The sequence below is a fragment of the Triturus cristatus genome, chromosome 9, assembly GCF_964204655.1.
Source record: "Triturus cristatus chromosome 9, aTriCri1.1, whole genome shotgun sequence".
Classification (NCBI taxonomy): Eukaryota; Metazoa; Chordata; class Amphibia; order Caudata; family Salamandridae; genus Triturus; species Triturus cristatus.
Window position 1 is genome coordinate 1,005,764,823 of NC_140592.1, and position 288,358 is coordinate 1,006,053,180.

A 288,358-nucleotide genomic window follows, 5' to 3' on the forward strand; every position below is an offset into this window, starting at 1 on the left:
TTTTGAGAATAAAATGTTGATGGGATATTTCAACTGTGAACTGACTAGTGGATAAGTCTGACCAGTGGCGTAATTGGTAGGTGTGGAAAAATGTTGTCTTACACCTTGTGAAAATTTGGAAGTTTGGGTGTTCGAGACCGAGTTGGGGATAATTCCATTCCAGAGAAATAATAATTGATTATTTTTAAGATATGTTTTGAAATCTCGAATGACAGTAGTTGAGGTAATGGATGACTTTAGCTAAAAACAGTCTAGTTGAATAATATTTTTGGGTGGCAGTATTGTGATTAATTATCTGGTTCTTGGATTTTGATTTTTTACACAGTGATTATCTTTTGAACATAGTGAAAAGAGGAGTATTGAAGAAATTATGAGAAATAAGAATTGATGGAATTCAAGGTAGGTTTGAGCTTTCCCATTGTTCACCTCCCGATTTTAGTAAATACTGCTAGGTACTAATTCAATGGGAACCTTTTGTTTTCTTATTATTTGTTAGAGACTTAATAAGGAATTAGGTGTGAGACGTTTCTATTTCAAAGATCAATTTAGGTTAGTACGACCTTTGTTAATATAAAAGTAAGAAGTTCTTGAGTAGCCTCAATTGGAAACTATCTATGATATTAATGTTTAAGACAGGTTTTATTCCTCATCCATCACAGAGATTTGGGGGCAAGCTGTTAATTAGGGACCAGTAATATTTCATTTTCAGAACAAGAAGAGGGATCTTTATTATAAGAACATAATAATTATGTATATATTTATGTAGACATAAGTTCATATATCAGGTTACACTGGTTCAATGAGTAACGTTAGGGAATGTGATTTTCTAACATGTAAGTAAGGGAGATGGATGAATTCTTTTAAACTAAATGGAGAAGAGAATTTTCAATACATTTTCATTTCCCATTTACTACAGATATCTGGTTGCGCGCCGCAAATTTATGACACAAAGTATTCGATGTTTAGAAAAAGAAGAGAATTTTTCTCTCTAAAATACAAGGTGTGTGAAGTCTAACAATCATTACTATAGTTTATTGGAAACTGTTAATTTATTCAGTTTATAGAAGTCACTGTTGCCTTTTTCATTTGGTTAGGGGTGCTATATATCATTAGTATAGGAAGTGTCTGTATTAGAATCAGGTCATTTAAACTAAATGTTTGTTGCATCACATGGTTTTCGTATATTGTGAAAATCGGGTGTAAATTGTATGTTTATTTGTTTATTATTACAGCCCTGATGAATTCCTAAGGGAAGGACGAAACGCGTAGGCAGAAAGGCTGTTGATCTATAGAAAATGCAACTGTGATCTACAAATCGATTTTGTATTTTCGATTGAAGGAACTCGTTGAAGAATCAGCAAATTTGAAAAAATAAAAAAATAAAAGGTTACTGAAACCTGAAGGAAAGATTTCATGGACTCTATTTTTTGATGTTCCTTCCTAACTGTACTCTTTTATTGATTGTGGTTTTGATGACAGTGAACCACAGGAAGTTGAGCATCTAACATTTTTCAATTGGGTGGTACTGTATGTGTTAGTTGCGCACATTGTGTTCCCTTACTGTCATTGTTCTCAGAGTCTTGTACTCAGATGAAGTAGTTATATAGATGTGTGGTTGTTCACAGTTTGACTTTAGAGGCTTCCTTTCATCCTTGTGCCTATACATGGTTTGCCTTGCTGTCTCCCTGTGTTGCTGCACTGTGATGTCCATGGTTTGACCTCACTGACTGTACCAGCCATGTGTGCTTTGATGGTCTGAGGGTGTTGTTCTCTGTTCCTTGTCTTGCATGTGCTGTACACATGTTTGTTATGTCTCCATGGCCTTCCATTTGTGTGCAGCCTACTTTGGTTTCCCTATTTCTTGTGCTCCATTGCTGTTGGCATGTGGGGTGTGTGTGGCTGTGTGTCAGTCTGGTATGTATGTGTGACTATGCAGGCTGTGTGTCTATTTGGATGTTTGTTCCTTGTATGTGTTCATTTGGTGCTTGTCCTCATTTTTGTTTCCCTGAGTGTGGTGGTGTGTGTGTTTCCCTGGCCCTGTGGTACTGTGCTGTGTGTTGTGTGTTCCTGTGCAGCCACTCCTGCAGTGTCTGTCTCCATGATTGTTTGTTCTGTGGTGCAAGGTGTGTATTCACCTGGCTTATTGTTGTGCATGGGGTGCACAGGAGGGGCACATGGCATATGCCTTCATGGGGTGTGCTAGTGTGTGGTGGGAGGGGGTTTGGCCCTGTGGTCTTTGTGCCCTGCCCATGCCTGGCACTGGCCCTGCCTTCTGCATTGTGCGCATGTATTCCTTTGTGTTCACCGCTGCGGTGACATGACCGGGACATTGCTGCATGGTGGCGTTAGCTGTGTGTCCAGGATGCAGAGGGGTGACTTGGTGGCAGGTGGGTGATGTGTGGGTGCCCTTGTGGATGTGTCCCTGTCCCCACCAGGGTGTCTGATGTGGATTTGGACCCTGTGTCTGCCCATGTGTTGTGTGTTGTGTTTGTGTTATTGCATACCCGCGGCGGTCCATGAGTTCCTGGTGATGTAGCAGGTACAGCACCGGAAAGACGTGTAGAGCTGGATCCATGGCGGTCATGACGGGGTGATGTGGACCCGGACTCTGGTTTCGCGCTCCGCTGTTGAGTTACCGCCGTCTCTTATTGGGCGGTATCTCCGCTGCGGTGTGTCTGCTTGTTTGGTGCATCCTAATTTGTGGAGCGGGGCAGACGTCATTCCGCACTGCGGAGATTCTCCATTGGCTCCCACTGCCGCGGTGGCGGGCGCACTTTGATGGCGGTGTGATGGCTGACGATCCCGCGGTACGTTTTTCTGTTTCGGACTGCCACGGTCGCACACTGGGATGAATGGGAGAGCCAGCGGAAGAGCTGCAGCATAGCCACCGCTGCGGACGATCCCTGAAAATTATGGCGGAAGAGGCAAAAATCCCACAATAAGGCCAAAAAGTGCACACAGCAAACTAGCCATGCCCCCCAAAAACACAAAACACACCCCAATGACACAACCACATGGCAAATACAAAAATACAATTCCCAGGACAAAACACACAACACACCTGACAGCAATACCCCATTTGGATACACCCACATAGCTGATCATAAAACCAGCCCCTTCCCTGACCACAATTCTTTGTGACACTCCAGAAGAGAAGGGCATTCACCAGATCAGAGAGGAGAGGCAAAAGAATACAGCACACACACATCACCACCACCACCATCACTACCACACCTGCACCACCAACACCCCTGCACATCACACATCATACACATCACAACCACACCCCCCATTCACACAAGTGTAGTAGTGATAGGCATGGAGACATGCCCAAATAGTGGTGGGCATGCTCCGCCACCCAAATTGCGGTAGCTATCGCCTGGCCCCAGCGGTGTCACCAGCACCCCCCATTCACACAAGTGCGGTAGTGATAAGCATGGAGACATGCCCAAATGGCAGTGGGCATGCTCCGCCACCCAAATCGCAGTGCCTCGTGTTAATGCATGGCACCCATATCGCGGTAGCTACCGCCTGGCCCTAGCGGTGTCACCAGCACCCCCCATTCACACAAGTGCAGTAGTGATAGGCATGGAGACATGCCCAAATGGCAGTGGGCATGCTCCGCCACCCATATCGCGGTAACTACCGCCACGGAGCATGCCCTAGAGCTAATGGGAACCTTGGTTGCGGTGGCATGATGCAATTTTTAAAATTCGCGGTAGGCGTGCCCTGCCACCGCGGAGGCGGTCATTGGATGCATTTGAAAGATGCACCATCGCGGTAGCGCACACCAGGCCCCAGCAGTGTGTCACCGCCATGGAGCATCCCCTAGAGCCAATGGGAACCTTGATTTCGGTGGGATGATGCAATTTTGAAAATCGCGGTCGGTGAGCTCCGCCACCGCGGAGACGGTCATTGGATGCATTTAAAAGAGGCAGACCTGGACCACCAATTGCTGCAGCTTGGCACCTTTGAAACAACCCCAGGGGGCTCTATATGTGTGGGAGGGAGTCTCACATTTCCACTGCGCCCGGAGTCTGCTGCCAGAGACCCCTCACCTGCTGCTGACTCCAGGTACTGCTGCCTGAGACCCTTCACCTGCTGCCGCCTCCAGGGACTGCTGCCTGAGACCCCTCACCTGCTGCTGCCTACAGGGACTGCTGCCAGAGACCCCTCACCTGCTGCTGCCTCCAGCGACTGCTGCTGGAGAACCCTCACCTGCTGCTGCCTCCAGGGACTGCTGCCTGAGACCCCTCACCACCCAATTCCGCCACTGTTGTCTCATGTCCACAGTGATGGCAAGGACAGAGAGATCCGTGCCAGTCCCTTCACGAGCGAGGAGCTGGAGGTCCTGGTGGACGAGATGCTCACACAGTACCCAAGGCTATTTGGTGCCCCAAATGTCGTGGTAAGTCCTCAACAGTGGGGGGGTAGGGCGGGGGGGGCACACGTGTAGTTGGACTGATGCAGTATGTGCCTGAGAGTGTGGGGTTGTGTCATGCACTGCCTAACATGCTGTCTCCAGGGGGAAGGTGTGTGTACCCAATGCCACAGGTTTCCCTGCCTGCACATGTATGTATGAGTGACCTGTGTTGTGTTGTCAGCCAGACAGTGATGCAGAAGGCTGTCCATGCAGGAGTCAGGACAGTGATTGCTTGGCTGAATGGCTGTGTGTGCCCCTGTTGTCCATCTCAGTGTCAGCCCAGCTGGCCAGCACAGTCCCCGCCGACAAAGACAAGGACACATCACTTCACTTACAGAGTATTACATCAGTCGTTTCTCATTGCACTCCAGCTATGGGCCAGCTCAACACTGTAGATTGCACACGACCGGCCTTGTGATGAGGATTTTGGATTTGTGAGATCATGTCCCTCAATGTGACATCCATGACACAGTTATCTATTCACAGGGCACGGACATTGAGGGCTGCGCAGTCTTGGACACAGTGATTCCACCCCGAGACCCAGGTTGATATGTGATGTATGTGTTGCTCAACCCAACAATGCACTGGAGATGTGGGCAGGCTACATAGGGGTGTCAGTGCTGGCATCCTGCATGTGTGTGAGATGTGCAGGGACTGTGTTCCCCCTCACACCTGCATGCACATACATCAGCTTTTCTCATGCAGATGTACCATTTGAGATGTACTCTAGTCTCTGATTGACATATCTTTGGATTTGTGATGAGTCTGTATCTTGCTGCTATACTGATAGATGTCGGTACATAACACTGTGTCACTGATCATGAATGAATGAATGAAACAGGATTTATAGAGCGCCTGGTTACCCATAGGCATCCCCGCTCTATAGCCTGATTACACACTGAACTGTGCCCCATTCATTTAGGGAAAAGTAAGGTTTTAATCTGTCTCCGGAAGGTGAGGTAGTTAGGTTGGGCACTGATCTGCAAAGACATACTGTTCCAGATTTTAGCCACAGTATAAGAAAAGAGGCGGCCACCACTTCGTGCTCTCTTTAATCTTGGTGTTACCAGTAAGTATTTGGTTTCCGACCTTAGGGCTCTACTTGGGCGGTACAGATGGATAAGGTACTGAATAGCCAAGGATCCCTTGCCTGCAAGTGCTCTATGGGCTATGCATAATGCCTTAAACTGAATGCCCTCACGGATGGGGAGCCAATGAAGAGATGCCAGAGCTGGATTAGCTGAGGAATGCTTTGGGATGCTCGTGAGCATACGTGCCGTGCAGTTTTGAACAACTTGTAACGTTGGTATCGAGGAGCAAGGGGCTCCGAGATACAGGGCATTCGCATAGTCAAGACGTGATAGGATAAGAGCCTCAACTAAGACTCTTCTTGCAGAAAAAGGGAGTAGGGAAAGCACTTTGCAGACCATTCATAGGATCCCAAAACAGCTTGCAGCTACCTTTTGCCCTAGCTCTTTAAAATCAAGGTTCCGGTCGAGCCAAACTCCCAGACTTTTGATTTGGTCTTTAGGGGAGGGGGCAGGACCAAAAGAGCTAGGCCAGAGTAGCCCAAGATTTGTCTTTTCTCTATTACCTAGGAGCATTATTAAAGTTTTTGATCCATTAAGTTTTAGAAATGAGTCTTCCATCCACCTTGATACTTTGTCCAGACAAAGGGCAAGACCAGAGCTGAAGGGGTCCCGTTGGTTGAAAGAAACAACCAACTGGGTGTCGTCAGCATACATGACGATCTGGATCCCAAAAAGTAGCACTACCTCTGCCAGAGGCCTCAGATAAACATTAAAAAGAGTGGGGCTAAGGGATGACCCCTGGGGGACCCCACAATTAAGAGGTATGGGCTTTGAGGAAGTGCCTTCTTCAAGGACTTTGAAGGATCGGTCTTCTAGAAACGACTGCTGCCAGTTGAGCATGGTCCCAGCAATTCCCACCTCACTTAGCCTTTTTATCAACAGCTGGTGGTTGACGGTATTGAAGGCTGCGCTTAAATCTAAAAGAATAATGGCCAAGCAGCCTCCATCGTCTAGGATTTTTCTAGACTCTTCCACTACCAAAAGGAGAGCCGTCTCAGTACCCTGTTGAGGTCTGAAACCCATCTGGGAGGGGTGGAGAAGGTTAATACTCTCCAAGTAGGTGGGCAATATCGAGTTTACATATTTCTTAGCCATCTTCCTGAATGCTAGCAACAGGGAGATGGGGAGGTAATTACTTCAAACTTCCGAGTCGAGAGTTGTTTTTTTCAGTAAGGCTTTAACCACAGCCTGTTTCTACAGTGTGGAGACCGTTCCTGAGGAAAAAGAGGCATTGATCAGGTCAGGGATTACAGGAGAAAGAGTTTTAAAGCCCACATTTAAGATGTTAGGAGGTGCAGGGTCAGTGGGGGAGCTGGATTTCAGTCTCATGATGTTTAGCAACTTGGGCGAGGTAAATGGAGGGATTTCCTCTATTAAGCCGGCTCTCCTTTTGTCCACATTCTCCTGCTCTCCAATATGTGGTTGGGATGTTATTTGAGGGAAGGGGGAATAAATGGTTTGGATTTTACTGGAGAAGAAATCAGCTATGGCGTTACATCGCGCCAAGGTATATTCCGATATAGTAGGGGGAGAGGGGATAGTCAGTAGATCATTAGCAATGCGAAAGATTTCGCGAGGGGAATTTGCAGCTGCTAGAGTTCTCTCTTTGTAATATAGAGTTTGGGCCAATTGAATTTCAGTTTTATAGGTTTTTATGGCCTCTCTATAATATAATTTTGTTTGTGACTGGCAGAGAAATCCTTCCTCCATTTCCTTTCGGCTCACTTGCAAATCTTCTTGAGGTCACGGAGTTTCGGGGAATACCACGGATTCCGCTTAGTTTCTGCCTTGTTAAATGTTTTTTTATTAGGATGGACAGAGTTCAGTGATGATTCCACCCAGTGGTTAAAATTATTAAATGCAATGATAGGATCAGGGTCGGAGGTAGGTCTAGTATTTTCCAGGGTCGTTACCCATGGTTCAATTGGTAGTTTAGACCAAGTACGTGAGTATTTCCTACTTCCCATGGTCGCTGTAGAAGTAGCTTGCGGAGTCCAAGGAAAGGGAATTAAGAAATGGTCGGACCACGGCAGCCTGACGGGGTTTCTAACTAAAAGATTCTCCAAATTGGAGAAAATGGGATCCAGTAGGTGGCCTTTGGAGTGGGTAGGGCCAACTACTTTTGTGTGAGTTGGAGTACGCCTAGCTCATCAATTAGGTCACGCACATCTGTTTGTAGGACATTCTCAAAATGGAGGTTTAGGTCCCCGAGCAGCGTAAAGTTAGCACTAGCACTAGCCAAATTGGCTGCTGTCTCAAGGAGCTCTTTATTAAATTGTTTGAGGGGTCCTGGGGGTCTATAGATCAGAATCCCTGTAAAAGTGCAGACGTGAGAAATACGGAAGCAAGGCTTTCGCAATCCTTTAGCGGGCTTGCCGTGGTGTGACAGTCAAATTCAGTTTTATGAATGATCGCAAGACCACCACCCCTTCCTGTGCCCCTGTCAAGTCTCTGAATAACTTAGCCAGCCGGGAGTGCTTGGACAATAGAGAAGTTCGCCTCATTGTTAAGTCAGGTTTCTGTTAAAAACAGCACCTCTGGTTTTTCTTCCTCAAGTAGTAGGTTAATTTCTAAGGCATGCTTTCGCATAGATCGACAATTAAGTAAAAGCATTTTGAGCCCCGAATTGTGATTGATGGCGGTAAGAGGGCTAATCCTCGGGCAAAATCTAAATAAACAATGGGGACAGTGGCTAGCATTGCTATCAGGCAACATATGATGTAGGCACTTACTCTGGGGAGCACCCATCCAACCTTTTAGCTGTTCTGAGGTGTAGGAGCGTGAATCTTTCTTAAAACCGGCAGAGTTCCTGGCTACTGGCGCCGGTCGGGGCGGACGGGCGCAGACAGGCTTGCCTCAGGTAAGCCTTCGGAGCGCCAGCGACGCGCCCGCTGCGCACGTCCGCTGCGCGGCTGCTCAGCGGCCGCTCAGCACCCATGCTTTTATCCCCCACCACAATTACCATCCGCTCTAGGTCCCACCCCTGTGCCTTCATGTAGGACCGGAAGTGCAACAGTGAAAGTGGTCCCCGTAACCTGTGCCAAGCCCAGGAGAGCAAGAAACAACGAAGGTATGCTATGCGCTACCTGTTTGTGCAAGTTTTACATTCAGTTTTACGTTAAAACATTTAAAATAGGTTCAATATTGGTCACATTCAGCACATTTCATGTCAATTTAAAAGCAGTTAAAAACACGATATTTAAAATATTGAGCAGCTAAAAATAACACAAAGTTCCCAGAATGAATTAGAGGTTATGTCAACTAATGTCACCCCAAATCACCTTTCCCCCCTCTTGTCTCCCATGCCTGCAGCTCAAGGTACACCAGTGTAAGGCCGCGTGGAAGGCCATTGCAGCCAAGGTGCGTGCTCTGGGGGTCTCAAACCGACGGTGCACCCACTGCCACAAGAGGTGGGATGACAACAGCCGGCTGGCAAAGAACGTGACGGAGATGACCTTGGGGCTGCTTCCTCGTACTGGGCGTTTGGCACAGAGCAGCATGACACCACTAATGGGCCGCATCTTGGTGGTGACACAGCCGGAGCTGGATACATGTTTGAAGGAGCATCAGCAGCAAGCCAAGGGTGAGCATTTGGGAGGGTGACTTTGGCTGGCAGTGGCTGCAAGTGTACAGAGCCTGTGCCAGCGCTGGCCTATGTGATGTTGGTAGTGTGATGCAGTGGCATGTAAGTGGCTGCTGGGCTGGGTGCTGGGGTCACGCATTTGCCCTACCTGTACTTCCAAAGGTAATTTGAATGCTGTGCATTCCCATTGCATTCTGAGTTGTGCTCTTCAGGTTTCTTCTGCATTGGGGTAGTCTGGGGAATCCCATGGGAGGGAACGGCAGTGTTCCCGATCTGAGTGTGCCTTCATCAAAGCGTCCATTCCATGCACCCAGAATGGGGAGGCCTAGACATCTGACAACAATGTACACCAGTCTATGGGCCCCAAAGTACAACATGGTGGGTGGCATGGGCTCATGGCCATTGTGGACTGTCATGTTGTAGTCTGTGTCTCTGTTGTCCCCTCCTGTTCCATCCAGATCTGTCAGTGGCAACAGGTGGTGTGCCCCCATCATGTCCCTAGGTGTGCTCAGAGCTAGTTGTGTGTCTGGTTGAACGGAGCCAAAATCAGGGTGTTGTGCTGTGTGGTCATCACATGACTCACTCATGCCTGATTTTCCAGGTTCCACGCACTGTTTGAGTCTATATAGTGATTGGCACGATGTGATTGCACAGGGTGGTGTGCAACATGTAGATTTGGTCATCTTTTGTTATGCATTGCTTGCATATGTTTGTTCTGTTGCTGCCACTGACCTGACCCTACATCTCTCTCTCGCATGCAGCATCTCCTGTGGTCACGGAGGAATAAGAGACGGACACCAGTGAGGGTGAAACTAGCACAACAGCTGCACAGGAGCCCAGTGACACAGATGTCATCAGCGCCTCAGAGGGGAACAGGAGTCTGCTGGAGGAATCCCAGCCTGAGACACAAAGTACCACATCATCTGATGCCAGCAGGGATGCATCCATGTTGGCGGGCACAGGGAACGGGGACTCTGCATCGTCTTCCACCACACAGCGGCCAGTGCCCACCCTCCCAGCCACTTCCTCTGGTGCTGCCCGTGTCTGCCTCAGTAAGAGGAGAAGAGTGTCCTTCACCCCTGGCCCCACTGCCCCTGCCCCTGTCCCCCCTGCTGCAATCAGTGCTGAATCTGTGGACCTTTTGCGCCAGCTGTGTGTAGGCCAGACAGCTCTTCTCAATGCCTTCATTGACTACGACAATAAATTGGCCAGGTGGTTGCTTTCATGGAGGGCATACATTCAGATGTGGGTGGGCTGCACGGGACTGTCCACGGCTTTGTCCTCCACAGTGATGTCTGCCCTTCAACAGGCACATACTCACAGTCCAGCTCCGGTCCCCTTGTCCACCCCCCTGGCAGTAGCCACGTCTGACGATAGTGACCACGGTCCACATACATCAAAGTCACGATACGGAACACGAAGCACACAGCAGCAACAACCCAAGCGGTCCCGGGCGCAGACACCATCCCCACAGAAGACCAAAGCCACCTCAGTGCGCAGACAGAAAAGGCCTTCAGGCGACACCAGGGGACATAAAGCAAAGCAGCAGACCTCAGGCACACCTGCCTCAGAGACATCCCCATCCAAGGACTCTCCTGTCCCTGAAGCATCTCGCAAAGAGAAACATACAGTTTCTGTGCCCACCAAGGAGGTGGTGCATGCCAAGGGTACACCTAAGAAGGGCTCCAAGGCAGATTCACCCACCACCTCGACTCCCATTCCAAGCCCAGTTAAGCAGGGGAAGAAGGGCACTGTAGGGGTGACACCTAGTAAAAAGAGGAAGAGGGGGCAGAGGCAAAGCCAGACAAAGCGCTCCGCTGGGTCCAGCACATCACCAGAGGGGGTGCCAGCATCTGCACCTGATGCAGCTTTGGTGGTGAGTGTTCCTGTTGTGTCCACACCACTTCCCATTGTTCCAGAGTCAGCCAAGCCATTTAGGATCCCCAAGAAGTGGAAAGGCACCCCTCCACAATCTCCTAGCCACACCGTGTCTCCTGTCTGCATGACTCCGCCTCCACATGCAAATACACTACCTGGTCTAAGGAGCCCTCCGGCCTGCCAAGCCACTGACAGCTCTACCTCAGCTGGTCCGCTCTCTCCGCCGGTCAAGGTCCCTCGAAAGTCACCGAGACACAGCCAGCTGCCAGTCCGCCTGACAGCCAAGTCTGAGTGGCAGTCACCCTTACACACCTGTCTTTCTCACAGGTGGGCCTGTACTGCACATTGTTACCCCCTGACTGTGTTGCTGACCATGGAAAGGTACAGTCGCACACATTCCCTGTGCAGCTTCTCATGGACCTACTCTGCACTTAGCCCTGACCACTGGCCTTGTTGTTCACTGCTGTTTTGCCCTTGCCTGTGCAGCTTCTCATGGACATGCTCTGCATTTTGTGCCTTGCTCTTCTCTTCTCATGGTGCCTATCTGTGCAATATGTGAATAAAGACAGTTGCACCTGTTGTCCATTTTGTCAGTGTCCTTACTGAATAAAGTTATTTTGCTGTGTGTATATGGTTTAATTGTGCCACATGGTCTGTGTGGCACTTCAACATGGTCAATGTTTTGGCTCACGTACTCTATTTTTTACAGGGGTGACAGGCACTTCAGTGCTTCCTGGCCCAGATACTTGTGGGGACAATGATGTCAATTTTGAATGGAAAGCAGTTGTCATTTTATTAATTTGTCTATGTTGGCTATATTATACACATGTCAGGTTAGGGGCACTGCCAGCACAGAGTGGGATTCTATCCACAGTATTGCAGGCAGGCTGACTAGGCTCATCATGTATGTGTATTCTTCCTTTATGTGTGCCCAGTGGTGTATGTGTGTGGTCATCTTATGATGGCCAGTCATCCTAGTCCCATGGCTTACTTTCCATGTGTGCTCTTGGATGGTCAGGAAGTGTGCAGTGTAAAGGGGGTGAGTTTGCCCGGTGTGTTGATGTGTGCATGCCCCTGCATTGTCAACTACACACATGTGTCACCCAGGAGTTGTATGCCTGTTGTTTTGATTGTTCAGCCCTGTGTATGTGGTTTTATGCACATGTGTGAGTTGTATGCTGTGCACTGTGCAGTGTGTTGGTGTGTCCTTGCAGTTCTGTCTGACTCCTACGTGTTGTTTTTGTCACTTATGAGTATGCTGAGTGTGTGACTGTCCAGTCAGTGTTGTGTTTTGTTGATCATCCATGTGTCTTGTTACTGTTTTTAGTGACTGTGCAGACCTGCTGCTCCACACTGCCATTGTGGTTGTGTTTTCTCATGCATTGCTTTCACATGGTGCCTTCTTGCCTCCAATATGGCATGTTGTGTGTGGTGTCATCCCATCCCCTATCTGTGCTTCAGATGCCTACCCATTGTGGGTCTGCACTAGCTCTCTTTGTGTATGGTACACTCCTGCCATGTCCCCTACTGACATGCAGTACACTTCACTTTGATTTCAGCTGTCCCCTTGGTTTACATGTGTGTGTGCCTCCCCATCACTTAATTTGTGACATTGTGCTTTGTGGTGCAGTTCTTTGGCCAGGATCAATGTGTCACTCAGGGAATTTCACCAATGGGTTGTATGTGATGTTCTTGTGCTGTTTGGCAGTCATGGTTGCTCATATTCCGTTCAACTGTGTGTGCTGCCCAGTCCTCTGGTCAAGTTGTTTCCACCTTTGTGTCCCAGACTTGTGCATCTGTTGGTGTTGTGTTGGATGTATGTGTGTTGGCTGTGGTATTGCTTGACTTCCTGAGTGTGCTGTTGTCTTTATGCTGTGCTGATTGGTGTTGTGTAGGTTGGTGTTCTGTCACTCATGTCTGTGTGTGGCTGGTGTGCTTGGTGTGCACACACTACTTGTTGTGCATGCAGTGCTGTGCGTGTATGTTGCCATTACAAAAAATGGGGTGACCCAATAGTCAAGGACCTTGGTATAAATCGATTTGTACCTTTGTGCAGGCAAGTCCTGCGAGGGTTTTTATGTTAAATGTTTTTTGTTAAATTGTTTGTTGTGTCTTAAACTTCACGATCTTACCTAGCCACCTCTATAGCTACAGCTATACCTCTGCTAATAGCGTTCATACTATGTCTGATAAGGAGACGTTGTCCTATAGTGAAGACAACATAGATAAACTTCTACAAGAACAAGGAGGTAGCACCTTCTTGGGTGGAACCACTACTAGTATAGATCTAACACTCAATGAGAAAGTATCCAAACTAGAACGTTTGGAGAAGAAACTCATTAGAACACACCTGCATGGACACACCTTAGCTAAATACCTAAAATCTAATGTCATCCCAGTTGGGTTACAAGTAAGAAATGAACCAGCTATTTTTCTTGATAATCCCAAGTTTAAAGAAAACTTTTGCTTCGTGTCTAATAACTGTTCCAGGCACTGGATGGTGCTTGGTATTGAAACTGCAGTTGAGGAAGTACAATATTTAACCAAAGAAATCCTTGATTTGAAAAAAGAAATCATTGAGGACAAGGCGCTACTCAATGCCAAAGAAGCACTGGAAAGATTGGAAAGAACTATTCAGGAATTTGATATCTACACACAGGCAACCAAGCTAGATAAAGTAGCCAGGGATATTAAATTCTATGACAAAAAGACAACTTACCCGTACCTCCAAGAGGGCTACTATATAAGGGAACAACAGGGAACATTTGCCAGTAGAGGTAGGAGTGGATTTAGGAGATACACTACACTACTTTCTCTGGATCATCACTAGGAAGTAACTCAGATAGTGACATAGAACGCCCAGGCCCTAGCGGAGGTACACCCACGATAGGCCCAAACTACACAAATCAGCAGCCTTTTTTAGTAGAGGAACCATGGTGGGGCCAGCGAGGACTGGGACGCCCCTGGGGCAGACCCAGGGGTACCAGAGGTCCAATGTGGAACCAAGGGAGAGGACAGACGAAGAAACAGGCACACTTTCAACAGGAAACTCATGGGGAAATACAGACACGACGACAACACTACAGATGGTAGTCCACAAACCAGACAATCCTATAGTCAATCTATCTGACTACACACTCACACCCAATGAGCAGGGAATTCTGGAGAAGGGACTGTTGGGATGGTTGGATCAATGGAAATTAGGTATCATTCTAAACCCTAGATCCGTAGAACCAGTGTCATTATGTGATGATTATCTCATGAACACAGTATCGGCAGTAGAGAATTTGCATGTTGATGAAACAAATACAATAGATAAGGACTATTCAGAAAAACTCATTAGAAGTTTTGGAGGTGCCATCATGTCACAAACTCATTTTCAGCCGCAGGTACTATCAACGTACATAAAATGACAATGTTCCTCCCCAATTAATTGAGTTCGCCGAGTAAAACAAATTTGAAAAAAAAAAGGTTCTACCACTGAATTACTTTGTGCTGCCCAGTGGTTTCCCGTCGTCGCCAATATTAAAATGATGACCATCCATAAGTTGAATAATAAATAAATGAATCCTTTATTGGCAGCACATTCAATATACATCCAAATGCTCCAGTAACCAGCTTATTTTACCCTCTCAACTGTTATCTTCTAATGAAGCTCTACCACCTAGAATGTAGAACCCCGGTGAAAACATAATATGTCGCATCCAGTGGCATGCGACTCAGAGCATAACTTAAAGGTACATACACTATAACATTTAATGCATGTAACATATCTCCCTTATTTAACAATAGAAACACAAAAGGAATACAGAAAAACATAAAAGCAAAACATAATAACAATTACATGAAATTTGCATATCTTTTAGGAACCTTAATTTCTCGTTTACAGTCTTTAACTCTGTGAGCAACAGAATCACTCTGGGAAAAAATGCAATTTGATCCACCTGCCAAATTCTTACAAGTTAAAGGAGATCCACCCATGCCATGGCCGAGACTGAAAGAGGAATTTTTAAATTACGTGAAGGCGATTGATGGCGAAAGGATGGGTTCAGAAAGGAAAAAAAGTATATTACTACATTGCTTAGGCTCAGAAGGTCAAGTTATTTTCAGGTCACTTCCTCAAATTATTATGCAAAATGCAAGTGGTGATTCAATGAACGTTTATACAGAAGCCTTGGCAAGATTAGAAAAAAGATTCAAACCAAATGTTAGCATAGCTCTAAATCGTTTCAAATTTTACACTAGGAAACAAAAAGAGGAGGAATCATTTGACGATTTCTTGACATCTTTAAGGTCATTGAGCATGCACTGCAATTTCGGAAACATGTCTGACGAAATGATACGTGATCAGATTATAGTTCATGTTAAATGTAAAAAAATTCAGGATAAGTTATGGGTAATGGGTGACCCAAATTTAAATGAGACTATTGCCACGGCTAAGGCGCAAGAACAATCTGATCTATGGATGGACACTATAAAAAAGAATACTGAAAAAAAATAACAGATGAGGAAATATGTGCGGTTGGTCATAAATTTACAACAGGGACTCTCCTTTGTTCCGACTTCTATGCCTAATAACTTTAATCTCAAAATTGAACTACGTAAATTTTTCCGTAAAGTCCGATTGAAACATTACTTTCTTAAGACTCCTTACAACCCGACCTTCTCGGGCAGCGGACTTAGACCACCATCTAAGTTTAATCCCCCGACCTACCTCATGCCGCATAAACTTTTGGCATATGAGCAAGTTGTCATGAGGGACATCGATAGCATACTAACCAATCGGCAATATGTAAAATATAATGTGAGCAAACAAGAACGTGATGCTCTAGAATCTCTGAAAAGGAACACCAATATAGTGATTAAACCCGCGGATAAAGGCAGTGCGATTGTGTTACAAAATACAGAAGATTATAAGAAAGAGATCTTATCACAACTGACAGTCGAAGGTAATTATGCTAAGCTAAGTAAAGACCCCACAAGAGAGATAAGCAACATCATAAGTGGTGTGACCAAGGGGGCTTTAGAGGCTGGATATTTAAGTAAACTGGAACATGATTACCTTAACAACAAACACCCCAGGACGCCTACCATTTACCCCCTCCCAGGCGGATGCAGGACCCACCAGGGAGACCGATAATTTCGGGATGTGGTTCAATTTTAGAACCATTATGTAAATACATTGATGTGTTTCTGAAACCAATTGCAGAGAGCACCGCCACCTACCTTAGAGACACAATGCAAACGATGCAACTAGTGGACGAACGTCCATTTGACTCTAATACCCATCTACTCGTGACTATGGACATAACGGCCCTATACACCAATATCCCTCAACACTCGGCACTCACGTGTATCGAATCAGTACTCAATACTAGACCTGCACCACATAAGGTCCCCACAGAATTCATTATTACATTACTTAAGATTGCCATGGCCAGGAATTACTTTACTTTCCAGGGTCAATTTTATGTACAAACTAAGGTGTGGCGATGGGGGCAAGCTTTGCCCCTAATCTGGCCATTATCTACATGAATGAATATGAGCATTGTTTTGTCCTCAGTGAACTTAACCCTTATAGGGCCTGCATAGCACTCTGGCGACGTTATATTGACGACGTCTTAATTATCTGGCGAGGCAATGAGGAACAGCTTAAAATCTTCCATCATTGGCTTAACACATGTTCAATTGACATACAATTCACTATTGATTTCAACAGAGAAGCTATTATCTTCCTGGACATCACCATAAAATCAGAATCTGGCAAACTACACACTAGCCTATATAGGAAGAGTAGTGAACGGAACACGCTCTTGCGATACTCGAGCCATCACCCCCGTAACCTCAGGGATAATTTAACCTTCGGTCAATTTCTGAGGATACGTAGAAACTGCTCCAAAAAGGAAGACTATTTTGATGAATCAGCAGGACTTCTAGCCAGACTACTGGACCGTGGTTACCCGATTAGACTCTTGAAAAAAGTACGGAAACGTGCTTGGCACAATCATAGAGAATTCTTACTGATCCCAAAACCAAGAACAAGTACCAGTGAGGATCGTCTGGTATGCGTCACCACCTTCAACACTAAAAGTAATGCCATCAAAAAGGCCATTAACCAACACTGGCACCTAGTGGCTGATGAATTGGATAATATGCCAACCCCCTTACATGCCTTTAGAAAAGGCAAAAATATAAGGGATCACTTGGTTAAGTCCCTACTACCTACATCTCGGACCAATTGCCAGACTACCCTATGGGGCACCCCTCCTATCAGGGGACACCATAAATGTGGATCATGCAAAGCCTGTCCATTAACTAAAGGCATCATTGAATTTTCACACAATAACCAGACACATACACTTAAGGAACATAGCAATTGCAACACGACAGGAGTCATTTATGCGATCGTCTGTCCTTGTGACTTTATGTATGTGGGCCAGACCATTCAGAAAGTGAAGTGTCGTATCCTACAACACTGCAGCCGCATACGTTGTAAGACACCGGGGGCACCCCTGGTAGAACATTTTACTTCATTTGAACACACTGCGGAAAGTTTAAGATGGTGGGTTATTTAGAAAGTCAAGCCTAACCCAAGCGGAGGCGATTTTACCAATATACTCAACAAACGCGAATGAAGATGGATACATTCTTTAGATACGATTGCGAGGGGCCTGAATGAATTTGAAGAAATCAATAAGCAGGTTTCGATTATGAGTATTGGATGAATCCATTACCGAGGCTATGTCATTCATTTAGCCGTTCCCTTCATGGGTTTCTGATCATTAGGGCTCTAGTGTCCTGCACCAACGAGCGCTGGCCCATGAGATCGCTTGTAATGCAACATCTGTCAAATTGCTTATGCCCTTTTCAATATTGAACCTCTTACATGAGACTGTTTGCGACCCTATTTAGTCCTAATTTAACAACTGGCATTGATTGTTTGTTTTTTATTCCTCTTCTAAATCGAACTGTCTGCTTGTCACAATGTACTAATTGATTCTGAGGGTCAACATTATTATTCTTCACGTACTATCTATACTGTGGCTTTAGTACATTAATCATATGTGTCTCTCCTTATTCGTAACTGTTAAATATATTACATGGTATTGCTTTTCACTAATTCCTTCTGTAATAACTGAACTGTTCGTATATTACGAGATACGTATTGGCACTGTGGCTGAGCAATGTTTTGTTAACCCTTTGGCTCGGTACTGTGAACACGTGTTGTTTTGTTAATGTCTGTATTGCTTTTAACCCCTCGAACTCCTCGCATTTAATGTATTATTCATAATACACTAAGTGTGTGCTTTTTTATCTACACCAATTAACCTTTAACGACATAATTCTTCCCCATCCCACGGGGTTCCGAGTAACCGTTTCGGATTAACTGCTCGGTTTGAGTCTTTTAACTCTGTTTTCTAAACGTACCGGCACGTCAATCTCACGTTGACGTTTTCATTTCTATTTAAACGTCCTCGCGGTGAGCGGCAATTCCGCTACTAGAGAAGCGAGACGCCATACGGACGGCTAAATAGAACGGTCCAAGGTAACCAATCCCTCTCCCCTCTTCCACACCCTTACAATGCTGCATTCATTGAGGCCTAGATAATCTTAGAACTACTCATGCCTCCTTTCGTCTCATTTTCTTGCAGCTTGGCTTTACTCCCAGCTTCTAGAGACACGCACACGTTTCTAAACGTTTCCTGTGCTCTATTTGAAGGTAAACTGTCGCGCCTCCTCTCCCCACACCTACGCTACTTAGCATGAATTGGAAGCATTCTTATGTATTGAACTGAATGCAGTTTCGTTTTTAACTTTTCAGATACCGATTTAATGTGTATCCTCAAGCTGTGTATTACGAAGGGACACAGGAACTAAGAACCTGATTCCCTATGTTCTCCATTAAAGGAATCCTGCCCCATGATTAATAACGGGTAAGCCTATGTCTAGGCCCCTTTCTGTAATTAGAATATCTTAGTGCAACATCCTTATCACCCCCTTTTATTATCTCTAGGCATACGAACAAGTCTAGCACTCATCCAGGTTGCCCCTCCTGTCCTGATGAAGATCCGCACGGCCAAGGCTTAAACTACCCTTAAGGCCATTTAGACGGGTCGAAACGTCGACGCCCCCAGTTCATTTGCCTGGGACACGTAATTCCCTCACGTGCTATACTAAGAATTGTTTTCTAGTCTAATTTCAAAATGTATAATTGAGTTTACATACTTTGAAACGTGACCAGGCTCTATTGGACGGTGATTGATAACCGGTCCTCCTGTTAATTTGTTAAATTCTTTATGTCACTACGTTCTGTATTTCTTCTTTCACTCACTCACCCTTTAGCTAAGGGTGGGCGTAGTGGGCGTAGTGGGGCTACGTGAAGCAGCACGTAGTGTGCCCAAATCTACGCACACTACGCGCTTCGCGTAGCCCCACTACGCGCCACCCGCCTCCCGCCCTCCTTTATAAAAGATAACATTAATTTATAATAAAGAAAATTAAACACCACTTACCTGAAGCGCGGCTTCTCCGGGGCTCCCTCTTCCTGGTTTCCAACTTTTCTGACAAATGCCCATGCGCGGACGCCCACGCATGCGCATTTCTTGCGAGAGGTAAGGTATTTCTGATCCCCACCATTCCTAAGAAATATACTAAGTCGCTTGTTCTGGGTTGTCTATACATTGGGACCGCCGAGCTAAACCTCGGATAACGAATGGGACACTGATGCTGGCCGGATAAGGGGTTCTGGGTTCCGAGGTGAGTTTTTGGTACACCGCAATTCACTGAGGGCCTGAGTTCCTGCGCATAGTTCTGCGCATAAGCAGAATCCCTGCAAAATGGCGCACCTAACGTTTGGTCTATTGATTTGAGACGCCTTAGTAGTGCTTGTATTAGTCCACACCACCCTCACTCTGGTTTCCGGATAACGGGAGTGACGGTTTAACCTACCTGTGTTTTGACTACATAGGTTCCTTCAAGCTTGATCATTAAAAAGGTTATTTAATCTGAACCCTAGTGCTACTAATATACTGTAGAATTACTGTTTGTGTCCTAATGGCGGTCGATATTCCGGCTCATAGCCGGGCACCCCTGAAACGTCATCTGGCGCAGTATGGGGTGCCGGACGATGGTATGGCTGTGATTTTTGTGGTAAGTGCCGATGCGTTGTTTCCGTTTGAGTTGTTCTACTCTTGGGTTACTTTGCCGGCGGTGAGTGAGGACGATGATACGCTCCACACCTATACTGCCACGCAGCTACCAGCCAACTATGCGCCGTATAGGACTCAGGAAATTCCTATTTCTGCCTGGCAGCATAGCATTTGGTTTAATGGAGCCCTTCCCCATGAGGTTATACCGGCGAGAATGGGCCCTTTGTCGATTGCAGGGGCCACATGGCTGGTACTAGCCGGATTTACGCCTCATCCCCGCTATCTACAGGTAACGGTGGCTGAGTTGCGTGTGCTTCACACAGCCCTTATTACAGTACATAGGGCTTTAGTGCAGTACGTGTCACGCAACGTGCAGGTGGTCGCTACTGCTGTTGCGGGACATCAAACGGACCACCACGCAGTGGTTATTAGTCCTGTTATGGTTAATTCGGTTGTAGGCAAGCGACCCCAAAATAGGGATGATTTCCCTTATTGGCTTGCTGAGAAATTTGACCAGTTGGAAGCGGTTTATCCGCATACGACTCCTGTGGAAAAACACAGGATCCTTACCATCACTTTGCCGAAAGACTTAGTCCCAGATATGGCCGATTACGAGAACTGGGGTAAGGTCTTTGCAGCGACATACTCGAAGTGCTTTGGCACTCCGTCTCTGTCGGTACTGCCCTCCGTTATCAAACGTGTTCAGGAGAATCATGGTGCGGAGGCTGCTGTTGAATTGGGAATGCGGCTTGTCGGTGTCTTCGATGTGGTTGCTACCATGATACTGGGCAACCTCAAAGGAGATGCTATGCAGTTCCAGGTGCTTAATAAATTAGAAGCAGTGGACGAAGACGACAAGCCGAGGGAATTCGCGAAAATTATCGCGAACGCCTATAAACAAGTTGGTCGTAGCGCCTTAGGTGTTAAACCAACTGTGAAGAATCCTGATTTAATACAGCAGACGAAGGCAAACTCGTCTGGTAAGGACGAATGCCCTAATTTTCCAAAACAAAGTTGGCGGGCGAAAAAACAGGAGAAACAGCAACAGAAACAGGGGTCTCGTCCTGCCTCTCCAGTACAGTCAGGTAGTGAACGCACTTATGATCTGCGCGATCGTGCTACTATTAAAGTCACCTGATCGATTTCAGGTTTCTGAACAACGCTCTCCTCGTTCTTCACAGGAAACATCGGCTTCACAGTCCGGTGGCGGAGGCGCTGGCAAGAGTCGGGGTGCACCGCAAGCACGTGAGCAATCCCGACAGACTGACGGAAAAGGCAAGCAGGAGGACTCTGCACGTCAAAGACCTCCGTTTCAGAAGAAGAAAGTTGCTGCACTGACAGCGAGGTATGCCTCAGATGGTACGGACGCAGCTTCAGAACCTGACATGGGCGCTAACGCTGCTAGACAGCGCGGCGGAACTTACAGTAGTGCGACAAGCACTGCGTCCATATCTGGTGGCGACAGCAACTGATATATTCGTGAATATTGAAACTGCTGACACTCGGGTGTCTCCCCCTGATAGACTATATAATATAGTCCTTCAAATTGAAGGTGACATTTAACGTACAATTCAAGGTTTTTTTTGGGATAATCTGACCACCACCTATGATATTCTATTGGCGGAGGCAGATTGGCCCCCGGCTTTCGTTTTAGATGCTCCTAGATGGGAGGAGGTGATCCTCCCATCCTTTGCGCACACAGTGCCTAAGGTCCTAGCTAAAAAGTACGCCGGGGAATGGGCTCAGGTGCAAGCGCCTGCGTTATATCGAAATCAGGTTGGCTGGGATAAATTGTCTCCCGGCCATGAGATTCTGTTGCGGACTACGCCCCAACCTCAACCCCAATACCCAATGCGTCGTGAAGCTAGACCTCACGCCGCGTCGATCCTTGAACAATTGGAATATCAGGGAGTAATCGAAACATGTGTGTCACCTATGAATAATCCCTTGTTCACTGTGACTAAGCCTGACGGGTCGTACCGCCTAGTTTTGGATTACCGGCACTTAAACTCTCATTGCCGGACCTGTGCAGTACAGAACACCCACAGTTCGGCTCTCGTCGATAGTCTCGTGAGAAAAAGGTTTAAAACCACACTTGACATTTCCAATGGCTTTTACAGCCATAACCTGTCCTCTCTTAGTAGTGAGTGGACGGTGTTCACATCTGGTGGCAAACAAAAACAATTCAAAAGATTACCAATGGGCTATAAGAACAGCCCAGGAGTCTTTGCTGCTCGCGTGGTCTCCCTCTTAGAGGGTATAGACCCGGATGCGTACTCTTATGTGGATGACATTTATCTCACAGATGACGAGTTGGACCCGCATCTCCGTCGCGTTGATCGCATTATTGTTTTGTTTGCAGACTTCGGTTACAAATTCAACTTTGCGAAGTCACACATTGCAGAATATACAGTGTTGTTCTTGGGGTACGAACTCAACAATGAAGGTCGAGGACTGGCCCCGCACTTTCTAGAGAAGTGCGCATGTCTCCGTGCTCCTACTTCACTGAAGAAATTACAATCCCTGCTGGGTTTTCTGAATTTCGGTCGAAATAACATCCCGGATTATGCCCAGCGTATCAAGCCGCTTTACGCCTTGGTACAACCTACTTTTTCCAAATCTTGTTGGCTGCCAGAGCAGTCAGCTATATTGCAGTTATTGCAAGCTGATCTTCTTGCTTCTAAGTACTTACTGACACGTGATAACCACACTAACCTGGTCATAAGAATAGTGCCCGGCGCAGTTGTTTTCACATACTTAACATTCAATGAGGGCGACACCGTCCCCATTGCTTACAAATCTCACTTGTACACTTCAGCTGAACTGCGTTTTTCCGCTGTCGAGAAGGTTCTGACAGCAGTACAGATGGCGATTCTGAAAGAACGAGCGCTGTCGCAAGGAAAACGCATGTTGGTGGTAACACCCTATCCTGCCCTTGAGGCGGTGACAAAGGCAAGTGTACCGAATTCTAAAGCTTTGCATCCAAGGTGGATACAATGGGCCACTTCCTTGACCTCGCCGGACGTCACTTTTATCTTTGACGCGGCACTTCAGACTCAGGAGTTTCTGCAGTATGAATTTGTTCATCCGGCTCCTCTGTCCTTGCGCCCGCTCGAGGATTACCATTGTGTCATATACACAGACGGTTCTGCGCAACCCGCAACTGGATCAAAGCACGCCTATTCAGCGGCTTGCGCAATTGTAGTCGGTACTTTTGTGAATGGAGAATTCCAGTCCGATGTCGTGCATACGCAGTCATTGGGTGATTGTACCGCTCAGTTGGCGGAGCTTCGTGCTCTGGTGCTTGCACTGGAGTTTGCTGATCCCCGAGTCACTACACTTATAGTGAGTGACTCCTTTTATTGTGTCCAATCTTATACCGACAATCTACATTTTTGGTCTCAGAATGACTACCATGATTCCAAAGGTAGCACTATTAAGCATAAACTGCTTTGGGTTCGAGTGGCGGATCTTAAAGAACGTCTGCCTCTCGTGAATGTAATTCACACTCTTGGTCACCAACGAGTTGGTGTCCATGCTGTCGGCAACAGCTTAGCTGAGGAGGCAGCAAAAACAGCAGTGGCGACATATTTAGTAGCAGCAGTTACAAGATCCAAAAGTAAGATCGATGATGACATCTTGGCAGCTATTGCTGCTACAGAGCAGGGAACAAAACCACCGAGAGGTTTCCCTGCTCGTTACCATTCTCGCTTAAGTCCTGATAAAGTCCCATTAGTGAGGATTAACGACGTTGGTGACAGCTTGATTCCCAACGCGGACTGCAGACCTTCTTTGATATTAGCGGCTCACGAGGGCATGGCGTCCGCGCATGCCGGCGTTGCGGCTACTGTATCTCTGCTACAACAACGTTACTGGTGGTGCGGTTTGTACAAACAGGCCAGAGCTTATGTTCTTTATTGCGACATTTGCCAGCAGATTAAACCTTCAACTGCGGCACGCCCACCACAAACTCAGTTGTACATATCTAGTAAACCATTGGGTTGTGTTTATTTAGATCACCGCGGTCCTTTTACCTCTGATACTGCGTACAAATACATCTTGGTTGCAGTTGATTCGTGCACATGTTTTCTGTGGGTGTGACCACAAAGGAGTGCTGATTCTCGCACTGTCATAAAAGATTTGCGTGTCTTTGTTGGGAGCTTTGCATGTGGTACCTTTCATTCTGATCAGACCCGGCGTTCTCCTCTAAGGCGTACAAAGAGGCCATGAGAAATTTGGGGGTCCAAGTCAAATTTTCGTCTCCATACCGGCCTGAGGGCAATAGTGTAGTGGAGCAAATGAACCATGACTTAAAGCAATCTTTGACAGCCAGAGTTTTGGGTACTGGCCGGAACTGGCTAGCCCACTTGTATGACGTGCAACGTGCACTTAATAATCTCCCTGGAAGGTCTCTGGGTGGGCGGACCCCATACATGATGCTCTTTGGTGTTCGAATGTTTGTTCCAGACCTTGATGGTCTAGACATGGAAGCGTCAGCCGCACCCTTTGACGTAGATGAACACTGTGCTGTATTGCAGAATCTTCAAGAAGCCAGAAACAGTCTAGCGAAGGAACACGTACCCTCCTCATCTGATGCTGAACTTCAGATTCCGGTAGTCGGCTGGCTACCTCGAGTTGGTGATCTGGTCCGTGAGAAGGTGGAGAACAAGAAGGAGTTCGGCCCCTCTTATCGTGCACCGGTTCCAGTGCTTGGAGTGCAGGGTACTAGAACAGTCATTTTACCTCCACTTCCTGGTCGAAAGGATAACAGGTACATTTCGTTTGACAATGTCAAACTACAGCGATTGGCCGATTCTTCTTAGTATGACTCCGGCGGTTTCCTGCCCTTCGATGCTGAGAAATTCTGTTGTGGCCCGAGCTTCTGACACAGTGCCTGATGTTGCCATCGAGATGCATGCCGTTACTGGTCCCTTGTTGCCACAAATGCCTGGTGGTGTGCTTGAAGAAGTTGAGTATGCTTATCCTGCGGATATTACCTTGCCTGTTTTACAGTCCACCACAGTTGCCCTCTCACAAGACTCTTTTGATTCTCGTTCAATGACTTCCATGGCCCCGTCCAAGGTTTCAATTTTTGTGGCTTGGTTCAAAAGACATTTTTTAATACCCCCTTGGACTTACATTTGGCTGGTGCTCATATGTGTTTTTTTGTTTATGTCCATTGGCTTTGTGGTAGTGTTTTTTAGACTTATCAATGGACACTACCTGAATGAACGGTCTACGATTCGACTAATTAATGGAACTTTGGCCCCCCACTCCTCATCACACATTATGAAGAGGGACCAGACTTTTGTGAACATTACTGCCTGGCCTGTACGTGATGGGATCGCTTGGGATGCCGTTAAATTTCAAATTCATGGCCCCACTGAAGTAATTAATGTGCCAAATGTATTTCGTGTTTCTATGGGTGATGTCGTTAAGCAGAACATTCACTCAGATGATTGGGATGTTCAAGCCATAGAAGCACTGTTTTCTGATTTGAAATATTATGCTGCATTTGATGCTGAGGATTTGTATTTAGACACTGCTAATTATGATGAGCAATTTTGTTATCAACATTATGGCACGCTTTCCTACACAAAGCAAATACGTTTAGAAATTTTGTAAATTATACACAATGGGAACACTGCCCAGCCCCTGGGTAGGGCAGCTCTGCCACGTTAGTGGAAAAGTTCACTTATTTTTCTGATTTTAGTGTGTCAAATCCGGCCTCCTTTTATTTTAAGGTTGCGCCTGAGTCTGCTTCTAAAGTTAGACTGACACACACCAAATTGTTGTATTCCAAGTCCTTTATGGATGAGTTGGCAATCGGCGGGTATGATCTGTGGAAAGCTACAGTCGATCTTAAATCGGTTTGGGGCTCCAAACGATGGCAAGTACAGGGAACAGAAGCATTGCATTGTGCCTGTCTTATCCCGAATCACATGTTATTTTTAAATTCATCCATTTTTCAGACAACCTGTTTTGGATTGGCTACTTCTAAAAGATTAAATTCTCCCTCCATGCCGGGTCTGGGTGCTTATCCCAATTGGGGTAATCATACGGATCTATCCCTCGCTATGTTGCAGACACAGGTTTCCAACACGTCCTTCAATATTTCTGAGTTGAATCCGGAAGGGTGGTTGGTGTGGCAAACGAGTTCGGACTCCTGTCAACATCAGTTTCTGGGTTTAAAGCAGGGGTATACACAGGTTCGTGTGGACCCCCGTTTTGAATCTTCTCACACTGTGACTACCTACTCAGTAGGGAAGTTGTGCCAATCTTGGCTGCAACATTCTACTTTAGAGTCCGTTAAACTTCATTTATCCAAATTAAACGACAAAATAGATTTGAATGATTTTGTTAAGGGTCCTGCAATTGGCAGGTCCAAGAGATGGGTTTATGCTATTTACAACGAAGTTTGGAAGTTGTCGCAAATTGAGGCTGCTTCCCGATTACGCGCTATTGACCAAGCAAATATGGAAAAAGTATTGGCTGTAATAGATAATAGCATTAACACCCTGTCTTCCAGAATTTATACATTAGATAATATTGTATCCTCTGTAGTGGACATTGTGCAGGATGATTTGTCTGTATTGTATCATGGTCAAAATCAAATGCGTTCTGTTATACAGTTTGCATGGACGTTGCAAACGTTAAAGGCAGGGAAGGTCCCTTGGGATTACATGAATACTTCATCTTTGTTCCTCCCTTTTAATTTAACTGCAAAACAGCAGTTCATGTCCATGAAAGATGCTACATATTCATTGCTGCACATTGAAAAGTTAGAACCTTTGCCTTTCTCTGTTGCTGAATTGAATTCTGCTGTGTGGCTTGTACATGGGTTGATCACGTTACAGTTTCCCCTGTTCAAATTTAGTTCATGCATGAAGCATTATGCTCTAGGCAGGTATGAACAACTGGGTACTGCCTTCCTGCATGAAGTTTGGTCACTCCCTTTCACATACAGATGTGTGAGGGACGGCAAGGAGGTTTACTTGAAAGGTGAAGAGTGCACTTCCACTCCGGATCATTCTGTTGTGTGTAGGCACATTCAATTGCATGGTGCATGTAATGTGCACGCCCCTAATTTAGCTTGCGTCCTGAAAGGGATTCCTGTGCCAGTTATTACTCCATCTTTTACGCTGCTTGCTAACGGTAGTTATTTGCTGTTAAATAATGAAGCTTGCTGTGGGATGTTAGTGGGAATTCCCTACATAGTGACTGTATCGCAGAGAGTGGTTTGCTGTAATAACGTCCTGTTCCCACCCCCGCATAGCCGGCTCGATGTATCCATCTGGCCTTCCATTCCAACCTTGAAAGCAGAGTTCAACAAGATGAGCAGAATAAGGGCTCTATTGTCTCAAAAAGAAGTCACGTTGACTTCTTCCCGGGAAACGTTTGTCCTTCACGTAGCAAACACCCGCACTGAGGTGCAAGCGCTTTTGAATACTGATCTGCCACTTCATTTTGGGACTCTGATTCAGACTATCTTTAATGCCTCGTCCACAAGTGGCATAGCTAATTTTTTTTAAATTGTGGGCTCCGGCCTCGTGACCTCTTTTCAAACTATTTTTGGTGTGATCTCGGCCTTTTTTCATTCTATTTTTTCCAGCGTCTTCGGAGGTCTCCCTTTACTTCTCGCCCCCATAGCTGGAATACTGTTGTTGATCTGCGCCCTGCGCTATGGATGCACAACTTGCGTCACACGACAACATGTCCCGGCTGCTCCATCTCCGTGACCGGATGCTTGAATTCTATGGCACTTTACCGCTGGCAACTCTGAGCGTAGCCTATGGATTGTCCTTCCGGTTTGCCTACTTTACTTGTGTGCAGCCAGTCTTTCATTGCCTAGATTGTCCGTTCCAATGGGCTCTGGATTTGTGTCTGTCAAACTCGGTGTCTCCTGACCCGGATTATGATCGGCTAATGAGCCCCTTAGTCGCTCATGAGTTGGACTGTTCTGGTGTCGGGATTATGGCCTGTGCAGCAGCGCATGGAGTTCTTGGGAACTGGGACATCGGAACGGCTGCGATTGACTTCTTAGCAAGAAGTTATCTTGAAGAACACGCCAGTTGTCCTCGTCTGGTGCTGGAAGCTCCGGTGGTTGAGGAGCATGTATGTTCCTTCCCCGTCCTGAACTGGATGGCGGATAATTTTGCGGAACGTTCTAATGATTCCCTCTTGGAAGCTGTTGCAACTTATTGTGCCTATACATTGATGGATTGGCTTTTGTACTTTCATTTCGTCCTACGTCCTTCAATGATGTTTTTTTTATCCTCTACATGGTTTTTTTACTACGTTTTAACTTTTTTCTTTGTTTTTTTTTTTTGTTTGCTTCGAACTTTTTTCACTTTTCTTATATGGACTTATAGTTCACGCCCTTGGTTCCGTTCTGTCGAACGTGAACTCTGCGTTCTTGCAGGTGCGCCCCTACTGGTTAGTGGTCCGATCAAGGGGGGGTGTAGTGAAGATCGTTATCTACATATGTACAATGCTAAGTTAGCATAACCGCGTTAGATGTTAGAAAGCCATCTTGCCGCTTTTGCTGCTTTTGCACACGACACTGTAGTCACATGTTATTAAATTGAGAAATGCTTACTCGACTTTGCTTCACATGAGAACTGTCTGTTGTTAACATCCCAAACAGTGAGCAGCGACCTTGGGTCGCTAGACGGTGCATGTTGTTGAGTTCAGGTTGATCGGCCCACTAGTTTAGCCATAACACGCACGCAGCTGCAAATACCTGAAAGTCGAGTGCTTTTACTATTGCAGTGTTAAATGTTTTCATTACATTCGGAAGAAGAGCGTTCCTAGGAGCAGAGCATAGCTGATCCTGCGATGTGAACTCTCTGAGCTGATCTTTACAGTATGGGGTTCCCCATTCAAGCCTAGAGACCTTCTATTAGTCTAATATTACTATTAGTTTGTTAGAGAAAGGAAGGTGGCTTAGATCCACTGTTATTTTAGTATGATTACTCCTTTCATTTTCTATGGTATTGTAACTATGCTGATGGTTTTGATTTTAATCGTTTGTCTGCTAATGTTAGCCAAACTGCTGCATCTTAGGACACGAGGTTTATGAAATAAACTCTTTAAACTTTTACCGTGTCTCTGTTTATTCTGTTGTGGACTGGTACGAGAATAATTACGAAAAGGTATTTCTGATCCCCACCATTCCTGAGAAATATACTAAGTCGCTTGTTCTGGGTTGTCTATACATTGGGCCTGCCGAGCTAAACCTCGGATAACGAATGGGACACTGATGCTGGCCGGATAAGGGGTTCTGGGTTCTGAGGTGAGTTTTTGGTACACCGCAATTCACTGAGGGCCTGGGTTCCTGCGCATAGTTCTGCGCATAAGCAGAATCCCTGCAACACTGTGTTTTTACTTTGTTCCTTAGCTGAAGAAGGGTAGCGGTGGTCCTGATGGATATAGGGATGCTATTCTAGATCCTCTAGATTTCTGCACCCTACTCATCTGTTGCACCCACCCCTTACTGCCACCACTTCATTGCTTTATTTATTTTTACTTGTTTTCCAGTTGATTGCTTGATAGTCTGGCAGCTGTACAATGTTACTGGGCCGCCATTTTCTCCAATCATCCATTACTACCTCATCTCTCTTATTTTGCTTTGCATGGCATACATACTTTTTTTTTTAATTACTATTCTAAAATGACAATTTTATTTATCAAGATTGCTGTGTTTTTATGCAGTTCCAAGATTTCCCAGTTGCATTAGACTTATATGTAACACGTATTTCGGTGTTGAACATTACTCTTTGTATGACCACAGAGGGGTACCCACAGAATGCTGGTTAAATGATCTGATCCCGATGCAGCTGGTGGGACAGTCCCCTAAATCTAAGGTACCTTCACTTGCACCTCTCAGCTTTAAGATATCAGTAAAGATTTGCACTCCTCAGCAAACATCACAATATGAAAGATGTGAAGTTTCTCAGACCCTCGCACTTGCTCGTTTTCTTTTTATTTAAAGCATAGTTCCATGTCACAGCTGGTGCTAGCTAAGAGGGATTCCTGTATTATATCATCGTTATGGGATTATTCACTTAAACTTCATGTTATGTTTTTTTGCTGCTATTTTGCATCGGCTGTGCAGATCTCATGTAAGTCAAAGCTGCCCCATCTTTACTATGAATGTAATCCTCCAAAATATGGCACTGTTAGGAACGGCCAGCCTCAAGTATTAGTTTGTGCCATCAGGTGAGAAAGTGTTTACTCAACAATTCAAAGAAGCATCCCACCCAATAGATATATCGGCTAGGCACAATCCTCTAGTCAGGAAGTATCATCAGATGTTGCTAATATGCATTTTTTTATATGGTAACCCACACATAGTAGTGTCATGCTTCATCATCGGGTTCACCCTGGCTCCTAAAGGCCAGGGTGGGCTCGACCGTATTCCAGGTAGCACTTTACAGGAAAGGCCATGGGGATTAAAGATTAAAAATCCTCCTGGTACTCCAGGTATCCCTTTAATATGGAGTGGCGGGAGATATTGAAACAAACAAAGCAGGGTATCCCAAGGATATAATGGTCCTATGACCCTACAAGCATTGTCAACATGTTTCAGCCAGTGAAAGGCCCTAATGGGTCCACGGCTTTCATCAGGGCAAATAACAGAGCAAATTCCCTCCCTGGATGTAATATAGAGCAAGTGGTGGAGCGGAAGACTGTTCCACCATATTTGCCTCTTGGATATACTTATCCTTAATGTGGGCGTTCAGTCCTGACTCATCCAACCTGTAATGAAAGAGAAGACAGTATATGTAGTGACTCAAGGAGAGCCTAAGTGCCTGGCTCGCGCTGTGCTCACTCATCCATCCGGTGTGTGTATAGTGAACTGCGTGCAATTAAAGCACTCTTGAAAATGCTTACATTACATACTTTAGATAATGAAAATAGTTCAAGGAGGGAAAATTTAACCTGCCAGAATCTCGCATGTGATCAGTTCTCGTGAAGTGCACGTATCACCAGTAACACCCACAGTGAACTATGTGTACCTTTAATTCATGAGCCCGCCTCATTTTGTAGAGGAATTGTAGCTGTCATCTGAACATATATACATATATTTAAAAAACGAGACATGTAAAAACACACTGCTAGATTCTCGTCAGTAATCCTGGGGCACCCCCGCAGTGGATTGATGCCTAGATCCCAACATGCGTGTTAGGTAGTATCATGGAAAATACATTTTTCTTTTTTCCAGAGTTTTATATAGCACGAACTTGACCGAAATCCAATCAGGTATCAGAGCACTTTACATAGCACCAGTTACGTTACATTAAGACACACATTCATTCTTTGTTAGGCACGGGTGATTAAGTGATTTGCCCAGAATCACAGGATGCTCAGCATCATTACCGAGACTCGAACCCCGTTCCCCAGGTCTGAGGTCGAGCGCCCTAGCCGTTAGGCCAACTCCTCTCCCCGACCATTGCCGTTACCATTACCCAACTTGGGCAGACTCCACATGTCTCAAAGGAGTGCAGAGAGACGAGGCAGTCCTGAAGTCACACACTAAGGGGTCTAATAGGATGGCGGGAGGTGGCGGAAAATGCCTCTTTCCACATGTCAGCAGCGGGCCTCACACCCGCCATATTAGTATGGCCAAACACAGCCCATTTCCTGTCCGCCACGGTGCGACGCGCACCGCCATCAAATTGTGCCACCACGGCGGTGAGAGCCAATGGAAATTCACCGCCGTGCGGAATGACGTCCCGTCTGCTGTACAACTCAGGATGCCCCAAAAAGCCAGTCGCACCGCAGCAGAGAAAGCGCCCAACTAGAGACGGCGGAAGCTCGACAGCGGAGCACGAAACCTGATTCCCGGTCCCGACCGCAATGGATCCAGCTCTTCATGTCTTTCCAGTGCTGTACTTGATACATCACCAGCAACTCATAGACCATTGCGGACGCTGCCGCAGGTTCGCAACAACACAATCCCGCACACAACCACAACACACAACTCATGGGCTGATACAGGGTCCCTGGCCACATCGGACACCCTGGTGGGAACAGGAACACATCCACCAGTGTACCCACATATATCCTACCTGCCACCAAGTCAGCCCTCCTCAGCCAGGTCACACATCACCCGGATCTCCAAGTAATGTCCCGGTCACATCACCGCAGCGGTGAAGACAAGGGAAAACATGTGCACAATGCAGAAGGCAGGGCATGAGCCAGGCATGGGCAGGGCATAAAGTACACACTCCACACCTCCCCACTCCACACACTGCCCCCCCATGAATGGACATGCCATGTCCACCCCCATGCCCAACACCAAACTAGGTGAATCCATACCTGCACCACACAACAAACAACCAGGGAGACAGCCACAGCAGGAGTGGCTGCAGAGGAACACACAGCACAGAAGCACAGGCCCAGGGCAACCCACACACCATAACAACACCACATCCATGGCAATAAAGCTGAGTACAAGCACAAAATGAAGACACACATACAATGAACAAACATCATACTGGACAAACAGCCAGCCAAGTCACACAGACATACCCCACACTGAAACACAGCCACATACACAGACCACATTCCATCATCAATGGAGCACAACATATAGGAAAGCCAAAGTGAGGTGCACACAAATGGAAGGCCAAGGAGACAACCAACACACATGTGTACATCACATGCAAGACAAGGAACAGAGAACAACACCCTCACCCCATCAAAGCACACATGGCTGGCACAGTGAGTGAACTCAAACCACAGTCACCTCAGTGCAACAACTCAGGGAGACAGCAAGGCCACCCATGTATAGGCACAGGGATGAAAGGAAGGCCCTAAAGTCAAACTGTGAACAGCCACACATATGCACACAACTACTTCACATGAGTATGCCAGCAGCACAACACACAGGGCACATTGACAGACTCCATGACTGTCAAACACAAGTAGGATTCTTCACACATACCCCCCTCACACCTGCAGCACACAGCCCCAGTGTCATACACACAGAAGGCTGTCAATAATTGTCCAGTCAATACACAGACAAACAATCACACTCCCTGGGGGTATCCACAAACATCACACACACACACACAGGGATGCCAGAACCAATGTCTGCACAAAAACAACAGCCAAATACATAACTCAACAGAAACACACACAGAACCACAACAAGACCACACATGACCTGTGCAGCAAAATTGTGGGAAGGCAATGGGAGCACAGACACTACAGGAGTGCACAACCTCCTCAGTCAGGAACAATGCACAGACAGCATACCACAACACAGACAAGAAGTGCACCATCACATAACAACACAGCCACATTAAACACGCAACAGATGCACATGACAATAAATCACATAGGAAACACAGCAGGACATCAGGGGATGAACACCAGGCCAGGACAAGGCAACATACACCCACAGCACTGCATGCACAACACGCAGTGTGTGCACACAAAACATAACAGTCCCACACAGCCATGAGGGACACACCATTAACACCCACAACAACAAGCAAAACAGCACACTGACAACATCACACTCAGGAAGTCAAGCAGTACCCCAGCATACACACATACACCTAACACTACACCCACAGATTCACAAGTCTGGGACACAAAGGTGGAAACAACTTGACCAGAGGACTGGCCAGCACAGACAGTTGAACTGCACATGAGCAACCATGACTGCTGAATGGTACTACAACAACACAGATAACTAATTGGGGAAATGCCATGAGTGGCACAGTGCTCCTGGACAAAGATCTGCACCACAAAGCACAGTGTCACAAATTAAGTGATGGGGAGGCACACACACAGGCAACACAAGGGGACAGCTGACATCAAAGTGAAGTGTTGTGCACTTCAGTAGTGGACATGGCATGAGTGCACCATACACAAATAGAGGGAGTGCTGACTCACAATGTCAAGGCATCTGAAGCTCAGATAAGGGATGGTAACACACCACATGCCACACTGGAGGCAATTAAACACCATGTGACAGCAATGCACGAGCATATCACACTCACAATGTCAGTGTGGTGGAACAGGCATGCACAGTGAGTACAAACAGTATCAAGACACATGGCCGTTCAACAAAACAAAACCCTGACTTGCCAGTCACACACTCTGCATACTCACAATTGGCAAAAGCAACAAGTAGGAGTCAGCCAGAACTGCAAGGACACACCAACACACTGCACAGTGAACAACGTACAACTCACACATGTGCACACAATCACAATCACAGGCCTGAACAATCAGACAAACAGGCACTCTATTCCTGGGTGACACATGTGTGCGGTTGATATTGCATGGGCACACACACATCAACACTCATGACAAACACACCCCCTTCACACTGCTCACTTCTTGACCACCCAAGTGCACACATTGAAAGTAACCCATGTGACTAGGATGACTGACCATCACAACATGACCATACACCTACACTGCTGGGCACACAGAAAGTAAGAACACACATACATGATGATCCTAGCCAGCCTGCCTGCAATCCTGTGGAACGAATCACACACTGTGCTGGCAGTGCCTACAAACCTGACGTGTACTATATAGCTAACATGAAGAAAGAATGACCCTCACCTCCCCTACAAATGCAGACCGCTCCACGCAAGGTACGAGGCCACCCTCGATCCTGTTTTTCTGGTATAAGTGTTTTTTTTGTTTTCTCGCATTTCCTGATCTGAGTGTTCTCTCTTTACGGTCTGTCTACTGTGATTTCATTTTCACTGTACTGTACCCGTTTCTTTTTCCCCATACCTGATCCGCTGTGCCCCTGTTTTTTTCCCGCCGTTTGCCCTCTGACACTGACCCTCCCTTCCGCCCCGCTCCCGCCTCCCAGCTGCTCGTCCCTCCCCCTACAAATGCAGATTGCTGCGGGGGAGCGAGCGTGAGTCCTAAGACCTCAGTCCCAGGACCTCACCCTCCCCGGCAGCTCTGGGGTGCTCTGCTTCGCCTTGAAGCCAGCCAGCACCTTCACACAGGGTTTGAAGCCACCCTCGATCCTGTTTTTCTGGTATAAGTGTTTTTTTTTGTTTTCCCGCATTTCCTGCTCTGAGTGTTCTCTTTTTACGATCTGTCTACTGTGATTTCAATTTCACTGTATTGTACCTGTTTCTTTTGTCCCCATACCTGCTCTGCTGTGCCCCTGTTTTTTTCCCACCGTTTGCCCTCCTACACTGACCCTCCATTCCACCCCACCTCCCAGCTGCTCGTCCCTCCCCTACAAATACAGACCGCTGCGGGGGAGCGAGTGTGAGTCCTAAGACCTCAGTCCCAGGACCTCACCCTCCCTGGCAGCTCTGTGGTGCTCTGCTTCGCCTTGAAGCCAGCCAGCACCTCCACACAGGGTTTGAGGCCATCCTCGGTCCTGTTTTTCTGGTATAAGTGTTTTTTTTGTTTTCCAGCATATCCTGCTCTGAGTGTTCTCTTTTTACGGTCTGTCTACTGTGATTTAATTTTCACTGTACTGTACCCGTTTCTTTTGTCCCCATACCTGCTCCGCTGTGCCCCTGTTTTTTTACCGCCGTTTGCCCTCCGACGCTGACCCTCCCTTCCGCCCCGCTCCCGCCTCCCAGCTGCTTGCCCTTCCCCCCTCCCCTACAAATGCAGACCGCTGCGCGTAGCGGGCGCGTCGCTGGCGCACCGAAGGCGCACCTAAGGCAAGCCCGTCTGCACCTGGACCGCGCCCAGCGCCAGGCCCCTGGGACCCCCACAGGACCCGACGCCACTACAACGCCAACACCCTCCACGCACTCAATGACGGCCGAAACTCCACCAGCTTCCAGGCCTCCCCGAAGATCACCCACGGTCCCTTCACCTGCCGTAGCTGCAGCTTCTCCAGCCAACGCACTCCAGCACGCCATCCCAACACTGCAGGCCACAACCATCTCAGCCGCATAATGCTCAACACCCGCTCAGTCCACAAGCATGTTATAGAACTCTGGAACCTGCTCGAAACCTCCGCCCTGGATGTCGCCTTCCTGACGGAAACCTGGATGAACACCTCCTCGGCTCCAGACATAGCCATACCCATCCCCGGCTGCTACAAGATCATGTGCAGGGACCAGAACAACAACAAACCAGGAGGAGGAATCGCCATCATCTACAGGGACACCATCAGAGTATCAACCAGCACAGAAAACACCCTCAACATGGCCGAACACCTACACTTCCAGATTTACGTCAACAACAACACCACCTTCAGAAGAACCCTCGTCTACAGACCCCCGGACCCCGACCACAGTTCAGCGATTCCATCGCCGACCTCATCAGCACGCACGCCATCCCCTCCACAGACTACATCCTCCTCGGAGACCTGAACTTCCACCTAGAGAACACCAACGACAACAACTCCACAACACTGATCGACAACCTCGCCAACCTCAGACTCAAACAACTCATCACAACACCCACCCACTCCGCTGGACACACGCTCGAACCCATCTTCTCCGCCAGCGACCACGTCACCTTCAGCCACACCAACGAACTCCACTGGACCGAGTACCACTGCATCCACTTCACCTTCGAGAAACACACCGCACACAACCAACCGCAACGTATCCCACACTGCAACTGGAATAAAGTCCCCGAACACCAGCTCATCACCGCACTTGCCCGAGACTCTCCTACAGAGCCTTCTGAGACTGACGCAGCAGCCCACAACTTCAAACTATGGATCAACGACTGCGCCAACACCCTCGCCCCAATCAGGAAACCCTCCAACAGACACACCGACACAAGAGCCATCTGGTTCAACAACAACCTCCAGAACTCCAAGCATACCTGCAGAAAACTCAAGAAGCAATGGTGCAAGGATCAGACACCAGAAAACCACGCAGCCCTCATGAGCGCCAGACGCAGACACCACCAGCTCATCACATCCGCCAAAAGAACCTCCTTCAAGAAATGCATAGACAACAATGCACACAACAGCAAAGAGCTCTTCAACATCGTGAAAGAACTCGCCACCCCCAGATCCAGTTCCAATGACATACCACCATCACAAGAACTCTGCGACTCCCTGGCTACCTTCTTCCACCGCAGGATCACAGACATCTACCACAGCTTCGATACCCAGACGCAAATGGCAGACACCGACACCCCAAAATCAACACCCACCGAAAGCACCGACCTTCTGCTCTCCTGGAACAACGCCAATGACGAAGAGACTGCCAAGATCATGGACACCATCGACTCCGGCTCACCTTCCGACCCCTGCCCCCACCACATCTTCAACAAGGCAAGCTCCATCATTGCACCCCAACTCCGAAAGATCATCAACAGCTCCTTCGAGATCGCCACCTTCCCAGAGAGCTGGAAACGCGCAGAGATCAACGCCCTACTCAAGAAACCCAAGGCGGACCCAAAGGACCTCAAGAACGTCTCACCCATCTCCCTGCTCCTGTTCCCCGCTAAAGTCATTGAGAAGATCGCCAACAGACAACTGACCCACTTCCTGGAGGAGAACAACGTCCTGGACACATCCAAATCTGGCTTCCGCAGCAACCACAGCACCTAGACCACCCTCATCCCCCCTCCCCCCGCCCTCAGCACCTTGAGACCCTCACGGGTGAGTAGCGCGCTCTACAAGTGTCTTGATTGATTGATTGAATGATAATGATAACGGTATTCCATCGTAAACCACTATCATTGCACCCACAAGCATCAGAATCAGGAGGAAATGAAGTCCCTATCACACCTGTAAAAACAATAAAATGTGAGACAAGCCATTGGCAATGTTGAAGTGGCATACAGAGCATGTGGCACCATATACACACAGGAAAGACTTTATTCAGTAAGGACACTAAAAAAAAAGGACAACATGAGCGGCTGTCTTTATTCACAAATTGCACAGATAGGTCCCATTAGAGAAGAGCAAGGCACAAAATGCAGAGCTTGTCCATGAGAAGCTGCACAGGCAGGGGGCAAACAGCAAGGCCAGTGGCCAGTCCAAGGTGTAGACTGAGTCCATGAGAAGCTGCACAGGCAAGGGGCAAACAGCAGTGAACAGCAAGGCCAGTGGCCAGTCCAAGGTGCAGACCGAGTCCATGAGAAGCTGCACAGGCAAGGGGAAAACAGCAGTGAACGACAAGGCCAGTGGGCAGGACAAAGTGCAGAGTGAGACCACGAGAAGCTGCACAGGCAGGGGGCAAACAGCAAGGCCAGTGGCCAGTCCAAAGTGCAGGGTGAGTCCATGAGAAGCTGCACAGGCAAGGGACAAACAGCAGTGAACAGCAAGGCCAGTGGCCAGTCCAAGGTGCAGACTGAGTCCATGAGAAGCTGCACAGGCAAGGGGCAAACATCAGTGAACGACAAGGCCAGTGGGCAGGACAAAGTGCAGAGTGAGTCCATGAGAAGCTGCACAGGCAAGGGGCAAACAGCAGTGAACAGCAAGGCCAGTGGCCAGTCCAGGGTGCAGACTGAGACCATGAGAAGCTGCACAGGCAAGGGGAAAACAGCAGTGAACGACAAGGCCAGTGAGCAGGACAAAGTACAGAGTGAGTCAATGAGAAGCTGCACAGGCAGGAGGCAAACAGCAAGGCCAGTGGCCAGTCCAAGGTGCAGGGTGAGTCCACGAGAAGCTGCACAGGCAAGGGGCAAACAGCAGTGAACAGCAAGGCCAGTGGCCAGTCCAAGGTGCAGACTGAGTCCATGAGAAGCTGCACAGGCAAGGGGCAAACAGCAGTGAACGACAAGGCCAGTGGGCAGGACAAAGTGGAGAGTGAGTCCATGAGAAGCTGCACAGGCAAGGGGCAAACAGCAAGGCCAGTGGCCAGTCCAAGGTGCAGGGTGAGTCAATGAGAAGCTGCACAGGCAAGGGGCAAACAGCAGTGAACAGCAAGGCCAGTGGCCAGTCCAAGGGGCAGACTGAGTCCATGAGAAGCTACACAGGCAGGGGGCACACAGCACTGAACGACAAGGTCAGTGGGCAGGACACACAGGCATATGCATCAAGATAGGATTTTGCGGGTCCTTAATTTCGAGTTTTAAGGAGTCACAATTAAGGACTCGCAAAATCCTATGCATGTAGGAATCGCTATAATAATAGCGATTCCTACACATTCTTTATTTGCGACTCGCAAATACTGAGTCGCAAATAAGGAATAGCTTCCCATTCATTCCTATGGCCCTATAGGCCCATAGAAATGAATGGGAAATTGCAAGCGCAATTTGCGAGTACCAGTTGGTACTCGCAAATTGCTCATGCAATTTTAAGGGTGCAAGGGTGTCAAAAAGACACCCTTTTGCACCCCTGAAATTGATCTGTGCACAAATGCTGCGCACACACATGTCCCAAGGACATGTGTGTGTCTGTAACCTACAACTTTGAAAAATGCGCTTTAGGGCATTTTTCAAAGTTTTTGCAAATTACCATGAAGTTAAACTTCATGGTAATTTGCGCCCCCTAGTAGCAAAATAGCTACTTCAAAGTGGTTCTTGCATTGCATTTAAGGAGTCGGAAAATGAGATTCCTTAATGCAATCGCAATTGGAGAACTCGCAATTAATTGTGAATTCTCAAATTGCGAGGGCCTTGACCCTTGATGCATCGCAAAAGCTAATTTTGCGATCGCAAACGGCCGATTTTTGCGAATCGCACCGTTTGCAATCGCAAAAAGCTTTGATGCATGTGCCAGTAAGTGCAGAGTGAATCCATGAGAAGCTGCACAGGGAATGTGTGCGACTGTACCCTGCCATGGTCAGCAACACAGTCTGGAGTGTCACGATGGGCAGCACAGGCCCGCTCTGGGAAAGACAGGTGTGTGAGGTTGATCAACATTCAGACTTGTCAGTCAGACTGGGAGCTGGCTGTGTGTCGGGCACAGTTGGAGCACTTGACGGGAGAGAGAGAGGTCCAGCTGAGGTAGAGCTATCAGTGGCTTAGCAAGCCGGAGGGCTGCTTGGACCAGGTGGTGTAGTGGCACGTGGAGGTGGAGTCATGCAGACGTGAGACATAGTGTGGGTGGGAGATTGTGGAGGGGTGCCTTTCCAATTCTTGGGGATTCTAAATGGCTTGCCTGACTTTGGATCAATGGGAAGTGGTGTGGACACAACAGACACACTCAACACCAAGACTGCAGCAGATGCAGACGGTGGGCCTCCCTCTGGGGACGTGCTAGATCCAGCAGTACGCTTTGCCTGGCCTTGCCTTTGCCCCTCAATCCCCTGTTTACCAGGTGTTCCCCATACAGTGCCCTCCTTTCCCTGCTTCACTGGGCTTGGAATGGGAGTCGAGGTAGTGGGTGAATCTGTCTTGGAACCCTTCCTATGTATACTCTTGGCAGGCACCACCCTCTCAGTGGGCACGGAAATTGTCTGCTTGTCTTAGCGAGATGCTTTTGGGACAGGAGAGTCCTTGGCTGGGGATGGCTCTGAGCCATGTGACACTGAGGTCTGCTTCTTTGCTTTTTGGCCCCTGGTGTCGCATGATGGGCTTTTGTCTTTTTGCTCGGGTGGCTTTGGTTTTCTGTGGGGATGGTGTCTGAGGCCTGGACCGATTGGGCTGCTGCTGTGTGCTACATGTGCGGTATCGTGACCTTGAGGCCTGTGGAGCTTGGTCACTATCATCAGATGTGGCCACTGGCATGGGGGTGGACAAAGGGACTGGAGCTGGACTCCGAAATTACGCCAGATGAAGGGCTGCCGTCACTGCGGAGGACAAAGACTGGACAGTCCTGTACAGCCCACCCACGTCTGAATGTATGCCCTCCATGAAAGCAACCACCTGAGCCACATTTTTGTCGTGGTCTATGAATGCATTGAGGAGAGCTGTCTGGCCTCTTGCCCTCGGCTTCCTGCCCACGCCGCACCTGCCTCCCAGCGGCTCCTCCTCTCTCCCCCCGCCCCTACTTAATGGAGACTGTTGCGGAGAGCGTGAGCTAGACCCCTGACCCTCGGCCAGGGATCAGCTCCTTCCTCGCAGCTCCTCCGTGCTGTTCTCTGCCTGCAGTCCACCCAGGCAGGCTTCGAGTCTGCACCTTGATGGTGCTGGTACGGTTTTTCCTGCTTTTATTTTATTTGATTGTGTCACTATGTTGTGCCTTGTCTGGCTTACATTTCGTTTTGGTTTCTGTCCTGTTGGTATTTTGTTTTGGCCTCCGCTGACTCATCTCTGTGCCCCCTCGTCCTCTTGCCCTCAGCTTTCCGCCCACGCCGTGCCCGCCTCCCAGCTGCTCCTCCCCCCGCCCCTACTTAATGGAGACCGCTGCGGAGTGTGCGAGCTAGACCCCTGACCCTCAGCCAGGGATCAGCTCCTTCCCCGCAGCTCGTCCGTGCTGTCCTCTGCTTGCAGTCTGCCCAGGCAGGGTTCGAGTCTGCACCTCGCTGATGCAGGTACTGTTTTTCCTGCTTTTATTTTATTTGATTGTGTCACTGTATTGTGGCTTGTCTGGCTTATATTTCGTTTCGGTTTCTGTCCCGCCCACGTCGCGCCCGCCTCCCAGCTGCTCCTCCAGCGCCAGACCCACAGACCCCCGCGAACGCCACTACACCCGTCGTCAATACGACGCCAACTCCCTCCACGCACTCAGCGCCAGCTGAATCTCCACCTGCTTCCAGGCCACCCCGAAGCTCACCCACGGACCCTTCACCTGCCGAAACTGCAGCTACACCAGCCAACGCACTCCAGCACGTCATCCCAACACTGCAGGCCACAACCATCGCAGCTGCATACTGCTCAACACCCGCTCAGTCCACAAGCACGCCGTTGAACTCTGGGACCTTCTCGATTCTACCTCCCCGGACATCGCTTAACTGACGGAGACCTGGATGAACGCCTTCTCGGTGCCCGACATAGCCATAGCCATCCCGAACGGTTACAAGATCACCCGCAGGGACCGAAACAACAACAAACCAGGAGGAGGAATCGCCATCGTTCACAGGAACACCATCAGAATCTCTACCAACACTGAAGACTCTCCCAGCAAGGCCAAACACCTACACTTCCAGATCCACGTCGATCACAACACTACCCTCAGAGAAACCCTTGTCTACAGACCCCCGGACCCCCAACCACAGTTCAGCAACTCCATCGCCGACCTCATCAGCACGCACGCCCTCATCTCCACAGACTTCATTCTCCTTGGAGACCTAAACTTCCACCTCGAACGCCAAGGACAACAACTCCACAACCCTGATCAACAACCTCGCCAACCTCAGACTCAAACAGCTCATCACAGCTCCCACCCACTCTGCCGGACACATGCTCGACCCCATCTTCTCTGCCAGCAATCATGTCACCATCGGCCACACGACCAAACTCCACTGGACCGATCACCACGCAACGAATCCCACACCGCAGCTGGAGCAAAGTCACCGAAGACCAGCTCCTCACCACCCTCGCCCGAGACCCCCCATCCGAGCCCTCGGACACTAATGAAGCAGCCCACAACTTCAGACAATGGATCAACAACTGCGCCAACACCCTTTCCCCTTTCAGGAAGACCTCTTAGAGGCGCACTGACACAAGAGCCATCTGGTTCAACGCCGACCTCCAGACTTCCAAGCAAACCTGCCGAAGACTCGAGAAGCAGTGGCACCAAGAACAGACACCAGACAACCACGCGGCCCTCAAGGACGCCAGATGCAAGCCCCACCAACTCATCCGATCCACCAAAAATAAATTTTTCAAGTAACGCATCAACAACAACACACACAACATCAAAGAGCTCTTCAGCATCGTGAAAGAACTCGCCTCCCCCAACTCTAGCTCCAACGACATCCCGCCGTCACAAGAACTCTGCAACTCCCTGGCCACCTTCTTCCACCGCAAGATCACTGACATCCACAACAGCTTTGACACCCAGACTCCGTCGACAGTCGCCAACACCCCGACTCAACGCCCACCAAACACACCAACCTTCTGCTCTCCTGGAACAGCGTCAACGACGAAGACACCATCAAAATCATGAACACCATCCATTCTGGATCACCCTCCGACCCCTGCCCACACCACATTTTCAACAAAGCAAGCTTCATCATCGCATCCCATCTCCGAAAGCTCCTTCAAAACCGCCACCTTCCCAGAGAGCTGGAAACACGCCGAAATCAACGCCCTACTCAAAAAGCCCAAAGCAGACCCAAAGGACCTCAAGAACTTTCGACCCATCTCACTGCTCCCGTTCCCGGCGAAAGTCATTGAGAGGACTGCAAACCGACAACTGACCCAGTTCCTGGAAGAGAACAACATCCTGGACTGCTCCCAATCTGGCTTTCGCAGCAACCACAGCACCGAAACCGCTCTCATCTCCGCCACCGACAACATCAGGACCCTGCTGGACAACGGCGAAACAGCTGCCCTCATCCTCCTAGACTTTTCGCCCGCTTTTGACACCGTCTGCCACCACACCCTGTGCACACGCCTCCACAATGCAGGGATCCAGGACAAAACCCTAAACTGGATCACCTCCTTCCTCACCGGTAGAACCCAGAAAGTCAGCCTCCCCCTTCCAATCCGAAGCCTCCACGATCACCTGCGGCATACCCCAAGGATCATCCCTCAGCCCGACCCATTTCAACATCTACATGGCACCGCTAGCCGACATCGTCCGAGCACATCACCTCAACATCATCTCATACTCCGACGACACCCAGCTGATCCTCTCCCTCACCAAGGACCCAGCCTCTACCAAATCCAACCTGCACGAGGGAATGAAGACCAGCCGTCTGAAACTGAACTCTGACAAAACGGAGGTCCTCATTCTCGGCTCCAACCCCTGCGTGTGGGACGACTCCTGGTGGCCGACCGCGCTGGGAGCTGCCCCGACACCCACCAACCACGCACGTAACCTGAGGTTTATCCTGGACTCAACACTCTCTATGACCCAGCAAGTCAATGCTGTTTCCTCCTCCTGCTTCAACACCCTCCGCATGCTCCGCGAAATCTACAGATGTATCCCCACCAAAACCAGAAAGACGGTCACCCAAGCCCTCGTCAGCAGCAGACTGGACTACAACAGCGCCCTCTACGTGGGAACCACGGCCAAACTCCAGAAACGGCTCCAACAAATACAGAACGTCTCTGCACGCTTCATCCTCAGACTCCCTCGCCACAGCCACATCACCGCCCACCAGAGAGACCTGCACTGGCTCCCGGTCAACAAGAGGATCACCTTCAAACTCCTCACCCACGCTCACAAGGCTCTCCACAACGCCAGACCAGCCTACCTCAACAAACGACTCTCCTTCTATGCCCCAAACCGCCAGCTTCGCTCCACTGACCTCACCCTCGCCACGGACCCATGCATCTGCCAAATGACCACCGGCGGCAGATCATTCTCCCACCTCGCCGCCAAGACATGGAACACCCTCCTCATCCACCTGCGGCAGACCCAGGACCTGCTGACCTACAGGAGACTCCTCAAAACCTGGCTGTTCGATCAGTAGCTGCGTCTTTCCCTCTACCTCCAGCGCCTTGAGACCCTCACGGGTGAGTAGCGCGCTTAACAAATATCTGATTGATTGATTGACACACAGCTGGCGCAAAAGGTCCACGGACTCAGCACTGATGGCAGCAGGAGGGACAGGGGCAGGGGCTGCGGTGCCTGGTGTGAAGGAGACTCTTCCTCTCTTACTGGTGCGAACACGGGCAGCACCAGAGGAAGTGGCTGGGAGTGTGGGCACAGTACACTGTGTGGTGGAAGATGATGCAGAGTCCCCATTCCCTGTGCCCACAAACATGGCTGCGTCACAGCTGGCATCAGATGACGCTGAACTTTGCGTCTCGGGCTGTGATTCCTCCAGCAGACTCCTGTCCCCCTCCGAGGCGCTGGTCAAATCTGTGTCACTGGGCTCCTGTGCAGCTGTTGTGCTTGTTTCTCACCACTGGTGTCTGTCCCCTGTTCCTCCGTGACCACGGGAGATGCTGCATGAGAGAGATAGATGTAGGGTCAGTTCAGTGGAAGCAACAGAACAAACATATGCAAGCAAAGCAACCAGGAAGATGTCTAAATCTACATGTTGCACGCCACCCTGTGCATTAATATTGTGCAAACACACTTTTGTTACTCAAACAGTGCGTGTAAACAAGAAAACCAGGCATAAGTGAGCCATGTGATGACCACACAGCACAACATCCTGCATGTGGCTCCGTTCAAACAGTAACACAAATAGCGCAGACCTGAAGCCCATCACCCAGAATGCTATTGAAATGCCCAGTACTTGAATTCCCTTAGGAAGCATAGGTAGGACAAATGCATGACAGCTGCACCCAGCACAGAGGCCACTTACAAGCCACTGCAGCACACAACCAACATCACATAGCCCAGCGCTGGCACACGCTGTGTACACATGCAGCCACACAAAGCCACAGTCACCTTTCCCAGAATACTCACCCCTAATTTGCTGCTGATGCTCCTTCAATCGTGCATCCAGCTCAGGGTGTGTCACGGCCAAGATGCGGCACATTAGTGGTGTCATGCTGCTCCTTGCCAACCTGCCAGTGCGAGGGAGCAACCCCAGTATCATCTCTGCAGCATTCTTTGCCAGCCATGAGATGTCGTCCCACCTCTTGTGGCAGTGGGTGTGCCGTCGGTTTGAGACACCCAGAGCCCGCACTTTGCTCGCAATGGCCCTCCACACGGCCTTACGCTAGTGTACTTTGAGCGGCAGGCATGGGAGACAAGAGGGGAAAAACATCAGTGACACAGTGTCATGTAACAGTAGTATGAAACTGACTCATCCCAAATCCACAGATATGTCTTGCAGAGGCAGGAATGCATCTCACATGGTACATCTGCATGTGAGAAGCACACGTAAATGCATGCAGATGTGAGGGGGGACATAGTACCTGCATATCTCATTATGGATGCCAGCACAGAAAGCCATGTGTACTCTGCCCACATCTACTGTCCTTTTCTCGGTTGAGCAAGACATACATCACATATCAACATGTGTTTTGGGGGGAGACTCACTGTGTCCAACACTGCGCAGGCCTCAACGACCTTGCCCTGTGAATAGATCACTGTGTTATGTATGTCACATTGAGGGACATTATCTCACAAACCCACACCCTTCTCACTGGGTCAGTCGTGTGCAATCTACAGGGCTGAGATGGCTCATTGATGGAGAGTCCTGCAAAAAACACACATGTAACACTCTGTACATTCAGTGATGGGTCCTTGTCAGACTGGGCGGTGACTGTGCAGGCCAAGTGGGCTCACACTGAGATGGACAACAGGGACCCACACAGCCATTCACACAAGCAATCACTGTCATGACTCCTGCATTACCAACTTGCTACGTCACTGTATGGCTGACAAGACAACACATGTCCCTCCAATCTTGATGTGCAGACAGGGAAACGCGTGGAGTAGGGTATACCCCCTTCACTCTAGGAAACAGCATGTTAGGCAGTGCATGACACAACCCCACACTCTCAGACACATACTGCATCAGACCGACTACATGTGTGCTCCCCTGCACTCTCATCCCCACTGTTGAAGACTTACCACGACATTTGGGGCACCATATAGCCTTGGGTACTGTGTGAGCACCTCGTCCACCAGGACCTCCAGCTCCTCGCTTGTGAAGGGAATGGCACGGATCTTCTCTGTCCTTGCCATCACTTTGGACATAAAACAGCAGCAGCAGCTGTGGGTGGTGAGGGGTCTCAGGCAACAGTCCCTGTAGGAAGCAGCAGGTGAGGGGTCTCAGGCAGCAGTCCCTGGAGGCAGCAGCAGGTGAGGGGTCTCAGGCAGCAGGCTTTGGGAGCAGTGGAAATATGGGGCTCTCTCCCACACATATATAGCCCCCTGGTGTCGTTTCAGTGGTTCTAAGCTGCTGCAGTTGGTGTTCCAGGTCACCCTTTTTCAAATGCATCCAATGACCGGCTCCACGGTGGCGGATCATGCCTACCGCGATTTTCAATATTGCATCTTGCTGCCGCGGCAGCGGATCCTATTGGCTGTAAGGGCATGGTCCATGGCGGTGACACACCGCAGGGGCCAGGGGGCGCTACCGCGGTGGTGCATCTTTCAATTGCATCCAATGATCGGCTCTACGGTGGCGGAGCATGCCTACCGCGATTTTCAAAATTGCATCAGGCCACCGCGATAGCGGATCCCATTGGCTGTAGGGGCATGGTCCATGGCGGTGACACACCGCAGGGGCCAGGCGGATGCTACCGCGGTAGTGCATCTTTCAATTGCATCCAATGACCGGCTCCGCGGTGGTGGAGCACGCCTACCGCGATTTTCAATATTGCATCATGCTACCACGATAGTGGATCCCATTGGCTGTAAGGGCATGGTCCATGACGGTGACACACCGCAGTGGCCAGGCGGTAGCTAACGCGAGTTGGGTGCCATACAGTGACATGGGTGGCCGGGATTTGGGTGGCGGAGCATGCCAACCGCCATTTCACCATGTGCATATGCCTATCAATACCGCGATTGTGTCCTGGCCATTGGCGGTGACACACCGCAGGGGCCAGGTGGTAGCTACCACGAGTTCGATGCTACACAGTGACATGGGTGGCCAGGATTTGGGTGGCGGGTGACTGTGACAGCACCAATGGACACATCATGTTGTGCCAATGGCCATCTAGCAATCATCCACAGTGCACAGTGGCCACATGGTTGATGGCACATCATAGTGCACACAATGCCAATGTGCCATGTACCCCACTGCTGACTACACATGCCATGTTTGTGTATGTGCTTTCTTAGATTGGTATGTACTTCCTCACATGTCATTTGTGATATTGATGGGAATGTACACAGGACAGTGTTGTTATGGACTCCCCAATGTGAACACATGTCAAGGAGTAAAAGTGCAGGGAAAATCACTGCGATGTTTTTCAAGATCAAGATTGTCCATATGTGCCTGTTCGCTTAGGTTTGACCATGCACACACTCGTCATGTACACTCAGCCTGTGGTCATTGTGTTGTTGATGTGTGCCAGGTTCAACTAATACCTGAAGGTGTGCCAGATGCAGCAGCTAGGTGTGAGACAGTGGTAATGCATTTTTAGACTAATGCTGGATGATATACTCCCATGCGTGCCCATGGGGAACGTGGCCATATCCATATGTGCATTCTCATATGGTGAGTATGCTTTGGAGGTGCTTGCTGTGTGTCAGTTGACAGGTGTACGATCAGTGTAGCTGAAGGAGTCCCTACATGTCAGCTGGTCTGTAACACAATTTTGATGACAGTCATTGTTGGCGTTGTGTCCGCCAAAATGTGAGATGCTGTGCCCATCTCATGATGTATTGCATTGACATGTGTCCACTTTAATCTCAACTAGGAGGAGACCAAATGTGCATTGTCCCTTCATAGTGCTGGCAGACATGGAGAATGAGGAGATCATCCGAAATTCCGTCTGGATAGAGCCACCCTACTGACCCTTTGTGCTCAGTTGGAGCCCCACCTGCAGCCTCACTGAACATATCCAACAGCTTTAACCCCCACGTCTAAGGTGATGGCAGCCCTGCATGTTTTTGCCAGTGGATCATTCCAGCACATGGTGTCCAGCGCCGATGGGATGTCACAACCGATGTTCAGCATGGTGCTGCGTGATGTTCTGTCCACCATGATGATCTACAAGGACACATATATCCATTTCCTCAGGGGGCAGGAATTGGCTGCTGTGAAGGGAGATCTTTATCCCCTTGGACACATAACCCGTGTTGTTGGTGCCATTGATTGCACTCATGTTGGGCTTGTACCACCACAGGCACGTGAGCACATCCACAGGAATCAGAAACATTTCCACTCCATAAATGTGCAGGTGGTGTGCCAGGCAGATATGATCATCTCGCACGTGTGTGCCAAATTTCCAGGCTCGGCCCATGACTCCTACATCCTGCGGAACAGCATTGTACCACAGCTGATGGCTAATCTGCTTCCCGAGCATGCATGAATTGTGGGTGAGTATGCCTGGTCAAATAGCATGCTGTGTGTGTGACATGCTGTCCTCTGACCCAGCAACATTGCAATGTGTATCTGTGTTTGTCACACATAGGTGACTCTGCATATCCCAACCGTCCTTGGTTGCTGAGCCCACTGCGGAATCCCAGGACACCAGCTGATGTCCGCTACAATGATGCCCATGGGAGGACACGTCGTGTGGTGGAGCTTACCTTTGGTCTGCTGAAGTCACGTTTCCGCTGCCTGGACAAGACCGGAGGTGCGCTTATGTACTCGCCCGGGAAGGTGTGTCAGATTGTAGTGGCATGCTGCATGCTCCACAACCTAGCTATTTGCAAGGAGATCCCCCTGCTCCTGGATGCTGATGAGCAACAAAGGCCCCCGCCTGCAAACCAACCCGTGTCCAGTGATGAGGACAGTGGAGAAGAGGAAGGTGTTGACCTGCGTCGACAGCTCATCACCCGCTACTTCAGTTGAAGGTGAGTGACAATGTACAACAGATCCAATGTCTGATGATGTTGCTGTTGTTGTGAAGGTGTATGTGGGCTTTGTAACTCCAGCCGGTTGTTGACTCAGTGGTGGTTGACAATGTTTCTGGAACAGGGTTAGTTTTGTACATCGACAGGATGTGTATGTTGGCACTTATTGCCCATTGTGATGTGTGCATGTTGGATTAGCTTGATGGTAGGTTTTGTATGATGACTGTGATGCCACACCCAGACTAGTGAATGTTGTTCTGTTGTGTTTTCCTAGGTGCCTTCAACCTCTCCTTGACTACATACATTCCATACTCCTGGTACATTGTAATCATGTTGAAGACTGTACATCCTGGAAAAAAGATGGAGCAGACACAACAACATGTGTGTAAGGATTTATTATTTACAATGGTGACATGTGAAGGGGTGAACATTTACATTGAGGTGATTAGTGGAGCAGTAAGTTGACAGTTGTGGTAAATGAGATAATCGAGTAGTCACAACATTGATGTGGTGACCCAGTCCAACAGACAGATGCCATTCACAAGGCAGTGTGGGGAAGGACCGTCCATAAAGTCAATGCAGTGGTGAAGAGGGTTGCCTTCATGGCTGGCTCCGTGACTGGCATTTGGCAGGTGCTTTGCCTCCTGTTACTCCCAGGGTTTTCTTTGGACGGCCCCTTCGTCGCTTGGCAGGGGTCAGTGGGGTCTGAGGACTCACCCCTCTCTGTGGCCGCAGGGGAGGATGGTGAACTGTCATCCTGCAGGCCACCAGAAGGAAGTGGAGGTGTTAATTGTTGCACAGGCCTGTCCCTCAGTACCGCCACTTACTGGTCTAAGAGGTCCACAATTTGTCCCATGCGGGTGTCGATGGACCTCATCAGCAGGATGAGCTCGCAAAACACTTCTTCCGACCGGCCCGTTCGTCCCTGGGCACGTTCATATGCCCCAAGGACTCTGTTGATGTGGTCCAGGGATTTTTTTTGTTTTTGATTTTCAAAAACCTTTATTGACAAAATTGCATAGACAAAATACATGTTTGCATCAAATCAGAGCACTGTACACAGTGATACATTTGCGGATTGCAAAGAGGGTCAGTGAAACAAATCAGCATTGGGCAGCAGTTTACACAGACACCATAAAGACACCGTTGAACAATAAACAGTTGTAGGAGTGAGGCATACCAATGCCCAAAAATTGGCAGACCCGCCTGGAGGGGAGTGAGGACAGGGAGGGGGTTGGCCACTGACCTACACTGGTGGCCGTCGCGGGCAGAATGTCGGCGGGGAGCGCGGGAGAGGCAGTTGGCTCAGGGGTGAACGAGTATGAAGGTACGTCACAAGGGAGCCCCATATGTCGAGTGGCCGAGGTCTCGCAGGCATAAGGTCCAAGAATTCAGATAAAAGGGTCTGGCATTGCGATGCGTCCTCGAGCCATTGGGTGAACTTAGGCACAGGTTTGCGACCCCAGCACATGGATAACCTACGCCACGCCAGGATGAGCAGCATAGCAATCAAGCGGCGGGAGGCGTCTGGGCAGTACGTAACAAAGCCTAGGAGGCAGAGCGGGGGGTCAGGCTGAACCGCATGGGAGGTGATCTCGGAAATTGCCAGTGCAGACCTCCCGCCAGTAGTCGGAGACCTTTGGGCATAACCAGGCTAGATGAGAGAAGTCCGCAGCAGGGGCAGAACAGCGCGGGCATCTGTCACTGGGAATGAGTCCCAATTTGTGTAGCTGAACGGGGGTGCGATAAAGCCTGTGTAGGTATTTGAAGTGCATAAGATGCAGGCAATAGTTTGGAGAATGTGGTCCAGGGATTGGGTCCCAGCCTCTTGGTGTCTGTGGGTGACCCTGCCCCTCCCACCTTCCCTGCTGCCACTGACCTGTTGCCTCACCACTGTAGGCACCCGCATCCTCTCCCTGCCCTCCTCAGTAGGTGGGGTGGGGTGGTCATTCTCTGGGACAGGGGGAGTGTTGCAGGCAGCACTGGTGGTAGTGGTGGTGGTGGTGGGGACCTCACAGGCCGTGACAGCAGGGGTCTGCAGAAAGGTTGGTATTGCAGCAGATGTGGTGGGGGGGACAACGGGGTCCTGGGACCTGTTGCGCCCTGGCACACCAGATGGGCCGGCTGCGAGCTCATCGTCCAGAGAATCCCGGGAGTCAACATCCGAGAGTCCATGTACCGGGGGTGAGACTGGCTCTGCAGGTTGATGGTGTTGTCCTCTGCAGTGAGTTCTTGGTCACCTGTGGGTCAGATGGGAGATGGTCATTGTAGTGCACCCCATGAGCTTTCTGTTACCTGTATATCATTCACTGTTTGCACACCACACAGTTGACTAATCATCACATTTTGTTTCTATGTGCGCTACTGTGCCTCCTGATGTGATGCTGTGGTACATGCATTACTTGTCCATGGTGTGAGTTGTCAATACCTACCATGCGCAACATGCATAATTTGTGAGTACAGGGACATGTTGCCATCTAGGGACTGCCGCAACTGAAAATATCGGTGAGGACTATTTTTGGCTTACTCTGCCCTGTCAGACGTTACATCTGGCCATGAACTGGCCATTGTCATCTCCTGCATACCTTGGTCTTGTCATGTGCATATCTGGATTTGTACCACCAACCATGCTTTCTTGTTTCTCATTTGGTCCTTGCTGCTCTGGCCCGTTGGAACTTACACATGGAATTCAGTGCTGTGCATGATTGTGCCCAGACTTTCTTCTACATGTACATTGGTGTTTCACACCTTGGTTGCTGTGACAGTTTCATTTGCTTGGCTGTGTGCACACTGTGAGTAGCAATAGGATCTGTATGTGTATGCAATGAGAGGGCTGGTGTTGTCATGTGGCACAATGCTTTTGTAGGAGAATGGCTGTGTGCACATACTGGCTGCTTACCTGTTATGTTTTCCCATTTGGCTTTGACTTGACACATCTGTGTGTGTGTGTGGTGGAGGCTTGCATCCTGCTCAGGGGTGTGACAAGCAAGCATGTCTACCTACCTGTTAGTTTGTTTGTAGTGATACAATGGCTGACACATGCATCTGTGTGGGAGGGGATGCTCCATCGTGATGGTCTGGGTGACGAGTCCACCTGGGGTGAGTTATTGTTCAGGCATCCCACCCCCAGAAAGACCTCCCAGGGAAGATGTCTGCCTGACTGTTAGTTTGTTCGTAGCGAGCCAATGGCTTGGGACTGCTTCTAGGAGTGGAGTGCTCCATCCTGCTTGTGTTGGGACAGAGCTGCCTGGTGGGAGTTTTAGTGCAGGCCCCCCCTCCCGACCTCCCTGTGAAGATGGCTACCTACCTGTTAGATCACGGTCAACAATGCAATACCTGCAACATGCTTTTGTGGCGGGGTGGTGCTCCATCGTGCTCAGGTGTGGGACAGGGTGCATGGTGGGAGTAGTAGTGAAGGACTCCCACCCCCAAACGGTACAACCTTGGTAACTGGCTACCTACCTGTTAGTTTGTTTGTAGTGATAGCATGGCTGGCACATGCATCTGGGTGGGAGGGAGTGCTCCATCTTGATGAGCTGGGTGACAAGGGTGCATGGTGAGAGTTGTAGTGCAGGCCTCCCACCCCCACACAGCCTCTCTGTGAAGATGGATACCTACCTGTTAGTTTGTTTGTAGTGAGACAATGGCTTCCAAATGCTTCTGGGTGGGGGACAGTGCTCCATCCTGCTCAGGGGAGGGACAGGGGGCCTGGTGGGAGTATTACTGCAGTCTTCCCACCCACATACACCCCTCCCTGTGAAGATGGCTACCTACCTGTTAATTTGTTTGTAGTGGGACAATGGCTGGGTGTAGAGTGCTCCATCCTGCTCAGGGGTGTGCCTGGGGGCCTGGTGGGAGTATTACTGCAGTCTTCCCACCCACAGACACCCCTCCCTGTGAAGACGGCTACCTACCTGTTAGTTTGTTTGTAGTGGGACAATGGCTTCCAACTGCTTCTGGGTGTGGAGTGCTCCATCCTGCTCAGGTGTGTGCCTGGGGGCCTGGTGGGAGTAATACTGCAGTCTTCCCACCCACATACACCCCTCCCTGTGAAGATTTCTACCTACCTGTTGGTTTGTTTGTATGGGACAATGGCTTCCAACATCTTCTGGGTTTGGCGTGCTCCAACCTGCTCAGGGGTGTGCCTGGGGGCCTGGTGGGAGTATTACGGCAGTCTTTCCACCCACATAAACCCCTGTCTGTGAAGATGGCTACCTACCTGTTAGTTTGTTTGTAGTGGGCCAATGGCTTCCAACTGCTTCTGGGTGTGGAGTGCTCCATCCTGCTCAGGGGTGTGCCTGGGGGCCTGGTGGGAGCATTACTGCAGTCTTCCCACCCAAATACACCCCTCCCTGTGAAGATGGCTACCTACCTGTTAGTTTGTTTGTAGTGAGAAAATGGTTTCCAACTGCTTCTGGGTGGGGGGCAGTGCTCCATCCTGCTCAGGTGTGGGACAGGGGGCATGGTGGGAGTTGTAGTGAAGTCTTCCCACGCACATACACCCCTCCCTGTGAAGATGGCTACCTACCTGTTAGTTTGTTTGTAGTGGGACAATGGTTCCCAAATGCTTCTGGGTGTGGAGTGCTCCATCTTGCTGAGCTGTGGGACAAGGGGGCCTGGTGGAGTTGTTGTGCTGGCTGCCTGTGCACATGCCCCCATGGTGATGTTGCTAGCTACATTTGGGGTGGATATGAGTGAGTGAATGTTGGATCCGTGTTGGGGAGTGTGTGGTGCATATGAATGTACTTGGGCCTAGGAGGTGTAGCTTTGTAGTTGTGCAAGACAGTACATAGCAGTGTGGTGGTAGTCATTTGTTTGTACTTACCAGCCTCCACACCCCTGGCTACTCCTGTGAGACTCTCTGGATGCAGTATGGCAAGCACCTTCTCATCCCACGCAGTGAATGGTTTGGTGGGATGGGACAGCCACCGCCAGTCCTCTCTTCTGTTTGACAACCCTCTTCATGTCATGCCACCGCTTCATGATTTCATTTTTTGATCGCGGGGTGGTCCCTACTGCATTGACCTTATCGACTATCCTTGCCCACATTTGAGCTCTTGTGGCTAATGGTGTCTGTTGGACCAGGCTACCAAACAGTTGGGGTTCCACTCTGACTACCATACCCTTCAACTCACTCTCTGTGCATATTGGCATTTTATGTGCTGCCATGGTGTGATGTGCAAAGGGGTTGTGGGTGCAGGGGTGTAAGGGGTGGGGGTGATGTGTATGGTGTGTGATGTGCAGGGGGGTCAGAGGTGCGGGTGTGGATGTGGTGGTGGTGCTGTGTGTGGTGTGAGTGGTGCTGGTGTGTTGCTTTGCCTATCCTTTGTTGTCAGGGTTAGTGGCCTTCAAAGGATTGTGGTCAGGGAAGGGGCTGGTTTTATACTCAGCTATGTGGGTGTGTCCAAATGGGGTTTTGTTGTCAGGTATGTTGTCCTGGGATTTGTATTTTTGTATTTGTGATGTTGTTGTGTCATTGTGGGGTGTTCTATGTATTTGGGTGCACGGCTAGTTTGCTGTGTGCGCTTTGTGGCCTTGTTGTGGGTTTTTTCTTTTGTCTGCCATATTTGTCATGGAGCGTCCGCAGCGGTCGCTGTGCTGCAGCTCTTCCGCCGCCTCTCCCATTCATCACTGTTTGCGCCCGCGGCAGTCGGAAACTGCGGAACGTACCGCCGGGGCATCGGGTTTATCCTAATTTAACGTACGTGTCTCCGCCGTCCTTGCGGTGGTTTGATTGTTTACCGCCGTGAATGCGACCGCCGCGGATGGGTTTTGGCCTTCTCCGCCCGCTACGGGTTTTTTTTCTTGGCCTCGTTCCGCCGCGGTCAGTGTTTTTTGGTGGTTGATCCTAATTTGGATGCCGGTTTTTCCATGGTGCCGGCGGGCGGTTGATTTCCAGATCCATGGCAGTCGGGTGGTTTTCTGCCTGCCATCCTAATAGGCCCCTATGTTTGGATAGTAAGAAAAACAAGATGATATTACAGTACCAAATGCTCCGTGCACACACTCCTCGTAACGGGCAGCGCAGCATCATTCTCCCATTCATACTCTGTAATTACTCACATCATCAAGGATCCTGACCCCTACTTGGCTCTGCATCACCCGGCGTGTGCGCAAAGACTAGGGTCAGCATCCATTTAAAGGACTCCTGGAAGTATCTGGGCCCACGTTTGAAAGTTAGTTGGCGCAAAACCATGTTTACAAATATTTGTTAATATGGTTTTGCATCAAAAGCCATGGATGGTTGCATGGGAATGCCCATGTACCACACATGTAACGTCCCTTTGGCGCACAGTAACCCAAAGCAGTGCTTCGCATTGCTTTGCGCTACTTAAAGAGGGCTTTCCAGCGCAAAACAAGTTTTGCACTGAAAAGATAATAGCAAAAAAATTGCGCTGGTTTGCGTCACTTTTGTGACGTTAAGCCAGTGCAAACGTTTTGAAAATCTCCCAGTTGGAGTTGCAACCATCAATGCTACCTCTGAGGCTTATGTTCTTTTCAGAGTGGGCTCTGGGTGTCACACTGATCCTCAACCTCAAAAGACTGTTTTAGTGCTCCTCCTGTGCAGAGGTCAGCCTAAGAGGGCAGCAAACCACATATAACATGTGCAATAGCAAAATCTTCATGCTGATGCCAGGGCCATCATATTGGAATGGGCAACTGAGAAGCTAGCGGAGGAGATGGCCTTTAAACCACACTTTCCTCCTAAGTACACCACAACCCCATAATGTATTGAACACCCAAGGTGGCATTTTAATGAGACAGGAAGATTTGGCATGCAAAGTATCCTCCCCCCTACTGTCCATCAAAGTAGATGTGAGAAAATGACTTGCCATCAAAAGAATTGCCAACTGCACTCAACAGGTTTGTGGTAAAAAGGCTGTAACCATTTATAATGTTTACCTGATTAATTTAAATATTTAAATTAAAGAATTATTAGCATGGCTACTCATTTTTACCACCCTTCAGGGGAGTGTGTGCCTATTTTTATGTTGTTTATTTTCCAGTTTCCAAGATGAATATGCCAGCAAACATTTACTGGCTATTTTGAGTACTACCAGAATCTTGTATACAACTGTTCTACAAAAGAACTCAAGGTGAGTAAAAATATAACCAAATCTACAAACCTAAAGCAGGGTCCATGCCAGACCCCTACTCCTGTATAGGGTTGAGATACCTTCAATATACAGGAAAGGGGATACACTCTACTTACTTCAACCAAATAAAGACAAGTGGGTTTCCCCTGCCTAATTATGAGGCTTTCCTTGTATAAAATACTTTGCCGTATCAAAGGAAAGGAAAACATATTTTTCTTTTGTTAGACCCTTACCCACACTAGTAGTGGCATGCTTCGTCATCGGTTCTCATCCTGGTCCCTAAAGGCCAGGATGGGCTCAACCATATTTCAGGGAGCACTTTAGATATTTTCACTACTGGGGTAGCTATAAAGATAAAAATACTTCAACCCAACCTTGGTTTCCCTTTATTAATGGTTGTTTGGGTGTGGTTAAAAGAAATCTCAGTTGGGGGTTAGGATATTAAAAGTCCTCTGGGCCTAACAACTCGTTGACTTGTTTCAGCCCCTTCACTCAGACCACTTGAGTCCAGGGTTTTCATCTGGACATTACATACATACTGCCTTGGATACCCAATCACTCTGCTCATAGACATGCAGCCCTAACTTGTATGCAAGGTGAGATGTTACTCGCCTTTAGGTAGCCGTAATAGGTCTTGATTCCTATAGTAAAGAATCTGTTTGTCAGCAACAAGCAATCAAGGTATCCCATGAAAAGCTTTGAATTGTTTTTTTCACCAATGGTAATGATCACACTCAGTATCAGTACTTTTATACAACTCTTGTAAATGCTGTCAGGCGAACATGCAATATCCATGCAAATATTGTCCCACAACCACACAAGAAGTATTACTAGCGCGCCAGATGAAAAGCCATATATAGCTACAAGATAAAAGTTTTGTTTTAATAAAAGCAATCCTATGTCTTCGGAGCCTTTCTGGTGTCCATGCACTTCCTGTAGTATTCGGAAACCTAATGTAAAGAATTCAACTGTTTTCACAGAATCTATTCACTAAGGCCATTTTTATGGGATTTAGTCTATATACTCAATGTTGTTCTCTCTCTAAGGGTGTCTTAGTCATGTTATCACTGTGTGTCACTTTCTCTATTATGGTCCAACGTATCTCCCAGTCCTTATATTCTTTTTCAAAGTAGTATAGTTAATTTTTCTTGCAGTCATTACCTTTCTCACGTGCGATCGATTACAGGGGGCAGTCAATCAGACAGACTACATATTCCAAGTTATATTTATGGGCATTCAGTCGCTCTGATGTCAAAATCATATTTGTCGGTTCCCCAATCTGAGTTAGTTAGGTATTGTAGTTCCCTAGGTCTTAAGTTCAATAGAGTCGTAGCAGGATCAGGTAATCTGGTAGATCCCAACACCGCCTCACATTGGCTTAGTATCTCCTTTAAAAGATCTTCACTGAAGGGCAGGACCACCGTACATGCAAATTAGCTCTTTCCTGTCCACATCCCCTCCAACGCAATCCTCTTGTATGTGCATACATATGTTTCAGTTTCATTGGTGTAGTATTACAAAGTATCATGTGTGGAAACTTTGACATTTTTGCACAAGGAAGGTATGTCAAGAGTATCTGTCAATGTTATGTTGGTATATCAGAGATTAAAATACGGTGCCACCTTAACATATACAGCCATTATTGGGCCATGCATCCATCACTATTGAGTACATACTCAGTTGCAAACAAATGGACAAAGCCTTTTCTGAGTGAGTGAGGGTCCTAATCCAGGGTCAAAGTTCCGAAGAATCAAAAATCCTCAAACAGATATATACAAGTTTATAAGGCTCTGTCATGGTGCCCACCATCGCTGCCATCCCTCCAGAGCACCCCGACCCAGCCTGGGCTGCCCAGCTACTTTAGTTCAGCCTCACTTTTAAATTAGCACGCATTAGACAAGATGGCCTTTGCCCCTCCTGACCACGCACCGAGCACAGGCAGCCTGCTCTTCTCTGAGCTGCCAACCCACTGCCTAGACACGACCCACCCAACGCCTGCTGATAAGCGCTGTCACTTCTAATAATCTGTGCGCTAGTGCAACCATCACATATGCTGAAGAAGGGAGGCTCATCTGCAAGCACCCACATGTGTCCACCCGCAGACCACACTGTTATGAGCCCCAATGTAACCCAGTATAAGCCTAGGTAGTTGCACGACCTTTACCTACATTTGTCCTACCTTGCTCTACATAACAGCTCTGGTGCTGACCTTTTACCTAGTTAGGTGCTGAATAAATGTCGTGTGGATTCTTAGTGTCACAGCAGGATTACACAGTACCATGGCACATCTAGGTAGAGCCCCTGACGGTACCTTTCAGATATATAAGTACCACATCTTCGCTGTGCAAACCAGAGAAGCTTCCATGCTGACACAAGAAGCTGAAGTCCATGCCGAGGTCATTAGTTCTCTCCCATCAGGTAATAGGGTTGGCTCTTTCCTAGGGGATTCCTGGCTATACACCTACATACATGCTAGGTACAATTGGGTATATCTGGTTATGGTTTGCATCTTAGGAGTACTCATGATTACTGCCATGTATTTATATGCCTGCATATATTCATTGTATTAGCACCATGGTAGAATTCTACCTTTCAATTACTCTGTTACAAGAGATCAATGTGGCTGACCAAGGTTCAGCAATTCAATTCCAAAGTGAAAAAAGTCCTTTATCCGTGCACGCCCGCCCGGAGCCTGCCGCACTTCTGCTCCACTGAGAATCAGACAAGATCATGAGGATGAGGATGGTGCACCAGAAACGAAGTCAAGGGAAAGCCTCAAGTTCATTCAAAATATCCTTTATTCTATAAATTAGTTTTTAAAATTTCCACCACAGTCATCGCGCTTCGTTCTATAGGAACTTCGTCAGGGCTGTAAGAACACAAAAATATAGACATACTAAATACATGGACGCAACAAACAGACTAATATAGATAAACATATTACAAATATGAAATCACAGATTAAAACACAGACGAAAACAGGAAACATATATAACCAAATATAAAGTACACAAAGGTAAAACTTCTTAGTGCATTTCAAAAAACAAAAAAGGGGTCAAAAACCGCTGTATGTCTAATACATATACACAAACATACCCAAAATTATTAATTATACCATGGCCAATAATATAATTGACATAAATAAGCTACTTGGTAGAAATACAAACCTTACATATTATAACCCACATAAAAAAATGTAGAAAAGTGCCTAACAAGAAAAATAAGGCAATAGAAAAGAGTTTTTATATATATATATATATATATATATATATATATATATAATAACAAAAACATTTTTAGAGAGTGAATAAACATATGAATAAATAAGTCAATAAGTAGAAAAATTAAAGGAAATGAAGAGGAAGAAAGGAAGAGAAAAAGAGAAGAGAGAAAACACACAGAGACATACTACTGACCAATCGATACTATTTAGTTTTTAACAAAAAATTCCAAGGAGCGATAAATTATTGATTTGTAAATCACTCCACCAAAATCCCAGTAAATCTCACCTCAAACAAGTGTCTCACGAGGGCTCAAAACAGTCCTATGCCCATATAAACAAGATCATAACCACCTCCATAAGTATCCGGAGGTTTGTTCCCAAAAAGAGTAGTCACCCCAAGTTAGTGTTGGGAGAAGAGTGGGCCAGTGTAGAAGCCTGCCATCCTAGAATGAAAAAATTCCGACTACGTATAAAAGGTCTAATCACATTCCAAACCAAAAGAATAAAAAACAAGTCACAAAAATAAGAACCATAATCACGGTCTAAGACTGTGTTCGGCATGAGACCCATACACTTTGGCAATCCCCCCGGTAAAGATACCATGCATACACCACATTTAATAAGATAAGAGGCCCTCTAAATAAGATTATCCCACAGGGTACACCACTTCCAAGGGCCACAGGCACAAGTAACGCCAACGAACAAAAACGTATCTAACAACAATAAGACCCAAACACCCCTTCAAAAGAGACGCGCTCCCCGGTATCACATTCAAAACGGGCGCCATATTCCTCCACGTTTATACAGCAGATTTGCGTTATACCGTGCATCAAAATACGACTATCCCACAGGGCACCCCACTCCCAAGGACCACAAGTACAAACAACGCTCATGAGCAAAACAGGAGTCCGACAAACAGCAAAGAGGCTCAATTACCTTTTCGATAGAGAAGCGCTCTTCGGTATCGTATTCAAACCGGGCGCCATATTTCTCCATGTTTATATAGCGGACTCGTATTCTATTGCGCGTCACGTGCGTTCAGGTTGAAGAGCCCGATCACGTGTATTTTCAAACTCCCGGCCAGCACCATATTAGAATGGAGCGACTTACACTATTAAATATGTACTAAGTAATAAATACCATGAATGCTTATATAAAGGACAGTATTAATTCATAATCCTTTGGATACTATGTAATAGATAGTGATATTTCGGATCCGGCAAAACCATTATATATCGAACTCGTGTCCAAAAAAGCATTGCGCCATATTAAAATGTGTTGGCAATCATGATCATGTGTTATTAACACTCCCAACCGGCGCCATATTGAAATGGAGTGACTTACATTAATAATAATAGACTACGAAGTAAATATCAAAATTATTAACATAACGAACAATATTGCCACGTGACCTTTTGTTACAATTGGTTGTAATACAACAAATCCGATATTGTTGTACAAAGCCAGACTCGCGTTCAAAAATACATCGCACCGTGTTATGTCGGTGTGTGCATGGCAAATATAGCCCATGTACTCATGTTGGTACTAACGGTCACGTGTGTTTTCAAACTCCCGGCTTCGAAAAAGGTGACCTCCATCGTATATTATAGACTATGGGGGTGAATACCATAAATATTAAATTCCAAGGCATCGTCCTTATCTTTTAGAAATCTTAGTGACAAATAGTTATAATGTACTGGGTCAGATACTATTATTCTATACCCTAATAGTGTTTCATAAATTCGTGTAAATAAACACGATCATGTTTAATTCTACATTCCCTATCATCACCAGATTAAAGTGAAAGAATATCTTCATATACTATGAGGTTTTAAAGTTGTTGGCTTCTTCATGAGGTAGATAGAGAATCACCTCCATTCAAAAATGGTACCATTAAACCAATTTGGACATTTTTTTTTCTTTATCAAATCCACGATCTAAATGAATTTAGGGATAAATTCAATTCAAAATTAATAACATTAAACCAATTCAAGCACCATTTTCTATATCTAGTCCGAGATCACTGGGAAGAATTCACCATCCATCAGTCATAATAAAATGTCAATAGGGTGAAAAAGAAAAAAGGGAAAAAAAAGAAAAAAGAAGAAGAAAGAAGAGAACAGCATAAAGGACACAGTAAGGGGATACAACATACATATACGTAAAAAACATTGATGTGGGGACACCACTATGTTGGCGACATAATACAGTTAAGGATTAAAATCAAATTCAATAATCTAATCCATTGAGGACCATATTTAGTATCAAGCATTACAGCAATTAGCATATTCAAATGGTATGAAATTCCATACTTTTCTCAGACTTGGCATTACCAATAAAACATTCTTTATATGGTCATAGGAAATAATGCATCTCTCCATCTGTATTGTGTCCTAGACTAGTAGCCCTCAGGCGACAAATCCATCTAGATTCCTTCTGTCGTAGTAGCAATTCTCTATTGCCACCTCTGATTTATTTATTTATTTATTTTGAAAGTCTTATATAGCGCGAACAAGATCCTTGCGGATATCAGAGCGATTTACATAACAACCAAACAGTAAGTTGGAACAAACAATAGTGTGCAGGTAACAGTCATATAAAAACAACATTTGGAGCAAGAAATCTTAGGAGGATTAAACAAGTAGAGCATTTTAAACGGGCTCTAAAGAACTCGGGGCAAGGATGGCAATTGTTCATGTAAGTTTTGCCATGAGCAAAGCTTTAACTTCTTTTTTGAACGATGCGGAAGAGTCATTCAGTCTGGTTTCAGGGGGAAGAGAGTTCCATATTTTGGGCGCCATCCCTGAGAAGGATCGTTTATAGGTTCTCTTCTTAATGAACCTTTGTGGTTTCAGTAGAAGTTTTCCAGCATTTCTAGAGGACCTAAGACCACCAGAGATAGTCAGTTTCTGCGTGAGATAGCTGGGGGTGTTGTGATGTAGGGCTTTATGAGTCATGCACGCAATTTTTAGATGGATTCTAGCTTCAAATGGTAGCCAGTTCAGGGCTTTAAGGTCAGGGGAAATGTGAGCCCTTCTTTTCGAGCCAGTGATGAGTCTGGCTGCCGTGTTGATAGTTGCTCGTAGTGGGGCTGTAGCAACTTTTGGGAGGCCACATAAGGAGACAATTCCGTACTCGACATGAAGGATAACTAGAGCTTGTACTGCCAATTTGAAGTCCTCGAAGGGAAGGAAGGGTTTCAGCTTCCTCAATGTATTTATCTGGAAATTAGCTCCTTTTGTAGCGTTGCTGATGTGTTTTTGCATCATAAGGTTGCCGTCGAGGGTAATTCCCAAGGATTTTGCTGAATCCACTATGGTTGGTTGAACGTTGAAGGCGGTAAGCTGTTTGATCAGGTCGTGCATTAAAGGGACTTTGATTGGCACCGGGACGTGATCAATAGCATGGAACCAAAAGGAGAGATCTTCCGGATGTTCCCTAATGTAATGATTTGTTATTGGGTACCTGTCATCCTTGGTTTTGATGGCTCGTCGATGTTCCTGTATCCTTAATTTCAAACAACGGATAGTACTACCCACATATATGGTACCGCATCTACAACCCAGAATATAAACCACATGAGTGGTGTTACAATTCAGGAAGTAACCTATTTTATATCTCTTAGGGGTATTATAACCACATTCCAGGGTTTTATTCTTGCCTAGGGGGCAAATGCTACAGTGCCCACATATGAAAAAAACCCTTCGGCTTTGGTGGTAACCACATCTTTGATGTCCTTGGAGCTGTCACATAACTAGGACAAAGGGTGTTTCTCAGAGCTACCCCTCTCCTACATGTGATCAGGGGTCTATTTTCAGCTGAGTCTTTTAGTCCCGGAACTTCAGTCAAAAGGTGTCAATGTTTACGAAAGATGTTAAAGATGACACCACTATATGATGTATACTGGGTTATAAATCTTGCTTTTTTGTTCGTTACATCCCTAGTTGGTTTCTCCTGTAATGTAACATCCCTGCTCAGATTGTTAATTCTAGATTCTGCCTTATCTAAAACAGCTTGTCCATATCCCCTTTTGGTGAATCTGCTTTTGAAGTCCCTGATGTGAGTTTTGAAAATGTCCTCCTCGCTGCAATTGCGCCTAATTCTCATCATTTCACCAAACGGGATGTTGTCCTTCACTGATCGTGGGTGTGTGGCGCGCTTGTCGCATGAAGTACAGAATTGCAGGAAGTTTCCTTCCTGAAAAGGGTACTGTGAATCTTCCCATCTCTAATGTAAAATTGAATATCAAGGAAGTTGATATGTTCCTGCTGATGATACATCATAGTAAATTTTACATTATAGATATTATCATTTAGGAAGATCACTTATTGTCGTAGTTGTTCAACTGACCCAGACTACAAACAAATGACATCATCGATGTACCTCCCCCAATACACAATGTTATTAATCCAAGGGGAGGCACCTCTGCCCCAAGCATGCTCCCTCTCAAATCACCCCATAAAGAGGCAGACGTAGTAGGGAGCAAACTTGGAGCCCATCGCGGTTCCATGTATCTGCTGAAACCATCGATTCTCAAAGAGAAAGAAACTGTTTGTAAGGATAATATCAATCATAGAGACAATCATTTCATTGTAATCATATAGTTGTGCATCATCTCTATCAAGAAAAGATTGTACTGCTCTAATCCCTATTTCCTTGTCTATACACGTGTAGAGACATTCTACATCGAGTGTGACAAATAACAGGTCTTCCGACCATTCAAAGTCCCTGAACTTCATAAGAGTATCTTTACTGTCCCTAACGTAAGATGGAAAGTTAGGGACATATTTCTGAAGTTTCAAATCAACAAATTGTGATAGTTTTTCCGTAGGTGATCCCACCCCGGAAATTATAGGCCTACCAGGTGGAAATTGTCTGCCCTTATGTATCTTAGGTAGTAAATAGATACAAGGAAAGGACAGGCACTCCACCCAGAGATACCTGTACTCATCTTCATTCAGTAGACCTGTTTCTTTCCATTCAATGAACTTGGCATTTATCATGCTAGTGCTGTTCGGAATAGGGTTGTTTTTAATCTCCCGATAATGCATGTTGTTACTAAGTTGTCTAGTTATTTCCTGCATATAATCGACCTGATTCATTACAACAATGTTCCCTCCCTTGTCAGCTTCTCGTATTACGATGTTAGGGTCACTGTTTAGTCTTTTAAGGGCCACTTTCTCTGCCGCCGTGATGTTATATGTGGTTTTCGATGTAAACCTTTTTGGAACTTCTAGGTCATATAGATCTTCTCTAACCCTGTCATGAAAGATATCAATATTATGATGGTAAGAGTGTGTGGGTATGAACTTTGACTTAGGATGTAGTCTGCTATCCTTACTAGTATCTTGAGGTATGTTGAGATCTCTAAGCAATGAGGGAATATCCAAATCCCCCTCATTTTTAAGAGTCAACAGGCAATGTACATCAAGGATCTCCCGTATTGTGTGTGTTCCAGTACTAGGGACAGTAGTTGAAACCCCCAAATCAAGTGGTCTATTGGAGAAATAATCCTTGAGTTTCAGTACCCTAATGAACTTAAACAAATCGACATGTGTGTTAGAGAAATCACCCTCTTGTGTAGGGCAGAAATTCAGTCCTTTACTCAAGATATTCACTTCATCAATATCCAGAACTTAATTTGATAGGTTAACAATCTTGAGATCAGTATTTGCATTTTTACATAACATAGGATCAGAGACATTACATGGGACCAAGGTAGTTATTTCTTCGGTTTCGCACCCAGGTTAAGTTTGTTCACAGGGGTTCTTCCTGTATCTGCCCTTTGCCCTCCTACCTCCCCGCCTTGTTTTGAAAGATCTCTTTTTTGTTGTAGGCGGTTGCTTATCCTTAATTTGGCCAAATCCTTTTGAAAGGAAGAGGCCCCTTCCTCTAAAGGGACATCAGGCACCATTGTGTTTGAGGCAGAACTACCAATTGATGATATGGATAGGTTATTAAGAAGTGTTACCTTTGTGTACTTTATATTTGGTTATATATGTTTCCTGTTTTCGTCTGTGTTTTAATCTGTGATTTTATATTTGTAATATGTTTATCTATATTAGTCTGTTTGTTGCGTCCATGTATTTAGTATGTCTATATTTTTGTGTTCTTACAGCCCTGACGAAGTTCCTATGGAACAGAACGCATTGGCTGTGGTGGAAATTTTAAAATCTAATTTATAGAATAAAGGATATTTTGAATGAACTTGAGGCTTTCCCTTGACTTCGTTTCTGGTGCACCGTCCTCACTTTCATTTACTCTGTTGGTGCTTATATCCATATACATCTGTTTCTTTCTAATGGTTGTTGCAGCACATGTATTTTATACTAGAATTATGCTGGTTCAATAAATGCTTATTGAAAACATCCCCACATTTATTCTGTATATCTCTCTGAGACTGAATGAACACGAGTGACTGAGCGAAAGCAGTGTACTGTTTCCACGATACCTGAGGGGTCAGAGCTGTCATGTTCGATAGTTGCCGGGAATGTTTTGCTCCTTGGTAAGGTTGTGGGGCTTATAGTGGCACTGTGAGCTAGCTTGTCTAACATATCCTTTGGGGGTGTCTGGAATCAGTCTGGACACCAGTACCTTAGTTTATGTTGTCTAAACATGCAGATCCTATACAGATGTGTAGGAATCACACTACAACACCTTATGGTTTTAAAATTCTCTGCTGAAAGACACCCAAGCAGTCAGGGATTCCAACATCTTCTACAACATCTTGTAGCAAGAATACTGTCTCTTGCTTCAGATTAAAATCACTCAAGACCATTTTAAGTCTGTCAGTAGCCAAAGGTGTAGGGACTAAACCCCTTGATGGAATAATATTTTATGATACTTCCTACTCCTCCATCTGCCATGACAAGTAATGTTTTAGCCTCCTGATTACGTCCATTTCCCCCTTCTCTCTTTCATTTCCTCCATGTGCTTGTCATGACTGACATGTTTTCCATTGAAGATTATTAAAAAAACATTTTATCATGTACCTTCCATATGTGATGCATACAACAAGGTTCTGAGACAATTGCCAGCACATCCCTTCCTTCTTAAGCACATCCTTTCCACAATAGCCATGTGTTGCACATGACACAAGCTGATCTGAAGAGATTAGTAGATCTAAACATGGTCTACTTCAGGTCTTGCAACATGTAATCGTAGGAAACAGTTAGTATAGTTATTCCTAATGCCAAACTGATGCCCAACAGTTTATCATCTGTATTTATGCATTGAGGATCTGTATGAAGTGGAATCTCTGTCCAATGTTTTTGTCTGCGTGTAGAAATTATCAATGATTCATGATTTGGTAGTAATAGTTTATTTTAAGCTTGCAGGTTTCTGCTCTTTAGATGTCTCATTGTGCTTCTGTTTCATTTAGTGGACCTTTTGTTAGCAATTGCTTTAAATACATTACTAAAAATTGGAAAAATGCTACTGAAGTTTCTTTTGAAGCATGGTGGTACAGGGTATGTTGTAATCATAGGCTTTGACAGAGCTTAAGCATAGCCAACTTCACTTGTTATCCAGGGGCGGCTCCTCCATTATGGCAGGGAAGCGTTGCCTCACTGAAAAATAAAATGACAACAAAATCATTTTATTAGCATCTTGTTTTTCTTACTGAGCCATTGCCAGTTATAGGTCGGTGGCCAGGCCATCCTGACAGAGCGTCACATCAGCTGCATGGAGTAGTGGTGGACACTGTAAGCGTGCATGTCAGTTTGGCCAGCCGTTTTAGAACCCACAAACTGACATGCACACTTACATTTCTACTACCCAGCTGTGTTGCACTGCCAGGTGGAGAAATGGCACAGGCTCCCTGTGCTTGACGGAACATCAAGTCAGCCCGCTCGGGCCAATAACAGTGCTGCTCTCATGCTGGAAATAATATGACCAGCATCCAAGCAGTGCAGCTATTGGCCTCTGGGAGTCTGTGCTGTGTGCCCAGCGTCGGGAGAGGAGCAGCAAGGTGGCGGCTCAGTGGCAGGTAAGTGATTTAATTTATGATTTACCCCCTCACCCCTGCCACTCCCCCAATTACGTTGCCTCACCAGTTTTAACTTAGAGCGGCTGCCACCGTTGTTATCAAAAGAGAATTATAGTGGTACCCAGTGACTGCATATCTTAGTAATAGTTCAAAAAATTATCATTCTCAATACTTTGAATTAGAGTCAGTACTCAGGCTGCCTTGATTTCTCGAAGTTTAAAGTTGTAAAATAATATTTGAGGTAATGTAGTGATGGTATTTTCTCTACACATTGTTTAATAATTGGAAATTATGAATGTATACTGTTTTTTTAATTCTAATATCAAATTGTTGATTGATATAATTCAGATGAAATTCACTTCATCATTTCATCCATAGAATATGTTTCATTTTTCTTTTCTATTTCTCTTTCCTGTATACTCTTTTTTCTTTCTTTATTCCTTTTACTCCTTTTTTTGTTTATGGATACATTTAAAAATACATTAATTTGTCTTCGTTTGCAGATAGAGAACTACTTTGCAACAGTAAACAGTAATATGGTAACTCCAATATGGTAACAGCTCTTTCAGGACCTATGTAAGTTACTGTCTATTTTAATATAATATTTTAATTCTTAGAAAGTATAATAAACACAAGGATGAAAAATACTTAAGGAGATAGAGGGAAGAATGGCATAACATTATTGCGTTCAAGTGCTGATCTGAGAGCGCAAATTAATGAAATGTGGTTTCTATGCAATAGAAGACACCATGACTTCCATGGAAAGAGATGTGTGCACCCGACTATTAGCACGACTTTTGAAAGTCTGCAGAGTATACTCCACCTGAGGGGTACACTTCCATTGTCCTCATTACACATAGAGCGCAGAGGTATAATTATGCACTAACAACGCACAACAGTATTTATTTTTATAAACAGAGCATCAAGTGCTCCGCTTGTCGGGGAAGACTGAGGGCGGTGTTAAGAGGATGCCATTATAAAGGTGCATTTATTTAAAGAAAGCGGCATGGGTGGAGGGGTTCTACAGCTGGACTGGATCATAATTAAAGCCCCTTAAGCTCATTTGAAGAGCCCATTAGAAAGCTGTGGGCCAGGGTGAGTGGATTTCAGTGCTCTGAGAAAATGTTTTAATGCGCTTTTTAGCAGAATGGTCGACGCAGGAAGACTGTAGCATGGGAATTTATTTTTTCTGTCTTAAAAGACACCAACAAATTAAGAGATGTTTTGTGAGTTACCCGCTGCTGTTGTAGAACTTCAAGCCTAACCAATTTACTCTTAGTTTTTCCAGTGTAAGCATAATGCATCCAAAACAAGAGACACAATCAGCATGCCACACTTTCTGTGCTTTACACAGAATTTGGTTGGGTGGCAAGCAGGGAGCCTAGGCAAAGCCGGCTGCAGTCAGAAGAGCTTTTGAGGAGTAGTAGAGCAGCTGCATATTTTAAACATTGTGGGTAAACCAATGGATGAGAGAGCGGATAAACGGAGAGACCTTTAGGGAAAAGTCAGATGCCTGAAGATTTGAGTGCTTGACGGTCCGGTGATACACAAGACAGGCTACCTCTTGAGTTTTGGAATTACCTAATTGAGGGTTCTGGCTGTGGGAGGATATAGGTTAAAGTGTGATTAGGTAAAGAAGTGGCAGTGAGCTCCTTGGAGGGAATGGTGTGGATAGTAGTTGGCCTAACGGCTAGGGAGGTCGACCTCAAATCTCGACAAGGACTCGCAACATCCTGTGATTCTGGGCAAATCACTTAATCTCCCCGTGCCTAACAAAAATGAATGTGTCCTCATGTAACGCAACTGGTGCTTGTGTAAAGCGCTCTGATACCCAATACCCTCAGGTCAAGTTTGCGCTATATAAAACTCTGTACAAAAAAAAAGGTGTGATCTTCGATGAGAATTAGGAGACCAAGTTTGGAAGTTGAAAGGGATGAACAAGTACTGGTGGTGGAAAGGAAAGAGAGTGGACAGAAGGAAGTTGATAATCTGGGCTAAGTATTGGTGGTGGGATCACTGGGAGGTGAAGCTGTTTTGGAAGTATGCTACTTAGACATTGTCAAATACATTCGTAAGGGCTTGGAGGACCAGTGCCTTTTCTGTCTCTGGAGCACATTTACATCTTGAGGGTGCAGATAGCATGGTTTATCTGGGATTGGAAACAAGGAAATCATGCAATGTATCGCACGCTATCTTATAAAAGCACACATTAGATAGATCTCTGAACATACACCCAAGACAACTGGAATGTGCAAATACCTTCCCATTATGTTATCCAACAGCACTTGATAGTGTCCGCTACTTACATCACACATACATCTTCTGGGCACTAGGAAACTGTAATCACCAAGGAAATACATAATCAGTTTTGTAAAGCCCTTTGGCCTTACTCCCCAAAAATGGGTACCTAATTGAAACTGACGTTCTCACCCTATTGATCTCACACATTCTCAAAACCAAATAAGAGTCCCATTTGTGATGAAATGATACAGAAAATCATAAGCCAGAGTAGCAAAAATGCTGTGAAACTTTACTAACGATAGAAATTAAGTGAAAAGCAGGATCACGTTATTTTATGCATTTTTCCTCTTATTCAATAAATTGCAGATCTCAAAACCCATGAATAATCATGTTGTTCTACTGTGGCTGAATCTATTAAATGATCCGTAATTTAAAAACAGTTACAAGTGAACATAGTGGTAATAATTGTATCTATGCCGAATGATTTGAACAGTAGACAACTGAAATATTCCATTCATTTAACAAATGTTCCACAGTACGGTGTATATTTTAGCTCCCTCAAAGAAGAAACAAGTTAGTTCTGCTCTAAATTCTTCAAATATGCTATTAAAAAATATTTGGAACAACTAATCTTTCAACATTTGAATGGGGGTTAGGGTCAGATCTTGCAGACTTTTTGCAAAGTAGGAGACTTTTTCCATCATAGAATAGTGGACATAAGGAGGAAAATGTAAAATGAGATATTTGAGTGAATTGTCAGCCTTATATAAAAGAGCATAAATACATTATTTATTAAGCCCGGGCACTGAATTCCACTTCTTTCGCAGAGTTTAGTTTTTTTCCACGCTCCCCAACATCGAGTTGGCAAGTGTGAGCGAGGAAAATCCTCCACCTGGTGAGATTTTTCCTCGCTCATGCTCCCCAACGTCAGGATGGTGAGTGCGAGCGAGAATAATTCGCCTCCCGGCGACATTTCTCAATGCAGGAGGTTGGATTTCTCAATGCGAGCGGTCGTGGGTGGTCACGACTGCTTGCTTTGAGAAACCTTACGTTCACGTTGAGAAAGTTGCCACTCTAGTAGAACAAGCTACTCAAGTGGCAGAAAAGAAGCAGCGCCCTCTTGCGCTGCACATGGTGCCATTCGTGTTGATCTTCCTGCGCAGGAAAGGCACCCAGGGCTGAAAATTAACGCAAGCAGGCGTGACCAAGCACACTCCATTGCTTGCGGAACTTGACTTGTTATTTAAATCTTGAACCTTTAAAAACAGGAGGAGCCTACTGGTTTTTGGGTAAGTGGAAGTGTGGCAAGAGGAGGTAGGTCTTCAGAAAAACCTTTGTGGCTCTGCAGCTTATTTGCCCACTCAATGTCAAACAACCATCCCAGTTCAATTATACTTACATCCTGCATCACACGGGGTAACCATCCTACCTCGCGAGCAAACTCACCACTTTGATCCAGACGACCCATCAGACCTGAACGTAGCAATCACCTGACTGTCTCTAAACTGGGCCTACCTCAATCTACCTGCACCAGATGGTATTGATTCAGAGCTTTAGCACATACGCGAGCAGTCAACGAGTGAAGAAGTATGTTCTACTGGTGATGGAAAAAAGCATGTGCCATTGGTATGCTTTTATCATTTGGGGATCACTGTCCAGTAGTCACTCCCTCGCCCTAAAAAAGGCCTTAATGAAAACAAATTTACTTTGAAGCAAAGCATAATTAGACTGGAAAATATGGCTGATTAAAGGGGGACTGAATGTCAACTTTTCTAGATGTCAGGGTGATGGGGTTGATGGCAAAGGTCACATGCAAGAAAATGGTCCTGCGGATTGTGCTATCACATCTCAGATGCCCCGTTAGCTACTGTGAAATAGCACTAGTACATTCCGCAAAGAAGAAGGTACTGTGAGGCAGACTAAGTGACTATTTCTGTTCCACGGATGGCACATTGAATTGTCGTTACACATGAAGGAAGCATGGGTGCCATTATTATCTAAATAGAGGTATGAAATTAAGAGTGGACCTGCTGTGATAGACAATTGTAACCTGTAGGGCATAAACAGATTTCTGCAGTAGACACTCAACCCACTGAGATATTTTATCGGCTTAAATCTTTAGCTTTTCATTCTGTCTGCTGAGTGGAATTTGCACACCCGTCACAAGAGAGAGGTCTGAAAGGAGAGGCCTGTCCCACCTCTCACCCTCATACGCATACCTATCATCTGAGAAAGAGATCTGAAAGGAGAGGGCAGTCTCTCCGCAAAGCCTATTATGAACACCCATCATCTGAGAATTTATATTTTAAAACTGCTGGAATATGGCCCAGGGCTCACCCAAAGAAAAGAACAGATTCACTAAACAAACACAGAGTAACTCCCATTCATGATTCCTGGGCCTAACTAGACGGCAAAATGCAGTCATAGGACGTACAAGCTACCCATAACTATTCTGAATGACTTCCAGCAGAAGAACAGAGATGTGCTAACATTTGACTTTGTCTGACTGGATGAAAGAGTGGCTTTACAAAATTGTCGAGACACAGTTTGTCCACTTTTTTCATCAATTATACCAGGGCTTTGTGTTCACATTTTCATTGGCTGCTAGAAGCCATTCACAATCGCTGTGGCGCATTGGCTGCCTAAGCCTTGCGTCTCAGCCACCAAATACACAGTGATGCATTGACTGTTGCCGATTACTACCTAATCGTTACAACAAACAAATGATGGACGGAATGCTGACAATGCAGACATTCTCCCCCAGTCAAGAGATCTGGGTTAAATCCATCGTTCTTTTGCCCACTACACCACCCCAGTTTAGACATGGCCATATGCAAATCAGTCTTGACCCTGTGCCTCATGGGAACAGTCCAGCCCGAACTGCCAAGCCATGTCTTCCCTGGACCGGAATCAAGCATCCTAGGACCGGTTTCTGGCTATCAGCCGTCATCAGCCAGGATAGCTTGACTCCAGTGGCGTAGTGAGCACGGGTCCCACGTCTGGGAATACCCATCCCACTTAGGGCGAAAAGCGTTACAACAAACAAATGATGGACGGAATGCTCACAATGCAGACATTCTCCCCCAGTCAAGAGATCTGGGTTAAATCCATCGTTCTTTTGCCCACTACACCACCCCAGTTTAGACATGGCCATATGCAAATCAGTCTTGACCCTGTGCCTCATGGGAACAGTCCAGCCTGAACTGCCAAGCCATGTCTTCCCTGGACCGGAATCAAGCATCCTAGGACCGGTTTCTGGCTATCAGCCGTCATCAGCCAGGATAGCTTGACTCCAGTGGCGTAGTGAGCACGGGTCCCACGTCTGGGAATACCCATCCCACTTAGGGCGAAAAGCGTTACAACAAACAAATGATGGACGGAATGCTGACAATGCAGACATTCTCCCCCAGTCAAGAGATCTGGGTTAAATCCATTGTTCTTTTGCCCACTACACCACCCCAGTTTAGACATGGCCATATGCAAATCAGTCTTGACCCTGTGCCTCATGGGAACAGTCCAGCCCGAACTGCCAAGACATGTCTTCCCTGGACCGGAATCAAGCATCCTAGGACCGGTTTCTGGCTATCAGCCGTCATCAGCCAGGATAGCTTGACTCCAGTGGCGTAGTGAGCACGGGTCCCACGTCTGGGAATACCCATCCCACTTAGGGCGAAAAGCGTTACAACAAACAAATGATGGACGGAATGCTGACAATGCAGACATTCTCCCCCAGTCAAGAGATCTGGGTTAAATCCATCGTTCTTTTGCCCACTACACCACCCCAGTTTAGACATGGCCATATGCAAATCAGTCTTGACCCTGTGCCTCATGGGAACAGTCCATCCCGAACTGCCAAGCCATGTCTTCCGTGGACCGGAATCAAGCATCCTAGGACCGGTTTCTGGCTATCAGCCGTCATCAGCCAGGATAGCTTGACTCCAGTGGCGTAGTGAGCACGGGTCCCACGTCTGGGAATACCCATCCCACTTAGGCCGAAAAGCGTTACAACAAACAAATGATGGACGGAATGCTGACAATGCAGACATTCTCCCCCAGTCAAGAGATCTGGGTTAAATCCATTGTTCTTTTGCCCACTACACCACCCCAGTTTAGACATGGCCATATGCAAATCAGTCTTGACCCTGTGCCTCATGGGAACAGTCCAGCCCAAACTGCCAAGCCATGTCTTCCCTGGACCAGAATCAAGCATCCTAGGACCGGTTTCTGGCTATCAGCCGTCATCAGCCAGGATAGCTTGACTCCAGTGGCGTAGTGAGCACGGGTCCCACGTCTGGGAATACCCATCCCACTTAGGGCGAAAAGCGTTACAACAAACAAATGATGGACGGAATGCTGACAATGCAGACATTCTCCCCCAGTCAAGAGATCTGGGTTAAATCCATCGTTCTTTTGCCCACTACACCACCCCAGTTTAGACATGGCCATATGCAAATCAGTCTTGACCCTGTGCCTGATGGGAACAGTCCAGCCCGAACTGCCAAGCCATGTCTTCCCTGGACCGGAATCAAGCATCCTAGGACCGGTTTCTGGCTATCAGCCGTCATCAGCCAGGATAGCTTGACTCCAGTGGCGTAGTGAGCACGGGTCCCACGTCTGGGAATACCCATCCCACCTAGGGCGAAAAGCGTTACAACAAACAAATGATGTACGGAATGCTGACAATGCAGACATTCTCCCCCAGTCAAGAGATCTGGGTTAAATCCATCGTTCTTTTGCCCACTACACCACCCCAGTTTAGACATGGCCATATGCAAATCAGTCTTGACCCTCTGTGCCTCATGGGAACAGTCCAGCCCGAACTGCCAAGCCATGTCTTCCCTGGACCGGAATCAAGCATCCTAGGACCGGTTTCTGGCTATCAGCCGTCATCAGCCAGGATAGCTTGACTCCAGTGGCGTAGTGAGCACGGGTCCCACGTCTGGGAATACCCATCCCACTGAGGGCGAAAAGCGTTACAACAAACAAATGATGGACGGAATGCTGACAATGCAGACATTCTCCCCCAGTCAAGAGATCTGGGTTAAATCCATCGTTCTTTTGCCCACTACACCACCCCAGTTTAGACATGGCCATATGCAAATCAGTCTTGACCCTGTGCCTCATGGGAACAGTCCAGCCCGAACTGCCAAGCCATGTCTTCCCTGGACCGGAATCAAGCATCCTAGGACCGGTTTCCGGCTATCAGCCGTCATCAGCCAGGATAGCTTGACTCCAGTGGCGTAGTGAGCACGGGTCCCACGTCTGGGAATACCCATCCCACTTAGGGCGAAAAGCGTTACAACAAACAAATGATGGACGGAATGCTCACAATGCAGACATTCTCCCCCAGTCAAGAGATCTGGGTTAAATCCATCGTTCTTTTGCCCACTACACCACCCCAGTTTAGACATGGCCATATGCAAATCAGTCTTGACCCTGTGCCTCATGGGAACAGTCCAGCCCGAACTGCCAAGCCATGTCTTCCCTGGACCGGAATCAAGCATCCTAGGACCGGTTTCTTGCTTTCAGCCGTCATCAGTCAGGATAGCTTGACTCCAGTGGCGTAGTGAGCACGGGTCCCACGTCTGGGAATACCCATCCCACTTAGGGCGAAAAGCGTTACAACAAACAAATGATGAACGGAATGCTGACAATGCAGACATTCTCCCCCAGTCAAGAGATCTGGGTTAAATCCATCGTTCTTTTGCCCACTACACCACCCCAGTTTAGACATGGCCATATGCAAAACAGTCTTGACCCTGTGCCTCATGGGAACAGTCCAGCCCGAACTGCCAAGCCGTGTCTTCCCTGGACCGGAATCAAGCATCCTAGGACCGGTTTCTGGCTATCAGCCGTCATCAGCCAGGATAGCTTGACTCCAGTGGCGTAGTGAGCACGGGTCCCACGTCTGGGAATACCCATCCCACTTAGGGCGAAAAGCGTTACAACAAACAAATGATGGACGGAATGCTGACAATGCAGACATTCTCCCCCAGTCAAGAGATCTGGGTTAAATCCATCGTTCTTTTGCCCACTACACCACCCCAGTTTAGACATGGCCATATGCAAATCAGTCTTGACCCTGTGCCTCATGGGAACAGTCCAGCCCGAACTGCCAAGCCATGTCTTCCCTGGACCGGAATCAAGCATCCTAGGACCGGTTTCTGGCTATCAGCCGTCATCAGCCAGGATAGCTTGACTCCAGTGGCGTAGTGAGCACGGGTCCCACGTCTGGGATGTATGTCGTTACAACGCACACTTTTACAACGCATGCACTTACAACGCATTTTTTACAACGCACAATCCATTACAACGCATGACATTACAACGCAGGACACTACAACGCATTTTTAAAAACTACCTTTACAACGCATTTCCATTACAACGCATACTACCTTTACAACGCATACCATTACAACGCATAATATTAAATTGCATTTAAGGTAAGTATTAGATAGTATAGGGGTAAAAATTACTATTCTAACTCCAGGGGGTGCAACAGTAGGGTAAGTGTTGGATAGTATAGGGTTAAAAATTACTATTCTAACTCCAGGGGGTGCAACAGTAGGGTAAATGTTGGATAGTATAGGGGTAAAAATTACTATTCTAACTCCAGGGGGTGCAACAGTAGGGAAAGTGTTGGATAGTATAGGGATAAAAATTACTATTCTAACTCCAGGGGGTGCAACAGTAGGGTAAGTGTTGGATAGTATAGGGGTAAAAATTACTATTCTAACTCCAGGGGGTGCAACAGTAGAGTAAGTGTTGGATAGTATAGGGGTAAAAATTACTATTCTAACTCCAGGGGGTGCAACAGTAGGGTAAGTGTTGGATAGTATAGGGGTAAAAATTACTATTCTAACTCCAGGGGGTGCAACAGTAGAGTAAGTGTTGGATAGTATAGGGGTAAAAATTACTATTCTAACTCCAGGGGGTGCAACAGTAGGGTAAGTGTTGGATAGTATAGGGGTAAAAATTACTATTCTAACTCCAGGGGGTGCAACAGTAGAGTAAGTGTTGGATAGTATAGGGGTAAAAATTACTATTCTAACTCCAGGGGGTGCAATAGTAGGGTAAGTGTTGGATAGTATAGGGGTAAAAATTACTATATTATGCGTTGTAATGGTATGCGTTGTAATGGTAGTATGCGTTGTAATGGAATGCGTTGTAAAGGTAGTTTTTAAAAACGCGTTGTAGTGTCCTGCGTTGTAATGTCATGCGTTGTAATGGATTGTGCGTTGTAAAAAATGCGTTGTAAGTGTAGTGCGTTGTAAAAGTTGCGTTGTAAAGGTTGTTCCCCCACGTCTGGGAATACCCATCCCACTTAGGGCGAAAAGCGTTACAACAAACAAATGATGAACGGAATGCTGACAATGCAGACATTCTCCCCCAGTCAAGAGATCTGGGTTAAATCCATCGTTCTTTTGCCCACTACACCACCCCAGTTTAGACATGGCCATATGCAAAACAGTCTTGACCCTGTGCCTCATGGGAACAGTCCAGCCCGAACTGCCAAGCCGTGTCTTCCCTGGACCGGAATCAAGCATCCTAGGACCGGTTTCTGGCTATCAGCCGTCATCAGCCAGGATAGCTTGACTCCAGTGGCGTAGTGAGCACGGGTCCCACGTCTGGGAATACCCATCCCACTTAGGGCGAAAAGCGTTACAACAAACAAATGATGGACGGAATGCTGACAATGCAGACATTCTCCCCCAGTCAAGAGATCTGGGTTAAATCCATCGTTCTTTTGCCCACTACACCACCCCAGTTTAGACATGGCCATATGCAAATCAGTCTTGACCCTGTGCCTCATGGGAACAGTCCAGCCCGAACTGCCAAGCCATGTCTTCCCTGGACCGGAATCAAGCATCCTAGGACCGGTTTCTGGCTATCAGCCGTCATCAGCCAGGATAGCTTGACTCCAGTGGCGTAGTGAGCACGGGTCCCACATCTGGGAATACCCATCCCACTTAGGGCGAAAAGCGTTACAACAAACAAATGATGGACGGAATGCTGACAATGCAGACATTCTCCCCCAGTCAAGAGATCTGGGTTAAATCCATTGTTCTTTTGCCCACTACACCACCCCAGTTTAGACATGGCCATATGCAAATCAGTCTTGACCCTGTGCCTCATGGGAACAGTCCAGCCCGAACTGCCAAGCCATGTCTTCCCTGGACCAGAATCAAGCATCCTAGGACCGGTTTCTGGCTATCAGCCGTCATCAGCCAGGATAGCTTGACTCCAGTGGCGTAGTGAGCACGGGTCCCACGTCTGTGAATACCCATCCCACTTAGGGCGAAAAGCGTTACAACAAACAAATGATGGACGGAATGCTGACAATGCAGACATTCTCCCCCAGTCAAGAGATCTGGGTTAAATCCATCGTTCTTTTGCCCACTACACCACCCCAGTTTAGACATGGCCATATGCAAATCAGTCTTGACCCTGTGCCTCATGGGAACTGTCCAGCCCGAACTGCCAAGCCATGTCTTCCCTGGACCGGAATCAAGCATCCTAGGACCGGTTTCTGGCTATCAGCCGTCATCAGCCAGGATAGCTTGACTCCAGTGGCGTAGTGAGCACGGGTCCCACGTCTGGGAATACCCATCCCACTTAGGGCGAAAAGCGTTACAACAAACAAATGATGTACGGAATGCTGACAATGCAGACATTCTCCACCAGTCAAGAGATCTGGGTTAAATCCATCGTTCTTTTGCCCACTAATCCACCCCAGTTTAGACATGGCCATATGCAAATCAGTCTTGACCCTGTGCCTCATGGGAACAGTCCAGCCCGAACTGCCAAGCCATGTCTTCCCTGGACCGGAATCAAGCATCCTAGGACCGGTTTCTGGCTATCAGCCGTCATCAGCCAGGATAGCTTGACTCCAGTGGCGTAGTGAGCACGGGTCCCATGTCTGGGAATACCCATCCCACTGAGGGCGAAAAGCGTTACAACAAACAAATGATGGACGGAATGCTGACAATGCAGACATTCTCCCCCAGTCAAGAGATCTGGGTTAAATCCATCGTTCTTTTGCCCACTACACCACCCCAGTTCAGACATGGCCATATGCAAATCAGTCTTGACCCTGTGCCTCATGGGAACAGTCCAGCCCGAACTGCCAAGCCATGTCTTCCCTGGACCGGAATCAAGCATCCTAGGACCGTTTTCCGGCTATCAGCTGTCATCAGCCAGGATAGCTTGACTCCAGTGGCGTAGTGAGCACGGGTCCCACGTCTGGGAATACCCATCCCACTTAGGGCGAAAAGCGTTACAACAAACAAATGATGGACGGAATGCTGACAATGCAGATATTCTCCCCCAGTCAAGAGATCTGGGTTAAATCCATCGTTCTTTTGCCCACTACACCACCCCAGTTTAGACATGGCCATATGCAAATCAGTCTTGACCCTGTGCCTCATGGGAACAGTCCAGCCCGAACTGCCAAGCCGTGTCTTCCCTGGACCGGAATCAAGCATCCTAGGACCGGTTTCGGGCTATCAGCCGTCATCAGCCAGGATAGCTTGACTCCAGTGGCGTAGTAAGCACGGGTCCCACGTCTGGGAATACCCATCCCACTTAGGGCGAAAAGCGTTACAACAAACAAATGATGGACGGAATGCTGACAATGCAGACATTCTCCCCCAGTCAAGAGATCTGGGTTAAATCCATCGTTCTTTTGCCCACTACACCACCCCAGTTTAGACATGGCCATATGCAAAACAGTCTTGACCCTGTGCCTCATGGGAACAGTCCAGCCCGAACTGCCAAGCCGTGTCTTCCCTGGACCGGAATCAAGCATCCTAGGACCGGTTTCTGGCTATCAGCCGTCATCAGCCAGGATAGCTTGACTCCAGTGGCGTAGTGAGCACGGGTCCCACGTCTGGGAATACCCATCCCACTTAGGGCGAAAAGCGTTACAACAAACAAATGATGGACGGAATGTTGACAATGCAGACATTCTCCCCCAGTCAAGAGATCTGGGTTAAATCCATCGTTCTTTTGCCCACTACACCACCCCAGTTTAGACATGGCCATATGCAAATCAGTCTTGACCCTGTGCCTCATGGGAACAGTCCAGCCCGAACTGCCAAGCCATGTCTTCCCTGGACCGGAATCAAGCATCCTAGGACCGGTTTCTGGCTATCAGCCGTCATCAGCCAGGATAGCTTGACTCCAGTAACGTAGTGAGCACGGGTCTCACGTCTGGGAATACCCATCCCACTTAGGGCGAAAAGCGTTACAAGAAACAAATGTCTGCATTGTCAGCATTCCGTCCATCATCTGTTTGTTGTAACGCTTTTCGCCCTAAGTGGGATGGGTATTCCAGACGTGGGACCCGTGCTCACTACGCCACTGGAGTCAAGCTATCCTGGCTGATGACGGCTGATAGCCAGAAACCGGTCATAGGATGCTTGATTCCGGTCCAGGGAAGACTTGGCTTGGCAGTTCGGGCTGGACTGTTCCCATGAGGCACAGGGTCAAGACTGATTTGCATATGGCCATGTCTAAACTGGGTTGGCGTAGTGGGCAAAAGAACGATGGATTTAACCCAGATCTCTTGACTGGGGGAGAATGTCTGCATTGTCAGCATTCCGTCCATCATCTGTTTGTTGTAACGCTTTTCGCCCTAAGTGGGATGGGTATACCCAGACGTGGGACCCGTGCTCACTACGCCACTGGAGTCAAGCTATCCTGGCTGATGACGGCTGATAGCCAGAAACCGGTCCTACGATGCTTGATTCCGGTCCAGGGAAGACATGGCTTGGCAGTTCGGGCTGGACGTTCCCATGAGGCACAGGGTCAAGACTGATTTGCATATGGCCATGTCTAAACTGGGGTGGCGTAGTGGGCAAAAGAACGATGGATTTAACCCAGATCTCTTGACTGGGGGAGAATGTCTGCATTGTCAGCATTCCGTCCATCATCTGTTTCTTGTAACGCTTTTCGCCCTAAGTGGGATGGGTATTCCCAGATGTGGGACCCGTGCTCACCACGCCACTGGAGTCAAGCTATCCTGGCTGATGACGGCTGATAGCCATAAACCGGTCCTAGGATGCTTGATTCCGGTCCAGGGAAGACATGGCTTGGCAGTTCGGGCTGGACTGTTCCCATGAGGCACAGGGTCAAGACTGATTTGCATATGGCCATGTCTAAACTGGGGTGGCGTAGTGGGCAAAAGAACGATGGATTTAACCCAGATCTCTTGACTGGGGGAGAATGTCTGCATTGTCAGCATTCCGTCCATCATCTGTTTGTTGTAACGTTTTTCGCCCTAAGTGGGATGGGTATTCCCAGACGTGGGACCCGTGCTCACTACGCCACTGGAGTCAAGCTATCCTGGCTGATGACGGCTGATAGCCAGAAACCGGTCCTAGGATGCTTGATTCCGGTCCAGGGAAGACATGGCTTGGCAGTTCGGGCTGGACTGTTCCCATGAGGCACAGGGTCAAGACTGATTTGCATACGGCCATGTCTAAACTGGGGTGGCGTAGTGGGCAAAAGAACGATGGATTTAACCCAGATCTCTTGACTGGGGGAGAATGTCTGCATTGTCAGCATTCCGTCCATCATCTGTTTGTTGTAACGCTTTTCGCCCTAAGTGGGATGGGTATTCCCAGACGTGGGACCCGTGCTCACTACGCCACTGGAGTCAAGCTATCCTGGCTGATGACGGCTGATAGCCAGAAACCGGTCCTAGGATGCTTGATTCCGGTCCAGGGAAGACATGGCTTGGCAGTTCGGGCTGGACTGTTCCCATGAGGCACAGGGTCAAGACTGATTTGCATATGGCCATGTCTAAACTGGGGTGGCGTAGTGGGCAAAAGAACGATGGATTTAACCCAGATCTCTTGACTGGGGGAGAATGTCTGCATTGTCAGCATTCCGTCCATCATCTGTTTGTTGTAACGCTTTTCGCCCTAAGTGGGATGGGTATTCCCAGACGTGGGACCCGTGCTCACTACGCCACTGGAGTCAAGCTATCCTGGCTGATGACGGCTGATAGCCAGAAACTGGTCCTAGGATGCTTGATTCCGGTCCAGGGAAGACATGGCTTGGCAGTTCGGGCTGGACTGTTCCCATGAGGCACAGGGTCAAGACTGATTTGCATATGGCCATGTCTAAACTGGGGTGGCGTAGTGGGCAAAAGAACGATGGATTTAACCCAGATCTCTTGACTGGGGGAGAATGTCTGCATTGTCAGCATTCCGTCCATCATCTGTTTGTTGTAACGCTTTTCGCCCTAAGTGGGATGGGTATTCCCAGACGTGGGACCCGTGCTCACTACGCCACTGGAGTCAAGCTATCCTGGCTGATGACGGCTGATAGCCAGAAACCGGTCCTAGGATGCTTGATTCCGGTCCAGGGAAGACATGGCTTGGCAGTTCGGGCTGGACTGTTCCCATGAGGCACAGGGTCAAGACTGATTTGCATATGGCCATGTCTAAACTGGGGTGGCGTAGTGGGCAAAAGAACGATGGATTTAACCCAGATCTCTTGACTGGGGGAGAATGTCTGCATTGTCAGCATTCCGTCCATCATCTGTTTGTTGTAACGATTACTACCTAATGTCCGCATTTTTTCAGCAGACGTTTATCCCTGAAAACAAAAGATTTGACCTTCGATTTACAACATCATTGACTTCCCTCTCTCTTCAGGTGCCATTGACTGCACATATCTCGGCGTCAAAATCCCACCGAGATGGTCTTTTGTGTAGAATGACCACAACGGATCCACCATGCTTCAATCATTGTTGATTTGTGAGGCACACTTATGCTGCATCACATACTCTAAATTCTTCTCAAGTTCTTGGCATGGCACTGTCAAATAGGATGTCAGCAGAGGCATGAATGCAAATTCTCAAAAGCAGAAAATGTGTCTGAGATGGTGACATATGCAGCCTGCCACACGTCCCACAACATCTCTTCCTATTACCTCAAACACCCATAGCACCCCACATACCACCAGCGTCATCAGCAGTGCGCCTTAAAGACATTAGGACCTTACTCACAAAGGTACTTACGTGTGGTAGAGTTACGAGTGCAGAATGTCTGCCTTTGTGGAGGAATCTCTGGTCTCCGGGAAGAATCTCTGCATGGCGCACTCACTGCCCATAGAGCCCAACAATTGTGGTACTCAATCAGAGCTCTTCTGCCTCCATGGGATAATATGCCAGCGCCAACTTCAGCCTGTGAAAGTAGGGGACCTGTGCAGGGCTGCCTCATGCTCCACAACATGGTGTGAACAAACGGCTACCAATACTGGAAGCTCCCATACAACTCCTGCAAGGAAGAAGGCCACAACTACTTTAGCATAGGGTGGAAATTGCTGCTGCAGCAGAATCTGACATTGAGTAGTAGTTGATGTGCTTTTGTTGCTGACACATTCACAAGTAAACACTGCAAAGGAACATTAGTTATCTTACAGGAAAAGCAGTGACCTCTGTGAATCATTTAGAGTCTCTTGAATACCGGGAGCAGAGGCATATTCCCTGTGTCATACTACACTTAACTCAAAAGTACCTCCCCGTCATACAACACCATGATGTCCAGCTAGACCAGGACCCTGTCAGTTATGCACATGGCTGTATATGTGCCGGCAAGTGGGAGACTAAAAAGGGTACATGTTGCATCCAATTCTGTTTTGCAGCAGCATTACAACATCCAGCTCAAGTAACCGGTCTTATGTATTAGAACCAATATGGAGATTTGAATTGCATTAGTGGCACACAGACAAACACACAAGGAAGGTTCAAGTACCTTTTATTGGGATGTACCTGAAATAAAGCCATGCTATGAAGCTTGATGGGAATCCACAGTTCATCTGTCTAGCATCAATCCAGTTTATGCTGCTAAAGAGACACCTTCTAGCAGGGTTTTGCTGTTTTTCGTTCTACAATATTTAATGGTGTATTTGCCATGTTGAAGGTCCCTTCACCACATGTATGTCCAGTAAGATATGTCTCAAATTTGTTCAAAGAGCAAGTTCTTGCTTTTTCGGTGTGCTTTGTCACAGCAAATCCTGCAATGTGCATCCTTGTGATTGTAATTGAAACCACTACAACAACAATTCTACCATTATGCTCTTCATTATGGGGGGGGTTCTAATTGCCTTCACCAAAGTGTGTATTTCCCCAAGCACCTCTTGGTAATTGTTGGTACTTGATTTTGAACAGTGCCACCCACTATGTGACTGTAGTTGTTACTTGCAGGGCCAGACTGGGAACCCAAACCAGCCCTGGCAATTTTGACAGACCAGGCCCCCTGCCGCTTTTGATACTGGGGGCCCATATAGCAGCACTGCTGCAAAACTGTCCCACAGTAACAAAAACGGCCCCCACCTCTGCAAAATCAGCCCCCTACCCTTCCAGCCTCCCAGGGAAACGCCCAATGCCCTCTACGGCCAGTCTGGCCCTGATGCTTTGGCATGTAACCACGAGCAGATGGCATACTATTTTAATCTATAGAGTTTGCTCCTTCTTTCCGAATAGTATAGCAGTCTTACATGAGGGCAAATCTTCTTAGCATTTTGTATTTAGTGATGCCATGGACCTGTCTAGTTTGAGATTTCTTGGTCAAGCTGCTTGTGGAGCTGATATTCACTGATGGTGTCCTAGATGGCAGTAGTGGCTGCGACCCAGAAAAATGAGCTTCCCTTTAAGAAGGGCTGGCTAAGGGTAGCAACAGTATAAAGTGGCCAAAAATCCATATTGAAAGAACATTGATAGGAAAAAAACTAGAGAAAAAGGAAAAGAAACAATCTCTTTCTCCTTCTATGTCAAATTTTTGGCCCACCTCCCTCCTCCCAACTCTGTCTAAAATGGTTGAATACTTGTCAACAGTCAGCTGTCCACTTTTCTGGAAAAGCAGAACCTTTTGGTTCTGGTAAATCTGGGTACTGCTCCCGACTTAGCACAGAGATGGCCCTGTTAGAAATCTCAGATCATATCAAGCTAGCACTTGATTAAGGGAACAATGCAGCCATGATCCTACTTGATCTTTCGGCTCCATTTAACACTGTCCCTCAATCTATTCTATTTCGACCTTTTAGTAACTTGGGGGTTGTGGTTCCGGCATTGGGCTTTATTGAGTCATTCTTGGACTCTAGGGGCAGGCAATTTTGGTTGGAGCACTTTTCTTCATTCATAAAACCTTGTTATGCAAAGAATGCCTCAGGGTCTTCGTTGAGTCCTACTCTATTTAACGTCTACATGGCTCCCTTGGCCACATTGATTTAGTCATTTGGGTTTAAAGTCCTCACTAATGGTGATGACACCTGTTAGAAATTGGGTCTCTAGTTGGCAGAGGTTTGTACCCTGTCCAAGTAGGGCCCACAATTCTAGAAAGGGTAAGTCAGATACAATACCTAAATTAACCTGTGCTTACCCTCCGTTAGCTTGGCACAGAGCAGTCATGCTTACTTAAGAGGCAATGTGTAAAGTATTTGCGTAACGCTTAAAACAGTAACACAGTGAAAACACCACAAAGACACTCACCAACAGTTTAGAATAATAGACAATACTTTTATCAGTAAAACAAGACAAAAACAGCAAAAATCCAATAAGTTGAACTTGAGATATGAATTTTCAAAGAATAAACTGCAATATAGTGCTTAGAAGCATAAAGCGCCAACCAGGGATATCCGATCTTGCTGGACCAGATCAAATCTGAAAAGTCAGGCCGACTGTGATGGGGTGGGGGTCAGATACAGGAGCCGTACAGGGCCTGCTGCAAATGGTACCTTCACGGAGGAAGCGTTGACGTCGAGGAGAAAGATGCGAGGAGTAGTTGGAAGTGATGCATCAATCGGTAGGATTGTAGGCAATGCATCAGTTCAGAGTCACACAATTGGGAGATGCGCCATTGTCGAACCCCTGACGATGAAGGGAATGCGTCGTAGTTGAGCCATGCTGTTGGCACTGTGATGTCCTTGAAGTGGTGATGCGTTGGTGTCACAGGGAATGTGTTGGTTCCAACTGGCGCAAAGTTGACTATGTGTGGAATTGGAAGAAAACAGCCAGGAATTCCACTTCCAAGGGCCCAGGAGTGGATCAGCACCACTTGGTAGGGCAAACACAGTTGACAGCGTCCAGAGGCTGTAGCAGAGTTGTTAGAAGTATTTGGTGTCCCTGCGACTTCAGAACAGGAGGCAAGCTAGCAAGCCCTTGGAGTCACTTAAGTTCTTGAGGTGTAGAGATGTAGAGATGCAGGTCCTGCTCATCTCCCATCAGTATATGAATGGTGCATCAAGCACACCTACATTCCCTTTGTGTCTGGCTGTCAAGAGGGAATGCACAAAGCCCAGCTGGTACCCACCACCCCAGATGTCTACTCAGAGGCAGGCAGAGGCACAGCTTGGCTAAAGTAAGAAAATGCCAATTTTCTAAAAGTAAAACAAACAGATGGATTAAACTTAGATCTGTGACTGGGGTGGATGTTTTAATTTGTTCAGCATTCCATCTATCATTTGTTTTTTGTTTTTGTTTGCTTTAATCATCCTAATCTGGAGGGGTATGCCTTGACGTGGGTCAGGTGCTCACTGTGCTACTGAATCCAAGCTAGCCTGGCTACCCTGAAACAAGTCCCAGGATACTTGTTTCCGGTTCAGGGAGGACCTGGCCTGGCAGTTCAGGCTGGACTGTTCCCATGAGGAGCATGTTCAAGACTGATTTGCCTATGGCTGGATCCAAACAGGGCTGGCATGGTGAACAAAAGAGCGATGGATTACACCCCGATCTGTAACTGGGGTTGAATGTCTTGATTTGTTCATCATTCTGTCCAGCATTTGTTATTTTTTGCTTTTGTCACCTTAAGTGGGAGGGTTATGCTCAGACGTGGGTCCCGTGCTCACTGTGCCACTGGATTACAGCTTCCCTGGCTGATGAGGAGCGATACCACAAAACTTTTCCCTTGGTGCTTGTTTCCGGTCCAGGGAGTACCTGGCCTGGAAGTTCGGGCTGGACGGTTCCCATTGGGAGCAGGGTCAAGACGTATTTGCATTTTGCATATAGCTGGGTCCAAACTCAGATGATGTGGTGAGCAAAAAATCTATGGATGAAACCCAGATCTGTGACTGGGGGTGAATGTTTTGATTTGCTCAGGATTCTGTCCATCTTTTTTTAAAATAATTTCTAAAAGTGACATTTTCAGACTTACAACTTAAAATCGGACTTTTCCATAAATTGTGATTTTAAAGTGTGAGTCCAGAGGCACCAAACACAAAATATTTATCTTTCCCCAATTACAAATTACCCTTACAAAATGTAATAATGTAATCCCAATGTTAACCTATGGGAGAGATAGGCTTTGCAGTTGTGAAAAACAAATGTAAGAGTTTTTTTCCTGCCTGGGCATATAAAACTTGAAAGTACATATCCAACTTTTCAAATACACTCTACCCTGACCTTGGGGCTGTCCAGGGCCTGCCTTTGGGGCGCTAATATGTATTAACAAGCATTGGCAGAGTCAATAGGTCTCGCCTTTGGGACCTTATAAGTATTTAGATCTGCAGCACAATATCCTTGGTGCAACAACATTAACTGTTGCATGGCTAAACAGTTATGAGGTCCAAAAGGCGAGACCTATTGGCTATGCCAATGCTTGTTTGAGTGGCAGCGGAGGGGAGGGACTGATGCACCCATGCAGTCCTTTGAAGATAAGACTATTTACAATGTCCAGCCTCTGGGAGGGGTGTAGATAAACAGGAGAGGCAATAAGGAAGTCTAAGTAGATGTATTAGTGTGACACGTATGGAGTTTAAATACATATACAAAGAAGTCCTGCTCACGGATGGAAAGATGGGCAAAGGAGGGCCTTCAGAAGGCGAGGAAATTACAACTGAACCCCTCTGAGCCGACGTCACAGCTGCTATAAAACTGAACCCATTGACTCAATTAGTGGATGCGCAAACAAATGAGGGCGATAAAAACAATGACCACCCTTAAGTGCTCCTCCACACACGTTCTCTGCTGACCCAACAATCGCGTCCGCTTGTCACAGAGGGTCAGTAAATACGATTATCAGATGACCTTTGATTTGTTAACCATCATATCGCTACCTCATCTCCTGCTTGTTCAGGAATATTCTAGACATGGATAGTCCAATGAGTTATTCAGCCACCGCCATTGTCTTTTTACATAACTGCCAGACAACAGATGAGATTTAATATGACACTGCACGGTAGTTTAAATAAAACACAACTGTTAGTGGCTTTCTCAACCTCATAAACAAGAACAAAGCAGGTTCTACCATAAATGTACGTTATTGTAGCATTTATATAGTACTTAAACCACAGGTGGGTTGCTGATGTTCTGGCATGCAGGTAGCATGCTGCTATACACCGTGCAGGATGTGAGGTTGGGAGTGTTGCGTTAGTACTGGGTATGACGCGGTGCTTAGCAGAGTGTGGTGAATTAAATGAGTGTGATGGATAGAAGCAGGACCTAGGTTGGAGATAAGCTGGCAGTATTGGTTAAGTCTACAGGCACCTTAGTGATTTTTGATCGGCTCAAATGCTAAATAAAACAAACAAGAGGTTATGTAATAAAGAGAACTGGCAGTGATTTGCAAGAACACCTCAAGCTTGAACCAGACTGAAATTGACCCCTTAATCACAAATCAGACAACAGACCCACGGACCATGGTCGATTAGAACGCCTGTGAAATACACGAGGCATCAGACGCTCCCTACCTGAAGGACTTGTTTAATGTGCCTGGACTCCCCCACCTCTCTTCATAGCACTGCTCCATGTCGATACTCCTCTGGCAGACAGCTAGACGGTACTGAAATGCAGGCCGTCAGCTCTGATGAGCTAAAACTGCAGGGAGGCTAAGGCTGCGCTCTGCCGACCACACATCTCCCCACCTTCACGGATGCAACAGCGCTTCCAGCCACAACAGAGATGAGTGCAACCTGCTTTTGTGCCAAACCCTCATGTACAAGTTCAACACTACGCTTCGTTATTGTAATGCCTTTATTTATTCGTCCCTGGCATGCTAACTAGTGTGCACATGCGTCGAGGGACCTTGGCAGCAGTTTTAACAAATTGCACAATGTTTACCGAATGCTATTGGGGGGGGAGAGTAGGGGGTATGCTGTGCCAAGGTTTCGTGGAGCCTACAGGGACATGTTGAGCACTATTATACAGTATACAAAAACAACAACAAAAATAAGGTCCCGCGGCTGTGCTCTGAAAGGAACATTTGGCAGTTACACAGCCTCCTCCACACGCAAACACACCCAGGCAGACACACATGCAGAGAGGCAGCCGCACACGCTCGCAAACCACACACACTCATTTACAATCTCACAGAGACACACAGATACACAGGCAGACAGAATTACAGACACGCAGAGATGCAGACACACGCAAAAACTTGCCTACCTTTTAATGAAATAGCGAGACCCAGCCAGGATGCACGCTCGGGGCAAGACACGAATTACGCCTGCAAACTAAGTTTAAAACTTGAACAGTTTGTGACTCCCAGGATGTCGAAACCGGAGCTGGGGGTATAGCGGGTGGAGGGTGCATGGTGACACTCCTAGGGTGTGTTTTGAGAACAATTAATGAAAACCTTGCGGGAGCGAGCAGCGGCCATATGTTTGCAATTAACATGGCCGCGTCGCTGCTCGCTCCCGCAAGGTGAATGAAAAGCACGAGTGCAGTGCTTGAAAAAAGTGAAGACCGATGGCTAAAGGCCCTCCTAGGGCAACGCATGCGCGATGCCTAGGCGAGACCTAAAACTCAACACTATACAAATGGTACTTAAAGGAACAGCCCTTGGAGAATATTTCAAAATGTAAGTACCTCGGAGTTATGATAGATGCAAAATGGACATCTGCAGAACAAAAATGTGCTAATGCCGTGGAAAGGGGTGGCACTGATATCAGCCTTTAGTACTCTTTTTAATGCCTTAAGAGGCCCTAGTATATCAGTGATTTAGAAGATGATATTTGCAAAGCTACTAACAACTCTGGTGTATGGCTCAGAGGCACTCCGTAGCAGAGACGCAATGGTCATTGAATGAGCCATTCTAAGAACGTATAGATATGTATTTTCCTTCCCAAAATGTTCCTTCACCTGCACAGATATGCCTAGAGTGCAGAATCCCACAAGTATTTTCAAAATATGAGTCTTATGTGAAGATCTATCACAGATTGAAACTGACCTGTAGCGGAACTTTAAGTGAAGTCTTTTGGAATGCCATAAATGAGAACTTCTTAAAACCAGCAAAGATATATTTGGAGGAAGTCATAAATAGACTCCATTTACAGGAGCTCTGGGGCAGTTCATTCTCTTGAACCACTTTTTGAAAAAATGCAGTAAACATGCTAGTCAAGAAGATCTCCCTCCTTGAAGACAAAGCCATGATAACCAAGACGTTGCATGCTTGGATGATTATCAATAACTATACAATACTGAAACTGCAAAATTATTTAGGTGAAACTTATGCTCTTTATGTGATATAATGATTCATGAGACACAGATTCGGTGTCTCATTATTAATTCTACCACCACGGTAGAGATCAAAGGCTCCAGCCAAGTACCGTTTATGCAGGTTGGAAAAAGAAGCTATAAAGCACTTTATTTGTATCTACCCCCTATTAATATGAAATAGAAGAAAGCGTTTGAGAATCTCCTTCCACAAACGCAGTCTACTCTCCTGCACGTAAGCTGTGCTCGCTTGCTTTAAGTCATGAGATACTATGCTCAACTGTAGACTTAAGTTTTTATCAACTGCAGAGTCCAAAATAAAAACCACGGACCTGCAGTAAAAAGTCTCTCGATGCCAGCATTGCTCCGGCATTCGCTTAAAAGTACACCACACTGTAATTTCGTTGGTGGATACATTTTTAGGAAATTGAGATCTGCATTTCGATATTTATACGAGGTAATTTTAGATGCTTTTTAATAAGTATTTTAGTGTTACCTCTGGTAATTATTCAAATTTATTTAACATATTACGAAAACATAAACCTGAAGGTTTGTCATTTTCTTTTATTTTGGTTTAGTATGAATTGAGAAGCTATTTGTTATGGTTTCCACCAGTATCCACTTCCGATGCATACGAGTTCGGAACAGATGTCACAGTTGGCACCCACGTGCAGCCCACAGAACCTCAGTTTAACGAGGCTCTTTGGGCTGCACATGGGTGACAACTTGGATGCAGCACACATCTCAAACCGAGTGGTAGGAGCAAAGTACAACAAAGCAACTTCAAACAAAGCCAAAACGAACACTCACTAAAGACGTAGAATAAAACAAAGATCCTCTTTGAAGGCTAAAGACCACTCTGCGGTCAGACTGTTAATAAGTGTTGCAGCCAGGGAGAATCCCAGCATAAATAAAGAGTAGAAAACCCCAATATGCATCATCAAAGGAAACTGGAACTGAATACAAAGAATACCGGAACCCCGCCTTTTAACACACCAAAATTAACATAAAAGAGGGACTACAATTTTAATTGGAATACTATATTGATTATCCGTCTTACCGAAGGGGCCGGAACTGTAGTCGTTGGGCATGAAGTTAATCCTCTATGTCTGCATTTACACTTTTACAACTTTCTATCCAGCAATGTCTTTTCCCTTTCAGTTCCAAAATGTCCGCTTCCTTTGACCAAGGAAAGCAAGGGGCAAAGCAGCTACTCCAGGCCCTTCTGTGGTAGATAGACAGAACAGCGTTATTAGTCCGTTAGATCATCTCAAAGAAGAAATAGAATCTGAAAGGCTAATAAACACGCGCTGCTCGTATATTTGTTAATAAAAACAATTGTCTATTTATCGAGGTCTGGAGTCGAGCCTTCAGTCATTGGTAGCTGTTACTGTATGCAAAGCTGCGTTGGTCGACGAACCCAACGACCACCCCTTAACTTGCAGCGCACAGGAAGTTAAATGTCTTAAAATTCAAGCGCTGAGTATTTTTCCGCTCCAGCGGGTGCCAATAATATCTGAATTTATGTTTTAACGTACTAAAATACAGAGAGGGGAATCCGTGGTGAAGGTGGTCATTGGGGGGCACCAACAAACATAGTCTCACCAGACATCAAAAGCACTAAAGCTGGCCCTGAGGGTACGCAGCTGTGCTGGTGTCGCAAACTCATGGAGCTGAGGCTGAGTGATGCGTGGGCAGATGCAGCCAACCCCCAGCTTCAAGCAGAGCCCAGAAAACTTGATGCTTACTGAGGCCCTTGTATAATAATAAATAAATAAATAAATAATTCATATTTGTAAAGTGTGAACACATCACCCCTGAAGGGTTTCAAGGTGCTGGGGGCCATCGGGGAGATTAAGTGAGCTTTTGCCCAGGGTCACATGATGCTGAGCTGAGCTGCCACCAGCGACTGAACTGTGAGCCCTGTTCTACGGAGTCAGCCACTCTGGCCGCTGCACCACACCTCTCACTTTATGTGCCACACATGACTGCTGCCTGAGTCTTAATGAGAATAATGAGCACTCATTCATGCCTACCTAATACACTGATAGGGTAAGCCTTGAAACTGAGTATGCATTTTAATCTGAGGGAGAAAAGGCTGCACCTGCTCTGGATTTGTTCGCCTTTTGGGTTTAGTGGACGCTATTTAAAGCTACTGAATTAATAAGTACAACATGCGAGATCTCAAACATAACATCAAGAAGTGATGGTGGAGTAAACTCAAGGAGCGCTGCCTTGGAAGAAGGTGGTGGGAAATGTGAGAGGGCCGAACAGGGGTGATAGAACTGCGAGAGCAACGAGACTAAACGGAGCCCAGAGAGTTACCAGAGGCGGGGAGATGTCCAGACTTCTGCTCTGACAGTTCTCATCCGCCCCCAACATCCCGCCACATCTGAACTTTGTCTTTCCATCCTGGAGACCTGTAACTCCGCTCGACCCCTGGAGCCTTGCCTTTGTCTCAGCAGCTGCTGCCCAGCCACCCGGGCCGCCATTAAATATTTGCTCCTCGTCGGGGGTCCTCTAAGGAGGCCCTTGTTTGTCTTCAGAGCCCCGTACATCTGCCTTGTTTGTGCTGGTACCTTTCAAACACCGCCCACAGTGAAAGAGCTGACAGCACGCGCGGCCGCTGCTCCGAATCATAGTACATTATCTTCAGCGGGTTGTTACTTACTGCAAAGTTGCCAAGGAAACCAGCCAGGCCGCGCAAAATGTACTCGCTCGTTGTGAAAGCTTTCTTGTCTTTATGGGGCCATGTGTTTAAAAGATAAAGCTTTCACGACCCATGAAAGGCAGACAAGCCCATCCAAATGGAACGGCTCAAAAAGCCGAACTAAAATGTCATGAACCGCTCTTTTCCAATGGCTGTCCAGCGTCTAGCATAAACGGTAACGCCGACCAATGGAAAAGAGGGGCGGGGCTTAATGCCCTTTACAGAAAATACCACAAAACGTTAAATCTCGCCAGCGAGACTGCGCATGTGCGCAGCCCACGCCGGGCGAGACCTAAAAAAGGAACGTTTGGGCTTGCAAAAGGTTTTACTTGCCAGGTCGGCATGGCAGTTTAGAACTGCACCCACAGGCTCAGCAGGGGCAGGACGGAGACATGTTTACAGGTCTACTGAAGAGGGTGGCACAATCAGTGTTGCAGGCCCACTAGTAGCATTTAATTTACATGCCCTGGGCACATGTAGTGCACTTTCCAAGTGACTTATAAATAAACAAAATATGGCAATTGTGGATAAGCCATTTTTACCATGTTTAGAGTACAGAGCATATGCACTTTAGCACTGGTTAGAGGTGGTAAAGTGCCAAGTATTCTAAAACCAGCAAAAACTAAGTCAGCAAAGCAGGAGGTTAGAAGGCAAGCAGTCTGGGGAAACAACGCCAAGGATGCCAGGTCTATCAACTCCAGACTGTTTCTCTCCTTTAGAAATAATTCATCAAAGGTTGAGTCATCTTCTAAAACCTGTATTTATGCTGTTTTGAGTGGATGTACAAATGTCTGTTAAAGTGCATCTCGGATGTAACCGAAATACTTTTGTTTGGGTCATAGCCAACAATTTAATGAGAGTTGGGTTGGCCTGTCTCTTTATCACCCCCCCCGCCCCCCCCGCCACAGTTGGCAAAATCTTGGAGTTACGTTTGGCAACCTACTTTCCTTCCATCCTCAGGTGTACGCTGTGGTAAGTTCCTGTTTCGCGTTGCTCTGAGCCCTTAAGAAGTGTATCTTTCTTCTTCCACTGTATTCTAGGAAGGCAGTGGTGCATTCACTGATAAGCTTTAGGTTGGACCATGCCAATGCTCTCTATCTTTGGCTCCCAGAAGGCTTGATCAATCGGCTGCAAGTCATCCAGAATGCCACGGCTCACCTAATATTGAAACTTTGTTGGCATACCTCTGTCATCTTAGATCTTTCTACTGACTCCATTTAAGAAGAGGATTCTTTCAAAGTCTTTTGGTTTTGATTAATCTGTTGCTCTTTTCTTCCAGCCCACCCTATCTCTCTGCAAGATTTGAGTTTATCACCCTGTCAGAACACTCTGGTCTGCTACGGCTACCTTGGCGGTGGTATCTAGGGTCAGGTAAACAAGGAAGGGGGCTGCTCCTTTTCTTTTTGGTCTACCACAGCTTCGAATGAGCTATCTCAGCAACTTCGGTCCCTTGGATTCAAGCTATTGTCCTAAAAGAAGCTCAAGAGTTTTGTTTGAACATCAGCTCTCTTGAGCACCGTGACACTCTACGGAGTAGCTGTGCGCTTTACAAAACACCTTCATTCATTAATTCATTTCAATAATTGGGATTTTCGATGTTATGCAGCCATGTTTTAATATTGATCCAAATCCCCCAAAATAGATCCTGTTCCTAAGCATGTGCATACGGTCAATCAGTTCTTCTTGCTGTAGTGAGAAGGCATTTTTTGAGGAATTTTGCCCAGATTTAAAGAGTATTGCCAGTAATAGGAACGCATGTGGTTCCTGAGAGGCGATGAGTACTGGATAAACAAACCACATTTTTAAGAACCCAAATTTAAACATGACTGCCTGTGAGCCTGCAGCTGCTTCTTTTAGCCGGAAGAGAAAGCATCGCAACTAATAACGTTGAAAACCTTTGACAATTGTTAGCATGATTGATTTTATGTTCCGTGCGAGCAGTCGCAGACCAAAGAAACACAGTAACATGTCAAAGCGCACATTAAAGGTCACAGAAGACAACATTCTGCATCAACTTTGCTAAAATGTTCAAAAAGGGCTGGCACTTACAGCCCATACTCTACCTAGTGGAAATTTCCTTTATTCTCTGTATTTTTAGCCATCTCTTTATACAGTCCTAATCTCAAGCTTTATCCATTTCTTGTTCTCTACTTTTCTTATTATGTGAGTCTGCTAAGACCCAGGCCATTCTTTTATTCTGTTGAAGTCATTTACCATTTCCCATCATTACTTACTAGCATAACACCATCGACCTTTCATTAGCAGAATTTATCTTTAATTTCTGATATTTTTCTATTAAATAGTCTTTACGGCTTTAAATGCAGCTTAGTTGATTCAACTGTTTGGCCCTAAGATTGTTTGAAATCTATAGTGTTGTTTAGGTGTATTTGCATCAATGTACGATACAATATGTTGGGATTGTAAAAGTTTCTGCTCAACACTGCAGCAAAATATATTTTTCTCTTTTTAGGCCTTGCCTACAGGCAGGTATTAGCTGTTTGGAAATGGCCTCTTTTGGACCTTATAAAAAATTTAGAGGTGGCGTAGAGCCCTCTCATTGCTTGCCATCAATTGGCTTTATTGTCACTGTCACTTGCTTACTTAATGGTTTGCCTTCCTCTTCTTGTGTTTGTCCCTTCAGAAGAGTATGGCATTTTTACAATTGTTTTAATTGGCTGACTTGTATCATTCCACTGCCAGCATTTAAGGAACTTTCTTTCTTTTTCATAAGCAATTGTTGGACTTCGCCCTTTCTGCAGGGTCATTCCCAAGCTTTTTGCCTTTGCCCTCCTATTTTCTGAACCTGTTTTTGTTGGTTTTTAGGACTCTGCGCACTTTACCACCGCTAACCAGTGCTAAAGTGCATGTGCTCGCTCCTTTAAACATGGTAAAACAGGCTTACATCCAATGGGCCTATTTAATTTTCTTGTACGTCCCTAGTAAAGTGGTACTACATATACACAGGGCCAGTTAATGCACTAGCAGGCTTGCACCATTCATTGTGCCCCCCACTTGAGTAGATTTTTAAACCCTGTCTCAGGCCAGCCATTACAGCCCATGCATTCAGTTTCAAACTGCCATTTCGACCTATCAAAATGCACCTTTTGCCAGGCCAAAACCATTCCCTTTTCATACATATAAGTCACCCCTAGGGTAGGCCCTGAATACCCAAAAGGGCGAGGTGGACTATATTTAAAAAGTTAGACATTCAGTTTTCAGTTTCCTGGTAGCGAAAAACTCTTAAATTCGTTGTTCACTACTGCAATGCCGACCTCTCGCAAAGAAGAACATTGTGGTTCCTTATTACCTTAAATAAGTTATAACTTTCAAATTGGAGCAGGAGAGTTCAGGTTTGGTGTCTATGGAATTGTAATCAAAAATCCAATCTAATGGTAATATCAGATTTTTAAGAACAATTCTGAAAATGCCACTTTTAGAAAGTTGGCATTTTCTTGTCCTAACCATTTGGTGCCTGTTGCCTGATTTTGGGTCACATGACAATGTGTAGCTGGCAGTTGGTCTTTGTGTATGCTCTCAGACAGTGAGACAAAGGGAGGCTAGGTGTTGGCAGGATGGACCACTCTGAGTTCATGAGGGGGGGAGAGATCTAACCTACCACACTTGGCAAACACAATAACAATAACAATATGATGGATGGAGTGCTGAAACTTTTCAGACACTCATCTCCAGCCACAGATCTGGGTTTAATCCATCATCATTCTTCTGCTCACTAAGCCACCCCAGTTTGGACCAAGCCATATGCAAACCAGTCTTGCCCCTGTTCCTCATGGGAACAGTCCAGCCCGAACTGCCAGGTCAGGTCCTCCTAGGACAGGAAACAAGCATCCTGGGAAGAAAGAAGGACTGCTGTGCTGCTGAAAGGATGGCTATTCTGCTGGACTGCTACCCGGAAAGATTGCTGTCCGATTTTGCTGACCTGCTGCCCTCTTGTCTGGGTGAGAAGCACTGGACCTGTATCTCTAAAAAAACAGGACCCCAAAGTGACTCCAAGAGCTAGTTGTCCGGCCTCCTGACTAGGAGCCTTAGGGGCAGAACAGTCTTCCAATAACCTTGAACCCAGTGCCTGGACTCTGCCATCTGTGAATCCTGCCCTCCCAAGTGGTGCCATTCCAGTCCTGGACCCTTGGAAGTAGGCCTGAAGGTGCACTGTCAGCCCATCTGTGGATTCAGCAGGACCAACGCATCTCTTCCGTGGCACGGCGCATCTCCTGCAGAACCGGTCCATTACTTTTGCTGTTCGACGTATCGTCCTCAGAACCAACACATCAGCTCTGCTGTGTGGACTTCCCTGATGCAAGAACTTTGCATCACCCATAGCAGCCAATCGGAATCACCACTGTGTGATGCATTGCTTACATGGACATCACCTCGCCCAAAACAGCCCATTGGAACCCCCGGTGTGCGATGTATTTTCACACATGGACATCACAAGTTACTTCGCAGCTCCTAGGACTGTTATTGCGCAATGCATTTCCTCTCTAGGATCTCACATCGCCTCTGATGCGAGACACATTCTGAACGCGAGGTTCTACATCTCTTCGCACTAGGATTAAGGTAATGTGTTCAGCAGACTTAAGTGGGTCCCTGTAGCCGGCCTGAGCTCTATCACGGTCGGCCTGAACTTGTGACGCTGCCCCTGTCTGACGCAAACAGATAACCACAGTTGGCGCTTTGTGTTTTTAGGTGCTATTTTCACTGGAAGCTTTAAACCTGCATTTCTCCAATTCTACTTATTGGATTGTTGTAGTTTTGGTCTGGATTATTTTAGTAAAACTTACTCTATTTTTCTAAATTGGTGTAGGATTTTTCTTGTGTTGTGTTTTCACTTTATTACTGTTTGAAGTGGTGCAGAAATACTTTACACTTTGGCTCTAAGTTACGCCTGACTGCTCTGTGCCAAACTACCAGAGGGTTGAGCACAGTCTAATTTGGGGCTTCTTGTGACTTCACTCTGACAAGGGTTGTGGTTGCTGCTTGAGTAGGAATTCACCCCCTCAACCAGTGACCCAATTTTTCACAGCATGTGTTTTCTTGCTCTTGCTCTATTCTGCTTACCCTCCTCAAATTCCCATGCCCCTGTTCGAATCCCTTCTCGCTGTCCTTGAAATAAAAGCTTCAAATGTACTTTTTCATTTAGTACCAGGTAGCTGCCATTTGCTGCTGTGCTGCTCTGCTTTTCAAAATTCCACTGTTAAATATGGAGTTGCTGGGGGGGCGTGGCCGATCCCCGGACCAGGATGGCCGCGTATAATCAGAGCTCCGCCGAGTCCCCGGAGACCAACGGCCACTCTGGAGTCCAAAAGCTGCCATTTAACGCAGCGCTGATGCGCCTGTGATCCCCACGGCTCCCGGTCCTGGAACAGCACTTTGCGGCTGAGAATAGTGTGTCGGGTGCGGCTGCGCTAGCAAGGTGCGTACTGCGGCCTTTCTTCACCAGCAAGCCACAGCCTCAATTTTGACCCGTACAGCAGCGCAAGTGGTGAGTGGGGCTTACAGAACTTCGGCACGCCCACGATCGGGCGGAGAGGTGCGGTGAAGAAGAGGACACGGCTGACACGGTACGCCTTACCGTTAGCAGGCATCGCGGCAAGGCCCTGAAATCTCAGTAGACTGGCTGGTTTATGTGTCCCTTTGCCCGGGCCCCAGCAGACCAGCTTGAAAAGTACCCATGCCTTGGCTAGGTTTTGCTCCCTCCGCACCCTCAACCACTGTGGTGACCATCTTGGCCTCACTGGATTGTTTGCTGAGGAGCACAGAGACATCTAGTGCTCCCAGAGGTACGATGGGCCGCATCATGTACTTTGCAGGACAGTTTGGGGGTTATCTTTCACCCTGAGAGGCCCAGACTGAGGTTGGATCCTTATGAGGGGGCAAGGGCAGCCAGGCGGTATGTGTTGATAATGGCCTGACAGCCACATCAAAAGATTCTACGCATGAGGGAAATGAGAGAACTGGTGGTTTCCAACACTGAATAACACGCGACCTCTCGACGGATAGACCGCTACTTGATGGAACTGTACAGGCCGGGCCCACTGCGTCACGGCCTTGCTGCAACATCTATCCCAGCAGCCCCTTCCCAGGGCGATCCGAAGCAACGGAAACTGCCTTTTTTTTATTTTTTATTTTTTATTTTTAATATTTTTATTATTACATTTTTCCATATACATAAATCCCCTCCTTATCCACCGCCCTCCCTATTCTGAACATTATTATCCTTGGTACACACATGAAATCAGGTACACTTATGATAACATAAGCATTACATTATACTTCGACCGTCAAGCAAGTATATTATAGTATATCAAGGGTTCGCCATGCCGTAGACTTTTTGGCCGTGTATTATCAGAGCCTTTCCGTTACATTTCATAGTTTGGACAGTTTAAAACCTAATCTCGTGGCTCAAGCTTTTGCATCCACTGCAACAAGGGATCCCAGATTCCCAACCCTTGTTTCTTTTTATTCCGCCCCTTCCTTCTGTAGATAGCTATCTCGAGGCTATAAGACGCCAATAATTGCGCCCGCCACTGTTGAAAAGCGGGTGGGTTTGAGTCCAACCAAACCGAAGCCAGACATATTCTAAGGATTGCCATAGATATAAATATCAACCCTTGCATGTTATTTGGTCGAATATTTCCATCTATACCTAGCATTATTTCTCCCGTTGTAATTTCGATTCTTACGTTAAAAATTTCGGATAAAAAGCCGGAGATATCCCTGATCAGGCCTTGTAATGTGTCACAGGTTGCAAATATATGTACAATGTCGGCCTCATACAATGAACATCGTGGGCATTCTGTACCTTTACCCGACCCCCATTTGGCTATCTTATTTGGTGTATAGTATAATTGAAAAAACGTTTTATAATATTGGGCTTGCAGCCTTGCAGACATTAATATAGATTGAGATAGTTCGTACGATCTCACGCATTACTCTATCGTTGTCCCCAGTTTTTCCTGCCATTTTGCGACAAATTTATTCATGTCATCGGGGAGTATGGTAACCAAGCTATCGTAAATTTCACCAATCTTTATTGCTTTGTTCCCCTTTATTATTTCAACAGTCTGAATTCTCTGAAATTTTGAGCGTCCGCCGCCTTTCTTTATCAAAAAATCTCTAACCTGAAGAAATTTTAAAAAGTCTCTATGTTCTAGCATGTACTCATTTCTTAGGTCTTCAAATGATTTGAGCCCCGACGAAGAGTAGAAGCAACCAATTTGAGTGATCCCAGCATTTCGCCAGTTATTCATATAAGTATCATTAAAGATCTCTGGGAGATTGCTGTTTTCCGATAAAGGAGTGTAATAGGAAAACCTTCCGATTCCAAGCAGTTTACGCATATTATTCCAGGCTATATGTATGCCTGCTAAGGTTTTGAATCGTACTCTTTTCAAGTAGCAGTTGTGTATATGTCGCCATAGGTACCCGCTAGCCTCATCACCCAAGATTAGCTCTTGTGTTGTTGGTATATCCCTGTTTGGCCTGTTATCCCTATTTGAGATTAATAGCACTTTACAGTATTCCAGAATCGTAGCCCACCAATATACTCTGAGGTTGGGCAAGGCGAGACCGCCTCTTTCTTTCGGAAGTGAGATGTATCTAAGCACCCTGCGAGGTCTTCTATATCCCCATATGAAACGGGAAAACATGTTGTCTATGACTTTAAATATTTGTAGTCTGAACTCCAAGCATATTGTCCTGAAAACAATATAGAAATTTTGGGAAGAAGAGCATCTTTATCACATTACATCTACCTCCAATCGTTAAATGCAGGTTGTTTAATCTATTTAGGTCTTTTTCAGTTTGTTTTATAAGCGGATCTAGATTAATCTTCACCAGATTTTCCAGATTGGCCGTTATATTTACCCCCAGATAGATGGTGCTCTCTACCACCCGATCGTCGTTGCTCACGGATTTATCATTAAGAACTATCTGGGTTTTATCCTGATTCAACTTATACCCGGATACCTTCCCAAAGTTTTTTGCCTCCTCTTCCATCGCATTCATTGCTGTGCCTGGGTCACTTGTAACCAGCGCAATATCATCTGCATAGGCTAAAGTCTTTGTGTCGCCATTTGGGGACTTTATTGGTGGGATTGCCGGATTACTTTCAAGTCTACGGAAAAAGGAATCAATAAAAATTGCGAACAATAGGGGGAGCATGGGCATCCCTGCCTTGTCCCTCTGGTTACATCTATTTTTCCTGATACTGCCCCATTCACCATTACTACTGCTTCTGGATTTATATATAACATTTGAATAGCTTGGATAAATGGTTCCCCTATACCGCTCTTTGACATTGCTGACCAAAGATATCGCCAGGAGACCCTATCAAAGGCTTTCTCTGCGTCTAATAATGTAAGTGCCATAGGGTCTCCTGCTATCTCGGTAATGTCAAACAGTGTGATCACTCTCTGTACATGGTCGGTGGTAGATCTTCCCGGGATAAATCCATGTTGTCGGTTCGATACGATTTTGTGGATGATTGGAGCAAATCTGCTGGCTAGTAATTTTGCATATATTTTAGAATCGCAATTTATTAGAGTGATAGGGCGATAGGATCCAACTTCTATCGCGTCTTTATTTTTCTTCAAAAAGACTACAATTTTAGCTCGGGCCCAGGATCCCGGAGGATGTCCTCCCTGAAAAATGTGTTTGAATAAGTCACTTAAAATCCCTTTTAGTGATTTATGGAATTTAACGTAAAACTCTGCTGGTATACCATCCAACCCGGCTGCCTTCCCTTTAGCTAGACTGTTTATTGACAGTAATATTTCCTCCCACTGTGGTGTTACATCCAGACTGACTCGATCCTCTTGTGACAACTTTAGGTTTGATGTCTGATCAAGATATTCCTCAATCTCTTTCTGTTGAATATCGCTTTCCTCATATAATTCTTGGTAATAACTCTGGAATGCATCTCTTATCTCTTTGGGGTCAGTTCTTAGGCCATATTTTGGGTCTCTAATCTCCATAATCATATTGGCTGTATTTTGTTGTCTTGTACGCACTGCAAGTTGGTGCCCCAGCCTTACATATCGCCTTTTCTATAAATATGTCGGTAATGTTATTTTTAGCCACCGCAACCCTACTCAGTGCCCCCTCAACATTCTGGCCTTCTTGTACCACCCTTATCAGTCCCTCCTCTACTTCAGCCAGCTTTTTTTGTAGCATCCCCATTTTTAATTTAGCCTCATAGTTAAGTTTTAATGAAAACCGTAGAGTTTCTCCTCTAACTCCTGCCTTGAGAGTATCCCAGACTATCTCTATTGAGGTACTACCCAAGTTATCCTCTATAAATTCAGGTATCCACTTGTTTATATGTTGACAGTACTCTTTATTTAAAAGCAAGGCCCTTTCGAATGTCCACATATTCTGTTCGTCATTCCTTTTTCCACTGTCAAAGCTCATGATTAGGGGATTATGACCGGATAAAACTCGCGGTAGTTTGTCTATTATGAAGTCTGAAATTATAGCGTTAGTTACAAACACATAGTCTAATCTGGCAAATTTAGTATGTGGATTGGAGAAGAAGGTATAACCTGGATCTTTGGGATATTTTGCCTGCCAACAGTCCCTCAGACCGTGTGTGTTACATAGTTCTTTAAGGACCTGATATACCTTAGGTTTCCTCCCTTTATATATAAATCCAGGCTCTAATGACCAATCACATGGCAAATTCAGATTAAAATCTCCACACACAATCAGTGGAAGTGGCCAGTGAGCCAGTTCATTAGTAATATATTCAAATACAGCTGGGTCATCCGTGACATTACCATATATGGAACATATAGTTAATTTTTTCCCATTGTTAAGCTGGCATTCCGTGATTGTCCATCGACCACATTTATCGACTGCAGATCTAGCGAATTGCATTCCCCTCCCTGTAGCAAGGATGGCTACCCCCCATGTTTTTGTCGCTTGCGTAGTGGCTATAACCAGCCTATATCCTAGAGTTTTAAGAAGATGTCGTTGCGACCCCTCCATATGTGTCTCTTGGAGACAAATAATATCAGCCCCTGTTGCTCTTATTCCAACCGCCACTCTTTGTCTTTTTTTCGAGTCATTAAGGCCACAGATATTGATAGACAGAATTTTTAATTTAGCCATTTAAGATTCTAGCTCCCCTTTCCTCAATCTTATCTTCCCTTTGTGCCATTCATACCCAGCTTGACCTTTATACTGTTTAATGCCTCCCAGTTTGTTTATCCTGATTGCGTGTTTTATATCTATTGAATACTTATTCCCCTGATACCCCACCCCGCTACCAAGCTGTATATTCACTCCCTCCTCCCGCCCCCCTTCTCCACCCCTCTTGAGGCAGTCAAGCTCAATCCTGAGCCTGTGTGATAGCATCTGAGTTGTCCCCCACTCCCTCCATCCGCCCGCTACTTTACCATATGCTCAATCCAGTTTATATGTAAGGGAGGAAATTAGTTACTATTCCATTCTCTCATTTAGTCTCAGTAGGTTTCTTCCCTCCTGCTATAATTTCATCTAACATTTTCTGTGCTTGTATTTCGGATGTGAAAAAAAAATTCCGTCCTTGATGAATAATTTTTAGTTTAGCCGGATTTTGTGAAAAAGCTGATGCACCGATTTTTTGAAAAGGGGTTATGAGCTGCCTGAGTCTCCATCTCCTTTCCACGGTGCATGCGCAAAGTCCGGTTTAGCAAAATAGGAGACATTTTCCCCCTTCCTTTTCATGTTGGGTCTGGCCAGATCATAAACGGCCTGCCGGAGTAAAAAGTTTCCAAAGTATATTAGAATCACACGTGGATATCCTTGTGAATTTGCAGGGCGCTTGGGGGCTGACAGGGGAAACCTATGTACCCGCTGGACTTCCTTTTCCCAGTCCCAATGTGTTAGTTCTGGTAATGAATTTTTCAATAAGTTAATTGTGAACCCCCTAATATCTTCTACTTCAATATTTTCCGGAATTCCCAACAGTCTCAGGTTATTCCGGCGATGGCGATTTTCTGCTTCCTCTAGCTACCACATTACGTCTTTTAGCATACTGTCTTGTGAGGACGTCTGCTTTTTTAGTGTGTCCACCGTGTTTTCTAGATCTTCTGTTCTTTTCTCCACCATGCCCAACCTCTCTGCGATCTCTGTGCAAGTTTTCCCAACATTGCTCATAGTGCCTTGCAGTTTCTTTGAGGCAAGCCGTGCTTGGCGATTTTCTGTCTTTATCTCATCCTGAAAGGACCTCAATGACTGCAAGATCATTGACAAGGAGGGTTCTGGGGCTTCATCCCGGATCGTCTGCACCCTCTGGTCAGGCTGTTGTTCTTTTGGATATTTTCCTGCTCCTTTAGGGCTATTGAGGAATAGCATTTGAGTTGCTGAATAATCCCATCCAAGCTCTCCTTCTTCATCTAGGTTTTTCTTGTGGCTATGTCTCTTCCCTTCTGACCCCCGTTTAGTTCTTTTCTGTATCCTTTTTTCCTCTGGTTGACTGAGGTTGCTTGCGGAGGTATCATCTTCTTCCATCCCATCACTGCTGCCGGAGAGCCCGGATTCTGAATCTACTGACTCTGCCGATTCTTCATTCAAGGAATAAAAAATTTCCATGGAGTCTGGGGAGAGATAACCTGCCTCATAAGTCTTTTTTTTGGAATAGCCCCCTCTTCATTGGCTATCCGGTGAAGCTGTTCAAGTCCTGTTTCCCTTGGCTTACCGATTGCTGAATCCCTTTCGGCATTCTCTCTCTGGGGGTCCTCCGCAGGTGATCCCAGAACTGTGTTTTCATCGCATGACCCCCAAGATGGCCGCCCCTCCTCCATATGCTCTAGGGGGTGGTTCTGGGGGTTTTCTGTGAGGATTTCTTCCTGGGTAGCCAAATCTCTATCCTTCTGTGGCGCACCTGGCGCCCTCACCCCTTTGTCGCTGTCAATAGGGGAAAAGATGGAAGTTATTGCAGTTTGTTTTTTCTCTCCCGACCCTCCTGGCAACATACCTTTCAAATCTGCAATTTTTGAGCCTTTAATAGCCTCCGTCTTATCTTTGCCCTTTTCTTGTTTGGCCCCTTTACTGGCACGAGTGTCTGTCTTCTTTGCCTCCATCTCCGTCTTAGAAACGTTCTCCTTACGGGATATACCTATCGTGTTCAACCGCGTCTTACCACGACCTCCTCTCGCTCCCATGAGCGCTGTGGAGTAGCTATCACAATCTCTCTGCTTCTCCATTACTAAGCAACCCCAGCCAACAGCCGGAGCAGAACCTCGCTCTAGCCAGTGATAGCAGAAGCCGAGCAATGGATTCCCACGCTGTCACGTACCGGCGGCTCTGGGCTCCGTTGAATCTTGAAAGTGAACAGGAAGGGTTTGGCCGTCTTCGCATTTCTTGCCGCAGCTCGATTTCCCCAAGCTTTCGGTATTTTACGGTATTTACTTCTCATGCTCTGTCCGGGTCCGGGTCACTCTATCTCTGCATAATTCTTGCCGTAACGCTCTTCACCCAAGTCAGAGATCGGCAATCGGTAGTCGGTGAACGATGATCTCCCCCACACTTTGGTATTTTATTTTCAAGTCTCTATCTCTGCATCATTCTGCATCGTTCTTGCCATCACCGGAGCCGCACTTCATCAGAACGGCGATCCGTAGTCGGTAATGAGCTCGGTAAGCCAGCGGAGCGGAATGAAGGTGAGTGATTGTGAATCTCACTCAGACGCCATCTTGCCTCTCAGACTGAAACTGCCTTTTGAAGAAGTCCACGATGGCGGAGGGGGGCGATCAGGTTATTGCTCCACCGCACACCCATGTGCAGGGCAGTCACGCACTCATGGCTGAACTTAAGGTGGGCTTTTGAGCCCTGGATACTCGCTTCGATGCTCTCGATAAACAGCTCGATTAGATGGGGGCGTGTCTCGACCAGCACGACAAACGGCTTGACACCGCGGAGGGCAGAATCTCAGACTTAGAGGATGGCTCGGCCCAGGCTACTAAACAGTTGGAGAGAATGAAAGGCCTATTGAAGAACATCTCTTCGGCGCCACTTCAAGATGCACAGCCGTTTGAGAATGAATCAAATCAATCAAAAGTTTCGTATTCTTTACTCTTCGTTTTATCCATCATGTACTCAATATCTTTTTCACAAATTAACAAATGCAACATAGCGCATTAAAAATGCATGAAGTTCGCTGCTACACCCTGTTCAAACGCTTACCGTGACATGTGCAACATCGCGCATTTAAAATCAACACAGCAAGTACAGTCAATTCTTGATCAGTACATGTATCTATAGACCTTCGTAATGAATAGTGATATTCGCTGACGTTCATGCTGGTTTATAGACGGGCAGGGAAAGCAAGACAAAAACTGTGGGGTGAGGTTCTGGGAATTGTAGTTTCTCACATGAGATTGGATCAAAGGGTTAGATCTGAAACTGTTTTTAGCATTGGCTGGGTTCGCAGAACAGTGTGCACGTGATTATTCACCTGGGGAGAATCACGCAGGAGGGAGATAAATTTCACTGGCTTTCAGTATTGGTTTTGGTTTAACCGTGAAGAAGTCGGGCTGTGGGGTGATGTGGAGAAGTGCCCAGGAACAGGGCTAATGAGTGAATTGGGTGGATTTTAAATGCGCGATGTTGCACATGTCACGGTAAGCGTTTGAACAGGGTGTAGCAGCGAACTTCATGCATTTTTAATGCGCTATGTTGCATTTGTTACGGCAAGCGTTTGGAAGCAGAAGGGAGACTACAAGAATTGTTAAGGAGGTTCAATAATTAAGCCTGTGGTTTTTTCCATTGCGCGCATTAGAAAGATTACATATTGTTAAGATATAGCCAGAAGAATAACTATGTATTAGTTGCTGTGATGTAGATATAGGGATAGATACTGATAACATTATGTCGTTGTACTAAACAGCAATGTTGATGTTAAAGGTTTTTCAAATATCAGTTTTGTATTCTAGATACCCCTGACGAAGGGATTTTATCCCGAAATGCATTGGGTAATTTTAATAAAGATGTGGCATGTGGACATCATAACGCCTCCTACGTTTTGATTGGAACAAGTAAAATGGAATGAGTAAAATGAATTGAATAATTTGTGAAAAAGATATTGAGTACATGATGGATAAAACGAAGAGTAAAGAATAAGAAACTTTTGATTGATTTGATTCATTCTCAAACGGCTGTGCATCTTGAAGTGGCGCCGAAGAGGAGTCAATGTGTTTTGTTTAAGTTGTAACGCGCAACTGGACGGAGCGCGTATCATGTTTGCACGCCAAACACAGTTTGAAAGAGTCATGCGTCTAATTTTTGAGTACGCCGGTGTGCATCTCACTACATTACATTGTTCACTATTGAAGAACATCGCCATAAAGAATGAAGACCTCGAAGCCAGGGGAAGACACAATAACATTCGTATTATGGGAGTGACTGAGTCCACGAATAGGGGTCGACTGCATGGGTTCATTGAAGGCCTTCTAGTTGACATGTTTGGTCGGGAGTCTTTCACTGCTACCTTTGTTGTTGAACAGGCGCAAAGAACCTCGGCCCGTGGCTTAACCCTGGCTATCCGCCCCGTCCCCTTACGGCATGGCTTATAAACTTCAAGGACAGAGACACTGCATTGCGGATGGTTCGGGAACGAGGATCGTTGGACAGGCAGGGTTCCTCTATCTCCCTACATCTTGACTTCACTGCGATGGTTCAGGAGCCTCGCCGAAAGTTCGCGGCAGTCAAGGCCACGCTACGTCAGGCTGGACTAAAATACGGAATGTTGTACCCTGTGCAATTGAAAGTGGATGCCGATGGCAGGTCAAGGATTTTTTAAACCCCATCAGATGCCCAAGACTTCCTCAAAAACCGTACACACACTGGGCCGCTCAGGAAATCACCCACACCTGAATATTTCGCCATCGTTACCGAACACTGGCTCCATGATGGAACTGTTTTCAGCGAGCTGAAGGCGTTAGCATTGCAGCCAGTTGATAAATATTGAGTGTTATTGACTTGTTTTCCCTTATTTCCTATTTTTCGAGATCTCTCAAGTATTAGACTCTGGACTCTGGCAATATGATGCTCTCTTACAGTATGTGTTAGGTTTTCGGGGACAAGGCGAGGTGTTGCCTCTCCCCCGTGCGTTCGCACTTTTTGCTATGTTTCTATTTGATAATTGTGATATGTGCTGTACAATATCATGGGATGTTGGGATTTCCCCTAGAACTAGGAATTGGGGATGGGTGGGAGGGTGGGGGGAGGATATTTTTCTGTTCTATGGTATCATTTGTTCTGGATACGACGTATTTGCTATTGCGGGCCACGTGCTTGAGTTGACATTGTCATGCATTTTGTAGTTCTGACCACTTGTGTTGATGGCAGGTAGGTTGTCCACTGTGTCTGAAATCAACTTCATTACATGGAATGTGCGGGGGTTGAACAATGCCAGGAAGGGTAAACATGTGTTGAATTATTTTCAGCGCCATAAGGCTGACATTGTGTTTTTTACAGGAAACGCACTTGTCCCCAACCACACCTACAACGTTTGCCACCAGCTGGGGGGTATATCGGTATTTTTCAAATTATAGCACATATTCCAGGGGAACTGCCATACTTATACATAAATGACTGCCATTCCAACTAACTCATGTTCATACTGATGGCGTAGGTCATTTTACTTTAGTGACGGGGAACCTTATGTGTTACTGCATCGCTTTCATGTGAAGCTATGTGCTAAATGTTGATGACCCCGATTTTTTCCACTCACTGCATGCTTTGTTGCTTCCCTTAGGCACAGATTACATATGCTTAGGGGGAGACTTCAACCTTCTTCTGCAGCCTGAACTTGACAGTACGTCAGACTCCCCTGCCATGAAACCCTGTGCCTGTAGGGTGCTTGCTGATATATGTGACTCCATTGGCCTGGTGAACATATGGCGCATACGTTTTCCCGATGACTCTACCTATACACATTAATCTGCCCCTTATGACACTTGGACATGACCTGACTTTTGGCTTATTTCATAGACAATGGCCCCCTGGTTCCGGTCAATGACTTATTTACCTAGGACGTATTCCTACTACTCTCGGGTCATTATGCGTATTTGTCTTCCTCAACCAGAAGGTTGTGAAAGACAGTGGAGGCTCCCTGGACAAGCTTTGCACGATGCAGTATTCTCTGCTGAGATTCGGTAGTCTATCACAACATGGTTTGACCTAAATGTGGGCTCCATCAGTACATGGGCGACAGTATGGGAGGCATTCAAGGCATTCATAAGGGGGGAATGTATAGCAAAACACTCCCGGGTCCTTAAATTGTTGAGAAGCTTGATTGCTCGCATAGAGGACCTTTTAAAAGCCCTAGACGATGACCAACTCAAGCACCCCGACCCGGCTAAGCAGGCCAGTCGCTTGTTACTGCTGGCGGAGTTCAGAGAAGCCGCTGAAAGTTAAACAAACTTTTTGGGCAAATATGCCACTGCCAGGCGATACGGCGAAGGGGACAGACCTGGACGTGCAGTGGCGCAGTTATTGCAACCCTGCGTGGGGAAAGCATACATTACATCCATCTGTGCCGATGACAGGCAGATACACACAGACACAGCTGGGATTAGAGATTCGTTCCACCGCCGCTACACAAATTTATATACCACACGCGCAATGCACGGTGAAGAGGACTGAAGGTCCTACTTAAATAAGAATGCCATGGTTTGGTTGGAGGATTTTATGCAAAGGTTTTTGAAAGAGCCATTCTCTAAGGAAGAAATTATCAGCGCCATATATGCTTTAAATGGAAATACAGCTCCAGGGCTTGACGGCTTTACTGGCGCATTTTACAAGCACTGTAAAGATATACTCGCTCCGTTCCTTCTCGAGGTCTATAACGAAGCCCTAGAAAATAAAATATTGCCTCCTACACTCCGCGAGGCAGTAATCTTCTTGCTCCCCAAACCGGGCAAGGAGAAAGACCCATCTAGCTGCGGCTCTTATAGGCCGCTATCTCTTTTGAACTTGGATTATAAAATCCTTACCAAAATGATTGCGTTGAGACTGGCGTTGCTCTTAGATCGCATAAGTACCCCAGTGTAGTCTGGCTTCGTTCCACATAGGTCCACTGCACTGAATTTGTGTACATTATTTTCGGTGCTCCATAGAATCGTGCCAGAGGTACCGGCTGTGGTGGTCCTCCTCGATTCAGAAAAGGCGTTTGACTCCTTGAAATGGCCTTTTATATGGGCCGTAATGAGGAAATTAGGCATCCCCAAAGGTTTTATAGACCTCACGGCATTGCTTTACGCCTCCCCTGCAGCACGACTCCGTCTGAATGGTACTCTGTCTACCTCGTTAACCCTCACACGTGGCACTAGTCAAGGCTGCCCCTTATCGCCTTTACTTTTCATATTGACACTTGACCCTCTGGTGCACTACTTTCAGGTGAAACATCTCCACAGAGATATACAATTTAATACTGGCCCTCTGCTTATCTCGCTTTATGCGTATGACATTGTGTTATATGTCTGCTAGCCACAGAACAATCTGGATCCTCTCATTAGAGAAATTCTGCGTTTTGGTGGACTGGGTATGATCTGGAGTAAGTCTGAGCTTCTCCCTCTAATGACGGGCACCACTGAATGGGAATGGGAGTTCCCGCTGAAATGGTGTCACGATTCAGTCCGATATTTGGGTATCCAGATCCATAGAGAGGCGGACCAGATGGTGAGACTGAACTATGGTACTGCGACACATAATCTTAAAGTGCAGGTAGAACGTTGGATTAAACTTCCGCTTTCCATGTCCGGCAGAATTTCACTCATGAAGATGATAGTTTCTTAACATGTTTAATAATATTCCTATTCCGCTCCCAGACAGTTTCTTTAAGACCCTTAGATCTCATCTTATCAGACTCGCTTGGGGTGGCAAAAGACGTTGGTGCGATGGGAAACCATTACCTTGCCATATGAAAGAGGAGGGCTGGGTGCCCAGACTTTAGAATGTATTACCTAGTAGCGCAATGCAACTTCTCCCATTCCTGGTACCATCCAGATGCGCGCATTCCCTACTGTAAACCTGAATCAGACCTGATGCACCCGACTTCGCTTCACGCCATTTTTCCCCAGGGATTCCCACAGGACCCTAAAGACATACAGACAGTGTCCACCTCGAGCTGGGCGTGACACAAACTATCGCGAGATGCAGCTCCTTATACTCCTCCGAAATTCCCATAGCACACAACCTATGGCTCCCTATCACTGAAGAGAAATTAGTTTTGTGGGTGCTCACATCCCACTCCATGACAAAGTTTGGCGACCTGTTCCCGGGTGGGCAAATATTTGACAGTGTTGGGGAGTATCGTGGAGCCGGACTGACTTTCATGGATCAGTTTATTTTCAGTAGGGTGCGTAGAGCTCTGCGTGCTACAATAGCGGAATATCCACTGGAACCTCGATCCTTTGCGCCTTTATCCCTTTTAATATCTAGTTCAGATGGGACTCGACTGATCTTTAGGTTATACAAGGCCAGCATGACTCTGATTCCGAGCCAGGACACTAAGACTCGTGCGACATGGAAGCGCGATCTGGACGACCAGTGGGGGTACTGTTGTTCGCACATCAGAAAAGTCTCTCTAGATAGTAGGCATAAATTCATTAATTTTAAATATTTATGGAGGGCGTATATGACGCCAGCTAAGCTGCATGCGATTGACTCAACCCTGCCTCACAATTGCTGTAAGTGCGGCAGTCCCTAAGCTGACTTATTTCACATGACATGGGCTTGCCCCAAAATTGCGGAGTTCTGGACAGCCACTTTTGAACTCATATTCCGAATGATATGCCCAGGAAACTACGTAAATTCATTGCACTGGCGCTGCTTCTGCCTAAACTGGAGATAGCCCTAAAATGGGGTAGTGAACTGATCCCAACCACTAATGCATGGCTCGCTAGCCTCACCTATTGCAACACTAACTGCGAATTTTGTGTCACTTTGCAATATACTTTTTGAGAGTATCATAGCACGTTGGTACCAAATGTGTTGAATCCTTAAGGTGTTTGTGAAGGAACAAACTGTGGATATTGGATAGCTTTGTATATGTCGGAAAATGATAACTAAAGTTTAGAAAACAATAAAAAATATGAAGTCGCTTAGGGCTCTTTGCTCAGAACCACAGTATACAATATTTACATACCTCCTATTTCTGTGCTAATTAGATCTTTTTGTTTAGAAATCATGTCCTGCACTCAGCTGCGGCCTATGCTGGTAAGAGTGGTGGGGCCAGGTGTGGGAGGATTTCGACAGACGACGATGAGGGAAAATGAATTATTTATTAAATTTTTGCTCTTACCTGTATGGGCCATGGCTGCCTACACAGATGATACCCAAATTACGGTATCTATTTCCATCAATGTGTCTAACAACAAGGGACATTTTAGTACCTGCATGTCAGCAGTGGCTACCTGGCTAAACAGCAGCTGTCTCAAACTTCTCATTGACTAGACAGAAGTTTTACTGTTTGGCTGTCAATCTAAACTCCATCCTAGTGATCTAGAATCATCTATCTCAATGCCAAGCACATTTTACTTTGATTCCAAGCTTTCCTGTGGCTTGCAGGTTAAATCTGTTACAGCTTCATGCTCTTTGATTCTCAGAATGCTGAGGAAAATGTTTTTTCTCCTCCCAATTGCTTCTTGCAAAATGGTTAATCTAGTTCTTATTATCTCTAGACTTGACTACGGAAACTTCTCCATACTGGAATACCTGACGTACCGCTTGAAACTGGCTCCAAATCTAGTGGGCTGGTTGAGCCTGAAGCAGGCCCCATGCCAGGCAGTGTCCAGCTAGCCAGACAGGAAGAACTAATCCAAGAAGACTTCAGGGCTGGACAGCCAAACACTAGGTCTCATTGAGCCACAGGTTTCTTCTCACAGACCATGACCCACAGCCACTGCCACATACTTTACATTTCCCATTCAGTGATCATAGGCACAGCCTGATATCTAGGTTGACCAGAGAGGAACGAGTGGAGAGTGGCACCACGCCTGTAAGATGAATTATTGCCCTACTGTTTACTAAGTCACTATGGGCCCGATGTAGGTAAATATGAAATACCGATTCCTAAATACCGAATTTTACCGATTCGGTATTTAGGAATCAGTATTTCATATGTAGCTAAAAATTCGGTAAATACTGAATCGGTAATATTCGTTATTACCGAATCGGTAATACCGAGTCAGTAATAAGGAATCACCTTCCCATTCATTCCTATGGGCCTGGGGGCCCATAGGAATGAATGGGAAGCCATTCACTATTACCGATTCGGTAAATACCGAATCGGTAATAAGGGGAGCATATTCAAGGGTGGCAGGGTGTCACATTGACACCCTGTTGCAACCCTGAACAGTGCATGTGTGCACATGTGGTTCACATACATGCCCTAAGGGCATGTATGTCTGCCACATGGCACCTTCAAAAAAGCAAATTATTGCTTTTTTAAAGGTATTCAGTATTTACCACCAACTTGTGGTTCGTGGTAAATAACGAACCCTGAATGCAAAAATGCACTCACTTGAGTGCCTCCTACATAACATTTAAGGATTCGGTATTTTACCGATTCCTTAAAATAAGGAATCGGTAAATTACCGAATCCTTAAAACCTGCCTCCTACATTAGAAAGGGCTAAATACCGGTCGGTAACGGGAAAATAACCGATTTTCGGCCGTCACCGACCGGTATTTAGCTACCTACATATGGCCCTATTTGTAGTAAGTGTAGGATACAATCAGGGGCTATAATGACAACAGGGAGGTTCATCTGCCTATGATGGTTACCTCATTAAGTTCAGGTAAGCCTCATGGACTCTTAAGGTGAAAGACAGGATGGATGTTTACTTGTACCATGAATGTATTCTAGACCTTGCTTTTCCATTGAGCTGTAGCTTTTTTCTCCCTGCTACACCGTTAAACTAAAATGAAACAAGGTCATGCTGGTATTTTGGACCTCTAACATCATCACCCTTTAAAAAACCAAACCTGATAGCTCCAACTCGTAAGTCTGCTATCGCAAACCTCACCAGGCACAGGGAAGGTCCGAGGCTGCTGAGGCACAAAGCCACCAATATGCACCAACCATCACGTCCAAAAGAATACCCACTTTGATCAAGAAGAATAGAACAGATGGCGCTCCTGGGCCTAATGGCATACCTTCCTCAGTCTATTAACAGGACATTGAGTTCTGGTCCTGATTGATGGAAAAGCTGCTCATAACTTGCCCCTCCACAGACTGCATCCCCTCGTCCTGGCAAGAATCAACACTGCATTTCATCAACAAAAAAGGCTCAATGGCGAGCCCCAGGAGCTGTCATCTTATAGTTGTCTTGGATGTCACAGCCTTCCTACTGCTGGAAGATCTGGATGCATCGGTAAACTCAAAAAAACCAATTCCTTCAATCAAACTGGCTTCAGGCCCATGTTGGGCACCATTGACAACCTAGTAGCCATTAGAATGCTGGCAGCAAAGCAGATAAGGAAAAAAATGCTTCTTCATTGCTGCTTTATAGATTACAGAAAGGCATTTGCCCATGTCAGTCCCCAGCTACTCTGGTCAAAGCTCAAAGCCTGGGACATTCCATCCACTACATTAGGGCATTCAACTACTTTACTCAGAAACCTGGGTCAGAGTAAAGTTTTGCAATAACTCATTCGTCTCCAACACGATAAAAATAGAACAAGGAGTGTTATATGGCCATTAGGGTCATTGTTGATATTGCTAAGTTAGCATGAGCTTTGCTGCCATTATGCTGCTTTTGCACACGTTACTTCATGACTTTATTTTGCAAGACTCTGTTTATGCCTTTCACATGAGAACTTTCTGCTTTTCGCATTCTCTGCTGGTTCCTGGAGTTTAGTCTGAACACAATGTGCAAGGTGGATAAACAATGCCCCTTGTTATTCTGTTCTGGTCAGTCCCTCGCACCTAGACAAAACATGCTAAACACAGCTGCACTGCTGGAAACTCATGCTTTGATATTACTGGGATGCATGTTGTTCAAACACACTTGGAGAGAGACCTTCCACAGAGAAGAGCTATGCTGTTCCTATGATGTAAACCTTCCATCTAGGCTTTACGGCATGGGGTCTAGAATGCTAATTGTTCTGGTTTATGCATTTTGCTGCTGGTAGTGGCTCGTATACTGCATTATAGAGCACAATAGTTATAATAAACATTTTGAACTATTACAGTGACTTTGCCAATTCTTATGTGGACAAGTACGAGTGAGTGAGCGAAAGGGTATGTCTTGGTACCGCGATTCCTGGGAGAGTCGGGAGTGTTGTGTTCTGGGTTGTCTAATCATTTGTAGCTTTGTGATTATGTAGGAGTACAAATGAGACACTAAAGCTAGTCAGTTTTGGGATTTTGTGTACTAAGGTGGTCGGAAGGTACAACCCCTATACACCGAGGTCCTGTTTTCCTGCGCATAGTTCTGTGTATGTGTAGCATGGCGCCACCAACATTTGGTCTGGTTCTTACCTGCAAGACTCCCGAGTAGTGCTTCTGCTTGTCCACAATCCCCTCACTTCTGTTTCCGGAAATGGTTGTGACGGTATAGCCTCCTATAGTGTGAAAATGTATAGGTTTTTCAAGCTTGAATTTTAAAAGGTCTTTTTCACTTTCATATTACCCCGATATTGCGCTGCCACGCTTAGGTTGTATTCTCTATAATTGATTATGGCGATTGTTATTGCGCCTCCTAACCACTCACCGCTCAGGGCCTATTTGACTCAATATGGAGTACCTGATGCTGGTGTTGCACTTATCTTTGTTGTGGAAGCGGATGCAGCTTACCCTGCTGCAGATCAGAGCATATAAATTCTCCCTACTTCCACGGACAGAGTAAATCTACAGTCGCACGCACATACATTCATCATACGCTAGGGCCCATCACACTAACATTCATTCTATTACTCTATCCACACTGAATATATGAGAGAAACCTAAACCAATCTGCATCTAGAGCGAGGTCAATGCGACCATAAAGACATTGTCCTGAGTCATGATTTAAAACATAGGAAATACATTCGAAACTCAATAATTGACAAAGAAATAACCACCCGACACTGTAATTCAAACAAAATGGTTGTTTATCTAAATTAGTTCAAAGGAAAGTCAATCAATAGCAAAATCATTATTCTCATAGTTACCTATTCTAGCTAAATGGGTCAGGACAGGTCTCTCAGTAAAGTCTCCCGAGTCGCCGTCCTCTCGATCAGCATCGATCCTCACGAGCATAGGTTCAAGAAGAAGTGGCCTCAATCGCAACAGACCCTCTCTAGTCTAGTAATATTTATAAGAAAAATAACAATCTGGAAGTAACAAACAATCTCTAAACGTCCGTTGAGCCGCTGAGCAGAGCGAGCAGGAAAGGATGTTGAATGGCAACATTTAGAAAATCTCCGCTCAGAAAAATCACAAAAATAAAAACACGGAAGAAGGAAACTCAAACTAGGGAAACGATACATTCATGAATGCTCTTCCTTGGTACCATAGTGAAGCCACCGCAAGTTATCTGAGTTCTTTGTTGCTTTATTCTTTTCCAAGGGCAATTGGAAGCAAGCCCAGAGCTGCTGTCCTCACGGAAACTTTTAATTCAGACAGAGGCTGTGGTCAGGTGACTTCCAACCATGTTCAGCAAGGCCTCTCGTCACATTTCAATCACTCGAGTGCAGGCTGCAAATAGCGGCCATCTTGGTTTAGGCCAAAACGGACCATCTTAATTAAAAGAAACACAAAACAACGTTACCACATCGTAATGATTATACAGTGTTAATCCCCACTAATACCATTATGTGTATGTAATTACCTAGCCGTCTGCAACACAAAGAAGCATTAGAGCACGTTATTTAAAAGCGCAAACGCAAAACAAATAACACTTCTGCGACACTTATTTTATTAATTTGCTCACCAATTTAGTTCACGTATTAATAAAACAACATATATGCATTCCCGCATGTAATTTTCTCTCATTAGTAATGTTGATCAGTCAAGACTTCTAACAAAGTTAGTAATTAATAATTATAAATCAGTAATTTTAATCATGACAAACAACATAAACTGGAGTTTAAATCTCAATAAATTTTCAACTGAAAACCCTGCTCCAGCAATCCCCCCTTTGGTGATATATATCACCACATAAACCAACCCAAAAAAAAAATTTAGTCCCATTTTTAGGAGAAATTGAAATGTCTTTTACAACACTACACACCAGACTCTCTTTCATCATCCCTCTTTGACTCCAAGTAAACACTCTCCCTCAATTCTTCTAATTCTATCTCTTGTGGGTCTCTCTTTGACCTCTTTTGTTTCTTTTCAGTATTCTGCCTAATTATTTTCTTTTTCCCTCCCCTGTTTTTACAACACAAACACCCTAATCTAAGTATCAATGAAGCAACAATCACACATGTCAAAGGAAATAATATTTTACCAATAATGGTACTACCTATCTTAGCAATAAAACTCTTAACAGCAACTATCTTATTAGCTATGTTAGTCCAGATACTTTCAGCTTCCAGTGGTACTAATTCTTCATGCAAATCAGTAATATTTTTGATATAGACCTTTAGATCTTTACTTTCGTCAGGAATGTAAGTGCAACAATGTTGAACTTTCAGCATTCCACAAACTCCACCCTCTTTGGCCAATAAAATATCAAGGGCAAGTCGATTTTGCATAGACATGGCACGTACGGCAATCATCTCCGTATTTACCAAAAGAAACCCTCCAGCGGTACTTGTCGATAAGCGATCCACCACTGTTAACAGTTTCCGAATTCCATATGCATTTCAGGAAATTCCCACTGCTGGAATTAAAGCTCCAAAAATATCACCTACAATTTCTGACCAAGTTTCTCTCTTAAAGCGTGTTAGTAGATTAATGTGTTCTACATCTTCGATCTTATCTATATGAAAAATCTTTGGAAAGACCAGGCCAACATAACACGTGCCATCCCAATGGTCAGGCAACCTGTAATAAGCCTTATTCCCACAAATATAATACACTCCCGGGAAAACTGGATCTTCTCCACCTTTAAAACCCCATCCTGTTGCAATAAAGTATGTATCATGGCACTCACTAGTCCCAACAAAATAGCTATCATATTGGGATCTCCTTCTGGTAATGCATAGTTTACCCTTCTGTGGTGCATCTAAAGCCAAAGTTGGACTGGCCCCATTCCTCAACTCCTTTCCCATCTCAATATCCCATATTGTCTCACTCACTTTATATTTCCCTGCCTTTTCATGCATGTTCATTCTCCTTTCCTCTACCATGTCTAGGAAAGCCTTTTCCTCTTCTTTCAAACTGCAAGTTAAATTGTTTCTAAAAATGTAATCCAATGTTAATTCTTCTGACTCAACAAAAATCTCACCAAAAATGTTAGCTTCTTTAGCTGGATTCAGCTTTCTATTCATAGGCAATTGCCCAAAAATGTTATCTTTGTTAGACATTTCATAATCTATTTTCCCTAACAAATAAAAAACACTACTTAGCACACTACATGAAATCCCATACGTAGCTGGTAAATGGTGATAAGTAACACCTTCTGAAACGGATGCAGGCAATTGCATACAGACGTAGCAATCCCTAACTTCCATTGTCTTTACGTATTCGTACAACAACTTTGAAAAAACATTGCTAGAAAAATCATTAATTGACCTATCTTTATGTATGTAAATGTTACTACTTCTAGTTGGAACTACTTTTTGTGAACTCTTCTCTATGTTAGTTACATTCTCAGCATGTATTCCAAAAGTGTCTATTGTAACCCTAAAAGTAACAAGTAAAGCTAGTACACCCCATAACAACATTAATAATCCCGTACAGCAGCAGCACATTCTACACCATCTTTTCAAGAAAGCACCTCTACTTTTATTATTCTCTGTGTTAGCAATTTTACTACTTTGGCAGTGTCTTTTGACTTAGCCTCTTCTACTCCACTACTGAAATTTAGAACTCTAGATTATTTCAAACAGCTAAATTCAGACTCTCCTCTTTTCACTTTTCTCCAAGTGACTCCTTTTGTTCACTCAATTCGGATTTTCATCACTTTTCACTTCTTCTTCAGCAACATCAAATTGTATTAGATCTTCAACCACATCCTGAGCATCCGACTCTTCTCCAATGTCAGTCAAGATAACTTTCAGGATTCCAACAGTTTTCTCCTCAACCACTTCTCGTACGGTCCCCTCTGGATTTCCTTGACTCTCTGCCTCTTCACCTTCAGACAGTGCCACGTACGTCCATTCCGGTGACCTATACTTCTGGTTAGGTTTTCTGATTCTCTTGATCTCCTCTGGTTCTTTTGAGACCTTTTGTTTTTCACCTTTTGCTTGATTCTGACTCGACACCTCGTTCACCTGTTCAGCTTTCGATGAACTTGAACTTGCTCGTGTCAGTCTGTACCTTAGCCTCTTTATCCTGTTAGGCCAAAGATCTCCTCTTACAACCCTCTTTGGTCTCACTTCTTTACAATTTCTTTCTCCGATCCAAGTTCTCTTTCTCAGAACTCGACCCTCTGATTTCTCATTCTCACTCTCATCTGATTCTGTCTCATTTGCCTCTTGTCCATGAACAATTCTCTTTTGCTCCACAGTCTTTTCCTCCACCGATTGAGATTTCCCTAATTCTGTCCCTCCTCGGGTCTCCGACACGCAATCTTCTTGCTGTCTACTTGTCCCTTCACCTAGCTTATCAGGAATGTTCCCTACACCTCCTCGGGGGTCTTCCGCAATCTGTCCCTCTCTATCTTCTACTGACCCTGCTTCTTCAGGTGTAATCTCAAGTGGATTTTCAACCTCCTCATCTGATTCTGGTGTAGTCTCTGTAGAATTGCTCTTTTCTCCTCTTTCTTCTCCACTGCTCGTTGGAACTTCAGGCACTCTTACAGAATCCGATCTCTCCTCTGAGACTCTCAAGGTTTCTCTTGAATCCTCTCTTGGAAAGAAAAAAGAATCACCTAATTCTCTTTCTCCTTCGCCCCTTTCAGGATTCTTTTTTCTTCTCACTGGTTCAGTTTCTGCATCATCACTGGAATCTGACTCTTCAAAATACTCTTTACCAGTCCCATCTTTTGGATTTGGAACTCTCAGAGTATGACTCGCATGAACCCAGTTCTTCACACCAGCACATTTCACTGCAGTTGTCGTAGTCAAAATGACTTGTCTTGGCCTTCCCCACCTTGGAACCAAGCAATTTCTTCTTCTGTGCACCTTAATCCTCACCCAGTCCCCTGGACTCAGATCATGAGCTTGCTTCTTCTCAAGTGTGGTAGCGTCTTCTCCAACCTGGTGAAACACAGAATGAACTGCGTCAGCCAGGCCTTTACAGTAATCCAAAATCATGTCATCAGTTATTGTCATCAACTTGTTGACAGGCACGAATGCATGTCTCATTGCACGTCCCATCAATATTTCATGTGGACTCAACCGTGTTGTTCTATCTGGAGTAGACCTAATAGTCATAAGCACTAGAGGCAAGACATCAGGCCATTTCATTCCAGTGGCTAAACACATCTTACCAATTCGGTTTTTGATTGTGCCGTTCATCTGTTCAACGACACCAGAAGCCTCTGGTCTGTATGCACAATGTAGCTTCTGCTGTATGCTCAATGCTTCACAAATTAAACCCATGAGCTCATTATAGAAGTGTCCACCTCTGTCTGACTCAATTGTCACTGGGAACCCGTACCTAGGAATCAACTCTCTTAACAGTAACTTTGCCACTGTTATTCCATCATTCCTCCTAGTCGGATAGGCCTCCACCCATCTTGAGAACAAACAGACTACCACTAGAACATACCTCAATTTATTCACTTGGGGTATTTCAATGAAATCTATTTGCATTCTGGTAAAAGGACCTCCTTCTCTGCCTATTGTTCCTAGACTCACCACTGTCTTCTTTCCAGTATTAAATTGTTGACAAATCAAACATCTCTGACAGATGCTCTCTGCAATTAGCCTGAACTTTGCATTGTACCAGGTTTGTTTGAAGGACCTAATCATTGCGTCCCTCCCCAGATGTCCCTGGCCATGATACATTCTTGCCATTGTTGATAACATGCTATTTGGCATGACTGGTCTTCCATCTCTATAGATCCAAACATGATCTGTCTCTCTAGGGGCACAACCTGCCTTGATCCAATCTCTCATTTCCTCATCTCCTGCTTCATCCTGCAACTGTTTCACTTCATCCCACGTTTCTAGGACATTAGTAAACATCACAGAACAAAAAGACATCTCCCTTTCTCGTCCCCGATTAATCGAATTATTGTTCTTTGCACAATACTGTGCTATGTCATTGGCAAAACGATTACCAAGAGTAACAAAATCATCTCCTTGTCCATGAGCAGCACATTTCACAACTGCTAGCTCTTTAGGCAGCTGTATCGCCTCAAGCAACTTCCCAATCACTTCAGCATTCTTTATTGGAGTCCCACTCGACGTCAAGAAACCTCTCTGAAGCCAAAGTTGGCCAAAATCATGAACCACTCCAAATCCATACTGACTATCAGTCATCACAGTCACTCTCAGATTTTTCCCAATCTTGCAAGCTTTCGTCAATGCCACCAATTCAGCCACTTGAGCAGAACTTACTCCTTTCAAAGACGAAGCTTCCATAACCTCTGAAACTTTGCATACTGCATATGCTGCACTCAACACACCATCATCAGTTCTCAGACATGATCCATCCACAAACAGCACATGATCACTCTCAGGTAATGGCAAATCTCTTATGTCTGGTCTTGGTTTTGTGCAGTAGTCAAGCACATCCAAACAATCATGATCAACATCATCTCCCACATTCACATTGTCAGCATCTGGCAACAGAGTTGCTAGATTCACATTCACACATCTCTCAAGAGTCACATTTGATGCTCCCAGAATGATTTTCTCATATTTAGTCAACCGACTGTGTGACATGTACTGAGTTCTGCTTCTTGTCAAAAGAATTGCCACATCATGAGGTACGAATACCCTTACAGGATATCCCATTATTATACCCTCACTCTGTTCCAAGCTTCTGCATGTAGCAGCTACTGCTTTCAAGCAACCTGGCAAACCCACAGCTACGGGGTCAAGTGTTGATGAGAAGTACGCAATTGGCCTTCTCAGTTGTCCATGTTTCTGAATTAACACTGAAAGTGCACATCCATTTCTCTCACTGCAGTACAACTCAAACTCTTTCTCATAGTCTGGCATTCCCAATGCAGGGGCTTCACACATTCTACTCTTTAACTCTTCAAATGCTGCCATTTGTTCTGCATCCAATTCCAATGGGTCTCTCACCTCACTTTTGGTCAATTTAATCAATGGCTTTGCTATCAGGGAGAAATTACTTATCCACTGACGACAATAACCCACCATCCCCAGAAACATCCTCACTTCTCTCTGGGTCATTGGGGCTCTCATTCCTCTGATAATTTTGATCCTGTCATCGGTCACCTTTCTCAGACCTTTTTCAATATTGTGTCCAAGATAATGCACCTCTTTCTTGCAAAATTGCAATTTTGCTGGAGATACCTTTAACCCTCCATCTGCCAGATGATTCAGTAAAGCTATAGTATCTACTTCACAAGCTTCACGTGTCTTCGATGCCACAAGTAGGTCATCGATGTACTGTACTAGTACTGAGCTTTCAGGCATGATCATACTCTCCAATGATTTCTTCAATAACTGATTGAATATCGAAGGACTCTCTGTATACCCCTGTGGGATACGACACCATGCTAAAATACGCTGTCCAAACCGAAATGCAAAAATCGGCTGGCTGTCATGATGCAATGGAATTGAAAAGAAAGCATGACACAAATCAATCACCGTATACCACTCAGCATCATGAGGAATCTGATACAAAATCACTGACGGATTTGGCACAATGGGACAACATGCCACCACAATTTTGTTAACTTTTCTCAAATCTTGTACAATCCTGAACTTTCCATTAGGTTTCTTTAGCCCCATTATCGGTGAATTACACGGGCTACTCAGTAACTCTCTCAAAACACCCTGTTGAATCATCTTGTCAATTATAGGGGTTATTCCCTCAATTATCTCTGGTGTCAATCTGTACTGTGGGATATTAGGATAAACAATCCCTTCTTTCACTGAAATCTTCACTGGATCTACATTATTCATCAATCCCACATCTTCTCCAGTAAAATCCCAAACTGCTGTTTTCACTGTGTCTCAACTCCTGAGGCAAATCATCTGGATTAAACACAGCATATGTACCAACAACTTCACTCTCTCTATTGTCTAGAGTCATCCTGTACAAAACATCCTCATCTGGTGTCTCAAAAGCTATTCCATCCGGAGTACAAAAAATTGTCCAGTTCATTTTACATAATAAGTCCCTACCTAACAAGTTCACTGGACTAGTGTCACAGACTACAAATCTGTGCATGTCTGAAAATGTCCCTATTCTTACCCTTACTGGTTCGGTAAGACGAGTCTTAATCTGTGTATTGGCTACACCAACCACTTGGATTGCTTCGTCCGAGAGAGGAAGATTTGTAATATCTGCTGACCTGACAGTTGATCTCGTCGCTCCTGTGTCTACCAAAAAAGTAACACTTTCCCCATTTATTTTCCCATCTACAAATGGTCCTGCCTGGTCTATTTCTAGAGTTGCACCAAGTATGCACTCCTCCTCCTCTCTTCGGCACCGTCAATAGTCCCCTTCAGACTCACTCCCCTCATTCTTTAACCAGTACTGCTGTACCGGGTTTGAACGTCTCGGTTTGTTTACCTGCTCATCATTGTAGAATCCCGAGTCCTGGTTATACTTTTGGGACCCTCTATTCTGCGGCAAGGGCGGTTTTGGCTCTTGGCTCTGCTGTCTGACAACCTTCTGCTGTTGCTGCTGATGATTACACCCCTCGTTCTGCACCTGTTGATTCAAGGGTTTATTCTCATTACTCACTAATGGTGGATTGGTACACTCGGATCTCCAATGCCCCAATTGTCCACAGTTGTGACAAGGGAACTTTTTCTTTGCTTCTTCTAGATTCCCCTTCCCTTTTCCTGCATATCTAGGTCCATTTCCTGGATTATTTGCTTGTTCCACCATCTGTGCTTCTTGTCTTTCTGCAACTTTCACCTGTGCCCACATTGCTTTCTCTTTCAATTTCCTCTGTTTTGCCTCAATCTCATCACTGAAGTATTTTGCATGTCTCAAGATTTCATCAATCTTTTTACTCTGCCAATCAACTGTATGTTCACAAATTCTTTCACTGATTTCAGGTCTCAAGCCATATACGAATCTGTATACAAAATGACTCAAATCCTTGTCACCCAGGTGTTCATCTCCACTGAACTGTTTAAAAGCCAATATCAGCCTTTCATAAAAAGCATGAAGTGATTCTTTTGCTTCCTGATGTGTTCGATCTATCTTAACCCAATCTGTCTCTTTCGGGGGTACCTTATTTTTCAGGAACACAATAACCTGGTCATATTTTTTCATCACCTCTGGATCTGGTGCTCCTGTTTTCGGATCTCTTGGATACTCCTTTGTAGGCCAATCTACAACTATTTTACACTCTGCCCACAAGTCTGCTGGAACAATTATATCAAACAGACTATTCAGGTCAATCCACAGCACTTTTGACAATTTCACAAACCTATCTACCTGCCTATACCACTCGACAGGCTTTTCTCTCAGTCGAGGGAAATCATTCGTAAATGACAAAATATCCTGTCTAGTCCATGGGACATGTACATATCCTCCTCCAGGAATCTCTCTCATAGGATAAGCATCCACTCTTTTCTCTTTTTCTCTCATAGGAAAAGCTGAATAAGTCCTGTCCACTGAATCTTCCCTTTTCTTGTACCATCTATCCTTCCATTTTTCCACATCACCCCATTTTCGCAATAAGGCAATCATTTCCTTAATCTGCCCTGTTCTACCAACACCATTTAGATTCTCAATGTCCTTGTCAGTGAAATCCACCCTGTAAGGTTTCTGCAAAGCTTTCACCTTATCCATGTCAACTCCTTGTTCACTCGCTATTGCTTTTAACCTGTCATGTGTACTCTTAGCCCTCCAGGTGATACTCTTGCACATGAATAACAACTCTCCATCATGATGGTTTTTCAATATTTCTGTTGGAATTGTTCCTGCAATAAGCTCTTCCAATTCTATGCGCAACCTGGCCACATCAATTGCCTGTGAATCTTTATCCTTCTTTTGAAGAACTTTCAACCAATCATTCAAATCTTCAGCTGTTATTTCTGTAGATCTTTTCACTGCACCCACTTGTTCTGCCATCCTCTGTGGTTCCAAAATCGTTCCTCCCAAACAACCAGTATTCAATCCTGAATTATACTGCACATCTGATCCTCCACTACATGTGTCATGTCTCAGTGGTCTCAAATTATTTTCTCCTGTCCTCATTCCTGATTCCTCCAAAGTGCAAGAACCAACCAAACCATTTCCTACATAGGGAACTGTCAAACCACTTTCACCCATTCTTTGTTTATCAAAAATAGGCACAACCGGACCTATTGTTACAGGCACTGTAACAGCTTCCAGATTTTTCGTCAGTTCTCTAATTTTCTCAGTCAGCTCAGATGTCGTTCTGGCTAATTCTCTTGTTTTCTCGTCACTGACTCGATTCTCTCTCTCTTGCTCTCTCTCTCTCTCCCTTTCCGTGAAAGAGCTACCATTTTTCAGATCAGGTGTCACAGCCTCAGTTTTAACAATTCGCAAAGTATCTCTTATTGGAGTAGCAACTGGCGTGCTCTCTTCTGGTTCTGGTCTATATGGTGGTGGTCTCTTGTAAATCATGTCATCCAAGACCTCATCCTCATAATCATTAGCCCCATACCTTCTCACTTCTGTATCAGGCACCTTTTCTGTACCCTTCCTCTCTTCCTTCTCGTCAACTGTCCTCATAGGATATAATCCCTCTGACATACTAGCATCTCGCCATCTCCTCATTCGATCATGAGTCTCACGATCATATTTCCTCCCGAACATATACCTATAATTGCCTCCACTCCTCTGCTTTTCTAGCTTATGCACCTCATCTTCCCATTCCACTAACGCCTCAAACTGTGTCGGCCTTGGTCAAGGCTCTAGACACATCATTTTTTCCCGTAAATTTCTTAACACGGCCAAATTAAATGAACCATGTTCCGGGAATGCTAAAACACCATCCTCCTTAGTGTACTTAGCCCAGTTATCTAACCATATACAGGTATGATACCCATATTTCGCAACCATGAAGGATGCAGGAGTTCTTGTCGGAAGTAGAAATTCACCTTCTCTAGTTATTATGTTTTTATCCTTGTCGAACCATCTTTTAATTTTACCGAACAAGGATTTCTTTTTCTTTTCCTCCGGTTGATAATACATTTTCGCGTTTACCACTATTCTCTAGTCTTTTCCGCAACTGTACGATCTGTTGTCCAATAACAGCGCGACTCACACCAACGCACCAATCCTGGAGCGTCTACGTCACCCTGTACTCCTTCCAATCCCTGCGCGGCTCACACCAACGCACCAATCCCAGCGCGAGCACTGTTCCAATCCACTGTCCAATCACAGCGCGTACTGTCTCTGACTCCCTGACGTCAGTAGCCGCTGCAGACGCTTCTGCTCCTGTCTCCTGTCACTCGTCTACCCCTCCTTTACAAAGCCTTCTCAGTAGACTTCGTTTCAGATTCTACAAAATCTATTAGTTACAACATATAAACATCTCCATTGTCTGCTTCGCTAACCACAGAATAGTAAAGAAAACTCTCTTCTCACAAGAATCCCGCTTCTCTTTAGAACAGCGCTTGCCTCTGCTCTACCATGGAATTATTATTTTCGTTGACACAGTAGCACATCCCTCTACTCTGCCCTTCTAACATGCATCCATTAACTGTTTCCTCCAGGAATGCTCCAAAGAGTCTCACAATCAATTAAATGCTCATACATTCACGCACTTTCATGCCAGAAAAATATAGCACATGCACACAGAATCCTGCTTTTCCCGAGAACAGCGAACAGTCTGTCCCACTACAGAATTATAACACGCGTTAACCAAGCAGCGCTTACCTCTGCCCAGTCCTTCAGACAAGCTCAGAGAATACCTATTACTACTCCAGCAGTAAGCTTTAACGGCGAACCTTACGGATCCCTGGGACTTAAGACCATAGTTTCACAGATAACCTTCGCTACCATACACACTCCTTTTATACTGAAAATATGTCCCTAATAGTAACACACGACGATGTCACCGATTCCGAACCCAGACAATGTGACGCGCAACTTCAATTGTCACACGTTTTTCCTGCATACGTACAGGTAATTCCAACAATTCCATCTTTCCCGAGAGCAGCACTCACTTCCCTCTGCCCTACTACGGAACTGTCACCAGCTCCCCACGTTCCAGAAGCCGTACACACTACATAGAACTCAATACGACGACCTCAACATATAGTATTAGTACATATACCAACATCAATCAATAAATCAATAAATCAAAAAGCCTATGTACAAGCAATCTATCAGATCAAGACAATAATCTAACCATCATACTGCTACCGTCCTCTCGATCAGCATCGATCCTCACGAGCATAGGTTCAAGAAGAAGTGGCCTCAATCGCAACAGGCCCTCTCTAGTCTATTATAAGAAAAATAACAATCTGAAAGTAACAAACAATCTCTAAACGTCCGTTGAGCCGCTGAGCAGAGCGAGCAGGAAAGGATGTTGAATGGCAACATTTAGAAAATCTCCGCTCAGAAAAATCACAAAAATAAAAACACGGAAGAAGGAAACTCAAACTAGGGAAACGATACATTCATGAATGCTCTTCCTTGGTACCATAGTGAAGCCACCGCAAGTTATCTGAGTTCATTGTGGCTTTATTCTTTTCCAAGGGCAATTGGAAGCAAGCCCAGAGCTGCTGTCCTCACGGAAACTTTTAATTCAGACAGAGGCTGTGGTCGGGTGACTTCCAACCATGTTCAGCAAGGCCTCTCGTCACATTTCAATCACTCGAGTGCAGGCTGCAAATAGCGGCCATCTTGGTTTAGGCCAAAACGGACCATCTTAATTAAAAGAAACACAAAACAACGTTACCACATCGTAATGATTATACAGTGTTAATCCCCACTAATACCCTTATGTGTATGTAATTACCTAGCCGTCTGCAACACAAAGAAGCATTAGAGCACGTTATTTAAAAGCGCAAACGCAAAACAAATAACACTTCTGCGACACTTATTTTATTAATTTGCTCACCAATTTAGTTCACGTATTAATAAAGCAACATATATGCATTCCCGCATGTAATTTTCTCTCATTAGTAATGTTGATCAGTCAAGACTTCTAACAAAGTTAGTAATTAATAATTATAAATCAGTAATTTTAATCATGACAAACAACATAAACTGGAGTTTAAATCTCAATAAATTTTCAACTGAAAACCCTGCTCCAGCAACCCCTTAAAGGTATTTTATTCTTGGGTCACATTTCCGGCAGTCGATGCAACAGACAATTTGTTTCACCAATATGCTGCCACAGCCCTTCCTCAGGATTATCATCCTTATAGTCTCTTGAAGTTCCACTAACGGCTTGGCAACACCAAATATGGTTTAATGGTGCCCTTCCTCACCCGATGACTCCGGGCCGCCTAGGCCCATTATCGATAGATGGGGCCACGTGGCCCGTTTTGGCTGGGTATACCCCACACCCACATTTTTTAACTGTACAATCGCAGACCTTCGCATATTACATGCTTTATTAATACTCATACATAGAGCTGTTATACAGTTCATGTCGTGCAACTTCCAGGTGGGACTACATGGCGTTGCTGCACAACCACCTGCACCTGGTGGTGTGACCATCAGTCCATTAATGGTTAATTCAGTGATGGGCAAGCGTCCCCAGAATAAGGATGAGCTTTCTTATTGGCTTGCCAAGAAATTTGGGCAACTCTAAGCTGTTTTTCCAAATACCACTCCTGTGGAGAAACACAGGATTTTAACCATAAGTCTTCCGAAAAACTTGGTTCCAAAATTAGCTAATTGTAACACTTGGGGTAAAGTGTTTGCAGCGGTATATTCGATGTGTTTCAGCACCCCCTCAATTAACGTCCTCCCTTCCATGATAAAACGTGTTCAGGAGGAACATGGGGCCGAGGTGGCCCTGTAATTGGGACTGAGGCTGGTGGGGGTGTTCGATATTGTTTGCAATATGATCCTTTGCTAATGTTAAGGGTGATGCTGTGAGCTTACAGGTGGCACAACACTTGGAGGCTGTGACAGACACAGACAAGCAACCTGAATTGCCAGAGATTATTGCAAAAGCTTATAAAACCATAGGTCTTCAATAGTCTGGGAATAAAACCTTTTACTCAACCACAGATTCAACCTCAAAATAAAGGTCAACAAAAGGCCCAGACTGATAAAGATGGGTGCCCGTTCTTTCCTAAAAAAGAACTGGAGAAATAAAAAACAGGGGCAGCAACAACAGAAGCCGAGTTCGCGTGCTGGTTCACCGACACCGAGTCTTCTAAGCGTACTTATGACTTGCACGACCAAGCAAACTTAAGACTCCTGATAGATTTCAAGTCCCTGATCAGCGCTCTCCTCGTTCTTTACAGGACACATCAGACTCTCAAGCCGGTGGTGGAGAACACCAGGATAATGGCAAAGGTCCGACCACACAACAGGGAAGGGATAAACCTCAACAGTTTGATGTCAAAACCAAACAAGAGGATCTGCCCGTTTTAGACCCCCATATCAGAAGAAGAAAGTTGCCGCTTTAACAGCGAAATATGCCTCAGACGGTGAGAACATGAATTCTACATTGGACTTGGGTGGTAACTCTGCTCCACAGCACAGCAGAGGTTACCATAGTGTGGTAGGCACTGCGTCCTTGTCTGGCGGCGAGAGCAACTTATACTTTTATTACAGTAGAAACAGCAGATACACGAGTTGCCCCCCGGTCAGACTCTATGAAATCGTCTTCCAAATTGTAGGTGAGATACAGCGTACAATCACAGGGTGTTTTTAGGAAAATTTCACCTCTTCATACGACATTTTGTTGGCAGAGGCAGATTGGCCTCCACCATTAGTGCTAGCGGCTTCTAGAGGGGAGGACGTGATACTTCCGAGTTTTTTGCGTTACGTCCCTGAGGAACATGCAATGGTTTACGAATCTGAGTCGGCTTTGGCCCTAGCCCCGGCGGTGTATTGTAATCAGGTGGGCTGGGATAGAGATTTACCGGCACATGAGATACCATTACGGTCTATGGCACAGCCATTGCCCCAATATCCAATCAGACCAGAAGCCAAGGCTCCCATTTGTGATATTCTAACGTAGTTCGAGTATCAAGGAGTGATTGAATCCTGGCTATCGCCGATGAATAATCCTCTCTTTACCTTATCAAAACTGGATGGGTCATATCGCATTGTATTAGATTATCGAAATTTGAATAGTCATTGTCGTTCATTTGAGGTACAAAACACACATAGCTCTGCGCTAGTAAACAACCTTATTCGTAAAAAATACAAGACTACACTGGATATTTCCATTGGTTTCTATAGTCACAATTAGGCTTCTGAGATCAGTGACTTGACATCATTGACTGCCATTGAGAATCAGAGAAAGGTTACCCGTTTGCCGATGGAGTATAAGAATAGCCCCTGGGCTTTCGCTGCGCATGTTGTGTCTTTGTTGGACAGCATATACTCTGATGCGTTCTCATACGTTGATTACATTTATCTGACGAACAATGAACTGATGCCACATCTAGTCCGAGTCGACCGCATTATCCTGTCCTTTTTCCTATGGATACATATTTAGTTTAGCTAAATCACATATCACACAGTTTGCAGTGTTTTTTTTGGGCTACAAGCTCAATAATGAAGGTAGTGGCCTAGCCCCCCACTTTCTAGAGAAGTGTGCACGATTGCAACCTCCATCTACTCTGAAGAAACGTCAGTCTTTGCTGGGATTTTTGAATTTCGGTAAGACTTACATTTCCGATTATGCCCAGCATATCAAACCGCTTTATGCGTTGATACAACCAACATATTCCTCTGCCAGCTGGCTTCCGGAACATACCTCTATTCTGCAATCTTTGCAATCAGATCTGCTTGGGATTAACTTCTTGTTGACGCATTACAATACCACAAACCTGGTGATACGTATAATATCAGGGACCGTGGGTTTCACTTACTTGACGTTCGATGAGGGGGACACAATACCTATTGCATACAAATCACATTTGTACACTGCGACTTAAATGCAATTTTCGAATGTTGAGAACGTTTTGACGGCAGTGCAGATGGTAATTCTAAAAGAACGCGCACTGGCGCAGAGAAATGGCATTCTTATGGTCACTCCTCTCCCTGCCTTGGAAGCTGTGACTACGGCAAGTGTGCCAAACTCTAAGGCATTACATCCCCGTTGGATACAATGGGCTACTTCTTTGACATCGGTTGATGTCACGTTTATCTTTGATCCTGTTCTTTAGACACAGGAGTTTTTACAGTATGAACATGTTTATCATCCTCCGTTGTCGTTGCTTCCTTTAGATGAGTATAAAAGTATCATTTATACTGATGGTTCAGCCCAACCGGCCACTGATTCCAAACACGCTTATTCGGCGGCTTGCACTATTGTGGCTGGTTCAATTGTCAATGGAGAATTTAAGTCTTCCATAGTGCATACACAGGCACTTGGGGACTATACAGCGCAATTGGTAGAGCTGCATGCCCTTGTTCTTGATCACAAGTTTGCTGATCCTAATGTGAATACTCTTATTGTATGCGATTCTTACTACTGTGTTCAGTCTTTTAATGACAACTTATTATTTTGTTCACAAAATGATTAACGAGATTCTAAAGGCAGCGCAATAAAGCATAAAATGCTTTGGGTTCGAGTGGCGGAACTTAAAAAACATCTCCCACTCACACAGGTTATACATACTCTTGGCCAACAGCGTGTGGGAGCACATGCTGTTGGTAATTCTTTGGCTGACGAAGCAGACAAATCTGCAGTAGCCACGTGTTCTGTAGCAGCAGTTACAAGCTCCATGACTAAGATAATGACAGTTTGGCAGCAATTGCTGCTACAAAGGATGGAGCAGCTTATCTGCAGGGCTTCCATTAGAAATATTCTTATAATTTATCTCCCGAACAAGTTCATTATGCTAAAACTCCATCTTTTGGGGATCAGCTGATTCCCAACACGGACCGCAGACTTGCGCTGATCATTGCCGCACACGAGGGCATGGCTTCTGCACATGCCAGGGTGTCTGCGACAGTCTCTATTTTACAGCAACGTTACTGGTGGCGTTGTTTATATAAACAGACCCCTAATTATGTACTTCGTGTGACATTTGTCAGCAAATCAAGCTGTCTACGGTCACACGCCCACCACAAACAGAGCTATGTATTTCTAATCAGCCGTTTAGGTGTATGTATCTTGATCATTTCGGTCCGTTCTCTTCTGATACTGCATATAAATAAATTTTTGTTGCAGTTGATTTGTGCCCTAGGTTCCTTTAGGTTTAACCACCACGCAGTGCTGATGCTCGAAATGTCATTAGAGATTTGCATGTCTTCATCGGGATGTTTGCCTGTGGCACTTTCAACTCAAACCAAGGTCCAGCGTTCACCTCTAATGCGTACAAGGACTCGATGATGTCAGTAGGGATGCTGGTGTAGTTTTCGTCTCCATACAGGCCTGAGGGCAATTCTATAGTGGAGCGAATGAACCATGACTTAATGCAATCTTTGACAGCTAGGGTCTTAGGTACTGGCAGGACCTAGCTGGCCCATTTGTATGGTGTTCAACATGCGCTCACACAATAATCTCCCTAGAATATCTCTGGGTGGGCGGGCCCCATACGAAATGCACTTTGGAATTAAAATGTTTGTGCCAGACCTTGATGGTCTAGATGTTGTGGCGGCTGCTGCAACCTGTGACATAGATAATCATTCTACTATGTTACAGGATCTACAAATGACCCGTGACAGCTCTGCAATTGAACATTTGGCCTCTTGGACTGATGCAGCACTGTGATTCTGGTTGCCAGCTGGCTTCCTAAGAATGGAGATCTGGTACGAGAAAAGCTGGAGAACAAAAAATAATTTGGTCCCTCTGATCGTGCACCGGTTCCAGTTCTCGGATTGAAGGGTACTTGTACAGTCATTTCATCACCTATAGCCTGGTTGCAAAGCCAACATTTACATCTCAGAGGACAATGTCAAGTTACACCATCTGGCCGATTCTGAATAGTGTAACACCTGCAGTTTCCTGCAATGCTAACTCTTTGAATCCGGCAACCTCAACCTCTACGACTAATGCCTGTATAACTGAGGGTGAGATAGAAACTACTATTGACCTTTCGCCTGTTCTGCCTCCATCCTCTTTCATGGCTGAAGTCGAGTATACTTACCCTACGTATGAGTCCCAGAGTGCAGTGCCGAACAGTCCTCGACAACATCATGCTGATGCTGCCCTACCACCTCTAATAAAGATAGGTGCAAGCGGTTATTTAAGGGACCATGCAAGCTTCTCTTATGAATCCTCCTCGTCTTCTACTTCGACACTTCTGTTTACAAAAGTTTTCATCTCTTGGTTCAAAAAGATTTATCGGGTCACCCTTGGACTTACATCTGGTTGGTGCTTATCCTGATTTTCCTCTTCATGTCGATTGTATTTGTGACAGTATTCTTTTTACTCATCAAGGAGCATTATTTGCCAGAACGCTCTGCTGTGAACTTGGTCGATGGAATTCTGGTCCCTCATACAGCGTCCCATATCATAAAACGTGATCAGACTCTTGTGAACATTTCGGCTTTCCCGGTTGCAGATGGCATCGTTTGGGATAAAGTAGCTTTCGAAACTCATGGCCCGACGGAAGTGCTCAAGATACCATGCGTGTTTCACGTCTCATTAGGAGATGTGTTAACACGGGACATACATTCTGATGATTGGGATGTGCAAGCGGTACATTCCTTGTTTTCTAATTTAAAGTATTATGCTGCTTTTGATGCTGAAGATTTATATTTAAATTCTGCCAATTATGTTGTTTTATTCTGTTATCAACACTATGGGCATCATTTTATGCATAAAACAAACACGTTGAGACCTGTTTTTAATTACACTCAATGGGAATATTGTCCTACTCCCGTACAGGGGAGTTCTAAAACTCCTAGACATAAATTCACATATTTTACAGATTATGACACGTCTAATCCGGAATCCTATTTCTTTAAACTACAATTATCATCTCAATCCAAATTTTTCTTGACCCACATTAAATTGATGTATTCCAATTCTTTTAGAACTAAATTAGCCACACAGGGTTATGATCACTGGAAAGATACCATTGATTTAAAATCAATTTGGGACACTAAGCCGTGGCAGGTTCAGGGAACTGAAGCTTTGCATCGTGCCTGCCTAATCCCGACTCAAATTTTATTTTCAAATTATACAGTGCACCAAACCACTTGCTTTGGTTTGGCAACTGCAAAAAATGTAAATATCCCATCCATTCCATCATTAGCGGAATATGACAATTGGTGCAGACAGTCGAATTATACGATCGAGGTATTGCAGGCTTTGTTTCAAAATAACACTTTCAGTGTCTCTGAAATTGATTCATCCGGGTGGTTGATGTGACAAACAAATTGCATGTCAACTGTGTTTTTATAATGTAATGCCAGGTTTCACACAGACTAGACCGGATCCTCGTTATCCACGTTCACATTCGGTTACCACATACTTGGTGGGTAAATTACGCCAACAGTGGTTGGAACATTCCACCTTGTCACCAGTAAAACAACACCTATCACTCTTGTCGAGTGACATCAATTTGGCTGACTTTATCTTACGATCTTGGGTTCCTAGATCTAAGAGGTTTACATATGCAGCTTGCAATGAAGTTTGGAAACTTTTGCAGATAGAGGTAGCGCTTTGTCTGCGCCAAATTGATCAAGCACATTTGGAAAAAGTCCTTGCAGTGGTCGAAAATAGCATCAATACACTTTCTTCACGCATTTATACCTTGGATAATATTGTTTCATCTGTTATTGATATTGTTCAGAATGACGTATCTGTGTTATATCATGGTCAAAATCAATTACGATCAGTTATGCAATTTGCATGGACGTTACAAACTCTCAAAATGGTAAAAGTCCCTTGGGATTATTTGAATGCTTCTGTTTTGTTTTTACCATTTAATCTGACTGATAAACAGAGATTTATATCTATGAAAGATGCTATATACACCCTGTTGCACATTGAGCAATTGGAACACTTGCCATTTTCTGTGGCGGAGACAGATTCGGCTGTTTGGTTAATTCATGGGGTTATTTCTTTCCTATGCTCGCTATTTCAATTTAAATCATGTGTGCAACATTTTCCGATTGGGCGCTTTGAACCCCTGGGTAGTAAATTTCTCCATGAATTATGGTCCCTACCTTTCACTTACAGGTGTCAACGGGAGGATAAGGAAGTTTTCCTAACAGGGGAGGTCTGTGATTCCACAGTAGGACATTCCCTAGTTTGTAAAAACATTAAGTTGCATGGCTCTTGTTATGTATCCTAATCTTGCTTGTTTTTTAAAAGGAACTCCAGTCCCAGTGATTTTTCCAGCTTTTACATTGCCTACTAACAGTAGTTATCTTATTTTGAACAACCACAACTGAATTGGTTTACGGGCAGGAATACCGTATTTAGTAACAGTTCACAACGTGTTACTTGTTGTAGCAATGTGCTTTTTCCGTCCCCGCATAGGAAAGTAGATAGTTCCATTTGGTCTTCCATTCCGACTTTGAAGACAGATTTCAACAAATTAAGCAGGCTCAAAGCGCTATCGTTTCAACAAGAAGGGGCTCTCACTTCAGCTCGAGAGACCTTCGAGTTGCAGGTGGCTAGAACATCTAGCGAGATTTAATCAGTTTTGAACACTAACCTCCCACTTCACTTTGGGGAGCTTATACAGCAAAAATGTAATGCGTCTGACACCAAAGGCCTTGCGCATGTTTCTAAACATGTGGGATCCGGCCATGTGACTTATTTGGAGTAATACCGGCTTTTATTCATTCTATATTTTTCAGCATCCTCGGAGGGTTCCCTTTATTACTGGGGCTAGCTGGTGGAAACCTGCTTCTTCTGTTCCTGCTGAGCAATGGCTGCTCATCTTGTGGTAATGCACAGACCAGGCCAATTGCAACTGTACCGTGATTGAATGCGACAAGTTTTTGGATGTTTGCCATTCGTAATGCTTAGCTTGAGTTATGGATTAACTTTTCACTTTGCCTACTTCACTTGCGTGCAACCTGTATTCTACTGTCAGTGGTGCGCCTTCTATGGGGCAATGGATTTATGCCTCTCCAATACGTCATGCCCTGTCCCGGATTTTAACCAGGTAATGGGTCCCTTAGCGGACCATGACCAGGCTTGTTCTGGAAATGGCGTGTGTTGCTGCACTTGGAGTCTTGGCTGAAGGGGATATCTGTGCGGCTGCGCAGAACCGCTTGCAACAGAGTTTCATTGAATATCACGCAAGTTGTCTGGTTATGCTCTTTCAGGCATCAGATACGAGGAGCATGTCTGTCCCTTCGACCTACTTGATTTGATGACATCCCTTTAATTTTTACTAACGATAGGGATGACCTTTTGGAGGGAATTGCATTCTTAAGTTCACGTGCTTTGATGGATTTACCACCTCCTTCATAATGACATTTCCCTGAAGACGACTCTCTTTTAAAATTCACAATAAAACCAACAAAATATATATATATATTTTTTCTTCCCTTCCCCACGCAACATCCAAAAGGCAATAGTGCCTTCTGGGTACTGTAGTCAATTTTGGACTGCAGTGGGAGAGCGTCCATGTGACTTGGGGTCGGAATACTCCCTCCAATGGGAGCTATGCAGGATACTACAAAGGCGTGGGTGGAGACACATTTTTCCTGGGAGCAGCGGCATCTGAGGAAGGCTACTAATGCCTAAATGCATTATGCTTTTGCTGTTTCATTAAAAGGTTTCCAAGATTCCCCGCAGTGGCCTCTTACCTGTTCTGCATGGAGGGTTTTTTCATTTGGATTTGTGCACGCCTGCCAGTGGCGTGAAAGAGGCCCCGTTCTTCTAAGTGGCGGGAGTAGTGCTGGCACCAGCTGTTGCAGCTTGCTCTCTTCGTCCAAGTTATTGGAACAACTCCTGCTCGCCTCGAGTGGAAGCAAAGTAAGGGATTGCTGCCAGGTGCAGATCGTGACTACACGGGGAGCCGAGTCCACTGTGATTTCGACTTGCAGCCCGACTGAAACTTGCACCAGGGGCTTGAACGTTAAGGGGACCCAAGGGAGCCTGATGACATCATTTTAACCAGGACTTCTCCATTTTTCAACATACTGCGCCTTTACCCTGAACAGTACATGCCTATTTGGGTTTTATATTTTTTCTTCCCTTCCCCACGCAACATCCAGTCGGCAATAGTGCCTTCTGGGTACTGTAGTCAATTTTGGACTGCAGTGGGAGAGCGTCCATGTGACTTGGGGTCGGAATACTCCCTCCAATGGGAGCTATGCAGGATACTACAAAGGTGTGGGTGGAGACACATTTTTCCTGGGAGCAGCGGCATCTGAGGAAGGCTACTAATGCTGAAATGCATTATGCTTTTGCTGTTTCATTAAAAGGTTTCCAAGATTCCCCGCAGTGGCCTCTTACCTGTTCTGCATGGAGGGGTTTTTCTTTTGGATTTGTGCGTGCCTGCCAGTGGCGTGAAAGAGGCCTCGTTCTTCTAAGTGGCGGGAGTAGTGCTGGCACCAGCTGTTGCAGCTTGCTCTCTTCATCCAAGGTATTGGAACAACTCCTGCCCGCCTCGAGTGGAAGCAAAGTAAGGGATTACTGCCAGGTGCAGATCGTGACTACACGAGGAGCCGAGTCCACTGTGATTTCGACTTGCAGCCCGACTGAAACTTGCACCAGGGGCTTGAACGTTAAGGGGACCCAAGGGAGCCTGATGACATCATTTTAACCGGGACTTCTCCATTTTTCAACATACTGCGCCTTTACCCTGAACAGTACATGCCTATTTGGGTTTTATATTTTTTCTTCCCTTCCCCACGCAACATCCAGTCGGCAATAGTGCCTTCTGGGACTGTAATCAATTTTGGACTGCAGTGGGAGAGCGTCCATGTGACTTGGGGTCGGAATACTCCCTCCAATGGGAGCTATGCAGGATACTACAAAGGTGTGGGTGGAGACACATTTTTCTTGGGAGGAGCGGCATCTGAGGAAGGCTACTAATGCTGAAATGCATTATGCTTTTGCTGTTTCATTAAAAGGTTTCCAAGATTCCCCGCAGTGGCCTCTTACCTGTTCTGCATGGAGGGGTTTTTCATTTGGATTTGTGCGCGCCTGCCAGTGGCGTGAAAGAGGCCCCGTTCTTCTAAGTGGCGGGAGTAGTGCTGGCACCAGCTGTTGCAGCTTGCTCTCTTCATCCAAGGTATTGGAACAACTCCTGCCCGCCTCGAGTGGAAGCAAAGTAAGGGATTGCTGCCAGGTGCAGATTGTGACTACACGAGAAGCCGAGTCCACTGTGATTTCGACTTGCAGCCCGACTGAAACTTGCACCAGGGGCTTGAACGTTAAGGGGACCCAAGGGAGCGTGATGACATCATTTTAACCAGGACTTCTCCATTTTTAAACATACTGCGCCTTTACCCTGAACAGTACATGCCTATTTGGGTTTTATATTTTTTCTTCCCTTCCCCACGCAACATCCAGTCGGCAATAGTGCCTTCTGGGTACTCTAGTCAATTTGGACTGCAGTGGGAGAGCGTCCATGTGACTTGGGGTCGGAATACTCCCTCCAATGGGAGCTATGCAGGATACTACAAAGGTGTGGGTGGAGACACATTTTTCCTGGGAGCAGCGGCATCTGAGGAAGGCTACTAATGCTGAAATGCATTATGCTTTTGCTGTTTCATTAAAAGGTTTCCAAGATTCTCCGCAGTGGCCTCTTACCTGTTCTGCATGGAGGGGTTTTTCATTTGGATTTGTGCGCGCCTGCCAGTGGCGTGAAAGAGTCCCCGTTCTTCTAAGTGGCGGGAGTAGTGCTGGCACCAGCTGTTGCAGCTTGCTCTCTTCATCCAAGGTATTGGAACAACTCCTGCCCGCCTCGAGTGGAAGCAAAGTAAGGAATTGCTGCCAGGTGCAGATCGTGACTACACGAGAAGCCGAGTCCACTGTGATTTCGACTTGCAGCCCGACTGAAACTTGCACCAGGGGCTTGAACGTTAAGGGGACCCAAGGGAGCGTGATGACATCATTTTAACCAGGACTTCTCCATTTTTAAACATACTGCGCCTTTACCCTGAACAGTACATGCCTATTTGGGTTTTATATTTTTTCTTCCCTTCCCCACGCAACATCCAGTCGGCAATAGTGCCTTCTGGGTACTGTAGTCAATTTTGGACTGCAGTGGGAGAGCGTCCATGTGACTTGGGGTCGGAATACTCCCTCCAATGGGAGCTATGCAGGATACTACGAAGGCGTGGGTGGAGACACATTTTTCCTGGGAGCAGCGGCATCTGAGGAAGGCTACTAGTGCCGAAATGCATTATGCTTTTGCTGTTTCATTAAAAGGTTTCCAAGATTCCCCGCAGTGGCCTCTTACCTGTTCTGCATGGAGGGGTTATTCATTTGGATTTGTGCGCGCCTGCCAGTGGCGTGAAAGAGGCCCCGTTCTTCTAAGTGGCGGGAGTAGTGCTGGTACCAGCTGTTGCAGCTTGCTCTCTTCATCCAAGGTATTGGAACAACTCCTGCCCGCCTCGAGTGGAAGCAAAGTAAGGGATTGCTGCCAGGTGCAGATCGTGACTACACGAGGAGCCGAGTCCACTGTGATTTCGACTTGCAGCCCGACTGAAACTTGCACCAGGGGCTTGAACGTTAAGGGGACCCAAGGGAGCCTGATGACATCATTTTAACCTGGACTTCTCCATTTTTCAACATACTGCGCCTTTACCCTGAACAGTACATGCCTATTTGGGTTTTATATTTTTTCTTCCCTTCCCCACGCAACTTCCAGTCGGCAATAGTGCCTTCTGGGTACTGTAGTCAATTTTGGACTGCAGTGGGAGAGCGTCCATGTGACTTGGGGTCGGAATACTCCCTCCAATGGGAGCTATGCAGGATACTACAAAGGTGTGGGTGGAGACACATTTTTCCTGGGAGCAGCGGCACCTGAGGAAGGCTACTAATGCCGAAATGCATTATGCTTTTGCTGTTTCATTAAAAGGTTTCCAAGATTCCCCGCAGTGGCCTCTTACCTGTTCTGCATGGTTTTTTTTTCATTTATATATATATATATATATATATATATATATATATATATATAAATATATATATATATATTACCTACTGGCGGTCGCCAGTAGGTAGTTATAGTTAGGACCCTGTTTCCATAGGAAATCCACAACATTCTATTTGGAATAACTTTGGCGCCGGTCGACGAATCCTCGCGAAATTTTCAAAATAGGTGGGGCGCTACGCTCCGCTCCTACCCTGAAAGTCTCGGGGGGATTCGTCAAGCGGGGGCTGAGAAAAAAGGGGGGTCCCAAAACGCGTTGATGATGACATATGTGTCTTTATGAAAAAAAAATATTTGTAATATATGTATAGCTAAAATTTAATGGAAGAAGACATGGGCAAATAAGTGTCTAAATACAGTATTAGCATCAGCAGAGGATTGCGGTCGCGTGAGTTATAGTTGCCTGCACTAACTATAACGGGGGAATTTCATTGGTTTTTTATCAGTAAAATGTCCAGCTAACTATAACATGTGTGAAACCTATGGTTTTTTCAGTGAATATATATATATGTGAGCGTAGCGAAAAAGAATAAATACCCAAGCCGGATGGCTGAAAGCATCTCCAGTGTCGGTGTCCGATTTTTTTAAAGAAGTCGGGTTTGGTTGGAATATATATATATATATATATATATATATATATCGCTCAAATTCTCCTCCAACTTCTGGTAATACCAAGGAAGACAGCACTCTCGGAACATAGAAGAAGGCCGTTGCGCGTCTGTTTGCTTGTGCGAGTGTTCTGTTGAATAAACTTCAGGACCGGCCCCCGAGAGTGCTGTCTTCCTTGGTATTGCCAGAAGTTGGAGCAGAATTTGAGCGTCATTTTGATGCGGGAGCACCCCCGCATATGAGAAGCACCCGCCTGCGAGTGCACCGTTTTCGTGCTTTTGAGCAACAACATATATATATATATATACACCACGCTTACCCAAATATAGGAAGCAGGAGCCACACCAGTCCAAGTTCAATTCAATTCACGATTTATTCTCCGGGCAAAACAATATATATATATATATATATATATATATATATATATATATATATATATATATATATATTATCTACTGGCGGTCGCCAGTAGATAGTTATAGTTAGGACCGTGTTTCCATAGGAAATCCGCAACATTCTATTTGGAATAACTTTGGCGCCGGTTGACGAATCCTCGCGAATATTTCAAAACTAATGGGGCGCTATGCTCTGCTCCTACCCTGAAAGTCTCGGGGGGATTCGTCAAGCGGGGGCTGAGAAAAAAGGGGGGTCCCAAAACGCGTTTTCCCCATGCATTTTCCCATAGGACCTTTAGTCCGAGCTACAGCCCGAACGGCTGAACAGAATTACTTGAAATTGGGCAGAGAGGTAGTCCTCAGGTCAGGGATGTGCCTTTTGCAGGTCTGGTGTAAATCTGTTCAGTAGGTCCTGAGAAAATAGCATTTAAATCAATATATATATCTATAGGCGCGCTCCGTGCGCTTACGGTAAGCTTACCGTACGCGTACGGTGCCGTGCGCGAGCTCAATTCTGATTGGAGGTTACATGACTGTAAACATTCAAATCGTTCGAAATCAGAAAGTATCGGCTGCCCTTTTCTGTCTCTCGCACTGAAAAACAAAGGTTGATAACATGAAAAGGGGGCAACGAAGAGAGTTGCAGACCCCCTAGCGTTCGTCAGGGGGTTCACGAAGGACCAAAAAGTATGAAAAATAAATTTAATAATTTTTAAAAAAAATCGCGGATTGTGCGTACGGTAAGCTTACCGTACGCGTACGGTAAAAAAAAATAAAAAAAAATAAAAAAATTAACAATCACATTTAATATATAAATCTAAGGACCCCCAAGGGAGAAAAAAACAATTGATATTTTGTAAAAAATGGCGAGGCGTGCACGGTACGAAGTGCCCACAGCGCGCGCACGGTGCGCGAAGCGCACCGTGCGCGCAAAAATTAAAAATAAATTCATAACTTAGCATTTAAAAAAACGTACAAATTCACTGAAAAAACCATAGGTTTCACACACGTTATAGTTAGGAATTAGCATTTAAAAAACCTTGCAAATTCACTTAAAAAACCATAGGTTTCACACAAGTTATAGTTAGCTGTACATTTCACTCGTAAAAAACCAATGAAATTCCACGTTATAGTTAGATCAGGTAACTATAACTTGCGCAACCGCAATGCACAATGTGTCATTTCAGATGTCATCATTGATGTCATGAGTGATGTCACTGACCATGTCATAAGTGATGTAATATGTGACGTCATCAGCAGTGCATTGCGGGGGCGCGAGTTATAGTTACCTGATCTAACTATAACGTGGAATTTCATTGGTTTTTTACGAGTGAAATGTACAGCTAACTATAAGTGAATATATATATATATATTATCTACTGGCGGTCGCCAGTAGATAGTTATAGTTACAACCTAGTTTCCATAGGAAATCTCAAAATTCTATTTTGAATAACTTTGGCGCCGGTTGGCGAAATTTTCAAAACTAATGGGGCGCTCAGCTCAGCTCCTACCCTGAAAGTCTCGGGGTGATTCGTCAAGCGGGGGCTGAGAAAAAAGGGAGGTCCCAAAACGCGTTTTCCCCATGCATTTTTCCATAGGACCTTTAGTCGAAGGTACAGCCCGAACGGCTGAACAGAATTACTTGAAATTTGGCAGAGAGGTAGTCCTCAGGTCAGGCATGTGCCTTTTGCATGTATGGAGTAAATCTGTTCAGTATTTCCTGAGAAAATTGCAGTTAAAGCACATAAATATCTATAGCTGCGCACCGTGCGTGCACCCTAACGTGCGCGAGCGTAATTCTGATTGGTGGTTACATGTCAGTCAACGTTCGAATCGGTCGAAATCAGGAAGTCTCGGCCGCCATTTTGTTTGTTGTGGGTGCGAGAGTGAAAAATAGAGGTGGCGAATGTGAAAAGGGGGCAGGGTAGAGAGTTCCTGACCCCCTAGCCTTTGTCAGGGGGTCCCTGAAGGACCCCGAAGGGTGAAAAAACATTTTTTTTTTTTTTTACACCGCGGGGTGCGCGCACGGTGCGCACACGGTGAAAAACCTTAAAAAAAAAAAAAAGAAAAAAACATACATAACTTAGCATTTAAAAAAACGTACAAATTCACTTAAAAAACCATAGGTGTCACACACGTTATAGTTAGGAATTAGCATTTAAAAATCCTTGCAAATTCACTTAAAAAACCATAGGTTTCACAAATGTTATAGTTAGGTGGACATTTCTCTCATAAAAAACCAATGAAATTCCCCCGTTATAGTTAGGTCAGATAACTATAACTCGCGCGACCGCCACTCCATCACAAGGATGATGTCATCAGTGATGTCATGAGTGATGCCACTGACCATGTCATGAGTGATGTAATATGTGACGTCATGAGCACTGGATTGCGGGCGCGCGAGTTATAGTTATCTGACCTAACTATAACGGGGGAATTTCATTGTTTTTTTACGAGTGAAATGTCCACCTAACTATAACATGTGTGAAACCTATGGTTTTTTAAGTGAATATATATATATATATATATATATATTTTTTTTTTGGGGGGGTTGAATTTTTACAATTAGTTTTTTTCAAACGCTTTCAGCTCCGTTTGGCTTTTGAACTGGTCCTTTGTCTATCTACTATGACCTTACCAAGGGGAGGGTGTTATATGGCCATTAGGGTAATTGTCGATATTGCTAGGTTAGCATGAGCTTTGCTGCCATGATGCTGCTTTTGTGCACGTTACTACTTGACTTTATTTTTCAAGACTCTGTTTATGCCATTCACATGAGAACTGTCTGCTTTTTGTGTTCTCTGCTGGTTCCTGGAGTTTAGTCTGAACACGATGTGCAAGATTGATAAACAATGCCCCTTGTCAGTCCCTAGCACCTACACCAAACATGCTAAACACAGCTGCACTTCTGGAAACTCGTGCTTTGATATTACGGGAATGCATGTTGTTCAAACACACACTTGGAGAGAGACCTTTCCATGGATAAGAGCTATGCTGTTCCTATGATGTAAACCTTCCATCTAGGCTTTAAGGTATGGGTTCTGCTGACAAAGCCCAGAGATCTTCTTTTATATAATAAAACTTCTTCCAGTCAAGGGGAGGGTGGTTAGGCCTTATAATCCTTTTTCCACTGTCGATATATGATGACATCCCCCTTTATATTCTATGGAATTGTAACAATGGTAATTGTTCTGAGTTTATGCATTTCGCTGCTGTAGTGGCTCATATACTTCATTATAGAGCACAATAGTTAAAATAAACATTTTGAACTATTAAGGTGACTCTGCCAATTCTTATTGTGGACACGTACAAGTGAGTGAGCGAAAGGGTATGTCTTGCTACCGCGATACCTGAGAGAGTCAGGAGTGTTGTGTTCTGGGTTGTCTAATCATTTGTAGCTTCGTGATTATGTAGGGGAACGAATGAGACACTATAGCTAGTTGGTTGTGAGATTTTGGGTACTAAGGTGGTAGGAAGATACAACCCCTATACACCGAGGTCCTGTTTTCCTGCGCATAGTTCTGTGCAGAATCCACGCAACAGGAGTTAAGCAAGTGTGTGTCCTAGCCTCGGCCCTTTTTAAACTGCTCATGTATGATCTGGCACCTGCACTGGACTTGGTAATCAGTGATTCACTATAACTGGTGAATCGCCCCCTTCACTTTCCTGATCTACCTTTTTAAGTCAAACAGCAGGGTCTTTTAATGGCTGATTGATGTCTTACATCGGCACAGGAGCGCAAACGGAATGACGGTAGACTTCGAAAAGGCAAACATCATGATCTTTGGCTAGAAAAGGAAAAAAACTGGCACATGGCATTTAAGGAACAGCTGCCTGGTTACAGCATCCAAGTACAAATATCTGGGATGCAGGCTGGATGACAGAGGAGGACACTTAACGCATCTAAATTCATTAAAACTCAAACCTGCCTCACTAAAATTTGCTTTCCAAACCCTCTTTAAATGAACAAAACAGCCCACTCTGGAGCCTCTGTAGAAGATAGTAAAAGCCTAACTCATTCCCACACTAGGTTATCACTCAGAAGGTTTCCAGGGGAAGTGAGCACTTTTTTCAACACGATCCAGAGTTCCACTGTTAGATCACTATTCAAGCTCCCTCACTACACTTCTGCAGCTCAAATCAGGCTGGAATTCATGTTATGTAATCAATCTTTACCACAGAAAGACAGCCTCCTTCAAATACCATGTGCTGCAAACAAAGGAACACTGAAAATCCTAATCTGGCTGGAAGTTTTTATCAGTGAACAACTTAACACCTCAAAACCCCTGGAAGTTCGCTCTTTCAGAAGCCTTGAAGCTCAAAAACGCAGCAGCTTGCTGGAACCAAAATCTCCCCCATCAGCGTTTTAAATTTGTGTTAAACAAAGCGCTCCACAAAAAATCTTTTGAACAGGACCATCGGACCATAATGGGTAGAAAGCATACAGACCTTATACTGAGGAGCTACGACAAATGAGGAGTGCAAAAATATATTGCTGGGACATCCTTTTGGCATCCTTTTGGCACCACAAACCCAAGTTTTCACTATCCGAATGGGCAACTTCTCCTCACTAGATCCTCTTCCTCCTTGGTCGATTTTCCCTCTCATTAAAAACTGCCGCCTATGTGGATTGTTCCAGAAGTCTTTACCTCATCTGCTCAGCATTTGCCCTGTGTTAACCAGCAAGACAGCAGAAGATTCCTTCATACCTACTGGTTAAGGAAGGGGCTTCAACAATATAGACAGCTGTTGACTTTTTCCTGAAAGGCTCTCACCCTCAAGACAATTCCCGGGGTGATAAAATTCCTGGAAAAAGTGGATAAATTGTTAAGAAACTTAGGGGGATATTCACAAGAACTTATCTCTGATTTATCTCCACCTTAACGCATCAAAAGTGGAGATAGACCTAACACCCCATTCAAAATCTGGTGCAAACTGCAGACATCGCCAGTATTCCCATGATGACTGCCCCAAAATTTATCACCACAGCGGACACCACCAACTAACCCTAATGAAATGCAGAGTAGGCGTTCCTGTGCAAAACACACAAAGAAACCACAACACCACTTTCACAATGAACTGCCAGATCTGCGAAGCAAACCAAAAACAGGCGATAAGCCACAGGTATTTAACACCTGCCTAAAGCAGGTGTAAAGACGGACGACTACCTGCAGTAGGCTTCGGAGCCCCGCACACAGCCACACCCGAAGAACAAACAACACCATGGAGCTACTCATCATGCAGGTCAGAGCCCCAACAGGGCTACAACACCCACCGCCACCACCCCCAGGACCCGGACCCGCCCCCCTGGACCACCACAGAGGCAGCGCAGAGTAAGACAGCGGACCTACAGGCTCAAAAGGGCAACCATCCTCCACATCATGACCCACATCGCACACAGGCTGACGGTCCCAACACAGCGGAGAACCAACATCCCTCCGCAGACAAAGCTGCTGGCTGTGCTGCACCTGTTGGCCAATGGTACCTTCCAACCAACAACTGCCAGAGTCGGAGGGGTCTCACAGCTAGCCCTATCAAAGTTCATCACACCTGTCCTGGATGCCATCCTCAGCTTCATACCCCAGTACCTTCACTTCCCCAACACTGCGCAGGAACAGCTGGAGACAAAGCAAAGCTTCTAAGCCATAGCTGGATCCCGGCCATGTTGGGGGCAATCGACTGCACACATGTCCCACTTGTGCCCCCTGCGGATACTGCACACCACTACCGCAACAGAAAGCATCCGCATTCCATCAATGTGCAGGCAACAGTGGACTCTTCACCAATGACCAATGTCATCGCCAACTACCCAGGCAGTGTGCATGATTCCTTCATCTTCCGACAGGCCATCATCAACCAGCGCTTCCAGGATGGCACATATGGAACGGGACTGCTAGTTGGTAAGTGCCAAATCAACACATCACACACCCCAAAGCCAACCAACACACAACACACAACTCTGGCAATGCACACATGACCAAACCACATGCATCATGTCAAACTACACGACCACCTACCAGACACGACTACACCACTCCATGGTCATCCTGGGCTACCCCTGCACCCAATACAGACATTTCATGGCACCACGGCCACACAATAGCTGAACGTGTGGAGATGCGGAATGCAGCCATGTGTGAGGATGCAAGTGACCAGTGAGTGTGAATGTACACAACGAGAAGTGAGGCGTGGATGTGCAGGACAGACATGGGAATGCAAACAACTGATATGCCCATGCAGACCACAACTGCTAGTGACTGGAGAGTAGTGAGCAGTGGACGCAACAATGTCACCCCAGGCCCTTGGGACAGATAGCGGAAGTGTCGCACGCTGCGTCCCCCCATGTGTGCGTGAGCATAGTGGGTTGGCCCTGAGTACGCCAGGGCTGCGCAGGGGTGTGGTGACAAACCCCATTGTGCAGGGCATGGTCCACTCCCGGGAAGGCCAACGTCACTGACAGTGCGGTGCCGTGCGGCCTGCCACGGGGCCGACGCCGTGAGCAGCGGGGCCTGCGACGCTGTGCGCCTGCTGCACCCCAGGACGCTGATGCACAGACCAGGCCTGCTCACCTGCCAACACCGTTGTGTGTCAAAGACGGCCCAACATGTGCCGGTGCAAGCACCAAGCCCCAGTCCCGCAACCCCTGCAGCCTCCGCAGACCATCGCTGGTCCTCATCACCCCATACTAATTTACATGCTCCACTGGCGTCCTCTTCGACCCAGTAGGTCCCACATGTGGAACAGTGTCCTGAGTCCTGAATGGCAGTGACCCCAAGTCTGTGGCAGCGGCCACAGCACAAGACTCCCTTCGATCAGTGAGGCATAATTCCATATTGCAGGCCTGCGACACGTGGTGCCACTAACCCTGTTCAACACAAGCCGGCGACACGTGGTGCCACTAACCCTGTTCAATGCAACCTGTGCGCCATGAGTGACCGTCATCCTCCGGCGGAACATCGTTGGTGTCTGAGCCTGTGGCCTGGGGGTTGTCATCAGCAACGGACAGGTACGGGCTTGGTGTCTGGCCTGAGTCTGTGACATTCATATCCGCCATGTTGCCGGACACAGCTGGCATGTGCCCTCTGCATCATGCCCTGGGGGTAGGCCTCCCATTCTCCCCCGTGACACTCCGCGGAAGGCACCCATGACACATGTGAGGCCCTGCTCTGCCCTGCTCTGCCCTCATGACCCTACCCTAGTCTCCTGCAAGTCAGCGTCCTGTGGCGGTGGGCCCGTGTCGGACACTGTGCATCCAGGGCCACTAGCCCTGTGCAACTGGAGTCATTCCCCCTTGTTGTACTGACATTGCATTTCTGAGTGTCTGATGACTGTTGGAGTTGTTGCCAGCACCAGCTACTCCCTGAGGGCTGGCTTACACTCACCCCACACACAGCCAGCACAGGCATCACTGTATTAGTGGGCCAGCCATCACATCCTGCCGAACCAAGTATTGAGTCCTTTTTCCCTGCACTGTCACAGGTGATCAAGGATATGCACTCTGCCCTTGGATGATGACACCCCTCCAAGACCCAGACACACCCGCCCAGAGGCAGTACAATGCGGCCCACATACGCACCAGGGGCATCGTTGAACCCACATTTGGCGTGTTGAAGTCACGTTTCAGGTGCCTGGACGGCACAGGTGGAAAGCTCATGGACAGCCCGGACATCGTGTGCAAGATGATTGTTGCATGTTGTGTTTTGCACAACATCTGTGTTCGCACCAATGCCCCATGGATTCCAGTTCCAGAGGTACCGGACGATGATGGTGACGATGGGGCAGGTGGCCCACATCCCACTGCAGCTGCGGCAGGAATTACCCGTAGGAACACCATCATTGACACTTACTTCTCATGAGCACGTCACATTGTGGCCGTCTATGGCAATCATGAGATAATAGAAGATGTCCAATTGCACTGCATGTGTGATCAAAACATATTTGCAGGTTACAGGTTGTACTTGTACATTGTCATGTTACATTTTCCTGCGGTTTCAGATGTGATTTGCCATGTTGTGCACATTTTTGGAACCAGTTGTGTCCTGTGTTCAGTTGTGGAGGGGTTTCTGTTTGTATCGGGATGTTGTCAATGTCGAGGTGCACTTCTGCTTATGTGCGTATGTTGCACGGTGGGCGAGTCGCTCCTGAGGCTCTGATTTGTCTGCCACTGGTCTCTTTCATGCGGTGTGCCTGTTGGTTCTGTTCTTCCACGGTGCTTGGATGTTGTGGTGTACATGTTGTCCTCTGCAGTCGGTCAAGGTGCATCCGTGGTACTCTGCTGTTGATGTATTTTTTTCTGTGGCATTTTCTGTATACTGTTCTTGTGCTTTTTCCCGCATTACGCATGAGTATTGCTGCCCTCGCTCTGGTTGTCACTGTTTTCTTATCGCGCTTTGGCCCATCGCAGGTTTTTTTGGCATTGGGGTTTGTGTTTTTATTTCCATCGAGGTGGTTGTATCACGGGCATTGCCCGCGGTTTCGGCAAACTATCGCATGGGGCTGCCTTGTTGTGAATTCCACATTGACACAGGGTTATTCTCCCACGATAGGCTGCGATGTTGAGAGTTGCATTAAGCTACTCTTGCGGTAGTTATCACACATTCTTGTGAATCTACCCCTTTTTTTTATTTTTTATAAATCTGTTTTTATTGATTTCATAAACACAGTTATAAACTTACAGCTCACTGGCGTATGCATTCCGGTGTCGGAACTCTCTTTATCAATAACATTATACATCGCACATGCAAGGGACATAGTCATATAACATTTTATAGACTGATAACTCCGTCCAGTTTCTCGGGACCCCTGACACAATGTAGATCTTAAGCGGTGCTATGTACAACCCACCATTCCTCTTTATTAATACAGCAAATTGCCCCATTAAGTCCCGCAGCCGAGTCTGTAACTATTTCCAACAAATAGTAATAAAACAAAAACCCCCATGTAAAACCTCAACCACCTCAAACCTAGACCAGCTCCATTATACATATCCCTACCCCTGCCACCCGTCCGCTCCCTATCCCTCATGGTAGTGCGCTGTGGCTCACCTGTGACTCACAGTCTTGTATCTAACTGCGTATTCTCGTGGTACCTAGTCTAGATGCATAGCGTACGTGGAACACCACGAAGTCACTCCAGCAGGTCCCCCTGCGTTCGTCTTGGAGTCATCTCCCCACTTGCTATCTCGCCCTCTCCATCCACCTCCTCAACATGTCTGAGTGCCCAGAGTAGCTCCTCCCACTGTGTGGCTATGGGCGTCTTCCTCAGCCCTAATGTCTCCTCCCGTCTGATAGCGGTCCCCTCCGCCCCGGCCCATGCAGCAAGCGAGTGCCTCCATGCCCGCGGGTGAGGTGGATCCTGTGCCTTCCACCTCCTAGTTATGAGGCGTTTTGCGACCGCAAATCCCAGGTCTAAGAATCGAGACGTCACCTTGGTTGCCGGCGTTCTGCGAAAATGATGCAGCAGGTGGACCACCCAGTCAAAAGGTATGTCACGGTTTGTTATAGCGCGCAGGGAGTCATGGACCGCAGTCCAGTAGGAGTGTAATTTACAACAGCCCCACAGCATGTGTATAAGATCAGCCCCCAACTCCGCGCACCTAGGGCATTTTGCGTCGGTACAGCGAAAGCAACTATTAAGAGCCGCAGGGGTGAGATACGCCCTGTGCAGTACAAACAGTTGTATCTGCCTGAGGGGCATATTTCTAGGTATACGCACTGGGGTTTTCAATATACGGTCCCACTCTATGTCTGCCAGCTGTCTCCCTAAATCCGTTTCCCACTTGCCCTTAAGCGGTTCCAGGGTGATCGCCGTGTGTGTCCGCAACGACGCTGCAAACCAATGAATCAGCCACCGGCCTCTCCCCATCACGTGTAGATACTGCATGGTGAGGTGTTGGTTGGGCTCCGCAGTCATATCTCCCCATCTGGCAACCAGGGTCCTAACTATGGAGTGATAGGTCAGGAATTGCCCCGGTGGTAGTCCCCACTCCTCCACCAGCGAGTCACACGAGAGAAGCACTCCATCTTGTTACAAATCTCTTGTGAATATACCCCTTGCCTTACACCCCAACCTTCTCAGGACTATAGGTCGATAGTTTTGGATCGTGCCTGTGGCATGAATTTGTTTCACGAGTTTGGGCTTGTAAGTTCCTGTTTACCTTGCTAGTGATAGGACACCACAAGAAGGCTGCTAGGTGAGTTTGGCCAGCACGTAGTGGACACAAGTTGCATCTGTCCATCATTCCTTGCTGACCTTGAGCTGAACTTCACATTTCCTACCCTACTGCCTTCGTTCTGTTGCCTGGCGTCTGATACAGGAAATGCTACTAGTTGTCTGCAAACGCTGCTATAGCAATTTATCAGCACTTTTAGATTTTAGCACAAGACACTTTCGATTCCAGCATTTTTTGCCTAACTCCTGGCTTTTTTTTAACAATCTCTGTTTTAATTATGAGCTATTTGCAGGAAATTTTACTCTTTACCCCAATGCAGGTAAAGATTATGTGCAGTCCGTATCAATAAATACTGCGCTAGGTCAGGTTTAGCATGCAGCACTTTACAAACTGGTTCCTTTCTCTGCCACCCAACCCAGCTAAACACCAGTAGTTCAATTAAGAGTATTTTGGGGTTTGAATTTTATTAACGCACTCATTCAAATGAACAACAACAAAAACACACACACCTTGCGGTGTGGCAAAGTAGAAGGCATTTGCGCTGTGCTCAATATACATGGCTGGCTGCTTTTTGCACACTGTTGCAATTTTGTCATTAAAATAGCTGGGTATTTTGCGAGACATTTGCTTACATTACTATGTCACGTGCTATTTATGGCTTAATCCATTTAAGAACTGATTGTTTCTTTCATGATTGCCAGACATTGGCATTTGATCAGGGGTGATCCCATTATAGGTAAAGAGGTATTCCTGTTTCCACAAATTACCTATCGCAAATCTAAATCTTTGCATGATATCCTGGTGCATAGCTACTGTGGTACATACGACAAGAGAGAGGGCTGGTTGCAGAAACAAAAGGGCTTCTTCAAATGTGGGAGATGCCAAGCTTGTAAAAAGAGTAACAATGTCAAGACCTACAATATAGCGACAGGCAGACAAAAAAAGATTAACAAATTCATAACATGCAATAGTGACTTCTGTATCTATGTATTGGTATGCCCGTGTGGGCTCAGATATGTTGGAAGTGCAGTTGGCCTGGTCAAAAAGAGGGTACTTGAGCATTACAGGGCCATTAAGAATCTAGATGGAGCTTACCCAGTTGCAAGACATTGGGCCAAGGAAAACGGACAGGATGCTAACCTTCTTGTCTTTTTTGGTATTGACATGATCAAAAGGAGTATTGTCTTGATGTAGGGTTTTTAGTAGAACAGGAAGCTTGGCGCTCAAGCTGATATGCGTTGTGTATGTTGTGCTGATAGTAAGTACTGTGCCGCCAGGTCGGGGGAAATACCCTGTAACCCCTGTAAATGTGCAAGTCGTGAAACCCACACCAGAATGGAGAACAAAGTCCTGGGCACACGTTCTGAGGATATAACACTAGTAGCAATGTCTCGTAATATACCAATTATAGTGGTCGACACCAGTGTATTAGTTCCAAGGTATTTAATGATGCAATCAACAAAGAAACAACCAGCCGACACGTGTTTCGTCACACAAGGAAAGTATCCCGTGACTGTTCAGGGCTGGGAAGGATACAAGATACTGGGTAAGAGATTTACAAAAACGAAATTTTGTTGTTGCCGGAACAACCTTAAATAATCTGGAAAAGGAATGTGGATTGGGATCACCCATATCGCGTGGAAACCCTAAGTGAAAAGTAGTGATAAACAACAAAACAAAAGTACCAGTGACTTGGTGTATGCAGAGATGTCCTGGTGGAACATACGTGACTGTTACATGGAGAGGAAATGGCGGAACAACTAGTGACATAATCAAAAAAACATGGCAAGTGGTAGTGTTCGGGTGGCATCAAAATTGTGACTTGGCTAAATCACAAAACTGTTCATCATTACTATAAACTCATTATAACTCCAAATCTTAAATCAAAGTATGACCAACGTCTGGTTGGTGTGTGGGGAAATGTCAACGAGCCATGTACAATGATGTCTGAAATTGGCATACAAGTGAGATGCGGGAAAAGAAAGGAGAGTGTGAAGGCTGAATAAAGAACAAAAAATAAAGAAAGCACAAGCGGGATAGACAGCCAGGTGGCCTATGATAGATGTAAATTTGTGCACAACGTTCACTGGTGAAGCTAACGTAGGCTAAATAAGGGTATAACGGGGTGGGAGACAATACCTGTGTGGCGGTGAGGATTTGATTGGTAAAAATCTGGGGGAAAAGGGAGAGAGAACAAAGGGATGGAAAGTCAGGACTAAGAGGGTGCGTGGGGTGATGGGCCCACCTCAAAACTGCAAAGGATTTAAGCAAGAACGAGAATGAATAGCTCACCACGAGGCCGGTGGGGGATCACAAACCGGCCGGGCAGTCCAGTAGAAGCTCGGTCTACGTAAGTGTTCCAGTGTGTGGTGCTGCCTCTAAATAAAATGAGGCCAAGAGATGCAAGGAGTGCCTGGGGAAATAACAGAAGGGGCAGATTGAAAAGACTAAAAGGCCAAAAGCAAGAATAGCACAGGAAGCGAATATGGAGGGCTCCAAACGCCTACCTTATTGAAGCTCAACACACGATAGTGTGTGACGTGAGAACGAAGGAGGTAAGATCCCGGAAGGGCGTGGGACGCTGGAGGGAGGGAGAAGGTATAATTATACACCAGAAGAGCACGAAACGGAGAAATGGCCCAGCTCCGTTGATAAGGGACTTACTCTTGGGAAAAGTGTATGCTCCTGAGGTGAAGAAGGAAGCAATGGGGTGGGTATGCCGTATTGCTTGAACAAGACGCTAGAAGTGAAAAGGGGAAAAAGATGAAATTAGTCATTGGTTGGGGAGGGTGACATAAAGAACGGGAGAAAAAAGAAGCACAACTGGATTGTAATTTTACCTAGAGGGGACGGTGTCCCGGGAAGTCTAGTGTCTGGAGTGGGCAAGGGCGGGTACACCAGCCAACTGTAAAAGATATAATGTGTGTGGAGAATCAGTCAGGGACATTTGAGAAATATGGGCCAGGGGGTGAGAGGAGTCAGCAATGAAAGAACGGGCTTACCTTGAGTCGGTCCTTCTGGACAGCCAGACACTGGGTTCGATGCCGATTTCCGGATGCGGAAGTCGGTGACAGGTTTAGCACACAATGTGAATGAAAAAGCGGCGGGGAGACCAGACCGTCAACTGGACGGTGCGTGTGACAGGGAGAGAGCGTGATGGGGCAGGCAGTGGTGGCGTAAGGATGGGCAAATGCGCATGTGTGGGTAGACTAGACCGTGAGTGTAATGCAACCACGGGAATACTACAATGAAGGGCCCCAGGTAATCCCTGTCAAGATGCAGGGATTGGAAAAAAGAAAGAAGACGTATAAGACAAAAAGGATACTGATTGAGGCAATGGAGAACATGGACACGCAACACCTGGCAGTAAAGTAGGCTGGGTGTTCGGGAGGGGGAGAAAAGGGTGGAAAAAGACAGAAGGCCAGCACTAGTGATGGGGATTTGGTGAAAGTGCAGCCATGAGTCATGGACAAAAAGTAATAATTGAAAGTCAAAATAGGAATGGATTCGAAAGGGTCTTAAAAAGGACATCGACGAGAGTGTATGGGGAGGGAGCCACAAGATAGAATTGAACGTGGCTATGATGGGAGAATGAAAATATGTAAACAAAAAAACACAACAAATACAAAAAATTATAAGATGGAAAACAAAAGCTTCCCCAGAATGCGTTGTCGTGTATGCCAAAAATTAAATGTATGTTATTATGACAATGATGGATCTGTAGATGTAGCGGATGGGCTAGACACTGAAGGAGAGAGTCATGACCAACAATCTTGTTATGGGAGGTCCCAAGTATGGCATGAGTCGGACAAATTAAAATTTTTTTTTTTGTCTTGTCTGTTCCTTAATTAGATTGAAATTCTTCCCGCAAAGTAAAGTAAAAATAACGGGATTCGGACATACATTCCAATCCAATCCAAACAGCTTTATTCGACAAAAGTCATAAAAGCGAGACAAAACAAGTACAGGTACAGAATACACAAATAAATTTAGCAGAAGGACAGTATCAAAACGATACTGTTTAAAATATTTACAAGTTTTAAAAATGCATATGATAAAAAATCATTGGGTGTAACATACCGGACATCTGACTTTACTAACTGTTACACTTGGTTCTTATAATCCATGCCCACCCCAGGAATTTAGCAACAGCCACAACAATTACCGTTCAGTGCAGGTGCGAAGAAGTCTTCCTGCTTCAGCACTCTGTCTAGTACCCAATAGTTGGCAAACAGGTTTCAACCATACACGCCTCGGGGCCAAATAGGCAGGGCATACAAAAAACATATGCGCTAATGTTTCCACCTGGGATTTGCAGAAGGAGCATAAATTACTTTTCTTAGGTTCCCACCGGGCTACAAATGAATTTAAGGGCAACGCTCCCACCCGCATCTGGAAAAATAATTTCCTATCTAAAACTTTGGTTACAAGGTCCCAGAAATGTTCTAGCCTAGTGACAGATTTGATATTCATGAATTCGTCAGAAAGCGAAAGGGGTTTAGTGGCAAGAAATACCTTTGTGTTGGTCAACTCCCAATATTTCTCCTTCAAGAGAGCTTTAGATGGGAAAGTAGCTACCGTAGGGTTTTCCCAAAGATCGCTCAACCCCAGAGCCTCAAGGGATTTTCTAGTTTCATTAAGCCAAGCAATCTTCCGGGAGCCCACCAGCGACATTAGATCAAGAAAACCCTCTGCATACTGTGCCAACGCCGGAGTGGTCCATAGGCGACGCCAATAAAGGATAGGTCGAAGCCTGGCTACATCAGCTATAGAGTTCTTCCCAAAGTCATACCTTAAGGGAACTATAGGTGTGCTCTGCGGGAGAGAAGTGATACTACGCAGGAACTTGTTTTCCGAGATGGTTAAGGAAGACAAGTTCTCGTACCCCCACAGTTCCGCACCATAAAGAGCCGAGCTCACTGCTTTAGCACTATAGACCTGTAACACAGGTCTAATAGGCTTCGAAGGAGACTTTTTAAATTCAGCGGCTAATACTCCAACAAGCTGCCTATGTTTTAGAGTAGTCAGATTTCTCTGTAGCTTCCATGCAAAATTGTTTTGGATATTGACTCCAAGATAATTAAAAGCCTGTACTTGGTCTAGTGGATTATTGAACAAAACAAATTGATTTCTAAAAGATTTATGTGGCCTGAATACCATAAGCTTAGTTTTTTTAATATTGACCTCCAGGCCACGATCAACACAAAAGGACTCAAAAATATTTAATGAACGCTGAAGTCCGCCAGGTGTTTTAGCAATTAGAAGCGTGTCGTCAGCGAACATTAGAATAGGGACCTTTGTGTTGCCAAGAATGGGAGCATCAACGTGAGCTTTCAAAAGATGATCCGCTATGTCGTTGATATATAGGGAAAATAAAGTGGGGGCCATTGCACAACCTTGCCTGACACCTCTCTGGACCGGAAAATCCTCAGTCAACGTGCCCTGGCCACCCCATCTGATTCTAGCCGAATTATCTGCGTGAAGCCTCTGGATTAAGGACAACAATCCGCCATGAAGCCCCAGATCTTTTAGAGTCTGCCATAGTTTCGAACGAGGGACTAAGTCAAAGGCGGCCCTTAGGTCCACAAACACTGCATACAAATTTCCCTTGCCCAAGACCACAGTCTTCCAATAAAGGAGGATAAAACGGAAGACTTGGTCAACAGTGCTAATGTGCTGGCGGAATCCTGCTTGAAATGGGGATAAAATATTATTTGACGCAATCCAGAGATGGACACGATTTAAAATCAGTCTACCAGTAATCTTCTGGATAGCGTCAATCAAGCTGATCGGCCGATAATTCTCAGGAAGCGAGCGGTCTCCCTTTTTGTACACCGGAATTATTTCCGCCGCTTTCCATGAGCTTGGAATAGGGGGACCATGTGCCATCGCATTAGCAATCAGCTGTATATATCTCCCCCATTTTAGCTTGTCATACAGGAAGACATCCGCAGGAACACCGTCCGGGCCAGAAACCTTGCCAGACGCCACTCCTACCAATGCTAGATCCACCTCAGAGATAGAAAAATTATCTTCTGGATTAAACAACTGGGGGGACCCATAGCTATCAGAAAGATCAGTAGGGGAAGCATACTGCGGTTTAAAATACTCCACCCACTTCTCTTGCGAGACATTGTTTTGGGGACACTCAGGCTGCGCACCAGAACCCCACTTTACAATGCTCCAGAATAATTTACTATCATTCCGAAGACTTGCTTCGAGGAGGTCCTCCCACTTTTTACCATCCCATTGGCGTTTAGCCTTAGCGACACAGCTCTTGTAGATGATTCTTCTGTGACGAACCAGGCTTACATCGCCACCCTTCAGGGCAGACCCAAGCGATAGCCTTGCCTCCCTGCATTCTTTATTATACCAAGAGGCTTGTTGGTTAACGCCTCTTGGTCCTGGTCTCGCTTTTGTGAGGAAATAGGATTTCAGACTTGCAAATAAACTATCGTGCGCTGATGTTACATCCCTCAAGATCCCCTCAGAGGCAAAAACTGACTCAATAACAATGATGGAACCATCCACCTCCTCAATAATTTTTGATAAGGTGGTAGGGTTCCCCATAAGTCCGGACCATCTCAAACGGCGCATGTCGTTAGATGACACCACCGCGGGAGGGGATAACTCCCTGGCCTCAACAGGACCACAGTCTACCTTCCACCATTTATGTAATAAACAGAGAGGGTTGTGATCGCTCTCTGGAAGGGACACTATTTCCATATCAACAAGGGAGTGCCATAATTTCATATCAGCTAAAATATAATCAATTCGACTCCTACTCAGCCCGTTGTTAAATGTGCAGGCACCCTCACGATCGCTTGGCATCCTACCATTCAGAGCCCTCAGGCCCCTTTCCATACAAAGGGAATTAATCTGAATGGCAACTTCTGGCCATCTTGATATAGGGGACAACTCCAGGGGAGGGATACCCCAACATAACTCTTCACTATCCTGTGGGTCCCACTTATTATCGACAAGAGGTTCAAATGATACGTTAAAGTCACCTGCAACGATGATGAAGGTGTCAGCTGAATAAAGATCAAACAGGCGAAGTAGGTCATCAATGACCGAAGATTTTACACCTCTGGAGCCCCTTACGTACACATTATATATGTCAATTATACCTAGTGAACCAAGATCTAACCTCAACAGTTGAATGTCTCTACTTCCCGTGTGGAAAAGCTTGGTGGTCAAACACAATTCGCTTCTTAACCAGATAGTTAAACCCCCTGATGGACGCCCATGGGATCCCTTGGTTGCCGGGATGTGAAAATTTAGGTAGCCCATACAAAAACGTGGTTCGAGAAGCCAAGTCTCCTGGAATATACAAATGTCCATTGAGTTAATGAAAACTACCCAATCAGAAATAGCTAGCTTGGAATTTAAACCAGCAATATTCCAAGAACAAAGAGAGCCACCAGCCAGAGGAAAACCGGCAGTATCAGGGATGGTAAGTTGCGAATCTGCTAAAGGGCTAATGGCGGATGGATCAAGCCCCTGACAGGATTCCGGGGCAGAGACAGAATGACTGCTACTCAAGGTTATAGCCACTTGGTGGACGGGTATAGAATAGGGGTCAATACAAGGGTCAGCCATAGTGGACTCCTGGTTCTCAGTGTCCCTCACCCTCTCACCCCTATCCCAAAAACCAGCACCCCCTCATTGTATAGTCAGTCATTGATATCCAGTGATGAACCAACTACGTCCCTATCGCTGCATTGGCCACGCTTCGACCCCCCTAGATCATGCGAGGGGTAGCTTCGCAGTTGGATGAAGGAACCTTCTGGGGGACAAGTTCTAAACTCAAGAGAAAGAAGATTTTCGGCGAGGTAATTGCTTTTAAGAGTTAGTTCGATGCAATCAACAGAGACCCTGGATGAAGAAAGTCTAATAGATCTGGAGATATCCTCCCTTAATGACTGAACGACAGCCCCTCACATGTCTCAACCAGTGGATCGCCTTGTTAGTCAGCGACTCGGGAGACTCGGTGCCGCCGTTAGATGGCAGTTTGGGAACATTGGTCATATAAATTTTGTTGGAACAATCAACGGCGTGGCCCTTGGGTGGGACATTACGATCACCCCGGCCTACCAGGGACCCTTGTTCTAAAGTGTCAGGGTCACTTCCCACGCCCAGCCTCTTTGTACGACTTGTTCTGTCCTGCAAAGTACATTTGGTATTGACTGTTGAGCGAACCAAACTGTGGTTTGTGTCGTCTGAACAGCATTACTATAGGTAACATAACCTTTAGAGCGAGGATTAAAAAGTCCTGGCCTGTCAGCCTGCGTTCCTAAGGGTTTTACTGGAGCTGGAGAGGGGTTAGGTATAATAATGCCAGAGTCGGGGCGTGGGACAGCAGAACACAACCCTGCTTTGCTAGTCAAAGACTCTATCACTAATTTCAGTGCGCTGACTTCATCTCTCAACAAGTTAACCGTTTTTATAAGATCTAATAAAGGATTAACAGATAAGTCAATAGAATTACCTAAGGGGATTGTGGGGGAATGCGACAAAGGTTCAGATGGAACCCCATTGGTGACAACCTGCTCATTCATCAAAGGAGAAAACCTGTTAAAGCAAGGAACAGCAGGAGCACTGCTCTGAGTATCAGCTGGAGCAAACAATGGAGGGCTATCCCCAACAATCGAACTCTCGGGCACATCCACTTTACTAACCCCTTTGGCAACTCTTGCAGTGGGCTTACAACGAAACATTTCCGGCACAATAAGTGCTGGCAGAGAGTTAACGTCCAGAGTCAGCAGAAGATGGAACAGTGACCAGGGTATCGTCCGCCGGTGACTGGTCGGATCCCAAAATGGCCTCACACTCCCCCACTAGGACACCAATACGTGACAAAGTCCCCTCCGGGTCGGGCTGTTTGCCAGCACGTCGCGGCTTCCTGATTTTCCGGACTTTAGGCAAAGAACTATTACCCCCTGTTCCCCCATAGCTCTCGGCTAGCTTTCTCTTGCCCATTCAGGAAGCAGTGGCAGCAACGTTGGAAATGTCAAAGGGGCACAACAACAAGCAAGCACCACACAAGATATCAAATCACCTTAGATTGGAGAGCCACTCCTCAGAGGCTTTGCAGAATACAGCCAAGGGGGGTTGCCCAGCCCGGCCTCCTCCGGCCCCTGACGGCCTAAGACGGCCCGCCCTTTGCCCGGGCTTCGCCCGCGCGCGTCCCGCGACGCGGAGGGAGCCGTTCGATTTTAGCGCCTCCGGGCGCGGAAGTGCCTGCGGGTGGGGGCGGAGTCTCCAGGAAACCTGGGAGCCGTAGTCCTGTGCTCCCAACGTGTAGCAGCAAACCAACAGTGGCAGCGTCGGTCGAGAAAACAAACATCAGCCGCCCCAGCACAAGGAAGAGAGCGTCTGAGCCCTCGGGCTCCACTACGATGACCAGGTAAGGAGCCTGCCTCTCGCGCTCAAATTCACCAAGGGCTCCCGCTCCACCGAGGGAGCCGTTCGATTTTAGCGCCTCCGGGCGCGGAAGTGCCTGCGGGTGGGGGCGGAGTCTCCAGGAAACCTGGGAGCCGTAGTCCTGTGCTCCCAACGTGTAGCAGCAAACCAACAGTGGCAGCGTCGGTCGAGAAAACAAACATCAGCCGCCCCAGCACAAGGAAGAGAGCGTCTGAGCCCTCGGGCTCCACTACGATGACCAGGTAAGGAGCCTGCCTCTCGCGCTCAAATTCACCAAGGGCTCCCGCTCCACCGAGGGAGCCGTTCGATTTTAGCGCCTCCGGGCGCGGAAGTGCCTGCGGGTGGGGGCGGAGTCTCCAGGAAACCTGGGAGCCGTAGTCCTGTGCTCCCAACGTGTAGCAGCAAACCAACAGTGGCAGCGTCGGTCGAGAAAACAAACATCAGCCGCCCCAGCACAAGGAAGAGAGCGTCTGAGCCCTCGGGCTCCACTACGATGACCAGGTAAGGAGCCTGCCTCTCGCGCTCAAATTCACCAAGGGCTCCGTATTCTCCCGGAGCTCGTCCCTCCTCTGAAGCCCGGGAAAACGACCCCTAGTTCAAAATTGCTTAGTTGAACAAATTCCTCCTACCTCCTGGATTCCGCGCTTCACAGCCAGTCTATACACCCTTCACCCCGTTCACCTTTCACCTCTCCGATCCCTCTGGCCTGCGGCCTGCCTCTGAAAAAGCTCCAGGTGTTTTTCCAGGTCTTTTCTCTTGTCACTGGTTCCTTACACCATTCACGTTTTCAGGCGCTTGTCACAAATGTCTCCTGTTTGCTCTGATACCGGTTCGGAGAAAGAAGCTGACAGCTGCGGCAGGATTCACCCACTGCAATCTTCATCCGCCTCCATCTCCTCCGTTAGCCATCTGCCCGCAATATCCATTACCGCCAGGCTGCCAGTTGGGAAGGAAGGAAGGAAAACACTATTGTGTCGAAAACGACCGCGTTTCGGTTTTTAAAGCCGCAAGGGGCTACCAGCATAAGCTTCGTGCTTTCTATGGCTTCTTTTTCTTTTGCTTTTTCAGGGGGCGCAGGCCGGACCTACACAAGCGTGACTCGAAGACGCCGAAACTCCATTGCTTGGGGGCGGGGCAGCATCACCTGTGGCTATCCGACATACATTCAATACAGAGTCTTCTCCTCACAACACAGAATTAGTGTGGCCTGGAATTATCGCCCCACTACAAGTAGGTTCTAATTTTCAAATCTTTGGGAATTGATTATAATTTTACGCGTTAACCTTACGTAGAGGTTTTGCTTGTCTACTTATATATTTATATATATAGGTTTTTTCCAATGTCTAATATATACCCGCTGGGTTTTGTGTTTTTTGTTCGCATTAAAGATCTACATACACCGATGCTTTTCAGGTCAGTGAGATACTAATAATGGGTGGTTTTTGAACCACCATTGACTATTAGACCTGCTATTTAGTCCATAGGTGGTTTTTCGGTTGTTGTCATTGGGTGACACCCTAGGTTTAGAATTTAGTGTAGTAGTACAGTGACCCATTAGAATTTAACCTGCATCATTGAATCATTCACCGTCACGTGCACTTTTCACTTCATAAATTCCACTTTAATTGTGCTTTAACAGCGTATATACATGTACGAATCTAACCTGAAATACGTTTTTTTCATTTTTAATTAAACTTAATTTTGATGTCACAAATGGCACTTTGTGCACGTTTGAACACTTGACTACGAGGTGCTCACATGTAATTGGCACCACGTCACTCGAATTCCCCTGGTAGCACTTTGTGTTGTGTGGCTTACCTAATATTAATGAAACAATTGCGATTATCGAGTTATGCAACTAAATGTAGTATATATTATTCTCTACCTAGCCGTGATCAAGTCGCATGTACTATCTACTGAGGCGACGAAACACGTGTTGGCTTGGGAACTGCATATTGACTGAAACCATGAAGATCCACTAAATTATGGAAAGAAAGAAACAGAAAGAAATCGATTGTTTATTTCTTTGTACCTTTCATGTTACTTCTTATGAAAATTGACAGTGATAATCTTTGTGTGCTTGGGTTTCTAATGTACGTTTCTTTGTTGTTTCGGCCACAAAATTTAGAGAGGCGGGTGGTTCTCTCTAACCTTTAAGCACCTTTGCAATTAGAGTTATTATTTGTAATACCTGGTGAATTAACCTTGAGGCGCCTTTTCCTATCACCTATACCACCATAATCATATGTTCATACAATGGAGAGTGATTGAGTCTGCAGCGAGCGCTGGTACATTTGACAGACTAATGATTGGAGCACATTAAACAACCCCCTAAATACATTCCCTGAAATATACTATAATTGGTATATTATGAGACATTGCTACCAGTGTTATCTCCTCATAACATGTGCCCAGGACTTTGTTCTCATGATCAAAAGGAGTACCAGAGGTAGAAACACGGAGAGGCAGCTAAGACAGAGAGAGTTACAGTATATAATTTTGATTGTTAGCAAGTTCCCTGGGGGAGTAAACGAAAGCAAAGAACTTCATATACACATCGGCTGATGTTTTCTCCCTTCTATTTTTTTCTTTCTTTTTTTTTCTTCTTCTGTCTTTTCTCTCTCTCTCTCTCTCTCTTCTCTTTTTTTCAAACTTCCATGGTTATGCTCTGTCTCTCCTCTCTGGATGCCCCACACCTGAAAAACGTTTCTCTTCTAACTTTGGCACCATGCCCCCTTTTCTTACATCTGACATATATTACTTAGTAACTCTCCTAGCACTTATTTGGCTTATTCGTCTGAGGGAAAAGATATGATTTTGTGCTGTACCATTAGATTGATCAACTTTTAAATGCAAAGTGAATTAAGCAGGGAGAAAGAAACTCTCATTTGTTATTTTAGTTTTGTTTGCTTTTTAATGTAATAAGTCTGATTTAGCTTTTGTCTCTATTGCGTTTCATTGATAACAACTGCCTATGAGAGGGCCAATTGGCATGATACAGGCAGGGAAAGTCAGCCACTGGGTTACAACTGTTACATTTGTGTTTTTGTAAACAATGGTTATTTTGGTATGTGCTCTTGTTTGTCATATCAGTAAGGCAACACTCCATGTAACATATTAATAATAAGCCACTTCGCTTCCTTTTTGTTTGATTGTATATTAGGAAACAAGTGAACGAGAACCCTAGCTTGGGATATGATGTGCAATTTGTCATCTAAAATTGCAAATGTTAATTTTCATCCATTGTATTTATATTTATTTCTAATACGACACGCCATCTTTGGATTTTTATAAATCTGTAACCATTCAGTTTGAGAGCCATTGCAATTTCTGCATATCTCCCCAACACAGGTATTTTATATATTGTGTATTTTTATATGTCTATCACTGTGGATGTTTTTTTAAGGGTAATTGAGCACAATTCTGTAAACTGAGGGCAGGACGAAGACCTGTGAGGGTTGAAACACGTAGCCATTAAATCTTTTCTGAAACTGACACACTGTGTGTGGGCTCTTTAATCTTGTAGATCAACAAGGTTTTTGCTGTTTTTATAGCGAGCAGGACTCTCACCTGCTGCCCTGAACCTTCCTCGACTGGTGGATGTGACCGGCACCATTGTGAAGAATATACACACCCTACTGGAGATAGCCAGTAGGTAGTTATAGTTAGGACCAAAGTTTCAGCTAAAAGCCGCTAAACAAAATTATACCAATTTTGGCAGAAAGCTAGATGTTGGCCCAGAAAGTGTGCTTTTTGCAATTTGGTATAAATCCATTAAGTAGTTTTTGAGATATTTAAGTTTGAAAAGTATAGATATCTGGGGATGCGAGTCCTTGCAATGGACTTGCGGATCCTACTGAAATTTGATTGGCTACCAACACATCAACCAGGAAGTGTTGGCATCCATCTTGGGACTCGACTTGAAGCTGAGTCCCACAAAAAATGTAAAATGTAAAAAAAATAAGAAAAGGGGGCTGGGTAGAAACCCCCAAGATATGGTAGGGGGCTCCCAGAGGGTCCCCGCCAGGGTTAAACGTATTTTTTTATAGAATTTTGCCACAAATTTGTGGGAGGACCTGCTGCAATTTATTTTTTTTAAAAGGCGCACGTCTTTTTCATGAAGCCCCCGGGTGAGCTAAATCCCGGGGGCAGTGTTTTAAAATTATGCGGGAGGTGCCCATGCAGCCCCCAGTGCCACCACCCGGGTCATACAATAATAACCTTTCAGGAGCCTGCCTGGGGCTGATGCAATGCGGGGGCCTTGCAGACCCCCCTGCCCTGGGGACCTCCTCCTCCCATTTTTGACATGGGGGTCCCATGGACCTGCCACCCAGGGCCCAGGTACCACCACCTCCCCAAAGCCATACTGCTTTTAAAGAAATGGGAGGGGGGCCATGTGCCCCTCCTCCTCTGGCTGTTCTTGGCTTTTCAAACTACCACTTCCCTGGGGCAGGCCCTAATGGAAGAAAGGAGGGGGACCATGCGGCCACCGCTCCTGAAGCCAGACATGGCCCTGGGAACCATCACCCCTCAGTGTTGGCTCTTGCTATGTCCTAGGATGCCTATCCCCAGGACATAGCTGTTTGTTATGGCTTGGCGGAAGCTTTACACCTTCCTCCAAGCCTCAGCAAACTGTGCTTCATTTTGAGCAAGAGAGAGCATTTTGCTCTCTCTGGCTCAAAGCTGAGCACAATTGTTTTTAAACATAGGGAGGTGCATGTAAGCAGCTCCCTCTATCTAAAAGCACTGCTGGCTCCCGCTGGAGGTGGGGAGCAGGCAGGCATTGCGGGGACCTTCGGGCTCCCCTTGCAGTCTCCATCCTTGGTGAGTGGGTGCCCTGGGTGGAACCAGGGCACTCACATTAGAGGCCAAGCCCCAGGGGATGGGGTCCTTGGGGCTCAAATTTGCCTGGGAGGGGGACTGTGTGACCTCCTTCCCTTTTCAAAATAGGCCTGGCCATGGGGTATCAAGGGACCATGCCGCCACCCTTCCTGAATAAACAAAAATTAAAAAAAGACTAAAAATACCAACAAGATGCCAGAGGCCCCGCCCCCTTTCTCCACTGCTCTGCAAACATGCCTTCTGATGTACTGCTGATTGGGGGATGAAGTCCCATTGGGTCCAGAGGGTCTTTGGGGGCCAAGAAGCACTCCTGATACCACCAGTAAGTCCCAAACACTGGGATAGCTGAGAGGTCTTTGGAGGCCACGCCCCCTTTCTCCACCACTCTGAAAACGCGCCTCCTGGTACACTGATGGTTGCAGGATGAAGTTCCCTTGGCTCCAGGGGGCCCTTCGGTGTCAACAAGCCCTCCTTTTGCGTCCAGTAAGTCCCACACAGCCTGATTGCTGAGAGGACTTTGAAGGCCACACCCCCTTTCTCCACCTCTCTGCAAACGCACCTCCTGGCACACCGCTGGTTGGTGGAGGAAGTCCCTTTGGCTCCAGTGGGTCCTTGGGGGCCAACTACCCCTCCTGTTACCTCCAATAAGTCCCACACAGCAGGATTGCTGAGAGGTTTATGGAGGCCATGCACCCTTTCTCCGCTACTCTGCCAATGCACCTCCTTTCTTACTGCTGGTTAGGGGATTAAGCCTCCTTGATTCCAAAGGGTCCTTGGGGGCCAACTACCCCTACTTTTACCTCCAGTAAGTCCCTCAGAGCACAATTGGTGTAAGGACAAATGCACCTCCTGGCGCACTACTGCTTGGGGTGAGAAGTCCCCTTGGCTGCTGATGGACCTTGGGGGCCAAGATGCCCTCCTGTTACCTCCAATAAATCCCTTACAGCCGGATTCCTGAGAGCTGGTCAGAGGTACTGGCCCCTTTCTCCACCACTCTGCAAACATGACTACAAGTTTAAAAAAACATAGAAATTTAATAACCAAACGTTACAGGGATGTTATAGTTAGGAAATAGAATTTGACAAACCTTAAAAATTCACTCAAAAAACCAAGGTTACAGGGACATTATAGTTCGACTGACAAAATGAGTGAAATTCGGCAGTTCTAGTTACCTAAGCTAACTATAACTTATGCCCTGCTTATGACCTCACATATTACATCACTCATGACATGGTCGGTGATATCATTGATGATATCTCAAATGACATCACTGATGACATTATCCACAGAACCACTCAAACTCCCATAGAACCTCTTGTACACCCACTGACACACCCATACAACCACTCACATACCCATTCACAGACCAATACCAGTACTCATATACCCAAACACTCCTCCACAGAAGCAGTTACACACCCACTGTCTCACTCATACAGCCACTCACACAACCATTCACTCACCCATACAGCCACTCACAATTAGTCACTTACCTGTACAATCTCATCGCCACATACTCACCCATACAGCCACTGACACACCCACTTATTTACCTATACAGTTACTCACATACCCACTTACCTATACAGCTTCTCAACACAGCCACTCACTCACCCATACAAATACTCACACACCCACACAACCACTTCATACCCACTCACAAATCCATACAAGCACTCACACATCTGTTCACCCATATAGGCATTCACACAAACTTATTTAATCATACACCCATTCAAACAGCTACTCATTCACCCACACAGCCACTTACATACTGAGTCACTAACGTATACAGCCATTCAGATACCCAATTACTTACCCATACAGTCACTACACACCCACTTACCTACCCATAGAGCCACTCGTACTGCTACTCACTCACTTATACAGCCACTGACACACCCACTCACTCACCAATACCGCCACTCACACAGCATTTCACTCACCCACACAGCTACTCACACACCCACTTACACACCCATAATGCCCCTTATACACTGAAAACACACAAAGATGCATACAGTCACACAGCCACTCACATAAAATGTATTTGAAGTAGTATCACTCAGTAGTAGTGCACCTACTAATTTAACTTTTGTATTAGGTTAGTATATATGTTTACCACCCATAAACTCTGGAAAACACATACCCTCACTTGATGATGTCATCAGTGATGTCATTTAAGATGTCATGAGTGATGTCACTGATCATGTCATGAGTGATGTAATATGTGAGGTCATAAGCAGTGCACTGTTGGGGTGTAAGTTACAGTTAGCTCAGGTAACTATAATTGCTGAATTTCATTGGTTTTGTACGAGTCAAATCTTAGCTAAACTATAATGTCCCTGTAACCTTTGTTTTTTCAGTGAATTATATATATATTTAAAAAAAGGCCCAGCCAAGGGGAATGGAGTCCCCAGGGCATATATCGTCCTCGGGAGGCGGCCCCCCTCCCATATCAATTAAAAAATGGGAGGGAGTCCCCAGGGCCCAAAAAGCACTGAGGGAAGGGGGGCCACACAGCCCCCCTTTCCTAAATAAAAAAAAATATACGAAGCGGCAACTCGCTGGAGGCGCAACCCCATCTCCACTACCCTGCAAACGCGCCTCCTGGCACGCTTTTGGTTGGGGGCTGAAGTCCCCATCACTGCTGAGGATCCTTAGGGGCCAACTAGCCCACCAGGTAACTCCAGTTGGCCCTACACAGTGTGATTGCTGAGAGGTGGTCGAAGGCCATGCTCCTTTTTACAATATTCTGCAAACTTGCCTCTTGGCACACTGCTGGTGGGGGGATGAGGTCTCCTTGTGTCCTCCGGACTTTAGGACTAATGTGGACTTTATCCACAAAGGTTACAGGGACATTATAGTTAGGTTGACATTTCACTCAAACAAAACCAGAGAAATTCAGCCATTATAGTTAGCAGAGCTAACTATAACTCGCGCCCTCGCAATGCTCTACTGATGACGTCACATATTACAACACTCATGGCATGGTCAGTGACATCACTGATGACATCCCCCCCAAACTCCCCTTTTGACAGTCTGGCTCTCTCACTACTCTTGCTTAGCACAAGACACTCACAACGTTTACGCCCTACCACTTTCAAATATCACCAGCTGCCACTGTCTCTGACTGATCCAAACCTCAGTATAATACCATGATCTCCCTAAGATCCGTTCCTGGCTCTTACTTTCTCTATCCCTCCTTTACTCACCCCAAACCTTAGTCTCAATCTTTATCTTTATTCGGTTTCTTGCACAAAAACCATAAAAGCACACACATTAAATACAAATAAGAACCTCCTCGGATAAAACACATTCCAATTAAAATAGCAACCAAGACCATGTATAGATGACAAGATACAAAGAACACCAGTCTCACACAGGCAAAGCCAGATAAGAAAAAATAGCTGAATTAAAAATTACAAATCTCAACCAGTATAAACAATTAATGAACAAGTAAAATGTGCGAAACATGATAAAGTGCATCATACCATAGAAGGTGTGTTAAGTCGCGCTGATTAATCACAACTAGATCTAAGTCTGACTTCAGATTTTAAAAAGTTAAGCACATAAAATACTGTACTGCCCGTAAGCATTAACAAAGAGATGTAAGCGGAACGCTCTTGCCTAAAACTAGCCTTTTTTTAAATCAGTATGATAAAGGACTTCCTAGGTAGGTCATACATCAAGAAGTGAAGCGTGTCCTGTGGAGACTTACCATCTGCCGGGATGGTTAAACTAAAGCCACGAAACCAGGTCGTACTCCATATTGGGACACCTCTGGTGGAACTGGAATTTCTAATAATTGTCTACTCCCTCTTATTGACAAAAGAAACTCAACGTTAAGGACTCCATCTACAGAGCGAATATTGCACATCTAGGTTAGGAAACCTTTTGTGATAATTTGATTCAGATGTCTGGAGTTTCCACTATGGCTACATAGAATCAAAATAGGACATACCTGTCGAAGTACCATGGCACAGTGACCAGTCCCTCTGGTGCCGAAATTTTTCTAGATTGTAGGTGTTCACTTGTACCCTCTGTACCCCCTGGTTGGTTGCTATAAACCATTCTATTTGGCAAGGTCCTGAAGAAGGTGGTTTCCATCTGTTTCCAACCCACCGAAATGGGCGTCAACCTTATTGTCAGACCCTGTTGTACCAGCATCTTTGACAGGGTCGAGGAGACTAATTAGTAAGGGTGGGCATCAAATTCCGTTCCGCTCGCGGAATTTGCGAAATGTAGGCATTTTCGTATTCCGCGGAGATGTCTAAATTTCCGCGATCCGCGGCGTAGCGGAGATTTTTTTCATGTTCGCGCTTTAAAAATGCGTTCTCGCGCGCACGGTCGACTTACCGGGATCCCTGCTTTCGCCGTTCGCGTGTGCCACAAGATGTTGGTAGCCGGTCACGCTATCCCACGAGAGTTTGCGATCGCAAACACGTCAATCACAGCGCCATCGGACACCGCGAGATGTCTGCGACCGCGAACACGTCATTCACCACCGCGAGAGTGAGCGTGCAATCGCGAACATGTAATTTGGACGTGCCATCCGACATCCGGCGGAAGTGTGGTGAAGCTGGCGATCCTGAACACGCAAAATTTTCAATCTGGAAAAGAATAATATCTCGAGCACCATAAAACCTTCTGTAAATGATGATTTGGATGAAAAAAACTCCTCAGATTGATATTTGGCTGTCCTTTTTTGTGCAAGGAGTCTTTTTAAAAAAAAAAAAATTGGGGGGAGATGGAGGAAGCGCCACAGAGTCTCCAACTTTCCGTTCCTGTCCAGCAGTCTCCTCCCAGTGCTTTGTCCATCTCCTTTTCATTCTGCCTTTGGATTTTGAGCTGGAAGGATCACTCTTTGTGTCTGCTGCATCATTATCATTGGATTTGAGGACTTTTGAATTTGATATTTTACAAGTAAGTTGGTCCTGTTGTTTGTTTGATTTGGGCACTGCAGTTGCTGCAACTACAATTTTGGTACTTATCATTATTTTTTTTTTAAATTGTTGTGGGTAGCCAGTAGGCCCAGAGCTAGTCATGGGTGGGTGCATGATGAAGCAACTGTTCCTTTGGTGTGTGTTGAATTTATTTCAAACATCATTTAGAGTATGGATGGCATTGGATTGAATTGCCAAATGTGTATTTTTGGGGGTATTTCTGTTCTTTCTGGGTGTGTGTTAAATAAATGCCTTTGAGGTGTGTGGTGTGTTGTTGTGTACCTTGCAGACCTTGTTTAGCCCTGTGGATTTTTGTTTTTGCGTTTTATTGCATTAAAAGGCAAAGCAGTGTGGTTTAGCAGCATGCATCCTTGGCCTGGCTATTATAGGCCTTTTCTCAGTACATTGTTTTCCAGGCTTCCTGCTTGTTGCTTGTGATTTTGTGAGTGTCCATGTGGCTGGTGGCCATTTCTGGTGGGAGTTATTAGTGTGCTGCTTTTGCCAAATAGGCCTGCATGTTCTTCCTTTGTGGCCTAGGCTTCATGTTGTTGTGGGCCTGGCCATGAGGCTGGCGGCCATTTTGAAGCCAGGCTGTGTGCTTTTTGCAATAGGCCTGCATTGTCTGTCTTCAGTTTCTTGTAGTTGTGTGGGCCTGGCCATGTGGCTGGTGGCCATTTTGAAGGCCGGTGGTGTGCTTTTGCCATAGGCCTGCAACCTTGCGGCCTAGTCTGCCAACAGGCCTTTCATCCAGTAGGCTCAGAGGTAGTCACGGGTGCATGATACAACTGTTTCTTTGTGCTCTGTTGAATTTAAACACCATTTAGGGCATGGATGGCATTGGATTGAATTGCAAAATGTGTATTTTTGGGGGTATTTCTGTTCTTTTTGGGTGTGTGTTAAATAAATGCCTTTGTGGTGTGTGGTGTGTTGTTGTGTACCTTGCAGACCTTGTTTAGCCTTGTGGATTTAAGTTTTTGCATTTTATTGCATTAAAAGGCGAAGCAGTGTGGTTTAGCAGTATGCATCCTTGGCCTGGCTATTATAGTCCTTTTCTCAGTACATTGTTTTCCAGGCCTCCTGCTTGTTGCTTGTGATTTTGTGAGTGTCCATGTGGCTGGTGGCCATTTCTGGTGGGAGTTATATAAGTGTGCTGCTTTTGCCATATAGGCCTGCATGGTTTTCCTCTTGGCTTACTGCTTCCATCCAACCCCTTTGCCAGCAGCAGCTCCCTGAATGATGTGAGGAGCAAATAATGTAATGTCAAACTGGGTCCACTTCCATTACATTTGTATTTTTGTTGTTCTTCTTCTTCTTTCCCATCCTTCCTGAGAGTGTACGCAGTATACCATGAAAGCCCTTGTAGACAAAGTCTCACAAATGGCTACACTAAGTTATATCTTTTATTTGTTTGTTTGTACTAGTAGTAATTGAAACACAACAAAAAATTCAACATTTCACTGATGCTCTTCTCATGGCTTCTTTTCTTTTAGGTGCACATAAAGACAGAGGAGGAGGTGTCATCATCACCCGTTGTACTGCCAGACAGAATCCTGCTGCGCACCACGTGACGTCCACGTGTGACCACAGACATCTCTGCAACTTGGGCACCTGCGTCCTGCTGACATCTAAAGAAGATGGGCCCAAAGAAAGGTAACAAGTCCTCCAGTACCAAGAAAGTTGTCAGTGAGAAGAAGGAACAGAAAAAGGAAGTGGCACTTACCAAGACTGGTGTGCCGCCCCAGATGTTTTTTTGGGAAACAAAAAATTACGCCTGCCGTAGCGTTGTCCGGGGACCAAGCTGGGAGCAGCACCACGGCATCAGCGGGCCAGCGCCCTCAACCCAGGCCCAAGCCCATGAGTGTCGCAGAGGTAGTCAGTCTACTAACGAGCAGCGATGTTAAAATGTCATTATAGCAAAGTATTACACAATCAACACAGGCGGAAACTTAGCAGATAAGTGGGCAGCAGCAGGCGCCGCAGCAGGCGCAGCAGCAGCCGCAAGAACAGCACCAGCCGCAAGAACAGCAGCAGCCGCAAGAACGGCAGCAGGCCCAAGAACAGCAGCAGCTGCAAGAACAGCAGCAGCCGCAAGAACAGCAGCAGCCACAGCCCACAATAGTAGTTGTTCCTCCTGAAGTAGGGGCATTTCAGGAAATCGAGCTTCCTGCAGACAAAGAGGAGCAAGCCACTGTTTCAGAAGATCCATTGTCTTCCAGACCCCGAGAAAGGAAAAGGAGGGTTAGTCCATCATCTTCTTCTTCAAGCCCCGCTTCTGATAATCTGGATGCCACTTGGAAGCCACCAGCTCAGTCTGAGAGTGATGCACGCCACAAAACAAGGCTAGTGAAAAGGAAGGTTCCAGAAAGCCTTACAGTTATGGAGGTAGATGTACTAGAGGGGGCTAATGATGACAAGCCAGTCATCACGAACATCACTCCCGGCCCCGAGGAGATGGAGACCAACAGTATTACCCTATACAAAATCGCTGCGAGGGATGTAGCACAGATACCTTCAACACAGGTAACAACAACACGACCTCCAGCTTCCATATTTGCAAAGGTCCGACAGAGACCTACATCCAGCTCAACCACCACCTCAGTAGGTAGTGGTAGTGTAACTGCACAGAGTCAAATTCCAGGCACACCCGATCATCTGGTATTGAAAGTGGCACATCCAGCAGCGCCAGAAAGTTCTCCTCCCAGTTTGGGACTTCTTTTTGGTTAGCAATAAGGAGGAGTACATTGCTATATGCTCAATTTGTCGACAGGCTGTTAGGCGGGGTAAGCTTGGTACAAACTATGGTACCGGAGGCCAAACAAGTCATCTCAGAATATACCACAGTATCCAGTGGGAGGCTCACCTACTTTGCTTAGAAAAAAGTAAAACTGAACCCATTGCTGTTGTTGGGGATGAAGAATTAGGGGAAGATGTGATGGCGGTGGAAGGTGAACAAGAGCGAGACATTTCTAGCCCTGTCCCCAGCAGTGTAGTGGTACCGCCCACATCCTCAGCAACATCTCAGTGGCACCGCAGTAAGAGTCATACTCAGAGTCACCCTGAGACATCAAGGCAAACGAGTACTGCAATGAAAAAAAGTGTGTCGTTGAGCCTAACTGGGTTCCAGAAAACAGCTGCATCACAAAGGAAAAAAATCCAGCCCACCATTCTCAGCATGTTTAGGTCGGAGGAGCAGTACGAATGCAACCACCCAATGGCACTGTTGTACATTGCGAAGCTGGCTAAAATGTTAGCACTGGACCTTCTCCCTATACATTTGTGGAACGGGTGGGTTTCCTTGAATTTGTGTCAGCCATCTGCCCTAAATGGAAGGTTCCCAGCCGGTCCTATTTTGTCAGAGTTGCTGTTCCAGCACCACATCACGATGTGCTGGAATTGGTTGGACAAACTTTGCAGCAGAGTGCTGTTCACAATATTCACCTGACAACAGACATGTGGACCAGTTGCCAAGCCACTGATTACATGTGCGTCACTGCACACTGTGGGGGTTAGAGATAAACTATCTCAAGTAGGTGCTGTTGACACAGCTGAGATTTTTAATGCTACTCGGAAACATGCAACTGTAGCTACGTTCGCCATGGAGAAATCTCATACTGCTGTAAACATTTTGTAAGAGTTTCACAGCAAGGTCTTTGAATGGCTGCACCCAGGAGGGCTTAAAATTGATTTTGTTTCCACAGATAATGGCAGTAATGTACTTAAGGCCATGCAGTTTGGTTCCTAATTCAGGGTCCCGTATTTGGTGCACTGCATTAACATTATAGTTCAAGACTTTCTGAAAAAAGAAGCCATAGTCAGCAACTTACTGACCACCTGCCGAAGAGTATGCACTTATTTCAGCCATTCCTTTAAAGCTCGGAAGCAGCTGAGGATCATTCAACATGACTATAGAATGCCAGTCAAAACACTCATCCAGGAGGTGGCAACACATTGGAACTCAACTTATTACATACTTGACCGTCTGTTTGAACAGTACAGACCAATCAATGAATATGTCATGCGAGGAGGGGATGCTACTGTGAAAGGCATGACCCTTCAGATGGACAAATGGTGTCTAGTTAAATGCCTGACTGAGATGCTTCTTCCTTTCGAGGTCTTCACACGTGAAGTCATCAAGGAGGACTGTACTATGGGCCAAGCTATCCCATTGTTGCACATGCTAGAGCAACAGCTGAAGGAGGTGTCTGAAGTGTACAAAGGTGTAGAGGAAAAAAAAGAAGCATATAAGTTGGTGGAGAGCTTATCCCGCCACTTAGTTGACAATACAAGGGTGCAAAATAAGATTTTGTCACAAGAACATTCCATTTGTGCCACAATTCTGGATCCATGGTCCAAATCGGCACTGAAGAGTAAGACATTAATTCCTTTTTCTGAAGTGGATGTTGCCCGGTACAAAACTTGGATAGCTGAGGCAGCCAGTAAGTTGGAAAATGAACAGCTGGTAATTAAAAACTCGCTTCATACACCCACAACCACAACAAGTACTGCAGCAGTTCATCCGGCATCAAGTTCAACTTCGGAGCCTGAGGGCAGTGCGTTTGGCTCAGAACACTCACCAACACTATCGACAACAGCAAGAACCGGATCATCGGCCCCAGTAAATTCTTTAAAGGATTGGTATTTACAGCAAGGACTTGGTAGGTCCAGTGCTGATGCAGACAAAAGAGGCCAAACAAAATTTAGCACCCCTGAACATTGAGCGGATCCAGGCCTATCTGGATGACCCGACAGAGGTGTACATTGATCAAAATCCATTGCATTATTGGTATGGAAAAAAGGGGCCAATGGCCACTGTTCAGCAGGCTGGCGATAAAATATCTGGCTTGCCCTGTCGCAAGTGTCTCTTCTGAACGTATTTTCAGTGCTGCTGGTTCCATTGTAACAGTGAGAAGGACCAGTCTCTCACTCAAAAACGTGGAAAGGTTAACCATGATCCAAATGAATCAGCACTTTATACCACCGAATTACACAATACATGAATCAACGCAGGAAGATGAGGAAAACGGCTCAGGTGACGGAAGTAGCGTCTTAGATGATGATTGCCTACTTCTGCTTGAACCCCCAGAGTTTGAAGACGAGCTAGACTTCCCTGACAACTAGACTTGCACTTCTTACTGTCTTCCTCCCTTATTTACTTTTATTTGTGTGTCTGTCTTTCTGGTTGGAAACTTCGAATCACACCAAATCCATCACCACCATCTTCTAGTACTGTCAGAGAGACTGTCAGAGAGACTGACAGTACTACTAGGACAAGTCACTCAGTGAGGCGTACCGCATCTATCTGTTTGTGTCTTACACAGTCAGCCAATTAGTTAAATCAAACACTGGCTGTGGCGTAACGAAAAAGTCCAACCTATACGAAATGTCCAATTGTCCAAAGAAAGTTAACCCCAACACCCGATTCCCACCCACCAAAAGAATAAATAAAAAAGGGGCAATTAACAGTGTCTTATCGGTGGGCTCGCCTCTCCAGGAGGACACGAACTTGCTCCTCTAGCCGAACCACACGGCGCTTCAACCCGCGGCAATTGCATCCACGGGGGGCAGCAGTGGTATTAAAAGATGGGCGGCCACGGGCGGCTGCCAGACGGTGGCGCCATAACGCTGGATGGGGGTGGCGGGGGCCCGGGGCATTGGAGGAGGTTGCAGCTGCTGCCTCCTCCGCAAAACCACCAGCCGCCGGTATTCCCTTTGTATGGCCTCCAGCTTCCGGTGCCGGGCCTTGGCTGCCAACTCCTTCCTGTCCGGTTTCCCTTTGGAAGGAGTAGCTATATCAAGAAAAAAAAACAAGACTATTGTAAAATATACTCTTAGCAAAGCAGTAAGACAAATTAATTCTACCCATAGTGGCACGGTAGCACTAGCAAGCTGAGTACATAACATTTGTGGTATGTATCTATCTTCCCACTTCCTTGGCCTCTAACATTTGTGGGAGTTTCAGGCATTCAACCACCCATGCATCTGATTCCTATCAGCCACTTATGCATGCATGCATCCCACGTATCCTTCTCTGCCAGTCATAAATATTAAATCTCGTCCGTCCTTCTTCCTTCCACCCTTCTTTCCCTTTTCGTTCAACCCATCCATCAAGGTCATCTGATTCGACTTTTAGTCTTCTCCATAAAACTTTCACAGCTGAGTTGAAGTCAGATAGAAGAGGCCAGTGGTTACTCAACACTCCCGCCACTAATGCTTTTACTAATGCTAAGTAAAGGGTGTCTTCAACCGTTCACAACAACTTCTTACTTAATAAGTCTCAACAGTACAGTATACAGTACACCCTTGCAGTGAGTGTAATATCAATAAGTAAGGATTAGGAATATAACTTACCACTGCCCGCTAATGCTGCTGGCTCACCCCCTGCATATCCTCCTGCAACTGCCGCCTCTTCTCCGTCCTCAGCAGCCGCGTCGTCTTCGCCGCTGGCCCCGGCACTGGTGGATGGTAGTACACCTAGAAAAAACATTACACATTTTTTAGATGCCATATACACCTCCCCCTATTTATCACTAGCAAGATTGAAAAAAAAGTTAACACATACATATACAACAGACATCACTAGTACAAATCAGGTAGTAGACACTAGTAGTGTTATATGGTCCCTAGGGTCATTCTAGTCTTTGCTTAGCTAGCCCGAGCCATGCAAGCATTTTACCTTTGTGTCTTTTATTTTTGCACACGTTACCTTGCATCTTGTTGTGTAAGACTCCTTCGTGCCCACATGAGCTCATACTGCTACTGTCTGAGCGCTGTGTACAAGGTCGAAAAACAAGCAACTTTGTTATGGAGTACTGCTGTTAGTCCATATTGCTTATCCATAAAAATGCTACACTTTTTGGCACGACTGAGAAATGCTTGCAATATAGTACTAACGGGCACCATTTTTCTCAGAACAGACGGAAGATTCCCTTCTACGAACCAGAGCTTTGCAGAGCTTATGATGTAACCAGTACTAGGTTCTTCTAAGGTGAGGGGTTCCCAGAATTCGCTCAGAGATCTTCATTTACAATTTTATGTAAACTATATTCCTACCAAGGGGCGGGTGGTGCTTCCACCACTGTTCAGTTATCATGATTTCGCCTTTTGTCTTCTACTTGTAGTTGTTGTAAGTGTAACAATGTTTATTGTTTTAATCTTATGCATTTTGCTGTTGGTGCTGCATTAGAGAACAACGTACAGAGTTTTTCAGTTGAAAATAAACCTTTTGAACTTACATAGACTCGGTGGTATTTTGTGTGGACTTACACAAGTGAGTGAGCGAAAGGGTATGCAATGTGCATGTGCATTGCTACCACGACTGAGAGGTCGGAGTGTTATAAATAATCTGGGTTGTCTACTCATTGGGTATGGGGGGGTTCGGAGAGCTAATAGTAATGAGACACTATAGTCGGTCAGGGGATTGTGGTGGGTTCTGATTGAGGTGTGAGGAAGGTCCAACCTCCCATCACCAACGTCCTATTGTCTTGTGCAAAGTTCTGTATGTGCAGAATCCCTACAACAGTAGTAGTATGTCCTACCCTATCAAAAATAGTAAAATCTTGTTGGGCATTTTGTTGGTGGGATTTGTCGAAAAGCCTCAAGATTAAGAAAGCCTCAAGATTAAGAAGACTAGAAGTAGTAGAAGAGGACAACCCAAAAGACTGGACTCAATGGCTAGAGCTATTGGTGAATCTGAGTTTTATTTAAAAGCTTTCGAATAAAGAGTGGCCAACTGGGCAAGCTTAGCTACAGACCGAATAGTAGTAGTACAGAGAGTCATAGCAGCAGCAGTTAGTGGCAGGGATAACAAGAATTTAGAAACAGATAGTCTAGATCGAAGAAGAATTGGTAAAAAAAATAGCATTAGGAAAAGGAAACAATAGTTCGGAAAACATAAGGTGCAGTAAAAGTTAGGGAATAATAATTATTAATATTAACAACAGGAAGACTTAATGGGGCCAGCAGCAGAGCCCTCGATAGAGGAGCGGTCCTGGTCCTGTTCCTCCTGTCCCTGGTGTTGTTTTTGTCCAGCTGCTCCCGCCGACTCCGACCCCGTCTTCTTGCCTCTGGATGCTGATCATGAAAGATAGAAGAAAGAGAGACAAACATTGATGATTGGTGTGAAACAAATAAAATATTTTTTTAAACGGTCAAAAAAACATTTATGGAAACAGCAATTGCAATAAAATTGACCTATATAATCTGGTCGACTAGTAGTATCGGGGGATTTGCGGACCGACTAGTTATTATTTATCAACACTAATCCAGTGTTCCATTCTGATTCCAGAATACCAACTAAGCCTAAGTACCACCTGACCTAGCCCACCTATTCCAGGCGGGACAATTTTTCACTAAGTCTGCATTTCCATTTATTTTAGTCCTTACAAATGCATAAATGAAGGACACATGCCTATATTTTTGCATACACCAAATTGTTGGTTGGTTGCTGCTGATGTTCTGCTAGTGCTAAGCCTATTACCACAAACTACAAAAGGTTCCACTAAGGACTGGGGTAAGCAGCACTCAGCAGCACGTGGCGTAACAGAGAGTGCGTCACGAAGACCACTAAAATATTACCAACTCATACTAATAAGTAACTAAACCTAAGTATCAATCCACCACTATCTCTTAGTGACAGGAGGACAAAGGAAGGACTAGAGTCTCTCTAGAATTGCCTAACTTAAGTTCTCTAAAAGAAACTCTTACATAATCAAGCTAAGCAACCGCAAAGTTGCAAACAAGTAAGATTAGTAGCGCCGAGCACCTGTGTCATAACAATCACAGAAGATTTACCTGCAATGTAAGCAGCAGCATTCTTGCTGGTCGGAAAAAAAATATCTTCACAATATATATAACACAGAGCAGAAGAACAGACACAAAGTAGTAATATTAAATAGCTACTCACCAAGCCCCGGGACCTCTCCACTCCTAGCAGGTCCTGCTCCCGGTCCAGGATATCGGACCACAGGTGTGTCAACTGGTTTTGGGTGCGCCGGACACCAGAGCAGCAAAACACTGCCCGGCGCACCTTTCCCCAACGCTGCCGAAGCTCCCGGAGCCAGTACCTGGACCCAGGGCCTGCCGCCTGCTGCCAGGGTTAAATACACAAAAAGTTGAAAATATAGAATCAGGAAAATAGAGAGATAGATAATAAATACAAAAATAAAAAAGATCAAAAAAAGTTTCCACAAACAAAGGATTGAAAAGATAGAAGGAGGATTGAAAAGCAGAATCATAGCAATAGAGTGAAAAACAAGATGGCCACGCCTATTGCGACCACGTGGGCAAGTTTGCGCAATATTCCCCCCCGAGTACGCAAAAAGCGCCGCGAACACGTAATATACGTGTTCCCGAACAGGAAATACTTATCGCGAATGGGCAGGAGCATGCAGTACGTGACCCGGGACAGGAAATAAGCATCGCGAGCATGCAATACGCGACCCGGAACAGGAAATGACTATCGTGAGCGGGCGGGACAAATGAAAAACAAGATGGCCGCACCCATTAGCCACCGCATGGGCATGTTGGCGATATATTTTCCCGCGAGCACGCAAAAGCACATCGCGAACAGGCTGCACAAGCATTTCCGCATCTTCGCGGGGATTCCGCATGCTCGCGGAGATTTGTGGCAATTTCGCGGAGATTTGCGTAACGCGACTACCCAAATTCCGTCCACCCCTACTAATTGTTCTTGTCTTGGAGTTGTTTGCAAATTTGCACTCACTTGGGCTGATTATGTAAGAGAAGTTAGAGAAATTAAGTTAGGTAATGCAGACGAGAGAGATTCTTTCCTTTATTCTGTCACTAAAGATAGTGGTAGTTAGTTAGTTACTTAGTATTAGTTAGTAATTTAGTGGCCTGTGTAACACGTCCTCTCAAGTGTCTTCAGTTCTTGGTAGAACCTTTATTGTAGTTTGTATTGTGAGCGAATAGCAACCAACTAGTTTTATGTATGGAATATGCATGCGCTCATCTATGTATTTAAGAAGACTAAATGCAGACTTAGTGAATTGGCCCGTCAAAGGGGTTTGAGATGATTGCGAATGAGATCAGAGATTCTGAACTTAGAAATATCATTTTTTTTCAATTCCGTCCAAAGTCTTTGGAATAGGCGGGCTAGGTAGGTATAGGATTCAGGAATCGGAATGTAACTGTGGAATGATAATGATAGGATGGTCTGCGACCGCGATACTAGTCTACTACTCCCCGTTCTGATTTAGGAAAGGACAATGTTAATGCAATTACCGTTTCATGTCAAAACAGTTTTTGGAGCGATTATTTCATATTTTTTTTAACACCAATCAGTTTTTGTCTCTTTATTTATGTCTTGCATGATCATCAGCATCCAGGGGTGAGAGCACGACGAGGAGGTCTTCCGAGGTGGGTGCGGGAGCTGGAGGGGTCTCCCAGGGGCAGGAACACTCCTCAGAAGATGGCTCTGCTAACCCCAGTAAGTACTCTGTCCTGTTGTCAATATTAATATATGTATATGTATATATATATATATATATATATATATATATATATATATTATCTACTGGCGGTCGCCAGTAGATAGTTATAGTTAGGACCACGTTTCCATAGGAAATCCGCAACATTCTATTTTGAATAACTTTGGCGCCGGTTGACGAATCCTTGCGAATTTCTCAAAATAGGTGGGGCGCTACGCTCCGCTCCTACCCTGAAAGTCTCGGGGGGATTCGTCAAGCGGGGGCTGAGATAAAAGGGGGGTCCCAAAACGCGTTTTTCCCATGCATTTTTCCATAGGACCTTTAGACAGGGCTACAGGCCGAACGGCTGAACAGAATTACTAGAAATTTGGCAGAGAGGTAGTCCTCAGGTCAAGGAAGTGCCTTTTGTAGGTTTGGTGTAAATCTGTTCAGTAGATTCTGAGAAAATAGCCTTTAAATCAATATATATATCTGAGCCAGCTTACGGTACGCTTACGGTACGCTTACCGTACGCGTACGGTGGCGTGCGCGAGCGCGATTCTGATTGGCTCTTAGATCTTAGTAAACATTCGAATCGGCCGAAACCAGGAAGCGGCGGCCGCCATTTCGTGTGTTTCACTCAGAAAAAAAAGAGTGATAACAAGAAAAGGGGGCAAGGAGGAGAGTTACAGACCCCCTAACATTTGTGAGGGGGTCAAAGAAGGACAGAAAAGTACAAAGAAAACATTTATTGATTTTAAAAAAAATCACGGGGTACGCGTACGGTAAGCTTACCGTACGCGTACGGTAGAAAAAAAATAAAAAAAGAAATGAAATGCAGATTTAAGAGTTTAGATATTAGGGGGCTCTAAAAAGAGCCGTTGTGTTTATGAAGTTATTTTTTAGTGGTACCTACAAGTAAGTACCGATGCAGAGTCTAAGGTTCAAGAGGAAGACTCTGTTCCCTTCATCATTGAAGTGCACACCATCTCCTCTATAAATGTCTTGCATGTCGTAACGCAAGTTGTTGTGGTAAATGGAACCCATACCATAGTCACGGAGGAAAGCAGAAACAGATTTGTTGACGTGCTTTCTTGCTTTGTCAATCTGCGGACAGAAATGATTGGACCAGTTCCATTTTTGCCTTTGGCATATGTTGGAAAACACAAAGGCAGTTTTAGGGAAAAGTGAAAACAGTTGTGCAAAGGTGTCCTTCATAAGCATTTCCAGACCTACCCCAGTCAAAGTGCCTAGGTCATTGCCACCACAGTGCACTATTATGAGGTCAGGGTGTTGGATTTGCATGAAGGATTTCACCAATGGCATCAATTGGTGCCACTTTAACCCTCTCTGACCAATCCATTTAATGTCTACATTTGGCAAAGCAAGGTCTCTCACCATACCTGTTTTCTCTGCAAACTTTTCACTCCAGAAGACATAGCTGTGCCCTACAATCCACACTGTGAACATCTTCAAAGGAGATCTGGATGCACTCAGGAGGTGTAATTCAGTAGAATGGTAAAAAGAAATGAAAGACAGTTTGGAAATGGAGGCATACATATTTTTTTATAAAAAATAAGAACTGATTGGCTGTTTCATACCATTCTACACTTAAAACTAGGCTGTATGTGTAAATTTATAGAAGCATGTTTTGTATTGGTACAGAAAAATGTGTTACCAAAGAACAGTACTATGGATTTGCTGTAAGGTTTGAAAAGTCAAGCACTCTTGCTCTGTGGAATTGAAACATTGTTTGGCGAACTTCTGACCTAACTCCACACAGCAGTGTTCCATGAGCTGTTGCTATGGTAGCAGGCAGAAGTCAAGTTGGGGGAAGGGTACTAGGCAGAAGTCAAGTTGGGGGAAGGGTACTTTTGGAAAAGGGTTGGTTTTCAACCAATAGAAATGTGTGATTACATTTGAAAAAAAGGGGGAAGCACTGAGATTTGAAACTTACATGTATATGTGTGGAAAAATAGAGGGAAACTTTGCCATTATCTGGTTCTGCTGAGAGGAGAGAGGTGTAGAGAACAGAGATCCTGGCTCTGATATTCTGCTGTTTGAGTGCCACATTTCTTTCACAACTAACTAATTTTAAAGGTGAGTTTAGAGTTTGAGAGGAGATGTATATGGAAAATTAAGAAATGAATAATAGAAATGTAATTCTTTTTGTTGAAGTTGTGTTTATTATTTTCTGTTTTGGGAGAAATTTAAATGTGAGGAACATGTAAAATAATATGGACTATGTTTTCACGATAAATTAAGGTGTATTGGTATAAAAAAAGAATAGTTTAAGGGTTTGAGGTTGGACTCAGTAATGCAAATACATTCAGCATCACTAAGGCTGGTTGCCCTTGCTGGAATGTAGGCAGTCACCCAGGTTACACATGTTGGGAAATATAGGCAGAGATTTATTGTGTTTTGCTCTGGTGATTTCACAGTTGCATTAGTAGGAAAAAGGGGGAGCCATTTTTTGGTGCAGAAGCAGACTCTTAGCACACACCCAGCTGCTTTCCATGTATAATCATGCACAGTATTTACAAGCGAGTGGGGTTTGAGGTTTCAGTCTGTAATGCAAATACATTCAGCATCACTAAGGCTGGTTGCCCTTGCTGGAGTGTAGGCAGTCACCCAGGATACACATGGTGGTGGTCTGAAAAAGCAGTCTGGACATGGGCTTTTTAAAAAATCTGAAAAGTGGATTCATAATGTGTCAGTCTGTAAAAGTGATTATCACTTGCCAAAAAAAAAGAGCAGTAAGTGTGCTTTCAAATTGGCAAAGAAATTTCGTTTTGTGACTAATGTGAAAACATGACTCTGTGTGCAAATAGGAACTACAGGCAGAGATTTATTGTGTTTTGCTCTGGTGATTTCACAGTTGCATTAGTAGGAAAAAAGGGGAGCCATTTTTTGGTGCAGAAGCAGACTCTTAGCACACACCCAGCTCCTTTCCATGTATAATCATGCACAGTATTTACAAGCGAGTGGGGTTTGAGGTTTCAGTCTGTAATGCAAATACATTCAGCATCACTAAGGCTGGTTGCCCTTGCTGGAGTGTAGGCAGTCACCCAGGATACACATGGTGGTGGTCTGAAAAAGCAGTCTGGACATGGGCTTTTTAAAAAATCTGAAAAGTGGATTCATAATGTGTCAGTCTGTAAAAGTGATTATCACTTGCCAAAAAAAAAGAGCAGTAAGTGTGCTTTCAAATTGGCAAAGAAATTTCGTTTTGTGACTAATGTGAAAACATGACTCTGTGTGCAAATAGGAATTACAGGCAGAGATTTATTGCGTTTTGCTCTGGTGATTTCACAGTTAAGGAAAAAATGTATTGCAAATAAATTTTACATGTTTATTTTATAAAATATAATAAAAAAACATATTAGAGAATTTTAAAAATTTAACCATAGACAATAAAAAAGGATAGAAAATTAAAATAAAAATATGTTTAAAAAAATAGAAGAAAAAAAACAAAATTAGCATTTAAAAAACCTTGCAAATTCACTGAAAAAACCATGGGTTTCACACACGTTATCGTTAGGAATTAGCATTTAAAAAACCTTGCCAATTCACTGAAAAAACCATGGGTTTCACACACGTTATAGTTAGGAATTAGCATTTAAAAAACCTTGCCAATTCACAGAAAAAACCATGGGTTTCACACACGTTATAGTTAGGAATTAGCATTTAAAAAACCTTAGAAATTCAATGAAAAAACCAAAGGTTTCACACATGTTATAGTTAGCTGGACATTTCACTCGTAAAAAACCATTGAAATTCCCCCGTTATAGTTAGTTCAGCTAACTATAACTCGCGCGCCCGCAATGCACTGCTGATGACGTCACATATTACATCACTCATGACATGGTCAGTGACATCACTCATGACATCACTGATGACATCTCAAATGACATCACTGATGACATCACTGATGACATCATCCTTGTGATAGAGTGGCAGACCTCCTCTCATCCTAATATAACCTTTGATACACACATTCAAAAATAGAAATTAAAATTTTAAAAACAATGGACATACCAATACCAGTTACAACAACCTATACAGTAATTCTAAGATCCAAATACACATCCACTCATTCACCAACAGTCCTATACAGTCACTCATACATGTACTCACACATCATATGTACTCATACACCTATACATCCTGTTACACAACGCCACTCATCCATAGAGTTACTCACACACATAGTCACTCATGCTAATAAAGAAACAAACATACATTTATTTGCATATACAGTTATACACACACCACCACACTTACTTCTACGGAAACTTACACATACTTAGTCTTTTAAACAATCACTTATAGAAACACATACTTATTCATACAGGAACTCTTTCAATCTCTCACTCTCACATATACTCGCTTATATACACCAATAGTCACATATACTAGTTTAAAACATATGTAGTTACTCATAAAGACACTATTGAGACAGTCATTCACTCACTAACACACCCATACACTCACTCATCCACCCATAGAGTCCTGCACACATGCTGTCTTCAACACATACAAAGAGTGAGTCATTCATTCATGCACCTATGCACTACGTAATACCCCCACCGAACCATGCAGACACTCAGACTGATACTCATAAAACCAACTAATAACCTATATAGACACCCATGTAGCTACTCACCAACCCATGCAGCCACTTATACACAAAGTGAGAGACTGATACAGATATTTACATATTTAAACATTACTCACTAAGCCATGTATTCACTATGATACACTTAATCAGTCAGTTACACAATCAATTTTTATTAAACAAATCATCCATTTAGACACTTATATACCCATTTATTCTTCCATCGACCTTGAGATATACATATATAAAACATATTTAATTTTCAGAAACACACACATTCACTGGATGATGTCATCAGTGATGTCATCAGTGATGTCATTTGAGATGTCATCAGTGATGTCATGAGTGATGTCACTGACCATGTCATGAGTGATGTAATATGTGACGTCATCAGCAGTGCATTGCGGGCGCGCGAGTTATAGTTAGCTGAACTAACTATAACGGGGGAATTTCAATGGTTTTTTACGAGTGAAATGTCCAGCTAACTATAACATCTGTGAAACCTTTGGTTTTTTCATTGAATTTCTAAGGTTTTTTAAATGCTAATTCCTAACTATAACGTGTGTGAAACCCATGGTTTTTTCTGTGAATTGGCAAGGTTTTTTAAATGCTAATTCCTAACTATAACGTGTGTGAAACCCATGGTTTTTTCAGTGAATATATATATATATATACATATACATATATATATACATATACATATATATATATTACCTACTGGCGGTCGCCAGTAGGTAGTTATAGTTAGGACCCTGTTTCCATAGGAAATCCGCAACATTCTATTTTGAATAACTTTGGCGCCGGTCGACGAATCCTCGCGAAATTTTCAAAACTAATGGGGCGCTACGCTCCGCTCCTACCCTGAAAGTCTCGGGGGGATTCGTCAAGCGGGGGCTGAGATAAAAGGGGGGTCCCAAAATGCGTTTTTCCCATGCATTTTTCCATAGGACCTTTAGACACAGCTACAGCCCGAACGGCGGAACAGAGTTCCTTGAAATTTGGCAGAGAGGTAGTCTACAGGTCAAGGAAGTGCCTTTTGTAGGTTAGGTGTAAATCTGTTCAGTAGATTCTGAGAAAATAGCCTTTAAATCAATATATATATCTGAGCCAGCTTACGGTGCGCTTACCGTGCGCTTACCGTACGCGTACGGTGACGTGCGCGAGCGCGATTCTGATTGGCTGCTAGATCTTAGTAAACATTCGAATCGGTCGAAACCAGGAAGCGGCGGCCGCCATTTTCTCTCTCGCACTCTGAGAGGGGGTTGAAAAACAAAGGGCAAAAACAGATAAAGGGGCTGTTTAGACAGCTCCCAAGCACCTAGCCATGTTGAGGGAGTCCCCAAAGATCCCCCATGGCCAAAAAGGGAATTTTTTTTTTTTGAAAATTTCGCCGATTACGCTTACCGTACGCGTACGGTAAAAAATATTTAAAAAAAAAATAATTATCCATACTCTCCCCACCCCATGTGCAAATGGTGCCCGAAGGGCACCATTTGTGCTTGGGATATCTCATCTAAGCGAAAAACTAATATATTACCTGTCACAACGATGCTCATCATATGTCCTCCATGTGTGCACGGTGCGCGAAGCTCATCGTGCGTTCATGGCCCATCTAGCGTAACGTGGGCACCGCCTGCCCACCGTGCGTGCACGGCACTAACTGCGTAAAGTGGGCGCGCAGTGCGCGAAGCGCACCGCGTGCTCACTGTGCGCGCACGGTGCGCGAAGCGCACCGTGCGCGCATGGAACGAACTGCGTTAAGTGGGCGCTCACGCCACGAATGGCGTAAAGTAACTTAGCATTTAAAAAACCGTACAAATTCACTGAAAAAACCATAGGTTTCACACACGTTATAGTTAGGAATTAGCATTTAAAAAACCTTGCAAATTCACTGAAAAAACCATAGGTTTCACACATGTTATAGTTAGCTGGAAATTTTACTGATAAAAAACCAATGAAATTCCCCCGTTATAGTTAGTGCAGGCAACTATAACTCACGCGACCGCAATCCTCTGCTGATGACATATGTGTCTTTATGAAAAAAAAATATTTGTAATATATGTATAGCTAAAATTTAATGGAAGAAGACATGGGCAAATAAGTGTCTAAATACAGTATTAGCATCAGCAGAGGATTACGTGTGTGAAACCTATGGTTTTTTCAGTGAATATATATATATATATATATATATATTCCTTAACTTTTACTGCTCCTTATTTGGAACTATTTTATCCGTTTCCTAATTTTATTTTTTCCCAAATCTTCTTTGATCTATCTATTTCTAAATTCTTGTTGTCCCTGCATTACCTTACCTATTAACTTAGTTATTTATATATTTCTAGTGTCGTTTTTTTTTTACCTTAAACTGCCTCTGACTCTGTATTAGTCTATCTGTAGCTTTCTTTCTTCTGATTTTTGAGTCACCTTTCCCTCTCCCCTTAAATATTTTGTGGACTGCCTAGTGGTGGTACTGTATTGGTACTTACTACTACTAGTACTAGTACGCTGCTGTGCAAATTGCATGCCCAAGTAAGGTATTCTATGCATGTTTGTGGAGATGAGAAGGCTTTCTTTTACTTTCTCATTCTCAATCAATAAATGATGGTCACGTTGGACGCCCGAAAGTTGTGTCTTCTTCTCATCTAGGCCTAGTATTAATATTAGCAGCAGTTGATGGTGAACTGATTACCGTGCACCATGGCTGGAAGGAAGTATGAGGAGTGCAGTGATGTGTGTGGTGTATGTATTGTATTTTCAATCTTGCTAGTGAAAAAATAAATAGGGAAAGGCGTATATGACATCTAAAAAAAGTGTAATGCTTTTTCCTAGGCGTACCGACGACCAGTGCCGGGGCCAGCGGGGAAGGCGACTCCATCCAGGTGGGAGCAGAAGATGTGGCAGCTGCAGGGGGTGAGCTAGCAGCAGTGGCGGGTGGTGGTAAGTCATATTCCTTGCTCATTGACAATCGAATTTATACACTCGCTGCAAGGGTGTACAGTCACTGTACACTGTACTGTTGAGGTAGAGAGAGAGTTTTCCATTGGTGGACAGATTATGCCAATAAACGGTAAAACAAACAAAATTGGATTAAATTAAAATTTGTCAACACATAGCCTCGTACAATATATGCCCATACAATGAGTCGTTCCTAATACTAAGTATCACCAAACAGTATGTGAAATGTTATATACTTTTATTTAAAAATACAGTAATGTATATGCAATTAAAAGATTTCTAGACATAAAATTCATGACCACTTTTCATCCTGTCCTAAAAACATGTATTCTACCAATATGTAGAAACAGAACCCAAAGTTGCCCTATACAATAAAACAAGCAACAGTTTACCTAAAATTCTTATACTGAAGGAGGACAAGCTTTTGTCCAAACACTAAGTATAGCATAAACAATACACACAGAGAGACATGAAACAGACAGTAAAATTTGTCATTCAAAAACACATCAGGGTTAAAAAAATTTTTTACAACCAGTCCTTGTAGCACATTATTAGCTTTTCTACAGGATTCGTTATAGTCCCATTGATTGTGTTGATTTTGGCGTTGACGCGTTTCGATGGTTAAAGATTATTGTTCCATCTTTTTCAAGACAAGGATTCATCTCTCTTTATAGGCACTGGTTGGTTGCCTTATAACTGAATATAAGTCCTGTTGGCAGATACAGCGTATTAATTACTTGAATGTTTAAAATTTCTTAGAATTATAACATTGTCTGCACACCAATGCACATTATTATAAGAGTCAATTATCGCCCTCCTTGTCTACATTTTCTATTTCATTTACATTCATGAATCAAGGTATGGGCTGATATCCACATCTGTCATGAAAATGACTGATCCCCCTCTATTCACTTAGGACCAATAGTTTTTCTAGCCTGTGCAAAACTTGCATTTATTATTTATAACTGTTTCGAAAGTTCAGTTGTTTTTACCTTATCGCATGATATTATAGTTGTGGTTCTCCTCGATCTAGGGGTATGTTCATTGCCATGGGTTTAGTGAATCTAAAAAGTATACAGGCATACTGCCCATGAGTATTTCATTGGTTAACATAAAGAGTGAACATATTAGTGTGAGAATAATATCTTTTCTCACCTCAAAAAGGACCACAAACTTTGACTGTTAGTTTTCGTGTCTTCCTAGGCCCTTTCCTGTTAGGCTTTACATCTCTCGAGCGCCTTCCCGGTCTATTAAGATCAATCACACCGTTTGTTATTATCTTTATATTGCTTTATCAATTCTAATGATTAATTTAATCTAATCCTGGTTAACGTACCTTAAAATCACTAGTGGTCGGTGCTTACACTGTCCCACTTGACTGGAATATTGATTACTTGCTGTTATACAGCTACCTCCGTTCTGGAGCCTAAACATCATAAAACTCCCATTAGTCTAAATTCTAAAGTGCTATTTCAAGCATCAGAAACACGTGTCCTTCACTATTTTAATCACGCATACCTTAAAACGTCCCACTTTCACTTGTCCAGTCGTGGAGATGGGTTAGCAATAAATTCTTCACACTGCTCTGCGTTTCAAATTTCCTCTCCTTAGTGCTAAACTAAAAGGACGAAATGGAAAACATGAAAGCCTTTGTTACCCCCGGATATTTACACTACGTCTATATCATCTAAGAGCCCGTTCCCTCTCATAACGGCACCCTATTTACCTTAAAAAATGGTCCCACTAGCATGCGACTGGCTGGCGCAACGTCCTTCTTCTCCTCGCTGCTGCTTTAAATTACCACGTCTGGGGGTTCTTTTTAAAGGCCATTTTCTAACTCCTCATTGGATGCAGCGTTCTTTACTTAATTCATGGCAGCTGCGTTCGGCGTTAACCTGTAGATTTCCTCTGAACTGCCGGTCTTAACCCGGAACAGTTTTCACATTCTGCAATGCCTATCATTGGCTCTACTCGCATTGACCCGGAAGTGGTCCACTTTATTCACAAGACCAACTCCCGCCACTCGTATCCTACTCTGGTATCGCTATCGCGTTCTAGGTGTTTTTTTCAATGTTTAGATTTTATTGAACTACCATTAATTTAGCACTATCTATAAAATGCGCTAAGTTGAATTAAGCAGTCCAGGGATAATCTATTCATTGCGGCGTATTTAATCGCTGAGTCTTTGCTTTTTTTTCCCTTGTTCAGGTTTTATTAAACTGACATTGTTCTTAGGTTTTAGCGCTTATCAGTGATGGAAAATAAAATGCGCAGTGTTAAGTAAAACGACCCAGGGGTAATCTATTCCTAGCGGCATATGTCATCGCCGAGTCTCAGCTTTTTTTCTTTTTGTTCAGATTTAATTGAACTGACATTGTTCTTAAATTTTAGTGCTATCCATACTGTGCGCTGTGTTTATAGTAACATAAAGTTATGCCTTATTCTATTAATCACTAGGCCTGGGCAAAAATTTCGTTCCGTTCGCGGAAATTGCGATAATTTGACATTTTTGCGTTCCGCGGAGAGCGCGAAAATGTCAAAAATTCCGGTTTCCGCAGCTTGGCGATAATTTGTTTCTTGCTCGCGCTGTAAAATGATACATTCTTGCGCGCGCGCGATCGCCTTACTTGAATCCCTGCGTTCGCCGACAAGTTTTCTTGATCCGGTCGCGTTCTCCATGAGATGTTGTATTGTTTTTAGCCATTTGCGCTGTCTCGCGACAGTTCGCGCCCGCAGTGACGTCATGCGTCGCGCGATCACGTCTTTCTTCTCGCGATCATGCACCGCGAGAACAACTCAAAACAAGATGGCCGCGCCCGCAAGCAACCACATGGGTAAGTTGGCGACCCGCAACCATGCAGAAAATCTCGCGAACATGCCGGAAAAAAACTTCCGCATCTTCGCGATATTTCTGCTTGTTTGCGATAATTTTAAACATTCTCGCGATAATTTGCGAAGGTTAATTCCGCAAATTCCGCCCACCCCTATTAATCACACCATTTTGAACTTGTTATCACCATTTCTATATGTATATACATCGTCCAATCGTCTTTTATATATATTATTCTAAAAACTCGATCTAAAGCCTACTTATCATTCCCCATCTAAAGGGTTCTTTTTGTCTGTATGCAGATACTTCATATTGAATGCCTTAGTCATTAACGAGTAGCTTCATCCATTCTTCAAGGGTGTTTAGGCCCTTATCAATGGTATCAAGATAGCACATGTACCACCGTTCTCTTATTTTTCTAATTGCGTCTAAGTTACCCCCTCTCCTGCTTATATTGACCTTCTCCAAAATGAACCACCTGAACTCATTCCAATGGTGGTTTGTTTTTTTAAGATGATCTGTTAGGGGTGCATTTTCTTTTTTAGTTTTAAGGGCAGACCTGTGTTCAAGTAGCCTAATGCGTAGTTCTCTACTTGTCTCTCCCACGTAGCCTAGGCCACATGGGCAGACGAGCAGGAAGATTGCGCTTTTGCTCCTGCAATTGTTTAGTGTTCTAGCACATAGGACTTTCTCATTGAAGTTCATACTCTTGACCTCTATACAATTTGGACATACTGAACAGGTACCACATCTGTAATTACCTACAGCTTTTTGATTTTGCAGGGTAATCTGATTATCACTGTCCATTTTCTTGTAGGTTTTAACCAGGTCATTTCTTATGGTTTTGTTCTGCCTGAAAAAGAAAAGCGGCTTGGTAGTTGGTACTTCCAAACCGCTGTTTAAGATCTTCCAATTGCGTTTGATTATGTTTTTGATTTTGTTGCTCAACCCTGAGTACTGGCTTACAAAGACAATTCTTTCTGAGGTCCTATTCTTTTTGACTCTATTAATGTTTAAAAGGTGGTCCCTATCGTAAAACCTCGCTCGCTTGAACGAATATTTAATCAATTTTTTGGGATAGCCTCGATTTCTTAATTTTTTTCCCATAATTTCTGAATGATGGTAAAAATCTGTGAGAGAAGTGCAATTGCGGCGGAGTCTTAAAAACTTACCGAAGGGAATATTGTCTCTTTGTGACCTCGGATGTTTACTCTCATATCGTAGTACAGTATTTTTGTCTGTTGGTTTTGAGAACAACTCTACTTCCAACATTCCCTCCACATTTTTTACTTTAATATCTAGAAAATCCATACTATTGTTACTGAAATTACTCGTGAACCTCAAATTTGCATCTCCCAGATTGAGCCATTCCAGGAACAACATTAACTCATTGCTGGCACCGGTCCAGATGAAGATGATATCATCAATGAACCGGTGCCAGCATGACACATTTTCGTAAAATGGTGCCATCTCGTTGTAAATCTGCCTCTGTTCAAAATTACTAACGTAAAGGCAAGCCAGACTAGGGGCACAAGTTGCCCCCATGCTAGTCCCCTTTATCTGTTTGTACAGCTCATTTTTAAAAAGAAAAATATTGTTTTTAAGAACCATCCTCACTCAACTCAAAATAAAATCTTTGTGACCCTCATTGAGGTCCTCTTGATCCAAGATACATGACATGACCCTGATAGTATTGTCTTGTGGGATGTTTGTGTACAGAGCTTCGATATTAAGGTAAATAGGGTGCCGTTATGAGAGGGACGTAGTGTAAATATCCCGGGGTAACAAAGGCTTTCATGTTTTCCATTTCGGTCCTTTTAGTTCAGCATTAAGGAGAGGAAATTTGAAATGCAGAGCAGTGTGAAGAATTTATTGCTAACCCATCTCCACGACCGGACAAGTGAAAGTGGGACGTTTTAAGGTATGCGTGATTAAAATAGTGAAGGACACACGTTTCTGATGCTTGAAATAGCACTTTGGCCTATTGAGTCCTAAGAATAGTAGATCTTATAAGAACAGAAAGACCCACTATCTAAAAAGAACTGTTCAATGACTTTTGTTTGCGATGACACAGTACAATCTACGGTTTCAAAAAACATACTATAAAAGCAGTCACGGTTAAAATATCAATTTATTATATGACATGTTCAGTAGGAACTATACGTGATCTTCCTCCCACTATAGGTTACAATCTAATGAATTATTAAAAACATATTTTAAAAAAACAACAGTCGACGCGGCGTTTCGGTGTTTGGTTCTATGTTTTCACCTTCCTCAGGACAAAAAAACTTTTCATAAGATCTAAACATAAAAAATATAAAAAGTATGTGTCAGATACAAATCAAGAAACCTAATATGTACTGTTGTCAGGACCTCTAACCAAGTTACAATTACTGCACAGGAGCAGAAGGCGATAGGTCCCAATGCCCTTCTCGGAACTTCACCTGTTAGGTTCTCAGATCCGTCGCAGGTAAGTTCCTAGGGGGGAAAGGGGAATTGGACAGAGAAGAGACTGCTCCAAGATCTGCCTGTAAACTTCTTCTTCTTCTTCTTCTTCTTCTTCCAGGTCTACCAATAGTTACATTACTGTTAGGACTTACTTTTAACAGGCCAACAGTTCTTTTCTTCTAGAATTTACTTAAATTACTTATCTTACCAGAATGCCTTGTGAGCTCGCTACTCTTCTACTTCTCAATTCTATTTAGCCTGAATGAGAAGTCTTCACTCTACACTTCTTCCTTCATTTTCTGGGTGGTACTGTTCTGGTCCGTTCTTACCCCTTTACATGAGAAAGAGAACACAATAAGCATTGCATGTCTAGTTATTCAATTATGCGTGTGTGTGAGTGTTTCCTTTATTCCTGTTACGTACTGGGTAGAAGCGTGAGTGAGGAATTTACTGGGGTTCTGGTTGTGCATATGTGGGTCTGGAAACCTTCTTCTGTGGTGATGAGGAGACTGGTCGTTTCGTTGGTACAGTGGAAGAAGCTTATGAACTTCACAGTCACCCTATTATTTACTGGAACCTATTAGCTGCTGTAGGGGAGTTCGATAGAATTATGTTACCTTCTTATTATTGTGAGCTATTGTGATTCTTTAAGCCCTGGTACTTGAGGAGATTTATCATTTATTCTTACGCGTGCTACCCTAGTCTCCGTTAATAGGATGGCACTCTTCTAACTTGACACGAAGGGACTTAAGCTCCCTGGGACATGCTTAGACTTGCTCCTGAGGAAGCTCAATCGACCTTTGCTGCAACGGAGGAGTTGAAGAGTTATTCTTGGGCTCTACAACCCTTTCCTCAGAAAGAAATGCCTTTGGCCTCTGTAGGGAAACGCTGCGCTTGAATTAACGCGCCCGCGTATGCCCTAAACTCCGGAGTTTCGAGGTTCACTTGAATGTCACTTTAATTATCTTTAACAATGCGGCGCTTGAAAAGATGCGCCCGCGTTGGTAGTTGTCTTCGGAATTAACGTAGTCTGAGGGAAGTGTCACTCGTATTTTGCTGGCGCGGCGCTTGAGTGAATGCGCCCGCGTCAGTAAACACAGCGAATCACTTTTGGATTAAATGCGCATTTCCTTCAACTCTCGTTGAATTTTATTATATCATTCCTGTCAGAAGTTATTCATAACAGTTGTTTTTGTGAAGAGGAAGGACTACATTTAAACTCTGACTGAACTTTCCACTCGCCATGAATTTTTATACTAAAAAGTCTTTAATTCACCAACCTGAATCTGCAGGGGGACTTTGAGGATACCGGCGAAACTAACCCCGCAATTTCCGCAAGCTACCCTAACTGTCTCACACGACGCAGGAAATTCCGATGCTCTTCTCTCAGTTCAGTTGGTGAAGTGCACAGTAGAATGTTGGTGAACTCTTCAACAGGTGTCAGAAGCCTGAAAGACTAGACCGCTGACCTCCGAGTGCTGCAGCAGCATGGGCATGTTGGCAGCCATCTTGGAGTTCCATCTACGCCAACAACCACTCCAGCTTAGAGGATAAAAAGGCTTTTGATCATCTCGTGAAGGAGAGATAGATGCCAAAGATGCATTAACGGGAGGAAACCTCTTGTGGGTCCTGACAGTACCCCCTCCCAACGGGGTTTCCTCCAGACGCGGTTTAGTAGGAAATTTTGCGTGGAAGGCTTTGATTAAACGAGGGGCATGGACATCAGTACTCTTTTCCCAAGAACGTTCATCTGGGCCATAACCCTGCCAGTCAACGAGATAGAACAATTCATTACGTAGGAGTTTAGAATCTAAAATTCTTTTAACTACATACTCAGCCTCACCATTAACAATCAGAGGATCAGGAGGGGAGGTTCTGCGCAACCCTGGATGAATTGGTTTGAGGAGAGAAACATGAAAGACTGGGTGAATTTTTGTAGTGTTAGGAAGAGATAGTTGGTAAGTGACTGGATTTATGATTTTCGCGATTGGATAAGGACCCATAAATCGAGGCTGAAATTTACGGGGACCTTTAAGGCGAAGATTTCTAGTACTCAACCAAACTAAGTCGCCTACAATAAACTCAGGTTCTTTTTTGCGTTTTCGGTCAGCAAAATGTTTGTAACGATCTTTTGCGATCGCCAAATTCTGGGTAACAGAGTGATGGATCTTAGTTAATTGACGTGCGATATCTTGGGCAGCAGGGACATTGACCTCCTCAAAATTAGCATGTGAATTAGGATGCCTACCCGAGTTGATAAAGAAGGGAGAGTGACCGGTAGATACACTTATGGCATTGTTGTGAGCATACTCAGCAGTCCACAAATGGTCAGGCCAGTCACCTTCCTCGTCTAACAAATAAAGTCTGAGATGTTGTTCTAAGTCGGGTTAATGCGTTCAGTTTGGCCATCGGTTTGTGGATGAAAGCTGGTAGAAAACCGATGATCAATATGCAGACCCTTGATGTAAGCCTGCCAGAATCGAGATAGAAACTGGGAACCCCTGTCTGAAATAAGGATCTTAGGAATGCCATGAAGGCGGATAACATGTTGGTTGAAAAGCTGAGACAATTGTTTAGCATTAGGAATACCTTTGGAGGGTATGTAGTGGGCCATTTTACTGAAGGTGTCAACCACTACCAGAATGGTATCGTACCCATGGGAAGAAGGTAGGTCAACAATTAGATCTAAAGAGACCGTGTGCCAGGGGTATGGAGGAGTCGGCAGAGGCTGCAAAAGACCTTTCGGTGCCTGCCTGTCAGATTTTCCCCGAGCACAATTGTCACAAGTCAGCACATACTGACGAATATCACGACTCATATGAGGCCACCAGAAACATCGTTTGAGTAATTCTTCAGTTTTGAGGATACCCTTGTGTCCAGCCAACGGGTTATCGTGACATTCCTGCATAGCCTTAACTTGAAGCTCTTTGGAGGGTAAGTACAAAGTGGTGCCAACGTAAGGAAGGCCATTGCGGATGAGGCGTTGTGGATCTTCTGCAGCCCAGGTTTCCAGTTCAAGGTCAGTGACAGATTGTCGAACATGTTGTTCAAAGGGTGCCAAGGAAATGGTGCCAATGAATTTTCCATCCGGAATGATTTGACGGTTTTCCACCACCACAGTTTGATTGTCGGTGTCAAGACGAGAAAGGGCGTCGGCCTTCCCATTCTTTGTTCCAGGGCGAAAGGTGATGACAAAATCAAAATCCGCAAAGTAGAGGGACCAGCGGAGTTGACGTGGTGTGAGTGTGCGAGCAGACTTGAGGAATTTTAAGTTGCGATGGTCCGTAAACACCGTCACAGTGTGTTTTGCCCCCATCAAATAATGCCGCCAGTCCTGGAACGCATCTTTGATTGCAAGGAGTTCTTTCTCCGTGATGGTATAGTTACATTTGGCAGGATTAAGTTTACGAGATCGATAAGCCACTGGATGTAGTTGTCCTGTGTCCTTGTGGCGTTGAGAGAGTATTCCTCCAATGGCAAGGTCAGAGGCATCTGTTTCAAGATAGAAAGGTTCAGAGGGATCAGCATGGAGCAACACAGGTGCTGTGGTAAACGTAGTCTTCAATAACTGAAACGCCGTTTCTGCTTCTGTAGACCAGTGGAACGGGACTCCTTTCTTTAGAAGACGCGTCAGTGGAAGAATCTTCTGAGAGAATCCATGAATGAAGCGTCTGTAAAAATTAGAGAAACCAATGAAGCTTTGGACGTCCTTAATGCAGGTAGGGGATTTCCAAGCCATTATTGCCTCTACTTTGTGCTCATCCATTCGAACTCCCTCCGGCGATAATACAAAGCCCAGAAATTCCACTGTATCAGTATTGAAAAGACATTTTTCCAGCTTGACATATAAAGAGTTCTCTCGTAATCGGTGCAAAACAGCCCTGACCTGGTGTTGATGTTCTGCAACCGTGTTGGAATAGATTAAGATGTCATCTATATAAACGATAACACAGGAGTCGATAAAGTCGCTTAAGACATCGTTGATAAAATACTGGAAGGCCGCTGGCGCATTGCAGAGACCATACGGCATCACCAGGTACTCATAAAGGCCAAATTTAGTCCTGAACGCGGTCTTCCACTCGTCACCTTCCCGTACTCGAATCAGATGGTATGCTCCGCGTAGATCAAGACGAGTGTAGATCTTGGCTTCCTTCACTTGGTCAATTAATACCGAAATAAGAGGCAATGGATAACGATTCTTGACAGTTATCTTATTGATTGCTCTGAAGTCGATACAAGTCCTAAGATCACCATCTTTTTTCGGCACGAAAAAAAGTGGAGAAGAGACGGGGGACTGTGACGGTCGGATGAATCCATTTTCCAAATGTTTTGCTAAATAGTCCTTCAAATGGACATTCTCCTTTTCGGTTAAGGCATAAACTCTGCTGCAAGGTAGGTTTGCCCCAGGTTCTAAATCAATCTTACAGTCATAGGACCGATGGGGGGGTAAGGTTTCAGCTTTGACTTCATCAAAAACATCCGCAAAGTCCTGGTATTCTTCCGGTATCACTGTAGTTTGAATCACACTCACCGAAACTCCTTTATCACACAGTTGAGCGACTGCACAGGGTATGGAAGAATGCGTGGAACCGTCGAAACAATGGTTTGTGCAATAGTCAGAATTTAATTTAATTGTTCGGGCTCCCCAATCAATTAAAGGATTATGTTCTGTGAGCCATGGAAGCCCTAAAATCAATTGGAATTGAGGACCATCAATTAAATTAAAATGCAAAGTCTCTTGATGTCCTTCAACAGTGGTCATGTGTACTAATTCTGTATGACTAGTTATTGGCCCAGAAGTTAGATCTGTCCCATCCACTGCTCTGACTCTCTCACTTTTCACCTTCTTGATGGCTTGTAGACCAATCTGGTTAGCAAACTTGAGGTCACAGAAATTACCAGTTGCCCCCGAATCCACCATCACCGTTATGCCTGTCAAAATGTGATTCCTAAACTTCAGAGTCACTGCCATAACCAAATGGGGGGAAGAAACTTGTAGCGTATTTGCCAACTGATGATTTGTTGGAGTCCTTTTCTCATTCGCATCCACAGGTCCAACTCCACTAACCTGTGGTGCCTCTAGTTTCCCTTCTCTTTAGCTGGTAACTTAGGTCTCTTTAAACAGTTCTTAACAAAATGCCCACTTCCTCCACAATAGAGACACAATTTGTTCAGCCTTCTCTTCTCTTTTTCCTCTTTGGAAAGTGGACCTCTAACCACCCCAATTTGCATAGGTTCGCTGCCAGAAGAATTTTCAACTGCTCGGGTGGATTCAGTCTTGACGCGATCAAAACGAGGAACACTAGGTCGAAACTCTCTCTTCCGTTCTCCTTTTCGTTCACTCTGCCGGTAATCAATTTCTAAGGTTAAATCCACTAAGGACGAGAGGTCTGAGGGACGATTTGGAATCTGAGAAAGTGCATCCTTTAAATCCTCTCGCAAGCCTCTGTAGAACACCGCGGCTCGTTTATCTTCTGGCCAATTCGTCTCAACCACCAGTTTATTAAATTGGGCTAGATATGCCACAAGTTCTCTGTTTCCTTGTTTTAATTCCAACAATTCGTTATCGGAAGCCTGAGACGCTGTTCTCCTGTCAAAAATTCGAAGGAACTCCTTCTTGAAATCATCGAGGCTATATAGGATTGGATCATCCTTGGTTACCAATGGCATGGACCAGGAGGCGGCATCACCACTAAGATATGACAGGATGAATGCCACCCGAGATTGTGCATCAGGGAAAATCGTTGGGCGGCACATAAAATGTAGAGAGCATTGTGTTAAAAAAATTTGTGCTTTTTGTGGGTCTCCATTGAATCGCTCAGGAGGGGCTAATGGAATCACTGGGGAAAGTGAATTAATTACTTGTGTTGGGGTAAAAGATTAAGAACTAGAGGGTTGGCTCTGAGTCCCGAAAGACTGGGTTGGTAGGTTGGGGCCCAAAATGGATGTTCCAGTTTTAAATGTAATTAAATCTTGCCTCAAAATTTTATTTTCCTCCCTGACTGCCTCCAAATCTCTCTGAATACTACTCAGTACCTTTCTTAAATTTTTTAAATCGAAACCTTCAGCCATTCTGCTCAGGTGCTTGTACCAACGTGGGCACTTCACTCTGTCAGGACCTCTAACCAAGTTACAATTACTGCACAGGAGCAGAAGGCGATAGGTCCCAATGCCCTTCTCGGAACTTAGGTTCTCAGATCCGTCGCAGGTAAGTTCCTAGGGGAAAAAGGGGAATTGGACAGAGAAGAGACTGCTCCAAGATCTGCCTGTAAACTTCTTCTTCTTCTTCTTCTTCTTCTTACAGGTCTACCAATAGTTACATTACTGTTAGGACTTACTTTTAACAGGCCAACAGTTCTTTTCTTCTAGAATTTACTTAATTTACTTATCTTACCAGAATGCCTTGTGAGCTCGCTACTCTTCTACTTCTCAATTCTATTTAGCCTGAATGAGAAGTCTTCACTCTACACTTCTTCCTTCATTTTCTGGGTGGTACTGTTCTGGTCCGTTCTTACCCCTTTACATGAGAAAGAGAACACAATAAGCATTGCATGTCTAGTTATTCAATTATGCGTGTGTGCGAGTGTTTCCTTTATTCCTGTTACGTACTGGGTAGAAGCGTGAGTGAGGAATTAACTGGGGTTCTGGTTGTGCATATGTGGGTCTGGAAACCTTCTTCTGTGGTGATGAGGAGACTGGTCGTTTCGTTGGTACAGTTGAAGAAGCTTATGAACTTCACAGTCACCCTATTATTTACTGGAACCTATTAGCTGCTGTAGGGGAGTTCGATAGAATTATGTCACCTTCTTATTATTGTGAGCTATTGTGATTCTTTAAGCCCTGGTACTTGAGGAGATTTATCATTTATTCTTACGTGTGCTACCCTAGTCTCTGTTAATAGGATGGCACTCTTCTAACTTGACACGAAGGGACTTAAGCTCCCTGGGACATGCTTAGACTTGCTCCTGAGGAAGCTCAATCGACCTTTGCTGCAACGGAGGAGTTGAAGAGTTATTCTTGGACTCTACAACCCTTTCCTCAGAAAGAAATGCCTTTGGCCTCTGTAGGGAAACGCTGCGCTTGAATTAACGCGCCCGCGTATGCCCTAAACTCCGGAGTTTCGAAGTTCACTTGAATGTCACGATAATTATCTTTAACAATGCGGCGCTTGAAAAGATGCGCCCGCGTTGGTAGTTGTCTTCGGAATTAACGTAGTCTGAGGGAAGTGTCACTCGTATTTTGCTGGCGCGGCGCTTGAGTGAATGCGCCCGCGTCAGTAAACACAGCGAATCACTTTTGGATTAAATGCGCATTTCCTTCAACTCTCGTTGAATTTTATTATATAATTCCTGTCACAAGTTTTTCATAACAGTTGTTTTTGTGAAGAGGAAGGACTACATTTAAACTCTGACTGAACTTTCCACTCGCCATGAATTTTTATACTAAAATGTCTTTAATTCACCAACCTGAATCTGCAGGGGGACTTTGAGGATACCGGCGAAACTAACCCCGCAATTTCCGCAAGCTACCCTAACTGTCTCACACGACGCAGGAAATTCCAATGCTCTTCTCTCAGTTCAGTTGGTGAAGTGCACAGTAGAATGTTGGTGAACTCTTCAACAGGTGTCAGAAGCCTGAAAGACTAGACCGCTGACCTCCGAGTGCTGCAGCAGCATGGGCATGTTGGCAGCCATCTTGGAGTTCCATCTACGCCAACAACCACTCCAGCTTAGAGGATACAAAGGCTTTTGATCATTTCGTGAAGGAGAGATAGATGCCAAAGATGCGTTAACGGGAGGAAACCTCTTGTGGGTCCTGACAACTGTGTACGTTCAAAAGCAAACATGTCTACATCTCCTTAATTATTTGCACCAATTAGACATTTGGTTCTTATGGTTAAAAATTTCTATTATCACACATTACCACAGGCTATTGTGATACAAGGCCTTGACATTATTCCACAGGATTTATGAAACTTTTGGATACTACTATTTAATATACTGAGTATCCGAAATAACATGTGCTAGACAACAAATACAAACATACTTTTTGTTAAAAAAGCTTCTTTACCTTAATAATGCAACAGATTATGTTTTTTTGTCCTGAGGAAGGTGAAAACATAGAACCAAACACCGAAACGCCGCGTCGACTGTTGTTTTTTTAAAATATGTTTTTAATAATTCATTAGATTGTAACCTATAGTGGGAGGAAGATCACGTATAGTTCCTACTGAACATGTCATATAATAAATTGATGTTTTAACCGTGATTGCTTTTATAGTATGTTTTTTGAAACCGTAGATTGTACTGTGTCATCGCAAACAAAAGTCATTGAACATTTCTTTTTAGATAGTGGGTCTTTCTGTTCTTATAATATCTACTATTCTTAGGACTCAATAGGCCTAGTAAAAAGCCTTTTTGTCCGAGCATAGAAGCTAAATATTGGGAACTTTTGTCTTTTGTGTTTAATGAAATACCTCATCCCTATTACATATAAGGGGGTACCTCCCTTCTCTTGTTTTGAAATAGCACTTTAAAATTTAGACTAATGGGAGTTTTATGATGTTTAGGCTCCAGAACGGAGGTAGCTGTATAACAGCAAGTAATCAATATTCCAGTCAAGTGGGACAGTATAAGCACCGACCACTAGTGATTTTAAGGTATGTTAACCAGGATTAGATTAAATTAATCATTAGAATTGATAAAGCAATATAAAGATAATAACAAACGGTGTGATTGCTCTTAATAGACCGGGAAGGCGCTCGAGAGATGTAAAGCCTAACAGGAAAGGGCCTAGGAAGACACGAAAACTAACAGTCAAAGTTTGTGGTCCTTTTTGAGGTGAGAAAAGATATTATTCTCACACTAATATGTTCACTCTTTATGTTAACCAATGAAATACTCATGGGCAGTATGCCTGTATACTTTTTAGATTTACTAAACCCATGGCAATGAACATACCCCTAGATCGGGGAGAACCACAACTATAAAATCATGCGATAAGGTAAAAACAACTGAACCTTTCGAAAAATTTATAAATAATAAATGCAAGTTTTGCACAGGCTAGAAAAACTATTGGTCCTAAGTGAATAGAGGGGGATCAGTCATTTTCATGACAGATGTGGATATCAGCCCATACCTTGATTCATGAATGTAAATGAAATAGAAAATGTAGACAAGGAGGGCGATAATTGATTTGTATAATAATGTGCATTGGTGTGCAGACAATGTTATAATTCTAAGAAATTGTAAACCTTAAAGTAATTAATACGCTGTATCTGCCAACAGGACTAAGATTCAGTTATAAGGCAACCAACTAGTGCCTATAAAGAGAGACGAATCCTTGTCTTGAAAAATATGGAACAATAATCTTTAACCATCGAAACGCGTCGACACTAAAATCAACACAATCAATGGGTCTATAACCAATCCTGTAGAAAAGCTAAGAATGTGCTACTAGGACTGGTTGTAAAAAGTTTTTTGAACCCTGATGTGTTATTGAATGACAAATTGTACTGTCTGTTTCATGTCTCTCTGTGTGTATTGTTTATACTATACTTAGTGTTTGGACAAAAGCTTGTCCTCCTTCAGTATAAGAATTTTAGGTATACTGTTGCTTGTTTTATTGTATAGGGCAACTTTGGGTTCTGTTTCTACATATTGGTAGAATACATGTTTTTAGGACAGGATGAAAAGTGGTCATGAATTTTATGTCTAAAAATCTTTTAATTGCATATACAGTACTGTATTTTTAAATAAAAGTGTATAACATTTCACATACTGTTTGGTGATACTTAGTATTAGGAAAGACTCAATGTATGGGCTAATATTGTACGAGGTTATGTGTTGACAAATTTTAATTTAATCCAATTTTGTCTGTTTTACTCTTTATTGGCATAATCTATCCACCAAGGGAAAACTCTCTCTCTACCCTAAAGAAGTATCCTACTCCCCTGGTTGGTTAAAGGGGTCTCTCTCATTATTCTGAAAACACTGTACTGCTGAGACTAAGGGCCTGATAGCGATGTGGTTAGTAAAGTATTCCCACCTAGGGCCCAATTACGATGCAGTTAGGAAGGCCTCATAATGGCATTTTCTCCTTCCGTAATCAGATCGGGAACGTGTCTTCCGGACCGAGGGCCAGATTACAAGGCGGTTAGGAACATAGGCTCCAATAGAAGTCAATGGGAGTCCAACCAAATCGTATCTGGACGCATCCGGATGCATCATACTCGGTCGGTCGGAGTCTCCCATTCCAAGTCGGTCGGAAACCATTTCCATTAGATCCGGAAGATTTCCTAACCGCATTGTAATCAGGTCCTAAGTTGTGCACAGTTGAAAAAGGCACTCTTTACTTAGCATTAGCGTCAGTTGATGGCCTCTTCTCTTCAATTCAGCAGAGAAAGTTTTATGAAGACTGAGAGTCAGACCTTGATGGGTTGATGAAAAAGGGAAAGAAGGATGGAAGGAGGAAGGACGGTTGACATGTAATATATGACTGGCAGAGAAGGATGCGTGGGTGAAGGGGGCCCCGGGATGCATCTTAGGTGGGTGATAGGATGCATGGGTGGTTGAAGGATGGGTGAAGGTCAAAGAAAGGATGCCTGTCTGGGTGGGTGGGTGAAACTGTATGGGTGAAAGGAATCCTCCTGGGGTTTGATGGGTCAAACGTAAAGGCAAGCAAGGACGCATGGGTAGTTAAATGACAAAAGTATGTTGGTGAAAGGATGGTTGACAATAATACTTAGCCATGTTTGGATGCCTGGATGGTATTCAATCATAGGTGAAGACTGGATGAAGAGAATGTAAAAGAAAATTAAACCCTGCCAGAGTAGCAAAGCCAAGGGTGAAGAATTAAAATAATGCTAGAAGAACAATGCAATGATCCATGGAAAAATCCCTGGGAAGAAGAATTAACAAGGAATTTGTTTTTCCAAGGTTTTTGATTTGTAGGTTTGTGGTTGTATTTCAGACTACTCGCTTGACTCACAGTAGTTAGCATGCACAAGATATATATTATGTATGTACCTACCCACCCATCATCAGTTGCATCCCTCCGAATCCGAGGCCCACTCCCTTCCTCCCTACCCAGTGTCAGCCATGGTTGGCCTATCGGCTGCATGATTGGTTACAATAGTAGTACATCAAGTGACGTCAAGCCGTTCGGTATATCATCATTCATATAATCATATCATCTCGCTTGTTGTAGTTGTCAGGGTGAAAGTGAAATTGAGCATTTGCCATTGATTTAACAGAGTGGGCATAAGATAATTGTGTAGTGCAGCTGCCACCTGCAGACAGTAGTAAAGTAACACAAGTCTGCGACACAAGTATGTCTGTCTAGGGCGCAAGCTGAGCTAGCATGCCTACAACTACAAGATGAATTTAGCTAAACAAGAGAGAGAAGAAGAATACTTGCCTACTCCATTTAGTGCCTAATGCCTGAAATGCTAATCTCATCCAAATCTTAGGGGCAGAGGAATCGAGGGTACCACAAATGTTCTGTACTGCTAGTGCTACTGTGCCACTATATAATAATTGTGTGTGTTACTGTTTTGCTAAGAGTACTGGTTACAATTGATCTTTTTTCTTTCTTGATATAGCTACTCCTGCCACACAAACATCTGACAGGTGGGAGAGAGCAGTCAGGAACCGGCAAAGAAAGCTGAAGGACATAAGGGCCGAATATCGGCAGCTGGTGATCCTGGGGGAGGAGGGGGCAGAAGCTGCCGCCTCCAATGCCCCGAGCCCTAGCCAGGCCCCCCCAGTGCCTCCGGTGGTACGGCACCATGGTCCGGCAGCCACCCACATCTACTCATCTTTTACTGCTGCTACCCCCTTGACAGCGTGAGTAATACTATTTGAGTGCTCCATGCTCCTTAGGATGGTGCACCTTGAAAGCCACATATAGGAGCATTTCAACAGTCTAGAGAGGAAGCTCCAACTCCTCCTAGACCTAGCCCGCCAAGGCCTCACGCTTGCCCCTTTTTAAATGTTTTGTTTGGTGGGTGGGACCTATTGGGGAGAGGGTGGGATGTGGGAGTTTGAGAAATTGGATTGGGGTTAGGGACATTTAGATGTTGGACTCTCAGGGACATGTTTGTGCCAGACCTTACAAACTGAAGTCGACCCGAGCTATGAAGTGGACAAGCCTAATCTTTATTGTTGGAAGGCTGATGATGCTGGCAATTAATTATGATGGAGTATGTTCCTCTGGATAAAACTTGGATTTCAAATACATTGCATGAGTGGGCAATCTAATCTATATATTGCCAGTGTGGGCTATACTTTTAGAGCAGAAGAAGATCCTCCCCTCCCTGCCTTGAGTTGGTGTTGCTTTCACCACATCTGCCCCAGCAAGTGTGTGATCAATTATTGGTGTATATTTATTTAGTCACACCTCAATAAATAATAAATTACAATGTTGTAGGGATTCTGGACATACACAGATATATGCACAGGATTATGGGACCTCAGTGTATAAGGGCTATGCCTTCTTACCACCTTAGTACCCACGAGCCCGGGACCGACTAGTTATAGTGTCTCATTCGCTCTCCTACTCACAAATGGAGAAACAAATGATTAGACAACCCAGAACACAACACTCCTGAATCTCTCAGGAATCGCAGTGACAAGACACCCCTTTCGCTCACTTCTCTCGTACCTGTCCACAACAAGATTAATTAGTTTAAAATATTTATTTCAACTAACGTGCTCGAAAATGCAGTATACATGCCATTACTAGCATAATAATGCATACTACAAATATTGTCAGCATAGCTGCAAGTTCATACATTATGAAGGGGGAAGTCATTTTATGAAGACATTGGTAACAGCACTAGTGTTGCCTAAGATATTTCTCTGTGAACTGAATATGTATTGTTATATATTATATAATAGAAGATCTCTGGCCTTTGGCAGCAGACCCCATACCTTTAGGACATAGATCGTATTTCTACATCACAGGTGCGTAATGCTCTTCTTTCTGGAAAGGTCCTTCTCCATGTGTGTCTGTGTTAAACATGCAGTATCGTAATATCAAAATACAAGTGTTCCGCACACAGCAGCTACAGCGTATGTTTTGTCTATGTGCTAGGGCCTGACCAGAACAGAATAACAAGGGGCATTGTTCATTGACCTTGCTTTCAGTGTTCAGACTAAACTCCAGGAATAAGCGGAGAATGATCGCAGCAGACAGTTCTCATGTGAAAGGTGTAAATAGTCTTGCATCAGAGAAAGTGTCTAGTAACATGCGCAAAAGCAGCATAATGGCTCCCGGGCTCATGCTAACTTAAAGTTGTCGACTGTGCCCCTAGCAAACATGTGACACCCTCCCCCTGGACAGGTCGTAGCAAAAGGCAAAACCAAATCTCAAAGCCAAGCAGAACCAAAGCATCCCTGTATGGTGATGAAGAGAAAAGAAGAAAAAAAAGGGGAAATTAAGAAAAAAAATATACATATTTATATCTGAGGCAATTTGTAACTCCAGACCACATTTAAAGTGTGTCTGAATAATGTTCGAATTCATTAGCTCCTTCAAAGGCAAGATGTTCCAAAAAGTGATCTCTGTTGTTGAAAGCAAACTGGGACGACATCCAATTGAGTGGACCGAAGGAGCAGTCCTGCTCGTCATAATTCATGGTATCCAGGAGTATATCTGGGCAACTTGAGTGATACTCAATGAAACTCTGCTGCAAGAGGTGCAACGCAGCTTCATAAGTATTCCAGCATGCCAGTAGTCCATTTACAGCAGCCATCAGCATGCGGTCTTCATCTGAGCAGGCCTGGTCATGAGCCAACAAAGGACCCATCAACAGCTCAAAGCCAGGGGCAAGGCGTGCTGCATTCGATGGGCACAAATCCATAGCACTGGTAAACGAGCAGTTCTTGCACCAGAACACAGGCTGGATGCACGTAAAGTAGGCGTAACAGAAGGTGAGTCCATAAGCGGCACTTATTACAGCCAGGGGCAGCACCCAAAAAGTTCCTGCATCAGCCTACGGTTCAGCTGTAATTGAACCGGATGGTCGAGTACCACATGCCTGGCAGCCATTACGAACGCGTAGCAGAAGCACCAGAACTGCACCAGCAAGCAAGAGGATTAACGGCAAGCCTCCAAATGCGCTGGAAAAATAGAATGTATTGAAGCTGGTATTACACCAAATATCGTTTGAAAAGATGAAACAAGGCCAGAGTCCACCAGTTTAAAAAAATATGCAAGGCCTTCAGTATCAGAAGCATTAAATATTTGGTGAATCAGTTCTCCAAAATGTAGTGGGAGATTCGTATTCAACAGTTACTGGATTTCGCTAGAAGTCCTGGCCACCTGCAATTCGAATGTCTCTCGAGCTGAAGTGAGAGCCACTTCTTGTTGGAACAATAGTGCTTTGAGTCTGCTTAGTTTATTGAAATTTGTTTTCAAAGTGGGAAAGGAAGGCCACAGGGAATTATCTACAACCCCATGCGGGGGTGGAAAAAGAACATTGCTGCAACAAGTAACTCGTTCGGAAACTATGTACGTTATGCCTGCCCGTAAGCCACAGCAGTTGTGGTTATTAAGGATAAGATAACTTCCTTTTGAAAGCAATGTGAGTGTGGTATAAATGGAAGGTACTGGCGTGCCTTTTAGAAAACATTCTAAATTGTGGCACTGAAACGTTACAAGCGCCGTGCAATTTAACTTGATGGCAAACTAAAGTGTGTTCCACCATGGAATCACAGTCCACCCCAGTTAGGAAAACCTCCTTATCCTCACATAAACAGAAGAAAGTGAAAGGTAAAGACCACACTTCATGAAGGAAATTACTGGCGAGGGGTTCAAATCTACCGATTGGGTAATATTTCATGCATGCAGTGAATTGAAAAAGAGAGATAGGCAAAGAAATAACCCAGTGCATGAGCCATACAGAGGAATCAGTTTCCGCTATTGAAAACGGCAACTGTTCCAATTTCTCAATGTGCAACATAGTGTATGTAGAATCTTTCATGGACATTAGTTTTTTTTATCTGTGAGATTGAAAGGCAAAAACAGGGCAGTCTTATTTAAATAATCCCATGGAACTTTCCACTTTTCAAAGTCTGCAAAGCCCAACCAAACTGCATTACAGACCGTAATTGATTTTGACCATGATATAATACAGAAACATCAGATTGCACAATATAAATGACAGATGATACAATATTATCGAACTTATAAATTGAGAAGACAAAGTATTCTCTGTTATCTGTTATCTACAACTTCAAGGACTTTTCGCAAATTATCTTGATCAATTTGACGCAAGCGGAAAGCCACTCCCATCTAGGAAAGGTGCCAAAATTCATTATATGCCTCGTATATAAAGCGTTTAGGATGCGAGGACCTAGGACCCAAAGGAAACATAGACAGATCGATGTCACTAGACAAAAGAGCAAGATGTTGCTTTACATAGGACAACGTTCAATGTTGTAACCACTATTGACATAATTTACCCACAGAATAAGTAGTCACTGAATGCGACTGAGGGAAGCGATGGTCAGGTCTACTGAGTGTTAATCCAGTTGAAGCATTCAAGAATCGTTTTTGACAGGTATTAGTTTGTAGAGGCCAAATCAACCAGCCTAATGGATCCATCATGGACGTGTTAAGGGAACCATTTTGTACCATTGTATTTAAGTCTTTTCTTTTTTTTTTTTTTTTTTGAAAACCTTTATTGAGACATAGTAAATGGACAGATCAGATTGCCACGGGTACCCATTGCAATGGGATGCCCCTACAGACCATCAGAGCGGATCCGGCGTCTCTTACACAGCCATTCAGCCGACACCCTGGGGGACCGGCGGCACTGCAGTAATAACATCACACACTATAGTCCAGACTGAATGACTTCTGAGAATGGAAGGTGTATTAGTCCCCAGTCCATACTACAGCCCGACGTGCCAGTATGACAAGCCTAGTGCCGTCCACCTTCTCCCATAAACCTGGTCTAGTTCTTGAGATTTTGTAACCATATATCTTAACAATCCACCCACCCACCCCACCCACCACACGCTCGCTATCTCCTCCTTCGTTCCTTCTGCATGTACACGCTTCCGCAAGTCTTGTAGCCTTTACTGACCAGCCTCTGCGCCCTCCGTTCAAGTCCGGGTCCAAGTCCGGGTTGAATGTAAAGTTAAAGGCACCACCCCACACCATGCCAGCGTGCACGTACTGCCTGCACTGTGTCGCCAGTGCGCCGTAGAACTCTGGAGTGTCGTAATTGGGGCCATACACATTGACTACAATTAGGTCATGACCCTTCCCGACGCACCGCGCGATTAAGTATCGCCCGTCCGGGTCGGCGGTCAGCAACGTCAATCGCAGTTTCGATCATGGGTTTACCCATGTAACCACCCCTCTGGAGAGCGATGTAAAGCCCGCCGCCACGCTGTTGCCCACCAGCCCCTTCGCCGATAACATTTTACTAGTAAGGGGGAGATGGGTCTCCTGAATTAGCGCTAAATCGATATGATGCCTGTGGAGATAACTCAATACTTTCCTGAGTTTGCGGAAATCGTTCAACCCCCTCACATTCCATGTCAACGCCCTAACGGTCACTTCACTAGTGTCACCCATCAACCCTCCGACGCCAGTCATCCCTGCAGAAACATACCGCAACCTCTGCAGCTTAAGGGCCGAGCGGGAGTTCCCGCCCACCATTCAACTCCAGACAACATAGAACAGCCATACAAAGACAGAACAGAAGACTTGCCTCTCAGCGTACCGTGTGGATCCCAGTCCCCAACCAAAGAACGTCCCCCTAACTTCCCTACCCTCCTCCCACAGTCGACCACCCCCAACCTGGCCAGACAGGTCCCCATTCCTACCCCCCTCCCTACCCCACAACAAACACCTAGAACCGTCCCCAAACCAGCCCCCAGAGGGGCCATGCAAGCTATCAGCGCTGGGGCAGAGGCCGCCGAGGAACAGCTACCCTAACCTTTCAACAGGCCACAGTATGGACTTGCCCCCACACCCTTGCCCCAAATCTCAGTACAGCTCGAACTATGATCTCCTCCCCTCCAGTGGTTCTAGGGGAGTCCCCAACAGCCCCATCGGGAGCGAGCCGCCCCACCCAGCAATGCAGACCCGTCAGTCCCAAGGCGCCCCCGCATAAACATCCAGGTCAGTACCCAATTATCTCATAGACCGGCCTGCACGGTGATCGCCAGAAGTCGCCCCAGCGGGAACCCCTCAGTGATAATGGCCACTAGACTATCCAGCTAGCGACCAGCCAGCGTAAGCAGACCAGCCCCCCCAGCTCCCCCGAGTCCAGGGCCCCGGCGCCAGGGCGTCCCCAACATGTCCGAAAGTTCTCACCCATCAGCGGCCTCGAAGTCCTCAGGGATGGTCGTCGTCTCTTGCGCCTCCTCACGGCTCCAGCGGCCATGACTCCGCCAGGGAAGCAGCAGCTCCCCCGCCAAGCCGGCAACCCCCAGTCGGGCGCCATTCCACAACCAGAGGCCTCAACCAGCAATCTAGTCCTGTTCCTCCAGACTGGAGGCATCCGCTTGAGTGTCAATGCAGCCCTGTGGCCCGTTCCGCTGCTCTCTAGACCACTCCTTTAGGGATCGCTGCAGCTCCCACGGATCTGTGAAGAAGTGCGAATGTCCCTGCCTGTTGATCCGGAGCCTCGCCGGATATAACATAGCATAGTCCAGGCCCAAGTCGCGAAGTTGTTTTTTGTAGGGTGCAAACTGCCTACGCTCCTCCTGGACCTTTGCCGTGAAGTCGGGATAGATGGAGATGTCCATCCCCTCAAACTGCAACTTCCCCTTTTCTCTTACCACCCGCAGGGCTGTGTCTCTGTCTCTATAGTTCAGCAGTTTTGCTATGATGGGCCTTGCGGGTGCTCCAGGCTTGGGGCGAGATCCCAACGAACGATGGGCTCTCTCGACGACAAACATAGGGGAGAACACGTCTTCTCCCAGCAGGGCCCGCAGCAGTTTTTCCACGAAGAGTTCCATTCGCCCGGTGTGCGTCGACTCCGCCACTCCCGTTATACGGACGTTCGATCTCCTCGAGCGGGCCTCTAAGTCCGCCGACTTGTCCTGTATGACCTGCAGCAGTTTACTGAATTGCCTGCGATCTGAATCCCATGCCGTCTGGGTCTCCTCCACCTGCGTTATTCTCTTTTCGGACTTATCCAGCCTCTCCAAATTCTTGTCCACCCGCTCCGACATACGGTCCATGCGGTAGGTGAGCGCATCAAGCTTGGTGTCTATCGCAGTCAGACTGCCCTGTAGCCCCTTTTCCATTGCCGCCAGCATTGCTTTGATGTCCGCGCACGTCGCACTCTCTGAGGCAGCTCCGCCGGATGGCTGCTCCAGTGCCGCAACATCAGGCCCCTTCGGCTTGCGGGGGTCAAAAGACAGTTCGGGGTGGGTCTTATCGCCTTTGCCCATGGTGATGCTGAGGGTCAGCGGCTACCACGATCCCGCCGCTTCGAGTCAAGCTCCAGCTCCAAGGGGGACCACGCAACGGGCGGCCCCGGCGAAGCGAGCCACTGGGCCCACCGCAACGTCACACCGATGTTTGAACCGCAGGACACTCCATATCACGATACCACTTTATGTTCTCCTCTCGGCCGCAGTCTCTAGCTAGCCCGCAGAATCCCAGGCAAGCCTTCGCCACTATTGTATTTAAGTCTTCAAGAGAACAATTTGTGCAATGGTGCCAATTGTCATTAGCAGCCACTGAGGGAATTGAGGGGGAATTTAAGTTTTTGGCTGTTGCCAAACCATAACATGTAGTTCGTTGAACAGATTGATTAAGAAAGATCAACTGAGACAGGATCAAACATGCACGATGTAAAGATTCAGTACCCTGCACATGCCAAACTTTTGTTCCCAAGGCATATTTTAATTCCACCTGGTCCTTCTAGAAATCATAACCCTTTATTGCCAAATCAGCTATGAATTTGGAAGAATACATTAATTTAGTTTGAGGCAGCATGAATGTCGTGCCAGCTGTTGCACTTAATTTGTAAAAATAAGACTGAGGGTCAGAAAGATTGTAGCCTGACAAATAAATAAACATATTTTTCTGTGTTTGGGAACTTCCATGAAAAGGAGCCAGACAATGATCCCATTGGGTATAATTAACATGATTCCTAATTGTACTAGATTTATGCAAAAAATGGTGACCATAAATCAGCGTAATTTGCAGAATTTAAATACAAATCCTCTGTTTCGAAAGCTGTATAGCACTTAGGATCAGAAAACAGTGAATGAACAGCATTAACATCCCAGTCATCAGAATGCATTCCGGGTGTGATGACATCACCCAGGGAAACCCGAAAAACCTACGGCATTCTGACCGTCTCGGTCGGACCACAAATTTCTTAAGCTGCCTTGTCCCATACAATCCCATCAACAACAGGAAAAGCAGAAATGATATTGTGAGTTCCATCTCGTTTCATGATATGCAATGAAGTGTGGGGGGCAAGAACTCAAGCTACAAAATGGACAGCAGAGCGTTCAGGTAAATAAGGGCTATTTATCAAAAGGAAAACACTGTCACAAAGCCAATCCACAGAAAAAGAAAAATTATTGTAATAGCCATCCAAACATAAGTCCAAGGAGGCACTAGAGAGACTCTTCGAAACCAAGAAAAGAATATGCATAGTTTGCTTGAGGATTCCTCCACCGTGGAAAGCGAAGAAGAGGAAGAACAAGATAAGGAAAAGATATCTCTGTCCATATAATTACCACTCGAACGCAGGTGGAACCTTGGTGGGCGATCAGGATTAAAGGATGAGTGTGGTGCAGCATAAGGGACAGCCTCTGAGGGCTCCAGTGGTGGCAAGGCATAATCCGGGTGAGCAGCAGTCGAAGTTGAGGATACAACTGGCAAAATATCAATAGCTGTCTCCACTTCCCGTACGTTCTGCACAGGATTCGGTGTTTAAGACATTGTAGTAAGGGAAACATCTCTTATCAGAGTGTTCCTAGGCACATTCTTCAGAATTGGCCAACGGGTGTAGTTTGACATGTTCAATCAAAATGTACAGATTTTCCTTGCGTCCATGTAACGGAGGCAAAATGACTGTATGAGTACCTTTTAATCCAAGGACTGCAACTGGTGCTCGGGAGGGCCCAAATTCTTTTTTGTTCTCAATCTTCTCCCAGACCAGCTCCCCAACTTTCGAAAGCCAACCTGTGACAGGAATCAGCACTCCAGTGTCTCTGGATGAGGGCAACTGAGCCGTTGCAATTGTATCTCGTGTCTTTTGTAGATCCTGTAATATAGCACAATGGTTATCTACATCAAATGTCGTGGCTGCCACCGCAACGTCTAGACCAGGGGTACTCACAAACTTTCTCTTGGGGGCCAAATTTACAGTGTGGTTTGTGGCCGAGGGCCGCACCTTGGGGGTGGGGTCATTGGGGAGGGGGCGGGGCTAGAGCAACAAAATAAAACTGTGACCGTGAGGTGGAACACAGGTCCCTGCAGCGGACGCCTTCGTCCACTGAGCCACCGGACCCGGCATACACATATCTCTCTCTCTCTCTCCCTCTCTCTCTCCCTCCCTCCCTCCTCCGTCTCCCTCCCTCCTCCGTCTCCCTCCGTCCTCCGTCTCCCTCCGTCTCCCTCCCTCTCCCTCCGTCTCCCTCCCTCTCCCTCCGTCTCCCTCCCTCTCCGTCTCTCTCCGTCTCCCCCTCTCTGTCTCCCTCCCCCCTCTGTCTCCCTCCCCCTCTGTCTCCCTCCCTGTCTCCCTCCCTGTCTCCCTCCGTCTCTCTCCCCCTCTCTCTCTCCCTCCCTCTCTGTCTCCCTCTGTCTCCCCCCTCTCTGTCTCCCTCCCTCTCCCCGTCTCCCTCCCTCTCAGTCATGGTTACCTTTTTCCTTTTACACTCATTATTCTGAAATTAGGGAGTGCTTTTGCATGAAAAGGTAAGGCCATGACTACAGGGCCCGGAAGGGACCCGTTTCAGTGCCCATTGCTTATATTCTTTCAAAACATAGGCAGTATGGTATAAAAAGACCACATTCGTAAACACACAGTCGCTGTGCACATTTTGTTTTCCAATTCACCCATCAAGCAGGTATTTCAGTACCTCCAGGCAAGGTGCACTTTCCCACACAGGGAAAACTATGTTGTTCAAAGTGAAGTATCACTTCACTGGCAAACACTGTAAAGTGGCACTAATGTGTTTAGGTGTAAATAAATCAATCTGGACATCTTGCAACCACTCTGTCTTGCTTTAATTAGTTATTTATTTTTCACATTTGGAATGTTTTATTTCTCTCCACCCGGAGGCTGCACTTGTGTCAGAGAAAGACAACGTTTCCAGCAAAAATGTTATTCTTTTTTGGGTCCATTTCACAGGGGACCAAATAAACGAAAGGAGGAAAGAGAGGGTAATATCCGTTTCTTGAAGTCTCGGTTTTCATTAAGGAGCGAGATAGAATGAGAGGGAAGACTCGGAGGCTTAGATGCCGTCACTGTGGCGTGTGCGCGCACAGCTTAATTTATGGGGACTTGGGGAGGCTGAAGAGTATTGCTTCCAGGCGCAGCCGTCTCCCTCGCTTAGAGTGAGGGGGCCCCTGGAGCGTGGGGGCCCCCGCACCACGGGGGCTGCGTTATGCCCCTGGCAGCTGAGGCAGCTTCCCTTCCAGGGCACACACACAGCCCCACCCGAGTACTTCACAGGTCTTTAAGAGACCATTTGCATGATAACGAGGCTTTGTTGTATTTCACCTCTTAGCGCCCCAGCAGCTCCACTCTGACTATCGCTTGAATCCCCGGGCCCCCACAGAGCAGAGTCTGTGTTTGCTGACACTGTTAAACAAACACCGGTACGATGTCTGCAAGGTCCGCGGGCCGCCAAGGAAGGCTTGCCGGGCCGCTGGCGGCCCGCGGGCCGTACTATGAGTACCCCTGGTCTAGACCATCAAGGTCTGGCACAAACATATTGATGCCAAAGAGTATTTTGTATGGGGTCCGCCCACCCAGAGATCTTCTTTGGAGATTATTTAGTACACATTGGACACCATACAAGTGATGCAACCAACCCCGGCCAGTACCTAAAACTCTAGCAGTCAAAGACTACTTTAAGTCATGGTTCATTCGCTCCATAACAGAATTGCCCTCAGGCCTGTATGGAGATTAAAATTGCAGCAGCGCCCCCAACAAATTCATTGCGTCCTTGTAAGCCTTAGAGGCAAAAGCCAGACCTTGATCTGAATGGAATGTGCCACATGCAAATGTTCCTACAAAGACACGCAAGTCTCTTATGACATTTCTAGCGTCAGCACTACGTTGTAGACAACCCCAAAGGAATCTCATGCATGAATCCCCTGCAACTAAGATGTAATTATAAGCAGTGTCCGATGACAAAGGGCTGCAGTGATCAAGATATATACAACCAAACGGATTGTTCGATATGTAAAATTGTGTATATGGCGGGTGTGTGACTGTCGTAGGCTTTATTTGCTGACAAATGTCACAGGACAGAACGTAATTACGGGTCTACCTGTACAAACCACGCCACCAATAATGCTGCTGCAAGAGGGACACTGTTACAGAAACTCCAGCATGTCCTGAAGCTACGCCCTCATGCGCTGCTATGATCGAACAAAGTCTGCGGTCCTCATTAGGAAACAGCCGATCCCCAAAGGTCGGAACAGTAACTATCGGATCTTGTTCCGGACAAACAATAAGAATATTTGGAAGGGAACCCTTGAGGGAACTTCATCCCATCGTTAGTAGCCGCTATGGCAGCCAAAATGTCATTATCAATTTTTGTCATGGACCTTGTAACTGCTACTACTGAACATGTGGCAACTGTAGATTTGGCTGTTTCATCAGCCAAGGAATTGCCCACAGCATGGGCTCTCAGAAGCTGATGGCCAAGAGTATGTATAACCTGTATGAGTGGCAGACTTCCATTGAGACGCCACTTGAGCCTAAAGCGTTTTATGCCTCATTGTGCTACCTTTCATGTCGCAAAACTCATTCCGTTTCCAGATGAACACATTTTTATTGTATGACTGCACACAATAAAAGGAATCACGCACTATAAGTGTGCATTTAGTTGAATCTGAAAATTCTAGAGCCAACACCAAAGCCGAAGCTCAGCCAATTGACCTGTACAGTCACCCAAAGACAGCGGATCTACTATTGAAGATTTGGACAGGTCGTAGCAAAAGGCAAAACCAAATCTCAAAGCCAAGCAGAACCAAAGCATCCCTGTATGGTGATGAAGAGAAAAGAAGAAAAAAAAGGGGAAATTAAGAAAAAAAATATACATATTTATATCTGAGGCAATTTGTAACTCCAGACCACATTTAAAGTGTGTCTGAATAATGTTCGAATTCATTAGCTCCTTCAAAGGCAAGATGTTCCAAAAAGTGATCTCTGTTGTTGAAAGCAAACTGGGACGACATCCAATTGAGTGGACCAAAGGAGCAGTCCTGCTCGTCATAATTCATGGTATCCAGGAGTATATCTGGGCAATTTGAGTGATACTCAATGAAACTCTGCTGCAAGAGGCGCAACGCAGCTTCATAAGTATTCCAGCATGCCAGTACTCCATTTACGCGTTACAACAAACAATTGATGGACGGAATGCTGACAATGCAGACATTCTCCCCCAGTCAAGAGATCTGGGTTAAATCCATCGTTCTTTTGCCCACTACACCACCCCAGTTTAGACATGGCCATATGCAAATCAGTCTTGACCCTGTGCCTCATGGGAACAGTCCAGCCCGAACTGCCAAGCCATGTCTTCCCTGGACCGGAATCAAGCATCCTAGGACCGGTTTCTGGCTATCAGCCGTCATCAGCCAGGATAGCTTGACTCCAGTGGCGTAGTGAGCACGGGTCCCACGTCTGGGAATACCCATCCCACTTAGGGCGAAAAGCGTTACAACAAACAATTGATGGACGGAATGCTGACAATGCAGACATTCTCCCCCAGTCAAGAGATCTGGGTTAAATCCATCGTTCTTTTGCCCACTACACCACCCCAGTTTGGACATGGCCATATGCAAATCAGTCTTGACCCTGTGCCTCATGGGAACAGTCCAGCCCGAACTGCCAAGCCATGTCTTCCCTGGACCGGAATCAAGCATCCTAGGACTGGTTTCTGGCTATCAGCCGTCATCAGCCAGGATAGCTTGACTCCAGTGGCGTAGTGAGCACGGGTCCCACGTCTGGGAATACCCATCCCACTTAGGGCGAAAAGCGTTACAACAAACAATTGATGGACGGAATGCTGACAATGCAGACATTCTCCCCCAGTCAAGAGATCTGGGTTAAATCCATCGTTCTTTTGCCCACTACACCACCCCAGTTTAGACATGGCCATATGCAAATCAGTCTTGACCCTGTGCCTCATGGGAACAGTCCAGCCCGAACTGCCAAGCCATGTCTTCCCTGGACCGGAATCAAGCATCCTAAGACCGGTTTCTGGCTATCAGCCGTCATCAGCCAGGATAGCTTGACTCCAGTGGCGTAGTGAGCACCGGTCCCACGTCTGGGAATACCCATCCCACTTAGGGCGAAAAGCGTTACAACAAACAATTGATGGACGGAATGCTGACAATGCAGACATTCTCCCCCAGTCAAGAGATCTGGGTTAAATCCATCGTTCTTTTGCCCACTACACCACCCCAGTTTAGACATGGCCATATGCAAATCAGTCTTGACCCTGTGCCTCATGGGAACAGTCCAGCCCGAACTGCCGAGCCATGTCTTCCCTGGACCGGAATCAAGCATCCTAGGACCGGTTTCTGGCTATCAGCCGTCATCAGCCAGGATAGCTTGACTCCAGTGGCGTAGTGAGCACGGGTCCCACGTCTGGGAATACCCATCCCACTTAGGGCGAAAAGCGTTACAACAAACAATTGATGGACTGAATGCTGACAATGCAGACATTCTCCCCCAGTCAAGAGATCTGGGTTAAATCCATCGTTCTTTTGCCCACTACACCACCCCAGTTTAGACATGGCCATATGCAAATCAGTCTTGACCCTGTGCCTCATGGGAACAGTCCAGCCCGAACTGCCAAGCCATATCTTCCCTGGACCGGAATCAAGCATCCTAGGACCGGTTTCTGGCTATCAGCCGTCATCAGCCAGGATAGCTTGACTCCAGTGGCGTAGTGAGCACGGGTCCCACGTCTGGGAATACCCATCCCACTTAGGGCGAAAAGCGTTACAACAAACAATTGATGGACGGAATGCTGACAATGCAGACATTCTCCCCCAGTCAAGAGATCTGGGTTAAATCCATCGTTCTTTTGCCCACTACACCACCCCAGTTTAGACATGGCCATATGCAAATCAGTCTTGACCCTGTGCCTCATGGGAACAGTCCAGCCCGAACTGCCAAGCCATGTCTTCCCTGGACCGGAATCAAGCATCCTAGGACCGGTTTCTGGCTATCAGCCGTCATCAGCCAGGATAGCTTGACTCCAGTGGCGTAGTGAGCACGGGTCCCACGTCTGGAAATACCCATCCCACTTAGGGCGAAAAGCGTTACAACAAACAATTGATGGACGGAATGCTGACAATGCAGACATTCTCCCCCAGTCAAGAGATCTGGGTTAAATCCATCGTTCTTTTGCCCACTACACCACCCCAGTTTAGACATGGCCATATGCAAATCAGTCTTGACCCTGTGCCTCATGGGAACAGTCCAGCCCTAACTGCCAAGCCATGTCTTCCCTGGACCGGAATCAAGCATCCTAGGACCGGTTTCTGGCTATCAGCCGTCATCAGCCAGGATAGCTTGACTCCAGTGGCGTAGTGAGCACGGGTCCCACGTCTGGGAATACCCATCCCACTTAGGGCGAAAAGCGTTACAACAAACAATTGATGGACGGAATGCTGACAATGCAGACATTCTCCCCCAGTCAAGAGATCTGGGTTAAATCCATCGTTCTTTTGCCCACTACACCACCCCAGTTTAGACATGGCCATATGCAAATCAGTCTTGACCCTGTGCCTCATGGGAACAGTCCAGCCCGAACTGCCAAGCCATGTCTTCCCTGGACCGGAATCAAGCATCCTAGGACCGGTTTCTGGCTATCAGCCGTCATCAGCCAGGATAGCTTGACTCCAGTGGCGTAGTGAGCACGGGTCCCACGTCTGGGAATACCCATCCCACTTAGGGCGAAAAGCGTTACAACAAACAATTGATGGACGGAATGCTGACAATGCAGACATTCTCCCCCAGTCAAGAGATCTGGGTTAAATCCATCGTTCTTTTGCCCACTACACCACCCCAGTTTAGACATGGCCATATGCAAATCAGTCTTGACCCTGTGCCTCATGGGAACAGTCCAGCCCGAACTGCCAAGCCATGTCTTCCCTGGACCGGAATCAAGCATCCTAGGACCGGTTTCTAGCTATCAGCCGTCATCAGCCAGGATAGCTTGACTCCAGTGGCGTAGTGAGCACGGGTCCCACGTCTGGGAATACCCATCCCACTAAGGGCGAAAAGCGTTACAACAAACAATTGATGGACGGAATGCTGACAATGCAGACATTCTCCCCCAGTCAAGAGATCTGGGTTAAATCCATCGTTCTTTTGCCCACTACACCACCCCAGTTTAGACATAGCCATATGCAAATCAGTCTTGGAACGGCATGGTGAGCAAAAAAATGATGGATTTAGGCCCAGATCTCTGTACTGGGGTGAATGTATGACATTGTTCTGCATTCTGTCCATCAATTGTTGTTTTTGCATTTGTCACCCCGAGTGGGAAGGGTATGCCCAGACGTGGGTCCCTTGCTCTCCATGCCACTGGAATCAAGCTATCTTGGCTGAAGAGGGGTGAAACCCCGAAACCGGTCCTAGGATGCTTGTTTCCAGTCCAGGGAGGACCTGGCTTGGCAGTTCGGGCTGGACTGTTCCCATGAGGCACAGGGTCAAGACTGATTTGCATATGGCTGGGTTCAAACTGGAACGGCATGGTGAGCAAAAAAAATATGGATTTAGGCCCAGATCTCTGTACTGGGGTGAATGTATGACATTGTTCTGCATTCTGTCCATCAATTGTTGTTTTTGCATTTGTCACCCCGAGTGGGAAGGGTATGCCCAGACGTGGGTCCCTTGCTCTCCATGCCACTGGAATCAAGCTATCCTGGCTGAAGAGGGGTGAAACCCCGAAACCGGTCCTAGGATGCTTGTTTCCAGTCCAGGGAGGACCTGGCTTGGCAGTTCGGGCTGGACTGTTCCCATGAGGCACAGGGTCAAGACTGATTTGCATATGGCTGGGTTCAAACTTGAACGGCATGGTGAGCAAAAAAATGATGGATTTAGGCCCAGATCTCTGTACTGGGGTGAATGTATGACATTGTTCTGCATTCTGTCCATCAATTGTTGTTTTTGCAGTACTCCATTTACAGCAGCCATCAGCATGCGGTCCTCATCTGAGCAGGCCTGGTCATGAGCCAACAAAGGACCCATCAACAGCTCAAAGTCAGGAGCAAGGCGTGCTGCATTCGATGGGCACACATCCATGGCACTGGTAAACGAGCAGTTCTTGCACCAGAACACAGGCTGAATGCACGTAAAGTAGGCGTAACAGAAGATGAGTCCATAAGCGGCACTTATTACAGCCAGGGGCAGCACCCAAAAAGTTCCTGCATCAGCCTACGGTTCAGCTGTAATTGAACCGGATGGTCGAGTACCACATGCCTGGCAGCCATTACGAACGCGTAGCAGAAGCACCAGAACTGCACCAGCAAGCAAGAGGATTAACGGCAAGCCTCCAAATGCGCTGGAAAAATAGAATGTATTAAAGCTGGTATTACACCAAATATCGTTTGAAAAGATGAAACAAGGCCAGAGTCCACCAGTTTAAAAAAATGTGCAAGGCCTTCAGTATCAGAAGCATTAAATATTTGGTGAATCAGTTCTCCAAAATGTAGTAGGAGATTCGTATTCAACAGTTACTGGATTTCGCTAGAAGTCCTGGCCACCTGCAATTCGAATGTCTCTCGAGCTGAAGTGAGAGCCACTTCTTGTTGGAACAATAGTGCTTTGAGTCTGCTTAGTTTATTGAAATTTGTTTTCAAAGTGGGAAAGGAAGGCCACAGTGAATTATCTACAACCCCATGAGGGGGTGGAAAAAGAACATTGCTGCAACAAGTAACTCGTTCGGAAACTATGTACGTTATGCCTGCCCGTAAGCCACAGAAGTTGTGGTTATTAAGGATAAGATAACTTCCTTTTGAAAGCAATGTGAGTGTGGGATAAATGGAAGGTACTGGCGTGCCTTTTAGAAAACATTCTAAATTGTGGCACTGAAACGTTACAAGCGCCGTGCAATTTAACTTGATGGCAAACTAAAGTGTGTTCCACCATGGAATCACAGTCCTCCCCAGTTAGGAAAACCTCCTTATCCTCACATAAACAGAAGAAAGTGAAAGGTAAACACCACACTTCATGAAGGAAATTACTGGCGAGGGCTTCAAATCTACCGATTGGGTAATATTTCATGCATGCAGTGAATTGAAAAAGAGAGATAGGCAAAGAAATAACCCAGTGTATGAGCCATACAGAGGAATCAGTTTCCGCTATTGAAAACGGCAACTGTTCCAATTTCTCAATGTGCAACATAGTGTATGTAGAATCTTTTATGGACATTAGTTTTTTTTATCTGTGAGATTGAAAGGCAAAAACAGGGCAGTATTATTTAAATAATCCCATGGAACTTTCCACTTTTCAAAGTCTGCAAAGCCCAACCAAACTGCATTACAGACCGTAATTGATTTTGACCATGATATAATACAGAAACATCAGATTGCACAATATAAATGACAGATGATACAATATTATCGAACTTATAAATTCGAGAAGACAACGTATTCTCTGTTATCTGTTATCTACAACTTCAAGGACTTTTCGCAAATTATCTTGATCAATTTGACGCAAGCGGAAAGCCACTTCCATCTAGGAAAGGTGCCAAAATTCATTATATGCCTCGTATATAAAGCGTTTAGGATGCGAGGATCTAGGACCCAAAAGAAACATAGACAGATCGATGTCACTAGACAAAAGAGCAAGATGTTGCTTTACATAGGACAACGTTCAATGTTGTAACCACTATTGACATAATTTACCCACAGAATATGTAGTCACTGAATGCGACTGAGGGAAGCGATGGTCAGGTCTACTGAGTGTTAATCCAGTTGAAGCATTCAAGAATCGTTTTTGACAGGTATTAGTTTGTAGAGGCCAAATCAACCAGCCTAATGGATCCATAATAGACGTGTTAAGGGAACCATTTTGTACCATTGTCGTTAAGTCTTCAAGAGAACAATTTGTGCAATGGTGCCAATTGTCATTAGCAGCCACTGAGGGTATTGAGGGGGAATTTAAGTTGTTGGCTGTTGCCAAACCATAACATGTAGTTCGTTGAACAGATTGATTAAGAAAGATCAACTGAGACAGGAACAAACATGCACGATGTAAAGATTCAGTACCCTGCACATGCCAAACTTTTGTTCCCCAGACATATTTTAATTCCACCTGGTCCTTCTAGAAATCATAACCCTTTATTGCCAAATCAGCTATGAATTTGGAAGAATACATTAATTTAGTTTGAGGCAGCATGAATTTCGTGCCAGCTGTTGCACTTAATTTGTAAAAATAAGACTGAGGGTCAGAAAGATTGTAGCCTGACAAATAAATAAACTTATTTTTCTGTGTTTGGGAACTTCCATGAAAAGGAGCCAGACAATGATCCCATTGGGTATAATTAACATGATTCCTAATTGTACTAGATTTATGCAAAAAATGGTGACCATAAATCAGCGTAATTTGCAGAATTTAAATACAAATCCTCTGTTTCGAAAGCTGTATAGCACTTAGGATCAGAAAACAGTGAATGAACAGCATTAACATCCCAGTCATCAGAATGCATTCCGGGTGTGATGACATCACCCAGGGAAACCCGAAAAACCTACGGCATTCTGATTGTCTCGGTCGGACCACAAATTTCTTAAGCTACCTTGTCCCATACAATGCCATCAACAACAGGAAAAGCAGAAATGATAATGTGAGTTCCATCTCGTTTCATGATATGCAATGAAGGGTGGGGGGCAAGAACTCCAGCTACAAAATGGACAGCAGAACGTTCAGGTAAATAAGGGCTATTTATCAAAAGGAAAACACTGTCACAAAGCCAATTCACAGAAAAAGAAAAATTATTGTAATAGCCATCCAAACATAAGTCCAAGGAGGCACTAGAGAGACTCTTCGAAACCAAGAAAAGAATATGCATAGTTTGCTTGAGGATTCCTCCACCGTGGAAAGCGAAGAAGAGGAAGAACAAGATAAGGAAAAGATATCTCTGTCCATATAATTACCACTCGAACGCAGGTGGAACCTTGGTGGGCGATCAGGATTAAAGGATGAGTGTGGTGCAGCATCAGGAACAGCCTCTGAGGGCTCCAGTGGTGGCAAGGCATAATCCGGGTGAGCAGCAGTCGAAGTTGAGGATACAACTGGCAAAATATCAATAGCTGTCTCCACTTCCCGTACGTTCTGCACAGGATTCGGTGTTTAAGAAATTGTAGTAAGGGAAACATCTCTCATCAGAGTGTTCCTAGGCACATTATTCAGAATTGGCCAACGGGTGTAGTTTGACATGTTCAATCAAAATGTACAGGTTTTCCTTGCGTCCAGGCAACGGAGGCAAAATGACTGTATGAGTATTTTTTAATCCAAGGACTGCAACTGGTGCTCGGGAGGGACTAAATTCTTTTTTGTTCTCAATCTTCTCCCAGACCAGCTCCCCAACTTTCGAAAGCCAACCTGTGACAGGAATCAGCACTCCAGTGTCTGTGGATGAGGGCAACTGAGCCGTTGCAATTGTATCTCGTGTCTTTTGTAGATCCTGTAATATAGCACAATGGTTATCTACGTCAAATGTCGTGGCTGCCACCGCAACGTCTAGACCAGGGGTATTCACAAACTTTCTCTTGGGGGCCAAATTTATGGTGTGGTTTGTGGCCGAGGGCCGCACCTTGGGGGCGGGGTCATTGGGGGAGGGGGCGGGGCTAGAGCAACAAAAAAAACTGTGACCATGAGGTGGAACACAGGTCCCTGCAGCGGACGCCTTCGTCCACTGAGCCACCAGACCCGGCATACACATATCTATTTCTCTCTCTCCCTCTCTCTATCTCCCTCCCTCCCTCCTCCGTCTCCCTCCCTCCTCCGTTTCCCTCCGTCCTCCATCTCCCTCCCTCTCCCTCCGTCTCCCTCCCTCTCCCTCCGTCTCCTTCCCTCTCCCTCCGTATCCCTCCCTCTCCCTCCATCTCCCTCCCTCTCCGTCTCTCTCCGTCTCCCCCTCTCTGTCTCCCTCCCCCCTCTGTCTCCCTCCCCCCTCTGTCTCCCTCCCCCTCTGTCTCCCTCCCTGTCTCCCTCCCTGTCTCCCTCCCTCTCTCTCCCCCTCTCTCTCTCCCTCCCTCTCCGTCTCCCTCTGTCTCCCCCCTCTCTGTCTCCCTCTCTCTGTCTCCCCCTCTCTGTCTCCCCCTCTGTCTCCCTCCCTCCATGTCTCCCTCCCTGTCTCCCTCCCTCTCTCCCTCCCTCTCTCTCTCCCTCTCTCTCCGTCTCCCTCCCTCTCCATCTCCCTCCCTCTCCATCTCCCTCCCTCCATCCCCCTCTCCCCCTCTTCCCCTCTCTCCCTTCCTCTCCGTCTCCCTCCCTCTCCCCGTCTCCCTCCCTCTCAGTCATGGTTACCTTTTTCCTTTTACACTCATTATTCTGAAATTAGTGAGTGCTTTTGCATGAAAAGGTAAGGCCATGACTAAGGGCCCAGAAGGGACCCGTTTCAGTGCCCATTGCTTATATTCTTTCAAAACATAGGCAGTATGGTATAAAAAGACCACATTCTTAAACACACAGTCGCTGTACACAATTTGTTTTCCAATTCACCCATCAATCAGGTATTTCAGTACCTCCAGGCAAGGTGCACTTTCCCACACAGGGAAAACTATGTTGTTCAAAGAGAGAGGAGTAAACAAAAGTATCACTTCACTGGCAAACACTGTAAAGTGGCACTAATGTGTTTAGGTGTAAATAAATCAATCTGGACATCTTGCAACCACTCTGTCTTGCTTTAATTAGTTATTTATTTTTCACATTTGAAATGTTGTATTTCTCTCCACCCGGAGGCTGCACTTGTGTCAGAGAAAGACAACGTTTCCAGTAAAAATGTTATTCTTTTTTGGATCCATTTCACAGGGGAGCAAATAAACGAAAGGAGGAAAGAGAGGGTAATATCCGTTTCTTGAAGTCTCGGTTTTCATTAAGGAGCGAGATAGAATGAGAGGGAAGACTCGGAGACTTAGATGCCGTCACCGTGGCGTGTGCGCGCACAGCTTAATTTATGGGGTCTTGGGGAGGCTGAAGAGTATTGCTTCCAGGCGCAGCCGTCTCCCTCGCTTAGAGTGAGGGGGCCCCTGGAGCGTGGGGGCCCCCGCACCACGGGGGCTGCGTTATGCCCCTAGCAGCTGAGGCAGCTTCCCTTCCAGGGCACACACACAGCCCCACCCGAGTACTTCACAGGTCTTTAAGAGACCATTTGCATGATAACGAGGCTTTGTTGTATTTCACCTCTTAGCGCCCCAGCAGCTCCACTCTGACTATCGCTTGAATCCCCGGGCCCCCACAGAGCAGAGTCTGTGTTTGCTGACACTGTTAAACAAACACCGGTACGATGTCTGCAAGGTCCGCGGGCCGCCAAGAAAGGCTTGCCGGGCCACTGGCGGCCCGCGGGCCGTACTATGAGTACCCCTGGTCTAGACCATCAAGGTCTGGCACAAACATATTGATGCCAAAGAGTATTTTGTATGGGGTCCGCCCACCCAGAGATCTTCTTTGGAGATTATTTAGTGCACATTGGACACCATACAAGTGATGCAACCAACCCCGGCCAGTACCTAAAACTCTAGCAGTCAAAGATTACTTTAAGTCATGGTTCATTCGCTCCATAACGGAATTGCCCTCAGGCCTGTATGGAGATTAAAATTGCAGCAGCGCCCCCAACAAATTCATTGCGTCCTTGTAAGCCTTAGAGGCAAAAGCCAGACCTTGATCTGAATGGAATGTGCCACATGCAAATGTTCCCACAAAGACACGCAAGTCTCTTATGACATTTCTAGCGTCAGCACTACGTTGTGGCCAAACCCAAAGGAATCTCATGCATGAATCCCCTGCAACTAAGATGTAATTATAAGCAGTGTCCGATAACAAAAGGCTGCAGTGATCAAGATATATACAACCAAATGGATTGTTCGATATGTAAAATTGTGTATATGGCGGGTGTGTGACTGTCGTAGGCTTTATTTGCTGACAAATGTCACAGGACAGAACGTAATTACGGGTCTACCTGTACAAACCACGCCACCAATAACGCTGCTGCAAGAGGGACACTGTTGCAGAAACTCCAGCATGTCCTGAAGCTATGCCCTCATGCGCTGCTATGATCGAAGAAAGTCTGCGGTCCTCATTAGGAATCAGCCGATCCCCAAAGGTCGGAACAGTAACTATCGGATCTTGTTCCGGACAAACAATAAGAATATTTGGAAGGGAACCCTTGAGGGAACTTCATCCCATCGTTAGTAGCCGCTATGGCAGCCAAAATGTCATTATCAATTTTTGTCATGGACCTTGTAACTGCTACTACTGAACATGTGGCAACTGTAGATTTGGCTGTTTCATCAGCCAAGGAATTGCCCACAGCATGGGCTCTCAGACGCTGATGGCCAAGAGTATGTATAACCTGTATGAGTGGCAGACTTCCCTTGAGACGCCACTTGAGCCTAAAGCGTTTTATGCCTCATTGTGCTACCTTTCATGTCGCAAAACTCATTCCGTTTCCAGAAGAACACATTTTTATTGTATGACTGCACACAATTAAAGGAATTGCGCACTATAAGGGTGCATTTAGTTGAATCTGAAAATTCTAGAGCCAACACCAAAGCACGAAGCTCAGCCAATTGACCTGTACAGTCACCCAAAGACAGCGGATCTACTATTGAAGATTTGAACTCGCCGTCAACCATGGTACTGGCCACTATAGCGCAGACAGCCAAAAAGGCATGCTTTGAGCCTATGGCTAGTTGTGCAGACCGGTCGGTATATATTATACACTTGTATTGTTAAAGAGGAAACATTGACGAAGGTGGTTCATGAACATGTTCGTAGTGCAAAAATTCTTGCGTCTGCAAAGATGGGTCAAAGATAAAGGTGACATCAGCTGATGTCAATGAACTTGCCCACTGAATCCAACGAGGGTGTAATGCTTTAGAATTTGGAACACTTGCCTTTGTTACATCTTCCAGAGCTGGCATAAGCGAAACCATAAGAATGCGTTTACCTTGTGCAAGAAAGCGCTCTTTTAGAATCGCCATCTGTACAGCAGTAAGGATTTTTTCAATTGGAGAAAAATGCATCTCGGCTGAAATGTTAGAGTGTGATTTGTATGCAATGGGGACTTTATCCCCTTCATTGAACGTCAAGTACGTGAAACCCACTGTACCAGGAACGATCTTTGTGACCAAGTTTGTAGTATTGTCACATGTTAACAGAAATTTGCAGCGAGCATATCTGCTTGCAATAAACGAAGATTTTTGGTATGTTCCGGAAGCCAGCTGGCAGAACCAAATGTTGTTTGTATCAAAGCATAGATTGGTTTGATACACGGGCATAATCGGTTATATAAGCATGCCTGAAATTTTGAAAACCCAGCAAACATTGTAACTTTTTCAGAGTTGAAGGAGGCTGCAACTGAGCACATTTCTCCAAGAAATGAGGGGCCAAGCCCCAACCTTTATTATTGAGTTCGTAACCCAAAAAGATGACAGTCAGACAAGCAATATGATATTTTGCAAAATTACATTTGTACCCTAGGTCGGCCAAAGACAATATGATGCGATCAACATGGACCACATGCGGAATCAACTCATCATTCAAGTATATGTCATCCACATATGAGAAAGCATCTGGGTCTATGTCATGTAAAAGTGAGACCACACTTGCTGCAAAAGCCCCTGGACTGTTCTTATACTTCATAGGCAGGCGTGTAAAGTTTTTCTGGCAGCCCATTCCCGTGAATGCAATCCAGTCACGGCTCTCTGGAGCCAGATTGTGACTGTAAAAATAATTGGAAATATCCAGGGTCGTCTTATATTTTTTGCGTATTATGTGATTGACCAAAGCAGAGCTGTGCGCATTTTGTACCGCAAATGTGGGCACATGACTATTCAAATTTCTGTAATCCAATACTATACGATAGGAGCCATCCGGTTTCACTATCGGGAAAAGGGGATTATTCATTGCTGAAATACAGGGTTCAATTACACCCTGATATTCCAATTGTTTTAGTATTTTGTTAACAGCAGCTTTGGCCTCACGCTTGATATGATATTGCGCTTGTTTCTGCGGCATAGAACTTAAAGGTATGTCATGTGCTGGAGAAAATCTGTCCCAGCCCACCTGATTGCGATACACAGCCAGGGCAAAAGCAAGCCCTCAATCTGATGCGAAATCCTGTTTGGCCTCTTCCAAGATGTTACAGGAAAAGCTAGGTAATATCACGTCTTTCTCCTGTGAAGATGTTAACCCGAATGGGGGTGGCCAATCTGCCTCCGCTACCAAAATGTCATATGAAGATATTAGGCGTTCCCAAAAGATCACCTTAACTTTCCGCCTGATATCACCCTCAATTTGTAGGGTGACTTCATATAATCTATCAGGTGGTGCAACTTGTGTATCTGCTGATCCTACTTTTACAAACGTATCAGCTGCTGTCGCTTCCAGACAAGGACGCAGTGCCTCCCGCACTATGGTAACTTTCTCCGCGCTGTCTAGGAGAGTCACAGCCCATCTCCGATCAAGGAGTATGGTTCTCACCATCTGAGGCATAATTTGCTGTCAAAGCTGCAACTTTCTTCTTCTGAAAAGGGGCACGACGCGGAGGTTGTCCCTCTGACTTTAGTTTAACTTCAAATCGTCTCGGCAGATCCTGTCGTTGCTGACCGGACTCACCTTGCCTTCGACCCTGAGGCTCCCCTCCGCCGAACTCCTGGCTCGATGATTCCTGAAAGGAACGAGGAGAACGAGGATTAGGAGAACTTGAAATCATTCCAGGGTCTTAAGTTTAGCCTGGTCACGCAAATCATATTTACGTTCAGAAGTTTCAGGAGTCGGTGAACCAGCACGCGAATCCTGCTTCTGCTGTTGTTGCCACTTATTCTTACTCCAATTATTTTTAGAGTTGGCCCTCCCCAGGTGTTACAGTCAGCCACATTGGGAACCAAGCCTTTCGGCATACTCATTGTCAATATCCTGTGTTTATCCACAGGAGACGTGTGTGTAAAAACAGAAATTAGTTGTTCAAATTTTTCAGCCAACCAAAACGCCTTCCACATCGCAGAATTAACCATGAGAGGACTAATTATCACGTCCCTTGTCCTGCTGGCGGTGCAGCTCCAGCCAGAGCCGCAGGCAAATTACGTGCCAAATATTGTGACACTTCGGTGAATATGAATCAAATTGGTATGTAATAGTCTGTTCTCTGCAATGTCAAGATTCAAATAATTAGGATGAGTATAGCCTGCCAAAACGTGCCACGTGGCCCCGTCAACTGAATGGGCCGAGACGGACCGACGTAACAGGGTGTAGAAGGGCGTCATTAAACCAGATAGTGTGTTGCCAAGCCGACAACGGAACTTCAAGCAAATTATGGGGACGGTATCTCCCCGGTATTACGCCATGCTCATACTCATGAAAGAATTGATCATTACCGTCCACAGCTGGAACCTTAACCCTGGAGTAAAACACCTCGAAGCGGAAGGCGACATTTGCCTCAATGACAAAAATAAAGTCCGCCCCCACAACAGTAACCCCGTATTGAGTCAAATGTGCTGTAACCGCTGTGCGGTTAGGTGCTGTAATGTCAACAGCCATGTCAAATACAGTAAGACTAACGGTAGCACAAAGCCGAGTTGTAAATAGAACCTTTTCAAATTCAAGCTTGATACAGGAGGTTTGTCCCTCGCACCACTGACGTCTCCAATACTGGTGAGAAGGGATTGTGGACAAGCACAAGCGCTACTCAGGGGTCTCGCAAATAAGTACCAGATCAAATGCTATTGGCGCCATGTTGTAGGGATTCTGCACATACAAAGAACAATGCACAGGATTATGGGACCTCGGTGTATAGGAGCTATGCCTTCCTACAGCCTTAGTACCCACGAGCCCAGGACTGACGAGCTATATTGTGTCATTCGCTCTCCTACTCACAAATGGAGAAACAAATGATTAGACAACCCAGAACACAACACTCCAGAATCTCTCAGGAATCGTGGTAACAACACACCCCTTTCACTCACTTCTATCGAACCTGTCCACAACAAGATCTGACAGTCACGGAATTAGTTTAAAATATTTATTTCAACTAACATGCTCTAAAATGCAGTTAATGTGCCCTTACTAGCATAATAATGCATAATACAAATATTGTCAGCATAGCAGCAAGTCAATACATTATGAAGGGGGAAGTCATTTTATAAAGACATTGGAAACGGGACTACAGTGCCCAAACTCCCTCCCTGTGAACTGAATATGAATAATTATATATTATATAATAGAAGATCTCTGGGCTTTGTCAGCAGACCCCATACCTTTAGGACATAGATAGTATTTCTACATCACAGGTGCGTAATGCTCTTCTCCCTAGAAAGGTTCCTCTCCAAGTGTGTCTGGGTTAAACATGCAGTCCCGTAATATCAAAATACAAGTATTCCACAAACAGCAGCTGCAGAGTATGTTTTGTCTATGTGCTGGGGCCTGACCAGAACAGAATAACAAGGGGCATTGTTGATTGACCTTGCTTACAGTGTTCAGACTAAACTCCAGGAATAAGCGGAGAACAATCGCAGCAGACAGTTCTCATGCGAAAGGTGCAAATAGTCTTTCATCATGCTAACTTAAAGTTGTCGACTGTGTCCGTAGCAACCATGTGACAACACAGACCGGAGGAAGAGAGTTAGGGTTTGATGAAGGGTTGGCAAGGGGGATTTGAGGGAAAGGTTTGACAAAGACAAACACTACCATGGACAACACATTCATCTTAGCAGCGACAATCATAAATCTGTTAAGGGAGAAAAAGGAAAGGCATGCATTATGATGAGTAGTACTCGACGTGTAGAGGGCAGTATATAAATTATGCAATTGTTTGTCTGCCCCCAGAGAGACCCAAGTTACATACATTATGTTGTGTTGTACCGCCCTTCCTTAGTAAGATAGCAAATAAAATAAAAATATCTGTAGGAGTCAAATATAAGCAAACATTAACAACACACACAGTCGTAATGATTGAAGAGAAAAATAGATGATATTGTATTATTGCCAAATTGGGAGTTGCATCTCCGCATTCCTCCTGGTCCTTCCTTGGACTGTCCGTACGTCAATCTTGGGTTCTTGGCGGATGAGGTTTGGTAAGGTAGTTGTGAGTTGTTTTTCCAGTATGGCGCAGGGTAAAGGGCCTGTAGATGGAAAAACAAAAAAGATATTGAAAATTCAAGGAGAAAAGTTAAACTGCATAATTAAGGAGGAGTGCAACAAGAAGACTTTCAGAGGCAGCATGGCTAAATCATGTCTGTTTCCGGCAGTTACCGCCAACACCAGGAACAAGCCCCCCACCCAAACTCCACTTAGCTTTCAATTTGAGTCAGAGAGCACAGTGAGCACACACACACACACAGCAGCACAGCATTTTCCAAATAAGTAAAAAAATCAATGCACCGCTGTTAGGCACACCACACTCGCCGCCACTACACAGACATGTAGATCTGGTGTTGTTGTTTACCTTGAGGCCACTTCACATGCCTTGAGTTATTCCATCAATCATCTCTGATCTGACTGCGATTATGGTCCAACTCAGTACCAACAGTGTCCTGAGTGAATCCAGACTCGTCGTCACGACTCAAAAATGCAATGGATCGGCCTGCAGTAGTGCAATTTTGTTATTGAACAACAAAAGGGAAAGACTGACTTGAGTTACTTTTTGAATGTAGTATAGTAGTAGCCATCATTCACAACAAACAACAATCACTCAGCGTGCAATGAATGCCATCATTTACCTGTTCTTCCGGGGCAGTCCCTCTAGGCTAGGAAAAGATAGATACATAGTCAGTGCCCAGGTTTGGAGGCAAAGAAAGCAAACACAAAAAGATGATGGACGGAGCGCTGAAACTTTTCAGACACTCACCCCCACTCACAGATCTGGGTAGAATCCATCATCATTCTTTAGCTCACTTCGCCACCTCAGTTCAGACCCAGCTATCTGCAAATCAGTCTTGACCTTGTGCCTCATGGGAACAGTCCAGCCCGAAATGCCAAGCCAGGTCTTCCCTGAACCGGAAACAAGCATCCTGGAACTGGTTTCTGGGTAACACCCTCCACCAGCCAGGCTAGCTTGAATCCAGGGGCAAAGTGAGCAAGGGACCCACCTCTGGGCATACCCTGCCAATATAGGGCGAACAAAGCAAACACAAAGAGATGATGGATGGAGCGCAGAAACTTTTCAGACACTCATCCCCAGTCACAGATTTGGGTTGACTCCATCATCTTTCTTTAGCTCACTTCGGCACCGCAGTTCAGAACCAGTTATATGCAAATCAGTCGACCCTGTGACTTATGGGAACAGTCCAGCCCGAACTGCCAAGCCATGTCTTCCCTGACCTGGAAACAAGCATCCTGGGACCGGTTTCTGGGTAACATCCTTCATCAGCCAGGCTAGCTTGAATCCAGTGGCAAAGTAAGCAAGGGACCCACGTCCTGGCATACCCTGCCAACTTAGGGCGAACAACGCAGACACAAAGAGATGATGGACAGAATGCTGAAACTTTTCAGACACTCACCCCCAGTCACAGATCTGGGTTGAATCCATCATCATTCTTTAGCTCACTTTGCCACCTCAGTTCAGACGCAGCTATATGCAAATCAGTCTTGACCCTGTGCCTCATGGAAACAGTTCAGCCCGAATTGTCAAGCCAGGTCTTCCCTGAACCGGAAACAAGCATCCTGGGACCGGTTTCTGGATAACACGCTTCATTACACAGGCTACCTTGAATCCAGTGGCATAGCACACATTTCACATATGTTGTATTCTCCATCCAATGTCTGGCTTGAGGGCAATGGCTTTATGGTGAGTCAGGAGTGGACTTACTTCTTCGATGATTGCACACAGTTGTAACTCAAATCCAGCAATAAAAGAGTAAGACGGTGGGGATGGATTTGTGAACCAGAAAGACAGTGACACACACAAATAATAAAGTAAATAATGTACCTTAGATATATCTTTTTTTGGGGCTTTTATTTTTGGGCCTTCAAAAAAAGAAAGAAAGGAATTCGAATGTCTAGTTGTCAGTGAAGTAGAGCTTGTCCTCAAACTCTGGTGGTTCGCCCAGAAGTAGGTCACCTAACACACTACTTCCATGACCCGAGTCGGCATCGTCATCTTCCTGCTCTGCTACTTCAGGTATGGTGTAATCTGGTGGTATAAAGTGCTGACTCATTTTGATCATGGTTAACCTCTCCATGTTGTGGGGCGAGAGACTGGTCCTTTTCACTGTCAGAACAGCACCAGCAGCACTGAAAACTCACTCAGCAGAGACATTTGTGATGGGGCAAGCCAGATAGTTTATCGGCAGCCTGCTGAGCACTGGCCACTGGCGCCTTTTCCCATACAAACACCAATATAGCAATGGTTTTTGACCAAAGTATACCTCTGTTGTGTCATCCAGATAGGTCTGGACCATCCTCTCAATGGTCATGGGTACTTTGCTTTGCTCGGCCTGTTGTTTTGCCTTTGCCTCAACCAGTAGAAACCATTCCTTTGCTGATTTTGGGACTGATACTCCTGTTCTTGTTGCTGTTGATGTTGTTCTTGCTGTTGTTGGTGGTTCTGGTTGCTGTGAGCTAACCGCACTGTCCCCAAGCTCTGAAGTTGAACTGGAAGGCTGCCCTGCAGTACTTGTTGTGCCCCTGAGGAGCGGGCCTCTAATTTTCGGCCATTCTTTTTCTAGTTGGTTGGCTTCTATAGCTATCCAAGTTTTGTAGTTGGCAGCAGCCCTGTCTGAAAAAGAAATGAAAGTGTGCAGTAATACTTTGCACCTTGGATCAAGAATGGTAGCACAAATGTAATAGTTGGATGACACAATGTCTCTTTACACCCTTGTATTTTCAGATAAGCGGAGGATTAAGCTCTCCACAAAATATATGCTCCTTTTTTTCCCTCTACACCTGCGTACATTGCAGACACCTCCTTTAGCTGTTCCTGTAGCATGTGCCACAATGGGATAGCTTGGCCCATGGTACAGTCCTCCTTGTTGACTTCACATATGAAGACCTTAAAAGGAAGCAGCATCTCTGTCAGACATTTAAGTAGGCCCCATCGGTCCATCTCAATGATCATGCCTTTCACAGTTGCATCTCCTCTTTGCATGACATATTCATTGATTGGTCTGTACTGCTCAAACAGACGTTCAAACATGTAATAAGTTAAATTCCAACATGTTGGCACCTCCTGCATGAGTACTTTAACTGGCATTCTATTATCACATTGAATGACCTCTTTGACTACCTGGGCCTGACACTCAACAATAAAATGACCTGGGGCCCCCAGATTTTAAAAGTACATTTAAAGCTTGTGCAGATATCAGGGGGAATCATAAAGATGTATAAACATAGTCAATTAAAACTAATTAGCCCTCTGGTGGAGATTTATAAAACCCAGGCTAGGGGGGTGGTAGTTTATGGAGCTGAACTATGGGGCCATAACTCAGCCCAGATTTTATCCAAGTCAGAAAATCACTTTTTAAGACAACTATTTGCACTCCCAATGAGTACTCCCATCCAGCCGCTTAGGATGGACCTAGGTATTAATCCCATTGCAGACCTGGTCGCTTCTAGACCAGTAATGTATTGGCGCCGAATATGGAGCACCCCTGAACTCGCAAATTTTCAGGAGGAAATAAAATCCATCCTGTTGATACCAAAGGCAGGTGCCATCCCTTGGCTAGCCTACGTAAAAAAAATTGCTGAGGGAGATAGGAAGAGAAGACCTCTGGCTCACACCTGAGGACTCTTGCCCTTCTGTTTCAAAAAGATCATTGGCAAAAACCTTGGAGGAACATAACCTGACCCAGGCTATTCGATCAGTTAATACTGCTAATTTGACCTTGGCTTTTTTCGAGATAAAAACTGCCTATAGCTTTGAGCCAGTAATAGATCTGATCCACCCGGTTACTGCCCAAAAATTATTCTTGCAATTCAGGCATGGTTCTCTCCCGCTCCACTCAAGAACGAATAAGTGGGCTGGCTCTGTTTGGAAACCCTGTCCTGGGTGTAGTGCTTCTGACGAAACTGAGGTCCACGCTATACTTTTTTGTCCTGCCTATAAAGTCCCCCGTCGAAGATGGATTATCCAACTCGCAAATAACACGGGGGCTAGGAACTATAGGGATCTGTTCAGGCTGCTGAAGTACGATTCTTCTCCCTTATATGTTACGGTGATTGCCAAATTCTTGTTTTCAATGTGGTTGATTAGAAGACGACTATTACCACATTAAGGCAATCCATGTGTTATTAACTATTCTACTCATTGGTTTTTTTTTTTTATTTTTTTATTTAACATTTGTATTTAAAACTTTGTATTACCCTTTTTAACCTTGTTGGTACTGTTTTATGTGGTATGAACTTTTATGGCTTTTAGCCGAAATAACGTTTTCTGACTGACTGACTGACATTGAATGATCCTCAGCTGCTTCTGGGCTTTAAAAGAATGACTGAAATGTGTGCAGATTCTTCTGCAGGTGGTCAGTAAGTTGCTGACTCGGTCTTCTTTTTTCAGAAAGTCTTAAACAATGATGTTAATGCAGTGCGCCAAACAAAGGACTCTGAAATAGCCACCATCGGCCATGGCCTTAACTACATTGTCAGTGGCAACAAAACCAATGTTCAGCACTCTTGGTCGCAGCCATTCAAAGACTTAAGTGTTAAAGTCTACCAAATGTCTGCAGCTGTATGGGATTTCTCCATGGCGAACATGGCTACTGTAGCATGCTTCTGAGCGCCGTTAAAAAGGTCAGCAGATATCTTTTCTCTAACCCCCACAAAAGAGATCCAGTGTGTAGTGATGCACATGTAATCAGTGGCTTGGCAACTGGTCCACATGTCTGTTGCCAGGTGGATAGTGTGAACTGCACTCTGCTGCAAAACGTGTCCAAGCAATTCCAGCACGTCGTGATGTAGTGCTGGAACAGCAACTCGGAAAATAGGACCATCTGGGAACCTTCCATTTCGGGCAGATGCCTGCCACAAATTCAAGAAACCCACCCCCCTTCCACAGGAAAAAAAGGGAGGAGGTCCAGCGCTACACTTTAGCCAGCTTTGTGTTGTGCAAACGTGCCGCTGGGTGGTTGCGTTCGTACTGCCCCTGCGACCTGAACATGGTAGCCTCGATTTTTTTCTTTTCTGGTGCCACTAATGCAGGTGACTTCTTGAGACCAGATATTGTTAGGCTCAGTGCACATTTTTTCGTTGCAGTACTCTCTTGCCTTGGACCCCTTGGTGTCTCGGCCTGACTTTTGTGCCATTGCGATGTTGCTGATGATGATGTGGGTGGTACCCCTGCACTGCTGGGGACAAGGCTGCTTTGTGTACCAGAGAAAATGCCTCCCTCTTGGTCACCTTCCACCATGATTGGATCTTCTTCATCACCTCCACCAAAAACACTTGCAATTTTTTGGCGGCTAAGATGCGCCTTCCACTGGATCAAGTAGTGTTTTCTCAGATGGGTTGTTTGGCCTCCGGTACCATAGTTTGTACCAAGCTTACCCCAACTAACACTTGCTCCACAAATGGAGTATGTAGCAATGTTCATCTCCTTCCTGCTAGCTGAAAGGAAGTCCCAAACTGGGGAGGTCAACTTTCTGATGCTGCCACTTGCAATGTCAGATGAACTGGTAGGTGAACGTGATGTTTGACTCTCTGCAGTACCTAGAGCAGCGGTGCTCCCGGGGCACCGCTGCTGCAGGCACAATTTATGGTTTCCCAAAAAAGGTCTTGGGCGACATACCAGTGTTGGGAAATAGCAGTACCTTCTTCTTCTCACTGGCAACTTTCTTGGTACTGGGACTGGTAACTTTCTTTGGGGCCATCTTGAAGATATGATCACAAACAATGACCTGCTCTAAAATGGGACATTCTTCGTGAGCATACCCAAACCCATATCTTGGCTCTAATATTTAAGTACTAGCTATCTAATGCTGTACACTCTAGGTGCTCCTATCCCTAGTTTAAAATTTGTTACGTGTCAGACCCCAGTACACAGATGGACCTGTATATTTCACACCAAAAATGTAATGTGCAGATCACAACAAAGAAAAATGTGTGAAGGTAGTGAAGGCACTTCACGGAAACACCACCACGGTAGCTGCTGGTAGGTTCTCACCAGTGTGCTCCGGTTTTCATCATTGGCAGCCTCCAAAACCATAAAGAAATAGTGTGAAAAAAGTGCACAAATAAGTTGAAAGTGTGAAAAGGTAAAACATGCACTTGGAAAAACTTCTGCACGCCACCCAGTCCTGACCCCCTTCTAACAAAGCAAAAAAATACCACTCTTTTTTACTTTTACAAACTAAAAACGAGCTAAACAGCCAATGGCACAACCATCAACCTTTAATCACTGCCGTCTGTCTCCTCAATTTAAAAACTGGACATACTGTTCTTATGGAAAGCCAACATGTTTCATTGCCTTTTGAGAGATTTCCGGCAATTTCTTCAGGGCTAGGGGTCAGTCTTCGCCACACTTTTAGTTCAGTAATGTACCTGGGGACAATAGTCACAGACAACACATAACACAGAGTTAGGCACAGCACACAATTTAAAATCACTAGACGCACCGCGTGTTTGTGTATGACTCACTACTCACATATACGGAATATTTACCCGGTGGTTGTCCACACCTTGCATACCAGCAGCCACCTTTCCTGGGGATGTGTACGCATCCACACCACCCACACATAATTATTATGGTTGCTTTCTGTCAACCTGTAGAGAGATAGACCTCAGTTACTGGTGGAATAAGACTGATATTTATTCTCCCTTATTCACAATGCGATACAGGATTTACTCCCTTCCCCGCCTTCACCTATGTCCTGCGCCAACATCTCAGACACCGCTGAGACGATTATCTGCGTGTGTATGCCTGCTTATGCACAGATCATATTTCAATCGCTTCCTTCATAGGGATAACAGCTGTAGCAATCGTCCCTGCTCCCATGAGCCGAGCCCAGCCCTTGTTTACACTCACCACCGTGAATCTGATCTCCTCCCCGCTTACCGATATTTTGCTAGCGTCTGGCTTAAAACTCTGCGCTCACGGTTCTGTTTCCAAGTGTCTATTTAAAGACAGCGTACCTGGCGCTAGTACACGCCCACCCTCTTCTGGTATTACACGGTCACGTGACCCTTTTCGTGGGCACCATCTTTGAATGGGCAGCATACTGAAGTATAGTCGTAAAAAACATCGGGTGAGTGTGTATATGCATCTTGTCGATCAGATGTCAATGGATCTACATTATTGAACGGACCCAACCGGAACCACTCTACCATTGACTACCCATTGATCTACAACTCTATCTCGTATATCAATTCCTCTCTCTTAGAGTGTCAGCACTTCAAGGTTGACTCTACCATTGTGCCCCACAGAGAGTAATAATCTGGTGCGTGCAAATATCATGCTATTTTACTGTATGGTGCAATTACTACCAGCGCGAGACATGATGTACCTAGGTGTAAGTCCCCGCCTTATTCCATTCAATGACACCATCCAGGCCTGTTGGTCCAACCGCTCCTGATAGATCCAATGTGCCTCTTTGGTGGCAAGTCTGTTCTCAATGTTGTACGTATCCCCCACCACTCTCTCAAGTACAACCCATTTGATGTCTTTGTAGTTGTGTTTCCGCTCTCTGAAGTGACCCACTAAACGTGTAGGTAGCTTTCCTGCCTTCAGCGTGCTCAGATGTTCTTGGATTCTAAACTTGATTTTACATGATGTCAATCCAATATAATGCAGCCCGCATGGGCATGTCAGCCTGTAAATAACATTTGACGTGTTACAATTGGTAAGTTTGTTCAATTGCCAGGTTCTACCGTTTATCATTTGCACACTTTTAGTCACTTTTGTGAGTTCACACACAGAACATCCACCACATGGGTAGTGTCCTGATGGAAGTGCCGAGGTTTTTGGGTGGGTGTGCACCAGCTGGTCATGCAGATTTCTCGATCTTTTAAAAACAAACCTCGGCTGAGGCATTTCAAAACTGCTTGTGCTCAACAAAGGCCAATGCTTCCTAATGATCTGCCGTATCTTAGTCGATAGAGGGTCAAACGTGGTGACTATCGGTAGGCAGTCCCCTTTCTCCTTGACATTCCTCTCCAATAGGGCTGCTCTGGGTGTATTGAGCGCCCTTTTTCTAGCTCTTGTAACTAATTTCTTGGGATATGCCCGATTTTCAAGTTTGACTGCCAACTCAGCTGATTGTTCAGCAGATTTCTGAGTGGAGGTACAATTCTTGCGGTAACGCAGGAACTGCCCCACGGGTAAATTATCCTGAAGGGCTCTGGCTGAAATGATCTGTAATGCAAGAGAGAGTTCTTGTCTCTGGGTTTCTGATGTACATTAGTGCAGAGCTGATTATCTACTGCAAAGATGTCCAAATCCAGGTAGGTAGTTGTATTCCTACTGATGTTCCATGTGAATTTGAGGCATTCATCGAGCCCATTAAGCCAGTCCAGAAACTCCTTGAGGCTCAACTCACATCATCTATAAATCTTTTCTAGCGACAGATGTTATTCCGGAAGGGATTAGATGAGTGATTGATGTGATTGGCTTCAAACTGGCCCACATAAATGCAGGCCAAACTGGGGGCAAAAGTTGCCCCCATCGAAGGGCCAGACACTTTGAGGTACCGTTGATCTTTGTACGCAAAGAAGTTCCTCGTCAGGGCTATCTCAATACATTGAAGGACAAATGATTGTGGGGTATCGTAAAACCACTCGCATTCCCCCAGTGCCCGTGCCGCTGCCACCAGCGTGGCGTCCTGGGGTATGCTCGTGTACAACGACTCAATATCAATTGTGACCAAGAATTGTTGATCAGGGTCATATTCCAGTGTATCCAAGATATTCAAAATATCCCTGGTATCTTGAAAATACGACGGTTGGGTGACAACACATTCCCTCAGAAAGAAATCTGAAAATTGCGACAGCAGCTCCAACACGGACTGGATGCTCGAAACAATTGGGCGTCCCGGTGGAGGCCGCTGTGCTTTATGTATTTTCTGCAGTATGTAAAATGCCGGTGTCCTGGGTTTTAAATTTATAAAAAACTCCACCTTTTTTAATGTAATCCATTTCCTTTCTTTGGCATCTGTCACTAATTTGATTATTAGTTCCTGGAGTTCCCCCGTAGGGTTACGTGTGAGAGTTTTATAGTTTTGATGTGCTCCAAGTAGCCTTAGTATTTCTACCTCGTAATCACTGGTGTTCATTACTACCACTGCCCCGCCTTTATTAGCCGGTTTGATGGTCAGTGAAGCATTTTTTTGTAAAGAATTCACTGCTTTCCAGTCAGTCCTGCTCATATTACTGAAAACTTGCTGGTTTTCTGATTGTTCCAAATTACCGATGTCCTGCAATACTTTTTGCTCAAAAACCTGAACTTCAGGTCCCATTGAACTACTTGGAGGGCAAAATTGGGAAGGACGATGTAAATTCGTGGAAATTAGCAAGGGAGACCCACGTTCCTTGCCTGCAAAAAACTTCCTCAACTTAATCCTCCTCATAAGTTCAAAGAACTCACTCCTACATTTGAAACTATCATGCATGGGTGTGGGTACAAACCCTAGTCCTTTATTGAGGACCGCAGCTCGTCACTCGTAAGTACATAGTCAGATAGATTCACCACTATGTCATTTACTTGAACATTCACTTCAACATTCAAAGGGGTGTTCTGCCCCGGCAGCGTGTGATTCTTGGGGAAAAAGTCTGCAATGTTTGATTCAAGTTCTGGTGTGCCCTCCCCCTCTGTGCTACCCCTCCTCCTCTCTGGCCTCCCTGGCGCTGTCCTAAAAAAGTACGGAAGAGTGCCCCCAAGTCCTCGTTGGATCTCTCCTAGGGATTGAACCTTACTCGGCCCTGATTTGAAGTAGAGGGTTGGGCACTGGTTTCGTCCTCCTCACTGCTGGTATTGTCAAAGTTCCAGTTCTGGGGTGTCCTCCTACCCTGGCGACGGGCACCCATCTGGCCTTGGGGTATACCTGTTCAGTGGTGGACTGGTAATATTTATCCTCTGTATGAGGAAAGGCCCACTCGTGGGGGTAAGGACTGGGTGGCACACGGAAGTTTTTCCAAGTGCGTGTTTTACCTTTTCACACTATCAACTTATTTGTGCACTTTTTTCACACTATTTCTTTATGGTTTTGGAGGCTGCCAATGAAAAAAAACTGGAGCACACTGGTGAGAACCTACCAGCAGCTCCCATGTGGTGTTTCCGTGAGGTGCCTTCACTACCTTCACACATTTTTTTGTTGTGATCTGCACATTACATTTTTGGTGTGAAATATGTAGATCCATCTGTGTACTGGGGTCTGACATGTAACAATTTTTAAACTAGGGATAGGAGCACCTAGAGTGTACAGCATTAGATAGCTGGTACTTAAATATTAGAGCCAAGCAATGGCTTTGGGTATGTCCCATTTTAGAGCAGGTCATTGTTTGTGATTATATGTTCTGAGTGGAGGGTGACCTGCGCTATATCCCTCTGTGGCTCCTTTATGTGCATGCCATCTTGAAGATGTCAGCAGGCAGTGACACAAGTTGAAAAGATGTCTGTGGTCACACATCACTTGACGTTGTGCGCAGCAGGCCTTCTGTCTGGCAGTACCTCCTCTTTTTTGCCCCTAAAAGCAAATAAGAAGCAAGAAGAACATCAGTGAAACGTGGCATTGCTGTGGTTCAATTACTAGTACAAACAAATATAATATAACTTAGTGTGTGGTCACACTTGTTAGTGGTATTAATATTATTATTATTACCTCAGTTATTAAAACAATTAAAAATACAGTGTATCCATTTGTGAGACTTTGACAACAACAAGGGCTTTCATGACGTACTATGTAGTACACTGAGGAAGGATAGGAAAGAAGAGGAACAACAACAAAAATATAAATGTAACAGCTTGGCATTGTGCATCATGTGGGATGCAGCATTCAGGGAGCTGCAGCTGACAAATGAAAATGGATGGAAGAAATAAGCCAAGGGGAACAAAAGGGAAGACAGACATGCAGGGCTATGGCAAAAGCAGACTAACTGCCACCTCAAAATGGCCACCAGCCACATGTCACTTACAGCAACAACAAGGAGGAGGCCTGGAAAACTATGAACTCGAGCAGGCCTATATGGACACAGACTTTACAAAATGTCCCTGGCCACATGGGGAGGCTCACTATTACAAACACACTCACACATTGGCCAGGCAAAGGAGGCATGCTAAACAACACATCTTTAATGCAACAATGCCAAAAACGAAAATCCACAGGGCTTAAAAAGGTTTGCAAGTTAAAACCAATCATCTAACAAGGGCATTTATTTCACACATGAAAAAAAGTGAAATACCAAAAAAACACATTTTACATTTCAATCCAATGCTTTCCATGCCCTAAATGATGCTTAAATCCAAAAGACACAATTGAAGCAGTTGTTTCATGCACCCATGAGTACCTCTGGGCCTATTGGTTGGAAAACCCATTGGCAGACTTGGCCACATAGTGAATCAATTTAAATCAATATTGCAAATTTATTAAAAACATGGAGAAAATGTAGTGAACTGTGCTCATTTTTTGCTGGATAAAACAATGAATAAACAAATGCTTTCAAAGTAACAACCAGCAAGAAGGCATGGCCACCACAAAAAAGGCATGCAGGCCTAATGCAGAAGCACACTGGCTGCCCCTTCACAAAATGGCCGCCAGCCACATGGCCAGGCTACAACCACAAGCAATGATAAGCCTACAAAGGGAAGACAATGCAGGCCTATTGCAAAAGCACACTGACTGCCTTCACAAAATGGCCGCCAGCCACATTGCCAGGCCACAACAGCAACAAGCAGGAGGCCTGAAAAACAATGAGCTCAAGCAGGCCTATATGGACAAAGACTTTACAAAATGGCCCCTGGCCACATGGGTAGGCTCAGCCAAGGCAAATGATGACCCACTATTACAAACACACACACACAGGTCAGAAAAGGGAGGCATGCTGAACAAGTCGGAAGTCCGATGGCGCGCCCAAAATACGTGATCACAAACTCTCGGGACCATGCGGCCATCTAGCAAATCTCATGGCACTCGTGAACAGTTCAGGAAATCTCATTGACGATCGCAGGCACCAGGTTAGTCACTCCCGTGTGCGCAATAATGCATTTTGAGTACGCAGATACAAAAAAACTCCGCTCCGTTGCGGAGTGCAGAGTTTTTGGGCAACTCTGCCATCTACGCGGAACGCTGAGTTGCCAGAACTCTGCAAACTCCGCGATTGGAGCAGAGTTTTACGCCGTGGGTTACTTAAGACCCCCTTCTTGCATAATGTGAGAGTAATTGTCTGGGGAGTCTCTCAAGACTGCTTCCACGTGAGGATGATAAGAGGACAAAGAAATTAACAAAACAAATTCTTTAACATATCCATAGTGTGTTTTGGCTCCACCACTGATAAATATTTCTCTCTCATCTGATGCCATTGAGTGCATGGTGCATCATTACTCCTCACAGGAAGTGTTTACATTGCAATGCATTAAGTGCTTTCTTTTCAGCAGCTAGATGAAACAACTTGTTAAATGGAGAAACTACCTTGGAACACAGGCCTTTCCCAGTAAATGTAAAGCAAAGCATTGTACATGTTAACCACATGATGTTCATGAGTTTTAAAACACAAGAAGAATTTTTATTATGGAAAACAATGCTACACTAAAAATACACAATTGCTTTTTTAAGAAATGTGGATTCCAGGTTAGTGCATTTACCTATATATGTAGCTCATACTTATCAACATTTATATTATTATCACAGTAAAGATCCGGTCTCTGTGCATTGCAGTCCCACCTATGCACCCAACAGCTTCTCATCCCTTACCATAACATGAGTGCTCAACCTGAATATTTCATAATATAAAGAGAACCTATTAAATACTTTTTGAAAAGTTTATTTTTGTTAAATATTTTTGGCACAATAAAATATCTCTAAGCAATGAAGACTTATGGTTTCTTCATAGCGAAGGCCGGTGCATATTTTGAATTGGAGATGATGGTGGAGGCAGTAAAACAATTTGAAGTGTGCAAACTATTGTCCCATCCATCTTCATCTTTTATTTCCATTGCTGCCTCCTGCTCTATTGCTGTTGTGTACGTTTCCCTTTGTTAGCCTTTGAAGTACATCAGTGTTTGTCTTTCTGAGAAACACCCTACAGCTGCTGCTGCGGAGCAAGCACAAGGATTTAGGACTCCCCTTTTTAGGACTGTCTCTTTTTTTTAGCTTTTCTTGTGGTCCTTACCAAAAACTTACAGTGGGCTTAGTCCCTGCTGATTGCTTACCATTGGTTGGCTCATCTTATGTGTGTTCCTCCCCTGGAGCATAACCTATTTACCATCCTCTTGATTGGCTGACTTGTATCCTTCCATTGCTCACATTTAAGGGACAACATTTTTCTTTTTCATTAAGCACTCTATGAGTGTTCAAGTGTTTTCTTGCTCTCTTTCTATGCTTCTTATCCCCCTGGTATACCCATCTCTGTTGCTTTGCTTACACCCAACCCCCACGCACTTCTCTGTTGCTCCCCTCCCTGTTTTGGTCTTTGAAGCAAATATTTTCATTTAATTTTACTTTTTTTGGAGGGTCCGTCAGCTGTCACTTGATTTCAGGCTGCTCTGCATTTGAGCACAGGTCTGTTGCACCCTCACACTCCACACACTCCTCTTTTACTTTGCTCACCCCAACAGCTCCTCCATTACTCCCTCACCCCTAGTAGTCAGTTTAATATTTCTTTAATTATTTTTTTAAGGGCCCAGCAACTGCCATTTGCTGTTGGTCTCCTCCATTATCACAAAAGTGCTTTTGCAATAATAAAGTTTCCTTCTTTTTATTTACTGATTTAAGTGACCTCTACCATGTGGGATTGGTAAATAAAAATATTACCTGTCATTCAATAGCCATGTGCATAAGTCACCACCCATACACACGTCTAAAGAGCAATAGGGCTAGCAGCAGCAGCAGAAGTGTCATCAGACCTTTTTTCTTTAATTTTTTTACCGACACTACACAGCAGCACCAAAACACATTTTCATTTTTGTTGATGCTATACAGCATCGGCATAAAGCATTGACAAAGCTGTAAGGTCAACATGGAGAGATGTATTAGCTGTGCCAATGCTTGTTGAAAATATGCAATTACTGACATTGCAAAGGCCTACCTTCTCACTTCCTCCAGTCGCTCATAGTCCTTGCTGTCGCTGCTTTCCTTGTCTCTACCCTGCCACTCTTCACTAGGTCTGTATTTATTCACCTCTTCTTTCTCATTCCCCCTTTCTCTGTCCACATTGACATTTGTACACATGTTAACACTATCTGGGCAAAGGATTCACCTCTTCCACACCCAAATGCAGCAATAAGCAACTGAAAGATGACTTTGTGAGGGGCCAGTGGCGTAACAAAAGTCCCCAAAGCCCCTGCAGTGCGTGTGCCCCCTCGCTCCAGGGACACCCTCCAGTACTGGCAGGCTCCTGGCTGGAGAGCTTCGGACTGGGTCCAGAGCGTGTGGTGTCCCCTGCATGTACTTTGCAGGGGCCCCCCTCAAGTTTTGTTATGCCACTGCAAAGGGCATTCCACTGCGTAGCAATGCATGTGGCTGCATTTTTAGTAACCTTTTTATCTTTTTGAGCTGCAAACTCTTTTTTTGCTAAAATCTGGAGATTATACACCAGATGATGGATTATGTGGTAAGGGCAGCAAATTCATAATTATATAGAAAATGCTGCAGAATCGCATAATTCCTGTGGCCCTGCCTACAGGGCAGTCTGGCAGTGCCAGGTCAGGGGGTTGGTTAGTTTTTATTCATTGTTAGACCTGACATCTTTGGCGTGGTATTTTGCCAGATTTTGTTTGCCTTCCCTCACCTATTTTTGCAGAACTTGTTTTTGTTGGCTAAAGAACTCTGTTCATGTTACCCCTGCTAACCAGTGGTAAAGTGCTTGTGCTCTCTTCCTTAAATATGGTACAATTGGTATACACCCAATTGCACCTTTGATTTATCTACAAGACTCTAGTAAATGGTACTATGTGTCATCGGCCCTGTAAATTAAATGCTACTAGTGGACAGAAGCACTCATTGTGTCACCCACTAAAGTAGCCCTGTAAAAACATGTCTCAAGGCTGCCACTGCAGACTTTAGTGCTGTTGTAAACTGCTATTTCGACCAGCAAAACAAACCTTTTGCCAGGCCTGACCCTTCCTTTTTGATAGTTATTAGTCACCCTTAAAGTAGGTCCTACAGGCTCATAGGACAGGGTGCGTGGACAGGGTGTGTGGAATTTTTAAAAAATAGGACATTTGAATTTAAGTTTTTCCTGCCCTGGCAGTGAATACATCCTAAAGTTGTTTTTCACTGTAGCAAGGCTATCTCTCTAATAGACTAACACTGGGTTGCATTACTATACGTAACAAGTGATAAGTTCAGTTTGGGAACGGATACAAAAAAACGTCTTCCACTCATTTGAATTTGAATTAAAAATCTTTGATATTGGTGAATTCAGATTTTAAGCTACTATTCTGAAAATGACATTTTATAAAGTTGTCATTTTTATGCCTAAACCAAATGCGCCTTTCTGCCAGTGTCTAGGGTGACATGACTGTGACTGCTGGCTCTTCTGTGGTGTGTTGTGTATTCCTTCCAGGTATAGGGACAAGAGGGTCTTGGGTGTGGTGCATGGTGTTCCTCTCCTGAGCGGGGTGGCCTGAGGGTTTGTTCACAGCTCTTATTGAGCTTCAAGAGATAGCTTGAGGGCTGTCCACACCCCCTTCCTGACTTCTAGGGCTGCCTGTCCTGCCACTGATAAATGCAACTTTCACCTAGACCAGCCTGTCTGTGCCATCCGAGAAAGATTGGAGTCAGACCCAGGAAAGGGAGGGATCAGACAAAGAGAGCATCCCCCTCCCAAAGGCTGGCAGTGAGTATAGGAATGGCACCCTCAGAACCGCTCATTAGAATGCTCCTTAACCTGTGAAAGATTCATAAGGAGGACTGCCCTGCTGTCTGAAGAAGGAAGACAGAGCCAGCTTGCCTTGAACCCAGGATCTTCAGAAATGGCTCCAATTTTCAGTTGGCTGACCAGCTTAGGCTACAGAGACATTACAAGCTTCCAGAGGCTCTCTCTGCAACTGTTCAGCTAACCAGCACCAACTGGACCAGCATAAGCACTGCTTCTGACCTCTGCTGGAGTGAGTCATGATCCCCAAAAGCTGTTCACTGCTAGATCATGGACCCTTGACTGTCATCAGAGTGTGTACTCCCCCTGCTTCAAAACTAAGCTACAGGTGAAAATCCAGAAGTTTGATGACCTGCTCTTTGCGCAAACAGTTAGTGCCTGCAGCTCCAGCAGATGTGATGCTCCATCGGTGATTTGCTTCTCGCTTGAAAACAATCTCCTCATGGCACCTTTGCCAATAAGAAGCTCCAGCTGAGGCTCTTCGCGTTGACTTGGATTCCGAGAAGGTAAACTCTTATCTAGGACAAAACCTGTATCCCACCTACACTCCATTGCAGTCGGCCTGAAATTGTGACTGTGATACCCTTCCACCACGACCAGCTATCTCCGAGTGGCGCCATTGCTTTTTGGTACTATTTTCACCTAAAAGTTTAAAACTCAAAACTCCAGTTCTACTTACTGGATTTTTGTTGTTTTGGTACAATTTTCTTTGTCAAATTTTACTCTATGTTTCTAAATTGTTTTGTGATTTTTCTTGTGCTGTGCTTTCACTTTGGAACTGTTTGAGTGCTGCATACATACTTTACACACTGGATCTAAGTTAACCCTGACTGCTATTGCACCAAGCTACCAGAGACTTAAGCACAGATATATTTAGTGACGTTTGTGGTTCACCCAGACAAGGGCTGTGTTTATTACTTGAGAGAGGCTTTTCACCCGCTCAACTAATAACTCATTTTTTACACTGATGATTTCACTGATGTTCCTAAAACATTGCCTGCAGCAAGCACAAATGCTTGCACTCTTCCATTCATTGCAAAACTCCTACACATCATGTCTTTATAAGTAGAAAACCCAAGTGTGGAACACATTTTTTGGTATCTGCAGTGCTCTAAATGGGCCGGTACTCACCGGTACTGAGTACCGGCACTTCTTATTTTTATCCCTTCAAGTACCGGCACTTCTCCCCCGCCAAAGAGAGTACCGGTACTATTGTTTGATATATTGTTCATTGCTAATTCTGCGGAGGCAGGGTGGCGCCTGCCTCTATGATACTCTGACGGCCAAAGTGCCCCTGTCTCCACAAAATTAGAATCCCTGTGCTGAGCCCCTGCGGAACCGTAACAGTTCAACAGCAGCTCAGTTGCATTATGTCTTTAATGTGTAGGTGTCAAGAATTTCACCTTCACGCTGTGCTTGACAGAGCAGTGTCCATATCATTCAGACACTGCTCTGTCAATCACATTTACACTATGGTGTGCATTGTGCACACCCTGGAATCCAGGCGACCCACTGAGAGCGGCAATTAAGGAAGCCACGGGAGGTAAGGAGGTAAAAATGTCCTTTATCCTACTTGAGCCTTTTGTGTGAGTATTTGACTGCTTGTGAGTGTTTAACGGCTTCTGTGTGCCTTTATGTGTAAGGGAAAGAGGAAGATATAGAATCTGTATTGTCTAAGAAGGTGTTTTAATGAAAGTGTGCAGACTGCTTTGTATCTGCATGTATGCTCGGGCCTGTGTGAGTATGTTCGCACACAAGAATTTGAGTACTAAGCCCAATGCAAATAAATAATAATAATCAGAGCCACTGTAATTATGCGTCAGGATTGATTAAATGATTGCAGCAAGAAAAGGTAACTTATGCTGCGTAATGCAGAATAGTTCCTGATTGTATTACTTCATTATTTTGTTATTTGTATACTTGTTAACACAGTCTGGGTATAGATTGCACTTCAGTTTAAACAAAGCAATAAGCAACAGGAAGGTGGGAAGTCAACCTTTGGAAAGGGCCTTCCACTGCGCAGCAGCGCATTTTGGTACGATTTTACTAATTCTTGACATTTTTGAGATAGAAACAATTTTTTTTGGTTAAAAGCTGAAGATTATGCATCAGATGATGTGGCAAATGTGGCAGATCGATAATGTATGTGAAAAGGAATGGCATAATTTCACTTTCTTGACAATAACAGCGTGGCATCAAGAAGCTGCACTAGATAAACAAGTATTGGCAAAGCCATTAGGTGTGGCCTTGGTAAAGCTGGTGCAATTGTTAATTTAAAAAAGATTGTTGCACTAATATGCCACAAAAAAAGAAAACATGCCTCCTATATGTGGTGAGCTTAAGCATCCAAAAAGTAATTAAAATAAAAAAGGATTTACCATTGCATATAATTTAACAGTATCAGTGAGCCCTATCAGGCATGTGACTTAAAATTGTTTTTTTGGTTGGGTGGGGGGGAGAGTTTTATACAGCACAAACTAGACTCCAAAGTATTAGAGCACTTTATATCAGCACCAGTTGTGTTACAGATGGACACATACATTTTTTTGCGAGGCACAAGGAGATTCATTGATTTGCCCAGAATCTCAGGATGTTGAGCATCCCTGTCGAGACTCGAACCTGGTTCTCCAGCGTAAAGGTCAACTGCTCTAGTTGTTCAGCAACATCATCTACTCAACTGGTTTAGATCCCATATTTAGTTTTAATACACATCACATGGAAGTATGATTCTTATTGGTGCAAGGAAAAGCTACATTGGTCCTTCATTACTGTAACCTGGAGACCTATTTTAAACAAACACTGGAAAGAATAAAATAATTGCCAAAGTAAAGTACTGGCCCACCTGCCTGGCAGTGTAGTGCACTTTTTAAGGCAAATTTGCCCATATGATTAGGAAAAATGTCGTCACTCACAGTGCTAGGTGGTTAGTTGCCTTCATGGGCTGACGCTTTACCCCATGCTATTTGTTGTGGTGAGTGGAAGCAGAATGTGAATGATAGCTGGACAGACCCTGGGAAGAAGACGGTTGAGTAAAATTCCCCTCTACATGTGTATTTTTTTATTTATGGAAATTAATTTCATAAGGCTGATGAAAACCTTACCAAACATTGAAATGAAAAGGGGGTTAGCTGGGCTTCTTTTTCCTGCAGGATCTGAAGAAGGAGACATCTGTGATGTTCCTTTGCTGCATTTGTTTTCTATTGTCCAGTGTTAAGATGAGAGAGGACTAGGGACGTGTGTGTGTGCCCTTGTGTGCGGGATGGTGGGGAGGGGACGGCAATTAATAGAATCTGGCATGGCTGCATAAAATGCATTCAAAGGGTTCAGTGGGTTGTAAGACAAGGATCCTCTGCTCTATATTATCATTGTACAAATCTTTAAAATGGTGAATGGATGAATTTTGTATAATTCCAAGACATGTCGAGCAAGCAGAGAGATTTGCAGAATCCGTCCATTGTACTTAGTGAGTTCTGTTAGGCTGTCCTTTCACTGTAGGCAACACACCCCTGTTAAATCATGAATTCTGAAAAGGAAATGTGGGTTGTGAGCTGAGATTCCTTCTGTGACAGAAGACACCACAAGCCAGTCAGTCTTGATTATTTGAGGCCTCAAACATATTGCCATGTGTTACATAGAATAGGTAGAACCAGGACCCTAGAAGTTCAAAGATGGTCGGTGGCAGATGCTAAGTATTCTAAAGTGTGGTGGCAGTAATGCATGAATAGTAATACTGTTCAAAGAATGTAATGTAATCTTTAGGGATAACTGAGCTGAAATAATGAGATGCGCATAGTGTTACAAAGAATCTACCCTAGAATATTTATCTACTCACCTTCTGACACCAACTAAAGATGATGTAAGAAGACCAGGTGTGAGGGAGACACGATTACACATCTGCCTTCATGCTTGACTGTGCCACGCCTGGGCTGGTGGATTCATGACTCATTAAGAGGGATAGTTGAGATGATTGACATCCCCCTTCCAGACACTAAAATTGTTTGTCATTGATTTGTTTCCATGGCGCTTATAAACCATGAACTAACACAAGTCCCATCCATCACTGCCTCTACTCTGCTCCGCACACCCGCTGCAGACCCAGTATGACAGTTCCCAAATTTAACATACTAATCTACCAACACCCAGTACCCCACAGTGCTGAGATCTCATTGCATAGAAGAGGAAATGAGGAGGAGCCCTTTAAATGAGGATCTCTTGAAAACTATGGTGCTAAAGGAGGGACGATACCCAGGACTGTACTCATCCGGTTTGGTGTTACCTGGTTTAAAAGATAAAAATGGTAAAGCAGTAGTCTAGGAGTGTGCATGTTGAAGCTGCTGTGCCGGGGTTTTCCCCTGCAATCTCCTTTCATGTAGTAAAGATAAGTGGAAGGACCATGGCCACTTACATTACAGACCCCCAATGTCTACACGTCAACATATTGGGAATACCTAAGAGTTATTAGAGAGATACATTTCAATTGTATTTTCTGTTAGCTTTCTTTAGAATGAAGGAAAAAGGATGAGAAAGTTAAAATATAATTTAAAGCTAAAAGTCTCCCCTCTGTTTCACAAGTTTTTGCATGCATGCCATTATGAACTAAGTGCTATTCTTCGTGAGCTCATCCTGATTTTTTCGTGGTCTGTGTTCTCTGTGAGAAACAAGGTAAAGAGCAAAGATCTGAAATTCCAGAGGCAAGGTCAGATAGGGCTGAACCAGGACCCCACATTACTGGCACAAGATAGGACATTGGTGGCCCAGCATCACTCAGTGCTGGCCTAAATCACAGCAACGGCTCATGATCAGACAAGGAAGGTTTAACAATCACACAGTGTTGAGCAGTGTGAAAAACTTTCTGGCCACAGACCACACAGAATATGTCAAGATCACTTTAAGTGCAATGGGCTGCATATATATTTTAGTGGGTCATAACAGAAAAATGGCTACTAATTACTAAGCATGTGTTATGTCACATGTGCGGAGGGAATCTGCACATATGGGGAATTTGAGATTACTAACAAGGATACAAAATGAAAACCCATCAGATGGAAGAAGTGCCATTGTATCATATCCCACCCCTAGCCCGCCCCTAGCCCCGCCCACTAGCCACGCCCCTAACTCGATTTGATGAGTACCTGCACTTATTTTTTTCCATTTAAAGCACTGGGTATCTGATTAGCCAATGACACCGATTTTATTTTAGATTCCCGGCCGAATTTCTGTCTCAGTTTTACCCTGCGCGCGAAACGCTGGTGGAATTGGATTCCAATGAAGGGTCCCAAAAAAGAAATGAGCAAAATCTAGATGATGAACAAGGAGGTTTTGAAAACGTTAAAAAATGCTTTAAAAGTTATTTTCTCACAATCTATTTCCGACGCAGGACCTTGCTCTGAAGTGGAAGTGACAGGCCGAGGAGCATTTTATTTTTGCCTCAGCAAACGGAAAGTATCTACCCTTTGCAAACATTATTATTTAGAAGCTACTTAAAATGTACTGATTGCCAGCTTAGTGGGAGGCGAGCCCTCCTGCCCCAACCACCTTCCAAGATTATTTCACCCTTTCCTATCAACACAGCTAGCTACCTGCAGAAAAAAAGGTGCCGCGGTGGGGCCTCCTGCCTAGGTATAAATAAGGTTGTGAAAATGTCACAGTGTTCTTGGAAAAAAGCTATTTTTATTTTAACTTTTTTTCTGACCTTTTCCTAATGCTTCAGAATAAAAACCATTACATTTTCAGTGATGTTTAATAGCCCTTCCCACAGCTGGATAACTCCAGGTGCACTTACATACTAAAAACGTTGACAATTCTGGCTTCATCGTCCAAAAAAATATATAAATGCAAACTTGTTTTTAACTTTCGAAGCATTTTCAGTGACACACTCAGAATGGCTAATAATTTCAATTCTTTTCTTCTCTATTAGGAGAAAAAATGTATCACTCTGACCAGGTATGAATGAATGAATGCATATAATTTGTAAAGAGCAAACGTATGCCCATGGGCATCTTGGCATTGTAGGAAAGAGAAAAGCTGCAGCAGATGTCAAGAGCGAGTCTAGCCGATGACCAGGTGTCTTCTACTCCAGCAGGAAAAGACAGGTCTTTAAGGCTTTTCTGGAAGTAAGCAGGGAGGAAGCAGCTTTTAGTATCAGTGGAAGGCTGTTCCAGGGCACAGCTGTAGCCCTGAAAAAGCTCTTTCCACCCCAGTTGGTTCTCCTGAAAGGGGGGACAATCAGTTACATGTTGGAGCCTGAGCAGAGCATCCTTACTGGGACGTACCATTTGAGTTTCTCCATAAAGTGGGCTGGCCCCAATCCATGCAGTGATTTATAGGCCAGGCATAGAGCCTTAAACCTTCATCGTTGTTTAACTGGCAACCAGTGTAGTTTCCTGATGGCTCCACTAGCCAATTCATGTTTAGGGATTTTAAAAAGGAAGCAGGCGGCAGCATTTTGCAAAGTCTTGATCCTTTTTTCGAGACCGGCTGCAAGAGTAAGATAGAAGCTGTTGCAATAGTAGATCTTTGTAAGAACCGATGCACTGATAGCCGTTCTCAGAAGTTCAGGAGGAAAGAATTTTTCAATCTTTTTTAAAATCTTAAGGAGCAAAATAAGGCTGATGTGATTTTATTTACTTGGTCCTTGAACTTTGGTTCTTTGTCTACCAGGACACCTAGGTTTTTTTTACTTTGTTTGTGGGTTTAGGGAGTGAGTCCAATTCGGGTGGTCACCAGTCCGGTGTCCAGAGTGAAGGGTTGTTACCGACGAAGATGACCTCAGTTTTAGTGGCATTTAGTTTAAGGTAGTTGTAGTCCATCCACTTGCTCACTTTGCTCATGCATGCTCATGCATGCTCATGCATGTTCTGAGTGCCATACCAGAATTGTTTTCAGGCTTTGCTAGTAATACCACAATTTGGTTGTCATCAGCGTAAGACCTCGGGAGAAAACCAGCATTTTTGATAATTGTCGCGAGTGGCGAGACATAAAGATTGAAAAGTGTTGGACTCAGTGCCGATCCCTGGGTAACTCCGCATGGCAGGGAGAAAGACCTAGATGTAAACTTGCCCATTGTCAAATTATGTTGTCTGTTAACCAGGAAGGATTGGAGGAGATCTAGCGCTGTAACCTCTATCCTGCGTAGATAGTCAACCAGGATCTCATGGCTGACTGTGTCAAACGCTGGGGAGAGATCCAACAAGATTAGGACCGAGGTCCCTACCCTGTCCAGCACTTCCCGAATATCCTCAGTAGCTACTACAAGGGCAAACTCAGTACTACAATTTTTTCTGAAACCGCATTGTGTATCGTCCAGAAGCCGGTTTTCCTTTAGGTACTCTGAGAGTTGCTAATTCCTTACTTACTCCGCCAACTTGGCAGCAAAGGGGAGTCTTGAAATTGGGCGGTAGTTATTCAGGTCCAATGCATTCAGATTGTCTTTCTTTAACAGGGGCAGAAGGAAGCAAGTTTCCAGTGTCAGGAAGGTTCTTCCTGCAAACATGTTGTTAAAAATATAGCCCAGATGTTGTGCCACTTGTGCAGGAATCATTTGCATTATCTCAGGGGGGCAGGGGTCTTGAGGCACCCCCAATTTGATTATTGAAATTAATTTTGCAAGTTGCTCTTTGTTGTATATTGTGCTTTTCTCAACATGGCCACCTGTGGTCATTAGATCTTCCTTTTTGTTCCCGCCTCCCCAGCCTCCCAGAATACCTGTGAGTGTTCTAACTTGTACTAGAGTGTTCCACTCTTGTCAGTTGATGATCTGGTCAGCTGGCGAGTTGTGCGCTCAGCTGTGCTCTTAAATAAAACTACCTGTAACTTAAATAGAAGTGTCCTGGACTACTTACAACACTCTTCTGAAGGAGCCTTAAAGGTGGAGAATCCGCTTTCACCAGTAGAGGCTGCTAGGGCACACCCAACTTGTTGACCAGCTACCCTCTTTGCTGAAAGACTAAAGAAGATGTTAGCAACCTTTTCCTGGAAAATGATTGCCAGCTCAAAACAGAACCTTTGGTTTATTACTGCATGGTTGGGGCTAGTTGGTATAATCATTTTTTTATGACTAGGAAAAGGGTTTTGTTTGCATCGCAGGCTGCTGTAATCTGTTCAGAGTAGTATGAGGTCTTTGCTGCTACAATACTTTTTTATGTTCCGCTAGTTGATTCTTATAGATGTTTTTTTCCTCTACCTCATATTTTTTTCTCCATTTTTGTTCCTGCCTACTGCAATCCTGCCTACATCTCCTAAGATTTTCATTGCACCAGGGCTGGCATACTTTTTTGGCTACCATTTTATAACTAATGAAGCTACCATATCCAGAGCTGAGTTTAGCTAGAGTGAAAAGTTTTCCACATTCTGCTCTAGATCCTCAGCTAATTGCCAGGGCCCCGAGGTGATGGCGTCACTCAGTTTGGCCAGCCGACCTTTGTGCCCTGCTCTACTAGGGGCTTATTGGGTAGCATTTCTGTGCATGGTACATTTCTCTGTCTGTATCTGCCAGTTAACTGCCCAATGATCGGACCAGGTGAGAGAGAGGGATGGGAGTAGGGTAATAGCCGAAAAGTTAGAAAAAAACCCATCTAACATATGTCCTGCCCTGTGCATCGGACCTTTAGTTATTAGGGATAGTCCGAATGCATTCCTAGTTTCAATCAGTTTTATGGAATCTGGGTCTGCCTTACTTTCCTTATGAAAGTTAAAATCACCCAGCACCAAAGAATTCGCATTGGCGAAGGAAGATTCCATTAACAGGCTGAGCTTATCGGCCCAGGTGGATGATAAATCAGCAGTCCCTTGACAGCCTGCGAGTCTGGCGGCTGCAACGAGAAGGCCAAAGCCTCGAACCCGGATGTGGTAAGTGGCTAAGAAGTTGTTTTAAAATGATCCCGGTGAAATACTGCCAACCCTCCTCCTTTTTAGGTCTCGCCTGACCCAGCGCATGCGCTGGTCTGGCGAAACTTATTGAGAGGGCTCCAAAAAGTGCTACCAGGCCAGCCTAGAGCTACAGTGTATGTGCGCAGGCGCGCACGCCGCGCTTTACCGCGATTACTTTCACTTTAGCGGACGCACGGCCGCTTTGATGTTTGATCGTGATTGCGATCATTTTTACTTTCGCGGCCGCATGGCCGCTATGCATAGCCAATAGGTCTCGCTTTTGGGACCTTATAAGTATTTAGTTATGCAACTGTTGCATGGCTAAACACTTATAAGGTCCCAAAGGCGAGACCTATTGGTTATGCCAATGCTTGTTTCAATTGTCTGTCCAGCCGATGGACGGCATAGGCGGGATGTGACAATTTCTGGACCATAGCTAAGGTCTGCCTATGCTTCGGTTACAAATGCCAAGTCTGTGCACTGTGTTTGAACTAAGTCGGAGAACTCCAGATGATGTTTTACTAGCGACATTATGTTCAATAGCATGCAAGCGATGTTTGAAGGTTTTGGACCCAAGCCTTTCCAGTTTACCTGACCAGCTGACTTAATATCACCTGAATTATTTGCTGGCTTTGGCCTGTGTGACCCAGTGTGATTGGCGCGGGAAATATGAGAGGCGATCCGGGTATGGTAAACATCGTTTACCACGAATCCTTTTCCCTGCAGGCAATTACAACGCGGTCATTACAACAACCGCGTTACAACGACCGCGTTATAACAATGCATACAATTACTCCGCAAGTCGTAACAACGACTTGTGGAGGGGGCAGAATGAGTGGGATTTCAAATCCAACACCTTCCTTACTGTTGCACACACTGGAGTCGGAATAGTAAATTGTACTATTCCAACATCCAGCACCCCCCCACAGCAAGTTGTTGTTACGACTTGCTGGGTAATGGTAGGAGTTGTAATTGTAACGGCCACGTTGTAATTGTATGCGGGTAAAAAGCATGCGGAGTACAGTGGCATATTCCTCCGGGTATGATTGATGTATATTGTATCAGGAGAACTATTGCCAGATCTCAAAGCCAATATAGCATCTCGTGATACCTGATGATACCCACTGTGTTTTGGGCAAAAGGACCAGGGGGACAGGCGCTTGGTGCTGTCCAGGCGCGAACTGGCGCCCCCACTACATGCGCCCGCTGCATGTCAGCGTCATTCTCTCCCTTTGTAGCCAGAAACCCGCATCACTGGAAGGAGACTTGAGCATCTCACTTTAAGATGGCGGATCCGAAATGGCCAGGCGGAAGTGGGTGCAAGCTACCCCAACTAGAAAGACCTCTCACCACTCAATCAAGCGAGATTCTGCAGCGATGGCCAAGGGGGAAGAGGAGGCGAAATGGCCGACAAATAAATGGTGAGCGTTTTTATTTAAAAAGAGAAAAGAACTTCCATCCACTCAATCAACTGAGAACTCTGCTACGGTGGACCGAGGAAGTGCATAAGTTAAAGGGCCAGATGTACGACATATTTTTGCATGCGCAAACGGGTTTGCGACCCGTTTTCGCATGCAACAATACGTAAGGGCCATGTACAAACCCTAGTTAGTGATTCGCAACTCGCTAATTAGGATTTGCGACTCGCTATTAGGAAGGGGCATTTCAAGGGCATCCCTTCCTAATAGCGAGTCTGAGCCGTATGTATGACTATTTTGCGACCGCAATTGCAGTCTCAAAACAGTCGAAATTTCGTACCTACTTCAAGTTGGTGGTAAAGCATTTGCAAACGGGAAGGGGTCCCCACGGGACCCATTCCCCTCTGGGAATTCATTGGAAAATCATTGTTAAGGGCAGGCAGTGGTCCCAAGGACTACTGCCTGCCCTTAAAAAATTTAACGAAACGTTTCATTTTTTAAATTTTTTTAAATGCATCCCGTTTTCCTTTAAGGAAAACGGACTGCATTTTAAAAAAAAAATGCTTTATTTAAAAGCCGTCCCAGACATGGAGGTCTGCTGAGCCCAGCAGGCCAACATCCCCGGGAGGGCCAAGCCATTCCCAATGGGGTCGCAAATTGCAAGTGGCTCATTAATATTCATGAGCCTCGCATTTTGCGACCCCATTGGGAATTGCTAACAGTGTCTCTGACACTGTTGTACATTTGCTTTTGCAAATTGCGAGTTACAATTTTTTGCAATTTCCGAGTCCTAAAAGCAAATGGTCGTACATCTGGCCCTAAATCTGAATGAGTTGGTGCTAAAAGATACAACACAAACAACAGGGGATAAGCTTACTTTAAAAACAGCTTTCAGACTCCCTCACAGAGTAAGTGCCTTACTTCCTTAGTGCCTTACTGCAGCAAAATAGCTGCAGACATATTAAATTTAAATATTTATGTATTTGCAAGTTTTGTTGCAGGCCCGGGTCAGAAGTATGACTACGGATGGGGCAGTTAGTAGGGGTGATGTTTGAGAGTGCAAGGCTCTCTCTACCCACCCCCAATGCATGTATGGTCGAATGATTTTTCTTCTGAGTCTCATCTGTGAGTGGAAGCAGGGGCAAAGCTATCAATAGTGCAGCAGGTACAGTAGCACCTTATCCCAGGGCTGCTCTGGCCCCATCACCCAAATTAGTAATAATGCTTTATCACCAAACCAGCCAAGGCCCTACAACCTTGCTTTCATTAGGGTCAATGGTGCGTCACTGAGCGGGGGTGGAGAAATGGGCCCTTGTGCAGCAAGGGTCCCAAAGGCACTAATGCAAGCAAGGTGATATGAATGGGCTTCTGATTGGATAGTAAAAGTCAGTTAAAACGGGATGCTGTGGGCCTCTCAACTGCGCCCCTGCTTTTGGGAACCAACCTGTCTACCAGAACCATCAAGAAGTCAATGTTTCTCCTTCGACTCAAGCATTTTTCTGCTGTGCATTCACTAACTCTCCAAGGCTCACTATTTCATGAAAGGCAAAGAAAGATGTTTCTGTTGCAGAGGGTTAATACCCCAGTGATAGTTTACCTATTGTTAGCCGTACCTGTCGTTAGCCACATGCTCCCTTCCCTATCCTACACCCACATCTTCTCTCTGCATGAATGTGGTAAGATCTTTTTTAATCACTGTCTGTATGTTTGACCGTTACATGACGTTCAAGGATAAGTAGAATTTTTCAAATGTGTACATTTTGTGATCTCAATATTGAGAAAATATTTGCAACCAAATCCCATTGCATTCAGCAACAACTCCTGTTTATTCGCAAATGCAAAATCTCTAGGCCCTGATCATGAGATGCACTGTTCTAGCAGAGTGCAAACTCATCACACATAATTACCACCACTGTGCGGTAACATACGCACTAGCACTGCACAATTGTAACCTCGTGGAATGGGGAAGAACCGTGCAGATATGGAAGTGCCATGTGGTATTCTGCACTGTGTTCCCTTTTCCGAGGGATTTAATGTATACATTTCCCATCTGCATGTGTGCTGGAGCATCTGAGTGAGCATCGGTGAAGTGGGGTAGAGAAGGTAAAGGAGGGAAGGGAAAGATGGGTTCTGGCAAGGGGGTGCTTTGCATATGGGAAACAAGCAGGGTGGAGGAGGGGACAAGGCTTGGCTGCTATTGCACCCAATGCCTTCCTGTAGTTTTACTAGTTCTGGAAAGGGAGAGCATACCTGAATACCATAACTCGTGTTTAATTTCATCACATCAAACCTACACGAGGTGTGGCGCAGGGGCCAGAGCAGCTGACTCTGGAGTGCGGGGCTCACGGTTCGATCGCCGGCGGTAGCTTGGCTCAGCATCATGTGACTCTGGCCAATAGCTCACTTAATCTCCCCGACGGCCCTTAAGGGGTGATATGTTCGCCCTTTACAAATATGTAAGATTGATACTGGCAAGAGGGAGCATTGCGTATGGAAAACAATCAGTGTGGAGTGGGGGACAAGGCTTGGCTGCTATTGCACCCAATGGCTCATGTGGTTTTACCAGCTGGAATTGCAAGTGTTCCTGCAGGAGAACTGAAGGAGAGGACTTGGAGGTGCATCCTTGATGTTCTATCTTCTCCAGGAGCTTCTGAGTAACATGTGGGGAACGTTTACGGGTAAATCAAATCATTGCTTTAAGTTTTTTCGTACAGAGAAATGATAAAAGAGATGGACTAGATACATTCTGTTTTCCCATGGTCACTCAAGGACGCAGTCAACCAGCAACCTCACCTGAAGCATTCCGAGTAACCGCACTAAAGATTCTACAAAATTGGGGGAATCTGTCTTGTATAAATTGACAGAAAATCGTTTCCTGTGTCTTTTCGATGTTTCTTAAAGCACAATTAGCCGCTTCACGGTCCTTCATTATGTAAACACAAGTGGCATGCATTCTGCTGCAAACAGACACAGCAAAGGATCCATTCAGGGGTGTACAACATTGGCCCACAAGAGCTAGAGCTTTTCGAAATTTCCAGGACAACTAATAACTTTATAAATGTTTTTCTTTTTGATTATTCGTATGTTAATAGCATGTAAGTATTTTAAAAAAATCTGAATCTGCTGACCTAGTGCCCAGCTTAATGTGGAAAGTGGTTACTGATACACTTAAAAAAATAATCCTTAGCCCTTTTTTAAAATCAAAGTTGTTTTCATATTGCATTAATCCAGTGGACTGGAGTCCCAAAGGCTAACTTCAGCCACAGTGAGGCTGAGGCTTTCCTTACTATGCTCTTTTGACTTTAGTTTCGCATTTGCATACCAAAGGTCGCAAAGTTCTACGCAAGTTAGGCTTTTGTATGAAAATATGGACTTTTGTGGTGATTTTTTATGTGAGTGTACTTTGAAGTTGTTTTCTTCGTGAACATTCTGTCACTGGTGAGTACGGTTATGAAACGTAAGCTCTTAGTGTCGTGTAGTTCCTAAAAATACAGAGGATCTGCACGTTTGTTGGACAACCTAAACTAAGGGTTTAATGACAAGACTGATTCCGGACACCCCCGCAGGATATGTCCGCTAATAGACCACCTAGCTCACAGTGCCACTATAAGCCCCCAAACCTCAATAAGAAGCGAATAGTTTCTGGCAACCACTGAACATGACAATCCTTGACCCTTCAGGCATCGTGGAAACAGTACAGTGCTTTTTGCTCAGTCCATCGTGCTCACTTAGTCTCAGAGAGATCCACAGAATAAACTATGGGAATTTTTAAAAAAAGCATTTATTAAACTAGTGTCATTCTAGTATAAAACATATGTGCTGCAACAATCAGTAGACAGAAGCAAATGTAAGCGATTACAAGCACCAAAAGAGTGAACAGTAGATTTCTACCATGCTGCTAAAGAAATGAATAAATGCAGGCATAGATAAAACAGTAATCTCTGCGTACTCCTAGGATGTGGACCCTAACTAGGTGTACATAAATGTACCTAGCAAGTATATGGTTTTAAAGCATGTATATGGGTGTGAAGCCAAGAATCCCCTAGGAAAAAGCCAACACCATTACCTGATGGGAAAGAATGAAGGACCCCGTCTTGGTCACAAGTTGGACACCCTACAAGGGATGTCAGATCGCTGTGTGTTAAAGTTTCAGCATTCAGGACCACAGCGCCAGCGTGGAAGTGTCTCCTCTGGTTTCTTAGTGAAGGTATTCAGGTTCAGAAACAAGTTTTTTTAGACATTTGTCCATAAAACATTCTAAAAAAAAGCACACTTAACAATTAAAACCTTTAAAAGGACCCCCCTCCTGACTACCCTACCCCCTACCCACTACATTTCATAATTAAAATTCGGTTTAACAGATCGTAAAAACCGAGCAATTCCAACTGCCACATAACAGCTTTATTTCTATGGAGAGCATCATATTTAAGAAACAGAGGTCTTAAAAACTTGATTCGATTTGCAAAATAAAAGACGCAGTCCATAAGAATATGCGTAAGGGTACATTTAGCTTTCAAGGGGCAGGGTCAGGGGCAGAGACCACTATTATTCTACACCCTAATCCTGTGTGGGCGGGATGAGTAGATTGGATTGCATCCCACCCTAGCCCTTAATATTTAATTTCTCAATCCTGGGTCTAGTAACCATGATAAATAAGAGAAAACACTATCCTGGCCCAATGTAGCAATCAAGAGGCTAATGGAAGAGCTCTCCTTTAGATACAGTAAGTCGATCAATTCAGACACCGTAGCAACAGATTCTCTCAGTGCTCGTTTGCACGGGAAGGGGAGCCAAGATGTAACTGTACCACTATTTAAATGGAGGTTCCTAAGTGCAATTATTCTGGTTCTTACAGCCTTTGCCACATCCTTTCTCTGCTGTGGATCTCTTCCCAACACAATTTGAAGACTTTAACCACCTCATCATCCTCCAACAATGTGTTAAAGTATCCTAGAGCCCGAGTATAGACAGCCATGTTCTAAGAGACCAGATTGCACTCTCTCCTTATGGCCTGAACCATGGTACCTTGGGGGAGTGATAGAAGTCTTTTCAGCACTACCCCTTCCAATCCATCCCATTCATAGGTTGGATCAAGGGAAACACCTCTCCCCCATACAGGCCTAGCAGAGGTATCTTCCATTCATAAGCCTTTAATAATGGGATATGAGATAGTCCCCCAAACCTACCATTGTATCTTGACAGACAGCTGGCCTGCAATAGGGCCTTCTGTTTGGTGGCATCCCAATGCGCACCCCAATTCAGATTTCTCCTAAAAATTAAGCCCAGATATGTATATTGATCAGCTTGCTCCACCACCTGTGTACCTAGATACCAGGAAAAACTCTATACTTTTTTTCCAAAGATCATAATATTGGTCTTTTCCAGATTGATACGGAGCTGGTTCTGCTTGCTATAAGTTGCCAGGGCATTGAGTTTCCTCTGCAAACCAATTGGGGTATAATCCAATAAAATCAAGTCGTCTGCATAAAGCAGACAAGCAATATGAAGGTTCCCAATTTTTGGCGAAAAGGACTTAGATTGGGAAATAAAGGTTGGGAGGTCGCCCAAAAATAAACTAAAAAGCAAGGGTGCTAGAACGCACCCCTGGCGCAGGCCATTGTCAATAGAAGTTCTTTGTTATAACCAATCCGACTTATCTAACTCCACCTGAGCCCAATTACCAGAATGCAAGTATTGGAGTGCCCCAAGAAGGTTTGGTGGTAGGTTCCAGGCGGCATGTTTTCCCCACAAAATATCCCTATCCACAGAATCAAAGGCTGTCTTCAAAGCAACAGCACAGCCTTTGATTTTCCTCCAGAGCCTTTCGAATAATGGCCCACAGAGAAAAACAGTGGTATTCTCTTAGTGTCAGTGGCCCAATCTTCGAGTTTAGCTTGGAAAATCTTGGAAAATATCTTTAATGAAATATCCAAGAGGCTTATAAGCCTATAGTGCATAGGGTCTTTACCACTCCTTTTTTTAAAATCGGTTTCACTATGAACCCCTTCCAGGAAAAGAGTTAAAGGGCAGACATAGCGATCCAACTAAACTAGGAGGAGTAAATCGCAGCCCACCGGACACTATTTGTTTTAAATATTATTGCTGGGATGTTATCGGGGCCAGCGGCTCAGGTGAGTTTTACTCTCTTAATAACAGCCTTTATTTCCTTTACTGAGAACCATATAACTGGAAGAGTTTACCCGTAAATTTGCTGAGGTCCATCTGAACTAAGAGGTCCCCTATATAAGTCTGCCAAGTAAGTAGCCCACTGGCCTCCGGAATCATACAAACAAGTGTGCCCATATTTTGGCCATTAGACTCATTGACCTTTTGCCAGAATTTTTGCTGATCATTTAATAATATGATTTCCTGCATCTCATCCCACTTACTATGGTAAAAGGCTGCCTTTTTTGTCTGTACAAGGGATTTATAATGTCGTTTAAGTGTAACCAACTCTTGGGTGGCTGGGGGGACGTTATGACGCCTAACACTCTTTGGTCTCTGTCTCACCAATCATTTCAACTTTTGGCAATCCGAGTTGAACCAGCCCCCAAATCCCTTCGGGCAGGATTTTGCCTGCACGCCCTTTTCACATATATTTACTGAAATGCAGCCCAAAACTCATTGCACAATATTATTGTACCACACAACCACATCATTAACAAAGATAGGGTGAATATCAATCATCTCCTCTAGCTGAAGGAAGGCTAGCTGTTGAAGATGCATAGAATCTAAGCGTGTTGTGAGCCTACGCGGATAGGACATCTCTAAAGGCAGAACCCTCTCAGGGGATACTGGCTCACACAGGTCAAGAACTGCTATAGTTGCCCAGTGGGCACTACCCTCATATTTTGCCAGCTCAAAACTCTTAAAAAGGTCAAAATGCCAAAGGGACGTGAATATATAATCAATAGGGCCCAAAGACTGGCCCTGCCGGAAGGTTGCTGCTGCTGGTGAGTCATTTTTGAATCGTCCATTTAGATGAATCAGACCATGGCTCGCCAGCCTTTGACTCAACACTTTAGCTTCTTTTTTGATGGTACTGATGGACCGGGTAGTACAAAATGTTGTATACCTCCCCCAATCTGCATGAAAATACTAATTGAATAATATATTAATTATAATATTATTAAATGAGTTTGCATGAATATTAAACCAACATTATTAATATCCAAAGTATACGTGGGATTGCATATTGCATAGCAAAATAACCTTATGACTAAAATCCGTACGCATACTAACAGTAGTATATGTAATAAATAGAATATTGCATGATATATGTTGCTTTTGTAATGTCTTTGTAATGTTGCTCGAAAGGAGGACCAAAAGGGTGAATATAAATGCTTTAAATGTTGCTATACGCTAGATAAATATAAGCACATAGAGGGATTAGTAAGGGGTTAACATTAGATTTATTATTTCTATGCATTAATAACTCTTTTGTGTTTGTTTCGCTTAAGTTGGCGTGTGGGCCTAAATCCCAAAATGGCCGCTGACGCGACACGGCGAAGTGGCCACTGTCCCACGAGGCATGGAGTGAAGTGCGCAGAAGCGACAAAGTCTTCCAGGCCTCGTCATGAACCCTGATCTTAGTGTTCTCAAACAAGGTCACTGTGGGATGACGGCCAAGACGAAAGACAATGGACTTCCACAGAAAACCAGAATGGACCGACATTAAATGAATGTGTGACATCACCCCTTGAACTGTACCAATATCCCAAAAAGACTCTATCGGATGATCCCAACCAGCCAATCACGACCGTATTAAAATAAGGAAATGTATCTTCTTGCTCTGATGTTATTATAAAAATACGCGGTAGAATAGAGAGGGTCTAACACTCTACTCGACTGAATGCGATCGCTCTTTCCGATGACGACGGTGACGCTATGCGAACTCTACTACTTAGGGTGACTGCTGCGTTCCCTGAATCCTAGCTGGTCCGGACACTGCCCAATTACCTGATGACTGCGAACTTTTCCTAAATTCTATGGGCACTGACAGATGCTTGCACGTCTCTGGTCTTTACCGATCCTTTGAGACTGTAGCATGCTGAGCAAAGAACTTTGAACTTTGACCGATGACTTAGAGGACTCCGAATAGCCAGATTGTGTAAATATGATGTTCTGCGTTATATTTGAACTTTGATATAAATTTCCAAATGCGAATATAACTCTTCCAGAAAATTAGATAAACAGATATTGATTAACAAGAAATGAGTTTGTGGTTTATTGAGAAGGGTAAGATCTAAATCTTGAATGTGTTTTAGCTGGTTCTAGATCACCATCAACCAATCCAACTATTTGGTCCATTGACCATGTGGAGGGAGTGCCTTGATGTTCAGGATTGAGATCTGTAGGTGGAAGGGGTATTGATGTATATTTTGTAAATTAACTTTTCTTTCCCTATAGGTTATAAGGTGCTTCCCGACATGTCGAGTGCTTGAACTGCTTATCCCTCCAACTGCGTGCAGACCGGGGAATGTGTTAGTGTGAGTGTTGGTGTTATGGGCCCCACCAATGAATGCATGTGTGAATGAGTTAGTGTGACGTCGGGTCTGTGACGCAGAGAAGGATACCGGTAGGGGGGTTTTGCTTTCCCCGTTACCAGGGTTTCTGTGCTCCATCAGGTTTTCTGGTAGCAAGATGATGGCTATATTGTTTTGGTTTGGTTATTATTGCTTGTAAATTGCTTATTGATTATTGATTGGTATTGGTTTATGTATTAACACTCTAGGTTGAGTTGCATCAAGTTCTATGTTGTTTGACGGCTTCTGGGATGTAGGAAGTCGGAAGTTTGTAACAATTCCGTAGTAGAACAGAGGTAAGCACTGCTCTCGGGAAAGACAAAATTGTTGTTGCCTTGTAGGTACACGGGGAAAACGTGTAACGATTGGAGTTGCATGACGCATTGTCTCGGTTCGATTCGGTAACTTTGCCGTGTGTTGCCATTAGGGACATTTTCTGTATGAGAGAAGTGTATGGTAGCGAAGGTCACCTATGAAATTTTGGTCTTTAGTACCAGGAGTCCAAAAGGAGCTCTGATAACGCTTATCACTGGAAAGGTAAAAGGTGTTCCCTAAGCTTGCTAGAAGGATAAAGTAGAGGAAAGTGCTACTTTATTAACGTATGTCATAATTCTGTAGTAAGACAGACTGTTCTCTGTTCTCGGGAAAGACAGAATTCTGTGTGAATGTACTACATTTTCCGTGTGAAAGTGCGTGAATGAAAAGGCATTCAGGTTAGTTGTGAAACTCTGGTTTTATTTCTCAGGAGCAATACGTCTCCAACCAGGTGTCTTAATTCTGGAGAAACGGTTAGCTGATGGTTGCTAGAAGGGTGAAGTAGAGGGATGTGCTACTTTATCAACGGAAGTAACGATTCCGTAGTAGGGCAGAGGTAAGCGCTGCTCTCGGGAAAGACGGAATTCTTGTGAAAAAGGTCATTGACTGTTCTTTGGTTAGCGAAGCGGACAATGGTGGTGTTTTTATGTTGTTATTAACAGATTTGTAAGTCAGAAAAACGTAAAGAAAAAGTTACCGATAAATCTTGTAAAGGAGGGGTGAGCAGAAGCAGGAGCTGCGACAGCGAGAAAAGCTGACATCAGAAAGACCGCGCTGGGATTGGCTAGTCAGTAAGAAACGTAGACGCCCCAGATTGGTGCGTTAGTGTGAGTCGCGCTGAGATTGGAGAATTACAGGGTGACGTAGACGCTGCTGATTGGTGCGTTAGTGCGAGACGCGCTGGGATTGGAGAATTGCAGTAGTGACATAGACGCTCCTGATTGATGTGTAAGTGTGAGTCGTGCTACGATTGGTTAAAACAACAGAATAATCGTAGGGAAAACTAGCGATACACGGAAGACAAAAATATTATGTATTCCGATCCACCAGAAAAGGAGAAAAAGTCCTGGTTTGGAAAAATTAAGAGTTTGTTTAAAAAGGACTAGCCGATTAAGACTAGAGAGGGACAGTGGCTTCCTCCACCGAAATCGCCCGCATCCTTTATGGTTGCAAAATACAGATATCATACATGCATTTGGTTGGACAATTGGGTGAAATATACGAAAGACGATGGAGTTTTGGCGTTTCCAGAGCATGGTTCATTTAATTTAGTGGGTTTTGAGAAATTTAAGAGACAGAATGATGAATCTAGAACCGAGACCTAGACCAACACAATTTGAAGCATTGACAGAATGGGAAGATGAGATGCATGACAGAGAAAGACAGAGGAGTGGCGGAAGATATAGGTACATGTTTGGTAGATCCCATTGTCAAGAGAATCATGATGACAGAATGAGGAATGGCAGAGTGCAAATATGGCTGATGGTTTGTTTCCTGTGAGACATGTGGAAGAAGTTAGTGGTAAAAAATGTACGGAAAAGAGACATAATATAGGGTCAGGAGGGTATGGAGTGAATGAATCGGAGGATGATGTTTTTGATGACATGTTTTATAAAAATCCACCCCCGTATCAACCAGATTCTGAAATGTTAACACCAAGTGCCCCAATGAGAGAGACTTTGCGAAGCATTAAGACTGAACCAGTACCCCAAGAGTTAGGGAGAAATAATTCTTTCAGGGAGGTAGAGAGAAAACAGGATAGCTAGGTAAATAGTGAAAATTCTACAGAATTAGCAAAAACCACTTTAGAGTTAACCGAAAAGATTAGGAAATTGTCTAAAAACTTAGAAGCCGTAACTGTTCCTGTAACTATAGTTCCAGTGATGCCTATTTTTGATAAACAGAAGGAATGTGAACATTGTTTAACGGTCCCTTATAACAGTAATAAACAGACAGGAAGGCCAAGGATAAATTCAGAAGAAAACCCATGGAGACAAACAGTAAGTGCATCAGAACAGAGTACGCCTAAACATTTGACAGCAAATCCAGGTTTAGTTGAAAGACTGTTAATGACTACAGATTCCATATCAGAAACCCCAAGAGAATTGGAACGAGGTAATGAGGAGAAACCAGTAGGTCCTACTTCAGAAGAATTAAGTGAATGGTTAAGGAGCCTACATAGAAAAGACAGAGAATCCCAATCTATAGATGTGGCAAAATTAAGGATGGTTTTGGAAGAATTAATAGTAGGGACTATCACCACAGAAAAATTAAAATCCCATCAGGATGAAGAATTACTGTTTTTGTGCAAAAGTATAACTTGGAGAGCAAAAAATCTACATGAGAGACTAGAGGAAGTAGCAAATGAAATGGGTATAGACATTGAAAAGGTAAAGGCTTTACAAAAACCATATCGAGTAGATTTTACTGAGAAAGATATTGAAAATTTGAACACCACAGGAAAGATAATCCAGATTAAAGACGTAATCATTTTGTTGAGAAAATGGGGAGATGTGGATAAATGGAGAAGTAGGTGGTTTAGAAAACGAGATGATACCTCAGAGAAAATGTTTGCAGCTTTCCCTGTAAGAGAAAAGGAAAAGATAGTGACAGAATGCCCTATGAGAGAAATTCAAGGAGGAGGATATGTACATGTTTCTTGGACTAGGCAAGATATTTTATCATTTACAAATGATTTCCCTCGACTACGCGAAAAGCCAGTCGAGTGGTATAGACAAGTGGACAGATTTGTAAAATTATCAAAAGTTTTGTGGATTGATTTGAATAGCCTATTTGATATAATAGTGCCAGCAGATTTATGGACAGAGTGCAAAATTGTAATAGACTGGCCTACAAAAGAATACCCTAGAGATCCAAATACAGGTGCCCCTGATCCAGAGGTGATGAAAAAATATGAACAAGTAATTACTTTTTTGAAAAATAAAGTACCTCCCAAAGAGAACGATTGGGTAAAAATAGACCGAACTCATCAAGAAGCTAAGGAGTCAGTACATGCATATTACAAAAGGTTAATCCTTGCCTTTAAGCAGTTTAGTGGTGATGAAAATTTAAGTGAATAAGATTTAAGTCATTTTGTATACAGATTTGTATATAGACTACGTCCTGAAATTACTGAAATGATTAAGCAGGATACAGTGGATTGGCAAAACAAGAAAATAGATGAAGTACTGAGACATGCAAAGTATTTTAGTGATGAAATTGAGGCCAAGCAGCGTAAATTAAAAGAAAAGGCTATGTGGGCACAAGTAAAAGTAGCAGAAAGACAGGAAGCACAATTGATTGAACAGGCAAATAATGCAGGACCAAAACCTAGATTTAATACTGGAAAAGGAAAGGGACAATTCAATATTGAAGAAGCCAAAAAGAAATGGCCATGTCATAATTGCGGAAGAATAGGGCACTGGAAATCCGAGTGTAAATTTCCCCCAAATACTAATGGTGATAATGCTTCATTGAATCCGCAGGTGCAGAAAGAGGTGAGTGGTCAACCGCAGCGACAGCAACAGGTTGTTACTCAACAGAATCAGGTGCCAAAACCGCCTATTCCACAGAGTGTAAATTCACAGAAATAGAGTAATGAGACAGGATTCTACACCGAAGAACAGGTAACTAAGCTGCCCTGTGCTAGCGCTGTTTCGCAGTATTGGCTACAACACGATGAGAGTGAGTCAGAAGAAGGTTATTGACGGTGCCGAATGGAGGAAGAAGAGTGCGTACTTGGCGCAACTCTAGAAGTAGACCGACAGGCCCTTTTGTGGACGGAAAGGTAAATGATGAAAATATTACTTTCCTAGTAGATACTGGTGCTACTCGATCAACTGTTAGGTCAGCTGATGTTAAGAATCTTTCTCTCTCGGATGAAACAATCCAAGTGGTTGGAGTATCCAACAGACAAATCAAAACGTATCTCACAGAACCAGTAAAAGTCAATATAGGGAAATTTTCCGAAATGCACCGCTTTGTTGTGTGCGATTCAAGTCCTGTAAACCTATTAGGACGAGACCTTTTGTGCAAAATGAATTGCACCATATTTTGTACCCCTGATGGTATAGCATTTGAGACCCCTGATAAAGACGTACTGTATAAAATGACTATGGCCAATATGGAACCTGAGATTACTGAAGTTTATGCTGTATTCAACCCTTACAAATTACCAAAAGAATTGAAACAGACAGTGAAAGCAGAGGTTTGGGATTTTACAGGAGAAGATGTAGGATTGATGAGAAATGTGGATCCCGTAAAAGTAACAGTGAAGGAAGGAATAAGCTACCCAAATGTTCCTCAATATAAATTGACACCCGAGATAATTGAAGGAGTTATCCCTATAATTGAGAAAATGATTAGACAAGGAATTTTGAGAGAAATAATGAGTAGTCCATGTAATTCACTAATTATGGGACTGAAAAAGCCTAATGGAAAGTTCAGGATAGTGCAGGATTTTAGAAAGATAAACAAAATTGTTGTATCGTGCTGTCCTATTGTACCAAATCCATCTGTGATTTTGTATCAGATTCCTCATGATGCAGAATGGTACACAGTAATTGACTTATGTCACGCTTTCTTTTCCATCCCGTTGCACCATGATAGCCAGCAAATTTTTGCGTTCCGTTTTGGCGAACGTATTTTGGCTTGGTGCCAAATCCCACAGGGGTATACAGAAAGCCCCTCGATATTTAATCAGATATTGAAAAAGTCTTTGGAAAATTTAGAAATGCCCGAGAATTCAGTGCTAGTCCAATATATCGACGACCTGCTTGTGGCGTCGAAAACTCGAGAAGCCTGGGTAATGGACACCATAGCCTTGTTAAATCATTTGGCGGATGGAGGACTTAAAGTGTCGCCATCAAAATTGCAATTTGGTCAGAAAGAAGTACAATATTTGGGTCACAAAATTGAAAAGGGATTGAGGAAAATAACAACAGACAGAATCAGGATAATAAAAGGAATGAGAGACCCAATGACGCAAAGAGAAGTGAGGATGTTTCTTGGAATGGTTGGATATTGTCGTCAGTGGATAAGTAACTTTTTCCTGATTGCAAAACCTTTGGTACACCTGACGAGAAGTGATGTGAGAGACCCTATTGACTTAGATAAGGAAGAACTAGCAGCATTAAGAAATTGAGAGACAGTTTGTGTGAAGCGCCAGCATTATGGATGCCTGACTATGAAAAAGAGTTCGAGCTGTACTGCAGTGAGAGGAATGGATGTGCAATTTCTGTGTTAATACAGAAACATGGAAAATTGAGAAGACCAATTGCATATTTTTCAGCTATGTTAGACCCTGTAGCTGTAGCCTTGTCAGGTTGTTTGAAAGCAGTAGCTGCTACTTGTAAGTGTCTGGAACAGAGTGAGGGAATTGTGATGAGATATCCTGTGCGAGTGTTTGTACCTCATGATGTGGCAATCCTTTTAACAAGGAGTCGCACTCAGTTCATGACACATAGTCGGCTGACTAAGTATGAGAAAGTCATATTAGGTGCAACAAATGTGAGCCTTGTGAGATGTCTGAATGTGAATCCTTCAACGCTATTGCCTGATGCTGAAAATGTCGAAGTCAGAGACGAAGTGGATCATGATTGTTTGGATGTTTTGGATTTCTGTACCAAACCACGTCCTGATATAAAGGATGTACCCTGGTCTGAGAGTGACTTTATGATGTTTGTAGATGGATCATGTTTGAGAACAGACGAAGGAAATCTGAGTGCAGCATATGCAGTGTGCACTGTTGCAGCAGTAATGGAAGCATCTTACCTGAAGGGAGTAAAATCAGCCCAGGCTGCTGAACTGATAGCTTTAACTAGAGCATGCAAGATTGGAAAGAATGTGAGAGTGACTGTGATAACAGATAGTCAGTATGGGTTTGGTGTTGTGCATGATTTTGGCCAGATATGGCTGCAAAGAGGATTTCTGACTTCAAGTGGAACTCCAATAAAGAATGCTGAGGTGGTTGGGAAGTTGCTTGAGGCGATACAGCTGCTAAAGCAATTGGCTGTTGTGAAGTGTGCTGCTCATGTGCAAACCGCTGATTATATCGCGGTTGGAAACAAATATGCCAACGATAAATCAGAACTCCGTGAACAGGGCTAAAGTGAGGGAAATTAATTCTTTGCCCCTAATGTTTACTAACATTGTGGGTACCTGGGAAGAAGTGAGGCAATTGCAGGAAGAAGCAGGAGATGAGGAAATGAGACAATGGGTGTAGGAAGGTGGAATCTGACTATATGGTTGCCCCCACTTTTTTTCCTGGTGTTTGAATGGTTTTTGACTAGTCTGGCTGGGATCCTGCTATCCAGGACCCCAGCCTATCTGCTTACTCCCTTAAATGATTGGTGTGCATATTAGATGCACTAGTGATTGGATACTGTGGTACCTTATGAGCCCCTAGTATATGGTACCTTAGGTACCTAGGGCATTGGTACTTCACAGGCCTACCAGGGGCTGCAGAATGTATTATGCCACCCCTGGAAAGCATTCACAATCTGACACCACAGGCCTGCTACTGCAGCCTGTGTGGGGTAGTGTTAGCACTTCTCACTGAGGTATAGGTTTCTATATCTCACCATACACACACATATACACCTATCAGTCACCCCTCTAGCAGGCCCTAACAATCCTGAGGGCAGGGTGCTTGGTTTACTATGTGAGGGGGTGCTTCTGCCTGAGCAGGACCCCTCTGCAGCTGGCAGAGTCTATTCTCTGCTGCTGTTTGTGGATGCGGTTAAACCATATACTCTTAAGTGCATTATAACCTCGCGGTAAATGCTAACTTTGGAATGACTGCATCAAAACATGTCGTGTTTGGTGTCAAACAACTTGGAATCCTACCCCCACACCAGTAACTGGTGTGGGAGTAGGATCCCACCCTTCTAGAGGGGACGACATGTACACACTGTACTACACGGTAGAAATCATTCAGAGCCCTGGCATCACAAAATGGATGCCACCAGCACAGACACCGGGCTGCCCTCCTGCTGCTGACCGAAACTCGCAGGGGAGGGAGCCCAACAAAGGGTTTCCTGTCACAGGCAGGTGTCACCACCTCCCAGACAGGATTTAGTGTATTGGAGCTGGGTGGGTGCACTCTTAGAGTGCTTTGAAGTCCTGCACTGGGGGAGCAGTAGGCTCCTCTGTGCATATGCCAGCTCAAACCGGTTCAGGGGCTACCTGCCCCTGCTCTGGCGCGAAACTGGACAAAGGGAAGTGGGTGTAACCACCCACTACCCTGACCCCCCTAGAGGAGTGGTCATAGAGCTAGTCCCTCCCATCTTTTCACATTAAGATACCACACATTGCCAATGCAATTTAGATTACACCTGGACAATGCTCTAAGAAGAAGAATCCTGGCCCTTTGACATTCTATTACCTCTAGAAGACAGAAGGATCTCCCTTGGAGTCAAGGAGTGACTCCCCTGCTTGGCAGGCACCAAAAGGACTGAACAATGGTTGCAAACTTTACCGCTCCCGCCGGAGCCCGAAGTCTCTGTGTCCCCTGAAGCAGATTTCCTGACCTCTCGACGGCCATTTTGAGTCCCCAGCGAGGCTGTGGCATCTGGACCCCACGAGTGACGAGGAACAGCGATACCAGGGAACCGTGCACTGATTTCGAGTGCAAGCCCTAAACGACAAGCTACAAACTTGTGCTTTGGACCACTTGTTGTCCAAGTCCCTAGCAGGTCTGGAACCGAAGATCAGCGGCCTACCCCGTCCCGAGTGACCGTGGGCTGTTGGTGAAGTTTCCCTGCAAAGGCGTCTTTGCAGTTGCTTGCCCGTTGGCTAGCGACTCTCCAGAAGACTTTCTCATCCACTTCAAGGGCTCGCCTGGTTGCTCTGGGCCTGCCCTCACTTACCCTCGCTGGGTAAGTCCATCAGGCCTTGCTGGTCTGATCCATCGACAATCTTCTATCCACACGAGACTTGCAGTTGCCAAGGTTTGTTGGCTCCCATCCGAGTGCCGACACAGCCAACAGCTGCACACGTTGTGGGACCCTCCGAGCCCAGCTGCTGGTCTTCATCGATCTCTCCTGGACCTCGTGAGCGAAGAGACAAAATGACATCAGCGACCTGAAGAGACGCGACAGCTGTGGTCATCTATCCTGCTGGCCACCGGTCACTGGCAAGTGACTCTGAACTCTGTCCCCTCAATTTCTAGGTCGCCTGCAACTCCAATCCATCATTGGATTCCCGCGGACACTTCTCTCGACGACACAAGCAGCAAGTCTTCAACGATCTCCATTGAAAACAGCATCGCGACCCGACACCAAAGGACACCTATGCACCCGGCTTCCCTGGGTGAGGTAACTCTGGCATTACGGTGCCCAAGTGTGCATTGGCTATCGAAGTACTTACCCTGTAAGTTGTTTGCTTGTTGTCCACTCCGAAGTGCCCTAGAACTGTAAATTACAAACCGCAACATTTTGCCATTGAAACCAATGAGAAACCCGCGTGTGTGTTTAGACACTGCACGCGCCTCCTGTGGGCTGATTACTTACCTGTAAACACTGCAGCAGTGAAGCCCCAGCGATTCCCAAGGCCCTAGGCCTCTTCATATTGCAAATCGAGTTTGATATACCACTATTTTAGTATATGGTCTGGTACGCCCCTAGAGCTACAGCCATATTTGTGCTTAATTTATTGAGAACTGTTGATCTTTTGAATGTTTACCTGGCTCTAATCTCATAAAGAGATTAGTAGAGTATATTTAGAAATAAATACATATATATTTGATATATATACCTGTGTGGTGTCTTTTCATTTGGTAATTCAAGAGATTATAAGGTAAAACAAGCTGCTTTACATTCCTCAGAGACTTAGCCTGAAGGCTGCTCTCCACAGCTACCACTAGGATAGCTTTCTTTAAAAGGCTGGCTTTAAACCTATCTACCAAGAGTCGAATTGGACTGGTGCAAGGTGGCCACTATAACTAATGACCAGCATATGCCAGGCCAACTTCTCACAATGGGTAAAAGCAGGTTGTGCACCAAGAGAAACAGATCATGTGTGGGTTTATCGAGATGGAAGACCAGTCATGCCTGATAGCATGATATCTGCCATGGCACGGATGTATCATGGACAGGGACATATAGGGAAGGACATGATGATTCGGTCCTTCAAGCAAACGTAGTACAATGCAAAATTTAGACTTGTAGCTGAGAGTCTTTGTCAAAGATGCCTTATATGTCAGCAGTTCAATCCTGGAAGAAAAACAGTAGTAAGTCTAGGAATGATAGGTCGAGAAGGAGGGCCTTTCACCAGAATGCAGATTGATTTCATTGAGATGCCGCCCTGTAATAGGTTGAGGTATGTTCTAGTAATGGTTTGCTTGTTTTCATGATGGGTAGAAGCATACCCCACAAGAAGGAGTGATGGAATTACTGTAGCAAAACTGCTTTTGAGGGAATTCATCCCTAGATTCGGGTTCCCAGTTACAATTGAATCAGATAGAGGGAAGCATTTCCATAATGAGATCATGAAATTGATTTGTGAAGCATTGAATGTACAACAGAAACTACATTGTGCCTATCGCCCAGAGGCTTCTGGTGTGGTGGGACAAATGAATGGCACCATTAAAAACCATTTGGGAAAAATGTGTTTAGCCATATTTTTGAAATGGCCTGATGTCTTGCCTCTGGTACTCATGACTATTAGATCGATTCCAGATAGAACCACGGGTTTGAGTCCTCATGAAATTATCATGGGAAGAGCAATGCGCCATGTATTCATACCAGTCAACAAGCTGTTGCCTATATCTGATGACTTGGTGTTGGATTACTTTAAGGGGCTGGCTGACGCAGTTCATTCTGTTTTTCATCAGGTTGGAGCGGATGTCACCACCCTTGAAAAGAAGCAAGCTCATGATCTGAGCCCAGGAGTCTGGGTGAGAATCAAAGTACACAGAAGAAGAAACTGTCTGGTCCCACGTTGGGGAAAACCACGACAAGTGATTTTGACTACAATTACAGCTGTGAAGTGTGCTGGGATCAAGAACTGGATTCATGCTAGTCATACTGAGAATTCCAAATCGAGTGGATAACAAAGAAGGAGAATATTTTGATGAGTCAGAGACTAGTTCTGAATCGGATGCTGAAGAAACCAGAACAAGAGAAAATCCTGAAAGGGGGAAGTTAGAACCAAGTTTGATCGTTGTCCCAGAGAATATTTCCTTGAAAAGAAGATTACAGATTTCTGATACCAGCTCAGACTCAGAGACTGAACAAATACCGGTATGCTCGGGAAAAAAGAGAAGCAGTGAAGGGTCAATCAAAGAAGTTATTTATAAGGAGATTCCAGATGAAAAACTGAGAGAAATTCCACCTGAAATAACAAAAGTAGATGAACAGGTGCAAGATACAGAAAGAGAGGGAAAGATTCTTGCGGAAGACCCCCGAGGAGTTGTAGGGAATTCCAACATCCAGTTAGAGGAAGGGACAATTAGTCAGCAGGAAGATATTGTGCAAGAAACACAAGGAGGGACAGAAGTAGGGAAAGTAAAAGAAGTGGTGGAAAGAGGAATAACTGAAAGTAAAAAGCAAGTTGAAACAGAATCAGAAGAAAGTGATGAGGAAGTACTAGAAGGTCGAGTCCTGAGAAAAAGAGCATGGAGAGCTGAAAAGAATGATAAAGGAAATAAATCGAAAAGACCAGCAAGAGATGAAATCTGGCCTAATAAGATAAAGAGATTAAGATATCGACTGACATGAGTGAATTCACCGAGAGCAGAGCAGGTGAATGAAGTATCAAGTCAAGAAAAGTCGAAAAATGAGAAATTAGCTACAGTAGAGGAAAACAAAAGAACGAGAAAGCCCAACCAGAAGTATAAGTCGCCAGAATGGTCGTATGTGCCCCTGCCTGAAATAAAAGAAGAGGCAGATAGCCAAGAAAATCCAGAGGTGACTGTATCAGAAGTGGTTGAGGAAGACGAAGAATCGGAAATCCTGAGAGTTATCTTGTCCGATATTGGAGAAGAGATGGATGTTCAGGAAGTTCTGTATCAAGATTATGAGAGAAAAGTGAAAGACGATCAAATGCCAAACTGAAAAAGACGAAAGTGCTGCTAATGGAAAGAAAATAGAATACAAGAAAAGACAAAACTGGTAGAACCAAGTAGGTGCTTAGAACCTTGGGCTAGACAAAACTAGTTGTGAAGTAGAAGAGGCTAAGTCAAAAGACACTGATTATTTTACGAAAATGGCAAACACAGAAAGTAGAAAAGCTAGATGTGTATTTCTAAAACGATGGTTTAAAATGTGTTGTTGTTGTTGTACAGGATTACTAATGCTTCTATGGAGTGTGTTAGCATTACTGATTTCATTTAAGGTTACAATAGACATAATAGAAGGACATAGTGAAAATAAGACTTATATAGAGAAGGTTCAGAAAGTATATCCGACTAAAATAGATAGAAACTATCTACATAAAGACAGGTCTATAAATGATTTCTTTAACAATGTGTTTTCAAAACTTTTATACGAATATGTAAAGACAATGGATGTGAGAGATTGCTATGTTTGTACGCAGTTACCTGCATCTGTATCGGAGGGAGTGACCTATCATCACCTCCCAGTAACATATGGAATAACATGTAGTGTAATAGCTAGTCTGTTTTACCAAATAGGGAAGTTAGAATATTATTTTTCAGATGTAGATAACATATTTTCACAAGTGCCTGCAATTAACAAGTTCAATAAAGCAAAGCCTGCAAAGGTGTTAGGTGAATTTTTCTTAGAAACCAAGGAACTAATATTAGAATACATATTTAGGAATAACTTGACTTTAAAGAAAGAAGAAAAGGCGTTTTTGGATATGGTTGAAGAAAGGAGATTGAAAATGCAAAAGAAAGCATCTGAGAGAAAGGAGCTAGTCCAACTATGGCTTTAGATTGGCCCAAGAAAGGGAAGTTGTGTATTAGAAGGAATCAAACTGCATATGATAATTATTTTGTAGGTAACAGTGAGCGCCATGATACATACCGAATCATGGGTGGATGGGGATTTAAAGGAGGAAATGATCCAGTTTTTCCTGGGTTATATTTTATGTGCGGGAACAAGGCATATTATCGTTTGCCAGACCATTGGTATGGCACATGTTATTTAGGTCTGGTCTTTCCAAAGATATTCCACATGGGAAGAGGAGAAGATGGTGTACATAAGTTAGGTAGTCTATTAGCTCGTAGAAAGAGAGAATCTTGGTCAGAAATTGTAGGAGACATTTTTGGAGCATTGATACCAGCAGTGGGAATATCTCTGAATGCACACAAAATTAGAAAACTATCAACAGTTGTGTATCACTTGTCAACAAGCACCGCTGGAGGATTTTTAGTGGTAAATACTGAAATGGTTGCCATGCGTGCCATGGTAATGCAAAATCGACTTGCCCTTGATATATTATTGGCAAAAGAGGGTGGAGTCTGCGGAATGCTGAAAGTTCAACATTGTTGTACTTGCATTCCAGACGACAGTAAAGATCTGAAAATTTACATCAAAAATATAACTGAATTGCATGAGGAAATAAAACCACTGGAGGTTGAAAGTGTTTGGGAGAAAATTGGGAAGAAACGTTCTTCTATTAAAGATTTCCTGATAAACTTAGGTAGTACCTTTATAGGTAGAATCTTATTTCCATTAACCTGTGTGATTTTTATAGTATTAATTTTAAGATTAGTTTGTATGTGTCATAAAAGGAAGAAAATACAGGAAAAGTTAAAAAGAGAAAATGTGAAAAGAAGACAGAATAAGAGACAAACAAGGGAATTTGAAGAGATAGAATTAGAAGAGATGAAAGAAAGCATGTATAAAACAGCTAGAAGAGAAGAAATTGGGGAAACAGAGATGTAAACTAACTAAAAGAGTTCATTTCACTTTCTTGACAAATTGATACAAAATTTTAATGGTGTGGTGATAAAATCACCAAAGGGGGGATTGATGGAGCAGGTAGTACAACATTTTGTATACCTCCCCCATTCTGCATGAAAATACGAATTGAATAATCTATTAATTATAATATTATTAAATGTTTGCATGAATATTAAACCAACATTATTAATATCCAAATTACACGTGGGATTGCATATTGCATGGCAAAATAACCTTATGACTAAAATCGTACGCATACTAACAGTAGTATATGTAATAAATAGAATATTGCATGATATATGTTGCTTTTGTAATGTCTTTGTAATGTTGCTCGAAAGGAGGACCAAAAGGGTGAATATAAATGCTTTAAATGTTGCAATACGCTAGATAAATATAAGCACATAGAGGGATTAGTAAGGGGATAACATTAGATTTATTATTTCTATGCATTAATTACTCTTTTGTGTTTGTTTCGCTTAAGTTGGCGTTTGGGCCTAAATCCCAAAATGGCCGCCGACGGGACACAACGAAGTGGCCACTGTCCCACGAGGCATGGAGTGAATTCCGCAGAAGCGACAAAGTCTTCCAGACCTCGTCATGAACCCTGATCTTAGGGTTCTCAAACAAGGGCACTGTGGGATGACGGCCAAGACGAAAGACAATGGACTTCCACAGAAAACCAGAATGGACCGACATTAAATGAACGTGTGACATCACCCCTTGAACTGTACCAATATCCCAAAAAGACTCTATCGGACGATCCCAACCAGCCAATCACGACCGTATTAAAATAACGAAATGTATCTTCTTGCTTTGATTTTATTATAAAAATACGCAGTAGAATAGAGAGGGTCTAACACTCTACTCGACTGAATGAGATCGCTCTTTCCGATGACAACGACGGTGACGCTATGCAAACTCTACTACTTAGGGTGACTACTGCGTTCCCTGAATCCTAGATGGTCCGGACACTGCCCAATTACCTGATGACTGCAAACTTTTCCTAAATTCTATGGGCGCTGACAGATGCTTGCACGTCTCTGGTCTTTACCGATCCTTTGAGACTGTAGCGTGCTGAGCAAAGAACTTTGAACTTTGACCGATGACTTAGAGGACTCCGAATAGCCAGATTAGGTAAATATGATGTTCTGCGTTATATTTGAACTTTGATATAAGTTTCCAAATGCGAATATAACTCTTCCAGAAAATTAGATAAAAAGATATTGATTAACAAGAAATGAGTTTGTGGTTTATTGAGAAGGGTAAGATCTAAATCTTGAATGTGTTTTAGCTGGTTCTAGATCACCATCAACCAATCCAACTATTTGGTCCATTGACCACGTGGAGGGAGTGCCTTGATGTTCAGGATTGAGATCTGTAGGTGGAAGGGGTATTGATGTATATTTTGTAAATTAACTTTTCCCTATAGGTTATAAGGTGTTCCCCCACATGTCGAGCGTTTAAACTGCTCATCCCTCCAACTGCGTGCAGACCGGTGAATGTGTTAGTGTTAGTGTTGGTGTTATGAGCCCCACCAATGAATGCATGTGTGAATGAGTTAGTGTGACATCGGGTCTGTGATGCAGAGAAGGATACCGGTAGGGTGGTTTTGCTTTCCCCATTACCAGGGTTTCTGCGCTCCATCAGTACCCTGACGTCGGGTCTGTGACGCAGAGAAGGATACCGGTGGGGTGGGTTGGCTTTCCCCGTTACCAGGGTTTCTGCACTCCATCAGTACCAGTGGGAAACTGCGCTGAGGGAATATTATAGGAATCCAAAGCTTCTTCCAAGTGCTGGTCTAACTGTACAGAATGTTTTTACCCACGCCCATTTCAACCACTGATAACTGAAGACCACTTGAAACATTTATGACCTCTAATGGTCTCTTAATCACCTTAGTCGATATTACTGTTAGTACACCAGCGGATGCTCTCCCCTTACCCCGGGACTGGCCTTTACTATTCAAAGCCATAAATCCTTCTACTGACTGGTCCTCTCTTAGCCAAGACTCCTGAAGGAATACCAGATAGAAGGGTTTCTAACTTTCTTCCAGTTCACCGCTGTTCCTCAAACGTTTGAACCCATGGATATTTCAATTTAGGATTCTCAGGTTTTGAGAGGACCCCTCGTTCTAGTATAAGCTCGGCCTAGTATTCCAGTCACCATCCACCAGCAAGTGCCGCAGGGGGGAGAACCTATTACCTTGAGCCCATGCTGTTTGCCTAGACTGTGAGAATGGTCTGTCATTTACTATAACCACTCTCAGATCGGTGGGTGGGTGGCTACTTTGCTGTGTAGCTTCGGGCCTTAGAAGCGGAATATATGGTGTAGATCATTCTCATTGAGTAGATAGCAGATAGCAGATAACAGATAACCCGCTATGCATATTTAAAATGGCAGGTGGAAAAGAGCCCAGCTGGGGTGCTAGTAGTTGAGGGCTCTTTGTTATAGGGCATAGGGCCTGTAGACCTACTTTTGCTAAACCTTCTTCGGCCTTAAGTACTAGATCCGCAATACAGGGGGAGATGAAAGAAACTCTAGAAACTTCTCTACCTTCTTTGCCCAGTTGAAACCCAACAGACGCTAGGTCCAACGAGGTTATCCCTGAAAGGAAGGGATTTGTTGGACTAACTTAAGAAGTTTAGAGCGATTCAAGGGTCGAAGTTTCTTTGCTTTTTTTCCTCGACAAATGATATCAAGCAACAGTTCTGAGCTTGCTAACTACGACCTGATGGAGGATTCCTAAGCAGAAGGAGGTTCTTTGGGCAACCACTCAACCACCTTACTGCTGGCTGCTAGTTGATCTTTATCAGAAGAGGTGGAACTGACGGCCCGGGAAGTAGGAGTGGGATCACAACTGGTTTTAGGGCGGGTTTTTACATTTTGTTTTACAGTTTTATATGTCTTTTTACATGGGAGTACATCCACGGAGCTACCACCATGAGGTCTGGAATGTTGAACTTGGGGGCAGGCACCATTACTGGGCTTCCCTTTTATGTACAGGTGTTTCTTTTTGCCTACACATGGGGCACGAGACCCAAGTAATCCATTACAAGACCTTACCCCCATTTTACGGTACAACCTTGAGGTGAATTTGGAGGGAACAAAACAATGCTGCTTTTTCCTCACAAGCATAGAATATTTAGAAATATAGACAGATCCTTCCACATTTAACTGACATTCGGGTTTAGCTGGAATTGCACTATGCGTCCCCCAAGGCTCTGTAACCGTTACTGCAGCGGATAATTGAGCATCTGTAAAACCACCCAAATTATTTTTAAAGCATTGCAATTCATATCGAATATCATTCTAAGAGTTTGATTGGTCCATTTGATTTGTCCTTATTGACACCAGCGTTTCCAGAATCCCATGTAGAGTGGTCTGCGTAAGTAACATCACATCCAGCAAAGACGATGAAGAGGTGGGCTGGAATGATATAGACCTCCCATGCGATCCCAATGTGGAGTTTGGCTCCCCAACCATGGGAGAATTATATAATGACGTAAGGCTAGCTCGATCCTGTTGATCTCTTCGACAAGGCAACTGGGAGGAACTGGAGTCATTGGGACAGAATGATAAGGAGATATTCAAATGAGGAGAAGAAGACAATCTTGGGCCCCTACTTGCGGTCGCACTTGTAGTCTGAGATGGAGACACTGAAAGATTGGCTGCTTGCACTTCATCCAATGCTGTGCATAAAAAATCTGTTGCCAAGTCCGACACTGGGCTGCCCGTGGGGTGTCTTAGCCCCCTCCTCTGAGGGCAGTTGGACTCCATTATGAAAATTTTTAAAGACAAAGTTACTTATTGAGGTTACTAGGGGTGAGCGTGGAGCCTCCCCACTTAATAAAGTGCTTTGATCATGTTAAGCTGATCCCTTCTTCCCTCCAATTTTCCTCTTTTTACTGGCTCTCCCCTGCGATTTACCTTTTGGGATGCCGAGGAGAGGTCTCTTGCAGCAAAGCACAGGGGGCGATAAACGGGAGAGGTATTGATTTCAAGACAAGCAGAACTAGGTGAGGTTAATAACAAAAAGCAAAAGGCAAAGGTTAAACTTACCTCCTTCTTGAATACACCCAGCTACCGCTGCCACCTCTACACCTCCTCACCGCATAGCCCAAAGTTTCTCTAATGTTCACCAAGAGATTTTTCCTGAAAATTCTTTGAGGACCTTCAAAAGACAAGTCAAGCCAAGTCGAAGGACCGATACTCCTGTTTTCCTCACTCATGGCCACCAAGCACCAGGCACTACCAGGCACTACCAGGCAGGGTAGCGGCTCTGCGGCTGAAATATCGCCCCCGTCACACCATCATGCATCACGCGTGTGGCCAAAGAAGCTACTGGTCACTCTGGACTAGGAACATCAGCATCCACCAAATGGCCGGACGGGTGCCTGAGAACCAGCTGTCAGGTGCTGTCGAATGTCGGGTGCCTGGGTGCCGAGGGGGAGCTCCCTCCCTCCCGCCAGCTGCCGATGCAAACATAGATGCTGGCGCTAGGGCTGGGGCTGACTGGGGCTGGGCTTGTGCTGGTGCTGACGCTGGACACAGGAGTGAAGCTGGAGTATCGAGGCGGCTAGCGGAGCCTTTGCGGAGCCGAGGAAGAAGCAGCCTGATCACCCCAGAAGCGGAAGCAAGACTGAGGAGTCTGGGCGGCTGCGGCACAGACCAATGGGCGGAGCGGCGAAGGCAAGAAGGAGGAAGTGAAGGGTGATTCTTTTATACTAAAAAGGTAGCTTGGGGGTTATACCACAATCGATATGTTGTGGGTATGATCATGTAAATGAGCCAAAATCAATAATTGTAACTATGCAAAGTAGCCCTTTCGCCCACAGATGAAAATAGCCATGACTTTTGTACAGAGTATGTTAATCCTGTTATATGCTTCATGTGCAGGGGATTAAGATATGATACTTAGAATCCTCATGCAAAATAAATTTGGCTAGTTTCAAAGAAACAACTCGACATTTATAAAGCACATACCTGGGTAAAAGGTCATTGATAGAACAAAGTAGGACAAATGTAGGTAAAAGGTCGCTTTGCTACTTAGGCCTAAGCTAGGAAAAATAACATTATTACCCATCACACATGAGTTAGTGATATGACGCTGCTTCACAGTGCTCACAACAAGATAGCACATCCGATAAAATACAGTGGTGTAAATTCAATTATATACATATTAACAAGGAATGGTGACATATCTGAGTAGAGAATGCTCTTTTTATTCCAGCAACTGCAGATGGGGGCTATTTCAAAGTCCTGGAGTGAGGAGTATGTGCGAATCACCGGGTGAAGTGGGTTTCAATGTTGGGGCCCTAAAAGATTAAACAAACGGAATCTAGAGGATGCCCATGGAAGTATTGGTGAAGTTAGGTTAAAAGATGCTTCCAAAGCAATTTTGTTACAATCTACTACCCAGGAAGGACCTTACTCTGAAGTGGAGCTAAGAGGTGGAGTTGAAATGGATTTAAGGCAAGAGCAAAGTAGACAATTGCCCAGATCCCCCACCTTCCAGAGGCCCCCTGACAAAACAAGAGGCAAGGAGAGAACAAAGTAGGAGAACAAAAATTAGAAAAAAATATCAGTTTGGACTCGATGGGATTTTAAGCGGGTCACGATTTTTAGTAATCAACGCAAAAAATGTCAAGTGCTATGTACATTTGATCTATATTAATACTATGCACTGTTCAACTTAAACATCGACCAAGATACACATGCAATTTCTTTCCTACAATCGCGGGCACACGCTGGTTAGTCGGTGAATGCCACAAAAATGTTACTGTTCCAACACAAAAACAAACCTAGATCCAAATGCAGAAAGAATGTGCTTTGTCAATGCTTGCCCAAGTCTTCTTCTGGCTGTTGGACGCTGGGCGGCATTCTGAGCTTCCAGCTGTTTTCTCGTGACCACATTTCAGAAAGTTTAACTCCTTTTCACTATTGTCTGCTCTCATAGGGGCTTGAATGAGCTGGAAACATTTATAAAGGGTAATACAGTGAAAGTTATTCTGAAGAAGGGGCCTCAAGATGTCTGCCCAGGGCCCCACAAATCCTTAAAATGCCGCCGGGACTGGAACATTTTATTTTTGCTAATCGGACACAAACGATCTACCCTACGCCGACCCCCCCCCCCCCCCCACCACACACACACACTCTGCACCTCAATTCTCTCTCTCCTGTCAATCAACGCAGCCACCCGCAGAAAAAGCTGTCGCGGCCAGTCCCTCTCGCTGAGTATAATTACCGTTGTAAAATGTTACAAACCACTTTGAAAAAACTTTTTGGATGTCTCTCTTTGGCTGAACTTTTCTTAATGTTTCAGAAAAAAATCGTTACATTTTGAGTGATGCCTAACAGCCCTTCCCACAGCTGGACATTTCCTCCTGCGGCGTTTACATACTAACACTTGGACAGCTCTGGCTTCGTTGTGCAAAAACAATTTTTTTTTTATATAGAAATGAAAATGCATTTTCTACTTTCTAAGCATGTTAGGTGACACGCAGAACAGCCAATTTAATTTCCTTTCTTCGATGGGAGATTAAAATGTTTCACTGAGACCAGGTAGATATGTAGCTGCAGCAATATTACCTTTACATATGTAATTGTTTGCAAGTTTTGTGAAACGCTGTGTGTCGCTTCAGAACCTGCTTAGTAGGGTGGAGGATTGGGTTTGGGTCAGGGGCATGATTTTGGGGTACATGGGGTTTTAGCAGGTGAGACGTTTGCAAGTGCAAGGCTCTCCCTACTCACCCCAATGACTGTATGGTCGACCCTCGACAATCGCTGCTTTCAAATAACTTATATTCCCAGTCTTATCTATGAATGGAATCAAGTGGATACCTACCAATAGTGCAGCAGGTGCAGTGGTACCGGATCCCATGGTTACGCAGGAACCAATTCACCCAAATTAGTGAAAATGGTTTATCACCAAGAGAGGGCATAGGGGTCCCAATACCTTTGTTTACATCAGGGTCTAAGTTGCCCTTGAAAAGCCATGATCAAACACACAAAAGGGGATGGGGGGAATGCTTGTAATAGGTCTAACCACTGACAATCACACAGGGTAGCCTGCCAACATATAATTCTATTGGCCTCCATCCCACCTCAGTTTGGACCCAGCTGCATACAAATCCGTCTTGAGCCTGCTCCAATAGGAAGAGTCCAGCCTGAACTGCCAGTCCAAGTTCTCCCTGAACCAGAACACAGGCAACCCAAGACCAGTTTTGCCCTGACTGTGGCCTCTCATTCACTTGTAGCTGGATTCGAGTTGCACAGTAAGCACAGCGCCAATTTCTAGGCATACCCTTGCCATTCAGGGTGTTACATTGAACACACATTAGGTCCTGGAAGGAATGCTTGCAATATGTTTAATCGTTGGCAATCACTCAGGTGGCATTCCAACCCATCATTCGTTTCCTTGTTGGGCCGGCGCTGCAATGCCCAATGGCCCTACCGGGGGGCTCTTTGCCACAGTTCTTTTGTTTTTGCGGATGTGAAGAGTGAGGTGCAGTGTTAAGTGTGATAAGGTGAATAGACTGGTGTAATGCGAGATTAGAAATAACTAAGAGATACCCAAAAGGCAATGTAAAATGTGAGTACCCTTGTTACTGTTAAAAGCAATGAATGGCTAGAAGTGGATACAATGGTCCGCACTAGCTCTATGAGTGAAAATTAAAAGAAGGTTGACATGTATCTTGCCTATTTATTGTCAAACTGATCAAGGCAATTTATCAGGACCAGCGCCCTAATCTACTCAATGCTGTGTCGCTAGAGGGTGCAAAATGTAAAAATCGTACCCAACATTGGCAAACGACCTAC